This window comes from Stegostoma tigrinum, chromosome 15, assembly GCF_030684315.1.
Source record: "Stegostoma tigrinum isolate sSteTig4 chromosome 15, sSteTig4.hap1, whole genome shotgun sequence".
NCBI classification, from domain to species: domain Eukaryota; kingdom Metazoa; phylum Chordata; class Chondrichthyes; order Orectolobiformes; family Stegostomatidae; genus Stegostoma; species Stegostoma tigrinum.
In genome coordinates this window covers 61693670-61982027 of record NC_081368.1, presented here as the reverse complement: position 1 = coordinate 61982027, position 288358 = coordinate 61693670, and the positions used below count along the sequence as shown (strand labels likewise).

General features: G+C 40.7%; 3 protein-coding genes across 12 annotated transcripts; 1 reads left to right on the top strand and 2 right to left on the bottom strand.

The window, feature by feature from the left end:
* Positions 1 to 78691: 78691 nt before the first annotated feature.
* Positions 78692 to 106357, bottom strand: LOC125458758 (interleukin-13 receptor subunit alpha-2-like). Of its 6 annotated transcripts, none has more exons than XM_048544366.2 (11): positions 106228 to 106347; positions 105666 to 105885; positions 96859 to 96977; positions 96595 to 96743; positions 94942 to 95095; positions 92101 to 92221; positions 90268 to 90452; positions 87454 to 87599; positions 85776 to 85923; positions 81670 to 81802; positions 78692 to 81286 (listed from the first exon to the last, which is right to left on the bottom strand). In XM_048544366.2, the coding sequence occupies exons 3-11, from the start codon at positions 96932 to 96934 to the stop codon at positions 81205 to 81207; spliced, it is 1194 nt and encodes a 397-aa protein (XP_048400323.1). In that variant the 5' UTR covers positions 96935 to 96977; positions 105666 to 105885; positions 106228 to 106347; the 3' UTR covers positions 78692 to 81204. The 6 variants fall into 6 exon arrangements, with proteins under 6 accessions (XP_048400323.1, XP_048400327.1, XP_048400324.1 ...); XM_048544370.2 differs by having other exon boundaries at positions 96859 to 96964; XM_048544367.2 differs by having other exon boundaries at positions 105711 to 105885.
* A 5674-nt stretch (positions 106358 to 112031) lies between these two features.
* On the bottom strand, positions 112032 to 226041 carry lrch2 (leucine-rich repeats and calponin homology (CH) domain containing 2). Of its 5 annotated transcripts, none has more exons than XM_048544187.2 (22): positions 225793 to 226041; positions 194136 to 194280; positions 191495 to 191621; positions 179629 to 179734; positions 179397 to 179533; positions 179111 to 179241; positions 177738 to 177825; positions 169496 to 169607; positions 166001 to 166113; positions 163199 to 163263; positions 161155 to 161262; positions 160396 to 160473; positions 154765 to 154830; positions 148735 to 148780; positions 147349 to 147489; positions 144789 to 144836; positions 143056 to 143151; positions 140445 to 140514; positions 138147 to 138259; positions 128218 to 128355; positions 124153 to 124230; positions 112032 to 119246 (listed from the first exon to the last, which is right to left on the bottom strand). In XM_048544187.2, exons 1-22 carry the CDS (start codon positions 225986 to 225988, stop codon positions 119127 to 119129), a joined length of 2322 nt encoding a protein of 773 aa, XP_048400144.2. In that variant the 5' UTR covers positions 225989 to 226041; the 3' UTR covers positions 112032 to 119126. The 5 variants fall into 5 exon arrangements, with proteins under 5 accessions (XP_048400144.2, XP_048400147.2, XP_048400150.2 ...); XM_048544190.2 differs by having other exon boundaries at positions 148735 to 148777; XM_048544193.2 differs by lacking the exon at positions 143056 to 143151.
* Positions 226042 to 234710: 8669 nt separating this feature from the next.
* Positions 234711 to 278836, top strand: LOC125458664 (UAP56-interacting factor-like). Its single transcript, XM_048544100.2, has 10 exons — positions 234711 to 234747; positions 240550 to 240780; positions 252032 to 252178; positions 253220 to 253386; positions 253484 to 253602; positions 256601 to 256688; positions 261840 to 261889; positions 263153 to 263215; positions 267101 to 267221; positions 277422 to 278836. Exons 1-10 carry the CDS (start codon positions 234711 to 234713, stop codon positions 277515 to 277517), a joined length of 1119 nt encoding a protein of 372 aa, XP_048400057.2. The 3' UTR covers positions 277518 to 278836.
* Positions 278837 to 288358: the final 9522 nt, after the last annotated feature.

The window sequence follows — 288358 nt, the reverse complement described above, 5'->3', positions numbered from 1 at the left end:
CAATGTTCAGCAAACTGACTATGGTTTAATACTCATGTGACACAATGTAAACATATCTATAGAGGTCCCTTCATAATCTGCGCAACCTCTAGTCAGGAGGTAGGAACCATCCTCTGTGGCTGATTTAAAGATGTATTATTACAGTACATATACGTATAATTGTGTAACTTTGACTGTCAGGAGAACCTTAGTAGTGTTGTCAAAGCATAGAATTAAGAAGCAGGTGGAAAAGTGCAGTAATACAGATTATTATTTAATTATTCTTTGTGTAAACAATTTTATTTATTCATTCATTGCAATAACTATTCAATAAAACTCTGCATAATAACTTTACCTGAAAATTTCTGTCAGTTTCTTAGAGAACCCAATTACTAGGGTTCATGTGTGATCTTTCGCATTTCAGGTAAGGAACAGCCTAGATTCTATTTCTGACAATAGCAGAACTGAAAATCCGATGAAAAAACAATGGTCAAAATCATGTACGTTTGCTATTATTTTGACCATTTGTACAAATATTTATTGAATCATCTGTCTCGTGTGTATCAACGTTAAATTATTGTCATCAATAAAATGACAGTGATGTAATGCAAACTGAATTGTTATAGAACTGTAATTGTTCCCCACTTAAAAGAAGCTGGTGAATTATTGGATTTTATGAAGCTGACATTGTTTATTATAATCCAGAATTTGCAATCAGTCATTAACCTGTAAGTTGAGGTCTCCAGCACCATGGGAGCTGTGTTGGAAGAAAACTAGGATGAAAGATTCAAACTGTCAATGTTATTGTTTAGGCTTTTGCAAAGAAAATTCTTTGTGTAAACAATTTTATTTATTCATTCATTGCAATAACTATTCAATAAAACTCTGCATAATAACTTTACCTGAAAATTTCTGTCCGTTTCTTAGAGAACCCAATTACTAGGGTTCAAGTGTGACCTTTTGCATTTCAGGTAAGGAACAGCCTAGATTCTGTTTATGACAATAGCAGAACTGAAAATCCAATGAAAAAGCAATGGTCAAAATCATGTACGTTTGCTATTATTTTGACCATTTGTACAAATATTTATTGAATCATCTGTCTCGTGTGTATCAACATTAAATTATTGTCATCAATAAAATGACAGTGATGTAATGCAAACTGAATTGTTATAGAACTGTAATTGTTCCCCACTTAAAAGGAGCTGGTGAATTATTGGATTTTATGAAGCTGACATTGTTTATTATAATCCAGAATTTGCAATCAGTCACTAACCTGTAAGTTGAGGTCTCCAGCATCATGGGAGCTGTGTGGAAGAAAACTAGGATGAAAGATTCAAAATGTCAATGTTATTGTTTAGGCTTTTGCAAAGAAAATTCACTTGTGTTAATTTTGATTTAGATTGTGGTCAGTTTTACTATGGCAAAATGAGACGGACAGAAATGGCAAAGGAAGAGCACTGTGTTTGCAAGTCCATTATTTATTACACATCAGCCTTATCTCAGCAGTATGTGTCTGATGTTCCATTTTCAAGACCCATTCCAGGGCCGTGAGTGGATAAGCTCAACTGACACTTCACTGCAGCAGTGAGGTGGTGCTGCATTTTCAAAGGTACCATCTTTCAGATGAGACATTAACTTCATATCTCACCAGTCATTTCATTTAAAAAATTTCCAAAGTCACCATTCAGATAAGAGTACACAAGTGTAGCTAAAACCTCTCCCTCAACTAGCTGCACTAAAACGGATCATTATCATTGTGCTGTTTATGTAAGCATGAGTGCACATTGGCTGTTGTTTCCTATATTGTAACAGTGACAATATTTCAAAAATACTTCATTGATTGTAAAGCACTTTCTGACATTCTAAGTTCATAAAAGGCTTAATCTGCTGTATATTTATGTACATTATCAGTAAAATGAATTTCATTCTCTCCAGCCACTTGGATCTCTAGTTTTGGGAGATTTCTTGGATCTCTTCAGAGAAAACAGGCCCGAGTAAACATTTAGTTTCTTTGCTACTTCTCCATTATTAATGCTGCTGACTTTGCCTGAAATGCATGCACATTTTGTTTTAGCCAAATGTTTTCTTGTTGCATACCTACAGAAGTTTTTACAGGCCAAAAAGATGTGTTTTTGCTAGATTGCATTCAAAATTAATTCTCCCTTTCCTTGTCAGTTGCTTGGTCTTTCTCTGTTATATTTTATAAACCTCCAAGTTATCATAATTACTGCTATTTCTTGCAACTTTCTAGGCCTATTATTTTAATCCTATACAACCTGAACTTTCTTTGTTATCGACGGTTGACTAAATTTTTTGAGGTTTTACTTTTCAAGGGAATGTGTAGGTGCTGTAAGGCATGTTATCAGTCTTTACACACTATTCATGGTGTTTGTGCAGTCATGCCTTTTATTGTAGTTTCCCAGGGCATCTTAGCCAATTTGTACCTTATACCTTCATCATTTCTCTCATTCAGATTTACCACTCTCGCTTCAGAATGAACTATCTCACTCTGACCCTGCGTCATGTCAAATTACGAGATCTAAAATAGCCTGATCCCTGATTGAATTACAAAATATTGTTCTTGGAAACTGTAGCAAATATACTCTATGAATTCTTTCTTGTGGCTAACTCTGCTAATTTAATTTTTCCAAATTATGTGAAGATTAAAGTCACTCACGATTAATGTGTACTGCGAGGCTCCTTGAATGCTGACCTGTGGGTGCCCATTCCTGTCACAGTTGCTGCCACACCATCCTGTATCTGATGATAAACCAAATCTGATGACCAAATCTTATGCATGTGATTCCAGCTCATGAACTCTGATCTGGTGTAGCTCAAGTTGCAAACACTTGTTACAGACGGGTCCAAGTTGCTTCACCTTGCTGTCCAGCAGCTTCCAAATGCTATAGCTGCAACATGTCACCTTAACTGTTATTTCTATTATATTTTAATTAATTAATTAATTACTGTAATACCCCTGCTCTTCATCCCATTATTATCATTATTTTTGTTACACCAGTATCAATCTTAAACCTGACAAGCTAGTTTTAAGAAAAAGAGAAACATAAGGCTAGAGACCCAACTACAAATCAAAGATCTTGCTATCACCTTAAAGACTAGAAATACTCAGTATTCCACCCACCAATCAATTATTTTGATAAGGCAAAAGCTCTTCTTCTACTACATCATTGCTTGAGTGATCAGCTCTATTGTATATAACACTCAAATTCTAAATCACACTGTGTTGTCTATTTATATATGCTCCCAACCTTAAGGGGCTATCTAAATCATTCAACAAGGATCCAGTTTCAAGTGGTTCTTAGTTAATTTGCTCTTTCACTCCAAGCTTTGAAAAAAGACTTTGCTTAAGCTAGCACCAATAGAATTGAAACTGTGAGTCTGAATTTATGTCAACCACAGACGATATGTTGAATTAGGTTAAACTAGATTTGTACAAATTAAAAATTTATATCTTCTTACACAAGAATTACAGAGACTCAGTCCAAGCTTGAAGTAAAATTATTATGAAAGGTTCATATAGATCCAAATTGTTGCAAATAGGATTTTTGGCTTATTTAATTTCCAACAAAGTAAGCATGTTTTGTATTCGTATGATGCAGTTAATTGGCATTTTCCAGCTTCATTTTAGAAATGGTGGCCTTCAAATTAAAAGTTGGGCTGACATCCTCAACTACCTGTCGGGTGAACTGTAAAGACCCTGAGGCATTATTTGAAGGGCAAGAGGATTGGTCCTCATACCTTTGCCAGCATATTTCCAAAAACCAGTACCCTAAGAAACATAATAAAATGTGAAGCTGGATGAACACAGCAGGCCCAGCAGCATCTCAGGAGCACAAAAGCTGACGTTTCGGGCCTAGACCCTTCATCAGAGGCCCTCTGATGAAGGGTCTAGGCCCGAAACGTCAGCTTTTGTGCTCCTGAGATGCTGCTGGGCCTGCTGTGTTCATCCAGCCTCAGATTTTATTATCTTGGATTCTCCAGCATCTGCAGTTCCCATTATCACCCTAAGAAACATGTTCTTTGACCATTCCTTTCATCCCTGATTGTGGGATTTGGTCTACACAAATAGCCACAGTGTTTACTCTAATAATAGCTACATTTTAAAGTTTTATGAAACATTCAGTGTCATTTCTTAGCCATGTGATGAATAAGTGTACATAAATCTCTCCAAACATTTTTCTTTTCACATTTTCCCTGACAGGAACCTGCTGAGCACCATGAGGTATACTTGCACTTATAGCCTGATTTTCTAAATCAAAACATCACTAGGCATTTTACAATTTGTCGCTAATCTCTCATCCCTCCTTACAGAAACTGACCGAAGCTCCAGAGTAGGTTCTGTTTTTATTTCAAACATCTGACATATGCATTCATTTTTGTATTTTATTCTCACATTTCCGACTGCTTTTCTGCATTTCTATATTCTCACAACTCTTTCCCCCTCTCCACTTTTTCTATATTTATTTATTTCTCGCTAACCACATTCACTTTTGATTTCTTCATCCTTTCCTGCCCTTTCTCTCTTGCTTTGCACCCTGATATAAAATGTACACACACACACACACACACACACACACACACACACACACACACACACACACACACACACACACACGCACACGAAGTGTAGGGCCATGAGTTATTCCCACAACTGTATGAAATAGTCGCCTGGGTATGGCATGTTACTACGTCAGGCAGATCAGAGGGCAAAACTGTTAAAATAGCTCAAACAACAGCCAGAATATTGATTACTTTTGATAATAGTTTTACATTAATCATGCAGCTAGGGACTTCCTCAATCCATATAACTGTGGAAGGAGGTGACAACACTGGAATTAATATCACCAATCCCAATGAAATTTTATGCCACAATCACCTCTTAATTGAAGGCAACACTCCAAGTTAAATGGACAGAATATTCCAAGTTGTGAAGAATTAAACAAAAGGACAACAGCTGACAGAAAGGGAATGAAACACTTAGGTTAGTGATGGTGACGTTGAAACTGGGACCATATTTTGTCTGGACATTTTTAGTGCTTGCAGTATGAAATCTTGCAGTATGGAAGGAGGCCACTCAGTCTGTGCCCATCAATCACTTAGACTCAGAGAGTCATAGAGGTGTACAGCACAAAAACAGACCATTCCATCCAACTCATCCACACCAACCAGATATTCTACATTAATATAGTCCCATTTGCCAGCATTTGGCCCATATCCCTCTATAGCCGTTCCCGTTCATGTACCCATCCAGGTGCCTTTTAAATGCTGTAATTGTACCAGCCTCCACCACTTGATCTGGCAGCTCATTCCATACATGCACCACTCACTGCATGAAAAAGTTGTCCCTTAGGTCCCTTTTATGTCTTTCCCCTCGCACATTAAATCTATGCCCTCCAGGTTTGGACTCCCCTATCCTGTTGAAAACGTCTTGCCTGTTCACCCTACCCATGCCCCTTGTGATTTTATAAGCTTCTATAAGGTCACCCCTCAGCTTCAGGGAAAATAGCCCAGCCTTTTCAGCCTCTCCCTATAGCTCAAACCCTCCAACCCGGGCAACATCCTCGTAAATATTTTCTGCACTCTTTCAAATTTCAAAACATCTTTCCCATGTGAGGGAGACCAGATTTGCACGCAGTATTCCAAAAGCGGCCGCACCAATGTCCTGTACTGCAGCAGCATGACCTTCCAAATCCTATACTCAATGTACTGACCAATAAAGGCAAGGATACCAAATGCCTTCTCCACTACCTTGCCTACTCGCAACTCTACTTTCAAGGAACTATGAACCTGCACCCAGAAGTCTCCTTGTTTGGCAACATTTCTCAGGACTTTAACATTGAGTGTATGTGTTCTGCCCTGATTTGCCCTACCGAAACACAGTACCTCACATTTAACTAAATTGTTTGCCATCTGCCACTCCTTGGCCCATTTGCCCATCTGATCAAGATCCTGTTTTACACTAAAGTAACTTCTTCGTTTTCCCCTACGTCTCCAATTTTAACGTCCTCTGCAAACTTACTAACCATACCTCCTATATTCACATCCAAATCATTTATACAAATGACTAAAAGCAGTGGACCCAGCATTGATCCTTGCGGCACACTGCTGGTCACAGGCCTCCAGTCTGAAAAACAACTCTTCACCACTGCCCTTTGAGCCAATTTTGTATTGAAATGGCTAATCCTCCCTGTATTCCATGTTATCTAGCCTTGCTAGACAGCCTACCATGCAGAATTTTGTCAAAAGCCTTACTAAAGTTCATACAGACAATCTCCATGGCTCTGCCTTCATCAATCTTCTTTTTCACTTCTTCAAAAAACTGAGTCAAGTTATTGAGGCATAAATTCCCATGCACAAAACCACGTTGACTATCTCTAATCAGTCCTTGCCTTTGAAAATCTGAATAATCCCACTGCTGTGCTTCTTCCCTATTGTCCTGCATTTTCTTCTTGCAAATATCCAATTCCTATTTAAATGATACGATTGAACCAATCTACTCCTAAAAATCTTCTGCAGGGTACATCTAGGGGTAAAACTTTTCCCAGTCCTGCGACGGCAGACGAGGTGATTTTCGGGCAGTGATGCTGAGAAAACAAGGGTGGATCCTGAGGTATCCCTCCTTTAGAGAAGCTTCCCATGTTGCAGGCAAAGATTCAGAATGGCTGCCCACATCACTGAGACAGGTAGATGATCAAAACTGTTTAGTGATCCAAATTAGTCCGAATTTGCTAGAATTCTGGCAGTTTGTCACCAGCAGAGCCACGCACCTGCCAGGTCCTGAGGCTATTATTACCAAGGAATTTCTCTTTCAGCTAATCATCCAAGAAATAGCAGAGGGGAGGTTGTTCAAAAACACGTGTAAGATTCTGTTAGTCATAATGGCCATAGGAATACATTCTTATTGAAAGCTTCCCTGTGACTCAGTTCTGTCTCCCCAAACCATCCTTCTGCAAATGACTGTGCAGGAAATAAACAAAAACAAGCATTTACTTTAGAGCCACTTGGGGAGAATTAATGTCTAATAACATAAGTAACATTGAATTATGCCAAGGCATGTTATAGACAGACAATAAAACTAAATTTTAACAATGAATTATGCAGAACCAAGCACAGTTCAAGGAATTGTTGCTAGCCAGATGAAAATGTATAAAGACAGTGTGATTTCCAAGGTGGAGTAATGGAGGATTCAAGTCAATGAAGTGTAAAGAACGATTAGGCTTCAACAACTGGGACAAACCATATGTAGCCAAATAATGTAATCAAACCAGTTAACTAATGGGTCACGTAAACAACAGCGTCTGGGTGAATTCAGCTTTGTGCAAAAATATACCTTTATAGGTTATGTTCAAAAATTCATTAAAATCTTCCCAAAGGTTCATCCATCCTTGAAACTGATTCATCCTTTCTCTTTATGCTGAGGAGCAATCTGTAATTACAGTACATTTGCTAAACTTAAAGAGGCTGTATGGTACTAATTACCACAGATAATTGCAGTGTTGACTGCAAAGTGAATAAAACTCTGTCTTTCACAAACATAAATTTGATTGAATTTATTACTGTGAAAGTACCACTAAGGCCACACACACACCTCCAAAACTTCCCAACTCTTCTAATCCAGCCAATTGCATCTAGGCTGCAGACCTAGCACAGCTAAGGATTAAAGTCATTTGTCCATGAAAGTAATTCAGAAGTTTTTTTTGTCAGGTCCATTCAGGCAGCTGAATGAGAGGAATAAAGGACAAAGGTTTTTCAGAGCAGTTAGAGTCATAGAGTCATACAGCATGGAAGCAGACCCTTCGGTCCAACTCGCACATGTCAACTAGATATCCTAAACTAACCTAGGCATATTTCTTTTTCAGTGGTGGGATGCAGAGGCCAGCATTTATTGCCCATCCCAGAGGGCAATTAAGAGTTAACCACGTTGCTGTGGGTCTGGAGTCCCACAAAGGCCAGACCAGGTAAGGATGGCAATTTCCTTCCCTAAAGGATGTTAATGAATCAGATGGCTTTTTTTCCAACAGTTGGCAATGGATTCATGGTCATCATTAGACTCTTAACTCCAGAATTCTATTGAGTTCAAATTCCACCCTTTGCCATGGAGGGATTTGAACTTAGAATCCCAGGACAGTACCTGGATCTCTGGATTATCAGTCCAGTAATCATACCTCTATCATCACCCCATGCCAGCATTTGGCTCATATCCTTCTGAACCCTTTCTGTTCACATTCGCATCTAGATGCCTTTTAAATGTTGTAATTGTACCACCCTTCCCACCTCTTCTGGCAGCTCATTCCATACACACACTACCCTCTGCATGAGAAAGTTGCCCCTTAAGTCCCTTTGCACCAAATGCATTCACCAACCTTCTGCAAATGTCAAGCCACACGTGGGTCCTGCTCAAAGACTGCCCTGCAGTCAAAACAAAACATATAAATTTGTAGCCATGCTTGTGTCTAGCAACAGGAAACTTTAGCCTGAAACTTAGGGAGGGGGAGTAGGTTTTGATCTCAATACATGTAAGGAATGAACATGGGGGGGAAGGGTGGCAAGTGTGAAGACGGCCTGGAAATTGTAGAGAAAAGTTAAGGATTCCATGGAGGGTAGTCGAGTGAAAATATTGAGAAGACACAGCAATATCAGGCATTAACTGAGTGTTTGCAATCTGAAAACATTTCTTCCACTCAACAAGGCTTTTATGTCTTGTGTAAGGCCAAAATGAAAAAATGCAGATAAAAGTTTCTCAAGTCAAGAAACTTTGGCATTAAATCTAAGCCAATATATTACTTAATTAAAAGAAAATCAAGAATAAACACTCTGTGGAGTGATTGTTTTAAAACATATCATTCCTGTACATGGATTCCATGTGACAACAGATCAACAATAGGGTGTGTCATAATTGCCTGCCAAGCGTATCAGTCTGAAAATTGGTCCTAACCATTTGTGATGCAACTAAAGGTTACCAAAGAATGTGTGTCAAGGATCGTCTCATAAACCAGTGGTATTTTTTATGTGTTCACTCATTGGATGTGGGCATTGCTGGATAGATTGGCATTTGTTTCCTGACCCTAGTCGTCCTTAAGAAGTTGGTGGTGAGCTGCATTCTTTAACCGCTGCAGTCACATGTAGCATGTAGACCCACAATGCCCTTCGGGATGGAATTCCTGGATTTTGCAATATATTTCCAACGCAGGATACTGAATGGCTTAGAGGGGAACTTGCAGGTCGTGGTGTTCCCATGTATCTGCCGCCCTTCAAGATGGAAGTGGTCGTGGGTTTGCAGGTTGCTGTCTAAGGACCTTTGGTGAACTAGACTGAAGCCTAAATAAGGTTATGGTTGTGATACTTCCCCAAATGATCACACCTTGTAGTATTTGCTGCCACCATCAGTGCGGTGGGTTGGCTCAAGGTAGTTCTCTGGCATCAATCCTCCATTGTCTTTGCCTTGTCTTGGGCTGATCTAGTGATCAATGATAAGGGATACATCACTGTAGAGTATAAACAGTAGATGCACCATTCTCAGATAACAAGTAGATTTATTACATGATAACAATAAATAAAGCTATGTTCCAATCCAGCATAATAATCAGCAGTTTAAGGAGCTGGTGCAGACATATCAGCTCACTTGAAAAGCTAGTAGAACTCCTTGTCTCCACCCGCAGATGAGGTCTGACATCAGAAAAACAGATGAACTGAATAATACGAACCCCTTCAGAACCATAAAACAATAGTGACTTGTTTATTCACAAGGTCGAGACTGTGAGAAAAACCATTGGCCCCATTACAATTCATCCATCTAAAATTTCCCTATTAGAGCAACCAATTATAATTCTTAATTTCTGTTCAGCAGTCTATTCCATATATTGATCACTGTTTGTGTGGTGAACTTTCTGGTGTGAGTCCTAAATTTTCTTTTTACCAGTTGGCTTTTTATGAGCATCTGATGTCAATGGAAATTAAAACTGACAGAGCTGCACAATGGGTGCTTCTATCCACATCACGCATTAAAAACCCAAAGTCGACATTAACTCCCTCTAATTCAAATTGAAACTTACCCTGAAGTGCAGCAAGAATTATGAATGTGTAACATATGGAATTACATGTATTTGTGAAATGAAAATGTGCAGCAAAAAATCAAATGATCGTTATTAGAATTGAAGAGAACAGATGTCACCAATCAGTAGCAATGCTCCCATTTAGAAGATGTATATCCTCTGTGACCTCTCTTAGCTTCTTAAGGTCATCATATCAGTAAGTTTTATCAATGTTTGTATTTTACATAAAAACGTCATCAATCTATGAAACCAATAATTAACTCATTATTGCATTCAAAGACCAAAAAAAACACAGCCAAGGGCTGGTTTGTGGGATTGAAATTGGTTTCAGTTAAAAACAGTGCAAAAATAATTGTGCTCATCAGAAATAAGATCTGACATTTGTGTCTTTGAGCGTAAGGCAATACAATAAGGTTGCAACAATAACCAGAAGATAAAGAATGTGTTAATTATTTGACTGCAATAAAAGATTCCACTTCTTTTAAGGCTCCTTCTAAATTACATTCATTGCAGTTCCAGATGAAAGAGCATTTTTCTAAAGGACTGAATTAAATTGCTGTTTTCATTTGGAGGAGGTCTATGGTATCTCAGCAAGAGCAGTTATTCTTGTACACCAACTTTGAATCATTGTTCAAAGCACATGAGATATCACAAGCAAACCTCTCGCCTAAAATCAGTGCTGAATATAAAAATACACAGATTAATAGGCATTCACCATTACAACGGATCAGGTCTAAACTAATGAGAGTTCATCTCATTCGATAATGATATTAGGACTGAATATTTTCAAAAATCTTTATTGTCCATTGTCTGAATTGAGGTCTTAACTGCTGATGAGAAATTGGTGCATTATTATTTCAATTTCAGCACGTCTAAGGAAGGTTTAATGATATTAATGTTTACAGGGGTTTGATAGTCTGTAAGAAATTTTTACATAAGATACAATTACAATTTACTTTTATGTAATTCTCTTAACATAACAAAACATTCCATGATGCCATGCAAGCATTTTCAAACAGAATTTGAACCTGAGGCACATAAGGGAATATTAGGCTCATTGACCAGAAGCTTCTTCAACAAAGTAAGAAGCATGCAGCTAGGAAACATTTCACTCCATCTTTTGTTAAAAGTAAACCCCCAACTACTTGTTTCAGCAATAATTATACAGGATTATATTTTAGCCAGGGCATCAGAAATTTACTCCTGCTCCTTTTTTGAGTAGCAACAAGGGATCTTTAACATCCACCTTTGTTTTGAGTTGAAATCTCATCCACAAGACTGTAACTCCCACAGTGTAGCCGTCTCAAAGTGCTACATTGAAGTGTACTATAAACTTGAAGTTTCATAACCGCATCATGTTCGCGGACTCTCTTTAATTTTTGGTAAAATGGAGGAATGAACGGATCATGTGACCTGTTGTGAATTCAGCCTGAGAATAGGCCTGGGTTTCTTGTTTGTTAAAGAGTAAAGGAGGTCATAAGTAATTTTAAAAAGTAGAGGATGTAAGATATTCATTGTTCCAAGCAATGACCAGGCCAGTTATATGGTGGTGAAAAGATTATGAGTTTCCAAATCCCAGGGAAGTGTTAGGAATGTCCAATTTGATTTGATTTGATCTGGTTTGGTTTATTTGTTGTCACGTATACTTACTACAAACAAAGCATTGTTTAGTGTCGCTACTCTCAGGTGCCAGAAAATTAACCAAAACATAAAGCCAGAAACATAAACAACAACATTAATTTCATAGTCTTATCTCAATAAGTTAGGTGATCAGCTATGGGCATGGATCCAGGATCATCCACTACAAAGCCTCGAGTCCCTGCCGCTAAATCGATCATATTACTGTGACCACGCTTTATCGTGCCCCACCACCGCTGGAACAAACAGTGACCATGTTCTGGAGCCATCTCACCTCCACCCAATGCCACAGCTGCCATGAGTTCATCCTGAGCCGGCCTCGTTGATGCAGCCACCAACCGGTGCCTTAGGGACCAAACTCTCCGCCATCTCCGCCTCTGCCATCAGGTACCCGGGCCTAGCTGCAGACCTGGAGCCTCAACTCATCCTGTGGGTCCAGACTGGAGGATTAAGCCTGGGTGTCTGCTCTTCACTCTCAGGGAGAGTGGAGCCGCATCTGCCTTGTCCCGGCTTCAATGCCACCGGCACCAGCCGGACATCTCCTCCTTTCATAATTTCATAAACGGTTATTCTTTAAATTGTCTGCTTTCTTTCAAGATAGAGTTAGGAATAATTTTGGATGTCTATAACATAAGCAAGTAGCATTTCTACCTGGATACATGGCCCATTCAATTCACAATGCCAAAAAATGGACATTGAGGAGGGAAGTAGCTGTATGTACTGCAGTTTGAAGATATTTGTAAATTCTTGATAAGCAAACAGTAAAATCTTACCAGGCATAGGCGAGATTGTGGAACACTCACCACCCAATGACAGTGCAGGGTCAAGGCACTGAGCAGTCCAGTTCTGCTCCTAATTTTTATGTTTGTCGCCGAGGGGCTGCAAGAATATGAGAGAGAGGCAACAGTGGGATAAGGCCAGCACCTCTCTATGGTTTACCAGGCAAGAATGTGGGTAAGGGCCCATGCTAGGATTGAAGAAACTCTGGTTCTGAAATTTAAATAGAGTCACAAGATAAACTTAGCTTTATTTCCTCTGGAAGGATCTCCACAGTAACTATCACTATACATTAAAGTTACCTACATGGAAAAAGGAATAAGAATAAGCCTCAGGTCCTTCACTTTGAATTGGTTCTGAGAGAATAGTTGTTTTCTTAAGGGACAGAATAAAGAAGAATCATGAGAAAAATTTTCAGTGACATTTCCACATTAAGAAGGGAGTTTTTTCTGTGGTTTGGAACATGTTGCCTTTGAATAGTGACTAGTCAATATTGTTTTGAGTTTGTTTGTTGCAGTAAGAGTCTTAAACCTTGAAATCATGTTGCACAGATATTCTTGTACCCACAATCCTCTGACTCAAAGGAGAGATGCACGAGCATGCATACAAAACTGGAAACTTTGGAAAGAGGATGAAACAGATGGAAGCTGTTTTCTTAAAGAATGCAATTTTGTGCAATAGTTCAATAAATCCTGTTCGTTTTATTATAATCAGTATTGGCACTCAATTTCTGGCAAGTAAGTGCGGAGACGAACACAGCAGTAAAAGTCAGTTAGTAATGTACAGTTCCGAAGGTGTTAAGATTTCTCTATAATCCTACTTTAAATTTTAATGTATTTGTACCTTTTGTCATTCAAAACGAGCTCATTTGCGTTCAGTTTTGAAAATAAATAAAGAAATAGAAACATTATATTAATGACCTTGAAACTGTTGAATTGTTGTTAAAATCTATATCTGGGTCTGACCTAAATGTTAGTCTAGCTCAACATCATTGTGGCCATCTGCTAACCACACTTGACATGATCTAGCAAAACACCCAGCTGTATCAATCTAGAGCAGTGCAAGAAACAGGTTTGTCATTTCCTTTTAAAGAAAGCTAAGGATGCACAATAGATACCATTCTTGTCAGCAATGTCCACATCCCTAGAGTGAATAACAAGAAGAGGACATTGAAATGCGAATCAATTTAGTTGTTAGTCTGGTCCAGCATTTGTAAAGAATGTTTTACTTATACAACAGAGGAGCAATACAGAAGAATCACTGATAAAATTGCTGATTCTGACCTTGTGTATACATATATACATGAAGGAAGAAAGTGGTTTAATCCCATCCAATGAAGACATTTGCATTGTTTTTGCTTGTCGGTGGCTTGTGGGTTTGTGTTGTAACTGGGAATAACAAAAATAGTTTAAATTGTTCATTATCAGTCTGCTGCTTTAGTGTTTAATGTGTCAAAGTAGAGCTGGGTTGACTGTTTATGTTCTATTGATGTGCAGAATGTAGGTTGCAGGATGTATGATTCATTCTTGTGGCCATGTTGTGAAAAAACTTGGCTAAGGCAGCCTTGAGGTTGGAAATGGGATAATAGAGGTCAGCCCAGAACAATGTTCTATGTTCTAATTAGGAAGCAAGTTGAAATCTAGTGTTTCCAAGGAATTTTCTCATTTGTGGGAACCTTCTTCAAAATAAGACTTGTACTGCCACAGAATCTGCATGGGCAGTGTTTATCAATGAACACAGACGAAGACCTGAAAGCCTCCCTTAGCAAGTTGTAAAGTTCAGGTTGAAAGCATCAATTCGGTTTATCTCTGTAAACAGGGGTATTATCATTTCCTTCTGCAACCTACAGAAATTAGAAAGTGAAGATTTGATCAACCTCATTAAACAGATACAATTTGAACAAATATAATGAAGTGTGGAGCTAGAGGAACACAACAGGCCAGACAGCTTCAGGCAAACGGGCAAACTGACGTTTCGGTCAGAAGAAGGGTCTCGACCCGAAACATCAGCTTTCCTGCTCCTCTGATGCTGCCTGGCCTGCCGTGTTCCTCCAGCTCCACGCATTATTATCTCTGACTCCAGCATCTGTAGTTCTTGCTATCCCTACATTTCAACAAAGGTTGGTTTGCCAGATCTGATCTTTCTTACCACGACAGGGAAAATGGAGCCACTGGGAAGGGGGAGTATCAACCAGCTGTCATGACAGGGAGGTTGGCTGAGAACTTTGAGTGGAGCAGGGGCACAATGTGGGGGACAGGGGAGGGGGAATAGAGGTGGGAGGAGTGGATAAGGAAAACAGGACTGTAGGCAACATGAGACTGAGGAAAGAAAGAGGAACCAAGGGTGTGAGTCACCTGAAGGGGGGAATGAGGAGGCCAGGGGATATGGATGAGGAGCTTAAGTACAAAATGAGGATTCCAGGGTGGGAATGACAGTCTGGGATAGGAAAGCAGTACTAGGGTGCAGATGAGGTTCTGTGATGGGGTCCAGAATGAGGGTGAGCATTTGGGATGGCGATGAGGATCTGGAGTGGAGGCAAGGAGCTGGGATAGAGATGAAGGTCTTGGGTAGAGATGAGGGCCTCAGATGTGGATAAGAGCATTGACAGATGGTGTAGAATGAGGGTCTGGCATTAGTCTGATTGACGTGGATCTGTTGAGATGAATACAATGGTGTAGGAGATATGGCTGATTCAGTCCTGTGGGATTCTTCTGAACAGTGTTGATGCTGATTTGCTAAACACCAGGAGTGACAGTGAAATGAATGACGGTGGAGAACAGAAAAGATTGGAACGGAAATCCTGTAGGAGAGAGGAGCAAAACCTCTTCAAGGTGGGCATGCCTGGAAGAGATGCAGCAGCGAGTTCAATACTAAGAAAAAACCGAAACAACGGCAGAGGCTGGAAATCAGGAACAAAAACAGAAATTGTCGGAAAAGCTCAGCACATCTGGGAGCATCTGTGGAGAGAAATCAGAGTTAACATTTCAGCTTCAATGAATCTTCTATAAACTGGGGATGCTAATTTGATTCACTGACAGTCATGGCACAACATTTATTATTTAATAATGTATGCATCCATAATTTATATTTTCTTGTTTGCTACTTGAGAAAGTACAAATATTTCTCTTTTATTTGAACTGTACTCCCAAATAGAAGAGAAATACTGTTACTGATAATAGTTGTGTATCTTTCACACACCCAAGACCTGTTAGGGCACTTTACTGCCAACTAATGAATTTTGAACGTGTAGCCAGGGTTGTAAAACAGGAAATTCTGTAGCCAATTTTCACACTGAAAGCTCTATAACAGCAAGCTGACAATTGCCAGAAACTCTTGTTTATTTTTAAGCCTTGCTGGTTGAGGAACAAACAACGTGCCAGGATTTGACGTGCCGTGACATTGTTACCGGAATTGTCCTCACCAATTTAGCAAGTTAGCAGGGCAGCTCGGGAGCTGTCAACAGCAGTACCCTTATGAAATGTTAGCCATTGCTACAGTGCCATTGTGACTCGATTATTCGCCACAACTTGTCTGTCCGAAGCAAAGCCTTTGGAAGGTGCAGTTGGCACATCGCTTCTGAGGATAGATTCCAGACTCGGAAGTCATCTCTGGTGTTCACAGATTTTTAACCATTTTTACTGGCTTCAATTTTAGTTGACGAATTTATTGTTGGCGAGCCTGGATAGAAATTGCGAGTGAAACGCTATGCTGTTGATGCTAAATTGTAAGACGTTAATGATTAAAAATGTCACGATATGCACATCGAACAATCTGCGTTTAAATCAGTAAAACTAATTTTCATTCTCTATATTTTTTATTTCACTTTACATGGTCCATTGTGGCTTCATTGACAAAAAAATGTCGCGATACAAGTAAAGTCTCTACTAATCTATTATCTCAAATCTGACTCACTAATTTTCAAACTGATCGAAGTAATTGAAAATTCTGAACTCTGGTAATCTAGCGCAGGTTGTGCTGAGATCTTGCATTCGCCTACTTCCCCACTACTTTGCAACAAATTCTCCCCCCAGGAGGAGGTATATTGCTTGGCTGATGACCAGATCGCAAGTATAGTCATTCCATCTACTTACCGTACGCTGGAAATCACAATAGGGTAGGAACTGGATCAGCTTCATGGCTGATGTGATAATAATTGAATGTATGCTGGAGGCTGCTTCCACCTAGCGGACACGTGTAATCATTTTAAACCAAGTAATTCCTCTCTTCTGGAAGGCTTCAGTATTAAATTTTTAAAAATTTAGATTTGTGAGAAGTTTACAAATTGATAGCATAGAAGCAGATCTTTCTGTCCAACTCACCCGTGTCAACCAGATATCCTAAATGAATCTAGTCCCACCTGCCAACATTTGGCCCATATCCCTCGTCTCCCGCATTTCCCGCAACACATCCCTCACACCCTGCCCCCGCCACAACCGCCCAAAGAAGATCCCCCTCGTTCTCACACACCACCCCACCAACCAGATACAACGCATCATCCTCCGACATTTCCGCCATCTACAATCCGACCCCACTACCCAAGACATTTTTCCATCCCCACCCTTGTCTGCTCTCCGTGACTCCCTTGTTCACTCCACACTGCCCTCCAACCCCACCACACCCAGCATCCTCCCCTGCAACCGCAGGAAATGCTACACTTGCCCCCACACCTCCTCCCTCACCCCTATCCCAGGCCCCAAGATGAATTTCCATATTAAGCAGAGGTTCACCTGCACATCTGCCAATGTGGTATACTGCATCCATTGTACCCAGTGTGGCTTCCTCTATATTGGGGAAACCAAGCTTGGGGACCGCTTTGCAGAACACCTCTGCTCGGTTCGCAATAAACAACTGCACTTCCCACTCCCAAACCATTTCCACTCCCCCTCCCATTCTTTAGATGACATGTCCATCATGGGCCTCCTGCAGTGCCACAATGATGCCACCCGAAGGAACAGCAACTCATATTCCACTTGGGAACCCTGCAGCCCAATGGTATCAAAGTGGACTTCACAAGATTCAAAATCTCCCCTTCGCCCACCGCATCCCAAAACCAGCCCAGTTCGTCCCCTCCCCCCACTGCACCACACAACCAGCCCAGCTATTCCCCCCCACCCACTGCATCCCAAAACCAATCCAACCTGTCTCTGCCTCCCTAACCTGTTCTTCCTCTCACCCATCCCTTCCTCCCACCCCAAGCCGCAACCCCATCTACCAACTAACCTCATCCCACCTCCTTGACCTGTCCGTCTTCCCTGGGCTGACCTATCCCCTCCCTACCTCCCCACCTATACTCTCCTCTCCACCTATCTTCTTTGCTCTCCATCTTCGGTCTGCCTCCCCCTCTCTCCCTATTTATTCCAGAACCCTCTCCCCATCCCCCTCTCTGATGAAGGGTCTAGGCCCGAAACGTCAGCTTTTGTGCTCCTGAGATGCTGCTTGGCCTGCTGTGTTCATCCAGCCTCACATTTTGTTATCCTTCTTTCTTTCTTTGTATCCCTCCAGATGCCTTTCATGTACTGTAATTGTACCAGCCTCCACCACTTCCTCCAGCAGTCCATTCCAAAGACGCACTACCCTCTGTGTGAAAAATTGGCCCCTTAGGTCCCTCTTATATCTTTCCCTTCTCATGTTAAATCTATGCCATCTAGTTTTGGACTCGCCTACCTTTGGAAAAAGACCCTGCTATTCACCATATCCATGCATCTCATGATTATATAACCTTTATATAGCTCTATAAGATCAGTCCTCAGGGTCTGGCAGTCCAAGGAAAATAGTTCCAGCTTATTCAGCCTCTCCTTATATCTCGAACCCTCCAACCCCAGCAATATCCTTGTAAATCTTGTACACTTTCAAATTTCACATCTTTCCTATAGCAAGGAGACCCAGAATTGTATGCAGTATTCCAAAAAAGTGGCCGAACCAATGTCCTGTACAACTGCAACATGACATTCAGCTGCTATTTTTAATGCAATGACCAACAAAAGCAAGTGTACCAAGCACTTTCTTCACTATCTTGCATATCTGTGACTCCAGTTTCAAGAAACTATGATCCTCCGAATCAAGGTCTCTTTGTTTGGCAATACACCTGATCATTACCTTCCCTTATCATTAAGTATATAAATCCTGCCCTGATTTGCCTTAGCAAAATGCAGCACTTCACACTTATTTACGTTAAATTTCATCCTTATTTAAATTAAACTTCGTCTGCCACTCCTTGGCTCACCAGTCCATCTGGTCAAGGTCCCATTGTAGTCTGCGGTACACTACACCTCCAGTACTTGGTGAGTGGGGTGAAGAGGGTGATGGTGGATGGAAGTCAAGGCAAGCAAGAGGAAGGAAGAGAACAAGTTAAGACTGATAAATTAAACCACTTATTTCAATGCAAGAGGCCTGACAGAAAAGATAGACGAACTCAGGACATGGTTGGGAAGATGGGACTGGGATTTTTTTCTTCATTCAGGGAATGAGGGCATCAGTGGCTTTTATTGCCCTTCCTTAATTGCCCATTTAGATTGCTATTTAGAGCCAGCCACATTGGTGCATGTCTGGAGTCACATGTAGGCCAGACCAGGTAAGGATGACAGTTTCCTTCCCTAAAGGACATTAGTGAACCAGTTGGGTTTTTCCAACAATTGACAATGAATTCCGCTCATCATTAGACTCTTAGTTTCAGATTTTTTTTTTAAATTAAAATTCCACCAACTACCATGGTGGAATTCAAGCATGGGCTCCCAGGATATTACCTGGGTCTCTGGATTAACAATCCAGCGCTAAAACTACTCAGCCATTGTTAGTGATAAGGATAGTATAGCTAATACAGAAACATGGCTCAGGGAACTGCAGGACTGGCAGCTTAATGTTCCAGGATATAGATGCTATAGGAAAGACAGAAAGCAGGGCAACAGAGGAAGGAGAGTGACATTTTTGGTCAGGGATAGCATTATGGCTGTATTTAGGGGGAATATTCTTGGGAGTATGTCCAGGGAAATTAATTGGGTGGAACTGGAAATGAGAAAGTGATGATCACTGTATTGATATTGTTTTATAGCAACCCCCCCCCCCCGCCCCCCCAGCAGTCAGTGGGAAATTGAGAAGTAAATTTGGAGGAGAATGACAGGATTGCAATGGTAGGGGATTTTAACTTTCCAAACATCGAGTGGGACTGCCATAGTGTTAAGGGATTGGATGGAGATGAATTTGTTAGGCGAGCTCAAGAAAATTTTCATATTCAGTGATGATTTCAGTCAAAATCTACTAATGAAGGAGCAAACCTTGATTTTCTCTTGGGAAATAAGACAGCGCAAGAAACAGGTGTTTAATGGCAGGAGCACTTTGGGAACAGTGATCATAATTCTAATGGTTTTGAAATAATTGTAGAAAAGGATAGACCTGATCTAAAAGTTAAAATCCTAAATTGGATTAAGGCCAATTTTGATGGTATTGGGCAAGGGCTTTCAAAAGCTGATTGAGAGAGGCTATTTGCAGGTAAAGGACTAATTGGAAAGTGAGAAGCCTTGAAAAATGAGGGAATGAGATTATTTTGAGCTACAATTCCTTTTGAGCTGCTCCTTTTAATTATTTTTCACTTGGCTCAGTGTGTCTGTTACAGTTCTGAATCTCTTAATCTCCTCAGTCTAAAAAAGATTCGATCACTCAAGTTTAACCCTTAAACCTGCTGGGAAGCTCAAGAAAATGCTTCAGATAAATTTCTAAAGTCTTGATACTGAAGCAAACACTAATATTAAAAATATGTTGCATTAAGTATTACTTCTGAAGGAGTGCGTGTTTATGGTTTATTGAGCTCCAGCTGATCTGAGGAGTTGAGATCTACAAGACTACCCAAAGGGAGTGGATGTCTGTACAGCTCCTGATAATCCTTAATTAATAAGCTTAGCAAGTTAATGTAAACTGTACCATAGTGTTGCTGAAGAAAACATACATTTTGTGGAAGCTTTTCATTTTGCATTAATCGTCTCGCACTGATGAGTGCAAGATTAAAATCTTTGACAAAAAGTGTGTCTTTTTTCTGATATTCTTAAGTTCTGCACTGGCAAATGACTATAAACCGAATCTATCATAGACTAAATTGTTACAAAAGACAAATGCGTCCTCTGTTTGCACCCAATCTACCACAGATAATCAGATAGGCCATATGCTCAGCAGAGAGAAAGGAGGGTTGGTTGCATTGAACTCACCTAAGTAGAATGCCACATATTGATGGTAATGATACCTAAAAATGCAACAGATAAGGTAACTTCGCTCATACATCACTAACTTTGAAATATAAAATCTAACACTACATAGCCAATGATTGTTTTTAATCTTTTATGAAGCTTACAAACAACTTTATTTCCTGTGTGACAGTTTGAAATTCTAAAATGCTAAAACTTTCCATCCCTATGCATCACTCTGATTCACTTTGATATTCTTTGGGGGTTGGTTATTTCAGTCGGCTGCCTGGCTTCTTATGCAACATGGGATGATGCCCACAATGTTGGTTCAATTTTTGCGTCAACTGAGGTTACCATGAAGGACTTTCCTTCTCAATCTTTACCCTCACCAGAGGTATGCTGGCCCTCCAGTTAAGCTACCACCGTCAGTCATCTCTCTCTAATGCGAAAACTGCCCTATGGCCTGGCTACACAATGGTAACTTTACCTTATTTTAACTCTTTACTGACCTCACACATCTGCTTGATTTGGAAGGTCATCTTGGGGCATGGGATGGGGGTGAGGGAGGAGGTGTAGATGTTCACCTGCACATCTGCCAATGTGGTATATTGTATCCATTGCACCTGGTGTGGCTCCCTCTACATTGGGGAAACCAAGCGGAGGCTTGGGGACCGCTTTGCAGAACACCTCCGCTCGGTTCGCAACAAACAACTGCACCTCCCAGTCGCAAACCATTTCAACTCCCCCTCCCATTCCTCAGGCGACATGTCCATCATGGGCCTCCTGCCGTGCCACAATGATGCCACCCGAAGGTTGCAGGAACAGCAACTCATATTCCGCTTGGGAACCCTGCAGCCCAATGGTATCAATGTGGACTTCACAAGCTTCAAAATCTCCCCTTCCCCTACTGCATCCCAAAACCAGCCCAGTTCTTCCCCTCTCCCCACTGCATCACAAAACCAGCCCAGCTCATCCCCTCCCCCCACTGCATCCCGAAACCAGACCAGCCTGTCTCTGCTTCCCTAACCTGTTCTTCCTCTCACCCATCCCTTCCTCCCACCTCAAGCTGTACCTCCATTTCCTACCTACCACCTCATCCCGCCTCCTTGACCTGTCCATCTTCCCTGGACTGACCTATCCCCTCCCTACGTTCCCACCTATACTCTCCTCTCCACCTATCTTGTTTTCTCTCCATCTTCGGTCCGCCTCCCCCTCTCCCTATTTATTCCAGTTCCCTCTCCCCATCCCCCTCTCTGATGAAGGGTCTAGGCCCGAAACATCAGCTTTTGTGATCCTGAGATGCTGCTTGGCCTGCTGTGTTTATCCAGCTCCACACTTTGTTATCTTGGATTCTCCAGCATCTGCAGTTCCCATTATCACTGAGAAAGTTGGAATAATGCAGAGAGAATGAAAGAAGTCGGAATCAAGCCAAGAGAATCTCTGTCCTTGCAGTCCAGGGATTGGACCTCAGCCAAGCCTGCGAGTCATTTCCAACACATGTAGAGTTTTTATGGTTAGGTCAGCTGGAGTGCTCGCGGAGAGATCAGACCAGGGATGGACCATGGTCAGAACGGACTCTCCTGCCCTGTCAATCTGGGGAATGGGCCATCATCAGTTTGGGATTTTGGGCGGTAATGGTCAAGTGGCTTAACAGGAGGCAGTCTATGGATTCCTGGAGAAATCAAATAATTCAAGTCTGGTGGTTGGGCTTCATTGGACAAGGCACTGTGGGAATGATTACAGTGATTTTAGGCCACTGTAGAGAGAAAGGTTGGACCTCATAGACAATAGGAGGAGACTGGGAGTGCTAGAAAAGGAGGTTATCAAAGGTCATAGACACTTTGACCTCTACATGAGGACAATGTGGGGCTATTAAATAGATTGGAATTTATAATGCCTTGTGCTCTGGGTAGAAAATAAGCTTATTAATAGTGACATGAAAGGCTTCAAGCAAAACATGAGGGGTGGAAGGAGGTTAAAATGTCATAAGGCTGCAGGGATTGCAACGCAACAGGGGACGCAAAGAAAATCACAAGTTTTGGGGTAGCCTGCAACTCATTCACAAGAACACAAAGCTGGAGCTATGACAGTCCTCGTTGGATCTAAAGCCAACTGCAAAGTAACCGCACAAAATGGCTGACACTGCATGTGATGTGGGAAGAAGAAGGTCCTATTTTTATATACAGGGCAGACTAAAGCCCTGTTGGTGAATTGTATGAATCGTTCCTCCACTAATTCAGTTAATGCCAGCCATCTGGCTTTGATTTGCATGGCATCAGCAGGTCATTCATTGTCCAAGGATAAACTTTTCAAAATATCGGCTTCAAGCAGTCAAGACCATCCTATAATGTACAAGCAACTGTCATGAGAGCACAACATTTAAAATAGAACCTGACGTTTCCATTTTATAATCATGTTCCATTTCTAGTATTAGAAGACAAAGCTTCATCATTGTCAGATTTGTACACTGAACTGTAAAGCTGCAAGGACATGATGTTCAAGAGAGTGTTTTCTTTGGGCAAGGGAGAGTGTGTTTACAGTCGTTTATTGGCAGAATTTTACTACCAATGTAACATTAAAACTTTGGTACAAATTGGATACTACTCACATACCTCAGAGGTCCTTACGGTGGCATGAAAATAACCTCCTTGGGAAACTTCCATTCCACACTGCGTGAGAGCGTAACATGAGACTTCATGTGATGGAGGGCTCAGAATTTCTTTCAACAAACTTGTGTTATTTTCCATACAGAGTATATCTGCTCACAAATCCCAGATGGTATTCCCCATGGCTGCAGTCCTAAACATCATGGTGCAAGAATCCAAGACATCTCACGTTATTTGTGGTCAAGGATTCAGAAGCTTTAAGAGAGCAGCACTTTTGGGCCATCCTTTCATTCTTGGGATGTCTGAAGAGGCTGCTTTTCTCTCACATTGTGGTGATGATCTCTCACACCATCCTGTCTCCCTGAGAAGAAGGTGGCTGGGGTGAGGTTGAGGTTCCATCAATCCTGTCTCTCCTTGATGTCGATGCAGAGAACCTATGGTTACAGCGATTGAACGCAGGTCATGAGAATATCCAGCAGATACCTCACACTGGACTTGAGTCTTCATGACAGTCACCAACCTACCCATGAAGACAGTCAGAAGTACACATGGCAGAGCCTGCACAGCACTTGTAACACTGGTCTATTCCTCTATTTCTTCAATCCAGCTTACTTTAGCGACTCCCTGGTATGTCTGTGCCCTTTCTGTGCATTTTGACAATGTCATTAATGGCCAAAACCAAAGGGCTCTCATCTGCTGGAGCTGAAAATCCTCTGGCTGCCAGGGACCTGGGGTTTTTCTTACTCAATGAGCGGCAAAGTGCCCGTTCTGATTTCCATATCACTGGCATCATTTTCCCCTTAGTAAGGTACACTGAGCTGGAACTCTGACGGTTCAAGTGACTTTCTCCTCAGAGATAGAGGTGAAGCTGAGGGTCTCTCAGGTCCTCCTGTCACAGGTTTGCTGAGTAACCCTGAAAGAGAGGCTGTTGGTTGTGTAGGGAGGAGAAATGTTTTCGCAGGTGAGGAATAAAATAGCCCCAGTAATAACTATATGGCAGTGTAGCACAATCCAATTAAGCTTCCTGGGCTGCTTGTCCATGGAGATTGCCTTGTCCCACAGAGTTATGCTCTTCTTTGGCCAATTCTAAAGTTTTGCCTCTGCAAGGAGAGAGGAGCTTGATATCTGCCACCTCCCCATGTGCCAGCCTTGGCTTTCCCAGCTTTCTTTTGGGGGTAATTTCAAAATCCAGGTTGACTTTTATGGGGTAAGGATAACAAGGGATGCGAAGACAATCTGGGTGAGGAGGGTTCATTAAAACATCAGCCACCATCTTACTGAATGATGGAAGAATTGAGGGGCCAAGTGGCCCATTCCTGTTACTACCTTCAACAGTTTGAATCATTTTGTTTTGCTACCTGCTGAACTCAACTATCAAATTTGAAATTCTATCTTGTCAACACATGGACAGAAATTTCTTTCTTTCTGACTACAAAAAAACATTCAAGTAAATATGGAAGAAAATGGATGTTTCTGCAGTGGCTAAGCAACTGCAAATCAATCCATGGTGGAGTGTGGAAGAACCGTTGACTTATTTTGGTTCTCATGATCTTTGTGTTCAATCATATTACTTGACCAGAAGTTTTGCAAGATGACATTTTCTTCCACGTAATAGTACATCCTTAATTAAATTGTGTAACTTCTCCCTAAGTTCTCATCCGCTGCCATTTGAGGTGGCAGGAGATGTGAATCTCCAACTCAAAAGGTCATGAGCAGAGTTCATAATCTGTTACCCTGTCACCAACAATTTGCAGTACACAGCACTGTTAATAAAGTAAATGAATCGAGGTGCTTCACACTCAGGAGGGAAAAATGACACACAGTTGTGGGAAGAGACAGGGAAACAGAGGTAAGAGGGCGGAGAGATGGAAAGGTTGAGAGTGGGAATGCTAGAGCTCAAGACTGAGGCAGCCACAAAGTCCTAACTGAGAATTGTGGAGGAGAGAATGTTGAGGATATACAAGATGCTGGAGTAAGGGAATGCAAATTTCTCAGACAAATGCCATTTTGAAATGGTTTCAAATTTTGAAATTTAATTGAAATTGAATTATTTTGCAAATTTGAAATGCAATGTGGAAATGATTTCCTCAGAGAAATGCAATGAGCCAAATGGTCTCCTTCTGCACTTTAACGTCTTCTGAGAACTAGAACAAACCTTTGTATTTTGTGTGACCCACCTTGGTTCCTGCTCTATCATTTTCAGGTAAATATCTCTGATAAGACATGAGATTGAGGTGGTAGTGGATGAGATCGGACACAACTTTAATTAGGGATAACAAGGTGTAGAACTGGAAGAACACAGCAGGCAAAGCAGGATCTTAGGAGCATGAAAGCTGATGTTTCGCACCTAGACCCTTCATCAGAAAGGGTCTCGGCCCGAAACGTCGGCTTTCCTGCTCCTAAGATGCTGCTTCACCTGCTGTGTTCATCCAGCTCCATACCTTGTTATCTTGAATTTTCTAGTATCTGCAGTTCCGATTATCTCTGACACAACTTTAATTAGTCTACTGAAAAGTGCCCATACTTCTGTGCTATCTCAATAGAAGTCTTTGTGATATCAGTTTGGGGAAATAAAACACCAACAAATTGAGGAGTGCCAAGTAACAAGTATTTAATTAGCACCAGGGAAATTATTGGCAATTATCTGGTACATTGAGCCCAATTTACATGTTTACACACATTCAGCTTAAATTAATTCTCCATATTCTCCTACAGGTTCCAAGTGCTAAGTACTGCAACGTTCAGTTTTTCCTCTTGAAGTTAGCACTTTCATTCATCTGTGCTTTCAGTTCAAAGTAAGATAAGATGTTGGGAAGAAGGGGGCATTTAAAGTTATTAGCTGGTAAGCGCACATTGCTTCATGGGCAATCAGAGTAAAACCGAATGAGCTCAGTGCTCGCCCGAGGTGGCACAGGGCTTTTGGTGCTGAGTCCGAGCTCCTGGCTTTCTGCTGCCTGTCTTTGTTTCTTTTTTTAAAAAAATATATTTTTTACACTTGCTTTTGCGCTCTTTTTCTTCTCTCTGGAAGTCTCTCCAACAGCGGGGTGGGAGAGTGTCTCCCGTGCAGCGTGTGGCGGAGTCAGCTCCACGGCGAGAGCGCGCCCCCGGAATGTTGCGGGGCGGCTTCGATGTCGGCTCGAGGCTGTTTGGGGTGGGGGGCAGCAGCGGTTTTCATGATGGCGACGATGGCAGGTAGGCCTCTACGGCCGGCGGGAGTGGAGGCCGCGTGGTCGGGTGGGAAGGTAGTTGGGAACTGCAGATGCTGGAGAATCTGAGACGCACAAGGTGTAGAGCGAGACGCACACAGCGGGCCAAGCAGCAGCTTAGGGGCAGGAAGGCTGCCGTTTCGGGCCTAGACCCTTCTTGAAGAGGAGCGGGTCTCCTGGAGCGGACTGTGACAGGAAGGGGCATTGGGTGGGCCTGGAGCCTGCTGTAGATACCTTCCTCACGCAGCCCCCACCCCAAAACCCCATTTCCCCAAGTTAAGGGGGGGGGGTGTCCAGAATGGAGGAAGAACCCCGTTGTTAGTTGTCTTCAAAATGGCATTGGAGCGCGGTGACTGACATATTGTACTTTTCACTGTATTTGTTTTGTTAAATATAAATGGTAATGAATCATTCGATCCTTCAGTTCAAGGTAAATTGGCGGGAAGAAAATTTAGTGATCGTATCTGTAAACATGACAAAGAAAATTATTCTGCATCATGTTTCCTTGAGCCAACTTTTTACAAAATATCTTACAGACGTGGTAGGTAACATTGAGATAATGCTGTTCAGTATTAGATTGTGATCAGCCTGATTACAATCAACCTTTCACGTAAGAGAAAATTTTCTACCCTGTCAAAATAAAGTTATCAGGTTATTTGGTTTCCATTGTACCTTTTCTTTTTAATCACCTGGCCTATTTACCAGGTAATCACTGAAGAAATCTTCAAATGTCAAAATATTCTATGGTGTGCATTTCTAAATCTTTAAATGTAGGCTGCAAAATAAGCAGCACTCTGCAATCTTATGCAAATCTATGTGGTAATCCTGTAGTGCTGAAGTTGTCATGGAACATTGCATCAGCATAGCAGCTCAGAAAGTAAGATTGTTAAATATGCCCATCTGTCTTTAAACTTTCAATTAATCCAGTGTTCACTGTTTTGGAGAAAAAGATATCACATTTGAACAAACCTTCAACGAGCTAATTTGAGAGAAATAGGGTATTCTGAGAATGGTTTCAAAAGAACCGAAGGTAACAAGTTCATTTCTGCAACCTTATCTCAGTATTCACCTGCGTTCATTTAAGCCTCAGGTTTTGTTCTTGTGGCTTGCATGTCAATGAAATTCTACTGATTGTGATGATAGACAATTCATACACAGTACATGTGACTTAATGATCCATAATTTAAAATAACGTCAAGGCTATTAGAGATAGTAGGAATTGCAGATGCTGGAAAATCCAAGATAACCAGGTGTAGAGCTGGATGAACACAGCAGGCCAAGCAGCATCATTAGGAGCAGGAAGGCTCCCTACCTCCCCAACTACATTCACCTTTATTGGCTCTATCTCCACCTCTTTGACTTGTGCCTCGCCACCTATCTTGTCCTCGCACGCTCTCTCTCTCTCTCCCCAGATTTACTTCAGACCCCCTCTCATGTCTGATGAAGGGTCTAGGCCCAAAACATCAGCCTTCCTGCTCCTAAAATGCTGCTTGGCCTGATGTATTCATCCAGCTCTACACCTTGTTATCGAGGCTAATAGTTCTTTCTGCTATTTATGCAAAATATTGCAGCAAATTCAGACAAAAGGCAAAAGCATGATTCCATGGGAAAATCCTAAACTTGATCTTCAAGAGGGTCCATTTTGACCATTAGCTCTGTAAAACAACTATATCGCAGTGATTGCTTCACCGTTGAAGTGCATTGAATGGCATGAGGTCAATATACCTACACAGATAGTTTTGAATGGAAAAGACTAAGTAAATATTTGATGTGGTCAGTGTTAGTTAATACCAGTTAACCATTCTATCACTGAAACTTAACTGCTGTAAGTTTAGAGGGCATTCCTTCCAGTCTTTTTTTTGTGGGAAGTTTTAGAAATATTAAATTGCTGGTGCTTTGTGATCTAGTGATTACACTAAACTGAATGCATTCTGCTTTTGAGCAGAGCAGAGCAGAACAGGATTAACATTTCAATGATATCAAGGTGTAGAGCTGGATGAAAACAGCAGGCCGAGCAGGAAGGCTGACCTTTGTTCGAAGAAGGGTCTCGGCCCGAAACGTCAGCTTTTCTGCTCCTCTGCAGCTTGGCCTGCTCTGTTCAACCAGCTCCACACCTTTTGTTATCTCAGATTTTCCAGCATCTGCAGTTCCTGCTGTCTCTTAATATTTCAATATCTGGTTTATCTTCCGCCCACAGGCTTGACTCATCAGCTAAACATTAAACTTCCCTAGAAACCAACCATCAGAAATAAGTGAATCAACTTCCTGTGTTTATAGCCATCACACATTTGCTCACTGATGTACGTTGGTAACTGCTCTAGCAACACCATAATTTTAAGGTTTTTCACCTCTTGCTCTCAGGTCCATCTATGGTATCACCTATGCTCACGCCTGTAAATCAAATACCTCTACAACAGTAAGATCTCTACACTCCTCTGGTTATGAACTTTTGTGTACTTCCAAATATAGTCATGCTGACACAAAAGCATAACACCACAGAGACATAACAGTCTACAGCACAGAAAAAGGTCCTTTGGCATATCAAGCTTATGCCAGTCAAAAACAAGCACTTAATTTCTGAAGAAGGGACCCGACCCAAAACATCAACTTTCCTAATCCTCTGATGGTGCCTGACTGCTGTGTAATACCTAACTATTCTAAACTCATTTCCCAGCAATTGTCCTGAACCTTTGTATGCCTTAGCATCACAATGCATACCTAAATACTTCTTAAATGTTACCAACCTGACAAGCAGTCAGATTCAGATTTCCAACATTCTTAGGATGAAGAAAATTCCTCACATCCCTTTAAATCTCAATTATGTTTAAATCTGTGCTCCATGGTTATTGACCCATCCGCCAAGGGGAAATGTTTCTTCCGGTTTACACTCAATTCCCTTGTAACTTTATACATCTCAATCATTCCCCTCCCACTCAACAAATACTCCTCAATCTCCTCTGTTCCAAGGAAATTACTCCCAGCCTATCCAGTCTCTCTTAGTAACTAAAACTCTCCCGCTAAAGCCACATCCTGGTAAATCTCCTTTAAATCCTCTCCTGTGCAATAACGCCCCTTCAATGATGTGGATTCCAAAACCACGCAATATTCTAACTGCGGCCAAACCAAGTTCTTAAACAGCTCAAGCATGACCTCCCTGCTCTTAGAATGTATGTCTCAGCTAATAAAGGCAAATGACCTATTTGTCTCTTAAATACTTTATCTGCCTGTCAAGCTACCATAAGGGAATGATGGACATGATCACTAATATTCCATTGGTCTTCAGTGCTCCCCAGGGTCATACCATGCATCACTCCTTGCCTTGTTCATACTGCTGAGTACATCATGTCACACTTATCCAATTTGAATTCTATTCACAACTGATCAGCGCAGGTTTAGTCTGTCTGAACGGTGCTCTCACTTAAGGCTATTCTCCTCACTCTTTACCTTCCCGTCAATTTTCATGTCATCCCCAAACATAGTGACTAACCTACCTACGTTCAAGTCTATGATAACAAGGTGTAGAGCTGGATGAACACAGCAGGCCAAGCAGCATAGAGGAGCAGGAAGGCTGATGTTTTGGGCCTAGACCCTTCTTCAGAAATGGGGGACGGAAAGGGGTTTCTGAAATAAATAGGGAGAGAGGGGGAGGCGGATAGAAGATGGATAGAGGAGAAGATAGGTGGAGAGGAGACAGACAGGTCAAAGTGACAGGGATGGAGCCAGTAAAGGTGAGCGTACGTGGGGCTCCAACCCCACCTCTTTGAACTGTCTGTCTCCTCCACCTATCATCTTCTCTATCCATCTTCTATCTGCCATCCCCTCGCTCCCTATTTATTTCAGAACCCCCCTCTCCGTTCTGAAGAAGGGTCTAGGTTTGAAACGTCAGCCTTCCTGCTCCTCTGATGCTGCTTGGCCTGCTGTGTTCATCCAGCTCTACACCTTGTTATCTCAGATTCTCCAGCATCTGCAGTTCTTACTATCCTTGAAACTACGTTCAAGTCTAAATCATTTATATATACCACAAACAGCAAGGGCCCCAACACTGATTCCTGGGGAACTCCATTAAACACAGGCTTTTCAGTCATATTAGAAAAAAATCCTTGCCCCTCTGCTTCCTGCCACTCAGCCAGCTCTGGATCCTATTTTCCAAACTTGCCTTGGATCCCACAGGCTCTTACCTTTATCAATCTCCCTTGAAAGGACCTTATCAAATGCCTTGCTATAGGCTATTTTGACTACATCAAATGTGTTTCGCTCATCGACACACCTGGTCACTCCTTTGAAAATTTCGTTCAAGTTGGTCAGGTATGACCTCCTTAACAAAACCAAACCGACTGTTCTTGAGTAATCCCCACCTCTGTGAAGTGCAAATTAATTCTGTTCCTCAGACTTGTTTCTGATAATTTCCCCACCACCGAGGTTAGACTGACTGGCCTGTCATTTGCCAGTTTGCCCCTTGCTCCCTTCTTGAATAACATTACCACATTAGCTGTCCTTCAATCCTCTCCTGTGGCCAGAGCGAAACTTCTTGCCTTGCCTCATTCAACATCCTGGGATATATTTGATCCAGCCCTGCAGATTTATCTATTTTTAAGCATGCTGGAGCATTCAGAATCTTCTCTGTTTATGCTGATTTCTTTTGTTATTTCATAATCCTTTTCCCTGATTCCTATATCCAGATTGCCTGTGTCACCAGTGAACACTGACACAGAGCATCCATTTAGAATTCTACCTACATAATTTAGTTTCCTGCATACGTTGTTGATGTAGTGTTTGCCTCTTTCCCTCGTTATCCTTTTAACCTTAATGTATTTGTGAGACAATTTATGACTTTACTTTATTTTAACTTCCGTTTTTCTTTCATGCCCCCTTTTAGCTTTCCTAATTTCCTACTTATATTTCTACCTCCATATGTGTCCTTCAAAGTCTTATGCTGTTTCGAGCCTTTGGAGTTGTACTGATTGTAATGAGGTCACCTGGGCATAAAATGAGTGCCTTGATTGGGGCTGTTAATCTGGTCCAATCAGGGATCCCTGGCTGATAGATAAAAAGATGTGTCAGAGGCTCTGTTCTCTCTGAGAGCTGGTTCTGGAGCAGTGTCAGGGATTCGCCACGTGTAAATAAAAAGTGGCTTGGTGATGGGACAGTGGCCTCTGTGAAGTGGTTTCAGGCACATTCCAAAAGTGTCTCGTTTTTCTCTTTATCCCATCTATTGGAATATCCATTGATATTCAATGTTCACAATATTTGTTGGTCCAACAGTCTTTATTACAACGTGTTGGCTGTGTACTCACCCTATTTCCTTCTCGACTGCATCCCACTGCTCTGAGACCAATTTATCTAAATATATCCGCTCCCAGTCCCAATCTGGTCAAATGATATCTGATCTTATTAAAATCAGCCTTCTCCCTTTTTAGACCTTTGATTTTGGGCCCATCTTTGCTTTTGTCCACAACGATCTTGAAGCTAATGCAGTTATGATCATTGTCAATAAAGCACTCCTCCATTATTAATACAACCACTTGCATGGCTTTATTATATAAAATGATTAGGATCACCCCATCTCTTATCAGGCCTCCTGCATACTGCTTAAAAAGCTCTCCAGGATGCATGTTAAAAATTCCACTCCCCTAAATCCTCTTTGATTACTCCTGTTAATGCTGAAGAAGTTAAAAACCCTATAATCTTTACCCTGTTAGCCTTACACTTCTTCAGTTGCCTTCGCCTTCATGTCCATTTCTTTGGACAAAAGTCCTTCCTCCATCCCACAGACCCCTTTGCCCAACTCCAACACTCTCACTCCACCTGGATGCCTCCCTCTGGCCTAAAACCTACACTTAACCTGTTCATTGAGAACTGTAGGTGTGACAAAGGTCACCTCAATTTCTCTACCCCTCCTTACCCATTCCAATCTATCCTCCCATGTCTGCACATCAAGGCCTCAGATCTAACCCTGACTTTGTTATCAAGCCTGCCGATAAGGGTGGTGCTTTTGTAGTCCTGTGTACTGACCTATACATTGCAGAGGCTGAGCCCCAGCTCTCAGATACCTCCTCCTATCTTCCCCTGGACCATGACCTCACCATGGAGCAACAAACCATTGTGTCACTGTGGTCAACAACCACATTTCATCTGGTGTTCTCCACCCCACTGCCTCTAAGCTGATAGCCTCCCAGCCCTATTGAGGTCGCTTCCACCTCCTTCCTAAAAATACACAAACAGGACTGTCAAGACAGACCCAGTGTTTCTGTCTGCTCCTGCCCCACAGACCTCATCTGTTACCACCTTGACTCAGTCTTTTCCCCCCAATCCAGTCCTTGCCCACTTATATCTGTGATTCCTCTGAAGCTTTACGCCAGTTTTGGAATTTCCAGTTTGCAGGCTGCATCCAACTCCTGTTTACAATGGGTGTTGCAATCCCTTTACATGTCCATCCCTCACCAGGAGGGTCTCAGGGCTCTCCACTTCTTCCTGGACCAAAGGCCCAAACCATCCCCATCCATTATCAAGGTTCTCCACTTGGTCGAGTTCATCTTCACCCTGAATAATTTTTCTTTTAACATCTCTCATTCTCTTCAGGTGAGAGGGGTGACCATGGGTACCCACAATGGCCCCAGTTATGCCTGTCTTTTCATGGGATATGTGGAACATTCCTTGTTCCAGTCCTATTCCGGCCCCCTCTCACAGCTCCAATATATCAATGATATTATCAGTGCTTTTACCCCCTCTCATCCGGAATTGGAAAAGTTAATTGATTTTGCTTCCAATTCCTATCTTGCCCTCACTATCTCTGACTCCTCCCTTCCCTTCCTCGAGATCTCTGTTTCCATTTCTGGAAAGAGACCTGCCATTAATATCCACGATAAACCCACCAACTCCCACAGCTACCTTGACTATACATCCTCGCACACTGCTTTCTGTAGAGACTCCATTTTCTATTCTCCCAATTCCTCCGTCTCCATTCCAACTGTTCTGATGATGCGAACTTTGACAAGGGAGCCTCCGAAACATCCTCCTTCTTTCTCAACTAAGCATTCCCCAGTACTGTTGCTGACAGGGCCCTCAACCAGGTCTGATCCATTTCCCACACATCAGCTCTCACCTCGTCTCTTCCCTCTTGCAACGACGATAGATTTCCCCTAGTCCTTACCTACCATCCCACCAGCATCCACATCCAGAAGATCTCCAGATGTCATTTCCGCCACCCCCAGCAAGATGTCACCACCAGCCACATATTTTCCTCCTCTCTTTGTTAGCCTTCTACAAGAGCAGTTCCTTTTGGGCCACCCTTGTCCACTCTTCCTTCACTCCTGATAAGCCCCTCGCTCCCCAGAGCTTCAACTGCAGAAGGTGTAACACCTGCCCATTTACTTACTTCCTCCCCAGTATCCAAGGGCCCAAACATGCCTTCCACGTGAAGCAGTGTTTTATCTGCCGTTCCCACAATCTAGTCTACTGCATTCACTGCTCACAATGTGATCTTCTCTACATTGGAGAAATGAAGCATAGACTGGGTGACCACTTTAGGTGATCTACGTTCTGTCTACAGAAAAGACCCTGAGCTTCCAGTTGCCAGCTGTTTTAACACACCACCCTATTTGCTGGTCAACATCTGTGTCATGTCTGCTGCAGTGCTCCAGTGAAGCTCAGAGCAAGCTGGAAGAACAACACCCCATTTTCCACTTGGGGACCCAGCAGCCTTCTGGACTCAATATTGAGTTCAATAACTTAAGGCCTTGAACTCTCCCATGTGTTTAACCCAATCCCCATACATCAGGCCTCGTTACTGTACAGTCTACTATTACATATTACCCATTGTTAGCCACTAACAGTCTCTATTATCAGCTGAGCCCGCAAGGTGTAGAGCTGGATGAATACAGTAGGCCAAGCAGCATCAGAGGAGCAGGAAAGCTGACGTTTCGGGTCTGGACCCTTCTTCAGAAATCATTAACAGCTACTCACCCTCGTAACCAGGTCGTTATCCACTCCTTTGTCTGCCCAACAGTTCTCCTTTCTGTTTGGGCTCTACCTCCAGCTATCATTTACTCCTTACCCTCCCCCACCCTAATATTCTGCATCTAAACTGACGTTTTCTTAGCTACCGTTGTTCTGAAGAAGGGTCACTCAACCCAAAACTTTGACTGATTTTTCTCCACAGATACTGCCTGATTAGCTGAGCTTTTCCAGCAAGTTCTGTTTTCAATTCTCTGAAATTTGCCTCTACAACTGCTCTTCTTTTTCTCTCCTGTCTGTTAGGGGGCCTGTAGTTCACGCTCAGCAAAATGATTTTTTTTGTTTTTTTAAGTTTTTATCCATATGGCTTTATTTGAGGAAACTACTGAGATGTCAGCTTTCCTTACTGCTGTAATTGATTCTCTGATGATACTGTAGCACCCCGTCCTCTTTTACATCTTACCCTGTACCATCTGAAGACCCTGTGTCCTGAAATAATGAGCTACCAATCCTGCCCCTCTCTTAACATCTCAACGATAGCAATGATGTTTGAATCTGTGCCGTCAACTCATCTGCCTTATTCATCAGACACAGCCTATTAAAATAATTACCACCCAATCTTGCCAAACTCCCTTGTGCTTTAACTGGCCTATAATTTCTATAGTTGCTTGATCCCCTTTCTGAGTTTTCTAATTTTGGGTGCCCATCTCCCTCTGCTGAGCCTTGTCTCAGACACTCATCCACCTACTAAATAAAAAACAAAAGAACTGCAGATGCTGTAAATCAGAAATCATCCACCTGTTAAGTTAGCTTAAACCCCCTGCAACAACACTCACAAACCTTCCTGTAAGGATGCTAGTCCCTTTCCAGTTCAGGTCCAACCCATGTGCCTCATGCAGGTCCCACTGTCCCCAAAAATAGTCCTTACACCTCAGAAATCTAACTTCCTCCCTCCTGCACCATCTCTTCACCCACATGCCACCTGGACTAGCCTCCTATGTCTATACTCACCAGCGCATGGCACCAGAAGCACTCCAGAGATTACGACCTTTGAATGTCCTTTTTTTTAATCTGCTTCCTACGTCCTTAAATTCTCCTTGTGGGACACCATCTCTTTTCCTGCCTGTATCAATGTATGCCCTCCTTCTTCAGGATGACCTACAGTGGCATGCTTGATATTGGCACGAGGGAGGTAACATATCACCTGGATAATAAAATGTGAGGCTGGATGAACACAGCAGGCCCAGCACCATCTCAGGAGCACAAAAGCTGACGTTTCGGGCCTGGACCCTTGATCACAGAGGGGGATGGGGTGAGGGCTCTGGAATAAATAGGGAGAGAGGGGGAGGCGGACCAAAGATGGAGAGAAAAGAAGATAGTGGAGAGGAGAGTATAGGTGGGGAGGTAGGGAGGGGATACGTCAGTCCAGGGAAGACGGATAGGTCAAGGAGGTGGGATGAAGTTAGTAGGTAGGAGATAGAGGTGCGGCTTGGGGTGGGAGGAAGGGATGGGTGAGAGGAAGAACAGGTTAGGGAGGCAGAGACAGGTTGGACTGGTTTTGGGATGCAGTGGGTGGAGGGGACGAACTGGGCTGGTTTTGGGATGCGGTGGTGGAAGGGGAGATTTTGAAGCTGGTGAAGTCCACATTGATGCCATCGGGCTGCAGGGTTCCCAAGCGGAATATGAGTTGCTGTCGCTGCAACCTTCGGGTGGCATCATTGTGGCACTGCAGGAGGCCCATGATGGACATGTCATCTAAAGAATGGGAGGGGGAGTGGAAATGGTTTGGGACTGGGAGGTGCAGTTGTTTATTGCGAACCGAGCAGAGGTGTTCTGCAAAGCGGTCCCCAAGCCTCTGCTTAGTTTCCCCAATGTAGAGGAAGCCACACCGGGTACAGTGGATGCAGTATACCAAATTGGCAGATGTTCAGGTGAACCTCTGCTTAATATGGAAAGTCATCTTGGGGCCTGGGATAGGGGTGAGGGAGGAGGTGTGGGGGCAAGTGTAGCATTTCCTGCGGCTTCAGGGGAAGGTGCTGGGTGTGGTGGGGTTGGAGGGCAGTGTGGAACGAACAAGAGAGTCACGGAGAGAGTGGTCTCTCCGGGAAGCAGACAAGGGTGGGGATGGAAAAATGTCTTGGGTGGTGGGGTCAGATTGTAGATGGCGGAACATATCACCTGGAGTCTCTTATCCAGCTGTAGAAACACTACTCTGTTCCCCTTACATTTGAATCTCCCACCACTACAGACTTACTGTTCTTCCTCCTCATCCTTGTGTAGCAGACCCGCTCATGACGCCATGAAAACAAGACAACAAAATGTGAGGCTGGATGAACACAGCAGGCCAAGCAGCATCTCAGGAGCACAAAAGCTGATGTTTCGGGCCTAGACCCTTCATCAGAGAGGGGGATGGGGTGAGGGTTCTGGAATAAATAGGGAGAGAGGGGGAGGCGGACCGAAGATGGAGAGAAAAGAAGATAGGTGGAGAGGAGAGTATAGGTGGGGAGGTAGGGAGGGGATAGGTCAGTCCAGGGAAGACGGACAGGTCAAGGAGGTGGGATGAGGTTAGTAGGTAGATGGGGGTGCGGCTTGGGCTGGGAGGAAGGGATGGGTGAGAGGAAGAACAGGTTAGGGAGGCGGAGACAGGTTGGACTGGTTTTGGGATGCAGTGGGGGGAGGGGAAGAGCTGGGCTGGTTGTGTGGTGCAGTGGGGGGAGGGGACGAACTGGGCTGGTTTAGGGATGCAGTTGGGGAAGGGGAGATTTTGAAACTGGTGAAGTCCACATTGATGCCATATGGCTGCAGGGTTCCCAGGCGGAATATGAGTTGCTGTTCCTGCAACCTTCGGGTGGCATCATTGTGGCAGTGCAGGAGGCCCATGATGGACATGTCATCTAAAGAATGGGAGGGGGAGTGGAAATGGTTAGCGACTGGGGGGTGCAGTAGTTTGTTGCGAACTGAGCGGAGGTGTTCTGCAAAGCGGTCCCCAAGCCTCCGCTTGGTTTGCCCAATGTAGAGGAAGCCACACCGGGTACAGTGGATGCAGTATACCACATTGGCAGATGTGCAGGTGAACCTCTGCTTAATGTGGAATGTCATCTTGGGGCCTGGGATAGGGGTGATGGGGGAGGTGTGGGGGCAAGTGTAGCATTTCCTGCCATTGCAGGGGAAGGTGCCGGGTGTGGTGGGGTTGGAGGGCAGTGTGGAGCGAACAAGGGAGTCACAGAGAGAGTGGTCTCTCCGGAAAGCCGACAGGGGTGGGGATGGAAAAATGTCTTGGGTGGTGGGGTCAGATTGTAGATGGCGGAAGTGTCAGAGGATGATGCGTTGTATCCGGAGGTTGGTGGGGTGGCGTGTGAGAACGAGGGGGATTCTCTTTGGGCGGTTGTGGCGGGGGCGGGGTGTGAGGGACGTGTTGCAGGAAATGCGGGAGACGCGGTCGAGGGCGTTCTCGATCACTGTGGAGGGAAAGTTGCGGTCCTTGAAGAACTCGGACATCTGGGATGTGCGGGAGTGGAATGTCTTGTCGTGGGAGCAGATGCGGTGGAGGCGGAGGAATTGGGAATAGGGGATGGAATTTTTGCAGGAGGGTGGGTGGGAGGAGGTGTATTCTAGATAGCTGTGGGAGTCGGTGGGCTTGAAATGGAAGCTGTGGACGTCGGTGGGCTTGAAATGGAGGCTGTGGGAGTTGGTGGGCTAGAAATGGAGCTGTGGGAGTCGGTGGGCTGGAAATGGAGCTGTGGGAGTCGGTGGGCTTGAAATGGAGGGCATGAAATTGGCTCCCGTTGCCTTCTCCTGTTCAGCCATCTCTGCCAACAGTATCCAAAGTGGGTTTCTATCTGTGTTAGAGTGGGGCATGGCCACAGGGGCCTGCACTACCTTCCTTCCTCTGTTGTGCCCGTTGCTCCCCCACACTCACCTTCGGTGTGACCACTTCATTCACCGTGCTATCCATGGCCTGTTCAGCATCCTAGATGCTCCACAGTGAATTTGCCCACAGCCCCAGCTCCAAAATATGTGGTTAGACAGTTGCAACCGGGCACATTTCCTGGACACGTGGTCACCAGTGACAGCTGAAGCTTCCATGATTTGCCACACGGCACACGAGGAGCATATCATGTGCGTGTGAACTCTGCTGCCATGACTTCATAGAGATGCATGGAAACTGACCCTTCAATCCAACCCACTCATGCCATCCGGATATCCTAAGTAAATTGAGTCCCATTTGCCAGCATTTGGCCCATTATCCCTCTAAACCCTTCCTATTCATGTACACATCCAACATGTACCTGCCTCCCCGACTTGCACTGTCAGTTTGAGCAGCTTTGGAACACTGCAGAAACCGGGGGACAGAGGGTCAGCATAAGAGCCAGGTGGAGAATTAAAATGACAGAGTGCAGGGAGCTCAGAGTCATTTTGTGAACTGAACAGGTCCAATCTGTGATAGTAGGAACTGCAGATGCTGGAGAATCCGAGATAGCTCGGGTGTAGAGCTGGTTGAACACAGCAGGCCGAGCAGGAAAGCTGACATTCCGGGTCCAGACCCTTCATCAGAAATGGGGGAGGACAAGACAGTTCTGAAATAAATAGGGAGAGAGGGGGAGGCGGATCGAAGATGAATAGAGGAGAAGATAGGTGGAGGCAGGGACGAGCTGGGCTGGCTTTGGGATGCGGCAGGGGGAGGGGACATTTTGAAGTCTGTGAAATCCACATTGATACCATTGGGCAGCAGGTTTCCTTAGTGGAATATGAGTTGCTGTTCCTGCAACCTTCAGGTGGCATTGTTGTGGCACTGCAGGAGGCCCATGATGGACATGTCATCTAAAGAATGGGAGGGGGAGTTGAAATGGCTCGCGACTGGGAGGTGAAGTTGCTTATTGCGAACCGAGCGTAGGTGTTCTACAAAGTGGTCCCCAAGCCTCCGCTTGGTTTCCCGGATGTAGAGGAGGCCACAATGGGGTACAGTGGATGCAGTATACCACGTTGGCAGATGTGCAGGTGAACATCCTCTTGATTTGGAAAGTCTTCTTGGGTCCTGGGATGGGGGTGAGGGAGGAGGTATGGGGGCAAGTGTAGCACCTCCTGCGGTTGCTGGGAAAAGTGCTGGCTGTGGTGGAGCTGGAGGGGACTGTGGAGAGGACAAGGAAGTCACAGAGAGTGATGCTTCCGGAAAGCAGACAAGGGTGGGGAGGGAAAATTGTCTTTGGTGTGTTCAGATTACGGATGATGCGTTGGATCGGAGGTTGGTGGGGTGGTACGTGAGGACAAGGGGGATTCTTTTTTGGCTGTGGCGGGTGTGAGGTATGAGTTGCGGGAAATGCAGGAGACACATCAAGGGCATTCTCGACCACTGCTGGGGTGGGGGGGGAGCGGATGTTGTGGTCCTTGAAAAATGAGGACATTTGAGATGTAAGGGAGTGGAATGCCTCATCCCGGGAGCAGATGCGCTGGAGGCAAAGGAATAGGGAATGGGGGATGGCAGGAAGGTGGTTGGGAGGAGGTGTATTCTAGGTAGCTGTGGGAGTCGGTGGGCTTGAAATGGATATCGGTTTTGAGGTGATAGCCCGAGATCGAAGCTGAGAGGCCCAGGAAGCTGAGGGAGGTGTTACAGATAGCCTAAGTGAACTTGAGGTTGGGGTGGAAGATGTTGGTGAAGTGGATGAACTGTTGGAGCTCCTCGTAGAAGCATGAGGCGGCCGATACAGTCATCAATGTAATGGAGGAAGAGGTGGGGTTTAGGGCCAGTGTAAGTACAGAAGAGGGATTGTTCCACGTAACCTACAAAGAGGCAAGCATAGCTTGGGACTATGCAGGTACCCATGGCCACCTAGATAACAAAGTGTGAAGCTGGATGAACACAGCAGGCCAAGCAGCATCTCAGGACCACAAAAGCCGATGTTTCGGGCCTAGACCCTTCATCAGAGATGAACTCTGGCTCTCTGATGGGTCTAGGCCCGAAACGTCGGCTTTTGTTCTCCTGAGATGCTGCTTGGCCTGCTGTGTTCATCCGGCTTCACACTTTGTTATCTTGGATTCTCCAGCATCTGCAGTCCCCATTATCTCTGACCCATGGCCACCTCCTATGTCTGTAGGAAGTTTCGTCCCTGCCTCCCTAACTTGTTCTTCCTCTCACCCATCCCCTCCTCCCACCTCAAGCTGCACCCCCTCTGCCTGCCTACTAACCTCATCCTGCCCCCCTGACCTGAGTGTCCTCCATGGACTGACCTATCTCATCCCTACCTCCCCACCTAGATGCACCTTTACTGGCTCCATCCCCATCTCTTTAACTTGTTTATCTCCTCTCCTCCTATCTTCTCCTCTATCCATCTTTGATCCGCCTCCCCCTCTCTCCCTATTTATTTCAGAACGCTCTTCCGCTACCCCATTTCTGATGAAGGGTCTAGGCCCAAAACATCAGCTTTCCTGCTCCTAAGATGCTGCTTGGCCTGCTGTGTTCCTCCAGCTCTACACCTTGTTATCTCAGGTCTAATCTGTGTTTTGCCTCCTCCGTGCAAAGCAGACTGCAACATTAGAAGCCAGTATTCAATTTGATTCAAAAGTTCAATTTCACTTTTTTGTCCATACAGAAATTTATTTTGCTCACCTTGCTTGTTCTTTTTAAAAAATAAATAATAGCACTACAAGAAACTTAACCTTATGAACACAACAGGCCATGCAGCATCTCGGGAGCACAAAAGCTGACGTTTCGGGCCTAGACCCTTCAGAGATGAACTCTGGCTCTCTGATGAAGGGTCTAGGCCCCAAACATCGGTTTTTGTGCTCCTGAGATGCTCCTGAGATGAAACCTTAATTAAGATATGGATTAATCATTATTGTCAGGCATCAAAATAACCAGTGAGTACCACCCTGAGTGCATATTTTTGTCCATATTTCAAACTCAAGTTAAAAAGCATCTTACAAAAGCGCAAATAAGTCCAGGAACTAATTTGTTATGCATCTAAAGGATTGTAGACAAAGCTCTAGCCACAGTACTACTGAGACAAGCGATGATTCTCATGCTTCATGACTCTCGTTATTTTTAACAAAATTTGATTCTATCAAAAATATCCTGCTCTTCAAATTCCTTCCAGTCTGGCTCAATCATCAGTGTGCCCTTAAAGATTTATTTTCCTAAAACAACAGCATGAGTGAAGCATCTAAAAAAAGATAGTATACTCAACTACAGCTACTTGGAAAGATTTTGTGGTTTGGGATTTACTGAAAAGGACTTTAATTTTCTGAGCTGGAATAATAGTGTGTCCCTTGGGCACTGTATCTGTGTGATATTCCCTCCAATTCACATTACATTTCCTTTGACATCTATTTTCTTGTAGTTAGCAATGATTTTATTGTATAAATCATAAATTCTTACAGGAACAAGATCATTAATTGCCTTAACATTTCCTTGGATCTGTAACTACATCTTGTATCCTGTTTTAGTTCAATTTACGAGAATTATTATTGAACCATTTTATAAACTTTGCAAAGGAGTCCTTACCATTTGTTTTGTTACTCCTGATAATACTCTCAACATTCATCTCATCAGTATATTTCAGGATTGTTATATGATCTCATTCTTTCGTACAGTCTTTCATATGGAGGACAAAAACAATTTGTGACAGAACAGCCATTAGGCGAGCCAATATTTGTTAACAGGGGTTCCATGTAAAATACAGGGGAGCATTAACATTAATATTTTCCAACCGTTCGATATTGCTGTATGGTATTCAAAGCTGAAGTAAAGATGCTAGCTGGGTAGGAGGTAGAGTGTCAAATGGGTAGAGTGCACGGTAAGGGGCGCAGTGCCTGGGGTAGGTCAGAGTAGGTAGGAGAGATCTGATTTTGGTACCAGGATGGATCAGGTTGGGGTGGGGTGAGGTCATGGCTCATCCAACGGATGGGGTTAAGAGGAATCGGACGTGGCCCATTGAGGAGGTGGGGTGGAGTTATCTGGCAGTTGGGAAAAGGTTTGGGTAGGAATTGGGATTTATTGGGTCAGGTCCAACAGGTGTTGTGTCTGTTGGGGGGCAGGAGTTGTTGGGTTATGTCTGGGAGCAGAGGATCAGATCCGAGTGCGATGTTGGGTCAAGGTCCGGTGGGGCTGGGGACTGCCACATTAGGGTCTTGGGGGGGAATAAGTGGCCTGGGAAAGCTGTAGTTGGAGGAGGAAGGGAGGTGATGTGAGCCTGAGATCAGTTGAAAATTCACTTAAGAATTAGTCTAGATGTTTAATACCGTAACTTTTCTGGAGTAACAACTTACTGAATTTCATCAGACAGCCTCCAGTTTTAATGGAGACTTTCAGAGAGTTGTAGTTGTGGGAGATTTGCACAATGAAAATGTAAAATTTCCCAGGCAATTGCTTCAGCATCTGCTACAATGGGATTCCACATTCAATTCCATGCTCAACTCCCATCAAAGCTGAAGTTACAAGTGCCTGACTAATGGAAAATCTAGGCTAAGACTTTTAAAAGTGCAGCCATCTCTTAAAATGGTATAATTCGTTCTAAATCCATGATCTGAAAATAAAGTTTGCAAAAAGATGTGGTCTTTACGTTACAAGGTTGATACTCAAACTTTAAAGATCAATATGTGGAAAAGAGGATCGAAAAGACAGATAGGCATAATGTCATAGAGCTTAATAGCATGGAGGCAGACCCTTCAGTCCAACTTTTCCATGCTGACCAAATATCCTAAATAAATCTAGTCCCATTTACCAGCATTTGGCCCATATCCCTCTAAACTGTCCCTATTCATTTACCCACCTAGATGCTTTTTAAATCTTGTAATTGTACCAATCTCCACCACTTACGCCACCCTCTGCATTATTTTACAATTCTGTTGAAATGTATTTGTAAGGCTACCGTACACTTGTGACTTATCAGTGTTGCATGACCTCTATTGAAAGTTGCTTTTAGTTCAGACTGAGCATCCTTTAAACATAATACATGAAAGACACCCTGTTAATATTGATGTAAGATCACCTGGTTGACAATCATTCAGCTCAGCATGCTGCAGTTTCTCAGGAACTGGTGTGACAATGGCTGATTTCCAACTTCAAAGAACAAACGTTCTTGAAATAATCTCTGAAAGGCCAGGAGGTAACAAAGTGCTAACTGATGAGCACACAGCTTTACAATGTTTCCACTGATCTGATATGGGCTGTCTGTTTTTCTCACAATCACTCGCTTCCCCACCTCTGTTTTGCAAAAGTAACACAAGATCCTTTCAGTTCACAGGCAAAACTCTACTGCAGACTCACATATTCATCATCTTTAAACTGGCTAAAAAAAGTCTATTGAAGTCATTTGCAGCATCGCAAGGGTTATCAATGGACAAGAGGTGATGATATTTTTTTTGATGTAAAACCTGACATTTTACACACACACTTCCATGTTTCTCTGGGGTTATATGTTGAAAAACAATTGTTCAGCTTGCCTCTTTACATATCTCTTGCATTTTGACTTTCCTTTCTCACCTTGCTTTTTAGTGCATTAAATTTACCTTGATCCTCTGCATGATATGTAATTTGTCTTTCCACCTTTACGCTTTCCAGTCCTTTTGTAATCCAGGCTTTCTTAAACACAGTTTACTAAATTGGGAGAAGTACCAACAAATTGCGGTTTCACTGGGATTAGCATTAGTGGCCTTGGATGCTGAAGACAGAGGAGGTAACATGTTTGTTACTCCTTCTGGACTAGCATAGGAATGGCAATTACAAAGGGAGAAAGTGTTTTGGATTACAAAAAAGTGGAGTGGTCTGTCAAAGTGGGAATAGTTCCTTCAGCTTTATGGAGAGGGAACAGAGGGGAAGCGAAGATGTGTATGGTGGTGGATTCACACTGCAAGTGACGGAAATGACAAAGGATAAATCATCATCAAACCCAAAGAATGGTGATGTGAAAGAAGAGGATGTCTATTAGCAAAGCAAGAAGAATGGAAGGGAGTCCTTACACTGTATCAGGAAATGTAATTGAGGCTTGGCCAAATCTGGGGGTCAGTGGGCTTGGAGTGAATTTTGGTTGATTGCCAACCCCCAGTAACCCAAAGGAACCAAAGAGTTGGAGATGGACTGTGTGACAGTGAGAGAAGGGTGAAAATTGGCAACAAAGTTTGTACATTTTCCAGTTCAGGGCAAGAGCAGGAAATGACATTACTGCCGCCATCAATGTCCCAGAAAAAAAAAATGATGGCAGGCACATGGATAGCACATCATTCCAAATACCCTTACAGTTTTGTACATACATGTTCACTTGAAATGACTGCTCTTGTGTCTTTGTCAGGTTTGGTGAATGTGCACCCATTTGAGATATGTGTAGGCTCTTCAGACATCCTGAATTTGAAAAAAAGTTTGCGAGCAAAGCATTTCTCATCCTTCAAAAATAATCCTCTCTTTGACTGCAAATAGCATCAGATATCAGGATCTTTGAATCATGCCACTATCGACTACAGCCAAGCCATTGCATTTTGTTGTCGTCAGCACCAAAGCTCACAAGCAATGTGCAGGGATTGTGCATTAATCATCCACCTTGTGAGTAAATGTTTGGAATCAGCAGCATGGTGGCACAGTGGTTAGCACTGCTGCCTCACAGTGCCAGGGACCCGGGTCCGAATCCAGCCTTGGGCAACTGTCTGTGTGGAGTTTGCACATTCTCCCCATGTCTGTATGGGTTTCCTCCAGGTGCTCCAGTTTCCTCCCAAGTCCAAAGGTGTGCAGGTTACATGAGTTGGCCATGCTAAATTGCCCGTATAATTCAGGGAGGTGTAGATTAGGTGGGTTATGGGTGGGATGCTCTGAGGTTCGCAGTGGATTTGTTGGGCCGAAGGGCCTGTTTCCACACTGTAGAGATTCTATGATTCCACATATCTCTGGATGCAAAGTTTCATTCTATCCAGGTCTGGCAGCATCTGTGGAGGAGAAAAAAAAAGAGTTAACGTTTCGGGTCCAGTAACCATTCCTCAGAACAGATGGTGGCTGGGAAGAACGTCAGTTTATATGCAGAAAATAGGGAGGTGAGTGGGGTAGGGAGTAAACGATAGGATAGAGCCCAAAGAAAGAGAAAGACAGTTGGACAGACAAAGGAGTTGCTAACAATCAGGCTGGGTGGGTGAATAGTTGTTAATCGGTAATGTTAGTGACTGAGAACAGGGGGTGTGTAGTGGCAGGCTATGTGGGGTGGGTGGCTGGGACATGGGAGAGTTTAGGCCCTAAAGTTATTGAACTCAATAATGAGTCTGGAGGGCTGTAGGGTCCCTAAGCGGAAAATGAGGTGTTGTTCCTCCAGCTTGCGTTGGGCTTCACTGGAACACTGTAGCAAGCTGGAGACAGAGATGTTGGCCAGGGAACAGGGTGGTGCATTGAAGTGGCAGGCAACAGGTAGTTCAGGATAATAAAATGTGAGGCTGGATGAACACAGCAGGCCCAGCAGCATCTCAGGAGCACAAAAGCTGACGTTTCGGGCCAAGACCCTTCATCAGAGAGGGGGATGGGGTGAGGGTTCTGGAATAAATAGGGAGAGAGGGGGAGGCGGACCGAAGATGGAGAGAAAAGAAGATAGGTGGGGAGGAGAGTATAGGTGGGGAGGTAGGGAGGGGATAGGTCAGCCCAGGGAAGACGGACAGGTCAAGGAGGTGGGATGAGGTTAGTAGGTAGGAGATGGAGGTGCGGCTTGGGGTAGTTCAGGATCTTTTTTGTGAGCAGAACGTTGATGTTCTGCAGAGCGGTCACCAAATCTACGCTTTGTTCCCCCAGTGTAAAGGAGACCACATTGTAAGCAGTGGACTAGATTCTTGGAAGTGCAGGTGACGTGTTGCTTCACCTGGAAAGTATGTTTGGGCTGTTGGATTCTGGGGGGGGAAGAGGTAAATGGGCTAGTGTTGCACCTTCACCGGTTACAGCGGAAGGTGCCGTATGGTTGTAGGGAGGTGTTGGGGGTGAAGGAAGTGTGGACCAGGGTGTCTCAGAGGGAATGGTCCTTGCGGAAGGCGGACAAGGGAGGGGAGGGAAAACTTGTGTGTGGTGGTGGCATCTTGCTGGAGCTGGTGGGAATGGCATCATTTCTGGAAATGGATTCCCCAGCTCCGTTGGCAACAGGGCCCTCAATCAGGTGCGACCCATCTCCCGCACTTCTGCCCTCACCCGTTGTCTTCCCTCCCGCAACAATGATAGGGTTCCCCTTATCCTCACCTACCATCCCACCAGCATCCACATCCAGAAGAACATCAGATGCCATTTCCGCCACCTCCAGCAAGTTGGTGTCATGCACTGACTAAAGCCTTAAAAGGCTTCTAGTGCCATGCAGTTAGTGTCCTGTCTCACCAACTGCTGCTTTCTCCTAAATGGTGAGAAGAACCTGCAAAGTGTAGATCCTTGAAAGTGGGACAACCTGAAGACAGCCAGCACACAATCGTATGGGAGGACTTTGTGCCAGAGTGGGCCAGAATGTGTTGGTTCAAGTTCCATCTGATGTGTCATGACGTGTTTGAACAAGTTAATTCAAAATAAGTTCAATCATTTGGACAGGAAAACAGTTATTCATCAACATTAACATCCAAAGTGTGCAGAAATAACCAGGCCCATGCAGTAGAGTGGAATGACCGAGGGCTGCTTGCTATAAAACCATGAGAACGTTGATGAAAGAAAGTCCAAGTCCAGATCATTCATTCTTGAAGCAGATATCAGATTCTGTCTGGCTGCTCCCGCTCAGTGATACATGAATCTGTCATGTGCCTCCTGCTGATTGTCTTGATTCATGTCATCATCATCGTCATGAGATTGCTGCTAGTCTCCCAGTTCTTCTTTTTCTAGGATAACCTGCCACTTTGTTGGGTCCAGTGGTGAAGGACACAATGATGCGGCACATCCTTTGTAGGTATTGGAACCTTGTCTTCAGGAGGACTTTGGTCTGCCTGACAATGACCCTAGTGGAAGCATAAACAACATTATACCTGCATTTCGCGTTAGTCTGAGAGTTTTGGAAAGGCTTCCCGATCTACATTTGAAAGGGGTAGCCCATCTCCCCTCACAGCCATCCCCGTACAACCTGATGACCTTGGAAGAAGGCAGAAACCTGTGAATTCTCAAGTAAACACACAACATGGCAGTTCTCTGAGCTCCAGAACATGACAGCAATGGTCACAGATCATTTGAACTTTTGATAGAGCAGATGCCCTTTCTTATGGTGAACTCTGAAAGCTGGTGATTGGATGCTCTCAAAGCAACACTGGTTCAGTCTATAGTATGCTGTACCTGAGTGAAACCAGTGATGGTGGAGAGACCATTGCCTGAACAGCTTGACTCTCCTTGTCATAGGGAAAAGGTATAAAATGGTGTAATCTGGAGAAAGTGGAATCAGTAATATAACCAATGCATTTGTGGTTTGAGGAGTCCCACTCAGGTCTCTGGTGGCTCATTGAAATAGACTGGCAAAGACATTCAGGGTAGCTGTGACCTTGCTCGCCACTGGGATATGACATCTAGTCCTTCAGAGCACAAGCACTGCTCCAGCAGATGTCACAGATCACTGCTGAAGGCCTGGGCTATGTCCTTAGTCACTTTGTGTACTGTGTTTCTCAGGAAGTGACAGCAAGGTCTGTATATCCAGGGTCTGTCCATTTTCCTCCACCTCCTTGGAGATTCTTCATCAGCTTCCTATCCCTCTGAAAGATTTACATCAACCACTGGATACTCTGACAACACTGTAGTTGCTGTCTCTTTCAATGCTGTCTTCACTTATGCAGCAAGGCTACATTAACTGCAAGGCCCATCTCAGATGGTTGAGCCAATACAATGTTGGAAGTGGAACTGCATAGCAAGTAACCATACTCCTGGGCCCTGACACCAATCACTAGGAAACATCAACCTATACCCTGACCCAGTAAATGATAGTGGTTTAGCATGAAAGGTCCCTGATAATGAGTTCTGAGGTATGTAAACTTAGCCATATGTACACTGCAAAACCAATGATATAATGCTACACTGAGGAATAGAATTCTAGAATTAATGCACCGTTATAGCATCCCCTTCAAAAGAAAATCCACCATTGAACATCAGAGACCATATTTTCACTTACTTACAATAAATGTGTGAACAGCAGCTCCAAAGCATTATCTTCCAGTGTTAGGCATGAAATGTCATTCAGAAATGGCAAACTCAGGTGAGATTTTTTGTGTTAGCAACTGGATGGACTTGGCTGATCTGTCATCACAATTAATGCAAACTATATAATAGTTGAAATAGCTTCACAGAGGCCAGTATCCTGCCACCAAGTCACCCTTTATTTACAGAAGAGCAGCCCTTAGCTATGGTAGTACCTCATATTGAGTCAGGCACCTGAGTATCAGTCTCTCACACTGCCCTTTTTAGCTGTCTGCCAGGGCTCCCTGATTGGACCAGATTAACAGCCCCAATCAGGGAACTCCTATTCTATGGTGCCCACCTGGCTGACCTCGTTCCAGTCACTAAAGTGGTCATGATTATGTGAGGCCATGATTTTTAAGGTTTATTGTTGGAAAAAGACGAGCTTCCAATCGATTGTAATTTGTTAGCAGATAGGTGGCATTAGTGAGCCAGTGGATGCATGATTAATGCAATTTCCCTGAGTAGGGCCTCTCGTTCAATGAATTATATTTCATTGCAAAAAGGAACTTGCTATGCCGACTCTGCATGCAATGGCATTGATTTGGTCTCACTATCATGCAGGTGACTTTGGAGAAAAGATGGCAATATTTCTGTTTTCTTTCCTTTGTGAGGAATCTGCAGGCTCTGTTGGAAATAAAGAATGATGCACCCCATCCCCCAAAAGAAAGGTCATTCATGATCCTGTTTTGTTGCTGTGTCCATCTCTCTGATGCCCTTTAGCCTTCCCCCGTTTTTGTGCATCCCCTTTAAATAATTAATTGTCCCAGTTTACCCCCTGAGCTGGTGGCCTTGCAGATGGCCATTTTCTTGAAGCTGGTGCGGTTTTCTTCACTGTACAAGATGCTGCCACAGATGCTGTAGGTGGAACATTGACATACACAGGAACACACAGCACCACGCACACCTCTTTGACATGTTCAATGCTTTGAACCATGACCAAGCTGTCAGTCCCTCCACCTCTGCTAAAAAGCAATGCAAGCCACCAAAAACAATCAGCGTCTTAAGTTATTGCAAAGTGAGTGAGTGCTAATGAAGTAAGAGTCATCAGATGCATCTTATGAAGATATATGAGTAGAGTGCGTGTACCTACGGCCAAAGTGATCTGCAGAAACATGTAAATTACAAGGTTAACACTGCTGCCACATTGGTTCGATTCCACCGTTGGACAACTGTCCGTTTGGAGCTTGCATGATCTCCCCGTGTCAGTGTTGGTTTCCTCTGGGTGTTCCGGTTTCTTCCCATAATCCAAAGGTGGGCAAATTTAAGTGGGTTGGCCATGATGAATGATAAATGTGGGATTAGTGTGGGATGCTCTTTGGAGGGTCGGTGCAGACTCAATGGGCCAAATGGCCCCGTTGTGCACTGTAGGGAATCTATGGTCCTTATGATTCCATTCCATAACTGCTTCTGATCTACAAAGTGAAATCCTAACGGGCTGAAGTTTTTTTTTTCCTCTATTCTTTCATGGGGTGTGGGCATTACCAACTGAGCCAGCATTTATCGCCTATTGGCACTTGCCCTTGAGAAGGTGGTGGTAAGCTGCCTTCTTAAACCGCTTCTCTAGGTAGATCCACAAATGCCCATTGGGAGGGAATTCCAGGATTTTGACCCAGTGACAGTGAAAGAACAGCAATATATGTCTAAGTCAGGATAGTGAGTGTCTTGGAGGGGAACTTGAAAGTGGTGGTTTTCCCTTGTGTCTGCTGCCTTTGTCCTTCTAGATGGAAGTGACCATGAGTTTGAAAGGTGCTGTGTAAAAATCGTTGAATTTTTGCAGTGATAGTATGTACTGCTGCTATTGAGCATCGGTGGTGGAAGGAGTGGATGCTTGTGGATGTGGTGCCAATCAAGCAGGCTTCTTTGTCCTGGATGACTCCTCGCATACTGTTGGAGCTGCGCCCATCCAGGCAAGTGAGGAGTATTCCGTCATACTCCTGACTTGTGTCTTGTAAATGATGGGCAGGCCTTTGGGGAGTCAGGAAGTGAGTTACTGGCTGCAGTGTTCCTAGCCTGTGAGCTGCTGTTGTAGCCACTACACTTATATGGCAAGTCCAATTGAATTTCTGGTCAACAGCCACTCCTAGGATATTGATAGTAGGGCATTCAATGACGGTAAAGGCACTGAATGTCAAGGGGCAGTGGCTAGTTTGCCTCTTATTGGAGATGGTCATTGCCTAACTTGTGTGTGGTGTGACGGTAGTCTTGTTGCATTTGGACATGGACTGCTTCTGGATCTGAGGGGTTGCAAATGGTGCTAAATAATGTGCAGTCGTCAGCAAGCATCCGTACTTCTGACCTGGTGATGTCTGGTTTGGACAAGAAACAGCTGTGAGGATGTAGTGAGGCTGCTGGTTTGCAGATACTAATCTGTGTGGGTGAAAGATTGAGGAGAATGTTATCCATGGAGCATACAGGGACACTATGATGAAAAGAGGTAGATGAAACTGCTGTTACCAGGCAACTACACTGGCTTTCATGTCAGCAATTGGCAGTGTCTAATATCACAGGGAAGGAGAAGTGGATTGGGAACTGCTTAGAAATGAGGTGAGTTTAGCTAGTAATGAAATACAAATGGAAGAGATTAAGGTCAATATGCTCATCAGAAAGATTCACAACAAGCTGTTTGGACTACAAGGGTAAAATAAGAAATTTTGGGGAAGCTCTTCTGCATTTTTAGGGTTCCCACCCCTACAACAAGAAAACCTGTGTTCAAGTCCTACCTACCCCAAAGGCATGTAATAACATCTCTAAACAGGTTGATTTTTAAAACAAATTATAAATGCTTTGCCACATTTTCTGAACTTGCTCGCCATTTGTTCAAGCGATCAGAGATTTCAACCTGTGTTTCAATTGAAGTGTAATACAGCTATGTGCTAAATAAAATTAAGAAAAACTTTTATAACGGCCAACAGAGGGGGTTTAAAGAGAGGGGAACATATTCACCTCTCTACATCCATTGTAACATTTACAACACTATCTACACTTCAAAAGTATGACATTGGCTGTAAATTTCTTTACGATGACCTATGGTATGAGGGATGCTATATAAGTACAACTTTTAAAAACTTCCTTATTGTACACTATGTTTGTATTGGGGAGAGATGTCAAAGTGAAGTCTCTAGTTCCATGTTTAGCAATAAAAGTGACCCTTATTCAGAGCTCTTTTGCCTCCCATGTGAGAGAGGCCAGAGACTACTCCAAATCTGGCTTTCATGTGGGGCACAATTGCCCTCCTAATACAGCTCAGATTGGAGGCCAGTGACACTCCACTTTTCCCAGTAAAGTACAGGATATTTATGCATACCATGTTACAATGTTTACATGCTACATTGACATCCATGCTTACCATGTCCCTCTGACCTATCCATCCAAACCTGTGAATAAGTGATCAATGATGGACAACTTCAAAGTCAACGTTAGGTTCCCCATGATCTCAAGAGGTTTACCACACATTGTTGTCATGGGGCCTTGGGATTTTACAATGTACTCCATTAATTTACATTCTAATGTTAATGGTTATACTCCTTCTTGGACATTTGTCAGACTTGTTTATCTCTCAGGACTGTGCGAATTCCATTATTCATTGCATTCATTGCTATCCTTATCAAATTATGTTACTGACTTTATATTTCCTACTGTCCTAATCACACGAGATATAAAAAGATGCTAACTCCTCCTAATTGCTACAAAATATATGGTATCAGTCTAATATAAGGTTAGTTGTATATAAAGTTACATGGTTATACCTAATGTTAGCATTCTTTAGCAAACAAGTTGTGAGCAGCTTCTCTATCACTTGACCTTGTAATGTCACACAAACGTTGTCCCTCTATCTTGTAGCTGCAATTATAACACATTCTACCCACGAGCTAGCTTTTATGAACAAGAGATTGCTTCTAGGATAAAATCTACTGACCCTATCCTAAATGTTTTCACACTAATTGCTTTACTTAAGACAGCAACTGTTGAAATTCCACTAATAAGACTGAAACACAATCATATTGTGAGCTCAAGAATCTTTTCTGAATTCCTAAAGTTTGCACAATGTCTCTGTCCACCCCTCACCTTAATCCTTGGATGTCAGAAGAATTATTTAGGTTGGGGAGCTGCCATAGTTTATTTTCTCAAATTCAAGCTGGTGCCCTTTAGAGGTAATCTGCACGCCCATTTGACATTCAATCTCCTTTGCCAACTGGAAGACTTAGAGATACAAGGTGTAGAGCTGGATGAACACAGCAGGCCAAGCAGCATCAGAGGACCGGGGAAGCTGACGTCTTGGGTCTGGACCCTTCTTTTCTGAAGGTTCCAGACCTGAAACATCAGCTTTCCTGCTCCATCGATGCTGCTTAGCCTGCCGTGTTCATCCAGCACTACACCACCTTGTTATATCAGATTCTCCAGCATCTGCAGTTCCTACTACCCAGGAAGACTTAGATTGCATTTCTTAATTTCTCAATGCTCAATTACCTAAAGAATTCACTATTGTGGGGTCATTCTTTTCTTTTAATCCTTGCTAAACTACCAACTTCGGGCTGTATTTTCTCTTTTCAGACTGGCTGTTATAGATATCTGCTGCTCTGAGGTTGCACAGAACTTCCTGTATTTTTTTAATTTGTAAGATTTTTTGTTCTACTGTTGCCTTGGATCTATCTTTTCCTCAAAGCTACCACCGTACTAACTTATGATCTCACTTTAATTCTGAGCTCAGCAAGCTCATTTGGCTACTGCAGCTAACAATTTTTTAATGCCATATTTTTATCAGCTGAAAACCAATGGGCAGACATCTTGTGCCACCCATGGCCATGAGCTGCCCCCAACAGTTTGCTTATATCAAGATATGATTTCTATTTTTAATCTTATATTGGAGACATGCTAGAATTTACGTGGAACTAGCCTTTAGACAGCTGTTAATGATTTATAATTGATTTTACTGCCTTGTCATCAGTCAGTTGAAAAATATTATGATCCAGGAAATAATTACCGTCTAGTATTATTCAACAATAAGGATGTTCAATCGCAAGTTAATTGCCACATTTTGCTTCACAATTAAGCAATTAGATTGTTACAATTGTATGGAGTGGAATATGCTGTATGAACCCAATATTAATTTTCTTCCAAATATTGTAATGTTCAAGTTGAAATGTTTTGTGATGTATTTTTACAAGTCGCATGATTAACAGTTTTGGGTAAGGAAACATGCTCAAATTTCTAGAGTGAGATTTGAAACCACAGCTTTTTGACTCAGGGTTTGAAGATGTTACCCAATGCGTCACTAAGCCATAAAGATGACAGTGACCTCTTCTTAGAATTGAAATATATCTCAGTTGGCAACAAAGCACACAATTTATTGTGCAATTTAGATAGATATATATAAAATATTGTTGAAATTGTTGGACACAATATATCGAATAGTGTTTGCAAATGGATTATTTTTGACCATTCCTCCACTTCTGAAGATTGGGCTAATCCATTTCCAGCATGTTTTGGGAAGTGGTAGTTTGAAACATTTCCAAATAATTGTTCTGATTATCAGAAGCAATTAGAAGTGAAAGCATAAACAATTTGACTCCATTCTGTAGAGGTCTGCTGTGCTTTGATGCGAATTTCTGCACTTTATTTTAACATGGTGAATGCAGGCACAGTTACAACTTTTCTTTAAGTACATGAATAGGAAAGGTTTGGAGGAATATGGGCCAAGAGCAGGCTGATGGAACAAGTTTAGTTTGGGATTATGTTCAGCATGGGCTGTTTAGCCTGAAGGGTGTGTTTTCTATGTTGTATGACTCTGTGACTGTATGGCCCCATTGTTTCTTATTTATGTATAGGCATTTCATGGTTACTCATCCAAATAAATCAGATGCCTGCCAAAAAAAAGCACATGATGCATATTGTGGTATTTGTTGTATTTTTATGATGTTTAATTCATAAATTACCTTTGGAAAATGCTTATTCTCGGTCATAACTTCAACAAAAGAGACTTGAGAAGTACTAATAAACATAATTATGGAGAATAAAAAACTGAATAACTCAAATTAGAAAGGATAATATTAACTCCTATATTACTTGTACTTCACTGAAAGTAATTTCACTGGCATTTTAAAAAGCTTGAGGAACTGCCATCTCCTAAAACAACATACATATTTGCTTGACGTTGAAGTTCCTCATGTCTACTGTAGTGTTTACTCTAAACTTCTGGTTTTTGTAGCAGTGACTCATTGGGTAGCATCTTCAAATCCTGAGTCAAAACATTTTGTTTTCCAATCTCATTCCAGGGATTTGTGCATGTTTTCTTCCCCCAAAAATTTATTAATCAAATGATTTGTTAAAACACATTACAAAACATATCAACTTGAATATTGTAACATTTAGAAGAAAATTAATATTGAGCCCAAACAGCATGTTCCACCCCATATGATTGTTACAGATCTAATATTTACAAAACACGTTCCTTGTCAAGTATACAGCTTGAGGGTAAAATCATTTCAAAATGGAAATTACAGAAAATGCAATAGATATAAAGTTCTCTATACACTACGTTTCACTCTCACTCTCAGATGCTTCAATAGATTTTCAATATTTTTCATTTACAACGTGCAGTTTTTGAAGTAGTGTTCTAGTCTCTAGCTGTTCGGGGTCCTTTGGCTGAAAGTCCTTAGGCAGTGACCTCCTTCGTTCTGCCTCTGCAGCATCTACCTTAAGCTTTAGTATGCTCCTCAGCACATAGTCCTGGAACGTGGAATGTTCTAGCTTACAAAAATCAGTTGAGGTCAACTGTTGGCAATGGAAGACCAGTGAGATTTGGACAGACAAGAAAGTGCCTTTCACTGAGTTTAATGATATTCTGACACAGTTGATGCTGGTCTTGGGGTGAATTACTGGGAACAGTCCGTAGAGCAAAACGTCAAGCAAACTGATGGCGCTTGTGAACTGACCAGTCTCTGGGTCTAGATGGTCTTCGTCCTGGTGTCTTAAAAGAGGTGGCCTCTTGAGGTAATAGATGTATCGGTGTTAATTTTTCAAAATTCCTTCGATTCGGGAAAGGCTCCTTCAGACTGGAAAGTAGCACACATAAGCTCTCTGTTAAAGATGGCAGAAAACAAAACTACAATCTGGTTAGCTTGGCACCTGGAAGGTGTAAGCAACTGATCATTTGAAGAGGCTACAGCTGCACACTTGTAAAATCTGCAGGTAATCAAGAAGAATTAGCATGGTTTGAAGCAGAAATCATGTTAACCAACTCATTATATTCTTGGAAGAAGTTACATGAATGATAAATGATAATCATAGGTCATTATATCTACGGAGAATGACTGTCGAAATACGAGGTGCAGAGGAGTGGAGATTTCAGCACTTCATGAGTCACCAAAAATTAATATACAGATACAACACATAATCGAGAACATGGATGGGATATACAGTACTTTATTGTAAGAGCCATAAAAGTCACAATGTCATGTTTCAGTTTTGCAGGGCATTGGTGAGATCGTATCTCAAATACTATGTTCAATTTTGTTTTTATTCATTCAGGGGATAAGGGTATCATTGGGTTAGGCCAAAATTTATTGCTAATCCCAAAGTACTCAGAGGACAGTTAAGAGTCAACCACATTGCTGTGCATCTGGACTTGCATGTAGGCCAGACCAGGTAAGGATGGCAATTTCCTTCCCAGAGGACATCAGTTTTTTCCTGATAATGGGCTCATGTTCATCATTAAACTCATAATTCCAGATACTTACTAAATTGAAATTTCACCATCTGGTAGGATTTGAACCCCAGTTCCCAGAACATTACCTGTGTCTCTGGATTAACAGCCCAGGGGTAGTACCACTAGGTCAGTGCCTCCCCACAAAGTGCTCTACTTATTGATGGAAAGTTAAGAATACATTGAAGGCTGTGAAAAGGAAGCTTACCAACCTGGATGAACTGGTTGTCTGGTGAAGAAAGGGTGTACTGACTGGGCTTGTTTCCTCTGGAGTCTAAACCAGCAACGGCTGATTTAGTTGAAGTATATAAAATCCTGAGTGATCTTGTCAAGGTGAACATGTTTCTCCTTGTGAGTCAGGCTAGGACAAGGGGTACATAGATTTAACGTTAGTGGCCACTTTTAGTAATCACAACAAGGTCTGCCAGGTGGGCCTTGTAGAATATGAGTTTCCTGGTTGGGGCTGTTAATCTGGCCCAATTAGGGAGACTTGGCTGACAGATATAAACAAAAGTGTCAGAGATCTTTACGCAGAGGGTGGTGGGTGCCTGGAACGTGTTGCCAACAGAGATGGTAGACGCAGACACATTAGTGTCTTTTAAGATGTATCTGGAGCAGGTACATGGATGGGTAGGGAGCAAAGGGATATAGACCCTTAGAAAATAGATAACAGATTTGGACAAAGGATCTCGATCGGCGCAGGCTTGGACGGCCGAAGGGCCTGTTTCTGTGCTGTAATTTTCTTTGTTCTTTGTTTTTGTTAGATACTGACTCTGGAGCCTGACTCTTTATGAGGCTGTACTATAGCCAAGGGTTGTTCTTCTGTAAATAAGGTAACTTGGTGGCAGGATATTGGCCTCTGTAGAGTTATTTCTGTGGCAACGAGAGAGCAATACTCTTGAAGAAATTCACTTGCTAGAGTTGTCTTTGAGTTGAGGTAAGCATTTCTGGCAGCATGCCATTATTTGGGAAGCTTGACCCCTTTGATCCTGCTGTTGAAGAGTGGACCCAGTATGTGGAAAGAAAGCGTTATATTTTCCAAACAAATGACATTGGAGCAGATGAAAAGCAACAAGTAAATCTCCTGACAACTTGAGAACCCTCCGCTTTTTTAGGTTATTAGGACCCTAACTTTCTCTGAGGTATCAGGCACGAAAGCATTTTTGAAGAGTTGACAGATTTAAATAGGGAATATTATAACCCAAAGCTTCCTCTAGTTCTGAGATGCTATCAGTTTTACTCAGCTATTTGATAATCAGGGAAATTCTTATTCGGATTTTCGATTATGTTAAGACATTTGGCAGAGGCATTTGGCTTTGGTTTAACCCTTAATGGGACACTGAGAGACCGTTTGGTATGTGGGATTAATGATGTAACCATCTAAAAACATCAAACAGCTGAAGCCCAACTGGATTTCAAACAGGCACTACAAATGGATTTATCATCGGAGAATGTAGCAAGTGGATCATGTGAGTTACATGGTATTCCAACAGAAGTGGCCGCCCTTGCCAGGCTGACTGAGCTTGGGGAGCACTGGTCAAGTGAAGATAATTGCATGGCTTCACTCAGGACATACCCTAAATAGAGGGACTCTGGGTCAACCCACAGCAAAACCTCAAAGCAAAGCCAAGCCTTGGCCAAACAGTTAACATTTTCTTCAGGATCTGGGCCAGCAAACCGTTGTATTTGCTGCTGGCATGCGGACTTAAAACAACAAAAAGTCCCACTGGACCTAATTTGAGGAAGAGAACTCACAGGCTGGTTTCCTATGAATCAGGAGATTTGCGCACTTTGGAAAGCCTACCTCCAGCTGGTTTGGAACAGTTAAATTGCTTAGCAACATGCAGATTAGAAGCACTCAAAATAAACTATCTACTTAAATGGTCAACTGATTCTAATGGAGGTTGATGCCAGTGCAGCCATTTCAGTGATTGCAGAGCCAGTCTTTAACATAATTTGCTCTGGACTCCAACCCTTCAGTTTGCACAAGACCTCAGTTAGACTGAGAACCAATACCAGGGAACCATTACAGATTAAGGGTACTATTTTGGTTCAGTTCTTTTATGAGAAGAAGCTGGTTCACTTGCCACTGGTTGTAGTAAAAGACTTAGGCCCAAGCCTGATGGGGTGAAGTTGGCTGAGAAGGATTCACCTACATTGACTCAACACTTTCTGATTAGGAAATGGCTGCCTGAGTGAAGTCCTAATTAAATACCGGGCAGTTTTTCAGGAAGTTCTAGGGACTATCACAGGAGCTGAGGTCATCTTGTATGTTGACCACAAAACAAATCCACAATTCTGCAAGGACATCACAGTGCCATTTGCCTTACAGGCAAAAGTAGAGGCAGATATTAAAAGGTTGTAAAGTGAAGGAATCATCAAACCAGTCTAGTTTGCAGAGTGGGCAACACCAGTTGTCTGATTGTGAAGCCCAGTGGGTCAATTTGCCTTTTTGGGGATTTTAAATAAACAGTAAACCCCTTTTTGCAGCTGGATAAATAGCCAATCCCTCTCATACAGGATTTATACACAAAGCTCACAGGAGGGCTGTTCTTCACGAAGCTGGACATAAGCCATGCATAATTGTAATTGCAGTTAGATGAGGATTTCCAGAAATATGCCACGATTAATACCCATAAGGATTTGTTCCAATATATGAGACTGCCATTTGGGGTATCGCCAGCCCATGCAATTTTTCAGTGGACGATGGAAAACATTCTACAAGGCCTACCCCAGGTCACCATTTATCTCAATGATATGCCAACAACAGGAAAGAACAATTAGAAAACTTGGACATAGTCCTTACATGGCTCCCAGGCAAGCATATGCCTTAGAAGGGAAAAATGTGTGTTCCAGACACACCAACTAACCTACTTGGGCTACAGAGTTGACAAGACTGGGTTATACCTTTTTGGGAGATAAAGTGAGGGAGATCAATGGCGCCTTGGCTCCCATGTCTGTACTGGAGCTTTCTTTCAACTGGTGAACTATTATGGAAAGTTCATATATAAACTGGCCTCAATCCTGGCATCTTTGCATCAATGGAAGAAAGGGTCAGCCTAGAAAATAGTCACATAGCCAAACCATGGCTTTCAGGGAAGTGAAGAAACAGTTATTATTCACTAAGGTGTCAGCACACTATAATACCAGCCGAGATCTGGTATTTACATGCGATGCCTCCCTGTACAGCATTAGGGTAGCATTAGCTTACAGATGGATCAATGGAGTGGAACATCCAATAGCATATGCATCTAGGACTTTGGCTAACGCAGAGTGTAAATATGCCCAGATATAGAAGGAAATTTGAGCAGCCATATTTGAAGTCAGGATGTTCCACCAATACCTTTACACACGGAAATTTGTAATAATAACAGACCACAGACCCTTGCTAGGTCTGTATAAAGCGGACAAGGCAGTGCCGTCCATAGCTTCAGATTGAATTCAATGGCCCAATACTAAGTGCGTATAATTACAAGTTGGAACATTGCCCTGCATCGAGCTGCCTCCAGCTGGCAGATACACCACTACTGATACTGCCATTGGAAGACATCGTAATCGTTTTAAATTTTCTGGACACACTTCCAGTCATAGCTGACAATCTCAGACTTTGCAAATAGGAAAATCTGGACCTGGCAAAACTAAAATGGCTGGTGATGATAGGGAAAGCCAAAGGGTTGTCACATCCAGAATTGAAACCCTTTAGGGTCTGGTGACACCGGATTGCCATGGAGGATGGCATATCACTATACGGAACAGGAGTGATTGTCTCAAGCAAAGGTCACCATCGGATACTGGCTGAACTCCAGTAGGGGCATCAGGGCTTTCCAAAATGAAGATATTGGCAAGAGGCTATGTCTGGTGGCCAGGAATGGAAGCTGTGTTGGTGGCGCAGTGCCCACAGTGCCAACAAGGACAAATATTACTGGCTGCAACTTCTCCACATTTGTGGGAATAGCTGAGTGAACCCTGGACTCAGTTACACGTTGACTATGTCGGTCCTTTCATGGGTTCTATATCCTTTGACATTGTGTATGCCCACTCAAAGTAGCTGGATGAGCATAGAGTTCATTTGGAAGGGGGATAGTGAAGGGTGAAACGGCGTCAAGACTCCCAATGCCGGACACGAGACTCCACAATGTGAGCAAGACAGTTTACTTCAAGGGACCAAGTTTGGTGTAGGAACTACAAGAATGGCCCTGTATGGGCAATAGGCCTGGTTGATATGAAGTCAGGCGCAGTGACATATAAAGTTGAGATAGGTGCGACAGTGCTGAACAAACTGGTGGACCAAAGTCACACGTGGTAACAGAGAAAAAGATGCCTGGCTCCTTCATGACCTTTCCAACTGCTATTGTGAGTCTCACACAGTCTGTATCAGGCACAGTCAGAGAAACCTGACCATGTGCTAAAACGTCCCACGAAGGGCTACAAAGTAACAGAACTGGCCAATGTCCCCAGACAGTAGGGGGAGGAATGTAGTGATTGCAACAATGGCAGCCAGGTGATGTCATAGAATATGAACTTCCTGACTGGGCCTGTCAATATGCTCCAATCAAGGAGCCCTGCCTGACAGATAAAAACAGGAGTGTCAGATGCTCTTAGTTCACTCTGAAACCGGGCTCTGTGGAAGCTGGGTCAGTGTCAAGGACTCTCCACATGTAAATTTAAGGTGACTTGGTGACAGGATACCAATCTCTGCGGAGTTAGTTCACTACCCCTTAGAGATTGGGATTTTTTTTTCTCTCTCAGACAGTTGTGTGACCAGAGTGGATTGGAGTTATTAAAGTGGAGCTCGATAGATGCATGGGAAGCAAATGGTCATTGGAGGTAGGTGGGAGTGGGGGAATTGAAACAAACAATTCAGCCACGATCTTACTGAATGGTGGAGCAGGCTTGTGAGACAGAGTGGCCCACTCCTGTCCCTGTTCCTTATGCTTGTACAAGTCCTATGTCACATGCTGCTCAGGATCAAACCTGATAGAACACGTTGTTTCTCTCTCTCTCTCCAGACCATGTTCATAAAAGCTCATTCCACAACGATGTGGTCTCTATCTCACCATAGCCATCACAAGGACAACATGTGGAGGAGGGGGTTGGGGTGTGAGAGTCTGAGAGGATAGGAAGATGTGGAGACAACCCCAATGTGTTGACGATAACAAAATGTAGATCTGGATGAACACAGCAGGCCAAGCAGCAGGAAAGCTGACATTTCGGGCCTCGACTCTTCTTCAGAAAATGCCACATGTTGGAAACTTGGGTCCCCTAAAAACAGAAATGTCAGCGCATTTACTGTGTAGCACGAGACTTCATTTAAAAGCCACTACAGTATTCATTAATTTTCCAACATACTAGCATAAGGAAAGAATTTTGAAAAACACAAAAATTTACAATGAATTGGAGCTTGTTTGCAAGTTCTGGCAATGAGACATGCTACTCACATCTTATAAATCACTTTGACAGTCTGTTCAAGGAACTATCTGAATGGACCTACCACTTCCTTTAACCTCAGAGACTCAAGGACAGCACATTTTGACTGCTGGCTGATGAACTTGCAGCTAACAGTGTTTATCTGAATCAGTGTCTCCGTGAGGCTAATTGCAATCAAGGATATGTTTTTCAGTAGTATTATTAATAGTTTTTGCCAAATGCCACATGTTGGAAACTTGTGTCCCTTAAAAACAGAAATGTGGGAGCATTTACTGTGTAGCACGAGATTTCATTTAACAGCCATTACAGCTTTCATTAATTTTCCAAGATGCTAGCATACGGAAACAAAAGGGAAGAATTTTGAAAAACACAGATGTTTACATTGCCCATTGAACCAACATCAACAATTAATCTGATGCCAAATGTACCCTATTATCGGTGATTGTTTTTGAAAATGAGATGGTTTTGTTCTTAGGAGGAAATAAAACGAACCTTCACATGGAGGTGGACAACAGTCACAAATAGTTGCCTGGCCAAAACAGTTCAGACAATTGATTGACAAGAGCAGAGATGGCCACCACTATTCCCCAACCCTCCCCAAAAATAATGTGTTTGAACAAGACTAGCTGGGAAGAGAGATTTTTCAGAAAGAAAAGGACGAGCCAATGTTTTGAGGGAAGACCAGCAGTTACCCTATGTTGGCCTGAATGAAGAACAAAGATGGCTGCCAACAAAGACTGCCTCCTGGGACGTGAGAGTATGACTACCTCTACTCCTCCATTCTACACAACAGCTTCGGGATCTGTGAAGTATCCCAGTTGTGTACTTTAGCTAATTAACCAATGCATCCTATTTAAACCACAAATCCAATAAACTGTTCAAAATTTGCTGCAAATCACCAGCTGGCTACGTGAGGTAACTGTGATCACAAAGACTATAAAATACACACACACAGGGAATCAACATTGTCTCCACAGTGCTACCACTCGCATTATACAAATTAATTCCCATCATTCTTTCTTTCATACAAGCTATAACAGGGTCCTGGCAAATAAAACCCTGACAATGTCTCTCAAGGAGCAAGCAATTCTTCTCTGGTGTGCTAGCCAATGTCTACATTCCAGCCATCAGTGATTGTCTGCTATCAAGATTTTATCCAAATTATACTGCATCTGCCATTGTTTTGCCCAATCACCCAGCCTGCAAAGATCGTGCTGATGGATCTCTGCATCCTCATCACAGTTCGTCCTCCCACCCAACTTGGTATCACCTGCAAACTTGGAGATGTTATATTTTGTTCCTTCATCCAAATCATTAATATATATTGTGAATAGCTGGGGTCTCAGCACTGATCCCTGTGGCATCCCACTAGTTACTGCCTGCCAATTTGAAAAGGACCCATTAATTCCTACTCTTTGTTTCCTGTCTGCCAACCAGTTTGCTGTACATCTCAACACACTTCCCCCAATCTCATGCACTTTAATCTTGCACATTAATCTCTTAAGTGGGACTTTGTCAAATACTTTCTGAGAATTCAAATATACTACATCGACTGGTTCCCCCTTGTCAACTCTACCTGTTACGTCTTCATCGAATTCCAACAGATTTGTCAAGCATAATTTCCCCTTCTTAAATCTATGCTGACTCTGTCTGATCCTGCCACAGCATTCTAAATGCGCTGCTATAAAAATCCTTGACAATGTATTTGAGAATTTTCCCCACATCAGATGTTAGGCTCAATGGTCTACAACTCCCTGTTTTCTCTGTACATCCCTTTTTGAATATTGGAGTCACATTAGCCACCCTCCAATCTGCAGGGACTGTTCCAGAGTTCATAGAATCCTGGAAAATGACCACCAATCCATCTGCTATTTTGAGAGCTACTTCTTTAAGTACTCTGGGATGTAGATTATCAGGCCCTGGGGATATATCAGCCTTCAATCCCAATAATTTTCCCAGCACCATTTCTCTACGTATATTGATCTCCCTCAGTTCTTCCCTCTCACTGAACATTGCATCCTCCAACAAACTCTGGTATCTCATTTGTGTCCTCTTTTGTAAAGACAGAACCAAAGCATCTATTCTGTTCCTCAGCCATTTCTTTGTCCCCTATTATACAAGGCCCTGTTTCTGTCTGTAGGGGACCTATACTTATCTTTACCGAGCTCTTTCTCTTCACATACCTATAGGAACTCTTAGTATCAGTCTTTATGTTCCATGCAAGGTTACTTTCGTATCCTATTTTCCCATTCTTAATCAATCCCTTGATCCTTCTTTGCTGAATTCTAACCTGCTCCCAATCCTCAGATTTATTATTTTTCTTGGCCAATCTGTATGCTTCTTCCATGGATCAGATACTATCTCTTACTTCCTTTATAAGCCATGGATTGACCTGTTTACCCATTTTGCTTTTGTGACAGGCAGGTATAAACAGTTGTTGCCGTTCCCCCCATGCATTCCTGAAATGTTTGCCATTGTCTATTCACTGTCAGCCTTTTAAGTAACTCTCCCCAGTCTATCAAGGCCAACGCACACCTCATACACTTGTATTTTCCTTTATTAAGGTTCAGCACCCCAGTGTCTAAGCCAATAACCTCACTCTTCATCTTGATTTTAAAAAAATTGTGTCGTGATGTGGGCACTTTTTCCCAAAGGGTCTCACACAGCTAGATTAGCAATGATTCCCTTTGCATTACACAGTTGAAAATGCTCTCCAGTTGGTTCCTCCACATATTGGTCAAAAAAGCCATCCTGTATACGTTCCAGGAATTCCTTGTTAACAGCATTGTGGTTTATTTGATTTGTCCAATCTATGTACAGATAAAAATCACCCATGATCACCAATATTCCCTCATCACTTTTGTCTCTAAGTTCCTGTTTAATGCCATTCTCGGCATCACCACTGCAGTTTGGGGTCTATACATGACACTTACTAATTTTTTTTTCCCCTTGGTATTTATCAACTCTGCCCATACAGACTCTACACTGTAAGAGCTAATATCCTTTCTCACTATTGTGTTAATTTCCTCTTTAAGCAGCAATACTGGTCCCTTTGCTTTTTACCTGTCCTTCCTAAATACTGAACACCCTTGGACGTTCAGTTCCCATCCCTGGTCACCCTGCAGCCATGTCTCCATAATCCCAATTATGTCGTATCCATTTACGTCTAACTGCGTGATTAGTTCATCTACTTTATCGCAGATGCTCCACGCATTAAGGCACAAAGCCTTTAACCTTGTCCTTTTAATAGTGTTTGTCTCCTCCTTATTATTCCCAATTTTTTTCCCTATTTTTTATTATTTTTCCCAATAGCCCTGTTTGAATCTTGTCCTTGTTTTCTCAGCCCCTCACTTTTTTTTAAAATTCCCTTTTCTAACTTTTGTTTTTGTCCTTGCTGCCTTCTTCTCTGACTCTTCACATGGATTCCCATCCTCTTGGCATGTTAGTTTAAACGCTCCCCAACCGCTCTAGCAAACATGTCCCCTAGGACATCAGCCCCAGCCCCACCCAGGTGTCCAATTTGTACAGGCCCCCCTTCCCTGAGAACCAATCCCAATGCCCCGGGAACCTGAAACACTCCCCCGACACTATTTTTGCAGCTGCATATTCATCCAGCATATCCCGTCATTCCTCCTCTGACTAGCACATGGCACCGGTAGTGATCCTGAGATCACTATCTTTGAGGTCCAATTTCTTACCTTCCTTCCTATCTCCCTGTATTCTGCTTTTAGGACCTCAACCTTTTTTTAACCTCGGTCGCTTGTACTGATGGGTACCACAACCACTGGCTGTTCACCATCCCCCTTCAGAATGTACCCGCTCCAAGTAATCCTCATCCACAGCACCAAGGAGTCAATATGTACCATCCTCGAGTCTTATTTGCAGCCACAGAAACACCTAACTATTCCCATTACAACTGAGTGCCCTATAACTATTGCCCTGGCACAATTTTTACCCCACCCCTCTGCACAGAACCAACCTTGGAGCAGCAGGTTTGGCTGCTGTGCTTTTCCCTGATAAGCCATTCACCTCAACACAGTATCTAAAATGCAAAACTGTTTTTGGAAGGGAAATAGCCACCTGCCTGTCTCTCCTGCCCTCTCCAGTGGTCACCCATTCCCTTCCTGCCTGCGGTGCAACCCTGTCTCTGTACGCACTATCCACGGTACTCACCACCTCGCAGATGCTCCGCAGTGTCCCCAGCTACCACTCCAGCTCTGAAACTCGAGCTTCCAGGAACTGTAGCTGGAGACACTTCCTGCCCACGTGCTAACCCCTGGGGGGATGGTGGTGGGGTGGGGGGTGCTGGAACTCTACCCATCCGGCCATGTGGAACAAGGGGAGCAAACCAACACTTTGACCTCTCCTCCCGTGGTTGATCTCTTTAAGTTAAACCTTGGAGAGTACTGTATATTAGGTTGAATCAAATCCAGTAACCTGTGGCCCCTTCTTCCCTGGTCTATGTACTACCCTTACAGATTAGAAGCCAAAAAGAGGACTATAACCAATAGAAGTTGTAAGGACTTACCTACCTTACCCACTCCTTGCCAATCACGTCTCTCCCTCGATACCACTTTGTCCTCAAACCCCTGTTTGGTAGTGGTACACTGTGCCAATGCCAATCTTCACATCCAAATGCCAATCACTGTCATCATTTGTCCTCACTTGAACTCAAAGGGTATATTGCTGACGTCCTAGTTCTGTTCGCGGTGTCACCAGAATTTCTGTGGAAATACAATTTTTTTTAACCTCGGGCAGTCATTCTAGACTAGGTCTGCGGTTGTTAGTAAGCAAGGTGCATTTTAGGAAATTGAAGTGATGAAATAGTTTCTTATGTATTTACAATACAAGTCATGCACTATAGCTTGTACGAAAGAAACTGTGACTTAATTCACAAAGAGATTCTGGCGATGCTTCCTCTTTGAGTTTTTAACAGAGTCAAAACCCTGTTATTCAATATCTGATAAGTGCAGAATGGCTTGATTTCGTATAGATATGGCACAATAATTATGGCGATGAGGAGAGCAAGGTTTGCGGTTCCCATTCTTGACTGCTTGTTTGTTTTTGAGTCGGAGGATGTGGGCTCACTTCTTGCTTCAAAGAATCCAAGCTGACACTATATTGCAGATCGAAGAGAGCATTACACTGTCAGGGGGGATATATCTTGAATGAAATACATATGAACGTATAATTTGGGAGGAGTAGGCCATTCAGCCCCTCAAATCTCTGCCCCCGTATGATAAAGTCACAACTGATCTGAGGTCTACTTTCCTGTCTGCCCTGTTTACCCTTTGACTCCCTTACACATAATGAACCAATCTGCCAGTCTTCAAAATATTCAGTGACCCAGCTTCCAGAATTCCAAAGGCCCGAAGCCCTCACAGAAAACATTTTCTCCCATTTCCATCTTAACTGGGAGGAACTCTTTAATTTTAAAACTTCCCTTGAGCTAGTCTCTCCCACCAGGGAAACAATCTTTCAGAACCCACTCAAGATCTTATTGGGACACACGAGATCACCTCCCATTAGAGCCAATGATGAAGTGGCAGATTTAATGTTGGTCGGGATGGGGCATGGGGCTGGGGACTGTGTTGCAGAGGGCAGAAAAATTTTGTAGGCTGTAAAAAATAACCAGAACTGAAAACCAGCCTGAACTCACAAATCAACCCAACCATCAGAACAGGCATTAGCACCTGGGCATTTGCTGAACTGTGGGAATTTACTGTAGGACTGTGATTGGAGGAGAAGCTAGTGAGTGAGTGTGTGGGTGTGTGTATATGTAGAGTTTGGTCTGTGTGTAGGGTTGCGCACATATATAGATTGCACTTTGTGTGTGTGTGTGTGTTTGTGTGTGTGTGTATGTTTGGGGTTGGGTCTGTATGTAGAGTTGTGTGCGTGTGTAAGGTTGCGCACATGTTTGTGTCTGTGTATGTATGTGTAGGGTTGCATCTATGTGTGCGTGTGTCTGTGTGTATGTAGGGTTGTATCGGTGTGTGCGTATGTGTGTGTGTAGGGTTGCGCGTGTGTGTAGGGTGGCGCGTGTGTACCACGCATTTGTGTGTGTCTCTGTCTCTGTGTGTGTGTGTGTGTGTGTGTGTGTGTGTGTGTGTGTGTGTGCGCGCGCACGTGCACATCTTTCTTTGCAAACATCTTTGTACTTCCTGACCATTGTATTATATCTCCCTGTAGATCTTTCTCCAGGTATGAATAGAGTGTCCATATTCTCTAATAGCTTCATTTTGTTCGTCTAATCGCAGGAAATTCTCTTGGCGCATTGTCCATTTCTCCTTTGCCCTCATCCTCATTCTTGTAGCTACCTCTATTGCACCCACCCTCACATTCTCATCATCTTCCCAAACATTGTTCTGTTTCAGCATGTTCACAACATAATCGATTCTTTTACCCACAATCAGAAATATCAATTATATATGTTCGTTAACTAGCCCTTTTAATGTCTTTGTAGAAACCACTGAACTTTACTCTTAGTGGCTCACTTTGTAAAGACAACAGCATCAAAATGCCATCTCCTGCCTGAAAATTTCTAATTGCCATTTATTTATCTGTCCACTGTTTAGTTTGTTTTGGGAAATTTTCAGATGCCCCTCCTCAACTCTACACTCTCCCGTTAACCTTTTGAAAAATGTGAACACATACTCGAATGTGGGGGATTCATTTTGCTGATTTAACAATTTAACTATAATAAGTGAAAATCGGTAGAACAATTTGGAGAGTCTCTGATTGCAAATAAGAGAAAATCTAACCTTTTGCCCCAATCTTTTGGACATTTGTAACAATAAGCTTTGATCATGGTTTTGAGAATCAGAGGACATCTCTCCAAAATGCATTGGGCCTGCACATAGTATGCAGTTATGTTCAGTTGTTGAATCTCCAAACTATTAAATATATCCTGACAACGATTTATCCTACCATTCATCATGTATTTCCTTGCCTTGTTTATGCTGCCCAAGTACATCTCACAGTTGTCCAGTTGGAATTCTATTTGCCACTGATCAGCTGATCTGACCACCTTATCTGTACCCTACTATAATCTAAGACTATTACCCTCTTGATTTACTATCCTACCAATTTTCATATCATCCACAAACTTAGTGATTAACCCACCTGGTCAACATAGAATACTTACGGTGTGGAAACAGGTCATTCGGCCCATCAAGTCCACATTGAACCTCCAAAGTGCATCCCACCCAGATTCACCCTATCCCTGTAACTGTGCACTTCCAATGGCCAATCCACCTAACATGCACAACTTTGGACTGTGGGAGGAAACAGAAGCACTCAGAGGAAGTCCATGCAGACAGGGGGAGAACTTGCAAATTCCACCCAGATAGTCACCTGAGGGTGGAACTAAATCCAGGTCCTTGGTGCTTGTGAGGCTGCAATGCTAACCACTGAGCCAGTGCTAACCACCTACATTCAAGTCTAAATCTATTATATATACCACAAACCAGGGTGCCAACAATGATCCCTGGGGAACTCATTCAGACTCAAGCTTTCAGCCACAAAAAAAACCCCTTGGCCATCACCCTCTGCTTCCTGCCACTCCTGCCACTCCTGCCAAACTTTCCTTGGATGCCATGTGCTTTTACCTTCTCTATCAGTCTCCCATTCAGGACCTTATCAAACACCTGGTCACCTCTTCAAATCATTCAAACAAGTTGGTCAGACATGACCTCCCCTTAACAAAATCAATTGGACTGTTTTGAATTAATCCCTGCCTCTCCAGTGTGCAGATTAATTCTGTTTCTCAGAATTGCTTCCAATAATTTCTCCACCTCTAAGAATGTACTGACTGTCTTGTAGCCTACTGAGTTTGTCCCTTGCTGCCTTCTTGAATGCTGGTGCCGCATTGACTGTGCTTCAGTCCTCTGGCACATCTCCTGTGGCCAGAGAGGAATTTCCTCCCTGACTTCACTCAACGTTCATTTCATCCAGCCCTAGAAATTTATCTACTTTTAAGCTTGTGGGACCACTCAGAACTTCATCTGTCTGTGCTAATTTCTTTAATTATATTCCAACCCCCTGATTCCTATGCCCACATTGTCTCTCTCACCAGTGAACACTGACACAGAGCATTCATTCAGAACTCTGCTTATATCATTTAGCTCCATGCATAAATTACAATGTGGTCTGAAATGGAGCTCTTTCCCTAGTTATCATTTTAACTTTAATATATCTGTAAAATAACTTAGGATTTTCCTTTATTTTACCTGCCATTATTCTTTCATGCCCCCTTTCCTAATTTCCTAATTTCCTTCTTAAATTCCTCCTTGCATATTCTGTCCCACTGAAGGGCTTCAGAATAATCCCTAAACCTCTCTTTATCTAATCTGTATATCTCTTGATTTCTAGGCCCACAAACTTTGTTGGTCCCACCCTTTGTCTTTATTGGAAATTTTGGCCCTGTATTCTCCCTCTTTCCATCTTGACTGCCTTCCAATGCTCTGACACCAATTTATCTAAGTGTGTGTGCTCCCACTCTGGCTAAATGACACGTGATCTTGGTAAAATTAGCCTTCACCAAGTTTAGCCCTTTGATTTTAGGCCCATCCTTGTCCTTTTCCATAACAATTTTGAATCCAACAGAATTATGCCTGCATAATTTTGGGTGGCACGGTGGCTCAGTGGTTAGCACTACGACCTGACAGCATCAGGGACCCAGGTTCGATTCCAGCCTCAGGCAACTGTCTGTGCGGAGTTTGCATATTCTCTCCGTGTCTGTGTTTGTTTCCTCCAGGTGCTCTGGTCTCCTCCCACAGTCCAAAGATGTGCAGGCTGGGTGGATCGGCCATGCTAAGTTGTCCATAGAGTTCAGTGGGGTCTGGGTGGGATGCTTCAAGGGGCGGTGTGGACTTGTTGGGCCGAAGGGCCTGTTTCTGCACTGCAGGGAATAAAAACAAAAAATGCTGTTTGCTATTACTTCAACCACTTGCACAGTTTTCCTATCTAAAATTAAATCCAGGACCTTGCGCTTTCTTGTAGAGCCTTCTACGTACTGACTTAAAAAGCTGTCCTGAATGCATTTTAAAAATTCTGCTCTTTCTAATCATTTCACGCTATGACTACCCCAGTTCATGTTGGAATCCCTTTGCTATCATTACCCTATTACTTCTATACTTGTCTGAAATTTGTCTCCATAACTACTCTTCTTTTTCTTCAGACCGTTAGGGATCCTATAGTACACTCCCAGCAAAGTGATTGCTCATTTTTGGTTTTTTAAGTTCTAACTAGAGGGCTTCATTTGAGGAACCTTCTAAGATGCCGTTCCTCCTGACTGCTGTCATCAATTCCTTGATTATTAGAAGCTTAGAAACAGTGAAGATAGGAGTAGACCACTCATCCCATCCAACCTGTTCTACCATTCAGTATGATCATGGCTGATCATCAAGCTCAATATCTTAATCCCGTCCTTACCCAATATCCCTTGATCCCTTTAGCTACAGGAGCCATATCTGTCTCCTTCTTGAAAACACAATGTTTTGACCTCAACTTCTTCCTGTGGTAGTGAATTCCACAGTGTCACTACTTTCTGGGTGCAAAAATTTCTCCTCTTCTCAGTACTAAAATGTTTATACTTTATCATTAAAATATGATCCCAATCCTTGGCTCCTCCACTATTGGGAACATCCTTCCTTCTTCCTGCCTAGTCCTTTTAGAATTTTATAGGTTCTTGTGAGATCTACCCTCAATATTGTGACACCCCTTCCTCCAGTAACTTCTTCCCTGTCTTGCCCAAAATCCCAACATCCAGGAATATTAACCTGCCAAACCTGCCTCTCTCTCAACCAGATCCCAACATTAGCCCTCATTTGTTTTATTTTCATTTTGTTTTAATCAGTTAAGCTTTATGTTGAACTGAAACTCATTGTAGTTTTTTTTGAGGTTCTTAATTTTACAGACGGATTCAAAAGCAGGAACCCTCGTTTTATACATGTGAGAGACACTTCAAATATATGAGCACAGCAGTGGGGAAATGAATCAGTTTCTAGGAAGTGAGAAATCACAATGTTGGGATTTTTGCATAGATTCACCCAACAACCCACCGGGAGACAGAGGAGCAGGTATGTAGTCAGATACTAGAAAAGTGTGAAAAAGCAGGGCATTTGTGGTGGGTGACTTTAACTTTCCTCTTATTGACTGGGATTCCCTCAGAGCCAGGGGCTCGGATGGGGAGCAATTTGTTTGATGTGTCCAGGAGGGCTTTCTGAGACAATATGTTGATAATCCAACCAGACTGGAGGCCATTCTAAACTTGACACTAGGGAATAAGCCAGGACAGGTGAGCAATGTTTCAGTGGGAGAGAGTTTTGGGCTTGGTGACCACAACTCTGTAAGATTTCGAGTAGTCATGCAAGGGCCAATTACATCCAAATTATACAGGAACTGGGGAATCTGGATTGTGAGAAGTTATTTGAGGGCAAATCTACATCTGGCCTGTGGGAGGCTTTTAAAGGTCATTTGATTAAAATGCAGAACATGTACATCCCTGCAAATCTGAAGGGTAGGATTGGATGACATGGGAAATTGTAAGCTTAGTCAAAAGGGAAAAAAGGAAGTATATGATAGGTTTAGGCAGCAAGAAATTGACAAAGTCCTTGAGGAGTACAGAGAAAATAGAAAGTAACTGAAATGCTGAAATAGGAAGGCTAAAAGGGGCCATGAAATGTCTTTAGCGAACAGGGTCCAGAAGAATCCCAAGGCTTTTTATGTGTATATTAGAAGAAAGAGGATGGCAAGAGAAAGAGTAGGATCCACTCAAGGACAAAGGAGGGAAGTTATGTGTGGAGCCACAGGAAGTGGGAGAGATCCTTAATGAATACTTTGTTTTGGTATTTGCCAAGGAGAAGGACAGGAGAAGGACATGACTGATTTTGAGGTCAGGGATGAGTATGTGAATACTCTTAAGAACATCAACATATTAAAGGAGAAAGATTTGGGTATCCTAAATTGCATTAAAGTAGACAAGTTCCCAGGGCCAGATGGGATCTATTTTAGTTTTCTGTGAGAGGCAAGGGAAGAAATAGCTGGGGCATTAGCAGATATCTTCACATCCTCTGTGATCATACGCAAGGTTCCAGAGGATTGGAGATTTGCCAATATTGTTCTCTTGTTTAAGAAAGGAAGCAGGGATAATCCAGGAAATTATGGGCCAGTGAGCCTGATATCTGTGATGGGGAAGCTCTTGGAGAAGATACTGAGAGACAACATGTATGAGCATATGAGGAAAATAGACTAGTTAGTGACAAGCAGCATGATTTTGTGCAGGGGAGGTTATGTCTCACCAACCCGTTTGAACTTTTTAGAAAGATGACAAAGATAATTGATGAGGGAATGGCTGGGAATGCAGTTTACCTGGACTTTAGTAAGGCATTTGATAAAGCCCCATATGGCAGATTGATACAAAAACGAAAACACATAGGATTCAGGGTGGACTGGCTAAAGGGTAAAAAACTGGCTTGGTGATATAAGACAGTAGCAGTGGAAGGGTGTTTTGCAGAATGGAGACTGGTAACTAGTGATGTTCCACAGGGATCAGTCTTAGGACCTCTGTTGTTTGTAGCACATATAAATGATCTGGAGAAAAATGTGAGTGATCAGATTCGTAATTTTGCAGATGAGATGAAGGTTGGTGGAGTTGCTGATAGTGCCGACAACAGTGAAAGGATACAACAGGATATAAATAGATTGGTGACTTGGGAACAGAAATGGCAGATGGAGTTTAACCCAGACAATGCATTTTGGAGGATCAAATTTAGGTGGGAATTATACTGTAAATGGCAGAACCCTTGGGAACATTAACATACAGGCAGATAATAGAATGTGAGGCTGGATGAACACAGCAGGCCAAGCAGCATCTCAGGAGCACAAAAGCTGAAGTTTCGGGCCGAGACCCTTCATCAGAGACGGGGATGGGGAGAGGGAACTGGAATAAATAGGGAGAGAGGGGGAGGCGGACCGAAGATGGAGAGTAAAGAAGATAGGTGGAGAGAGGATAGGTGGGGAGGTAGGGAGGGGATAGCTCAGTCCAGGGAAGACGGACAGGTCAAGGAGGTGGGATGAGGTTAGTAGGTAGCTGGGGGTGCGGCTTGGGCTGGGAGGAAGGGGTGGGTGAGAGGAAGAACCGGTTAGGGAGGCAGAGACAGGTTGGACTGGTTTTGGGATGCAGTGGGTGGTGGGGGGGGGGGGGGGAAAGAGCTGGGCTGGTTGTGTGGTGCAGTGGGGGGAGGGGACGAACTGGGCTGGTTTAGGGATGCAGTAGGGGAAGGGGAGATTTTCAAACTGGTGAAGTCCACATTGATACCATATGGCTGCAGGGTTCCCAGGCGGAATATGAGTTGCTGTTCCTGCAACCTTCGGGTGGCATCATTGTGGCACTGCAGGAGGCCCATGATGGACATGTCATCTAGAGAATGGGAGGGGGAGTGGAAATGGTTTGCGACTGGGAGGTGCAGTTGTTTGTTGCAAACTGAGCGGAGGTGTTCTGCAAAGCGGTCCCCAAGCCTCCGCTTGGTTTCCCCAATGTAGAGGAGTGTAAAGGGAATTTTAAAGCCTGAAAGAGACAGGAGAGGTCCCGAATGAATTCTCTTCTTCAGCAGTCACAACTGAGAGGGACCCAGTTGTAGGGGAGAACAGTGTGAAACAGACTGTAGGCTAGAGGATGTGGATGTTCATAAGGAAGATGTACTAGAAATTTTGAGGAACTTGAAGATGGATAAGTCCTACGGGCCTGATAGGATTTATTCAAGGATTCTATGGGAAGCGAGGGAAGAGACCACAGAGCCGTTGGCGATGATCTTTTTGTCTTCACAGCTTTAGTGCCAGAAGATTGGACATTAGCAAAAGTCATTTCCTTGTTCAAAAAAGGGAATAGGGATAACTCCGGAAATTACAGGCCAGTTAGTTTTACCTAAGTGGTGGGCAAATTAGTAGAAAGGGCTCTGAGAGATAGGATTTATGTTTACTTGAATAGGCACAGTTTAATTTGTGATAGTCAGCATGGATTTGTGAGAGGTAGATCATGCCTCACAAACCTTATTGAATTCCTTGAAGGGGTGACCAAACACATGGATAAGGTAGAGCAGTGGATGTGGTACACATTGATCTAAGCAAGGTGTTTGAGAAGGTTCCCCATGGTAGGCTCATGCAGAAAGTAAGGAGGGGATGGGGGAAATGTGGTAGTTTGGATTCAGAATTGGCTGTCCTTTAGAAGACAAAGGGTGGTAGTGGACAGAAAATATTCAACATGGTTCTCAGTTACAAGGGGTGTACCACAAGGATCTGTTCTGGGTCCTCTTTTACTTGTGATTTTTGTAAATGATTTGGATGTAGGAGTGAAAGGGTGAATTCGTAAGTTCATGGATGATACATGGGTGGGTCGAGTTGTGGATAGTGCAGTCAGCTGTTCTGGGTTACAAAGGGACATTGATAGGATGCAGAGCTGCTGAAAGTGGCAGATGGAGTTTAAGCCTGAAAAGTGTGAGGTGATTCATTTTGGAAGGACAAATTTGAAAGCAGAATAGAGGGCCAATGGATTGTAGAGGAGCAGCTGTCTGTGCGGAGTTTGCATATTCTCCCTGTGTCTGGGTGTCCTCCGGGTGCTCCGGTTTCCTCCAACAGTCTAAAAGATGTGCAGGCTAGGTGGATCCGCCATGCTAAATTGCCCATAGTGTTCAGGGGTGTGTGGGTTACAGGGGGATGGGTCTGGATGGGATGTTCCAAGGGGCGATGTGGACTTGTTGGGCCGAATGGCCTGTTTCCACTCTGTAGGGAATCTAATCTTGGGGTTCATGTCCACAGTTTTCTGAAAGCTGCTGGCCAGGTGGAGAGAGTTGTTAAGAAGACGTATGGTGCATTAGCTTTCATTAATTGAAGAATTGAGGCCAAGAGCTGTGAAGTTATGCTCTAGCTATACAAAATCCTGGTTCGGCCACATCTGGAGTATTGTGTCCAGCTCTGGTCGCCTCATTACAGGAAAGATGTGGAAGCATTGGAAAAGGTGCATAGGAGATTTACCAGGATGTCTCCTGGAACGGAGGGAAGCTCTTACGAGGAAAGGTTGAGAGAACTAGGGCTTTTTTTTAAAAAAAACGACAAAGGATGAGAGGTGACTTGCTAAAAGTGTACAAATGATCAGAGGTGTAGGTAGAGTGGACAGCCAGAGAGTATTTCCTAGGGTGGAGATAGCTACTACAAGGGGGCGTAGTTTTAAAGTGAGTAGAGGTAGGTATAGGGGAGACATCAGAGGTAGGTTCTTTACTCGGTGAGTGGTTGGGGCACGAATGCATTGCCGAGAGGGTAGTGGAGTCGGCCTCATTAGGGGCTATTAGATAGGCATATGGATGATAGTATAAGGTAGGGTTGGAGGTTAGATAGTCCTTAGGATTACGGTAAAAATTCAGCACAACATTGTGGGCTGAAGGGCTTGTACTGTGCTGTACTGTTGTAGGCTCTGTGTTCTATGAAGCTTCAATTACAACAGGTCACGGGTTAAAGGTGAGGGGAGAAAGTTTAAGGAAGATGTGTGAGGGAAGCTTTTCACGCAGAGAATGCTAGGAGCATGAAACGCACAGCCAGAGGAGATAGTGGAAGCAGGTACATTGACAACATTTAAGAGGAATCTGGATGGTTACATGAATACAGAGGGAATATAGGGATATGAACTGAATAAGGGCAAAAGGCTTTTTTTAAAGTTTAGTCAGGGCACGATGATTGGCACAAGCTTGGAGGATCAAAGGGCCTGTTCCTGTGTTGTACTTCCCTTTTGTTCTCTGTTTTTAGCTGCTTCACATGATCTAAGGGTCCATTTTTAACAACTGACAACTGTGTGGCTACACCAGGCGCCTGGTGTCTCTGAACATTTTTCTGACAAGTGGCTCAGCTAAACATGTTGTACTGCCAGCATCCATTGATTCAAATCACTTCACAAATTCAACATCATTCTTGTCAAGTATTCTTGTCACAGACGTTCATTATCCCCAGGAGGAAATGCATTTTACCAAACTAGATCATTGTTGTTACGATGACTGAAATTGTCCAAAATTTGGGCCACAATAGGTCTGAGCTGTGTTTTATACTTGGATGCAGTCAGTCCTGGGATATACTGCATTAATCAACAAGATGCTTACAGTGCACTCTCTCCTGATACAAACAAGAGCAAAGGAGATGTAGTAAGAAATATACAGTTAGAGTTCTAAAGGGCAGATACACAAAGGAAGAGAAAGGGTGAGGATGAAATAGAGATAGAGGGAAGGAAAAAAGTGAGGATCAACCCCACCACAGGCAGAACAAGAAATCTCCACAACAAACAAAAAGACAGCAGCTGGATTCCTTCATTCATGTAAATAATACATGGAACGGTGGATGCTAGAAATCTGAAACAAACAGAAAGCACTGGAGAGATTCAACAGATCTGGCAGCATCTGCAGACAGGGAAACAGTTAACATTTCTGGTCTGTAACAGTGACCTCTGTAAAAGCAGTTAGAGACTCGGAGGCAGCAAAGTAAAACATCAACTAAAGAATTTATTTAAGCACAACACTGGTGTAACTGCTGGGGCTGTTCAAGACTCACTCAGGAGTTTGAACTCTCTCCGAATACATTGGTAAGAAAATGCTTCTTTAATACTGTTATACAACAGGCTGATACAACCACAAAACTATATTAATTACTATCCATATCTAGCATAAGCGGTAAATCTAACAGCACCAAAGAGTTTACTATCAGTGATATGCAGCTCCTACACTATCATAATGGGGCTAATTATCCATTGAAACCTTTATCGAAAATGAACGTGCAGTTAGTCTTCGTGCCTAGCTCTGACCCATTGCCACTAATGTTCAGAGAGACGGATCTGTTTCCTGCCTGGAACATCCTGTGGCATGTTCCCCTGGGAATTATCTTCCAGCTGCCTGTCTCTGCAGCAGCAGGCAAGTGCTCTTTTGCTCCTTATTTCCTTTTAACCCTTACCTATATATTTGTCCCTTACTACAGATCTGTGAAAAAAAAAACTATCCCTCTATAAGAAACCTACACTTAAACATTCTTTCCCCCTTCAAGGTCCAGCATCCCTTCCTCAGTACGGGCTTTTAAGGACAGTTATTGTTTGAAAACACGAGACACGTGCTTGAGAATATGCTAAAGCAGGAAAATAATGGCAGCGTAAAGTTACTCAGTGTGGATTTGCATTTCCTGGTCATCCCTGGCCCCCAATTTATTTTATTGCCTGCCTTACCCAAAAACAATGAATACATTGCAAAAGTGATCATTGGTTGTGAATCGAGACTTATCAGGTTGCCATGGTTGTAAGATCATTCCAAGTGTAAACAGAAAGTAGAATTGTGCAGCTATAAACTAAAATCAATGTAGGCAGGTAGAATGATGCAAACATCACTCGTATCATGGCACTCTGCAGAGTGAAAACTCAGGGCAATTTAACTCGGTGAAAAATAAAACACTGCAGATGCTGGACATCAGAAATATCAGAAAATGCTGGAAAATCTCAGCAGGTCAGACAGCATTTGTGGAGAGATAGCATTTTGCATTCAGTGACCCTTCTTGTTTAAAAAAGGACAAGGCATCAGTGCAGGCTTGTTGGGCCAAAGAGCCTGTTCCTGTGCTGTACTGAATTGTATCATATCGTACAATTGCATTGTATTCTTCAGAACTATTCTGAAGGAGGATCACTGGACCCGAAATGCTAATTCTGCTTTCTCTCCACAGATGCTGGCTAACCTGCTGAGTTCTTCCAGACTTAACTAATTGGGAGGTGAGAATATGACATTCCCTGCCACAAGAAAGAGATGGGACAAATAGTATTGATGCATTTGTGAAGTGGTTCCCAAACATTTTCCCCATTGTGACCCCATTTTTGAGGCTTGAAAGTGAGGAAATTGTCTCCTTTTCCATTTCCTACATCCAAAAAAAACCTGATAAAAAATACACTTCACATCATAAGACACAAGATATAACCCAAAGTCCTTCTTAATCCAAGTAGCCAATGCATTGAAGAAATAGATTTTATTTGAAAATTTTCTCTACATTTTAATGGCAAATATAAAAGATATCAAAAGTACAATTTTACAATGTCAATCGATGTTAGTAAAGCCTCACACTTCTACTTGAAAATCATTTTCCAAAGTGCTTTAAATGCTTAGAATATGAGGGCAGTCTATAAACTGCTTTAACTGTTCTGGTATCTTCTGTAACATGTGAGGAATGCAGATTCTTCTGGTGTCCTGTTCAGCATTCTTCCACTTAAAAACACCATTCACTTCATGACAGTTTTATGGGACTTGGCTTTGTACAAGTGGCTTTGCATAGTCTCATTTAATAGCACAACAATTGAATTCGCTCTAAGGTGAAACAACTTGGACATTTCTCAGATTCTGGTTATCATTTGCCTCTGATAGAAAAACATTCAGAACAGTTTTACGCCCTGTTAACTTATTGGACAGACTGCATCAAATGCTGGAATGAGAAACCACCTCGAAAGTTTGCTGCTGATAGCGGTCAAACAAACAAACTTTCAGTAGCAAAAAAATGTTGCTCTTCAATCTTTTGACACAATGTCAAGAAGCAGGGGTGTAGATTGGAGTATCAAGTGATTACAAGCCCTAAGCAGGAACAATAACTATTTTGCTCACCTACTTCATTTGCTTTCTTAGTTATTATGCTTTCTACAGAAGTTTATTAAAAAAGGACAGTAATGCAGTCACACAAACAGCATTTGGTGCTTTTTGGATCATAAATGTATTTTGTAAGTGGCCATTTAAAATTACATATAGTTTTTTTTAAACCCACAGATAACTGCACAATAGACCACATCTGACACATTTCCTATTTATCATATTTTCACATTCAATGCACTTGTTTTCAAATAATGTTTTAAGGAACCTAAGACTTCTGTTTGGCCTTATCTAATTTACCATATAAAAAAAATACAGGGCCATAAACTGCAATCTGAACAATTAAACTCTGATCTTACTCAATGTTTACTTAGCTGTCTTCAGATTTTATGTCCATAAACAAGCATTTGTAAAGTAGTGGCTCATTCTGCACTCTCTGGTTAAAAAATCTATGGAGACAAAAAGGCAGAGTATCTGACTCATGGCCGATGAGGAACACTGTTATAAATTTAAAAACCTTCTGAATATAAAGTTCAATGTTCAAAAAGCTTATTTTGTATGAAACAGCAAAAAGTCACACCTTTTCTTTTAAAAAAGACAGCATCACAAAAATAAATCCAATCATTTGTTTTCTTGATAACACCTGGCATTCAGCTTCCAAAAATAATCAGATATGTAACTAGATAAGTTAGCAACCTGATGGAATACTTTCCACTTGCCTCAACGAGTTGAGCTCTGATAATAGTTGAGAAGCTTGATACCACTCAGAACACAGCAGCTCAACAACATTTCCTAAAAGAGCACCTTTCAAATGCACAATCACTGCCAAAGAGGACAAGGGCAGCAGATACATGGAAGCACCAGCACTTGCATGTTCAACTCCAAGCCACTCACCACCTTGAATTGGAAATAATACACCATTTCTTCACTGGCGCTGGGTCAGAAACCCTGGAACTCACTCCCTAACAGTATTGGGGATGTACATATCCACATGGTTAGCAACGGTTCAAGAAGGCAGCTCAGCACCAACCTCTCAATGATAACTGGAGACGAACAATAAATGCTGACACTGTCAGCGAAGCCCACATCATGTACATGAATGAAAAAAGGCAGATTATGTATCACTTCAAACATTCACTTCTTCCATCACCAGAGCAACGTTTGCACCAACTCATCAAGACATCTTCAAAAATACTTTCCAAACTAGCAATCTCCATCTCCTAGAAAACCAAGGGTTGGGGGCACATGGGGATACCATCACCCGCCAGTTTCCCCCTGAACTGCTTCATTCTGACTTGAAAATTCCTTACTGTTCCTTCACAGTCATTGGGTCAAAATCTTGCAACTATGTCCCATGGACTGCAGCAGTTCAGAGACACAGCCCACCATTACCTTAAGGAATGGGCAATGAACGCTAGCCTTGTCAACAACTCCCACACCTGTGAACAAATTTAGAAAAACAAGGTATTCCATTTAGACAACCTTCTCAATGGTTGACCTTAAGAAGGCACTAAAAGGACAAGCAGATTAATCTTTGCAGTTGACAATGCCACAATTGAGGCAAAATGCAGGGCAGGACTGTTGTTGGACCATGTGGCCATTAGCTTCGCATGGTAATATCATCATAACTGAAGTCTGCACTTTGGACTATTCATTAACAATACCATGGGAGTTGCACTATTTGTGTTCTAATTAAGTGCAGCATTAGCTTACTGGAATAGTTTGTCAGTGCTTGCTAGATATTCCCACGAAGAATTTTTTTAAGGAACTATAGAATTTTTGTAAGATTCTTTAATAACTTAAAATGCAAGTTGAAAAAGTTATACATTTCCTATGCAACGGTTGAGAGCTATCATAATTGAGCAATACTCAGACAGTTTGAGCAACACATTAATAGTCTATATTGATGCATTTTTTGATGTGCTTCACATTGTCGTTGAGCAACGCGCTAAGTTTCTTCTTTGCAATCAATCTGAGAGAGCAAGATAAAATAAAAGAGCATCAGGTAAGTATCCACTACGGCACCTCAGTATGAAGTCAGTCAAACATAATATATATCATATATTAAAGTCATTTTGGACTAAAGCTTGATATAGATCTTTCTGCACATTCATACCATGGCTATAGCAGAGGGCAAAAGCACAATGAAATCACCTTGATATTTAACAGAAGTAGCTTTCTATTGGATCAGAAATGAGTATTACGACTTACGATATTAGTTCCCATATTATATCACATAGAATTCAACATATTTCAAAAGGTTGGAACATCCGATTTGATTTTAAAAACCCATGTCCAATCTGATATTAAAACAATTGGAACTGTCCATATTGCCATTATATTACTTGTTCATACCTCTTCCATCTGACCCAGCAGTAAATAGTACTCAGACTTAGTGTCAATGTGATTGACACTAAAAATATGAGCACAATCAGTTTTGTTAAGTTGTTAAGTTGGATGGTCTCATTGTCTCCACCTTCTGAACGCACTGTTGGTACAGAGATCAGAAATCAATTAGTTTAATCAAGAAAAAGTTGAAGGCAGCATTATTTGTTGGTTACTTCACCATTTTACACTTCTTTCTGGTATTTCATACAAAATGACTTGATAAGTCCAAAGACATCTTCAGTAAATGTTAGAATCTTGCCAACCACCATCATTAGCAGCTTCCTTAAGATTACATCACCTGACCAGTACTGAGAATCTGCAATTTGCTCACTAAAATCAGTCACAAGTCATTTGTCAACACATTTTTTCCACAAACTAAAAGAGTAATTATAAAAATTGTTTGCCCTCTACGTATTATTTTGATTCAAAGTTCGTTTAATTGAAAACAATGAACAGATTTTCACATCTTTGAAGGATTAATTTTGAATTATTTTTGTACTTGCACAGTGAATATACACTCGTTTGGCAATTTGATGCATTTGGCTGAGGTAACCTTCATCCCCAACAATGCAAACATCTGGTTAATATTGAGACTGCATTTGCACCAAGGATCTCAAACAAAACAAGTCAATGTGAACCCAAGGTAGAAATCTCCACTGGTTGAAGTCATACCTGGTGCAAAGGAAGATGGTTTTGATTGTAGGAAGTCAATCATCTCAGCTCCAAGTCACCCCTGTGGAGAAGTTCTCAAAATAGCATCCTCAATCTAAACATCTTTAGCTATTTCATCAAAGACCTTACCTCCACAACATCAGAAGTTGGATGTCTGCTGATGATTGCATAATGTTCAGCACCACTCACGACTCCTCTGATACTGAAGCAGTTTATGTTCAAATGCAACAAGACATCCACAGTTTCCAGGCTTGGGTTGATAAGTGACTGACAACATTCATGCCACACAAGTGCCAGGCAATAGACATCTTTAACAAAACAATCTGTCCACCAGCCTGTTATTTCAATAGTGTTACCGTCAGTTAATCCCTCACTATTGACATACTGGAGGTTGCTATTGACTAGAAACTTGACTGGACTAGACACATAAATACAGGAGCAGGTCAGAGGCTAGGAGTACTGCAGTGAGTAACTCACCTCCTGACTCCTCAAAGCCCGTCCACCATTTTTAAGTCAGGAGTGTTTTGGAATATACTCAACTTGCCTGGATGAGTGCAGCTCCAAGAACACTAAAGAAGCCTGGCAGCATCCAGGATTCTGTAAAACTGGTGGTAAGGTGGAAGGGTGAGTGATAAGAAAGATGCAGAGACACCTCAGTGCAATTTGGACAAGATGAGTCAGTGGGCAAATGCATGGTAAATGAAGCATGCTGTGGATAAATATTAGATTATTTATTATGGTAGAAAATAAAGACAGGAAGGCAGATTACAATCTGAATTGAAAAGGCTGGAGTTACAACATCCTGAAGAAGGACCCGAATAGTTAATTCTGCTTTCTCTCCGCAGATGGCTGAAGTGAGTTTGTCGGTGCAGCGAGCAATGAAGGAGGTAACTGGGATGTTAACTTTCATAGTGAGAAGATTCAAATACAGGAACAGGGAGGTTTTGCTGCAATTGTACAGGACCTGGGTAAGACCACAGCTGGAGTACCATGTGCAGTTTTGATCTCCTTATTTGAAGAAAGTTGTTCTGGATATGAAGGGGCTGTAATTAAGGTTTACCTGACCTGATTCCTTAGACAGTAGTACTGATGTTTGAAGAAAAACTGGATCGGTTAGGACTATATTCACTGCAGCTGAAAGAATAAGGGGTAGGGGGGTGGATTTAATAGAAATATAGAAAATTTTAATAGGATTAGATAGAATAAGCACAGGAAAGATGATACTGATAACTAGTGAGTCCAGAATCAAGGGTCAAAGATCTGGATTAGACCATTTAAGAAATTTCTTCAACCAAAGTAGTGGGCCTGTGCAATTCTCGGTCACAAAAGGCGATGGAGGCCAAAACATTGAATGTTTTCAAGAAGGAGTTTGATATAATCATTATAAAGTGGAGACTGACCACCCCCACTCCTGACAGAACTAAAACTGAAATACCCAAAGAGGAGTACCTCGCCTTATAATTTGTAAAAGGAGTGTGAAAAGTGATGTAACCTGCCTTTCAACAACTTTTAGTGCTTGAATAAAATAAATCCCTCACACTCACTTTAAATCAACAAGTAACAACTTACTTATCTAACTCTAACAGGGCACAAATTAACTAAACTATTAACAAACTGAATAAAACCCTTCTAACTACTAACTATTCCCAAATAAAACAAGGTTCTAATGGTATGTTGTTTCAATAAATACAAGTCCCACTTATTAAAAAAAAAGACTTATAATTTAGCCTCTCAAAAGTACAGCCAATTAATGTGTCTTCCAGAATGTTGTGTGCCTTTTTCATCAAATGTTCTATTAGGAATGCCTTCTCTGTTGATTCTTATGTCTGGAAAATTAACTAGTTGTGCTGTTGGTACAGGTAATATGTAGATGGTGCTTTCTGTCTTGAGAGTTGACGGCTTTCAGCTCTAGCAGGTGGCAGCTCTCTGCTCCTTGTCCAACTGCCCCCTTCTTTTATACCCTTGATGACATATCTATTTCTTACAACAGGATTGGTCCTGTGTTGTCAAAACCATCAGATTTACATTCAAGTGGGGTTTTTTGGTATCTAAGTGCCTGTTTCAAATTGATTGGCTAAATTCAAAAACATGTTGCCTTGGTAACAAAACAAAACTGCTGCTTGGCCTGCTAGCTGTACAGCCATTTGATACAAATGTTTTCGATTTGGGCGCTCTGTGTACTTGTAAACTTTCAAACAGCTGCTCATAGACATCCATTTTACATTTGTAAGCATAGAAAAAGCATGTCATCTTTTAAAGAGACCACGTAATGCTTTCCCCCCCCACTAGCATTTTACAAACGCCAAATTATAAATTCCTGCCTTCCAATCCACAAGTACTCCAACCAACTTCATAGCATAGTTCTTGGGGCATAACAATCAAAGCCTATGAGAAGAAAGTTGGAATAGGATACTCAGTTGGATGATCAATCAGGACCATAGGTCAAATGGGCAGGGGCCTTTGCTTTTAATCCTATTTTCTATGTTTCTAGGACAAAGCAGGCTACTTGACAGGCACCATATCCACAAATCAGTCCTTCTGCTACCAGAGTGTACCCTCTGGAAGAAGCACTGCAAAAATTCAGAAAGTTTCCTTAAACAGCGCCTTTTAAATCCATGACCAATTTCACCTAGAAGAAGAAGAGCAGCAGATATATAGGAACACTACCATCTGCAAATTCCCACCAAGCCACATGCCATCCCGACTTGGAAATGTATCAGTATTACTGGGTCAATATCCGAGCACTTTCTAATAGCACTGTGGCGATGCCTACTTTACACAGACTGTAGTAGTTCAAGAAGGAAACCATTACCTTCTCAAGGGCAGTTTAGGATGGGCAATAAATGCTGGCCCAGCCAGCCAAAGCCCATATCTCACGAATGAACAGGAAGAAAAATATAAAGTACAGGCTTTTCCATATATTGCCTTGAAGGGCCATTTTCTAATGGATTTCTTTATGTAACTGAAGTTATTACAGAAGGGTCCTCCGTAATCTGGGAATTTAACATGTTTTCATTTCACAGTGATTATAAATTTAGGTTGTTGAGTGACAATCAATGCCTTATCATCATAGTGCTGGCATTCCATAAACAAATACCTTGATTGCCAGATATTTGATCCATCTGTCCTATTTTCATTGAGGCAGTCACTCCCAATGAAGTTAATTATGCTTTGATGCCTGTTATAATTCAGTCCTATCTGGCAATGTTCAGGTTAAAGAAATATACGCGTAATTTGACACGATAGGTTGAAACTGCAACATAAGTTGTGATATAAACAAACTATACAACAAATAACAAAAACATGTAAAGATTTGCATTCATTTTAATATAGTGTGTTTGTAGTGGAATTGTACAAAGGCTGTTTACATTAAAACTCAAATTTTCATATAGTGGACATACCTGTGAAGCATTGAAGGGAGCTCCAATCACTCCAAAAGCTGTCATCAGCACAAAACATATTAACAGCTGCTCTCACACGGACACAGTATATTGCACCAGCTGTCGCATTCAAAGTAGTCGAAGTAACTCCCTCAGAAATTACTTTAGTCTGGAGACAAAGAGATCTTTTAAAACACATTCTAAGTATGTAAAATTGTAGCACGCAATTTAAAACCTTTCCAATAATTGTTGTTATTTACACAATTAGACAAAGGATTTGCAATTGAAAATTTAAGCTGCCTTTTCCCTTTATTGATGCTGATGTTTATGTATTGTGTTATTATTTTAGATTTTCATAAGTTAGTAGTTATTAGAATACTAACAAATAGCCCATGTCAAGTAAACTGAACAATGATAACTTCAGAACTGGCAGCACTTTCAGGATGTTGGAAAGTATGAACACAATACAGATTTCAGATCAAGAGGAATGGACCTTCTTAGGGATAGGATAAATCTTTCAAAAGAGAAGGAAGGTACAATAAGATGCAAGAAGAAATGAAAAAGATGCACATGATGGGGTTAAATTAGGAGGCACATATCTTGAGAATGACACCAAAGATACTACTAAACCTTGCTGGCATCCAAATTGGGGGAAAAAGAACAGAGCTAGGCAAGATGAAATTGATTATTTGACACATCATTGATCAAGAATGGAGAAATGCAGTAAATCTTCTTTGTTACCAATTTTGTCAAAGCTTTCCTCACAGATTACTTTCAGTTACCCTCTATTTATCAAGATGAGACACAAACCAGTTCAGTACATTCTGGAGATATCCATAGCTGAAGCTGTCTGGTTTATAAATTGACATCTAGGAATCTATGTACAGCACGTAGACAATGAGCCATCTCTCCTTGCTCATATCAGACATCAAATCATGAGCTGTTAATGCTATATCAGCTAACTTCATTGATTGAGCATGTATTCAAATGCAGTGGAACTGAAACAGAACACAAGCCTCCTCAAAGAGGACAAGCCAGCTAATCATTAGGACAGATGATAAATAGATGCATTAGATCCAGAGAAGCTCTGCCCAGGGAGAAGTTGCTTGAGGGGAGAAGACAACAGAGCTGATGCTTCTGCTTAATACAATTGCAACTTCAAACTCGTGATAGTCGGCTTGCCAAATTTGGAAGTAGAGATGCATCGGCTCAGAATGTTTCACAATACAACAAATCAAGATGACAGAAGCAAATTCAGATATTTCTTTCTACAGCAGAATGTTACACAAACCAGGATACAGTACCATACCTTAAATATATCAGGGAGAAAGAAATATAAGTACATATTGCTACAATGAGATGAAGTAAGGTAGGAATATGTTGGTGTGAAGCTCAAACATTAGGAGTAGACGAGATATGCTGAATAGTTCTGTTTCCGCGTTCTAATAGTCGAGGACGTTGATGCAGAATATTGGTTGTTAGAAATGCAGACCGAAGGTTAATTTATGAGACTGACAGGTTAATTTATCAGACTGACAATCATAAAAAATTAGCAGATGGGTATGAGGAGCTTAGATCTCATTCAACACATGCTCGAAACAAAGAAAAGCCTTGCCTCAGGATGTTTGACTTGCTATTCCAATTAAGAATGAACTGTGCAGAGATTAAAGTTAATTGTTCAAGTGATTAGTTTGCCTACCTCCCAGTCAGAGCTTTTGCCACGGAATTGCACTTCATATTTCAGACAGTGAGGCTTGAGTTTGCTCGCTGAGGGCTCCCATTGGATAGAAATAGTTTCTGCTGTTGATAATGTCAATTTTACCTGGTCAGGGGCTGCTGCCTTAACTGAAAATGCAACAATTATACTTTCATGAGTTCAAACATAGGCATCGATTCAATGCAATCCACTAGGACCACTTCATGTGACCAAATAAAGCTTGATGATATGTTACATTTATTTAGTTTGTAGGAATTCACACATTCTTAACAAACTGTTTCAGTGCAGGGTAACATAACTAATGTTGTGTCAGAAGCAATCTGTCAGGAGGCTCTGTTTATTTTGAGGCCTGTCATAGAGTTGTGCGCAGAAACCAACAGCCCCAGCTGCCACAGCCATCATCATATTGCCTCTTGCAGTCAAGGAACAAAGTACTCATTGACTGGTCTCTGGTTCCTCTCTGATGCGTCTACAGGCGGGTGACAGATGCCACACTTTCCAAAGTGAACACATTAATCACTTTCCCAATAAACATTTGTTAGCAGTGACGAATGATGCTGGGGCCCTCATTCTGCAGACTTCCCTCAAAAATGTAGCTAAACTGATAGTAGTGACATTAAGTCTTCATGTTCGCACTGATTCAACTCAATGAATGCTTAACTCATACATTTCTGATATCCTGGCAGCTGCGTAATGCTTTTACAACATTACAAAAACGAGTCTGTCGTGAATTTCTTTACAGAAACAGTGCATCCCATGTGATCCTGGTACACTCATGGTGCAGTCAGTAAAGAAGTTCTAGCTTTTGTCATTTTGTGACAATGGAGGAACAATGAAACATTTCCAATTCAGAATGATAGGCGACTAGGAGGAGAATTTGCAGGTTGTGGTGTTCCCATATGCCTACTGTCTATGTCCTTTAGGTGGAACCCCTCTCAGGATTGCAAGGTGCAGTACAAGGAGACTTGCAGTACAGTTTGAATACGGTACACGCAATCATTGTGCATCAGAATGTTTAAAATAGTGTACAGGGACTGCTTTGTCCTGATGTGGAGCTTGCATTCATCCAGGCAAATGGGAGATTCAATCATATTTTTGACTTGAGCCCTGAATAGGCTTTGGGGAGTTAATCTCTGTGGAATTCACACTTTCAGACTTGTTCTGGCTGCCACAGTATTTATAATGTTAAACTTTTGGTCAGTTGTGACCTCCAGTATGTTGGTAGTTGGAGATTTGGATATTCAGAAGAATACAGCAGATTCTCTTTCATTGAAGATGGCCATTGTCAGGAAGCTGGGCACCACCCATTATAAAAAGCCCAAATTTTGTCTAGGTCTTGCAGGATGAAGGCAGGTTCAGTATCTGAGTTGTCAATGTCACTGAGCATTGTGCAACCATCAGCTGATCTTACGGTGGAGGGAAGATCATTGATTAAGCTGCTGAAGATGATTTGACCCAAGACGCCATCCTCAGGACCTCCTGCAGCCAAGGTGACTGACTTTAAACAAACAGAACCATTTTCCTTTGCGTTAGGTAGGACTTCAACTAGTGGAAAACATTTTTGCTGATTCCCATTAACTTTGGTTTCACTGGGGATCCTTGATGCCATGTGCAGTCAAATGCTATGTTTACACAAAGGCTTCTCACTCTCACATCACCTCTGGAATTGAGCTGTTTTGTCCCCGTTTGAGTAAAGGTTGTAATAATGTCTGGAGTCAAGTTCAGTAGAACACAGTGCTAAGCATCAATGATCAGATTACTCCTAAATGTAGCTTGATGGCACTGTTAACTTCCCATCTCTTTGCTAATGATTGAGATTAGACTGTTGGTTTGGCAATATGTGATACTGCTCCCCTTGTCTTTGCTCTTGGCTCAACAGACACCGGAGTCCTCAAGGAATGATTTCACAATCTGGATAAGTCTGGTCATGTTCTGCAGTACCGCCATTGAGCCAGGAGAAGAATCATGGGATGCGGTTTTAAAATCCCACCACCTCTTTCAGAAGAATAGACTCTCCACCATCCGTAATGTAATGTAATTCTCACTCCCAAATGGAGAACTGCCACTACAGTGTGCAATTATTGTGAAAAGTTCCCTTTTTTTCGAAGCTGAAGAGTTTGATCGCAAAATATTGACTGTGCCTCCCTTCAATTTAAATTGACTAGGCAGAGCAAACATTTACACAGATTTGATCCAGATTAGAAACAAGCAGCATCCATTACTTCTGAAAATGATTGCTTCATAATTCCTGGTATGAATGAGAGAGAGGGTGGATGTGATAAATGCTCATTTTGCAATTGGCAGTGTTGTTTGAAAGGAACAAATGTTGGCAAGGAAATGCAGTGAACTTTACACCCCTTTTCAGACAGGTCTGGGAATGTGATGCTGATAGGAAATACAATTGTGCTTTATTAACATTAATTTAGATGCATCTACATTTCTTCTATAAAAATAAATCTGGTTGCTTCAAAGATAAATTGTGTGGCTGCAGAACCTTTGAAAGGGGTATAGGGAAAGTTGAAAGTTCTTTAATGGTTTCTAACAAGTTACTTCATCTCACCCAGATCGTCAGCCAAGGCTCAACAACTGGGGTTAGCAGCTGAATACTAAGCCAAGCCACTTCGACTCAGTCCAATACATTGAGAGGAAAAGAGGTATTGGTGCCTCTTAGGCAACAAGCTCAATATCTGTTGAAGCGTGTTGAAGTGCATTCAGGATGAATCACTACCACCTTCAAATGACCAGAACAAAATGAAAGATTAAATGTCTTAATTGAAAAAGATGTACTCATCATACCCAAGTCTTGAAGCTGTAATGTGAAGTATGCTGGTCTCACTGGCCCCAATTCCGAGGAGCCATTTATGCATATGTTGAAATCACTGAATTCAATCAGATCATCACTTTGAAAGTGACAGCCAACAATACGCCCCTGATGTTTAATGTAATTATTGCATTGCATTGTTTGCTCCAGCTCTTCATGCCTGTCAATATTTTAAAAGTCACTGATGATACAATTTTCAGCAATCTGAATACAAGTCAACACAAGGCACTATCAGTAATCACATACAGTAATCCTATGAATTATATCATGCAGAGATTTTGCAGTGCATTCTATGCTTGATTTAAAAAAATACAGCAACAGAATCAATTCTATCTGTTTAGCATATTTTTAATGGAGATCTACTGTGCACACTCCTAAAATTTTCTCAAATTAATACAAACATCTACAAGGCCACTATTTTTGAAGTAAATGCTTAAATACCTTAGTTAGTTAGGGTTTACAGCAGAAGATTTAGGCAGGAGATAAAACCAAATGCAAAAAAAAACTCTACAGCTATTCACTTTCCTGTCTACTGTCATTTTTATAACTTCAGTCATGGGAATGCTTTTAGAACTACAGGTTAAAAAAAAGTTACATTTTAGTTATTTATAAACAACTGTAAGTGAAGAATTGTAGCCAAAAGCATAAAAGCAGTGGAATTGCTAACTTAAAAATGAAAGATTGGACTTTTCCCCATAACAGCATCTGCGTTTCAGTCTTTAAACAGTGAATTATTTAGTTGTTTATAAGTTGCAACACGAACAGGTAAATTGAATTGGATTAGATGACACTGTGGAGGAAAAATCCTACATCAGCTAAACACGTCTTTTATTTTTCGATTAATCTACTTTCTGATATTTCCCAAGAGCAATAACTAGGAAGTGCCTCCCCTTGTCTCTTTGCTTCCTTAACTATAAAGGCCTATTTATAATTAAATAATCAACTCAAGTCATGAGAGTGAAGTCGTTTGGATTGATCATCAACCCCTCAAAATTGACAGCAACCTCTGAAATCCACACAGTTGTGGACGGAAATCCAGGAGCTGCTGTCAATGATTCCAAACTTCCTTAAAACAGTGCATACTTAAAGAAAAACATCTTGCCTCCACGAGTTTAAAAAAAAGTCACTCAATTGACAGGACTTGACTATTCATGCCATGGCTGAGCTTTGCCAAAAAGTAATCAAGTCTTAACTTCTGGGAGTGTTTCTCTCTGTGAGCCTTTAGCAATGTTACTTCAAGTAATTCTACACTGCTCACTTCTTTATGTATGCACCTGCATTATCCCCAACACTCAGCTTAGCATAACATTTCATCATTATTCAATGTGGGAGCATTGGAATACATGCATCACCAACATGTTGTGATAGTTGTCAACTCAAAACATTGCACTCCATAACACTACAATTCCAAACACAAAGCTTTGAAATAACGGCTTTGGTGTCATTCCATTAGCTTTCTTGATTATTTTCTGCACCTGTTCTTGCACCCTCTTTGCTGATATCACTGCTGCTTGACATCTAAAGATCCCCTTAACTTGGCATTATATTCAATCTGTCAGTTAGGAATGGAATTCCACTGAGCAAAAGTTGTTGGTTATTTTTGAGACAGAAGTGCTGTAATTTTGTTTATAACCACAAAATCCACATCTTTGAGGAGGTCATGGATTAAAACATCATGAATCCGACTCCCTTTGGCAAATTAACAAAAGAAGCAATTCTGGTTCTCTTCCTCGATTCTGAAGATAATGGAACAAAGTACTACTTTACGCAAGCCTATTTAATTAAGCTATCAGCACAGTGGTACATACCAATAATAGAGGGTATAATCAGTGCCGTATAGAGCGTTCATTCCATTCTGCCATAGGCATTCCATATATTCCAGGTTGTAAACTATACACTGCAAGTCCCTAACTTTGGAGCCAGCATGTCCTTTGTGGAAAAAGAAAACATTGCCTACATTTATATGTAACATAATACAGGTAATGAGAGGCAGATCAAAAACATCTCATTTTGATACGAAGTGGCTGGTTATTCACTGTAATTAAGGTGTCTGGAAGTTGCTTGGATGTGCTGTAATAGGATGTACATTCAAACGACCAGGTTAAAATAACATTACTTTGTATGTAGATGGAAGCATCAGGTAGAATGAAGGAAAGAAAATCATCAACAGTGTTTATTTACACTAGATGGCATGGTGGCTCAGTGGTTAGCACTGCTGCCTCACAGTGCCAGGGACCCGGGATCGATTCCAGCCTCAGGCGACTGTCTGTGTTGAGTTTGCATGTTCTCCCTGTGTCTGCGTTGGTTTCCTCTGGGTGCTCTGGTTTCTTCCCACAGTCCAAAAATGTGCAAGCTTAGGTGGATTGGCCATGCTAAATTGCCCACAATGTTCAGGGATGTGTAGATTAGGTGGATTATGGGAGAACAGGTCTGGGTGGGATGCTCTGTGGGTTGGTGTGGACTTATTGGGCTGAAGGGCCTGTTTCCACACTGCGGGGAATTCTATGCATAACTCGCTCTATGAAAAAAAGGACAGAGAAAGGATGTGAAGGCTTTAGAAAATGCAGAGAGAAGATTTATCAGGGGTGAAGGACATCAGTTATGTGGATAGATTGGGCAAATTTGAACCATTCTCCTCAAAACAAGAGATTTGATTGATGTGTTCAAAATCATGAGGGGTAGAGGCACAGCAATGGAGAGGAATTGTTCCTATTGGTGGAAGGATCAATGCAAGGTTATGCAGAAGTGGACTAAATGTGTTGCACTTACAGATAGCTGTCACAGACATAACTCACCAAATTACCTCCACATCAGACAAAGCGTCACTGTTCTTAAAACATTAAATCTACTTTTTCTCCGTACAGATGCTGCCAGACCTGCTTAGTTTCTCTCGCACTTTGTTTTGCTTACCGATTCCCAGCATTTGTTTCTTTTTCAAACTTGTGAACCATTCCTCCACAATCTATCTTCATTTGAAGGGTCAATATCTCATGATATCTTTGACACCAAAACAGGCACCATCCAAATGGCACAAAGATAGTAAGAACTGCTGATGTTAGGTCTGAGAGAACTCAGTGTGGAGCTGGAGGAACACAGCAGGCCAGGCAGCATCAGAGGAACAGGAAAGCTGATGTTTCGGGTCGGGACTCTTCTTTATTTTTTGATGAAGGGTCCCGACCCGAAACATCAGCTTTCCTGTTCCTCTGATGCTGCCTGGCCTGCAGTGTTCCTCCAGCTCCACACTGTGTTGCACCATCCAAACTGCCATGTTTAAACCTAGCATAACCAACCCAAGACTTTGTGGCATCTTAATGTTTATACCTGTAAAGGGTCATTTAATGCCATGCCATATCAATGATCACAAATGGTACACTGACATTCAAACAGAGATCTCAGATGCACTATCACTCTTCTCTCTTCCACCTGGAATATCTGGCACAGCCCTAGCTTCCAACCAATATCAGGGATTGACAATGATGCACATTGTGAAAATCAGAGTGCATGATTTATATGATAATAAAATGTGAGGCTGGATGAACACAGCAGGCCAAGCAGCATCTCAGGAGCACAAAAGCTGACGTTTCGGGCCTAGACCCTTCATCAGAGATTATGTTTATATGACCTTTATCTTGTGTATGTTCAACTTTTTTCATGTGTGCCTTGATTTAGAAGTACCAATTGGCCAAGTTCAAAACCCCAACCTTGGTCTACAATTTGGAACACTATAACCAGCAATTGTCCAATAATAATACGAATCATGGAGTATATTCATGTTTCATATAACTACGTTTTGTGGCGATCATTCCACTTTCAGCACGAGACAGCAAGTGCGTCTCAGTAGTTTAAGCAGTCATCTTTCATATTCTACCTTCATAGTGTTAGCTTGAACCAATAGATATTGAGGAATATTACCAAGATATCCTGAGGGAGATTCTTATCAGTCTTGAAACATTAACTCCGTCCCTCTCTCTCTGCATAGATGTTGCCAGAACTTCTGAGCTCCTCTAATACGTTCTGTTTTTATGTAGCAATGTAAATTGACCTTTAGAATTTGGATGTTAAATCAAGATTGGTTCGTGATTGTTTGTTTGGAATGGAACCCCATATTGTACAGTTCAGAGGTCTGGCAAATGAACTGCTTTGATGGAAAGTTAAACCAGCTGGAGCTTAGAATTTGGAAAGTAAATACTCATGGGATGCAAGCGACACAAGCACAGTGAGAATTTGTTGCCCATCACTACATGTTCTTAAGAAGTTGGTGGCAAGCCACCTTCTTGAATTACTGCAAGTTATGGAGTATTTTCATTTTAGTTCCATTCCAGTGATGTGGGTATTGCTGGATTTATTATCCATCTCTAATTGTTACAAGTCAATCACATTGTTGTGGATCTGCGATCACATATCGGCCAGACTAGGATAAGGATTGCAGATTTCCTTCCCAGAAGAACATTAATGAATCTAATGGGTTTAAGTGAAGGTGTGCGTTTTATTTGCTTGTCTTTTTTTAAAAATAACTTGAAATACTTCATTTTATTTATCTCAAAACAGAATGTGAATATTTGATAATTAATAACTTATTAGCATTTGTCATATTGTAAAATAGCAGGAGAAAATTGGAACATTTATTCTCCTCTATATGGAGTTTTTACCTTCCATAGGTGGCCTGTATGTTTTTTCAACCCAGTCACTTTGTAGCTCCATCATGCTTTTACATTGTTCTTTTACCAAGGTCCGGACTTTCACAATTATTTCCTCGTTGAAGTTAAACCCATCAGTGTACTCCAGTTGTTTGGTGATCACGCGCTGTGAGAAAGAAACAAATCAGTCACAGATTCATATATAGAAGTATCCCCATTCAACACTGCTCAGGTGCAGTGGAAGAGACTTAGCATTTGTAGTTCACACTAGAACATGAGATAACCATCTTAAGGGAAAAAGACTTAAAATTGTTTATCCCTCAAGGCAAAGAACATTAGATGATAGAGAATGCATAACTTTTATTTCCCAGTTTGCTTAATGTGAAGTATGACAGTCAACCTGCATTACACTTGTCCAATTACCATGATAAGTTTCTTAGCTCCAACTTCAGAAGAAAACCATTTACTACTCCAATGCAAACAGCTTAGTTTCACAGTTTCTGAGCTGGTAGAATAACATTGAGAATCCATCTCACAAGACATGACAGCAAACATAAAGAAGGTGCCCATCCTATCATCTTTAAACATTCATCTAGACAGAAAAGTGCTGTTCACTCACTGCTCCACCGTCTCAAAATGTTGTACTCAGGAAAGCTAGAGAAATGAGTCATTTGTGCAATCGTCTTTTTAAACAGATGTGCACTGTTGCAAAACAGCCTGAACAAAGTACTGCAAACTGCACTCAGAATTAAAACAGAGAGAAAAATTTGCATTTTTATAGCAGCTTTTAACAAAATCTCAAAGTGCTTACACCCCATGAAGTACAGTCATTTCTAACAGAAACATTAGTGTGATAATGACCTGATCATCTGTTCTTTATTATTTTTATTGTAAGATAAATATTTGTCAGGGCACATGGGATAACTGTCCTGTTCTGCTTCATAATTGTACCTTGGGATATTTGACATTCACTGTCGACTCAGGTGGGGGTGGGGTTCGATTGGAGAACATTGTGATAGTGAACAAATCAACACCTGAGTAAACAATCCTGTTTTAAAATGGGGAAGCACTGAAGAGTTGGATTTTTTTAAAGAAAGTACTTTAATTCAGTTTTAATTGAGTCCTCCTGACCTCCTTATTTTGTCGACACTGAGTCCTTTTTGGATATATTTTGCCAACAAGTCAGCCTGACTCATTTTTCAATCTTGTACACTTTTAACAAATGAATGCTGAATGCGAGACATCCATCAGCTGGAACTATTTCAGTTTGTATCCAAGATGCTGTATTGGATGGAATCAAATGGAATAATTGATATCTGTGCAGGGGTTTTCCAAGGCTTCATTAGCCTTAGTTTACTTAGGATAAGCAAACAAATGATGATTCTGGCTACATTTCTTAAGGGTGGTCCTGGCTGACCTGTTGAGTTGGATATTCTCAACTGTGCTATTAACAAGCAATGCAGATGTGAGAAAAATATAAGAGAAGCTTTCGCCAAAATCATTATTGCAGAGGAACTGCTGGTTAATTACCCTCACTGTTTTTAAACTAATACGGATCACTGAGTTTTTTTTACACTAATTGAAGACTGTTTTTAACTGCGTAGAGAATAGGATGAGTATTCTGATATGTTGCAAAAGTGACATTTCATCTTTGATGAGCTTTACCTTACAGTTTGTCGAATTGACATTGCAATAGGACAACATATACCGCACACACAACTTCTTGTCGGCTAAACTGACAGGAGCTTGCCAATGCATGTGAAGTGGACCCAAGTGGCCCGGATCGATGACCTGCAGGTTAGTAGGTGGATCAACTGGAACAAAACAACATCTTTTAAGAGGAATTCTGAAACAAAAGATTTTGAAAAGTTATGTAATTGAAGAACACATTTTAGTTAAATGTACAGCACCCAAACCTTGAATTCATACCTGAGGTTAGCATCTCTGAGCCATCACTTTGCCATAACATTAGAGCAAAAAAGACAGCAAAATTCTTCAGATCCATGGTTCAATGAGCACAAGAACAGCTGTTACTCTGAATGAGAGAACTGTGTATAAATCCATCTAGTTAGCTTTTCAGTATACCACAATTAGATATGTAAAAACCTAATTAGACATTTTGAATCTACACATAAGCCAAGTACCTTCATGCTTCTTTTTAGTAAAAGTAGAACATTAAAAATCATTTTTAGACCGTTTATGTAATTGTGGAATATAAAATGAACATTATACAAATGTGCTTTTACTTATGTTGACGTGAAGCATTATTAAAACCCTTATTGCACAATTCAAAGTCACGTTGCTCTGGTACATCTACTTTATACAATTCCAGTTTGGCTTTTGTCAGTGTTTAGACTTGGGATAGGTATTCATAGTCATCAATTTTCAGAAATATTCAAAAGTCAAATCTGTAAGCAGAACATTGCAACAGAAGGACATTATCCTGTCCATTATTTCAAATCTTTATGACTTACATTGCAGTGTATTGGGGGGGGGGGGGGGGGCGCAATGTATTGAGTTGACAGATATCACAAACACGTTGGAAGATACATGTATTCTAATTGTGGTCAAAAGAATCAAAGGAACGCAAACACTGATATTAACATGACAGACAGGAATGTCTGAATGAGCAGGTCAATATTTACATTCCTCCCTCATGCACTTTTCAATTCCAACTGCATTTTCAAAAACAAATGGATTATTCATTGTGTAATCTGTAACTTCCTATTTGGAAACTGAAGCATTGGTGCTTGGTTATTAGGGAATTGCCTGTTCAGATAACTCTGGCCAGAATTCTGTTTCTTCAATTTATTCATCAAATGTAGATGATGATCTTGCAATAGAAATCTATGTCCAGTTCCAACCATCCAGCAGAGTCTCTCTTACCTAATTACTAAAGTTCTGTTATATCCCAGCATAACTCAGATATTTCAACGAGCAAGTAGTCACTGAAGCAGTGCAGACGCGACTAGTATATCAGGACCTGGTAGAATCCAAGACACAGCACACTCCATGGGGAATTGCCCACATAATTGAAGATTTGGATGCACAATTACTCTGTACATATTATAATCTGAGAGTTCAGATGCTATTGCTTTTGATAAGTTTATAGCTACCCAGTGAAGGTTAAAGGATTAAAAAACAAGTTTAACTTTTAGATAACTATTAAGCTGACACCCAACTCACTGCTCCCACTACCCCTTCAACCCTTGAACACTTCAAGCCAAGTCCAAACCAGCATGCTCTCACCACACCATTCCCTCTTCATCCCATCTGACCTGGCACTCTTGTTGATATGACACTACCCACCATGCCAGAATTAATATTTGTCACAACTAAATAGAACAACAGCAGTTAAACAGTTATGAACCATCAACACATAACTCTACTCATTAAAACTCTTGCCCTCTTATAAACACTGCATCTTCTCATACATTCAGACAAATACAAAACGTTGGTGTTAAATGCACAAACGAAGACTGGGAAGGAAGTTCAGTGATCCCTGTTTACAGTGTTTGCCGAGAGGATCCTTTTGCTGATCAGAATGGTGTTTCTCAGTCTTCCATCCATTACGAGGATCAGAAGTGCAGCAGTTCACTAAGCATCAGTTGTGACTTCTCAGATACTACAGTAGACTAAGCCCAAATGTAGCAAGACCTGGACAATATCCTAGCTTGGTCTGAAAAGTGACAAGTAACATTTGAGCCAAACAATTAATTATCTCCGGTAAGAGACAATCTAATCATCACCCTTGACTTTCAGTGGTGTTACCATCATCGAATCCCCCCCCACTGTCAACATTCTGCATCCTACCACAAACCAGAAGCTGAACTGGACTATTCATAAAAATGCTGTGGCTATAAGAACAGGTTTGAAGTTTGTCCTCGCCTCAGCCCTGAATGATCAACATTTTTTTCTGAAGACATTCCTTCATGTTCTAGATTCTTCAGCAAGGGAAAAAGGAACCCTGTATAAAGCCTTGCAAGTACATTCAGAATCTTGTCCATTTCATTGAAATCAGCTCTTGTAGGAAATGCTAGAGAGTATTGGCCTAATTTACATAGCAGCTCTTCATAGAATAATGATGCATGGTAACTCAGTGCCAGAAGAAAAGTGTGTATTTTAAAAGTGAGCTGCCAGGACCACTCAACTACCAGCATACTTGACTGTGATAGGTAATTCTGTCTTTAATCAATAAAGGTAAGTCTTGAACTAGCTTCATTAAAGCACCTGATCTGCTGTAGTTGGAGGACAACAGCAAAGTCCCTGTTATCCAGATTCCAAGTGTCATTTCAATGTCGGTTGCCAACTGCATGAGAAATCTGGATAGTAGCAGTTCAGAAAATGAGGACATTCCAATGATCACAGGGCATCCTAAAGCACATTCCAAATCCACAACACACTCTGGAAATGCAGCTACTGTTGTAGTATTGAAATATAGCAACCAACGTGGAGGCAACGACCTCGTGGCGTTATCGTTGGACTATTAATCTGGAGACTTGGATAATGTTTGGTGGTGGGGGGGGGGGGGGGTGGGGGGTAACCCATGTTTGAATTCTGCCATGGCAGAATGGTGGAATTTGAATTCAATGATGACCATGAATCCATTGTGTATTCACCTGGTTCACCACTATCCTGGGGAAGGAAATTGCCATCCTTGCCTAGATCTGGCCTACATGTGACTCCAGACCCATTGCAATGTGGTTGGCTCTTAACTGCCCTCTGGTCAATTAGGGATGCACAATAAATGGTGGCCCAGCCAATGACACACACATCCCACAAATGAATATTAAAAAGAAACTTGTGCATAGCAATGAAATTATTGTTTTATTCAGTGACTTTGGTTGAAAGGTAGATTTTAGCTAGGACACCAGGAGAAATGAGCCTATCCCTCTTTGAAATAGTGCCACATGGGAGACAGTAGGTCTAAAAGAGGGCACTTCTCAAGCCTGCAGCACTCCATCAGTACTGCACTGCAGGGTCAGTTTAGATTTTGAGCTTATGCACGACAGTGGAACTCATACCTGAATCTGGATTATGGTTTGTGGGTTCGAGTATGAACTCACCGTACTGTGCCACAGTTAAAACAGAGCTGCCCATTCTACACTACTAAATGCTTGCTTACAATGTCTATTAAAACGGACATTTTAGACCCTAAGTGAGCAAATTGGGCCATATTAACCTGAAATGGATCTGTTGCACTTCAGCTTTGAATCTGTCTCAGTGATTATCCTCATTTCTATCATGGCAGATTTTATCTATCTTCAACTTTCTTGGACTTCTGAGGGTCACAGGACATCAGACAGGAAAAATCTCTATTGCCTATTATTCCACTGCCCACTTCGCTTAACGTTCCAAATATAATTAACACCAAGACTTGACTGAAAATGTAGGTTAAACTTTGATTATTGTCTCACATTTGCATCTATCTTGATTTTGAATATATTAAATCTGATGTAACTTGATAGGGAAAAAAGAATGCAATCCAGGAGTCTTGTTGTTCTAATTTTAGCTCCGTGCTGCAGCTGCCAAAGTCAGTCTGACTGTCAAGCAGTAATTTTTCATTCCCATTCTGTGTGACTTGCAATGATAAATTTCTTGGAAAGAGAGAGTACAAGGTGTGTAATTTACAACAAAAAACAACAGAGAACATCTGCAGTAAAGAAGGAAATGTTTTTTCTACTCTCACCATACAACACAAATACAACAACTTCCTGGCTCCCCAGAACCTATCCACCATCTTCAAGGCACAAGTCAGGAGTGTGATGAATGCTCCCCACTCGTCTGGATGGGTGCAGTTCTGATAACACAAGTAGTTTGACACCATCCAGGACAAAGCAGCCCGCTTGATTGGCACTACATCCATAAACATCCACTCCCTCCACCACCAACGGCTCAGTAACAGTAGGGTCGTAGATGTATTGTAGAAATTCACAAAAGATTCTCAGACAGCACCTTCCGTCTAGAAGGACAAGGGTGGCAGATACATGGGAACACTACCACCTGCAAGTTCCTCTCCAAGCCACTCACCATCCTGACTTGGAAATATATTGCCCTTCCTTCACGGTTGCTGGGTCAAAACCCTGGAATTCCCTCCCTATGGGCATTGTGGGTCTACTTTCAGCTCGTGGGCTACAGCCATTCAAGAAGGCACCTCGCCATCATCGCAAGGGCATCAAGGGACAGGCAATTAATGTTAACCCAGACAGCACCATCCACGTCTCAAGCAATGAATGTTTAAGAAATGAATCAGCTTAAAGAGGTTAGATTTTAGCTCTGTACAAAGATGCACCTACAACATCCTTCAACACAGGACAACATAATGAAGGAATAAATATTATTTGTTCTGAAAACAAAATCCTTATCTGCTATTGAACTTCAAACGTGATGGAACAGGAATTTATTTCAGGTGATGGTTATAAGAAAGGGAGGCTTGGAATCAGCTGGCTGTTCTAGTTATTTTCAACCTGTTTGGACAGTTTCCGACATGCATCCAGGGCAACTGAGACTTAAACTTACGTCTTCTACCCAGAGGTGGAGACACTATAATAGCATGACAAGAACCTTTCTGCTGGCTAATCTAAAGCAGAAATATTAAAGTCTTTTTTGTAGTCATTTATGGGACATGCACATCATTAGCTCAGGTTTCCCCTGAGAAGGTGGTGATAAGCTGCCTTCCTAAACCACTGCAGTCTTTCAGTAAACCCACAATGTCCTTAGAGAGGGCATTCAGGATTTTGACCCAGCAACAGCGAATGAATGGTGCTATATTTACAAGTCAGGATGATAAGTGGTTTGGAGGGGAACTTGAAAGCAGTGGTGTTCCCATGCATATTCTGCCCTTGTCCTTGTGGATGGAAGATGTCATTGGTTTGGAAGGCGCTGTCTAAAGATCTTTGGTGAATTTCAGCAGTGCCTGTTGTAGATATTACATACTTCTGCCACTAAGCATCGGTGGAGGGGATAAGAGGCTGTGAATGCCTGTGAATGTAGTGCCAATCAAGCGGGTTGCTGTGTTTTCAATGGTGTCAAGCTTCTCGAGTGTTGGTAGGCAGGTGGGGCGTACTCCATCACACCCCTGATTTGAGCCTTGTAGATGGCAGACAGTCTTTGGGGAGTCAGGTGGTGTGTTACTCGCTGCAGTATTCCCAGCCTCTGACCTGCTCTTGAAGCCACTGTGTTAATGTGAGTCTTTTGTGGTGAGTCGAGCCGAGTTTCTGGTCAATGCTAACCCCCAGGACGTTGGCAGTGGGGACTCAGTGATGGTGACAACATTGTTTCTATTGGTGTTGGTCATACCTCACATTTGTGTGCCATGACTGTTACTTGCCTTTGGCAGCCCAAGCCTGGATATTGTCCAGATCTTGTTGCATTTAAACAGAGAGAATGGTGCGAAACATTGTGCAATTGTCAAGGACATCACCACTACATACCTTATGATGGAGGGAAGGTCATTGATGTAGCAGCTGAAGATGGTTGGGCTGAGGACACTACCCTGAGGAACTCCTGCAGAGATGACCTGGAGATGAGATGATTGACCTGCAACAACCGGGACCACCTTCCTATGACTCTTGCCACCACAGAGTTTGCCCCCTGATGCTCACTGATGCCAGTTTTGCTCGGGCTCCTTATTGCCATATTCAGTCAAATGCAACCTTGATGTCAAGGGCTGTCACTCTCACCTCACCTCTGGAATTCACCTGTTTTGTCCATGTTTGAACCAAGGTTATAATGAGGTCAGGAGCTGAATGGCCCTGGCAGAACCCAAACTGGGCGTCACTGAGCAGATTATTGCTGAGCAGGTGCTGCTTCATTTCACTGTTGATGACATCTTCCATCACTTTACTGATGATTGAGAGTAGACTGATGGGGCAGTAATGGGCCGGGTTGGATTTGTCCTGCTTTGTGTGTACAGGACATACTTGGGCAATTTGCCACATTGTCGGCTAGATGCCAGTGTTGTAACTGTACTAGAACAGCTCGGCTAGGGGAGCGGCAAGTTATGGAGCACAAATCTTCAGTGCTATTGCTGGAATGTTGTCAGGACCCGTAACATTTGTAATGTCCAGCTTCTCCAACCATATCTTGATATTAAGTGGAGTGAATCAAATTGGCTGAAGACTGGTATCTGTAATGCTGGGGACCACTGGAAGAGGGCAAGATGGATCATCCACTTAGCACTTCTGGCTAAAAGATTACAGAAGATAAGGTTGAAATTTTCACAGCATTAATGTGCTGGGCTTGTTCGTCATTGAGGATAGGGATATTCGTGGAGCCTCCTCCTCCAGTGAGTTGTTCAATCATCCACCACTGCTCATGACTGGATGTGGTAGGTCTGCAGAGCTCAGGTCTTATCCATTAGTTTTGGAATAACTTTGCATTATCACTTTCTGCATATGCTAGTTGGCATACAAGCAGTCCTGTTTGGTGACTTCAACAACTGGACACTTCTTCAGGTATGCCTGGTGCTGCTCTTTACATGCCCTCCTGCACTCTCCATTGAATCTAGTTTGAACCATTGGTTTGCTGGTAATGATTAAGTGGGGATATTCCAGGCCAAGAGGTTCAAGAATGCGTTGGAGTATAATTCTGTTGCCATTGATGAGACTGTGGGCCTCGTGGATGCCCAGTCTCGAGTTGTTACATCAGTCCAAAGTCTTCCCTATTTAGCACGGTGCTGGTGCCACACAGCCCAATGGAGGTTGTTCTCAAAGTGAAGGCGGAGCTTCATCTCCACAAGGACCGTGTGGTGGCCACTCTTACTTATACTGTCACGGACAGATGCAACTGCAGCCAGGAGATTGGTGAAGATGAGATCACATATGTTTTTCCTTCTTGTTGGTTCTCTCTCCATCTGCCCGCAGACTCAGTCCTTTGGGACCCTATCAGCTGAACCAGTGTATGGCTGCTGAGCCACTCTTGGTGATGGACATTGAAATCCTCCACCCAGAGTACATTTTGTTCCATTAAACATAAACAAATGACTGATCCAAACCTGTTTTGCATCATCACCCATAATGAGTTTTTACTCTTGGGGTTGATTTTGTAATGAGACTGGTGGCACACCCATTATCCACTCCCAGCTGTGCAATCCATCAATTTTTAACCCAGTGATTACCACCATGATGCATTAATTTGTTAACTGCCTTGCACCTCAAGGGGAATATGACACTAATTGAGTAGGTATCAATAGTAGGAAGAATAATTGGAATTTTAAGGGTAGCTTGAGAGGCAGCAAGCCTGGAGAAAATGGAGGAGTGAGCTGCAAGGTATAGGGTCTCACCAGAAGTCTTCCCACTCCCATGCAATTTTGTCAGAAGTGTGAAAATTGACAGATTGGCTATCTGCTGAGGCCAAACTGAGCCATTTAATTGGTCAATTAAGGGCCAATTTCAGGCTTGCCACCATGTTCCTCATATCATGAGGCCTATTTGCACATTTGAAGACCACCTGGTGAAACCTAGTGATCTGCTCGTCGACTCTGGGGTGGATCCTCTTTCTTGGCCACCCATGGCAACCAGAAGATACTAGAATTTGCCATCATCCTGCCTACCACAATGGAATCACCACTATCAGACTAAGGCAAACATAGAAAAATAAACTAGCTGAGAGGTGGAATGCAAATGTATCTGACTCTTCTAAATTTTTCTTACACACAGTACATTAAATCCCTTCCTGCAATGACATGTAAAGCTGCATAGACATATGCAAATAATTACATTTATTTAATCCATTGTATTTTATCCTAACGTACTAACCAATAATATCATATCTCCCTTCCCTTAAAATATTTGTATTTTTCATGATATTTGCAAGCAAATAGGTTCTTGTAGTGAGAAAGAGGATAATGATAAACACTGTTTACATAGAACATTCAACTGCAGGGCAAATACATGTCACTCTGCTCCTCAAGGTGTTTTTATTAGCTGAATCAGAGTTGCTACAAGTACCTGTAGGTCATGCTTCTCGGTTGTCTGTTCTTTCATCCTGAAGATTACATTGAGTGATGAAAGATTTTTATTGTCATGTCTACTTCACAGTGAGAAATACAATTTGAAAGCTTTTTACTATCATTTGTTGCCACAACATGGTGCCATTTTGATAGTTTAAGAAAGAGAAATATATAGCTTAAAGAGAAGACCATCTTCATTCAAAGTCATCAGATGTTGTCAGCGACACTGTTCCCGTCCCCCCTTTTGACAACCGATGGAGTCCTGAGGTCTATTCCTTCTATTCTTGCAGCATCACCCCAATTGATGTCATTAACTCATTGGATTCTGGCTCCACGTAGCCATACCACTTCTTCAGGTCCCGTGTCTATTCTTGTGGATGAGGGTCCCTTACATTCTGGTCAACGTGAAGTGGCGGTAATTTGTTCCTCAGATTGGAGACAGGTTGAAAGTGTCCCCCCAACCCCAAAGGAGTCAGTGTTGGGACGCTTTCCCAAAACAGCTGGATTTATATTAGAGAGTGACGAATTTCGAGTGCTACGGAGATGGGGTTGGAGAATGGGACTAGCTGGGTAGCTCTCTGGGGAGCAGGTACAGACACGACGGACCGAATGGCTTCTTTCCGTACTGTAAAGTTCTATGATTCTAATCTCACAAACTTTCAGTGATATATCGAATAATTACAGGATTACGCAGAACCCGACCTTAATAAAAATCCAAGACTGACCCACGCCTGCGGAAGACAATTTATTTCTAATCGATAATATGTAAGTTGGTCATTCATACCATTTATTCATCAAGTTCGTCAATTACGAGGTTCAGTAACCTTACTTGAGACAGTGAAACCGGCGTTCATATCAATATAACGCCCCCAAATTACGTGAAGCGAATAACTCTTGTTGCCCGAAGGGATTTGGGGAACACCTTAGGCGATAAAGTGCTGCCTAGAATTTATCCAATCGACGGACAGTGTAATATCATTTTCCCTTAATATCTCGTTTAAATCCTAAAATACAGAGATAGACAATGATGATGATGACAAAACACTGCTGAATCCCAGGAATTAACATAAACTGCACATAAGCCCTTGAAAAGGACAGATCGCAAGACTCAGTTAACATTAAGTTATATGGTCGTTTTTAATTTCATCAGATACTGACAAACAAAACAGCAACCGATATTCAATTTACCAAAATCACAGCAGATAGGATCCTATTGCAGCTCAATTTGATCCACAGGAACAAAAAGGTACGCTTCAGAGCAGCTAACTGTTGTGCCGTTTCAGAAACTGAAAAGTGGAAACGAATTTACCCGCGGATCCGTTAGCATGCAGATTCTACTCACTTACCAGACTCGAGGCTCAGTCGAGCCGTCCCTCCAGCAAGTTGGGAACTATCTGAATGAACGCTCCTTGCAGGATGCCTCAGATATAAACCCCCTCAATTTGACGCCCTCTCTGCGCGCAACTCGAACTGCAGCCTGTCATTCCCTTTAAAGCCCGAGAAGCTGCACCGATTTTGCTTGTGACTGGGTTACCAGAGAAGCCAACCGCTCACCTCCCTAGCAGTAAACCTTGTTTTATTGTTTTATTTTGGTTAGATTATTAACAACTCTGCGAAAACACCGCGACCTCCCACCAAGAAACAATTTTACACATGATGTGTTTTAGTCTGGAGTCAGACTGGTTTTATTTCTAAAGTAGGAATTTATGAAACGTCTTTTGACTGTAAATTGTGTACTTTTTGAACAAAATAAAACATATGACAAATACAAATTCACCCTATAGATTCACGTGTGTGAGAGGGGGGGAGGGAGGGGGCGAACCAGTATGTGTGAGGGGAAAGAGAGAGTGTGTGTGTGTGCGCGCGTGTGTGGGGGGGGGCGGAAAGAGTGTGAGGGGGGGAAAGAGTGTGAGGGGGGGAAAGAGTGTGTTTGAGAAGGGGCGAGAGAGCGAATGTGAGTGTGTATGTGTGTGCGTGTGTTTGTGTGAGGGAGATTGTGTGTTTGGCGAAAGGGGGGAAGAGAGAGAGAGAGAGAGAGAGTGCGCGCGCGTGGTGGGGGGGTGGGAAGAGTGTCTGTGTTTGTTGGGGGGAATGGAGAGAGAAAGTGTGTGAGTGTGTGTGTGTGTGAGAGAGAGAGAGTGGGGGAGAGATAAACTGTACGACTTCCGAGAAGCAGCTTGTGGTGCAGGATTAAACATGAACAAGAATCATTGGATGGAAGCCAGAAATAAGCACCACTTGCAATCCTCCTAAACTGCTGGCATCAAACCAGTTACATTGTTATCTTCGAGAAAGTACAATCCAATGTTTCAAGTTGCAGGCAAGCGGAGCCAAGATAAATCCTAGACTTCAAATCATGACTGTGACTCTCCACCCACTCCAGTCAGTTGGATTTTCCACGAGTATCAGTATCAATATATGAGAATCAATAACATTGATTTATTTTACTGATTTGATTCACTGTAATTTAGCAAAGCATTTGCTAAAGTCCCATACCGAAGATGGTACAAAAACTAAAATACCATGGGATTCAGGGTAGGCTGGCTAGATGGATACAAAACTGACTTTCTCGTAGAAGACACTGAGTAGCGGTGGGTGTTTTTTTTTCAGAATGGACACTGGCAACTAATGGTGTTCCACAGGGATCAGTCTTAGGTCCTACGTTGTTTGTAGCATATATAAGTGATCTGGAGGAAAATGTGGGTGATCTGACAACTAAGTTTGCAGATGACACAAAGATTGTTGGAATTACTGACAGTGCTGATTATTATGAAAGGATACAACAGGGTATAGATAGCTTGGCAACTTGGGCACAGAAATGGCAGCTGGAGTTTAACCCAGACAAATGTGAGGGGATGCATTTTGGAGGATCTAACTTAGGGGTGAATTATATTGTAAATGACAGAACCCTTAGAAACCTTAAGATAAAGATGGATGTAGGTATGCAGGTCCACAGTTCCCTAAGACTGGCAACACAGATGACCAGGGATTAAGAAGGCGTATGGCATGCTTGCTTTCATCATTCGGGGCCTGCAGTACAAGAATTGGTAAACCATGTTGCAACTATACAAAACCCTTGTGAGGCTGCATTTAGAATAGTGTGTACAGTTTTGGTCGCCACACTACCAGAAAGATGTGGAAGCTTTGGAGAGAGTGCAGAGCAAGTTCACCAGGGCATTGACTGTGAGGAAAGGTTAAAAAAGACAAAGCTCACTTGCTTGGCCTGCTGTATTCATCCAGCCCCACACTTTGTTATTTTAAAAAGACAAGGATTGTTTTAACTGGAAAAATGACAGCTAAGAGAACTGATAGAAGTCAAGAAAATTATGAGAGGCATAGCTAGGGTGGATAGTCAGAGGCTTTTCCCCAAGGGTTGACATTTCAATCACAAAGGGACACAGGTTCAAAGTCACAGGGGGAAAGTTTAAGGGAGATGTGTCAGGGAAGTTTTTCATGCAGGGCGTGGCAGGAGCCTCAAAAACACAACCAGAGGTGGTGGTGGAAGCAGGCACATTAGTGACATTTAAGAGGCATCTGGATGGTTACATGAATAGGGCGGAAATAGAGGGATATGGACTGAATAAGGGCAGAACGTTTGTTTCTTAGTTTAGTTAGGGCACGATCATCAGCATACGCTTGGAGGGCCGGAGTGCCTGTGCTGTACTTCCCTTTGTTCTCACTACCATCGTATTATAATTGGATACAACATGGCACATTACAACAGGGGTGATGCCAGCAACATCGGAAATGACAGCTCGGCAATGGACCAGAAAGACTATGGAAGATAAAAGCAAATGCCCAGATTTTGCTGCGAACTGGCAATTTAAATAAAACGTGCGAAGCGTTCACCTTACTGACCGCTAGAGATCGAGTGACCAACAACTGACAGTCGAAACGATGAAGAGTCTTTTGTCAGCTTTTGTGCTCCTGAGATGCTGCTTGGCCTGCTGTGTTCATTCAGCTCCACACTTTGTTATCTTGGATTCTCCAGCATCTGCACTTCCTATTATTTCTGTCGCAACTTCATGTTGATCAGTTTATGCTGCTCCACTAAATGAAACAACCACTTGACTTCAAACTCGTAATTTTCCTGGAAAAGACTTTAAAAAAAAACTGCAGTCAGTAATTGGAAATGAACATAGCTTTTTAAAAAAAACATATTTCCTAATAAACTTGTTCAGAAATGTCGTGACTACCACTGGAAGAAGGGGTGGGGGCGGGGGTGGCTCGAACCTGGGCATCCAGGTCTCTGCAGCTCACAGGCTCTGACCAAATTGAAATGCAAAGACAGATATTTTAATCCGTCTACTCCGATGTTACTACACATCACTGGAGCAGACGACTTGAAACCAGGTCTCTTGGGTTCAACTGAGGCATTTTAAAGGGGATTACGTGATTATCTAAATATAAACATCATGCACGGTTATGGGAAAAGGCAGACTAGGTCACAGTGCTCAGAGGACCATTGTACACACAATGGACCATATGGTCTCCTTCCACATTGGACCATCCTGTGTGATGGCGCATGCTCTATATTACTTGTCACATGGATGGGAATTCTAACTTTCCATTTCAAATCATGGACTTGTTTGCCACAGTCTCAATGATTTAGGCTGGACGCGTGAAACTGGAAGGGATTTTCCAGAGCCTAAAAATAGAATTGAATTTGTGATGGGGTAACAAGGAGACGGTGAAGACCTACCTTTTGTTACTTTCAACATTTTTTTTGAAGCAGTCTCGTTTCAAAGGAGTCCTTTCAAGTCCAGGCTTTTGAACAAGGTGAAATGGCTGTGGAACTCTTAAACCACTACAGTACTGCATACTGCCAATGATAAATGGCGAGAAATTGTACATGCAGATCAGCAGTACTTCCATTTGCCTAAAGTATACTGCTTTAAGCACAACTTAAACTCCATCCTGAAAGCTTTCTGGCCAAAACAAGCTTTTGTAGTAGTTAAGACAGGTAGAGGGAAGTTAAACACTGATGAAGTGGGGGGAGGGATGGAAATTACAACAATGTAGTAAGTAAATGGGAGTGCATTCGTTTTGATAACCACATCCCTAAAAAGGACACAACATAATACTTTCTAAATGGTAAAAAGACAAAATCAGTGACAATCTTAAGGAACTTGGGAAACAGGTGCTCCCATCATTAAAATTTTATGAGCAGGAATACAAAAATCAGGCTGGTGCAATGGTACCCTTTGTAGCTAATAACAAAATACAAGGTGATAAAATTACGCTGAAGTTGTATAAAACAATACTTAGACCATAGCTGCAGCAATTTCTGGCTCCATACCCATGTATGTATGGTGCTAGCCTTGCAGCAATGATTCACCAGAATGATAAATAGACTCCACAGTAAAGCTAAGGGCAGAGTTGGCACAAACTACATATGTATTTCTTGGAACTGAGAGTTAAGGAATCACAATTAAAGTTTGAGAAATTCAGAATAGAAAAATGAGAAATTGTTTTCACTGGTTCTAGCACTAGAGAGCAGTATCTTTACAGTTAGAGTAAAAGTTGGAAGCACTTTCAAGCAGTGGGTGGTTAAAGTTTGAAACTCACCTGCAAATGGAATTTATTTACTTTAGAACAGATGAATCGAGTTTTGGTAACCAAATGGTTTGAGAATATATGGAGCTAGGCACAGATCAGTCATTATTCAAACTGAATGCCATAAGTGACCAAAGGGGTTATAAAGAATTGAGTCTTTGAGGGCAATCACAATCAGTTCTGAAGAGTAACTAGACTCGAAACATTTGACCTCCTTCCTCTCCACAGACACTGCCAGACTTGCTGAGCCATTCAAACAAGTTTTTTTTTAACCCTTTACACAGTCAATTGTCACTTAATTCTGTTCTTCTTGCCCTGGCCTGGGCTTTTAAATTGAATACTTCGAGAATCACATAGCATACCTGATCTTGGAACCTTCCAGCATTATGGAAGAACAGCATTGAAAGTCAAGATTTGTTTCTTTTTACAGCAGTAGCTGCTGTATTCTGGAGTTTAACTATCAAAGTGCTTTTGGGAACTTTATGGAGAAAGGGTACATATTTCAAATAGATAGTTAAGGGAGTAAAGTGCTTGGTGGGGAGGTAAGTGTGTATGGTGCAACGTAGATGGGTAGGTAGCAGATGGGTAAGAAGTTAAATGTACAATGTGGGTTTCATGCCAAGTTGTATTGGGGATATTTGTTGAGGAGTCAACGGTACAAATATCCAGAAGTTAGAATAGGTTAAATCCATCTAGCTTCTCCAGCATAATTATTCAGATAGGAGATTCAAAATCCTCCAAAATCTCCAACTTTAACTGTGCTGTATATTTGAGGGTTCCAGCAACTCAGTAATTGTCCATCACATGTTTAAATGCATATTCGATGTGTTCTGACGTCAAAAGGATCCGGTAGTACATCATTTACAGTACATTACTACAATAGCCGACTTCGAACAGGACAATCTAGGCTTGTGGTCCTTACTGTATTAAATATCTGAGCTATGTTAACTACAATATTTTAGAATCAAAAACTAAGATTTTATGATATATATTAATTGCAACCCATGCATTTCAGAGATAAATTATTGGTTAATGAAATTTTAGTTTTTATATTAATATGAAAACCATCCTAAAATCATTTACCCAGGGAAAATGTTTTATTTTCCAAGGCTCTTTAAAATTTTCCCACTTTTTGCAAGTAATATTATCCATACTCTTTAGACCAGACTTCTGAAGTAGAACATCCTCTTTCTGTGTTATGTCATCTATCACATTTCCTCTATTCAGCAGGATTACAATAATGGTACTGTTTTTTCTAATATTTTCAGACTTGGGTTAGCAAGCCTAGGGCAATTGAAATGGTGCCCATTCAGTTTAATTTCCTTGTATTAATACCGTGAGACCAAAAGAGACTAATGTTGGAAGATGACAGAGGTAGGAGGTTAATGTTTATGGTGGTAATTTACCCTCAAAGAAAACTGCAGTTACAGTGTAGTAAATATTAAATTACAACTTATCACATTGATGATAGTAGAATTAGATCCAGGCACCACAAGTTTCATCAAGCAAAGTATAATCATAAACCAACAAGAGGATAAAATCCATCTTCACATTTTAATACTGCTATAATGACCAAAAAAAGGGAAGACAGACAGCTGTCTAAAAAGACAGGTTTATTTCTTAAACATTGAAGTTTATGAAACATACTGTACACTATAACATATATACACAGTCTCAAGATTGGTCAAAGGAGTCCATGCATGCAAAATGTAATACAAACTATTTACATCTGTAGGCTTCATAAAAGAAAACATATTTGGTAAGTTTAACAATTGAATTCATGGTACAGGCAACTAAAATTACAGAAATATACAGAATTTTGAATAAAAACAAAAATAAAAACATTACGTGAAATAATCTGTGGAATAATAGGGAAATAGGACATATGAACACATTTATTTACATCTGTTTAGACAATCTTTTGTATTGCAAGAAACAAGTGTTCATATTAAATAGCTTTATGTTTCCGATTTATAACTGCAGTTGAAATGCCATTACCAAATTTTCAAAAGCTCAAAATCTGTTTTTAGTTGCAAATAACAAGTTTCCACTAGTATTCTCAATAAATTGTGGTAATTAGTCCTTAAGAAATTTGGTTGTAAACATTTCATAAACCTTAAACTTCTATGTACACCCAATAAGAATCATAGGGCAAACTGACAAATGAGTCAATATTTGTATCTGATTATGGAAATGCATAACAGAATCTTTGAGTTTGGTCACTTTGCCTCATACTGCCATATTTTCTCAGTTGAAACTTAGGTCGCTGTGATTTTGATTGAACTATACCATTATCCATAATTGTAAATCTTAACATTGAAAACCTGTTAAAAGCAACATCTTTATTTTGCTTTGAAAGTTGGTGAGGTCCTCTCTGTTTATGAAAAACTTTGAAACAGGATTAATTACAAAGAAAAACCCTTAACAGTACTACAAATCCAGTTTATTATTTGTGCAAAAGTTTGTTCCCTAATTATGTATGAAATAGTCACAAAAGTGCTCCAGGCTTGGTGAAATGCTTCTTGTAACAAATATGTTCACTATTTAAGTGATATGCCAGTTTTCACAAAACCAGCCATTTACACAGGAAAATATGCTTGTAGGTGCACGAATAGTAAAAAGAAAAAAATTACTAAATTAGAGATCTTTCTGCAACATTTCACAATCTGTAAATTTCAACATTTTATAAAAAACATTAATATAAAGGACATGCTATTTTTGTGAAAAAAATCTTACCCATAATTGAATTCTATTTTGACAGGACAAAGTTTTATGAATTACATACCCTTCATTTCATCTCATCCCTGCCCTTCACTTTCAAAGATGATACTTGTATTTTCTAATCAACTTGTTCAGACATGTTGTCACACACTGAAGCAGGTGGACTTGAACCCATGCCTCCTGATTCAGAGGCAGGGACACTACAGTTATGCCACAAGATCTCGACATATCCAAACTTTGATGCTAAATAATTTCAGGGCTGGACTTAACAACTTACATCACTTTATGCTAATAGCCTAAGTCACATTGACAGTGCATCTCTGGAATGAAAAAAAAGTTGTACTCTGAGTTGTAAGTGGCTATAGTTGTTTTGAGCACAGCAGTAAAAATGTTTTACTTAGCCATTTTAAGTGTTTTGACAGAGTAGAATTTGCAGAAGGAGGTGCTATATCATTTAGAGCAGAGATGAATGATGGGCCTAACTTGCCTACGCACAGTAATATTCTCTTCAAGAGAGCTAGCTTTGCTTCAGTTCAAATATGATTTCTGAAATACTGCTGTATTTGCAGTCTCAACAATATGCTTATGTTGTTCTCCTTCCAACACGTGAAACTCTCAACCAAAATTGTACAATACAATAAAGATTAGTTCAAAAAAAATCTGCAAATTCAAGGCTTAAGTTGTATATTGCTAACTAATAATGAGCATTCACAAAATGTTATTCATTGTCTATTTGAAGTAAATGTAATCATTTGTCAATTTTCTGTGACTCAGTGATTTTTTACTGCATTCTGTAAGTATAATGAAATTTCATCTAAACTGTTTAAAATTAAATAAATTAAAAATTAATATTTTCTGAAGAGTTAAAAAGACTTAAAGCTTTGTACTAAAATATATGTAAACAAAATCATACACCAAATTAAATAGTTGGAAATAAGCTTAAGCTTTAAAAAATAGTGGAGGCACAATTTTAAAACCTATACAATTAAAATTTATAAACAGTTCCTTTGATAAAATATGCCAGCTTCAATATCTGTGTGCTGTATTTACTTCTATTTGAAAAATAATATATCTTTTGGCAAAGGGTAGACCAAACTAAAACTGAACATTATACAATAGTTAAGTACATTTCATTTTCACCAAGTTACATTTGATTGCATCAAGTAAAAAGCTTATAGGTAAAAAGTTACTACTATTAGTTTTAGCATTATTCTGACCCCATAGTGGCAGATAAAACTTTGCATGATATTAAAGTTGGCTGTGTGGTTGATAACAAGGCTGCAGGCTTTAGGAAGGTAACAAGGGACTAGTCAGTGGACAGAACAGTGACAAATGGAGTTCAATCCAGAGAGGAGTGAGGTTAGGGAAGGTTAAGAAAGTCTCCTTCAAAGGACTACATAAATCAATGGTAAGATACTTGAGAATGTAGAGAAAAAGCCCTTAAGTATGTGGCCTCAGATCACAAGTCGATAATGTAGTCATTAGAACATATGGAGTACTTATACTTTATCAGCTGTATCACAGAATATTAAGACCTTGGTTGAAATGCTGGAATTGCACGAAGCACTGATTAGGTCATAGCTGTAACGTAAGAAAGATCTGATTGCACAAAAGATAGTGTCGAAGAGATTTGAGAGAATATTTCCTGGACTGAGGTTTTAGTGATGAGCAAATATTGGATAGGCTAGGACAAAAACAGATATTGCTGGAGAGACTCAACAGATCTGGCAGCATCTGTGGAGAGAGAAAAAGAGTTAACATTTTAAATGCAGTGAGCTTTGAAGAACAACAAATGGACTCAAAAATTAACTCTTTTCTCTCCACAGATGCTGCCAGACCTTCTGCAGTAACATCTGTTTTTGTTTCAGATCTTCAGCATCTGCTGTTCTCTCAGTTCACAGGCTAGGGACGCTTTCTTTCGAAAAAAGGTGGCTGAGTGCAGACCTTACAGAAATGTGTAAAATTATGAACAGAGTGGATAAGGTGGATAGGAATTCCCTATTCCCTTTGGCTGAGATACCAATAACCAGGACATAAATTTAGGGAAAGAACTATGGGTTTAGAGGAGATTCGAGTGGAACTATTTTTACCCAGACGGTGATGAGGACTTGGAGCTTTGTGTGAAAGGATGGCATTTAAAAGCATACTTGGATGTGCACTTTTAAGTGCTGCACCCAAGGCTACAGACCAGAATCGGAAAGTAGGATTACGCTGGTAAGTTCCATGTAGGTAGGGCTGGACATGGCTGAATGGCTCCTTCCATGATACAAATTTCTAATAACGGAATATCACCTTCACAATCGTTAACACAAATTGTATTAAATAATAATAAAATGGTATAATCTGTTCATGAAGGGATAAAATTCATCAAAGTCTAGAGAATACAAATGGTTTTCTGTTCTGTAACTTTCAGATTTGAATGATTACAAAATTTTAAATTACACAAAATATCAAAAATGGAGAAAAGCTAATTTCATTTGCAATATTTCACAATTTACCACACTTACAAAGTCTACATTGGAAGTCACCAAATACCCTGAAATGTTTGGCATGGTTTTGAGGCAAATTACAAGTGTTTATGAAGTATCTCCACTTACATCAATTCTAATTGTGCAAAGGGCTATAGCAACCTGCATCAGAAGCTGGATAACTTACATGTTATTTGCCTCAGCCTGAATGTCACATTAGCAGCACTTATCACTTCCCACTGACAATCTTCAAGAGAAGACTCGTTAAGTACCCGCACATTTTCGGGTTCTCCAACTCCCAAACTAGAAGCACAGGGCAAACAATTGGTTTTCTGCAATCAGTAGCTGATGGCTCACCAGTTGACCACTCCTGCAAAAGCTCCAATTAGGAATACAAATAATATGTTCCTAGATTAGAGCTGCTAGGTAAACTCCACGCAGGGCAAAGCAGTCTGCTCTTTCAGATTCCCTGTCACTGAATACAACACATACTGCATACAGTACACACCATCTACAAAATGCATTGATGCAATTCTCCAAGCTCACCTTCTCAACTCTATAACCTCTGCTATCAAGGCCAGTGCTATAATGTGGACACCATTATCATGTTGCACCATCTTTACTTGGATATGTCACACTGTCTTCATTTCCTACATGTCAGTATCATGAAACTCCCTACGTGGGACTATCACAAGGACTAATGTGGTTCAAATCCAATGCCAACATCTTTTCAGGCTAATTTGGAATGAATAATAAATGTAACCTTCACTGATTCACACATTGTGAATAAACGAGCAAGAACTTCTAATCCGACAAACGTTTCATGCTACACTGACATTTCAATGCTGCATACTAGTTATTGAATTATCCTGAAAATGTTTCTTTGGCATTTCAATTATGAGATTTTATATCTAAAAAATGTCTCAAGGCTTATATGTTTAGCTGTATCTTAGAAGGAAGAAGTACTTTTCCTTCTGGAGAAATTAATTAAATCTTCCCATAGTTCTACAAGAGAAAATGCAGAAATAATTTAGCTCCTCAGTGCTGATATCCTGAGGAATATAATGTGTACCAAGTAATTCAATAAAAGGTCATTCTTGCTTATAACATCTTTTGGCAGAACCTACAGTTTCAAAAACTGATAGTTATATGCAGCCCTCTAGTGGATCAGGAATGTGCAAGAATGGTGCTATCAGGTTTCTAATTCTAGATTACCACCTATTAGCCAACTATCAATATCATTTCAGGTACAACTTTGTTAAATGCTTAACAGTAGTCTAAGATGGAAAACCAGACTACACTTGCTTTGTTTCTGAAAGTTTACCAACATAAATTGCTCATTAGAAATTAAATCCCACACTATTATTTTCCTTGATTTCAGACTCTGCTTTTAGATAATTGTGGGTAACACTGGCATGTTCCTCAATCATCTGGTAATTGCTTGGAAAGTAGAAAACATCCCAAAGGTCTATTCAAAATCCACTTTTAATTTACTGGACTTTTTGGGTGAAGGAGTAAAGTTGTATACTACCTCTATAACTCGAGAATACTAACCAACTAGAAGGTGAGCACTTGCTCAGCAATTCACTCTCCATGAATGATGGACCTGAGTTAGGAGGACAATTTAATAATGAATTATAGTACAAGGTATTATTTTTCCAAAATAGCATTTTCACTCTATAAATGTATTTAACCTCCAATAATATTCAAAAAAAACGCTGCCATCTGTTGGACTTTCTCCAAGTTCTGGTGAGTCAAAGCTACTTTTGCTTGGGCCTTAAGCTTTTGGCTGAAATATTATTAAAGGAGTATGAGGATCTCATAACAGTTTTAATTCTTATCCACATATAACCCAGATGTTGGTGAAGAATCAAAAAAAAAGGGAAAATTGAGATATATAACAGCTTGAAAGATACAAAGAAGTACTAAGCAGTTTTTGTTCCAACGGGAAGGCCAGAACCCTAAACTTTGCATATTAGGAGCAGATGAAAAGTTCAGTGGAGAATTTACATTGACTGAATGAATAATAACCACTGCGCGGATCAGCATGAAGGCGTTAGCAAATACGGAGCCTCTCAAAAACAGAGAACATTAATTAGCATTTGTTAGTGGCATAAATCCCAAAAGTGAAGAAAACATGTCACTCTTTTGGCTTCCCATATGTAAGCCTACATCCTACATACATCAACCACATTCTATTCTCTTACAGAAAGGTTGTGAAGTCATCAGTACTAAAGATTTCCCACAGATAGGAATCAGAAGCTACTCTGAATTTGAAAGTGGGGAGTGAAGTGTAGTGCAGAGATTTTATGCTTTGGCAAATGCCTTTTACAGCCTGTCAGGACTGATGCACGTTTACTGCCAGCTGTAATCCTACTCAAGACGGTTACATCTCATTGAATGGCACTGGCCCAACATTACTGTGTAAGGTCCCTTTGCTCAACACCCTGCCCTAGTAGAAATTCTCACAGCTTGTACATCCATGTCAGGCAGCAAATAATTCTAATTTGTATAACCCCTATAAACTTGGGTTAAAGTCTGTTCTATTAAACTGTTTATTGATATTTTCAATATTAAATGACATACAGTAAATGCCAAAGACTGAAAGGCATCATTTCCAATTATTTTCTGTCATTAGCAAGTCATTGTTTCAAAGATAAAATATTGCAGATGCTGGAAGTCTGAAGTAAAAACAAAGTTCTGGAGATAGTCAGGTCAGGCAGCATCAGGTGACAGGCTGCAGACCCAAAAGGTTGGCTTGGTTTCTCTCTTCACAGTGATTGCCAAATACTCAGTATTTCCAGCATTTTCTGTTTTTATCCTAATTTCAAAAAGCTGGCATACTTTACGAATTCAAGTAGTTTGAGCAAACAGGAACAGTCGTGGAGGTCTTGTATTTTAAAAAGGCTCAATGGTACTCAATATAAAAAAGATCGTACGAACCAGTTGCTCAAACTGGCGCAGAAAACCTAATAGCCCTGAGAAAATAATGGCACTGGTGGGCACCAATTAAAGTTAAATTTACTGACCAACTCTTAAACCTAAACTAAAGTCACAAACATGACAGAGCAAGGAAAAAAACTCCCTATATTTAAAAAAAAACTATAGATCTCTCCAGCACTGAAAATCTTTTCCCTTGTGCTAACACAAGGTCATGTTTGATTAGGTACGGGGTGGAGGAAGTCACCCAAATACTATGAACAATTAAATAGTGTTGTGAGAATGATTTTTCCCCTTAAATCTAAGTAGAGGGAGCTTCCTATCTGATGACAGAGATCAAAAAAATGACAAAACATCATGTTCTGAGCTTTCTGGCATGGCAGGTATGGTTAGCTGGAAGTAAATACAGTACCTGACAAAACAGATAAGCATGGATATTTAATCAAACTGCTGGCTTAGGTAGCGAGAGCTGTTGCATTGGGTTTTGAAAGAAAATGGCTTAGCTACTACTACAGCAAATACAATAACTTATTTTAACGCAGATTGTCGACCAATGTTAATTACACAGCAGATAATTGTGTGTGTTTAGATGTAGGTAGTTCAAGTAGGGCTTGCACTGTAGAACTCACTTTCACCAGTCCCCTTTCTTCCAGAATATGGTGAGGAAGACAAAGTTTATCCTGAAATAAAGTAAAAAATATTCAAATAGAAGTTTATTCCACACATGTCTGCATGCCAAACACAAGTCATTTCCCATGTTATGCAACAAAAGCCAGTTGCTCAGGCATTCCCACATCTCACATTTAATTGGTCTTGAATCTTTTTCATTACTACTTGGGTATTAAATATTTTTAAACTTTTTACTTGCTTGCTCAGAATTCAATGCCATAAGTTAGATTTACCAAACAAAATTTAATTTTCATTTAATCTCATTTTTTATGATATACGGTTATACATTTAGCACATTCAATGAAATGCCTTACAAATCAATTATTTTAAAAATGGCATTTTTACGGCGAAGAAGAAATGTTGGCTAGAAGCGCACTGATAGAATTGTCAATGTAAAACCTGAAACAAAGTACAGTATAGGAACCCTTCATCTAGTGTAAGTAACAGAAAATGTCACCAAAAATGTGAATGCTAGTCACCTCACCTTCGAACGATGGGTATTGGAAGTTAAGTGAGACACAGCCATAGGAATCAAAAATATTTTCCAGCCTGATACAAAATCTGTAACTTAGATATTTCTTTTAAATTGAGGGAAATTAGATTGAAATCACCTCGACCAAAAGTAGATACTGATATAGGCCACTCAGAGATCTTAAGAATTGCAGATGCTGCAGTCAGAGATAACACGTGGAACTGGAGGAACACAACTGGCCAGGCAGCATCAGAGGAGCAGGAAGGTTGACATTTCAGGTTGGGACCCTTCCTCAGAAATGGGTATATCCTAACGTAGGCTGCCTTTCTGTAGCACCAAGCCATGTAAATAGAGTCCATGGATGAAAGGGTGACTTCTGTGAGGGCTGCACATACAACCTTCTTTAGTTTCTTACAGTCCTGGGCACAGCAGTTGCCATTCCAGGCTGTATGTTCCTGGACAGTATGCTTGCAATTGTGCATCTGTAGAAGTTGGTGAGGGACCTCATAACATGCCAAACTTCCTGGTCCGCCTGAGGAAGAGGAGGCGTTGTTATGCCTTCTTGACTGTTGTATCTACATGGGAAGTCCGGGACAGGTCGTCAGTTATCATCACTGAGGAACTCTATACTGTTCGCACTCTCAGCCTCAGTTCCATTGATGTAGATGGGGACGTGATCACCTCCTTTCTAGTTTTGTTGACGTTGAGGCACAGATTGTTTTCAATGCACCATGTCGCCAAGCCCTTTATCTCCCTTCTGCATTTTGACTCGTTGTTGTTAGATATCTGTCTCACTACGGTGGTGTCATCAGCGAACCTGTAGCTGGCATTCGTTCGCAATTTGGCAACAAAGATGTAGGTGTACAGGGAGTACAGTAAGGGGCTGGAGACACATCTTTAGGGAGCTCCAATGTTGAGTACCATTGTGGAAGAGGTGCAGTTACCTCTCCTCACTGTTTGTGGCCTATGGGTGAGAAAGCCGAGGATCCAATTGCAGAGGGCAGTGCCGAGACCAAGGTCACACAGTTTTGAGATCAGTCTGGAAAGGATAATGGTGTTGAAGACGGGTTGTAGGCAACAAGGAGTCTGACATAGGTGTCTTTTTGTCCAGATGTTCCAGGGATGAGTGCAGGGTGAGGGATATGACATCCTATTTGAATCCGTTATGTCAGTAGGCAAACTGTAGGGGATCATGGCAGGTTGGGAGACTGGAGGTGATGTGGGCCATGACCAGCATCTTGAAGCACTTCAAGATTACTGAATTCAGAGCTACTGGGCGATAGACATTAAGTCATGCTGCATGCATACAGGGTTGATAGGGGTCTTCTTGAAGAAGGTGGGGACTTCAGCTTGTAGGAGGGAGAAGCTGAAGATGGCAGTGAATATCTCGGCCAGTTGGTCCGCACAGGATCTCAGTGCTCAGCCCAGGACACCATCAGGGTCCACAGCTTTATGGGGTTGATTCCCAACGAAACTGATCTAACATCTGAAGTGGTAACAGAGGGAATAGGTGTATCCTAGGCTGTCAGGCCAGGTGTTGCCACACCAATGGCATTCTGCTCAAACCAAGCATTGAAAGAAACTAGGAGTGCTAACATAATTTGAGAATTGAACATGATGCTTTGAACCAAACATCAGCATCATATTCTTATTGGCAGAGTCAGCAGTAAATCCATCCCCTGCTGTGGAACTGAGCAAAAGTTATGGGTTAATGTGATATTCAATTCCATCACTGATTATCTCTACTGACTACTGGATTCAACCATAATTTGCCATTAGATTTTAAAAGAAATCTCTTTGGCATAATAAAATAGTCTTTGCAGCAGAGCATTAACATGTTTCTCAAAATAATTTTCCAACATAAGTATGGTCTAACTGTGTTTTATTTATAAGCATGTATATCAGATTGGTATTTCCTCAAAAGTCATTGAAGAAAGCTATATTTTCACTTAGTGTTACCTAAAATAATCCAAGTGTATTTCTTGATTTAGCTCGTCACTATGGGAAGTATAATAACCTTTTAAGCAGACCAACCTGGTGACCTAGTTATGATGTACTGTGTAATCAATAGCATCGCTTCACTCAGTGTGCCTGTTATGATTTTCCTGAAACACATCATCTATCCTTACGTATTATGTCCTTGCTGTCATCTTTGGTAGTTTGTGTTGTCTCTACATTGCCAGAGCTTCCTACAGATTAGGTGAAATTGAGCACTGCAAGGGACAAGCTGATGCCAATTATAACCAAATTCATCGAAAATACATCAGAGATCCAGCCTCACATTTTATTATCATCGAAAATACAGTTGTGCATTAGCTCGACAAGCCAGTTGTTCCATGGTGTGCAGATATTTCATTACCATTCTAAGCAACATAATCAGTGCGACGTCTAATCAAAGCACTGATGCGCTGGTCCTTTTGAAACTTACATGATCCTCTGTTGTGATGGGTCGTCACTTCTGGTTGTCTCTTTTTAGCACCGGTCTATATAAAGGATCTCTTTGCTCGTGGAGTCCCATGTTGAGAAATGGGCTTCAAGAAATTCTCTTGCATGTCTCTTATTCACTTGTGCCAGTATAGTCACTTTGTCATAGTGGAACCGATGGCTCTCATTGTCTGTGTGTATCGAGACAAGTGAATATTGGTCATGTCTTTTTACTGACAGCTCATGTTTATGTATCCTGGTTGTCAGTTTCCTCTGTTTGTCCAACGTAATGTTTATTGCATGGGATTCTGTATATCTCGTTAGTCCTGTTTACTGTCGGTATGAGGTCTTTAGTCTTTGATAACATTTGACGCAGTATTGATGTAAGCTTGATCTTATGCGGTCTAAGGAGTCAAGGAGTCATTTCTGATATATTTTTGATGTAGGGTAGCATTACTAGTGTCTTCTGCTGTACGGTGTCCTCTGACTGTTGTTTGTTTTGTAGGCGTCTGTGGAACATTTGCACACCAGAGCACAACTCTCCTCAAACTTGAATATATTTCATGCCAATAGATTTATTATGGTTGGCAGCAGAACTAGTGGTGATAGGAGTAAAAGTCTTTTATGAAGCACGTGGTTAAGACATTGCATGCATAAAAAAATTATGTTGTTGCAGAGAAAGGAGCTTTAACAGAGCTATCACAGACATGATGAGTCACCTTCTGTGCTGTTACTAAACTAATTCAATGAGTTTATTGGCAATAGAAAATGCAGATCATAGGAAATTCTATTGCTTCTACATTTCAATACAATAATCAGTAAACAAAATCTTACTAGAGAATTAATACTGCTATTGTAATTAAAATAAATTACAACGTCTATTCTCGGGAAATAGTCTTCGCCTTGTTTGCTTTTGGATTCAGAAGATTTAAGAGATTATACATGCTAAAGGTAATGTAAATAGATCGAACAAAGTAAGGGCAATGCATCAGGAGTTATCCACTATGCAAAATAAAGCTCCAAAGGGTCAAAACTACTGGTGGCTTCTGGAAGGAATAAAAACAGACTTGTCGAATTGATGCAACTACGCGATAACACTTGAAGAACTGTCATCCTTCCATATAAATAATTTCACTAGTAGGCTGACAGTTCATTCAAGAATTATGCTCTTGAAGACTAATACCATTGTGACTGAAGCTCCAGGAGAAGGAGGATGCAGTTCAGCCCATTGAGCCTGTTCCACCACTCAATATGATTATATCTAGTAAAATTGCAGTCTTAACTCCAATCTTTCTTGTCTGATCCCATAATCCTCACCTTCCTTGCAGATCACAAATCTGTCCAACTTAGCCTTGGACACATTCAATGACCAAGGCTTGACTGCTCTGTGGAAAGAGAATCCCAAAAACCTACAACCCTCAAAGAAATGCCTCCTCTGCCTTCCTTTGTTCTAGACTTCACCAGGAGGAAAACAAGTTCTCAGTTTCTAAAATACTTTACTGTCTTGTACGTTTCAATAAGATCTGATTTTTCTTCAACTCCAATAGATATAGGCTCAACCTTTTCTCCTAAGACAAGCCAACCATTTCATCCCACGATTAAACCTGCTGAACCTGATCTGGATGGTTTCCAATGTGAATATATCCTCAAGTACGGAGACAAAAAAAATACAATACTTTAAGCGTAGTCTCTCCAAAACCCTGTGCAGTTGCCTATTTTTATACTTCAGCGCTCACAATAAATGCAAAAACTGAGCTAGAACATTTGAAAAAACTGTAAAAGTGTCAAGATTTCTGAAGCTGATTTTATAACATTAGAAATTAATTTATACCTTGCATGATGAGTTATCAGAAAGACTGTAGCTTTTTACCTTGAGGTGAGACTGAATAAAACCTATCTCAAATCTCAACCTGTGGTAAAGCATGCCAACTTCAAATTCAGGCACCGAGTATTCCAAGCTTTCTCACAGCATTTTTAAGAGTGTTATATGGCTTGTACCACAGCAATATACTATATATTACCTCCGGAACCCCCAACTTTCTGCAAGCTTCGAGAAAATTTTCAACATTCCTTCTGCACTTTGCCATACTCAGTTTAGGCTGCAAGGTAAAGAAAATTAGGTCATTATGTTGCAGATTTTATTTCTATAAAATACATGCAAAGCTGCATGAACATTACAATTTGGTACATATTAATTGACTAATCAATGTAAAGCACCTGAAGCAAAAGCACACATTTCTCTGGTAAGAAAATGGAGAACACCTGTTCTTTACTATTTAGTTAGCTTTCCTCAGTTTTAATTGCCTTGTTTTGGGTAGGTCACAAGTTCAACATCCACTCTGGAGACTCCACATACAATGTAGATAAAGGAGGAACTCTTATACACAGTAGTAATATCCCCATCACTGGGGCAGATGGCCCAGGTTCAAGTTCTGGCAGAGTTGTCTCATTGATTAGATTGCTTAAAAATATGTACAATATAGACCAAAGCTTCAGTGCAGGGAGTGCTGCGCTTTGTTTTGGGCAAGACATGAAACCAAGGTCATATCTGCATAAAGATCCCACAACACACTTTAAACAGTAGAAGTTTCCTTCCCAGTATTCATCCTTCAACCATATCATTTAAATAGAATGTTTGGCCGTCTGCTTGTAGGACCTTGCTGCATGGAAACGGCACGTTTGTTTCCCTACATCAAGGATTCGATTGGAAAATATGCAATATTGGCTGCAAATTACTTTGGGACACTTGAAGGTCACGAACTTATGAAACACTGAACTTCGGGGAAGAGTAGGTGATTTGACCCTTTGAGTTTGATCCACCTTTCAATAGCCTCCACCTTCCTGACCATCACTCATGGCTCCAGATCTCTCGTCTATCAAGAATCTAATTAACTGAGCCTTGAATAAATTCAATCAATCATCAACACTTCACTACTTTGAGACTCATGACTCAAAAAAAATCTGCAACTCAGTCTTAAACCTTTTCTTCTGTAGTTCTATTCTCTGCTACAAGACGAATTATCTACATCTGCACTGCAGAAGTTTTCAAGGTCTTACATTTTAATAAGATGACTTCTAATTCTTCCAAACTTTGATCTGCATACACGTAACCCATTCATGTTTTTCCCCAAATAAGGAAGGATTCACCCTAAGTGTGAGATGAACCTTCTCTGCCCTGCTTTTAACTTAAAAATTTTATGAACACATGGAAGTTCTTCCTTTTTTTGCTTTTACAACAAGGGTGTCTTCAAAGTCTGTTGTCGTTTCAGATTTCCAGCAGGTGCAGTTGTTCTCTTTTAGTGTTCCACTAATTTGCACACAAAAGAATTAACTTACTTTTGAAGATAAGTTTCAGATCACTTGTTAGATAAATAGAAAACTGAAACAACATCAAGCTTTTCACAGTCTTCATTTGTTAATCTACGTAATAATCAGACGTGTTTTTAAACCTGTATTTTCATTCTCTTAGAAGAACTAAAATTATTCAATACTCAAAAATCAATGTAGTGACAACTGCAGTCACCCACACCATTCTGACTGTGCATTACCTTCCCATGATTGCTATTCTCAGTATGGCAGATGTTGAACAATGGAAAATTTGAGGTCTTTCTGACATCATTTGCAGCATAGTAACCATTTACTGATCAACATGCTGTAATTTCAAAGAATCAAATGATTTGCTAATACAATTTGGTATTGAGTTTGTAAATCACAACGATACAGCAGAGCAATAAATTTCAACTATTTTTCACAGAAAACTCCTTAGATCAGGAATTATCTGTTTTTAAAAGCATAACAGAAACAGTTGCATCTTCTCCAGGAAGATTACCTTTGGTCAATAAACAAAAGTTTATACCTGGTCTTGCATTCATTTTTACTACAATCAAATAACAGGCTTTTTGCAAAAGTCTGACAACTTGCAAATTTACAAAGTATGGAGTAAAAGAATTTAACCAGGATTGCACAGAGAAGGCCACCTCAACTACTGCAGGAAGCTAAGACCTATCCTTGGACATTTCTCCTTCAGTCCTGCCCTCCTCAAACTTGAATATATTTCATACCACAGAATTTTTGAGTGCAACTTTGTACAATCAGATTAACTCAAGCGACCTGGATAAGACACCAGCATGAACGTCAAATAGTCTGAACAAAGGTTCACCAACCCAAAATTTGAAATGTTTCTTTCTGCAGCCAGACCAAGGTACGGCCAATTTTTTTGTTTCACTTTCGTCCAGAATCTCCAGTACTCTTTTTCAGTTCCAATAGATTTATTATGATTGGCAACAGAACTAGTGGTGATATGAGTAAAAGTCTTTTATGAAACAAGCGGTTAAGACGTGGCATGCATCACTTAAAATTCAATCAAGTCATTCAAAACAAGAACTGGAAAAATTATTGGAAGAGAAAATAATTTATGATGTAGCTGACAAAGGAGCTTTAATACAGCTATCACAGACATGATGAGCCACTTTCTGTGTGTGACTAAGCAATGAATTGAATTTTGAGTTTAGTGGCATATCCAGACTTTGCAGAAATCTTTTGCAATAATGAGATTTATAATCCATTACAACTCAAGATCTTACAAGCCCCAGGAAGTCTCCAAACATAGACAACTACTAGGGTCATAGATGTTTAGAGCCACTTGGCCAATCATGTCCATACTGGTCAACAAAGATCTATCTAATGCAATTGTATTTTCTAGCACTTAGTCTTACAATCTGTAGTAACATAAGTGAATATTTAAATACTGCCTAAAAATTCTGAGTTTCTAAATCAATCACTTTTCAGGCAGTCAAATTTCATTAGAATTGGGAGAAATATTTGTTAAAACAGCAAATATTTCACTGCAAGTGAACTTACTACTGCTGGTAATGGGTCCTGGATGCTTGCCACCGATCGTGGCCAAATACAAATGGCAAAGATGACAAAGTACCATCCCATCCATTAGAGCTGCACCTGCATCTTCAGGTAAAACAACCTTTAATCCCATCACTCTCCTCAACTCCCCTTGTAGCCTTCTTCTTCTCCTTATTTAAAATCTGTGTCCCTTGGTTATTGACTTCCTCCACTATTGGAAAAAGTGCCTACCTATATATCCTATCTATGCTGCTCATAATCCTAAACACCTCTGTCAGAATCCCTTTCAAATGTCGACACTCCAAGGAAAGCAATCTCATCTATCCAGCCTTTCCTCACTGGTCTTCCCTCAAGCCTAGGCAGCAGCTTGGTAAATCTTCTCTGCAACCTCTCTACTGCACTCCTGTCATGTCACATTTTGATTTTGCTTAAGTGGCCCCACTGCCTGTCAGCATGCTTCCGGGACCTCACCATTTGTGCTGCTCTTTTTATTCTCACTGTTGCTGTTTCCAGAGTGCCACACAATTGCATCACTCGACGGTCTGCTTCTGTGCAAGAGTTTGACTTAACCCACTCCTTCCAACTGCCATTATAAAAACGCAGTCTCAGTATTTTTGTAAAAATGCCATCAACAAATGAGCTCATTTCTGGGAGACATCACAACTATTACTCTTACCTATTAGTCATAGCGTGTAGTATTTTAACCTCAATGACCAAACATATCAAGACTCTGGGTACCCTACACCGAGAATAAGGCATGAGGGTTGTGAAATGGAGAATAAATACCAAAGCTAGTTAATGCAATCAATTTTAACAGAGCTATCATTCAGCGGTCAGATTTGTTACAAGGTTTAAGAAATCTTTCGATGGGTGTGAATGTGTTCCTTCACACAATATACTTCAAGGTACAAGAGTGCTAGCATATATTGTAGGCATAAACAGGGAGGTTAAAACCATACAGCTCCAATTACAAAGTCAAGTATAGCCAATGTTACTCAAAAATGTTCAATGAAAATTGAACTAGGACAACTATACTTTAATTTTGCAGATCATTTCAACTTTTAGGGTTTTCTATTAGATAATTTGGCTATTCATCTAGATAATTTGATACACCCACATTAGTTTCTAAATGATTCTGAAAAACAGCATACTTAAAAAAGTTTAATTTCATTAGAATTGGGAGAAACATTTGGAAAAAACAACACGTATTTCACTGCAAGTGAACTTACCACTGCTGGTGATGGGACATGGATGCTTGCCACCGATCGTGGCCGAATATGATTGGCAAGATGACAAAGTACCACCCCATCCATTAAAGCTGCACCTACGTCTTCTGGTAAAACAACTTTTAATCTTAATTCGAGGTTCTATTTAAAAAAAAAAGGTTTATTTAATCACATTAAAAGCAATGATCCAAAACATGGAGGTTACTGATTTTCAGTAGTTTACACTAATTTTTTCACAAATACCATATTATACATGTCAGACACGTTATTCACACTCAGATAACTGACTGGGAAAGTTGTACAGCTATATGTTTGACTCATGTTAACACAAAAAGTATCTTCCTTTTCCCAAGTCTTTAAATAATTTCTGATAGATAGCACAAAGGGCAACCCATTCTTACACAACTAACACGCTTGCAAAATAAAGAGAATGAACAGAATGAAAAGAATTAATGCACAGAAAAAACAGAATTAATAGCTATCTTTTGAATTATTGGTGACAAATCTTTTCATCTATTTGCGATGAACAGACAACTGAGAAAGTAACAGCTATTTTTGTTACCATTTTACCTTGCACTGGCAGTTTTAGGAATTCCGTATTCTTTGCGCAGCCTTACACAGAGCTAAATACAAATCTAAAATGAACCGACTTAAAAGTGGGGGGGGGGGGGGCGCGCGTGCGTGGGCGGGCACGGGGCGGTGAAGAAGGGTTCTGACCTGAAACATCAGCTTCCAGCTCCTCTGATGCTACCTGGCCTGCTGTGTTCATCCAGCTCTACAACTCGTTATCTCGACTTCAAATTGTTTCGTTTTATATTAGAGCTGTCCTTTTGTATGGTTCAGAACTTCCACCATTATTTGGTTGCTGGGAAGAAATTAATTATGCAAACTATAGATTTCACCCTGCTGTGAACCTAAAATAACCAGGAGGCACTGTGATAATCTGTCTCAGGATAACCAGTAGAAAGGGATTAGTTTTGAGCATTGAGCATGGATAATGATAATTCAATTTACATGACAAATGGATGTAAAATAAACATGGGCCATTAGAAGTGGTGACAGAAGCTAACAAAAATTACTGTTCTTACAGGTTCTGTGTTCTCCCAGCTGTTTGAGAGAGCCAACTTCACTAATAACACTGCATGGAATACATATTTGCTTGAAGCTGAGCACTGACTGCATTTGGAGTAAGCCAACTCGCCCTGATTGTCCATGCACTGAAGGCTCAGCCACAGGTCAAGTCCTTGGTATGGTACTACATTTTCAGCTCAGAAACAATTACAAATCTAATATGAAAATTGAGTGGTTAAAACGCCACTATAATTACAAAAACAGATCAAAAGAAATCAATTTGAGAGGAAACAGTAGAGCATGGGCAAAGAGTATCTGAATCTTGAGCAAATGGTACAACTCCACCAAAATGGGGAAAATCAAAATTACCAAGCAGGTTAGCAGTCAAAAGAACCAAGTTGATCAGAGCTTGAGAAACTTTTGTGAACTAGTGGATTAACAGCAATGCAAAACCTATGTGGGCTCCTGTACTTATCACCAGCGAAGTGGGGAAAATTGTTATCTCATATTAGTCATGATATATTGCTTCAGTCCACAATGATCCAGACTTTCTACTTGCTTATATTTTCGCAGCAAAATTCTCCCCAGTTAGGTATAACAAGTACAAATGCTGGACACCATCCAAAACAAAGTAGCCCACTTGTTTAGCATCTCATTCAAAAATATTCATCCACTCCCTCCGCCATCAACGCCCAGCAGCAGCAGTGTGCACAATCCACAAGATGAAGTGCAGTAATTCAAAGATCCTTAGACAGCATCTTCCAATTCAATGACCACTACCATCTAGAAGGACAAGGGCAGAGGTACATGGAACACGACCATGTGCAAGGTTCTCTCCAAGCCACTCACCATCATGATTTGGAAATATACTGCTGTTCCTTCACGGTCTTTGGGTTGAAATCCTGGAACTCCCTCCCTAATGGCATTCAAAGTCCACTTAGCGGCTCAATACAGAATCATACCACCACGATCTCAAGTGCAACTAGAGACAAGCAATACAAGCTGGGGCCGGTGACGGCTACATTCGGTGAGTGAATTAAAATAAGAAAATACAATGACACATTCAAATGATATCCGCTGCAAACTTGATTTGTTTCAATCCAATACACCATCAAAAACAGCACTGTAAAAACCAGCCCCGTTTCTAAACTGGCCACACGTAGGGCACTTTAATCAGCTTTGATGTTTCAATAATGGATTCCATGGGCTCTAAAATTGAACTGGCTACTGACGTGCATTGTTTTGGAAGGTTTTGAATATAGTTCTTAAAAAGATACATATCAAAGTAGCTGACTAGGGTCATCTCTTCATTTGTAATCAAAATACTACGAATATTGTACGGTTTGGCTGCTGCACTTGACCAGAGTCTATCATTTCGATTTCTACTTCTCTCCTTATCCCATCTACACCACCACCTCCCATCGTTTTCCTCCTTTTGTTTTTCATTGTGAGGCATTTGCTCTGTTAAATCCTTTCAGCACTGATTATTCTCCTGCTGCAATCCCAAACTGGTCTCCCTTGTTTTAGATTCAAAAACTTCTGAAGAACTCGTCCAGGACGTCTAATCGTTGTTTGTTCCTATCCTAGTCTCTTGCTGACCTACTCTACCCAGGGCACCTAAAAGGGTAAATTCTTGCTGGTCTAAATCTCTCCTCCGGTGCTAACGTGGTGAACTCTGTTAGCAATAAGAGATAATAGGAACTGCATCCGCTGGAGAATCCAAGTTAACAAAGTGTAGAGCTGGATGAACACAGCAGGCCAAGCAGCATCATAGCAGCAGGAAGGGTGACGTTTCTGATGAAGGGTCTAGGCCGAAAATGTCAGCCTTCCTGCTCGTATGATGCTGCTGGGCCTGCTGTGTTCATCCAGCTCTACACCTTGTTATCTCGAACTCTGTCAGCAAATCAGCTATCAAACCTCTTCTTCTGCATCGCCCTCCAGAATGCTGGTCTACTTGTGAACACAGTTCTGCCATTCTTGAGCTTAAAGCAGACGATTTGATTGGTTTTGGTAGAAACCTCGCTGACAGATGCTGTCAGCTTCACACTTGCTGACTAGCTATGCTTGCCACTAGTTTGCCCCACTGAAACCACTGCAGTGTTGAAACTTGCTTGTAACACCGGCTGCACCTTGAACTGTCCTCCTACCCAGTGGGCATTTTCACCTCCTTTAGTTATTTCACTTGGTTCTAGTGCTCTCAGTTCACATCCTGTTCTGTACCACCAACACAAGTGTCATAAAAAAACTGAGTTATTTTCACCACTTTCCACAAGCCTTTATACTCAACCTTTCTTCTTCAGTAATTACAACCTTCATCTCAATTCATCAGTATATCTCTTTAGTTTCCTGCCCTTTATTCTTCTTTAACCTCTCTCTATCCAATCCTGACCCTTGTCATGTTAGTGTGATGTCATCTACTGGGTCAAACACCAATGCTAGCACACTGTGGTCTGAGTACTGTCCTATTGTTACCTCATGGAGCATATATCATCAATTGGGTTCTTGTTGACACAGATGGCCTTAAGTTTATTAAAACACTTACTATTTACATTGCTGTAATATCAACCCAATTCTCAACAGCAAAGGATGGGCAATGAATGTTGGCAAGTCAGCGACAGCCACATCCTACAAGTGACTAAAAAACAAAAACACAGACAAATACATAGCACGGGTTCTATGGTTACCAACACTTCTATGTATTCGATACACATGATTGACTCAATATATTACATTCCACTGCACTGAATGTGATTAAAGATAAGACAGGTTCATCTATACGGAAATGTTACGTACCAATCTTTAAAGTAGACTGCCTATCTGGTCTGGAATGCATAAAATAGGACAACACCAACCACAGACAAGATCATGATCACCTTATTGCATCACTCTCCACACAAAACCTTCATTACCTTTTCTTCTGTATCTAACTCTGGGAAAAAATCTCACCCAATTCACTGACAATGGCACTTGGGAGGTTTTAGCACATTTAACGACAGGAGTGAGCAGGTTTGCGATGGGAGCAATACTTTGTACGTACAGACGGTTTTTTTGAAGAAGGGCTGATTGGTGAGTAACTGGTTAAGTTATTCTACTTGTTCTAATTGCAATAAATAGATTTTAAAGTTCTTGTACATCACATTCAAGTAGAATGTGCATCCCATGGTATATGGGAAGTCATTGGCGCACAACATGTTCTAGATGAATATGTCTATTGAGCTCAGAGTTCCCAAAAAAAAAGGCATGATAGCTCAAGTCACTGTTGTGCATCCATGAGGCAGAAACTACGTAGGTAATACTTTTAGGGAAACATTCACAATGTAGTTTAGACAGGCAGGGAGAAAATTGGAGACCACCATGCAATCTAAGAGAAAGCACGTTTAATAAAGAAGCTTTAGATATAATGATTATCATTTGTGAAGTTGGATTTTGGTTTCTCTTTGAGAATGCAACATTTTCTTTTAAAAGAGAGTTCGGAAAATAATTAGGAACAGTGAATTATATTCCTTGTGCAGTTGATTCAGTTAAGAGCTCACAGGATACTTAGCAGGAAACAACGCATCTCCAGAAATGGGTAAATTCTATAAAGACAAATTGGGGAAACCAGACTAGTGCTGTCTGGAGGTTTGGAGACTAAGAGGCAATGTTATTGAAATCTACTCAATACTGAAAGGAACAGACAAGTTAGATGCAGGCAAGATGTTTATGCTGGTTGGAAAGTCCAGAATTAGGGGATTTCGAATTAAGGTGAAGCCAATTAGGACCAAGATTGGGAGAATTTTCTTTTACTCAGAGGGCTGTGAATGTTTGAGATTCTCTACCGCAGAGGATTATGAAAATTCAATAATTTTAAAAATAGAGATTTTGACATTTCTAAATATTAGTGAAATAAAGACCTTTTGGAATATTTTGGGGGGAAAAAAAAACACCAAAAAGGATAATCAGCCTAGGTCATATTGAATAGCACAACAGGCTTGGAAGCTGTATGGCCTACTTCCGCTCCCATTTCTAACATTACTATAGCTGACCCAGTGTCAGTTTAAATTTAAACCTGCTTAGCTTTTCATCTGTAATAAAAGCAAAATACAGTAATACACCCATTATTCAGGCTTCCCATGCAACAAGCAATTGCTAGGAGTAGACTGCCTTGCTCTTGGAACTGACTGCTTGATTTTTTTTCCCTCTGTCTTTCATCTCTTTTCTTTTGATCAAACCTTAATGGTTATTCATTAAGCTGTCCTGGCCACAACTGGCACATTTGTATAACTAACACCCAGCATTCACCTTGCATTCCAAATCCTGGCAACTTTTCTGTGCTGCGGATGATAGAAATCTGAAATTTTTAAAAAAGCGCTAACAAAATTCAGCTGCTCTGTGGAGACAAACAGTAGATGCTTCCAGTCTGATATAACTCTTAGGATTCAAATAGTTAGCTCTGATTTTGACTCCAAAGATGCAGGCAGACCTGTTGAGTTTCTCCAGCACTTTGTTTTATTTTAAGTTTTCTTCTATCCCTTTATCATCCTGTCCTCCATTTTAGAGCACGTATTCACATTAGTTTTAAAACACAACCTTCACCTCAGCACAATTATTGCTATGCCATCACCCCTCATTTACAGCATGATTGGGTAGCAATCTTCTCTCCACCCCAATAAACAAGCTTTGTACCTCTGATGCAAGTTTAGTCCTTCTTGCAACCTTTAGCAATGTTGGATAGTTTTATAATATTGATCAAAAAATGTGCTAAATATTGTTTTGAAGAGAACATCCCTTTTTCTGCCTAAATATTTATTTTACAATGTGCTGTCAACATTTTTATACAATCGGGTGCTATTCTGATGACAGATGCACCAACTTACTATTGAATTTGTTTTAGAGCCTGTGATTTTTTAGGAGAAGCATACTCATTGCAAATACAATTTATCCAATTCATAGAACTAGGTTCTGCACACAAACTCCCTTTTTGTCATTACTGAAGTGTGAATCCATGGGGTTGGCTCTGCAGTCACAGTTGCACAACTGCAGCCATTACCAATAAGTTTGTGGTAATAAATAATTCAATGTCTAACTTCATCTCAATTCACCTCATTGATTACAGCAGCCAGTAGTATGTTAGGAGGTTCCTTATCAAATACGTTGCAAGAATTGACTCTATTCACCATCTTTCCCTTACCGACTGACTGCACCTTCAAAATGTGTTTCCCTTTTGAAAGAGCACGTTGCCTTCAACATATTGCCTCCAATATATATTCTCCATGTATTCTTCGACTAATTTTATTACTCATCACTTCTACATACATGACAATTAAGGGATATTGATAAAAATGGATAAATGAGGTTCAGATACTGATCAGTAATAGTACACTGGAATGGAGGCACAGATCTGAGGTGCTGGTTGGCCTATTCTTGTTTCTATGTGTCAAGGTAACAGTTAATAAGCTTTGACAACATAAATGTTAGAAATATCTTGGTGACAACATTTAGAAATATACTTGTTCCAGTGTGTAACAGGAAAGTGGTACTTCAGACACTACTTATGAGTGGTCAGTACTTCAGCTCTTAAAAAAGATAACCTTGAAAATCTGGGTCAGAAGATGCCTATCACAAGAACGATAATCAGGAAGATACTACACACCCGGACACTTTCATCACACTACCTGACATCAGGAACATATCTGAACTGACCACAAGGCTCCTATGAGCACTGGACATCAGAGTAGCACAAACTCACATCAACCCTATGCAAACTGCTCACCCGGAGCAAAGGCCCACTACCCACTATGGGCAGGACCAATGTCATATACAAGATTCCCTGAAAAGACTGCGACAAGCACTACATTGGACAAACAGGAAGGAAATTAACCACAACAGTACACCAACATCAACTGGCAACAAAAAGACACAATCAATACTCACTCATCTCCATCCACACGGATAAGGAAAACCACCAACTTGATTGGGACAACACCAGGATCCTGGGACTGGCAAAGCCGAAACAAGCACAGGAATTCCTAGAAGCCTGGTACTTCACTAAGAAAGCCATCAATAACACAGAGCTAGACCCCATATGTACACCATTGTGATGGAAAACTGGAAGTGAGGTAATCCAGCTCAATGGACACCAGAGTTTAAATTATAGGCATGAAAACACAACAGCGCTTCAAAAGAGGCTGCACAGATGTTACCCAGCAGGGTAATGAAACGTCTGCAGAACAAAGAACCAGTTTGGCGAGCCAAACAACCACAACCCGTATTACAAATGTACTCTAAAACCTTAGAGACCTACGGGTAAAGCACGCTCAAATTGGAACAAAAATGGGAAAACTACGCAAAATGACAGTGTACTATCCGCAAACAACTCTATTTCCTACATGGATGCCTCCGCAACCAGATATTACCATGAAGTGAGTGATACAAATCACCCCAGTAAACAACCCACAAGCTCGTAAAACAGCACAGCACAATGGCTGCAGGATGGTATAGGTAACGATCAGCGATGCACACAACCAGCTCCGAAGACATGAGAGAAATATTACATGCCAAAAAACTTTATTCCTGGAAGCTACCAACCAAGACTGGACAACACTTCAGTCAACAGATCACAAGAGCCAGGAACAGATAGACCATTCAGGAAAAACCAGCCAAACTAACCCATCAAAACAACAGAGTTGACACCTGGATAAGAAACCTTTCAGAAAGGAAACTGACCGACACAGAAAAACTTGTTCTTATTTGTGGACTCAACCACAACTACTGAGATACCAACACAGAATTGCTAGCCATATTGGAAGCCACAGTGAATACCAACAGCATCAATGAAGAAACACAACAAGCCATAAGATAGACAGTGATCCCGACACTGAGCAGAAAAAGCAAACTCAACACTCTCAACACATCTGAAAAGAAAGTCCTAGAAGGACTGAGAAAGGACAAGAAAATCACAATACTACCAGGACACAGAGTGCATGGCAGCAATACTAAATAAACAGGACTACCTCTTCAAGGCACATGCACTACAAGTCAATGAGAACACATAGCCGCAAGCGCAGACAGACCCGACACCACATCTCAGCAACAAGATTCTCAACGCACTAATGAGACACAAACAGACCAGACAAATCAACAACAGACTTCTTAAGAATGAAATCTGAAGGAACTAACAGCCCCTATTCTATGGCATCCTGCAGGTACACAAACCAGAAGTATCCCTCAGACCCACAGTTCGCCTGCCAGGCGTGCCATCACACAGATTAGCCAAGGAGCTACAAAGGAGACTAAAGCACCTTGTCACGCAAGTCAACCCACTCAGCCCAAGAGTTCCTCAATTCCATCAAGTACATAAGAACAGATGACAACGAGACTGTGGTATCATTTGGCGTTACTGCCGTATTCACATCGATAGACATACCTCTAGCAACAGAAACACTGACAACACTACTAAAACAAGAACACAGCCCAAGTGACACAATCTCCACAGACAACACGCTGAAGCTACTGGACCTATGCCTCATTACCCGCTTCACCTTTAACAGCCAAATATATGAACAGATCAATGGGACACTCATGGAATCATCTATCTTGGACTAGTGGCTGAAGTGGTGATGCAGAGACTTGAATGTATGGCTTTTACTCTAATCCAACCAAAGCTGTGGATACTCTATGCGGACAACACCTTCGTCATTATTAAACAGACTGAACTAGAGGAGACACACGAACTAATAAACAACACTCTCAATAGGATCAGATTCAAAAGAGAAGAACAAACAGCTCCCATTCCTGGACATCATGCTGGAACACAGGACCAATTGGGAATTCCTAACAAAGGTACATGGGAAAGCCACACACACTGATCAAGTACAGAATTTCTACAGCAACCGCCCAAACACACACAAATGAAGTTGCCTGAGAACATTATTTCAATGGGCAACAACCACTGCGGCAGCACAGCACTTCGCCAGAAAGGAGTACCTCCTCCATGTACTCAAAGACAATGGATACCCAAAAAACTGGGTCAGAAGATGCCTGTCACAAGAACACCACCAGGAAGATACTACATGCCCTGACACATTTATCACGCTACCTTATATCAGGAACACATCTGAACTGACCACAAGGCTCCTATGAGCACTGGGCATCAGAGTAGCACACAAACGTCAACCCTATGCCAACTGCTCAACCAAACCAAAGACCCATTACCAATGTCATATACAAATTCCCTGCAAAGACTGCAACAAACACTACATTGGACAAACAGGAAGGAAATTAACCACAACAGTACACCAACATCAGCTGGCAACAAAGGGCACAACGAATACTGACTCATCTCCATCCACATGGATGAGGAAAACCACCGAGTCGATTGGGACAACACCAGGATACTGGGACAGGCAAAGCAGAGATAAGCGTGGGAATTCCTAGAAGCTGGTACTCCACTCAACAAGCCATCAACACACACATAGAGGTAGACCCCATATACACTCCATTGCAAAGGAAAACTGGAAGTGAGGTAATCTAGCTCAACGGACACCAGAGTTTAAATTACAGGCAGGAAAACACAACTGTGCTTCAACAGAGGCTGCACGATGATGTTACCCAGCAGGGTAAATGAAATGTCTGTAGAACAACAAGCTTGGCAAACCAACCTACCCCAAAAATGACAACCTTGCCAAACTGTAAACCTGTAATTGCAAGGATGTCATACCTACCTCCTGCAGATCAAATACTGGAGAAAAATGCTGTAGCCTGACCAGATACTTTTGTCCACATTTTTCATTTGAAGATCTCAAAATATCATGAACACTACCATTACACTGTATTTAAATATTGCTAACAGTATTACAAATAGATGATTTCAAATGGTTTACCTGTTTAAGTTGCCTAATTTGTTCTAATTCTTCTCTTAGATGTTCCATCTTTCTTCTAATAGTAAAACCCGGGTCAACTGCTCCAAGTTCCTGACGTGATGGACGGGTAAATGCTGTTCAAAGTATAGTACAAACAGAAAGTGAAACACCACACCACAGGAACGATATACTGGCCTTTGAGTGAATACAACGTAGGTTTACAAGAATGCTTTATGGGCTTCAGGGTTACATAATGAGGAACTACTATACAAATTAGGTCTGCTTTCTCTAGAATTTAGAAGGTTAAGAGCTGATCTGTTTGAAGCCTTCAAAATAGTAACAAGATGACACAGGGCAGTTAAGGATAAAATATTTCCAATAATTAGAGATTCAAGAACTAGGGGGTACAATCTAAATGTTAGGGCCAGACTACTCAGGAGAGATGTTAGACACAAAGGACAGTAAGTGTTTGGAACTTGCTTCCACAAACAGCAATGGATGCAGCATCAGTTGTTATATTACATCACAGAAAAGATGCATTTTTATTAATTACAGGAGTTATGGAAAATGGATCACCCATGATTTCAATGCATGGCAGAACAGATTCAAGTGGCTGAATGGCCAACACCTGTTCCAATTTAAAAAGTTAAATGTAACCCAAGTCACAGGAGGGGAGCATGGAGATGATAGGAACATTGTTTTGTGGTTGTCGCTTGAAATGCGGTTGATCTCAGTTCAGCCAGTCTTATCAAAAATCAAAGGGTATTGTGAATCAATCTACAGCACATGGATTGCAATAGTCCAATAAAGCAGTTCACCACCATCCTTTGCAAGGGCAACTAGGGACAGACAAACGCTGGCTAGCCAGCAGCACCCACAACCCACGAGTGAATAAAAAAAATTCAAGTGAGCATCCAGCATGTTTTGCAAGCAGCATGTCCAACCCGTGCTGTTATAAGTGCTAAAGGCGAAGGTCGCCATTGTCCCAGAGAAGCATGAACTGATCTCCCATGAGAGAGAGGTGACTGGTTGAGAGCTTAACCTAACCTGAGGGTTACTACACCTCAAGCAAGCAGTGAGGTTAAGACATCGGGGCTTCCATGGTGATCTCAAGCAGTATGGGAACTAAACCCATACTGCAGATACCACTCTGCGTTGCAAACTAGCCATCCAACCAATTGAGCTAATGGACCCCATTTAAAGATTCAAAAGTTGCTTTGTCACACTTGTTGTGTCACTTAGTTTCAGAATATTGAATGACACATCACAAAAAACATCATTACTAATTCCATCAGATGTTTACCCCTCAAACATTATACAACAGTTCATAATTGGGTAACAAAATAACAGTGGGACCAATGGTACTCTCTAATATTTGTATGCATAGTGTACCAAATATCGGCATGGAGAGAAGACTGGTTGGTTCAAAGGAGGGGAAAGTAGGTATAATGAATGGGTCCTTTTTTAGGGTGGCAAGGTATCATGAGTCATATGTCACAAGGACCAAGATCATTTTCAGGTCACATGTTCAGCAACTTTCTGCAAAAAACTAAACATGCAAGGGGATATTTACGACAGACTGTTGCATGCCCTAACCTTAGCCCACCGCAAATAACAGCCCATTACGTATCTAGTATTTAAAGCAAAAGGGTCGGAAATCTAATAGAACACAATACTTTGAAATATTTTACACAAAAGCAGACTGTTTTCCAGTAGAAAGCTTTTTTTTGAAAGAACGTATACAGCTATATTTGTACCTACACAAAACATTCCAAGTGTACCCTAATGTCCGCATACAAGTATTAATCGATTCTTCACAAGTTGCCATTTATAATTAATTCTTTTACAACAATGAATAATCTGCACATATTTCACTGTGTGAATACAACTCAAAAGTTACTTCAGTTACATTAATTTTCATGAAATAAATTTTGGTTACAAGTTAAATTTTAAAGGTCATTTCCAGACAGAAGCTCTTGGCCAAAATGGCAACTGCCTATTTTGCTAGAAGATAAAGCAATGTACTAGTTTCAAGTCAGATATCCTTGTATTTGTTTAAAAATTAGATTTTCAGTTGTTTTACATTCGAAGATATTGGCTCGAGTTCATATTTAGTATCATTGTGCTTCAGTTATGTATTTGATGACAGAGATGGCTACCAAGTTTCAGGGGTACAATCTGTTCTAGCTCAGGTTGAACATACAGCTTACTTGTGCAAAACTGAAGCTTTGAGCAACTAATCTTTCATTTGAAATCAAATAAATTCTTATGTGGAAATTAGGAAAGTAGACAAATTGAGGAAATGATCACATGACTTACCTGATCTAGGCTTGAGACCAAAAGGTAGTGATGGGGTTTGAGTCAAAAATCCAATTGATCGATCATCCTCCTGTGAAAGGATACAACATTGTTTGTTAAACTAGTAACATGTTCTTCATCGCTCAATCACAGCTTCAATTCAAAAAACAAACTTACAATCTCAAAACTCGAAACAAAATTAGTGATTTCTGTTAAAACCATTTACTTTTCAAATATTCAGTATTTACGTGCACCAGTAAACATCCTCAGGATATTCAACATCTGTGAGGATCGCAGAGATTCCTTTCCAATGTTCACACTGACTTTCAGCAAGGATGACAAACTAGCAAACTGGCATCCTGAAACCTGCTACTTTCCCCTCCCAGATCTACAGGCACAGAGATCAACTATATGGAACTATCATAACTTCTGTCAGGCAGGTAGATGTTACTACTACTAGACCAATAATCTTGGAGCCTGCAGTAATTCCTCTGGACACATGAGCTTAAATAATAACACAGCAGCTGGTGAGCAATGAAAATTGGAACAGCTGTTCCACAGACTATTCAAACAACAGCCTGACTGTCGTACTCCGAATCATACCTTACAGTATGTCCCAAATTTCTCCATACCTGGATATGCCATGCCCAGTGACATGACTGTCAAGATGGAGGATACTCTGGAGGTCTCAACATTAACTCCAGACTTTATAAAATCAAGTCAAATATGGACAAGAAAACTGCCTGCTGATTGTCACTTTTTGCCTCCCTCAACTGAAATTCATATTCCTCTATGTTGAGCACTCCTTGGAAGTAGCAGGGAGGACAAAAAGGGCATTTACATTCCTGCACGAGTACATTCTATGTTGAATATAACAGTGGCTTGGTAGCACCATCACTGACTGGACTGGTCGGGTCTTCAAAGACATATGTGCCAGCTTGGATCTGCAACAAATGGCAAGATAACCAACCCAGGAAGAAAAAGCTATCAAGATCACCAATCACTCTCTCAAAAGTAGTTTCTACACATGAGAATAATGTTACAAGTAATAACCACACAGGATGGTCCTTTTGAAGAGAGCTCTCTCAACACGGGACATGTTGTTCCAAAATGTTGCAATTCCACATCTAAACATCCCCACCCTCACTGATGGTGTTGCACAGCAAGGTGATGCAAATACAGGGCTGAAATATTTGTAAACATCTTCACTCAGAAGTGTCAAGTGGATAATCTATTTCAGCACTCTCTTGAGATGCCCAAATTGAATATGGCAGTATTCAGCTCAGTCTATTCATTCCGCATGATATCAAGAAATATCCGAGTCCACCAAGCACAACATATGCTATGGGCCACAAAAACATTCCAGCTGAAGTGGTTTAAAAAAGTGCTCCTGAAGTCTGTGCCACTAACCAATATTTATTCAGTATATTTATTTAATAATTATTTTTCAGTACATCCACAATATCAGGATTCATCAAAGGATGTCTTGCCACTGTAAGCCTTATGCATAAAAAGCCAGACAGAACAAAAACAACCAAAGAGTAATCTAACGGCCTACTTCCATTAAGTAGCAAACTACTGGTAATATTGATGGACTATATCAATTCATCTCAGCTCCTTTGACAGCAGAAGAGCTATGACCTAGAAAAGCAAGAGCAGCAAGCAAATTGGAACACCACTACCTCACTTCCCCTCCTAGAAATACGCCATATTAACTGATAACTGTTCCTCCACTATTGGTAAGTTAAAATCGTCAGACTCACTGTTCAAAGCACCATTGATAATCAGTACTGCATAGATGGTAGTTGTTTCAGACAGCTTGCGACAAACTTCACAAAGGTAATCCAGGAATGCACAATAAATGCTGGCCTTTACAAAGACGGTCAATTCAGCAAATGGAAACAGCACTGATATGATCTAAAAGCACACAGAGCGATCAAATTTTGGTCCTGATTGGTTTGATTCAGCTACTCATTGGAAACACCCCTGAGCTATCATGGACTCTTAAGGGTGTTACTTTAAAATTTGTTCTGAATTGCACAATTAATTATTTTCAATCATAAAACAAATATTTTCCACAGAATTTCAGCAAAACAGAAATTCACAGAGAGATGAAGTGTTGTAGCAGGAAGATATTTTGTTGTATGACACAGAATGGCAGATTGCAACCCCCTTTTGGTCCTGCAGTTCCCTGCTAAGCAGAAGTACTGTACTTCCCAGGGAAAGGAAAGAAACTAACAGATTAAGGAAATCATCATAAAATGCTTTCATTCACCTAAATTATTAGTTTCAAAGCAGATCCCACCCCCCCCCAACCAAGAGAGCAAGTCACTTGCCCTTCACCTAAGTAAGGGGCTCAATCAGAATTTAGAAAAGGTAACAGGAATTTAGTGTCAACTTTTTTCCATCCTAATAAAGTTCCTGTTCACATTTAACATTAAAAAGACATGTAAAATAAACAGAAGCTTATCAATTGTAAGCTCCAAGGCAAAATAAACAAACAAAATGAAGAAAGCTATATGGGGACGATTAATTTACTGATCCCGTGGAAATCGCTCTGCGACACGTGTATCCGTGAAAATGTCTGAACAGTGATAAAAGTAATGACAACAAATAAATGCAGTAACAATACCTCATATGACACACTGGGTGTTGTCTGGACTGAAGAAAATGAATTTATGATTTGAACAGAAGATGGTGAAGACATATATGTAGTTTCAGTATCAGGCTGTAGGAGTGAAAACAGAAGCAAATAAACCAGGATGAAGTATTAAATGAAGGAAATGCTACAAATAATATTGCCAAGAAAATAATTTCACCATCTATTTGAAACAGAATGAACAACATCAGAACAAACCAGATTTGACATTTGATGTTTCCTTATAACAGCAGCTTCTAATAGATGTTGTAACTGAGTGCTGGGGCAGCAGGTTGAAATGGGAAAAGGGAGGAAGAGACATATTTCTTAGAAGATAACAAGTGATGTCTTCATTTCTTTTGGGAAAAAGTAGCACATCAAAAAAGTGAAACTGGACATAATCATGTTCCTCTCATTTTCAGTAGCAACAGCGAGTTGCTCTAATAATTATGACAAAGATAATTCTCATTTTAATTCTTGAGTAAAATGTGATTTTCAGTGCCCAAGTGAATACAGTATAACCAGCAGTTAAATTCATTAACTGTATTTAAAAGTTATCACTAGTTGATTTTATCTTGAGGTAACAAAGTCAAAACTAATTAAATTTTGAGGGAATTAATTTTAGTTTATAAATCCATTTACAGTTCAATAGGATCTTTGACCAGCTGGTCTCTGAATGAAGGAGATATCTTTCTTAGCTAAAGAGATGGCTATCCAAAGTCTGTATCTGTACTGGGGAATGTACTAATTATCTGCTGAGCACATGCAAAGTTCAGGTCACCAATTAAACCTGCTGAATTATCCCTAATAATAAACTCATTAAACAAAGCATTTGTAACAACAGAACATCATTTTTCTTAACCTGCAAGTTTCATTCATTCTGGTGATTATCATCAGTATGAGCACACACTAGTGCAGAGGCTGAACCCTCTTACCACCACTTAGCTCCATTTCAGCATAAAAATGAAATCTTGTGATAACTTTTCTCACAGTTGAGTTCACAGGTATTTTATCCAACAAGAGGTACGTGGCTCATGCAATAATGTAATTGCAACAATGTTTCTGTAATCCCCTGTATTGTACACATAAAATAAACAACTAGGCAAGAAAGTCACTCAATTTGAGAGGGAATTGAGACATTGAGCTTTGTAACTTCAACAGAACTTAAATACACAAAAAAATGGCTCAGTGATTGTAACTGAACTTTGTTTCATTTTTATTCCTTCAACTAATTTAACTTTATTTTCATAATTGTTCTTCTTGCTGACGTTCAGGATAACTTGAAGCAAACTTTAATCAAGGACAAAGTATCAATATAGTTTTGCATGAAATACCAAAATGCAGAATCAGCAGTGCTACTTTGGAGGTAAAATACTGTGGATGTTTCATATCCACTTCATAATTTCCACAGCACATTAGTTGCTGTATCTAGAGTTAGGGTGGGGAGAATTGCAAGCATTGAGCATGAGAAAACAAAAGGAACACGGATCAGATATGAAGCAGTTTTAACATGTTATGGCCAAGTTAAATCCAATGGGAATAAACTGCTTCAAAGCCACAATCAGAACTGCATCTGCCAATTACAGTATTCTACGAGTGTTAGAAATTCTTTCCAACATCCACAAAATACACTTCCTGTGAAAATGTGAAGCAATATCACTTGCATCATAAAACTGGTAGAGAAAAAGCATTGTTAAGAATATTTTGAACAAACAGTCAACACATACCTCATTTTCATATTCAAATTCCTCCTTATTTTTCTTTGAAGATTTTAACTGTCAAGAGAAAAGAGGCACCATACATTAACAAAAACTTAATCACGTTTTCTAAAATGAATTTTTAAAATAATGAACAAATATTATCATACAAAGGTTTTTGTTTGCAAAATATTAAGCACATTGTAAGGTATCAGATGTACAGTAATGCAGGAATTTTAAAAAGCAGATAGTCAAGTGATTACCAGTAATAAAGGGGTTGCTTTGTTGTCATAGTCACCAAGGTTATAGTTTAAACTTGGCTTGTAACGTCTTACAGCAGAATGAAACACAACCCCCAAATGGCGTTGAAACTCTGAAAAGGGTTCATTTTAGATATCACGCTCATTAGGCTAACAACTGCAACTCCAATTGCTGTGATCCCTGAAGTAACAAATTAGTTCGAATGACTGGAAATATAGCTGCTCTGGTCAATGACAGTCACAACTAAGCACAAATATTTGGCAGGATTCTTCATTCTTCATCCTTTTGATAATCTATGAACGCCAAAGTAAAACATGACTTAAGTAGCAAACCTTATTAGCGCATTAAGAGAAACATTCATTGCCACCGCAGAATTCCTCATTTGCTTTGAAAGGCAACAATGAAAATTCAACATCACTGTAGCCAAGGCTGTTTTACCAGCCCGATTTGGAACATACAAATTTAGTCATGCAATAATGAGGGGGACTGTTATCATTGATAATCATTACAAAGATTTTTCTTCAGGAGAAACTACAACATACTTAAAAAAGTCGAAATATAATGTCAAAATTGGCATGAATGGTCACATAGGTCCACACCGACTTTGTGGAGAAATCCGTTTCTGTAGGGAAATCCATTTAGCCACGTTTGCTTGCAAGTTTATTTTGCTCAAGTCCTATCTAATTTATTTTTGAAATCGTTGACCGTCTTCATTTCCATCACCACTACTGGCAGCAAATTCCAGATAAGTGGCTAGAAATGCTATTCACGATGCTTTATCTAGTGGCAAAAAACGATGGTATTTGGTTTTCATACAATTTATGGGAACAGCTTTTCTATGCTAGTCTTATGTTAGCCTTTCTTTTATATCTTTATCAGATTTTCCTTCAACCTACTTTGCTCAATGGAGAACAGCCCCAGCTTCTCCAAACAAAAATAGCTAAATTTTAACAGTGTAAGCAATAGGAACAGAGTTGGCCGTTTGGCCCCTTGAACCTGACACTCCACCACTCAACAGGATAATCGCCGATCAGGCATTCCTTATGTCCACTTTCTTGCACTTCTCCATAATCTTCCATTCCCCTACTAGGTCAAGAATCCATTTAACACAGCCTTAAATGTATTGAAGGACTTTCCCCTACAGCTCTCTCTGGCAAGGGGTTCTCAACGCTTAAGAGAAGAAACTCCTCTTCATTCCACTTATAAATTGGCACCCCTTTATTCTGACACTATGCCCTCTGATTCTAGACTCTCCCATGAGGGAAAACATCCTCTCAGCATTTATCCTGCAAAGCCCCTCAATCATTGAATCCAATCTGATAAAACTCCTCTGCACCTTCTCAAACAGCTTCACATTATTCCTGAAGTATGGTGATCAGAACATAGTACAGTGCTCTTGTGGTAGCCTAAGCAAAATTTTACAATGGTTTAGCACACTACATTCCTGCTTTTGGATTCAATAGTCTTTTCATGAATCTCAAAACGTCTTAGGTTTGCCAACCACACACACAATTTATGTAGGTAATGTCCAAGTCCTTATATCACTGTACACTCTTCAGAATTGTTTCATCGTGTACTGCCTCTCCCCACCTTTTTGCCTAAGTGCTCATTTTGCACTTTTTTGTACTATATTTGATCGGTTACTTGTTTGCAACATGTACTTGTTTGCAACATGTGACAATACATTTCCAAATTATGATGGCAAGTAGCTTGGAGGGGAACTTACTGGTGTGGTGGTCCCAAGTACCTACTGTCTTTATCCTTCTAGATGGCAGTGGTTGTGGGTTGGTGTGGTGCTTTTTAAAAAAGCCTTGGTGAATTTCTGCAGCGCATTTTGTATGTAAATCGTACACACTACTGCTGAGCACCAATGGTGGAGGAATTTCACGTTTGTAGATATGGTGCCAATCAACAGGACTGTTTTATCCTAAATTTATGTCAAACTGGAGCTGCACTCATCCAGGCATTAGCCCACATAATATACAGACAGAAGATTAGGTTCATAGAGTCAACTTTGGCCCTTCTTTGACCAAATGTTTTATTAGCCTGAAAGGTATAAAAGAAGTCAATTGGTAAAGCAGCTGTGGTAGTCTGGCCAATATTGATCCCACAATAATTTTTTTTAAAATTACCTGGTTATTATCATACTGTTGTTTCTAAGCGTTTGCTGAACAATTGTCTGTCATGTTTCTTACTCTGTAGCACAGGTTACACTTCAAAAAGTATTTCGCTTTATATGAAGCACTTGAGAAGTTCAGAAGCCATGAAAAGTACTATATAAATGCAAAGTCATTGGTTTATCAAACACCTAGCAAAAAGCTTCAGATACCTTCATATGATCTTTCCTCATTTGTTTAACATGTCGCCTTTCTTCATGACGCCACTTTGTATGTTGCTGTGCCTCGGTGTACTTATGATCTGTACTGGTTACCTCTGGTTTCTTCTCAACTTCATCAGAAAGAGCCAGAGACTGGAATATATACAGAAAATATTTAGACAAATACATAAATAAAAAATCAAGCAAATACCACTAAAAGCCTTTAGAAACAAGGAGTACATGGTTATCAAAACATATAATTACCACAACAATTTCTGCTCCAACTTGAAATTATGCCTTGCCTAAAGTTGTAAGATGAACACAATCAACCAACAACATGGAGCTCTGACAAAGTTGAAAGCCAACTGGGTTTATAGCATGCAGAACGGCTAATGAAACTTCCATATCCACATTAAGTAGTATTTAGTTGTACAGTTGCGATGCCAGGGCTCACAAGGCTGGGGACCAAGGATTGGAAAATAGGATTAGAAAAGTTAGATGCTTGATTTTGACTGGTGTAGATTTCACATGCTGAATAGTCGTTTTCTATGCCGTAGACTCCTATTTGTATTTGTACAGGTAGGGAATGAGGCATTTAAATGGAAAGAAAAGACACCAAAGAATACATTTTATTGCTTATCTCCACCATTGTCCCTAATAGACTGAAACAAAGTAAACACTGACAGAAAACTAACACCGTTAAGAACAAATCCTCTGTGGTCCTACATGTATATTCACACTGAAGCACTGGCATTGTCATAAACAGAACAGCAATCCAAACAGAAATGTCAGAAAGTGTGAAAATTAACCTCCACACCCAGAATAAACGGACGCTCAGTATCTTCTCCTGATCAAACTTCATTGTGCAATCTAGTCAGAGAGCCCAGACATCCATTGGACTCTAGAAACAGCCAAGCTGCACAAAAACATGACTTGATTGACAGCTCTGTCACTCTGATCTCTGCTGTCAATTGCACAACTCAAATATACATAAGGCAAAGAGGTTTTCAGTGCTTGAAATTTCCATGCATGACACCTTAAAAGGTTTGCACGATTGATACTTCTGTCGGCCTTTCGTAAAAATAGATTTCAGTTAAGTGCAAGATTATTACTGAAAGAACTTTTTATTCTAAACACTCCCTGTTACAATAATTGATAATCAATTATTCTATATCGTATAAATTGGAAACTCCATGAATGCTGTCGGAGAATCGTGGGCTCGGGTCCCTGCCACCATTTGGCATCCTAGACTCAAGTAAAGTCCAAGTCAAAAAAGTACCAATGTAGCTCAGGAAAATACTCGAGACAAACCTGAACCCACAATAAAGCAATACAACAGAAATGGAAAAGTATATACAATCAGATTTACTAAAATAAATGCTAAACACTAAAACTTACATGACATCTGTACGGTGATCCCGGTGAGGTTGCTTTATCTGACCTACTGGGAGGAAAGTCAAAATTGAGTTTTGCAACAGTATTTAAACCAACATACATGTAGCTCCAATGAACCCAAATGAAAACTTTTTATAAAGTGCGTGTTGCAAATCTTTTGAAGGCTGTGTGAATCATTACTCCATTTTCCCACCCTATAATCATGATTTTGCATGTACGCGACAGACAAATCAATTGTCCACTTTCCAGCCACAGTATTGGTATGCTCACATTGGTAATCACCCTGAATTTTCTAGACTACCAAGTGTTCCTCTTTCTAAAAAAATGTACCAAAAAAACAATACAGGGAGTGTTGCAAAGACGTCTGGATGTTTTTAAAGACACATGAATCTTTTGCATTGAATGATGACAATGTATTTTAAAAGGTTTTAAAGCATTTGACAGTTTGGCCATCTTTGCATGGGTAGGTTTATTCAAAAAACCTTGTCACACTAATTGGTAATATAACGGTCACCACCCACACCCTCACTGATGGTTTACCACTGTACTTGGCATTTAAGTTAACCCTATTTCAAAAGGCATTTTCCCAGGCTTCAGATGTCAAATCAAATGCTGACATCCATGGTATTAACCAGGAGTTCTTACAGTTATAAAATATACAAATGAATATACACACTAAATCTGAAATATCTGACACCAAGACAACAAATGCCCTCTCTCTCTACATTGAGCAGAACGATAAAATTGAAAAGAAACTAGGTCTCAAGGATCAAGCTCAAGGTTCTTAACCAGCTAAAACGTGCAGAACAAGCCAACCCTACCACTTAGTTTGACAAGATTAAACAGAATCAAGTCCATCTGCAGGTAATCATTTTGTGAAATGACACTCAGCACATGAAGAAACATATCTGTATTAGCTCCATGTCAATGTTTCAGTGATCCTATTTTACCGAGGTTTTTACTTGGAGTTAACACTTTTCCTCAAGTGCCCAAAATGCTTCTGGAATGTGGCAGTCCATTACTTCACACAATCTCCAAACTACATTTTTACATTTGACAAATAATTATGTTGAGAAATACCAGACTTGCTTCCCCTATGAAATGTTACTGTAGTTGCGGTAAATAAGCTAATTCCCAGGCAACTGCAAACACTTCATTTACAAGAAAAACTGCACAACTTCACAATAATTAATAAATCAGCAAAGTACTGTGCACAAGTATCTATTATTTAACATTTTCAGGGAGCACATTAACAATGATATACTAAACAAAAATCACTATCGATCTTTTGAATAACAAACTGCATCTTCTCGGTACTTTTTTCAATTAATACATGAGATGTGAGCACAGCTCACATGCGCTTTTTCCAGTGTTTCATGTTCATGGTTATCCAGATCCCTCAATACCAATATTGAGCTTTTTCCATTTAAATAATATACTTTTCCTAAATGCCAAAGTGGTTTCATTCACACTTTCCTACATAATATTCCATCTGCCTAATTTGTGTCCATTCAATTGATATTCCTTTTCAAGCTCCTTATGCCATGTTTACAACTTACTTCACTACAGAGAGATAGCTGGAACTGCCGATGCTGGAGCCTAAGACAACAAGGTATAAAGCTGGATGAACACAGCAGGCCCGGCAGCATTAGAGGAGCAGGAAAGCAGACTGTTAGTCCTCCCTCCCATCTACCTGCCCCTCCCTCCTCACTGACCAACCTCCATCCCAACTCCCAACCACACTTACCTTTACTAGCTTCATCCCCACATCCTTGACCTGTCCGTCTTCTCTCCACCTACCTGGTCCACTATCCACCTTCTATCACCACCTCCCCCCCTCTCCAACTATTTTAGAGACCCCTTCCCCTCCCCCATTTCTGAGGAAGGGTCCAGACCCAAAGCGTCTGCTTTCCTGCTCCTCTGATGCTGCCCGGCCTGCTGTGTTAATCCAACTCAAAACCTTGTTACTTCACTTCATATCCTTGTGTCAACAGCAAATTTACTAGCCACACAAGCAGTCTTTACATCCAAATTATTGATACAGATTGTAAGTAGTTTAGGGTCCCAACAGGAGAACGTTCACTAAGTTGATCCCTGCAATGATGGAACTGCGTTAGGAGAATAAGTTGAGCAGGATGGGCCAATGCTCACTGGGGTTTTAGAAAAATGAGTGGTGATCTTACTGTGAAATAAGATCCAAGACTTTTTTTTAAAAAACAGATTTGACACCGGGGAGATTTTTCTCTTGTGGGAGAATCTGGAAGTTAAGAACACAGTAAAAATATAAGGTCTCTTATTTAAACCAGAGATGATCTTAATATTTGGAATTTACTTTGAGAGCAGTGCAAGCTGAGTCACTGAATATACTCCAAGGTCAAATCAGACAGATTTTTGATGTTCGAGGAAGTCTAGGAGATTGGGTATGGAGGAAAATGGAGTCAAATCCACAAGTGGATCAGCCAAAGTCTTATTAAATGGTGGAGCAGTCTTAATAGGCTAAATATTCTGGTCCTCTTTCTTACTGTCTATCCTCTCCTCACCAGAGGTACATGGCCCTACACAAAATTAACGGAAAGCAATGGTGAACATAAACCAACTGAGTTTCACTCTTATTTTAAGCTGAGGACAATGAGCCCAAGTAAAATGATACCCAGGTGTTTTTTTTAAAAATAAGTTTCTATTGTTAACAACTCTATGCCATTCAATGTACATTTGTACATCTGCACATTTATTTTAAATTTAGTATACATTTATTTGCAATCTGCAGAGGAAAGAGTGGCAAATGGATTAAACATAAACAACTTTGGTGCAACAAGAGTTTAGAAAAAGTAAGTTTACACACAAACAGATTTATTCTATACAAAGTATTCCACAGATCGGAGGATACTTCAAAATGCTTGCAAGGAAGTAGCAGTAATTAGTTCTCAGCTTTAATTTAATAATTGTGAAGTTAAACCTTTGTTATTAGTTATATGAAATTAGACAGAATAATTGCTTTCCCCTTACTGTATTGAGCTTACAAACAGAATTGCAACAAAAATTAACATTTGCCATTTACAAATTCAGCACTGTAAATGTTGAAAAATCTGAGAAATGCAATTAATTTTCCTGAAGTTAACAAGGCAGATTGAAATTCAATGAAATTTGGCAAAGGATGAAATACAGGTGTGCAACAGTTCTCAAAATACATGGTGCAGCAGCTGCATCCACTAATAGGCAACCACAGGAAAATACACCCCAGCCTCCACAAACTCAAAGGAAAGAAATGATGAAGAGCCACTTGCTAATCATAAGTACTTCTCAAACACATTTGCTGCTAATAACCTTACCATGAGTCTTTCACCAGTAAATAAGGAAGAAGAAGCCTGAGATCAGAGGAATAAGGTTGAGTGGCGGGTAGTTTAGATTAAGATTGCATGAGTTGAGACGTTATTTTGGGGAAAATATAGCAGATGTGATTTGTAATGAACACTGTGGTAATTATGAAATTTAACATCAAATAATTGTGTTTTATCATGATTTGAATTTATAAGGTGTCACATCTCGATTATCAGGATTTGGATTTATATGGTGTCACATCTCGAAGCATCTCACATACTATAAATTTCTAAATGTGCAGTTTAGTTGTGAAGCTAAGTTTAAAGAAAAATATCAGACCTGAGACATTAGTTCTGTTTCTCTCTCCACGGGTGCAATCAGACCTGCTGAGATTTTCCAGCACTTTGTTTTTATTTCTGTACTTCCAGCATCCTCAGTGTCAGTGTTATTCTTTCATCTTAGCTATGACCTCACTTGTCGGCAGAAAGCACTTAGCTTGGTAGCCTTTGTCTGTATAGCAGAGTATTTTTAGAAAAACATTTGCTGCTAACTTATATCTGTTGCCTTCTGCCAATTAAGATGCAGTGGCGACTAGGAAATTATTACTTTCCTTGTGCAGTGTAAAAGGTTTAATGGAACAGTGATAATTGCTAGATATACAGACAAATTATTCTTATTCTGCTTGAGAGTTCAAATACCATATGTATTAACACAAGCACAAAGTACTGTTCTAAGTTTTTATTTATTTATGGGATTTGGACGTGGCTGGCTGGCCGGCCAACATTTATTTCCATCACTGGTTGCCCTTGAGAAGGTGCTGGTGGGCTGCCTTCTTGAATCGCTGCAATCCACCTGTTGTGGGTTGACCCACAATGCCGTTAGGGATGAAATTCCAGAAATTCGACAACAGCGACAGGGAAAGAACAGCAATACATTTCCAAGTCAGGATGGTGTGTGGCTTGGAGGGGAACCACTGCCAATTTACATGCTGCCCTTGTCCTTCTAGATGGAAGCTGTCATGGCTTTGGAAGCTGCTGTCCGAGGATCTTTGGCGAATTTCTGCAAAGCATCTATAGGTAGTATACACTGCTACTTCTGAGTGTCAGCAGTGAAGGGAGGCTCTTTTGTCATGGATGGTGTCAGGCGTCTGGAATGTTGCTGCACTCATCCAGACAAGCGGGGAGCGCTCCATCATAGTCCTGACTTGTGCTTTGTAGATGGTGGACAGGCTTTGAGGAGTCAGGAAGTGAGCTACTTGCTGCAGTATTTCTAGCTTCTGACCTGCTCTTGTTGCCAGTGTGTTCACGTGGGAAGTTTCTTTTCAATGGTAACCCCCAGGATGTTGATAGTGGGAGATTCAATGATGGTAACACTATTGAATGCCAAGAGGCGGTGGTTAGATTGTATCTTATTCATGATGGTCAGCCTGCATTTCTGTGGCGTGAATGTTACTTGCCACTTGTTAATCCAAGCCAGGACACTGTCTAGACATTGTTGTATTGGAACATGGGCTGCATCAGTATCTGATGAGTCACAAGTGGTGCTGAACATTGCACAATCAACAAGCATCCCCACTTCTGACCTTATGATGGAGGGAAGGGCATTGATGAAGCAGCTGAAGATGGTTGGGCCTAGGACATTACTTCGAGGAACTTCTGCAGAGATGTCAGAGATGAGATGGCTGACCGCTAATAACCACAACCATCTTATATGTCAGGTAGGACTCCAAACACCGGAGAGTTTGCCCCTTGATACCCACTGATTCTAGTTTTGCGGGAAGTCCTTAATGGCACAATTGGTCGAATGTAGCCTTGACGTCAAAGGCTGTCACTCTCACCTCACCTCTTTTATACATGTTTGAACCAAGGCTCTAATGTAGTAATGAGTTCAGAAGCTGAGTGGCCTTGACAAAAGCCAAACTGGACATCAATGAACAGGTGCCGCTTCATAGCGCTGTTGATGACATCTTACGGCACTTCACTGATGATCGAAATAGACTGATGGGGCAGTAATTGGCTGTGTTGGATCTGTCCTTTTTTTTATATACAGGACATACTTGGGTAATCTTCCACATTGTCAGGTAGATACCAGTGTTGTAACTGGAACAGCTTGGATAGGGGAATGGCAAGTTCTGGAGCACGGTCTTCAGTTCTATTGCCAGAATGTTGTCAGGACCCATAGCCTTTACAGTATCCGGTGTCTCCAACCATTTCTTGATATTATGTGGTGTGAAGTGAATTGGCTGAAGACTGGTATCTGTAATGCTGGGGACTACTGGAGGAGGCTGAGATGATCATCTGTTCAGCACTTCTAGCTAAAGATTGCTACAAAAGCTTCAGCCTTACCTTTTGCACTACGTGCTGGGCTCTTCCATTGCTAAGGATAGGAATATTTGTGGACCCTCCTCCTGCAGTAAGTTACTTACTGGTCACCACTATTCACCATTGGATGCGGTAGGACTGCAGAGCTTAGATCTGATCCGGTGGTTGTGGGATCGCTTAAGCTCTGTCCATCATGTACTGCTTATGCTGTTTTGTGTGCAAGTAGTCCTGTTTGGAGGCTTCAGGCTTCTTCAGCTATGCCTGGTGCTGCTCCTGGCATATCCTCCTGCACTCTCCATTGAAGCAGGGTTGATAACCTGTTAATGGCAGTGTGCATACATCCAGAAGAGCTCTCTCAAATCTCAACTTGAAAATTGTTAGTGAAATTTATTACCTATCAGGCTCCAACGTTTTTTTCTTCCTCTCTCTTCCACTTACTGAAGTAGAGTGACCAAAAAGTCTGCAAAAAAAATAGAAGTGTGAAGTTAATGACACAACCATTTAAAATTTACAACCTAGTTAAAATACACTGGCACAATTTGAAATTCATGGTCACATTCTTCCCAAAATCAAGAAACTATCCATTTCCTCTGAGCGGCCATGACCAGTGTCACACGACAGTTTTTATACAAAAAGGATTGCTTTTGAGGAATTCAATGTTATTGAATAGAAGGTGGGATAATCATTACTTATTGACCACAAACATTTATAATTTTCTGCGAAGCTGCTCAGTTCTTGCTTTCTTTTTCAAATCTTCAATTAGTTGCAAGTATATGTTTGTAGCTTTATCAGCTGCATTTCTGTGATCTCGTTGTTGAGATTAAACTGAAAAATAAATGGGGTGACTCAGCTTACAATGAGTAGTAGGCTGGTGCATGTCAACATTTGGAAAATACAAATTTTATTACTAGCAGTCAACACAAAACCACATGCCTCCATTCACAGTGAATGAAACTTCTAAATAATCCAGGTGTCTCAAGCTATTGAATCAGAAAATACTATTTTACATGGAACAACAGTGACTCTTGTGCTGAAATGTAAACCTATGCTAAATTCTCTCTCACAATGCACACGTATTGTGTAAAACAGCATCTCAACACCAAAACACCGGCATTAAATATCTATCAGCCAAGTAACTAACTAAAATTTGTACAGTGCTTTTGCAGAATGAATTATTCCCTGGTGCTTCACTTGAGCATTATAAAACAAAATGACATCAAGCCATGGAAGGGGGCTAGGTCAGATGATCAAAAACCACGTCAAAAAAGAAATTAAAGTATGTCTGAAAGAAGAAAAATGAGGGAGAAATGTGACATATAGTAAAGCGAATTCCAGAGCTTAGGGTTTTGACAACCAAAGGCAGGATCAAATACTGTGGGCCAATTAAAACTGAGAATAGAAGTCAGAAAGGATAGAAGGAATATCCCAAAAGCAGCAATCTCAGGTACAGAAAGGAGGGACAAACTTAGAAGAACCACAACTGTTACAAAGGTATTGAGTAAACTGTTGCAGCATCTGGGTCTTGATGGACTGCATCGTTGATCTTAAAAAGAAGTGGCTAAACAAAACAGTTGACGTACTTATTTGAGCTTTTCAAAACTTCCTTGATTGAGGGATAGTCCCATGAGATAGCAAATGTACCACTTTTATTCAAAGCAAGAGGGTGATAGAGAGCAGGTTGGTTAGCTTACTTCCATCACAGAAAACATTGAAGATATTAAGAAAAATGTTATAGCAGAACCCAGAGATGAATTCAAAGTAATCAGACAGAATCAACTTTGTTTTGTGAAAGGGAAATCATTTTTGATCAGTCCACTGGTGTTCTTTGAGGGAGCAGCATATGCCATGGATAGAGGGGAGCCTTTGGATGCACTATGATTGGGTATCCAGATGGCATGTGATCAGATTCCACATCAAAGGTTGTGGAAAATAAAAGCTCATGGTGTAGGGGATAGTGTGTTGGCACTGACAGAACACTGGCTAACAGATTAGAACAATACCAGGCAGCAGAGGGTAGGGCGCAAAGAGGCCTGTTCCACTTTAGCAAGATGCAAAGAGTGGTGTGGCAGAGATCAGCGTTGGGCTCTACTGTTTATAATTTATTTAAAGACAAAGGGACTGAAGGTACGTTGTCAAATTTGTTGATGGCATAAAAAGGTAGGTAGGAAACTAAGTCGTGAAGAGGGTGTACAGACTTGAAACCATCTTTCTCTTCATGCGCTGCCACAACTGCTGATTCTCTCCAGCATTTCCTGTTTTTGTTACAAAATAGTTAAAATGGGTTAATTGAGCATGCAAGGATGTTGCAAGCAGGACACAATATAGTAAGATGTAAAACTCTCATTTGCCTCGAAGAATATAAGAAATGTAATCTAAGTGGTGAGAAAGTGTAGAGGAACCTGGGTTCTCCTCATGCACAAATTACAAAAGGTTAGTACACAGTACTGCAAGTAATTAGGAAAGTTATGTTATCATTTATCACAAAAGAAAGTAGAAACTGCTGCTGGGAAGTCATGTTTCAGCTTGGTGAATTTTTAAAAAGGAAATCCTGGTAACAAATTTTGTTTAGGATATAAGTGGACAATGGCATACAGCTGAAACTTACCAAGATTTTCAGAAGTTCTTCAACAATGTGGCCCATAATAAGTTACGCAACATAACCCTTATAATGCATCACTGGCTGGTTTCAATTTGGAACACGTAAATGAAATAAAGGCTAGTCATTCAGCCTGACAGACAGTGGGAATGTTGTTCCGTAGGGATCACTGCCAGGGCCATTTCTGTTCATAATTTTGACTTTTAAACCAAAAAAAGTTATAAAATGATAAAACTGGGGACACATTCTGTAAGAGGACGATTGTGAGAAGTAAATTCCAGATGAGGTTTACAAGGATGAACCAGGAGATGAAGGGTTTATCATGAGGAATGGTCGAGGATTTTGGGTCTGTTCTCAATGTAATTTAAAAAGATGACATTGAAACTTACAGCATACTGAAAGGCCTGGATAGAGTGGCTGTGGACAAGATACTTCCACTCGGAAGAGAAACTAGCTCCCAAGGGCACTGCTTCAGAAAAAAGTGAAAACACTTTAGAACTGAAATGAGGAGAATTTCTTCAACTAGAGGGAGGCCAAGTCATTGACTGAACCTAAGTTGAGATAAACAGCTAGATTCTTGATTATGAAGGGAATCAAGGCTTACAGGGAGAATGAGGTTGCGAAATACATCAGCCATGATCAAATAATGGAGCAGATCCAATGGATTGAACGGCATAATTCTGCTTCAATATTTTATGGTTTAAGTTACAAGATATTGGTAACAAACTTGCTGAATGGGAAAATAATTGACGATTGAAATTCAACACATGTAGTAGTGTACTTCTGTATGAGCAGGGAGTAGGTCGCATATTACATGGAAAGAGCTGGACTACTAGGATATAGGAATAAAGGAATCTCAAAGTACAAAGGTATCAGTCATTAAAAGTTGTGCCACACATTTGTAAAGATATTTAACAAAGAAACAAACCAGGCATTTGGCTTTATTTCCACAGGGACAGAATTGAAAATGGGTAAGTTATGCTAAACCTGTAATGAACATTAGTTAGACAACATGTAGAATACTGCATGTAGCTTTGGTGGCCAGATGAATAAAAAAGGATATACAAACATTGCAGAGCTCCAGAGATCAGTATTAGAAATGTACAGGTATGCATGTCAGGAAGCAATCAACAGGGTGGGTCACTTTTGAGAGAAAGCTGAAGGATGAGCCAAAAAAAATTTAAGGTATAAAAGGATCTGTTAAGAGTGTAGAGAGAATTTCTCCTCTTGGAGAATAGCATAACTGAAGGCCATTAGTTTAAGATACTCAAGAAATCCAATAGGAAATGCAAAAGTAACATCTTTACACAAAGAACAGTGAGAAAATGGAACTCATTACCATTAGTAGTTGAAGAAAATAGTGTAGATGTGTTTAGGGTGAGCTGGCAAGTATGAGAGAGTGGGAAAGGAATAGATTATTTTTCTTTATTCATTAACAGATGAGGGAGTCGCTGGCTAGGCAGCATTTATTGCCCATCCCTAATAACCCAGAGAGCAGTTCAGTGTCAACTACGTTGATGTGGGTCTGGAGTCATGCGTAGGCCAGACTAGGTAAGGATGACAGTTTCCTTCCCTAAGGGACATTAGTGAACCAGATGGGTTTTTATGACAATCGACAATGGGTTCATGGTCATTATTAGGTTCTTAACTTCAGGTATTTTATTGAATTCAAATTCCACCACCTGCCATGTGGGATTTGACCCCAGGTCCCCAGAATGTTATCTCAGTTTCTGGATTGACAGTCCAGCAATAATACCAACAGGCCATCACCTCTCCACTGGGTACAATGATGCTTTGAGCAGGAGAGAAGACAGGAGGCTCAACTGGAGAATAAACAGCAGTATGGACTAGTTGGGCCAAATAATCTGCACAGGATGTAAGCATACAAACAACATGGTGAAAAGAAAAGATGGATGAAATGTTACACTTGAGTTGAAAATGTCAAGCATTTTACTTCACAAATTACAGACACAGCTAGCTAACATGAACTAAAATGCATCAGTAAAGAAGCAGGTCCCACAGTCCATTAATAAATTTAAAGAAAGGAACTGAAACATTAAAACAGGTACTAGAACACAGAAAAGATTAATTGTAAAACATTCAAGATGTTATGCCACATGCAGAATAATAGACTGAGTTAAAAAGTCCTGGGAGATTGACAGCACGGGTTCATTATTTTCAGACGCCTCATTCAAATTTATCATCTGTGTACAGAATCCCCCAAATCACACCTCTTACACCCATTTGGCACATTATAGCATTAACTACATAGTCTACTTAACTGAGGCATCAGGAATTTAACAATACCTAAAGTGCAAAAAGAAAGTAACAAAAATACAATGGACACTACTTGACCACTGTACACAATGGAAAGTGTTTACTGTCAATGAGAGATTTTGGAGATCCTGATGGTACCAGTAGCTACTCACTACCAGGGTGGCACGCTGGCTCAGTGGTTAGCACTGCAGCCTCAGCACGCCAGGAACCCAGGTTCGATTCCAGCCTCAGGTAACTGTCTGTGCAGGGTTTGCATATTCTCCCTGTGTCTGTGTGGGTTTCCTCCAGGTGCTTCAGTTTCCTCCCACAGTCCAAAGATGTGCAGGCTAGGTGGATTGGCCAAGCTAAATTGCCCAGAGTGTTCAGGGGTGTGTGGGTTATAGGGGGTTGGGTCTGGGTGGGAAGCTTCAAGGGGCAGTGTGGACTTGCTGGGCCAAATGGCCTGTTTCCACACTGCAGGGAATCTAATCTAATCTCCTGTTTATGTAGTGCAGACTCTAGTTTTTGTTTTAAACTCCAGCTGGCCTAATTAGGAGCAGCAAATAAAGACCATTACCTATGCTTAGATCATTCCAAAGAAAAGATTGTATGGCTCAAAATTCCAACAGTTATTTGGCTTCACATACTAAAACAGAATTCAGCAATAGCCAAAATAAGATCTCTTAAAGAAACTTAAGCTAAATAGATGTCAATGGAGATGAAAAACTCTAATCTCCAATCATTACTGAACTGCTAACAAGCAATGGTTAACTATACACGCTAACCTAGAAGGCAGAGCATATCCGATTTAAAAAGATTTGAAATCTTAAAATGGAAAGTATCAAACTAATGAAATGACAAATCTGCATGCAAGAAGACTTCCAACAAATGATATAAGCATACTATCCTTTGTCCTGAACATTTTGTTTATTCCCCTTTTTGTCGACTATATACAATTGTGGTATAACAGAACAATATCAATATCTAAAAATCCAGAATGGCAATCCTAAAAAAACTTCACCTGGCACTTTCCATGGACACAAGATCCTGGGCACAATTTCATGTTAGCACTGTGTGTGCCAGCTGAATATAACTGGTTTAACACTTGTCTTGGAAATTTGCATAGTGCTACAAGAAAGTCACTTCCACTATTTTGTTGCTCTGTACATGTACCTTGATCCTGGTCCTGCTGCCTTTCTCCTCTCGACAAAGTTTTCATTGAATGATGCTTTAAAAGTTAATGGTCTCCGTCTGTACTCAAACATCATGAACATCAATCATCCCAGTGTGAAACAAGGAAGTAAAAGGCATCGGAAAGCATATGGAAGTTATTAGTAATAATATGCAAAAGAAAATCAATACTAGGTATTTAATATTCTAAAAATAAAACTGCCATATTTGGCAATATATGAAATCATAAGAACAGAAAGATTAGCAGTACTGAACTGGACTGCACACCAAAATCACAAAAGAATTAGGTAGAAAGATTAAAAGAAGAATGCAAAAAGAGGCAGAAATATACAAGAGAGAAAGACAAAATTATTTTAAAATTTCATGGTCCCAAACAAAAACAGATTTACAAAAATGTTATCTTCAAGATACCATCTAAATGAAACCTTAATGTCTAAAACTGCATCTCTCTGCCTTTACAATGTTACCTTTGAAAAAAATGCATCCGGTATAAATTTCATGCCTTTTTGCAAAACGTTTTACGTGCTTCTACAGTAACATATCACATCACGGTGGCTGGAGTTAGGCATTGTAATTAACAGCAAAGTGAGAATTACTCAATTATCAGGTAATTTGCATCATGCCACTTCAAACTGAAAGTAGACAGTATATTTTAATTAGACGTATTGTTGACAAATCATTTTACTGTATCCAAATAGTTGCTGTAATTTCAAAATTGAGAAGAATAAAAGTGCAACCTACCTGTTATGTGGGTCTTGTTGCAATAATTGAGCAGCTATTTTACGCAAATCAGTCACTTCCTTCAACTCATCCTCATCTTGTATCATTTGCTGCAAATCCCTTGAAGACCTGCAATTTCATAATGAAATAAATATTACTTTTGAGGAAACATCTGGAAAAGACTCAAAACACATTTTCAACCACCAAACATGACTCTGAGCAATTAAGTGATATGATTTTAATTTTATCTCCCCCACAATATAACAGTAATACTTTAATTCATTAGATAAGTTTTTATTTCCTGGTTATGGATATTAAAGGGAGCTTAGCTGGATTGTGAAACTTCCACTAATGTCAAAAAAATAGCAAACTTCTAAAAAGCCTCTTGCAGTCTTGATTTTATTTTTAAATGAAGACATATGGGTCTTGTAACATTCAGGGCATCCCTCCAAATACATTTTACAGAAACAAAAATACAAAGTGCATTTCCTGAGAATCCATCTATCTGGTAGCTATGGGAACTTCTGAGAGATCCCAAAGTGCTAAGAAATAAAAACTGCCTGTAATGCTAGCAGAGTTATTTAAGAAATCAGTAAAGTGGGGACATAATAGATGTAGCAATTCACTGGATTGCTATGAACATAAACTTTGCTGAAAGTATTTTCCCCCATTACAATTTTTTCTAAGTCTAAAATATTCCATGTACTATAAACCATTTTTGGGGTGCTCCAATAACACAAAATGCTCTAATGACCATTTTTATACTAAGATTGATCATGAATAGTTGAACGTAGAGATTTCAGAAACAGTTCGAATTTTTGGTTTTTACCAGCAAATATCTTCTTTTGAGAAGAAAGTCTGGACAGATCAGGCTTTTAGCCGCTGCAGTTCAGCAAAGTAAGAAGCGGCACAATTGAAACACAAAATCCTCTGGGATCTGAAAAGGGTGCATAAGAAAAGGGTATTTCTCCTTGTGAGAGAATCCAGAACTCAGGGTCACTGTTTCAATGTCAGGAGTCACCCACTTAAGACAGATGTATGGAAAACATTTTTCTCAGAGAGGATCGGGAGTCTTTGGAGCACTTTTCCTCAAAAGGTGATAGCAGCTGAAACCTTAGATAATTTTGACAGAATTCAATAGATTCTTGACAAGAAAGGAGGAAAAGGTTTACTGAGGGATAAATGAGAATGTGGTGCAATCAGATTAGCTATGATCTTGGTGAATGGCAGTGTGATTTTAACAGGCCAAGTGGCATATACCTGTCCTAAATGTACATCTTCGCATGTATCCAATGGCTTTGCAATTCAAGAAATGATCAAACTAAGTGTGCAGCAGCAAATAAAAAAGGTAATCTTCGTGGTCAGGAACTTTTCTAGAAATTCTCTCAACAACTTGGTCAATTTTATTTGAAGTTTTTCTAACGGCTCTTTTTCTTCAGTGCGAACATCTCAACCTCCACAAATTTTGATGGTTGTCAGTTTATACAAGATGAAACATTTAAAGTATTATATACGATTAAAACTAATTACAGACAAGAACAGATGTGTGTTTACATTTTTAACTTTTCTAAGAAAACTAGATGAGTATTAAATTGACTGGAAAATGAATTATTTTCCCTCAAGAGGTACTGTAACCCGTAAAAGAACAGTACTAACATGAGGTCATTCAGCCTAGAGTGTGCATCAGTTTTCAAAGAACAATTCACATCTCACCAATTTTTGTCCCACCCACCCAGTTTCCATGCAATGGTTTCTCTTTCATGTTTATTCACACCTAATGTGTTTCAATTACTCTATCATGCACAGCATTTGAAATCCTAAGCACCTATTGAGTAATAAAGCTTTTCATGTCATCTGCTTTAGTGAAGCACATTTTAGCAAATACCTTTTAATTGCTGTGCCGTCATCTATTTTCTTCATTAAAAACAAACAAAATCTCCAGAAGTCTATTTCAACGATTAAATTAATTGAAATACAGTAACTACTTTCCAAATTTGAAGTATGTAATGATTTCAAGCTCGGGTATCTGTCATTTTTGACATTTTAAGTGACTACATGTTCATACCGTGGTTCATCTCCCCAGTTATTATCTTTTGCAAGCCGTGATTTTTCAGGTAACTTCCCTCGTTCCTGAAACAGAACACATTACAGAAATCAGTCATCACCGTCATGCAAGCTATACTTTATAATGGACACCAGGCATGAAATTTTGTGAAATCATCGCCCACCAAATTTTTTTCACGTTACTATTTGACCACAACATACCTTTGAAGTTTCAATGTACAACTTTAGTTCAAATGCGTAGGTTATATTTTGAGTTAAATTAATTCAAAATATTTTAAGAAAAAAACTGCGTAAACAATAAACAGATCACAGAATCCTTCAGCCGCGAAGATTTCCAACTTTTTCTTTATGGTCAATGTAATAAACATATTCCCAATTACCAACTGCAGAACGCCTACTCATGTCAGAAAATATTTCAAAATTCAGGAACAGCTTCAGCTGTCAATGGTCTGTCTAACGTACATTACCTGCCCCTCAACAGTAATACCTTACATTCTATTAAGCTGTTGTCAATGAAGGAAAAGTCACTTTTTTAAAAAATAGACAGCAAAAAAACTACATCTGAAAAGTTATTCTTTGAAGGGCACTGATAAAGAAAATATGATTCATGCTTGAGGTGCCACATTGGAAGCACTTAATAAAATCAAGTCACATTTTATTAAATGAATGTAGCAAAATAAATTGGAAGTTCTTCAAAAATTAGGCGGAAGGATATTTTTCAGATTGTGCAAAGCTAAACACTGGTGTCCTCCAATGGCCAGTGGTGGGGCCAGTGTTCTTAACATTTAAAAATAATTTAATATCAAAGCAGCCAATTTGAGCATTTTCAGATCACTAAATCGGTAGCTGGATTAACTGAAGAGGTAAGCAAGTGACTTTAGAAGAGAATCACAGGTTAGGAAATTGAGCCAAATGTTAAAGTTATAGTCCACACAAGAAAGGGAAGCACTACATTTTGAATGATTAAGGAAGTATTAAATTGCAGAAAAGGTTAGGAACAGCACAGTACAGAATCATAGGTGATCACTTTGTGAACTGTATCATTTTGGTAAAACAAACCAGGGCGAGACATACAGTTAAAGGTAGGACCGTGGGGAGTGTTGTCAGGCACAGAGACGTAGGGTTCAGTTACATGGTCCCTTAAAAGTGAAGTCACAGGTAGACAGTGTCGTGAAGGCGGCATTTGGCAAACTTGCCTTAATTAGGAGAGCACTGAGTATAGGAGTTCAGATGTCATGTTGCAGCTGTACAGGACATCAGGTGAGGACACTTTTAGAGTACTGTTTAGGGTTTTGGTCACCCTGCTACAGCAAGGACTCTAAGTTGCAAAGGATGCAGAAAAGATTTACAAGGATGTGACTGCGATTATAGATTTTGAGTTACAAGCAGAGGCTGGATAGGCTGGGACATCTTCCTACTGGAGCACAGGAGGTCGAGGGATGGCCTTAGAGGTTTAATAAATAATGAGGGGCATATAAGGTGGGTAGTAAAGCTCTTTTCCCTAGGGTAGAGAAATTCAAAATAAGAGGGGATCGTGAGAGAAAAGATTTAAAAGGGGCCTGAGGAACAACTTTTTCACACAGAGGGTTGTGCATCAATGGAATGAACTGCCAAAAGTAGTAGTAGATGCATGTACAGTTACAACACTTAAAAGACGTTTGGACAGGTACATGAATAGGAAAGGTTTACAGGGATACAGGCCAAACACAGGCAGCCCAGTTTCCCAAGCTGGACCATAAGGTTCTGTTTCTATGCTGCATGATACTATATATATTTAGAAATTAGAGGACAGGTTGATAAAGCAGCACCAAATAAACATCCAGGACTTAATACTGTTTAAGAATTGGTGTGTAATAAGCCAAGAAGCAACATTAAAATTATGCAACCATTTATTAGGTTACAACTAAAACATCATGCTCCGTTATGGGCACTACAGTTTAGAATAGATGTTGAGGGCAAAAAAAGAGGCTGCGAAGTAATTCATTTTTGGAACAAGTATGGTAGACTTTATTTACCAAGACATGTCAGAAAAATTAAGGGTTTGTTTTACTACAGCTAGTAACTTAAGAGATCTGATTTCAAACAGCCAACATTTGAGGTTTAAGAGTTGGAACAACATGGCAGATGCAGTGGTAAAGGCTGCCTGAGGTTTTTTTTTCAAAGCTATGAATTGAGTTATTTATTGGATTTTCAATTTAAGTTTACTTCAATGGCAAACATGTGTCTTCTGGCTCTATTTTCCTACCTATTATCATTTTCAGATAATGCAAATTCTGAAGCATAGTTTTAAGACATCACATATTTGCATGCACAATGTGTTCAGAGAACAGAATACTGGAGATTATGCGTACACTAATATTTACAAAGTACAACATTCTTTGAAATGTAATCATTTGAGCCCCAGGGATCATTCCATAGAAGTATATGATGAGGTTCAACAATGAAAAACAGATGTTGAGAGTTAAATATTAAACTATGCTTACGAAGGACAAAATGAATTTGAACGTAACTGGAAACTAAAATAAATTACTGGAGAAATTCAAAATGCCTGTCAGTATCTGTGCAGGGAGAGCTTGGTAATACTTCAAGTCTAGCTGCCCTTTTTCAGTTCTGATGAAGCAACACTCTGCTTTCTCTCTACAGATGCCACCAGAGGTGCTGAATTTCTCTAATAATTTCTGTTTCTGTTTCAGACCTTCAATATCTGCAGCTCTCTGTTTTATCTAGCAGAATGGGCACTGTGAAAATTCACTTAACATTACGCTGTATCTGTTGCTTCTGTACACAAAGTGAAATGTCTTACTTTTAAGTAAGTAACAAATGGAGGAATTCGATCAACATCTCCAGCTTCAGATGGTGGTGTCTCTTCCTCATCTGCATTATCAATCAAGTCTAAATGCTCTTGGTCCAATGAGGCTAAAACAAAATTAAAAGATGTTGAAAAGAAAGAAATGTTTTCTAAAACAAAAGTTGTGTAAAATTGAAACTTTACTGAAAAAATTAATTACGCACAAGTCTGTAAGGCATTTGTCTTGAAACAAAACATCAAAAGTAAACTTAAGTTTGGTACAAATTCCAGATTAAGTCGTTTTCAAAATCCTGAACATGCAAACATGCTTCCAATTAACACTCCTGTTTCTGCAAAATGGTTGTCTATCTTCTATGGTTTAGAGGGGTTGCCCAATAACAACAATTTGCATGTTGAAAACACAATTGAGAAAAATGTTCCACGCGATTTGATTGTTCCGTTCCCAACATCACGCTCAGGATACAGTTGCATGGAAAACCAACGTACAGGAAGATCAGTTATCAAGTTTAGACTAAATTTCATTTATAAAAATTAATAATAGAACCCAAAGGCTGACAAAATTTGACATCAAGCTTCAGAAGGTCATGTGACATTAACTTGGCTAGAGGTAGGTTTAAAGGAGCAATCAACATGGGATACACATACAGGCAGTCACTTTAGAATTGATTAAAAGCAGGTGAGAGGCCAAAAAGGAAGAAAGCAGAGATCCTAGGAGAAGGCACAGAGATGGCAGAGTCAGGATACGAGATAATCAATCTAGGATAGGATTGAAAATAATGATGAGCATTTTAAAATCCAACTAAGTAACTAAGTCATAGAGCCATGCAGATCAGGAAGCCTGCACATTTTGTCTCTGTAGAGACATTTGATACTAACTAAGATAGTTTCAAAATTTTTATTATTAGAATACGTGGTCATCAAGAAAATCCTACTCTATGTGCTGGAGGAAGTGAAGACAGGATCAGGCTTGGTTGTTATGAATTAATTTAAAATTTCTAAAATTCCTTCAATTCAGGGACTGTTATTTTAGATTGGAAGATAGCAAACGTAACTCCTCTGATCAAAAAGGGAGGGAACCAGAAATGAAAAACAATAGCACAGTCAGCTTAATTTCTGTCATAGGTAAAATATGTTACATACAGGCCAGAGATAATAGGAACTGCAGATGCTGGAGAATCCAAGACAATAAAATGTGAGGCCGGATGAACACAGCAGGCCAAGCAGCACCCCAGGAGCACAAAAACTGACGTTTCGGGCCTAGACCCTTCATCAGAGAGGGGGATGGGGTGAGGGTTCTGGAATAAATAGGGAGAGAGGGGGAGGCGGACCGAAGATGGAGAGAAAAGAAGATAGGTGGAGAGAGTATAGGTGGGGAGGTGGGGAGGGGATAGATCAGTCCAGGGAAGACGGACAGGTCAAGGAGGTGGGATGAGGTTAGTAGGTAGATGGGGGTGCAGCTTGGGCTGGGAGGAAGGGATGGGTGAGAGGAAGAACAGGTTAGGGAGGCAGAGACAGGTTGGACTGGTTTTGGGATGCAGTGGGTGGAGGGGAAGAGCTGGGCTGGTTGTGTGGTGCAGTGGGGGGGAGGGGGACGAACTGGGCTGGTTTAGGGATGCAGTTGGGGAAGGGGAGATTTTGAAATTGGTGAAGTCCACATTGAGACCATTAGGCTGCAGGGTTCCCAGGCGGAATATGAGTTGCTGTTCCTGCAACCTTCGGGTGGCATCACCACACAACCAGCCCAGCTCTTCCCCTCCACCCACTGCATCCCAAAACCAGTCCAATCTGTCTCTGCCTCCCTAACCTGTTCTTCCTCTCACCCATCCCTTCCTCCCACCCCAAGCCGCACCCCCATCTACCTACTAACCTCATCCCACCTCCTTGACCTGTCCGTCTTCCCTGGACTGACCTATCCCCTCCCTACCTCCCCACCTATACTCTCTCCACCTATCTTCTTTTCTCTCCATCTTCGGTCCGCCTCCCCCTCTCTCCCTATTTATTCCAGAACCCTCACCCCATCCCCCTCTCTGATGAAGGGTCTAGGCCCGAAACGTCAGCTTTTGTGCTCCTGGGATGCTGCTTGGCCTGCTGTGTTCATCCGGCCTCACATTTTATTGTCTTACATACAGGCCACTTTGACTAATTACCTTAAACAGATCCAAGTCAACTTAGCTTTGCAAAAAGGAAATCACGTTTGATTAATACTTTGAGGGGGTTAGTGTCTCACAAACCTGATTGAGTTCTTTTTTTAAAATGGGGCCTGGGTAGTGTTATAGAACAGAGACACCTATGGGCTGAGGTACATAACTGACATTTGGATCACAAGGCGGCAGGGTGATCGGGAAGGCATTTAGCATGCTTGCCTTCATTGCTCAGACCTTTAAGTGTAGGAGTTGGAATGTCATGTAGAGGTTATACTGGATGTTGGACTGAAAGATCTGTTTCCATGCTGTATGACTATGCCTCTAGGTAACAAAATATGATTGCCAAATTTGCTGCTGACACAAAAAAGGTAGAAAAGCAAGTGGTGAAGAGAACACAAGGTGGCTACACAAAGATAAGATTGTTCATATGAGGGGTTAAAAATATGGAAAATGGAGCATATTGTGGAAAAATGAGAAACTTTGGCAGAAAGGATTAAAAAAGTGTTATCTAAATGGTGAGTGATTGAAAAGTTCTGAGAATGTAGAAGGATCTGGCTGTCCTTATGCATGAATCATGGAAAATAAGTATGCAGTACAGAATGTAACTCGGAAGACCAATAAAACGTTATCATTTATCTTAAAAGAACAGAATACAAAAGCAGGAATTCTTTTGTTGTACTGCTGAGGCTGTATCTGGAGCACTTGCACACTATCAGTCACCTTATTTAAGGAAATAAGGTGTAATCGTGGAAGGCATTCAGAGACGGATTAGGAGACTAATACTTGGAATGAGAGAGTGTTTAATAATAAAGGGTTGGACAGGCTAGGCGTAGTATGCTGGCGTTTTCAAGAATGAGAGGTGGCCTGATTCAAATAAAATTCCTGAGGGACCTTGAAAGGGTAGGTTGGAGAGGATGCCTCTTCTTATGGGAAAATCTAGAACTTGGGCCGCTGTTTAAAACTCAGGGTCACCCACTTAAAACCAACATTCTTAGGCTCATGAATCTTTGGAACTCTCTTGCTGAAAAAGGTGGGGGAGGTAGAGTCCTCGAATATTTTTAAGGCACAGGTTGACTGATTCTTATTAAGCAAAGGGCTGAAAGGTTATCAGAAGTTGGTAGGAAATGGAAACAAGGGTATATTCAGGTCAGTCATGATGTTATTGAATGGCTTGAATACCTGAATGATCTACTGCTCTGAACTGTATGTTCATACAACTGATAAGACACCAGACATTGTTCAGGGCTCAGAAAAGGTTACTGCAGTAGGGAGTCACCAAAGAAGCAAAGAGAAAATGGAATAAAAAAAGGTCAAAATTTCAAAACTAAATCTGCAACATACTTACTTTTGAGAGAATTAAGTTTATCCCCAACGAAATGATTGTCTGATTTGAGGGGCAAATCCTTGGTTATTTCAGACACCTGAGAATGTAGGCTAATTGTATCATCATCTGAGGGCTAAACAAAAACATGAATATGACGACCTTTGCCAAGGACAGAAAATTAGAATTATTTATTATAATTACAAATCTTATGGTGTAAAAAACTGAATTGAAAATTAACTGAATGGGGAATTTTTGCCTACAGTCATGAAATATTCTCATTATGATACATCAATACCTATGTGTCTAAACACAATCCTGTCAGCAGTCAAAACTTTGCTTAACAATCTGTAGCAATTCCTATCTACATCCTGTCTCTGTAAGACCTTAAGATATAGGAGCAAAATTAGGATATTTGGCCCATCAAGTCTGTTCCAACATTCAATCATGGCTGATATGTTTCTCAACCCCATTCTCCTGTCTCCTCCCCATAACGCTTGATCCCCTTATCAATCACAAACTTATCTCTGTGTTAAATACACTCAATGGCTTGGCCTCCAAAGCCTTCTGCAGCAAGGAGTTTCACGATATACCATTTTCTAGCTAAAGAAATTCCAAATCCTCTCAGTTCTAAAGGGTTGTCCCTTCACTCTGAGGCTCTGCCCTTGGGCCTGGCCACTCCAACTAGTGGAAACAGTTTTTCCATGTCTACTCCAACAAGGGTTGCCAGTATTCTGTAAGCTTATTTGAGATCTCCCCAAATTCTTCCAAACTCCCTCAGGTACAGATAGAGTCCTCAACCACTTCTCAAATGACAAGCCTTTTATCTGTGGGATCATTCTTGTAAGCCTCCTCTGGACCCCCTTCAATGCCAGCACATCCTTTTTACATACAGGCCCAAAACAGCTCACAATGTTCCAAATGCAGTCTGACCAAAGCCTGATGCAGCCTCAGCTGCACATCCTTCGTCTTGTATTCTGGCCCTATTGAAACAAATGCTCAAATAGCATTTGCCTTTCCAACTGACAAGTGAACTTGCATGTTAATTTTAAAAGAATCCTGAACTAGGAGTCCCAAGTTCCTCTGAGCTTCAGATTTCCCCAATCAGCCTTTCTCCCATTTAGAAAACAGAGGTGAAGACTATTCTTCCGATCAAAGTGCATTACTTGATGCTTTCTCACACTGTATTCCATCTGCAACTTCTTTGCCCACTTTTCAAGCCTGACCAAAGTCCTTCTGCAGCCTCCTCACTTCCTCAAATGCTACTTGTCCCTCCAACTACCTTTGTATCATCTGCAAACTTAGCAACAATGACCTCCATTCCTCTGTCCAACAGTGACTCAGTCATACAGTACAGAAACAGACACTTTGGTCCAACTGCTCCCACATAATCCCAAACTGAACTAGTCCTGTTCCTGGCCATTAGCCACCAAATAGTTCCTACTCATGTACTTATTTAAAATCTCTTTTAAACGTTGCACCTGTGTCTGCATCCACCAGTTCCTCAGGAAGTTCATTCCACATGCGAAACTCCCTCGAAAACATTTGCCTCACGTATTTTTTTAAAGTGTCTCTCCAGACCTTAAAAATGTGCTCCCTAGGCTTGGAAACCCCATCCCGAGAAAAAGGCAACTACCATTAACACTGTCTATACCTCATTACTTTATAAACTTCTATCAGGTCGCTTCTCAATCTCCAGTGAAAAAAGTTCCAGCCTATCCAGCTTTCCTTTATAACTCAAACCTTCCATAGCTGGCAACATCCTGGTAAATCTCTTCTAAACTCTCTCCAGCTCATTACTATCGCTCCTATAACTGGGCGACCAGAAGTGGATACAGTATTCCAGAAGAAGCCTCGTTAATCTCCTGCACAATCTCAGTATGACTTCCCAACTCCTATAATCAAAGGACTGAGCAATGAAGGCAAGCATTCCGAACGCCTTTTTAACCACCCTGTCTGCATGTGACACAAACTTCGAAGAATTATGTACCTGCATCCCTAGATCCCTCTGTTCTACAACACCACCTAAGGCCCTACCATTAACTGTATAAGACCTACACTTGCTTGTTGTACCAAAATGCAATACCTCGCAATTCTCCAGATTGAATTCCATCTGCCATTTTTCAGCCCACATGACACATTTCTTCAAGATCCCTTTGTAATCTTGGAAAACCTTCAAGGTCTCTACTGTGTCACCAATTTTGGTGTCGTCTGCAACCTTACTAACCATGCCTTTTATATTCTTCAAAATCATTTATTTAAATGACAAACAAAAGATGACCCAGAGCCAATCCCTGTGAAACATCACTCTCCGCAGGCCTCCAGTCCAAAAAAGCAACCCTCCACCATTCCTCGGTCTCCAGCCATTTAACCGATTATGCATCCAATTGGCAAGCTCACCCTAAATCCCAAGTGACCTAACTTAACTAATTAGTCTACTATGCAGAGCCTTGTCAAAAGTTTTACGAAAATTCAAATAAATACTGTGTACTGCTCTGCCATCATCATCATATTTGGTAACTTCCTCAAAAGACTCATTCAAGTTTGTGAGAAACAATTTTCATCACACAAGATCCTGTTGACTAACGCTAATCAATTTTTACCTCTCTAAATGTCCATAAATCCTTTTTTTTAAGATAAGGATCCTGCAAACTCCAATAGTCACCAGCAACCATCAGGCAAAAGCCTCCTTCTGCCTTCTCATCTGTCTTCTGCCAATCAACCAATCTTCTATCCACGTCAGTACCTTGCTCATAACACGATGAGCTCTAATCTTATTTAGCAGTCTCCTGTGCAGCACACTGTCTACAAATAATAGCTTAATCTACATTTCCAATGTAAAAAAATACAGTTTTCCTGCACTCTCCTTGGCAATTTTGATTTTGCCACTTATCAAATCCGCAACAAGTTCCGAACATTGCAGTCAGAGTCCTGTGTTGCATCAAATCCATAAACTCAAATTTTTCTTTCTTTCTCTGTCGAATTCTGACGTCAAAGTGTTAGGACAAGGGCAAAGTCTTTATCCCCATCTTAGAATACCAAAAATGATACAAGTGGTCCCCACTTGACATTTGGCCTCCTTTCCTGTAAGCCTAAATTGCTCACATCTTGAAATCAAGACCTAATCAACCTTATAGTCACTTCGTCTCCATTCTTTGGAACACACACCCAAACGAACATTACCGTGGTGCTGTTCCTACATTTTAAATCTCCAAGAACCTTGGTTCACTAAACATTCAGACCATTTCAACTGGCCCTGTCATTCCTTCCCAACCTATGCGGATGCATTCTCAAAGGAGCACCCCCATCAAAAAATATTCATTATCAAAGTTAAATATACAAAGCACATTGAAGATTCAAGGTATTCAAGATGCTAGGCATCTCAATCCCACAATTGGGAAGTAGCCTCTGAAAAAGACTTAATATTTCACTTTTGTCCCACAGCAGGAAATGGTAAAGCTGCATCATTATGTTACTATAGTACAAACTAGGATCTCCATTGCTAACTAGCTCAAAATGGTGTGAAGATAATTCCTAACTATTTTGTTTTTATTTATTCATTCACAGAATGTGGTCATTACAGGCTACGCCAACAATTTTGCCTAGAAAACTCAACTAAATCACTGAGCAGGTTCACAGTACAGAGCAGAGCAGTAATTTACTACAAACTGATGTTGAATTAGTTGAAAAAGACATGAGAAAGTCACGACAGTACAATGAAAAAGTTTACTGTTGCAGTGCCTGCTATTTCTGAGTTAGCAGAGAAAGAATATTATCAACTCAAGCTATAGAAGTTTCACCTCACAATGTACTTTTTAATGCTGATACCAATGAAAAATAAAGTAGTTATGCCAATTGCCAGTGCTGACAACCCCTCACATTGAATTGTATACAATTCATAATTTTAATGAGCTAATGCAAAAACATTGAACATTTGTCCATAAGTGGGACAGAAATACAATGCAGCAAGTCTTGCATTATTCACAGAGGGGTAAACAAAGTTAATACTTCAGGTTGATGACAGAGCCATGAAGGATCTTTTGAAATCTAGCTCCTTTTGTAATACTGTAAAATAAAGGAACAAACTGTAGTTTATGAGACCTTGCTACACGCAATGAGATAAATAGCCATATTATCTGTTTCAGTCATATTATTTGGGGAAATAAACATAGGACACTAGGAGAACTCACTTATCCTTCTTTGGCACAGACAGGGAATCATTATATCCACCCAAGATGGCAAATTGACTCTCTGCTTCAAGGGCAACATGATGATTCAGTGGTTAGCACTACTGCCTTACAGCGCCAGTGATCCGGGTTCAATTCCATCCTCGGATGACTATGTGACGTTTACAAGTTCTCCCTGTGCCTCTATGGGTTACCTTCAGGTGTTCTACTTTCCTTCCAGTCCAAAGATGTGCAGGTTAGGTGGACTGGACATGCCAAATTATCTACAGTATCCAGGGATCTGCACGATAGGTGAATTAGCCACAGGAAATGCACGGTTACGAGGGGTGGGTCTGAGAGGGATGCTCTTTGGAGGGTCAGCGTGGGCTCAACTGGCTGAATGGCCTGTTTCCACACAGTAGGGATTCTATGATTTTATTCCATGGTTCACTCACATCCCTAAGCTGGGGCTTGAATTTTTCTTTTATTCATTCATGGGATGAAGGCATCGCTGGTTGGGCCCAGCACATATTGCCCATCCCTAATTGCCCAGAGGGCAGTTAAGGGTCAAATAAATTGCTGGAGTTACATGTAGACCAGACCAGGTAAGGATGGCAGTTTCCTCCCCTAAAGGGCATTAATGAGTCAGATTTTTTTTTTCCAATAACTGATAATGGCTTCATGGTCATTAGACTCTTAATGCCATATTTTTACTGAATTCAGATTCCACCATTTGCCATGGTGGGATTTGAGCCTGGGTTGCTAGAACATTACAAGGATCTCTGGATTAACAATCCAGCAATAATTCACAACCTTCTGGCTCAAGTTATGAATACTGTCACTAGGCCAAAGATGACAAGAATTTTGAAGGTCAAAATACTATCAAAGCAAAAACAGGTTTTCAGAAAAATAAAGTTGCATAAAGTACATCTGCTTTATTGTGACTGAAGTTATTCATTTTCCTTGAGGGGAGAAACGTTCTGCATCATGTACTGTATTAGATTAAAACTTTTAATAAGCAACTCAAACTTCCAAATCTTGGGAAGATCATCTCAAATTTTGTCTACATATCCTTGCCGTGAACAAACGTTCCCAATCCTGGGCATTCTGAAAATTATCAACATCCAGATTCTAACCTTAACAATATGGGAAACACTAAGCACAAGCTGGATGTTTCCCCAGCCATGAAAGAAAAGGTTGCTTCAGTGAGCTGTAATCACGCAACTCATGAAGTTCTTGGTATGGCTATGCTAAATATGATATGGTAAAAGGTCACAAAAATAAAAGAAAGAAAAGGTTTCTTGTAAGAATGGGGACTAGACAGTAGATCAGGTTGTGCGAGAATGCAGTGTTGCATCGGAATATTGTCTTAATGTTTTTGGAATTTCTTAATAATATTTTCACTTCAAACATCGCCACATTACTTAGAAAGGCTAAAGTGAATGGAAATTGCATTTTTCATTTGTAAAAAGTCACAGCACAGAATAGGCAAAGTTGATTGTCTAAGAGAAGAGCTATTTTTTTAAAAAAGGGAAAGCACAGACTGCCGAACAGGGCCAATTCTCCACTGCCACTTGCTGGGCATGTCTGTCAAAGCAAGATTAGAGAGTACAATGGAAGGAAAAGTGCAAGAAAAATTATGCTGCTGTGTAGGATATCCTCAAATTTGATAACTTCTGTGGAAGAAATCACCACAGTTACACAGCTGGCTTTACACAGAACTATATTGCAGGGAGCTTGCCAATACCTGTTCCAGCTCTTTGAACCAGCTATTCAATTAATCTCACATTCCTGATGGTCCCGATAGCCCTGCAAATCTTAAACTTTCTTGAAATCATACTGTCAAAAAATTCTCATCCTCCTCACTTCTCACTAAACAAGCTGAAGGCTATCTGAAGCCTGGACACAATATTAATCCATTTACCTTACTTGGGCTTCAGAGACCCTAATGTTAATGGGCATCAATTAAAATGTTAGGCAAGATAGTAAGAATTCTGCTAAGAGGCAAATTCTTCGGTGTCAGTAATTAAGGGATCACATTCATCAACATGTATGGTATATGAGATAACGACTAAGGTAATGACTGGGGAGTGGCTTAGTTTTTAAAGAGGTTAAATGTGCCAAAATGATCAGGGCAAAACTCAACACAGATGTGCAGCAGCAGGTTATGTTACCAACATGCACAAAGTGAACAGGATTTTTCCAGAAGCCGAGGGTTTAGGGGTCTTGTCAATGTCTGTGCGTTTATTTTGATCTGCTTTCTACAATTTGTTAGGGTATATTGCAGTACTTGCCATTCCTCAACACTTCATTTAAAAAGTTCAAAGTCACAAATAGCAAGTTAAAGTACCATTCCTAGAATAAATTAGCCAGAAATACCAGAACAGCATGTTAGTAAGATTGACAAATTTAGAAGCAGCGTTCTTTTTGCTGTAATTGTGTTACATTCAGGTCAATACATATATACCTGCCTAGGCAGATTTAACATTCACTACTGCAAAACAGCATTTGACAGTGGCAAAGTGCCCAATCAAAACTGGGGTTAATAAGATTCATGGTTAAAATTCCCAACTGACTGGACTCACGTAGCACAAAGAAAGATAGTTAAGGTTGTTGGGGGTCAATCATCTCAGTCACAACACATTGCTGTGGGATTCTGCCTTAGTTGTACCATGACCTTTCCTCCAGCACAAGGGCAAAAGCTGAAATGTCCTTTGGGGATTGCCAATGTTCAGCACCCTTCACTACTGCTCAGTAACTGAATCAGTTCATGCTTATATGCAGCACCACCAGGCGTAGAACAATAAGCAGCATTCACATCACATGAATGCCAGGCAATTAACATCTTCAACAAGGAAGGCTAATCATTGCCCTGATACTCAATGACATTACCAATGCTGAATCACCCACAATCAACATCTTGCAGGTTACTAGTGACCAGAAACTGAACTAGCTCATTTGTATTAGTACACTGGTTACAAGAAAAGTCATAGCCTAGGATTTCCATGGTAACTGACTCACATCCTGACTCCTCATAGCCTCTAATGCCTATAGCCTCTGCAAGGAACAGGTCTGGAATGTAATGGAGTACTCACCATATGCCTAGATGAGTGCAGTTTCAACAACATTCAAGAAACTGAACACCAGAACATTGGGGTTGATCAAAGAGGCTGCTATCAACCACCATAAACATTCACTTCCCGCATCAGACACACAGAAGCAGTAGCAAATGTATAATTTACAAGATATACAGTAGCAACCCACTCAGTCTCCTTTGATAGCATCTTACAAAGGCATGACCTTGTCAATGTAGAAGAACAAGGGCAGCAGATACATGGGAACAAAAACGTTTACAAAATTCCCTTTATTTCACTTATCATTCAAGCTTGGAACTATATAGTTGTATCTTCACCGACACCAACCTAAATCCCTGAACTGCCATGCCATCAGCATTTGGGATGTCTATTTACTCAATGGACTGAAGAAGTTCAAGGAGGCAGCTCATCACCACTTTGTCAGGAATAATTAGGGATAGGTTATAAATGTGGCTTTCTCAGCAACATACACATAGCCTGACAAATAAAAAGGAAGTTTCATAGGCTCTAAAATCAAAATTACAAATTGCACAACTATTTTTTGTGAGAAAAGGAAAATAAAGTGTTTGAATTCTAGTGTGTGCTTTCCCTTCATACACAAGCAAAAATAAAACGTGGTCCACACTTGAACGTTTTTGGGCAAGGCTGTGCATTCATGACTATGATACAGTCACTGGGTTTTGGCACTACAGGCGAGGTTATCTTAATCCAGAGTATGTTTACATATTTATAATCAATTTTTTGACCTGTGGGTTAAACATCAGTACCCACTGAACACAAATCAACTGTCTAATATTGTACTGCGTTCCTGTCCAAAGTACATTAATAATTGTAGTCAAATGAAAAGCCCTGTTTCTGAAAAAGAACAGCGATGATAAACCAAATAGAGGTTATTACTCCATAAATGGGAAATTTATATGAGGTTAGTGCATATTGATCACTTGAGAAAGAGGGGAAGTCATTAAAAAAAAATCTGAGCTGCATTAAACAGTCAAAAAGACTCACTTCAGTTGTAGACAATCGCTTATCACCATTATCACTACCAATGCCCGAATCAGGACCATGGTTTTTCACGGGATAAAAGTCTTCCATGCTGAAAAATATAAGGGAATATTACAATTAAATAAAATGAAGTAGTAGGTACAAGACAAAATCATCCATTTCATATACAACAACTTTAGCAAGGAAGCAGAAACCCTGAATAGTGACAAAAGTTTTTAGCCCAATTTACAATTCATTCCATGCACTCTGATAAGTGGATTTGCAAACAAATCTCTGCAATATTCTATGCCGCACTTTCAGTTGTCTTGAATTTCTTTTGACTGCTTCAACTGGCAAATGTCTATTTTTTTTTTAAAAAGCCAAGTGTCTGAGAACTTGTTAGATTATTGCATTAATGTTCAAATGTACTGCGTCATTATGACTATTTATTTTGTATTGCAAATTGTGTGTTTTTGGCATTTACTACAAAAACTGAAAGGCAAAGGTATCAACTTCGACTTATTCCAGTTATCTTAAATTTTAGCTGCAGGTGTGAATATGATTGATCCATTACACATTTTTCAAAAACTGGCAACTTTCCTAGAAGTCAATATAAGATTGGAAGAAATGCAAGAAGTTATTTGACCTCTTAAGTCTGCTCAGTGACATTTTGAACAACTAAGAAACTAGAAATTCATTAATCATTTCAACAAAAACGTGGAATCTTGAATTTCATAAATAGAATGAGTACAGAAGCAGGGAGGTTACGTTGAACCTTTATAAAGGCTCGGTTAGGCCACAATTGCCATGTCCATTTCTGACTCACTACATTTTAGGCTGTGAAGAACCTTGATTCACTAGAATAGTTTCAGGGATGAAAGATTTTAGTTATAAAGTCAAACTGGAGAAGTTCAGGTACTTCTCCTTGGAGCAAAGGCAGTTGAAAGCCGTTCTGAAAGAGACTGATTTTGTTCTTACTAATTTTACATGCAAAACCCAAAGAACACAAATTTGAACTTTTTATGCCCAAGGTATGGAGCATTCAAGAAAGAATTTTTTTTTGAAGAGTGGTAATGATCTGGAAGTTGCTGCCTACACAGGGTGGTGGAAGTGGAGGTGATCAATGTTTCAAAGGGAACTTGGATGGACACTTGAAAGAAATAAGTATGCAGGGCTATGGGAATAGAGTAGTATAATAATAATCACTCTACACAACGCCAGTGTTGACTTGATGGACAAAATGTCATCTCTGCCGTAATAACTCAACATCCTTATTCAATGGATTAACACAATTTCAAAACTTACCAGTGTTTGACAGCTTATGCATTCGCTTCCATTTACACTCACGTGCCGCAAAATGGAAAATTTAGATTTTTGAAATAAAACAAATAAATAACCTGTCTGTAAGAGGCTGAGGAAGTGCTCTCTTATCCAAAGAAGGGAGGTCCAGAGAATCTGGCTTTTTGTCTATCCGGCATGACTGCATGTTCAGGAATTTGAATATGTGCACTTTACCTTTTAGACAAATCTGCAGGGAATGGAAAAGTTTTATATTTTAAAGCAACCAATCTCAGCACATTCATACAGAATATTAAATGAAACAAACTAAGACGTCAATGAGAAGTTTATACTAATTTAAATCAACATTACAAAACATTTACCTATGTATGCTTTTACACAAACCTGTGCTGGAGGTGATTGCATTGGGTTGTTATCTAATATTATAACCTGAAGGTATCGCAATTTTCTAAAGGTGATGGGTATTTCGGTCACTTTATTGCAGGAAAAGTCTAATTTTACAAGTGGAAGTTCTGCCAATTCTGAAAAAAAAAGGAGACAAATACATATGTGTGCACATCTCAATAAATCTGTACACTGAATAGAATGTAAAGGAAATAAATATTTAACTTCTTACCCTCAGGTAACACCTGCAGATGGTTCCTGCGTATATTTAATTCTCTGAGTGACTGAAGTTTTTCTATTTGATGTGGGAGGATTTGAATTTCATTACAACTAACATCCTGTGAAAAGGCAAATATACAGAATTCTATTAAGTATATTTCATATTTATTTATTTACTTCACTATGGAAACTTTACATATCCAATTTGTTGACAACTAAGCATTCGCAGTCAGCCGGACCTGCAATTCTAAACCTCAAGCTTCATTTAAATTAACATGCCCAGGTGCTTATTCAATTTTAAAAACATTTTCAGGAAAATGTTTCGAACAATTTGCCACGAGCTAGCACTTGATGCAGGATCACTGCGCCAAATACAAATTGTCGACAAAAGTCGTTCATGACAGACATCTGGGTGCTTCCAATGTGTATATTCTCACTAAACGCAACAGGGATTTCAGTTATGGCATTCATATATTACCATATTAGACACTCCTGACGAATCCTCACGAGCCTTGCATTCATCAAATCTTCCAAATTTATATTGCTTAAACAACCAGAAGTACAAGCAATCTTGGAATGGTAAAGACGAGGTGCCCATTCTTCCCAGACTATATTCAAATTCTGTTCAGTGTCTTTAATCTCCTCTGGGAGCTTCTCACCTTGTTAATACAGCACCAACTTTTATAAAATTCACTCCAACTTCTAATAAGCGACATGAGGAGACAATCTTAAAACATGCTCTCATTGAGCAAAGGAAAAGAAACTCAATTAAGAGAATGGCCGCAAACAGGAGGGGAATTTATTTTCATGGAAACAGAGAATGGCTTAACAGCTCCTTCCTAAATGCACTGTCCGACTTTAAATTTCACCCAATTAAAATGCCCAGAATGTTTTAATCAGCTTCACATTAACACAAAATAGTAGTGTGGTGTCTCACAGTCTGATGTAAACGCAATGAGAAATACTCATCGATCAGCAGTCAACATTTCACTAATTACAGCTTTTAAATTGTATCCCTTGAGCAAATGTTTGAAAGCACTCAGGAATAAATGTGGACTATTAAGCACACAGTGCATTAATTGAAACATTCTGGTGTCAGGCATTACTTTGGTACAGATGTCCAAACTTCAGTTACAGACAATAGGAAAATAACGGCTTAACGGACTCCGCTGATTAATTCTGTTTGCATATGATTGACTGGATGTTTTTAAAAGAAAAAAAATGAACCATAGAATTCAGGAATGGAAGGCGGCCATTTGGCCCTTCCAGCTTGCTCAGCCAATCAATTTGATCATGGCTGATTCTCCCTCTCTCTCAATGTTACTTTCTACTTTCTTGTTATAAACCTGAATGCTTTTAAAGTCTAAAAATCTCCTTATTAAATATATTCAGTAATTTGGCTTTCATAGCTTTCTGTAGAAAAGAATTCACAGGTCCACTACCTTTTGCATGAAGAAATACTTCCTCAGTCCGAAATGGTGTATCCCATATCCTGTGACTGTCTTCTGGTTTTAGGCTCCCCACCCAGTGAAAACATCTTTGCATCTGGTTTGTCCATTTCGGTCCAGTCAGAATTTTATGCGTTTCAGTCAAATCCCTTCTCAACCTCCTAAACCTAGTGAATACAGACACAGTCAAACCAATCTCTTCTCACAGTGCTGTCATCCCCAGTACCAGCCTAGTGAGTCTCCACTGCACTCTCTCTATGGTAAGTATATCCCTTCTTAGGCAGGGAGATGAAACTGCAGTCAATAATTCGGTGTAGTCTCACCACAGCCCAGTACAACTAACACAGGACTCAATCATCTCCCATTGAAGGCCAATATATTATTTGCCTTCCTAACTGCTTGCAGCAGTCTACAAGCTGGTGTACAGGACCCCTAGAGTGCTTTATACATCCAAACCTCTCAATATATCACCATTTAAATAAAATCCTTCCTTTCTGTTTTTCGAACTGAAGTGCACAACTTCTCACTTAGTCACGTTTTTTTGCATCTGCCATGTATTTGCCCACTCTCTTAACTCATCTAAATTACCTAGAAGCCTCCTTGCAAGTGTCAATCCTGCCCAGTCCTGTGTCATCAGCAAACTTGGAAATGTTGCATGTCATTCCCTCATTCAGTTAAGTTATACATGATCACGAACAGCTGGGGGCCCAAGCAATGGTCCGTGCATACCCGACTAGTCATTACCTGTCAACTAATTCTCAACCAATGCCAATATGTTATCTCCTATTCCATATGTTTTAACTTTGTCCAATAACCTCTCATAAAATGACCTCATCAAAACCTTCTGAAAATCCAAATACATCACATCCACTGGCTGTCTTAGTTCTACTAGTTATATCCTCAAAAATAAACTCTAGAGCATTTGTTAAGCATAACTTGCCTTCATAAACTCTTGCTGGCATTGTCTAGTTCAAATGATGCTTTTTCAATTGTTCTATGATCATGTATTTTGTAAGACGCCACCATTTTCCCCACTGCTGGATGTTCAGCTAACTGGTCTTTACATCTATGTTCTCTCTCCCTCCCCTTTTAAATAATGGGGCTACATTTGCTATCCTCCAACCTGTAGGAACACTTCCAGATGCTAAAGTTTATGGAATTTTGGAAGAATGAAGAAATTTAGGAGTTCCAGTAAATCTGCTGGAGAGACAGATAGTGGATATATTGCTCATTTTTCAAAATCCTATAGATTCTAGAACGGTGACTAGAGATTTAAAGATTGCAAATGTAACTCCACTGTATAAGAAAGCAAGCAGAGAGAGAAAATATGAAACTACAACCCTGTTAGCCTGACATCAGCACTGGCAAAAATACTAGAATCCATTATAAAGGATGTGACAACTGAACACTTAGACTATAATGATCTGACTGGGTTGGTTGAAATGGATCTATGAAGGGGAGATGATGTTTGATGCCAAACATGGCAAGAGATTTTTGAGAATGCTACTAGCAGAACAGAGAAGGAGGAATCAGTGAATGTGATGTATTTGAATTAAAAGGTCAAAAAAAATCATCATAGTGTCAGAGGGATCTTAGGGCTGTATCCCCACAGAGACGCCTGGTGATGTTTCAACCCAATGACCACCACAACTCAGGTAAGCGGAGAAGGTGAGAAGGAGAGTCTTTCATGGAAACCTCAGCCAGTGCAGAAATTGAACCCAATCTGCTGGCATCACGATACAGCTGTCCAGCCAAGTAAGCTAACAGACCTCAGAAGTTAAAGTCAAAAGACCACAAGGCTGCTCTTTCATTAGACACACGCAACCAGTGGTGGTTTAGCCTGAAGATCAGCATAACTCAGGCACGGGAGAGGTTGAGAAGGATAATCCTTCATGGCAACCTCAGCCAGGCAGGAACTGAAACCACGCTGCTGATATCACTGCATCACAAACCAACCATCCAGCCAACTGAATTATTGGGTCACTCGCAGATTGTCGTATTCCCTTGTCAGACAAGGATCAGTGCTCAGGCCCTCACTATTTATAATCCATACCAACAAACGGGACAAATTGTAATAATTTGAAGTTTGTGGGAACGTCGTTGTCAGGACGATGCAAAGAGGACCTGGAATGGTTCAGTGAGTGAGAAAGAACATAGCAGATGGAAAATCAAGTAGATCAGTCAGAGGTTATCCACTTTGATAAAAGAAATGAGAGTGCAAGCTATTTCTGCAACAGAGGAAGATTAGAAAGTATCCATGTCCAAAAAGATGTTCTTATTCATGAGTCACTAAATGCCAAAATAACAGCAGCAAGCAATTGGGAAAGCAAATAACATGACGTAACAATTTGCATACTTTCAACAGAGGGAACATGGGGACACTCAACAGACTAACTGCTGGGATAGCAGGACAGTCTGATGAGGTGAATGAGCTATACTCTAGAATTTAGAAGAGCAAGGATACAAAGCAACCTCATTAAAACCTACAAAAATCTGAAAAGGATGAACAGGGTAGATGCAGGAAGAATATTTCCCCTTAGCCTAGTACCTAGAATCAGGGACAGTTTCAAACTGATGGCAGAGCTACAAGAAGGAAATGCTTCAATTAGAGGGTCATGAGTCTTTGGAATTCTGTACCCCAAAGGGCAGAGGAAGCTCAGTCAATAAGGACGTTCTTGGTGGAGACTGAGAGATTTCTAGATACTAATGACATCAAGGATCATGGAGATAATGTAGGAAAATGTACTGGGGCAGAATCTCAAATAGTGGAGCAAGCTTGAGGAATTGAATGGTTTACTTGCAAGGCTATCTGCAGAGGCAGTATCAGAGGTAGGCTGAGGTAATAATTCAGTTTAAGATACTTGGAGGCACGCTGCAAAGTCACATGTGGCACCCATAAACAAATATCAACCTATTCAGATGGGAGCTTACTGTTGAATCTATTTCTTAATGAATGCCTTACGAAGCTTGGCAAGGTTTACAGCCTAGCAGTTACTCTTAAGCTGGAAGATCTCCTGCTAACCTGAGTGAACCCATTCACCATTTTCAATTAATTGGAAAGTTTTTCTTTATGGCAATTATGGATGCAGCTGGCGAAAATCTCTGACTGTTTCTACCATCCCAGAGGGAGGCTCAGGAATGCTTTCCTGTTGTCAGGAGAAAGCTGAACTCAACAAGTTCTAAACCCAAGTTACAGGTAAATTGGTTTGAAGCTTTCAAAAGTTTGTTTGAATTGGAGAATTCTCACCTGGGAAAGAAATGCAAAATGAATCATGTACACTTAAAATTTTACAAGAAATTAACTTAGTATTCATGAATGGTGTTGACCTTTTCATGGTTTTTTCACTCAAGAATTTAAGTGAAATAGGACTGTGGTAACTACATGGCAACACAAGTTATTATTAACAGCTGATGTGTCTTCTTTTAAAATAAATGCCTTAGAAATTATTATAAATATCAATTACAGACAGCATGACACAATTTGTTCACCAAGAGAAAAATAATAAGATGATTTAGGGAATTTCAAGTGGTTAAAAAACATAGCTTGAGGACTGTGTTTTATAATCCCAGGCATTCTCTCTAAAAACTTCCCTAGATCACAAAGCTATGACACACGATAGGGCATGGTAAGTTTAAACAAGGTCATGAGGATGCACCAATACACAAATCAAAACAGAGAAGTAGCTGAATTTTATTGCTAATTGGAATTGGGTACATCAATTATCCTCAAATAAAATCAAGATATCCTGAACACAGTTGCCAAAAATACCAGATGTATCATAATCAGCAAAGTAGTAAGTAGTAAAATACGAGATCTGCGAGGTGCTGTTAAGTAGATATTTAAAAGCAAGGACGCAAAAAAGATCAAACTGTGAAAATGTAAATAATACGAAGACTATCGTTTTATTCTTCTGTACTTTTGACTGTAGCTGGAAATGGGAAAAAGGGCTGTTTTAAAAACCAAAGACTGGAATAGATTGCTGAACTTTTTAAAAACAAGCTACCAGCAGTTAGTGCAAGAACTGTTTGCAATGTTGCTGTTGAAACAGTGGGAAGCAGATTATGTAAACACAGTGGTACCAAGGGTGAGTGTACAATGTCAGCAACAAGTAGCTAATTGGTTTGTGAGGATGTAACCAGTTGATGACAAAGCTTTCTGCCTGCCAACAACTACATGATCGGCTCCGAGGTGGCTGAAGAGCTTGGGTGTGAACGATATAGTCAAAGCCATTGGACCTCTGGAAGAGGTTTGTTCTTCAGTAAAAGCAAAACTAAAGCCTGAACAAAACCAGTTTAATGTTTCCTCACTAACTGCTGTAAGCAGTGTCTTTTAACCAAAAAAAATCACAGACTTAAGTCATAAGACTTTAAGAACCAGTCACTCTCTGTGCCTCTTGTGAGCAAGTGAGAGTACCTGAAGAGAGTGGGAAGAGCAGTAAGTCCCAACAAAAGGTTTACCTCAATAACCTTGTGGACAGAAACCATTGAAATGTCTTCCTAGTTTTTCTCCTCCATAACACCACCTTATCCCCCCCATGTGGCTATCTACATGAGCATTTAGGTGGAATTTTATAAAGGGGTTAGTGTTTTAACTAGTGAAGTTATATGTTGACTGTCTAAAGTCGCTTGCTGCTGCTAGAATATATTTATTTTTAATAAATAGTTATTCTTAAATATAGAACCCTGAGTCCATGGTTACTGTTAAACTCCGTTTGAAAAGACAGGTAAATTTGGGAATTCTGCATACGTTTATGAAATCTTCAATTTTTGCAACAATTCCAGGAATCATGCATAGTGATTTCTAGCATAGTAGCTGGGTGAGATGTAACAATAATTACAAAGTTTTATTCAGTGATCATCAGAAACAGGATTAGCCAGTAAGCCTGTTCCTAGCCCATGCGTGCTCTACCATTCAATAAAATCAGGGCTGATATGATTGAGGCCTTAACATCACTTTCCTGACAGTTTCCCCGAACTCTTGGCACTTTAAAGATCAAACATCTGATTAGCTAGGTGACAGAAATATTCCACAATTGTTTCTGCAAGATTCCAAAAACTAATCACCTGCACAAGATTAAGCCTCATCTTTGGCTTAAATGGGAGAACCTTTATTTTTAAACTATATCCCTTAATTTTGGATGCATGTTCAAAGCAAATCACTTTCTCAGCATCTGTCCTGTCAAGCTCCCGCAGGGTTACTTCTGATTTTAAAAAATTAAGATCGCCTCTTATACTTGTAAACACTAACGAAAATCCTTCCACATTACAGAATCCCTTCATCCCAGGAACTGTACCTGAACTGATTTCAATGCAAACGTAGCTCACAAATTAAATGTCCAAAACTGTACAGCAATGCCCTAATCAGAAAACTCTGCTACATTTACACTGCATTCTCCCATAAAAAAGTACAACCCATTTGCTTTCTTAAACGCTTGCTATATTTGCAAGCTAACGTTTTATGATTCATTACAAAGACACCCAGGTCTTCTGTACTACAATAGTCTCTATTTAAATATTATATCGCTATTCTATTTTTCCAGTGAAAGCAGGCAAATTAACATTTTCCCATTTGTACTCCATGTGCCAATTTTTGCACATTCACTTTACCTACCCCTATCCCTTTGCAAACTCTTTATATCTTAGTTATAACTTGATTTCCTACATATCTATTGTCAGAAGGTAGGTTAAGTGAGTGGCAGCAGTGTGGCAGATGGATCAATGGCCAATGAGAGATCATTTATTTTTGACTGTAAAGTGATAGACCCAAATATAATTCACACAATGAAATCTCAAAAACAGGTTCAAAGGACATTTAGGGGTCCATATAACAGAGGTCTAAATTGTAGCAGAGATAATGGATTCTCCAGCATCTGCAGTTCCCAAGATAATAAAGCGTGAAGCTGGATGAACACAGCAGGCCAAGCAGAATCTCAGAAGCACAAAAGCTGACGTTTCAGGCCTAGACCCTTCATCAGAGAGGGGGAATGGGGTGAGGGTTCTGGAATAAATAGGGACGGGGGGGGGGGGGGAGGCGGACCGAAGATGGAGAGAAAAGAAGATAAGTGGAGAAGAGAGTATAGGTGGGGAGGTAGGGAGGGGATAGGTCAGTCCAGGGAAGATGGACAGGTCAAGGAGGTGGGATGAGGTTAGTAGGTAGGAAATGGAGGTGTGGCTTGGGGTGGGAGGAAGGGATGGGTGAGAGGAAGAACCATTCGCGAACCATTTCAACTCCCCCCTCCCATTCTTTGGATGACATGTCCATCATGGGCCTCCTGCAGTGCCACAAGGATGTCACCCGAAGGTTGCAGGAACAGCAACTCATATTCCGCTTGGGAACCCTGCAGCCCAATGGTATCAATGTGGACTTCACCAGCTTCAAATTCTCCCCTTCCCCCACCACATCCCAAAACCAGCCCAGTTCGTCCCCTCCCCCCACTGCATCACACAACCAGCCCAGCCTGTCTCTGCCTCTCTAACCTGTTCTTCCTCTCACCCATCCCTTCCTCCCAACCCAAGCTGCACCTCCATCTCCTACCTACTAACCTCATCCCACCTCCTTGACCTGTCCGTCTTCCCTGGACTGACCTATCCCCTCCCTACCTCCCCACCTATACTCTCCTCTCCACCTATCTTCTTTTCTCTCCATCTTCGATCCGCCTCCCCCTCTCTCCCTATTTATTCCAGAACCCTCACCCCATCCCCCAACTGATGAAGGGTCTAGGCCCGAAACATCAGCTTTTGTGCTCCTGAGATGCTGCTTGGCCTGCTGTGTTCATCCAGCTTCCCTCTTTATTATCTAAATTGTAGCAGTCAAGTACAAAATTATAATTTAAAAAGTTAATACAATGTGTTAGCTTTCAAAACTAGAGGACTATTGCAAAGTGTTGCGGCAGTTGCAACTAAACAAGTTTATTCACAACCTTCGTATCACATTGGGTCCTGAAATGAGCTCCTGGCTTCACGTTCATGGCATCACTAAGGCTCCCTATTTCCATTTTATAACATCCCCTGCTTTTGCAGCTCATCTGCCTGAAATCCTCAACCATGTCTTCATTAATTATCAGGAGACTGAATTATTCCAATATCCCAGCCAGTCTCCCACATTCTATTTTCCACGATCCTGAGGTCATCCAAAGCTCTGCTGCCCTTCATTTAGCTTGCTACAAGTCCATGAAAATGCTTAGACTTACTGACACTGGTCCCCAGTTAAACAATGTTTTGGTTTTAAAGTTGCCATTGTTTACCAATTCTCCCAGAACATTAACCTCCCTGTCTCAAGTCTCCTCCAGTCTACAAACTGCTAGGACATATGCATTCCTCTGATTCTGGCTTTTTGTGCATCCCTAATATTATTTACTCCACTATGAGTGGTCATACTTTCAGCTGCCTTGGTTCCAAGCTCTGGAATTTTCTCCCTACATCTTTCCCCTGTCTCGCAACCTCACTTTTCTCCTTTGAAGCATCTCTTAAAACCTACCTCTTTGACCAAGCTTTTAGTCATCTGACCAATCAGATCCTTATACTCTGCAAATTTTATTTTACACTGCTCCTGTGAAGCACCTTGAGTTATTACATAAAAGGAACAGCATAAGTATAAGCTGTATACAACCATGCAAAGCTGCGGTCAGATCACATAAGGAGCGCTATTTCAGAGTTCTCCAAAACATTCCATCATGGAAAGGATATAGTGGTCCTTGTAGTAGTGCAGTGCTTGGCCAGAAATAGACACATCCTTTGAACGACTAGAATGACTAAGGATTTGCTTATAAGATGATTCCTGAACTCTTTTTTTTATACATTGCAATACAAACAGTGATTCCATTGAGAATTACAGAATCTTAAAAGGAACTGAGCTAAATGGTGAGACATGTATGATAGAAATGAAGGAACAGGAGGAGCTAATTGAGTCTAATAGAAATGTTCAATTTTAGATAAAGCATGTAATTTTATCTGCTTCAGGTAAAGGCAGCACAAATTTATGACTAGTACAAGCAATTGAGAAAAGAAAAGCTAGAATGATCAGCGCTAGTGCAATACAAATATATATTAATGACCTAGATGAGGAAAGCGAACGTACCATAGCAGATGACACAAACATGTTTAGGAAGGCAAATGATTACACAAAAGGATCCATATAGGGATGTGGATAGGTTAAATGAATGGGCAGAGCTTGGCTGAATGAGTATACTGTTGGAAAGTGTGAAGTTACCCATGTTGGATGGACAAATGAATTAAGAAGCTGAAAGTTATATAAGTGGCAAATGTACTACAGAAAGCTGCAGAACAGAGGGGTTTGGGGTCTGTATATGAAACACAAAAAGCTAGCACCCAAGTTATCCAAGCAGATAATAGGGAAGGTGAATGGAATGCTGATCTAACCTTTAAAGGGAATGGATTACGAAAACAGAAGTCTTGCTAGAACTATACAAGAAATCCCTCCCTTCAGGTATTATGGGTCTACCTACGGCACATGAACTACAGCGTTTGAGGAATACAGCTCACTGCTTGAGAAGGTAGCAGTCAGGGATGGGCAAGTGACACTGTCCCATGAGTGAATTTAAAAACAGGTAGCACTCAGACCGCACCTAGAATAGTGGGAACAGTTTTTGGCCCCTTAATCTAGGAAAAGATATACAAACAATGGAGGAAAGGTTCTGAGGAAGGGTCACTGGACCCGAAACGTTAACTTTTTTTTCTCCTTCACAGATGCTGCCAGACCTGAACTTTTCCAGCAACTTTGTTTTTGTTCCTGATTTACAGCATCTGCAGTTCTTTTGGTTTTTAATATACAAACATTGGAGTCCGTCCAAAGAAGGTTTATTCAGTTGACTCCAGGTACGAAGCGGCTGTCTTATAAGGAGAGATTGAGCAGGATTGGTCTGTTCTTATTGGAGTTGTAAAAATGAGTGGCAATTTAAGTTAAACATACAGGAAACTTAGGAGGCTTGACAGGGTTGATGCGGAGAGGTTGTTGCCCTTTGTGGAAGAGTCTAAAGCAGAGAGCATAATCTCAGAGTAAGGGGTTGCTATTTAAGATGGAGATGAGGAGGAATTTTTCTCTCAGAAAGTATCAAATCTTTGGAATTGTTGAGATGGAGCCATTAAGAATAAAAATCTGTCTCAGCCTTGAATAGTGAGTAAGGGAATCAAGGTTATGGGGACAGGGCAGGAAAGTGGTTGACTCTGAACTACCCTCTGGGCAATTAGGGATGGGCAATAAATGCTGCCTGGTCAGCAACACCCCCATCCTGTGAATGAATAAACGAAGTACAGGATTATCAGAGCAATCGCAATCTCATTGCTATTCAAATGGATAAAACGGCCTACTTCTGTACTTACTTCTTATGGTGTTAAGGAACATTTTCTATAGGTTCGTCATCTCAGATATCTACTGAAGTTGAAGAATGTTAGCAGAAAATTACCGAAATAAAGTTTAGTGATTCCAGTAAGGAGTTAGCTGAGGCACAAGCTGGACTGTTTGTACGTTGAGAGATAATGGGAACTGCAGATGCTGGAGATTCCAAGATAATAAAATGTGAGGCTGGATGAACACAGCAGGCCAAACAGCATCTCAGGAGCACAAAAGCTGACGTTTCGGGCCTAGACCCTTCATCAGAGAGGGGGATGGGGGGAGGGAACTGGAATAAATAGGGAGAGAGGGGGAGGCGGACCGAAGATGGAGAGTAAAGAAGATAGGTGGAGAGGGTGTAGGTGGGGAGGTAGGGAGGGGATAGGTCAGTCCAGGGAAGACGGACAGGTCAAGGAGGTGGGATGAGGTTAGTAGGTAGCTGGGGGTGCGGCTTGGGGTAGGAGGAAGGGATGGGTGAGAGGAAGAACCGGTTAGGGAGGCAGAGACAGGTTGGACTGGTTTTGGGATGCAGTGGGTGGGGGGGAAGAGCTGGGCTGGTTGTGTGGTGCAGTGGGGGGAGGGGATGAACTGGGCTGGTTTAGGGATGCAGTGGGGGAAGGGGAGATTTTGAAACTGGTGAAGTCCACATTGATACCATATGGCTGCAGGGTTCCCAGGCGGAATATGAGTTGCTGTTCCTGCAACCTTCGGGTGGCATCATTGTGGCAGTGCAGGAGGCCCATGATGGACATGTCATCAAGAGAATGGGAGGGGGAGTGGAAATGGTCTGCGACTGGGAGGTGCAGTTGTTTGTTGCGAACTGAGCGGAGGTGTTCTGCAAAGCGGTCCCCAAGCCTGTTTGTACGTTTATGGTTACATTGACATTCTATGGTGTGTCTGAGACTTTAGGAGCTTGGATTAAAATTTTACCTTATTTTTCAAAGAACACAAGTGATTGAATTTCAAATTCCAGTTATCATCTAAGTTAAAGACCTTTGCATTTAAACAGCTGATGCAGGACGCATTGTCACATTAATTAATTTATCTTTACCATTAATGCAGCAAAGCAAATTTGGACTTACCAATTCCATTAGATCTTTAAGTTTTCCAATTTCCTCTGGAAGGGAAACTAACTTATTGTTGCTTACAACTAAAACTTTAAGTGGAAGATTAAATAAATATTTTGGCAAGGTTGATAGAAGATTTCGACTGGAAAAGGAAACAAAATTCAAAGCTAAGTAAATTAACTGAACTTCTAAAAACACAAAAAAAACCACAAGAAACCTGTTTATTGTGTGATAGGGTGTACAACTATAAAAGACAGGTTGCCAGAAAAGCTTTCCATCCTACAGGATGGCAATTTTCATTTTCTGTAAAATCCGTTTTATTTAACTATTTTGCAAATATTTCACAACAAATACATTTCAATCAATTACTGAAACTTCTGCACAGAAATACTGCTACATTTCACAGATCCACAACTCATTCCATGCATGTTCATAAACTTAACATAAATATATCTATAAATTCAAATGTTTTGCTGTGACAGAAATATTAAGTTATTTACAATTAAGTTGACTTTATAATTGATGAATTATTTCTGATGTCCAGTTAGGTAACTATGGCATCTAGTTTTTAAGTACACGGTTCCAGAAATCGTCAAGAAAGAATGATCCAATAATGTGCATTAGGTGTAACTTGAAGCAGGAAGGCAGATCAGAACATACAGGGTACCTTGTTCGCACCAATAATAAGATCTTTTACGCGTGCTTTGAGCACACAAAATGTCTCAGGATAACCTCTCATTCAAAAAGATATCACCAATGATACAGCATTCTGTTAATAGTGCAGTCAAGTGTCAGCCTGCATTATGAGCTCAAATTCATAAACAGGGCTTGAACCAAATTATTCTGATCCAGCAATGTTTTTTATGGAACCATGCTGACAACAGGTCTCTAGTCATTCTCAAGGTCTCAGAAGGACTGCCAAGGGGTGTCCCAAATCCTGTAGATTATCATAGCTCAATCTATTCCTTTGGCATTATATACTTAATGATCAAAAGACTACTGATCAAGAAGTAAATTATCCTCGGCCATTGGAAAACGTTCCCATGTGAAAATATGCTTTGAAACCAACATAGCTGGCCAAACTATCCAAATACAGCGACAACAATAACTTTTACATGGCTAGAAATTTTGTGGTGAATAACTCAACTGTCACTCCAGCTCCTGCCAATAATCTACACAGCACAAATCAGGAGCACGATGCTTCATGATGCTTCTTCACCTACCTAATGAGTGCAGCTCCTACAACACTCAAGTAGCTCAACATCAGCCAAGACAATGCTGCCCACATAATTCACCATCTTCAAGAATGAAGAAAAAAAGATGCATTATCTACAAAAGACACTGTACCAATTCAAAAAGACCCTTCAGTGCAGGTTTCAGAAACCACAGCCTCTATTACCTAGAAGGTCAAGATCAGCAAATTCTTGGGGCACCCATTTGCAAATATCCTTCAAACCCTATATCATTCTCATGTGGAACAACATTACTGTTCTTCACTGGCACTGCGTTGAAATCCCAGAAATCTCTTCCTAACACAACGGTGAGTGGGCCTACACCCAAGTAATACAGTGGTTGAAAGTGACAGCTCACCATTGCCTTCTCAAGGACAATTAGAGACTAACACTAAATGCTGGCCTAGCCAGAGACCCACATTTCACATGCAAATAAAACAAATCATTACCAAAGAGGGCAAAAAAATTTTGCCATTCTGATGAAAGGTTACCGACCAGAACAGTTAACCGTTTCTCCCTTCACAGATACTTCCAGACCTTGCTCAGCTTTTCTAGCATTTTCTGTTTTTACTAAGAAATTATGAAACTTACTAAATTAACAAAAATCCAACCAGTGTATATAAAGTATCTTTATCTACATTAAAAGGTAAAGTTGCCATCGTCCTCCTGGATCGTAAGACTGCTCACTCATTAGAAAGACACAGGAGACGAATTAACCAGAAGGTCACTAGATGTCAACTGAATGGAAAGGCTGAAGTTATTTTGCAGTAGCCACACCAGGTGCAGTTACTGAACTCATACTCTTGGCATCACACTGCACTGCCAATCAGCCAGGCAGCCAACTGACCTGAGCAATGCTCCCTGCCAAAGTGCAATTAAATGCTTTGTATCCTCATCCAATTGTGCATTGGAGGTACCCAAAAATATTTAGTAAATAATTTGAACGATTACAATGGTTACTACTATTGACCAACATCATTTTGTGCTTCAGATTTGCTCAGAATGCCAAGTGATCCTGAGTCAAAAAGTTCAAGACGTGCTCCAGAATCTGAGCTCAATTTAGACTACCAGCACAATAACAATCCTATATTTTGACAATATTTGACCCAGCGCTTTGAATGAGACATCAAACTGAAACCATCTGCTTTGATTGATAAAAACTGATGCAAACATTTACGACATTTATTTAGACGTTACCCTCAAAAAATTTCTAGTTAAAGAAGATGCACACCGCAATCAAAGCAACTCAAGAATTAAAACTGCAGATGTGTTGAGAAAAAGGAGTAAAGTTTAAAAGGATGACACAAATGTTGCCTTATGCTCACTTTACGAAAAGTGAAGATTTAATAACCTAGGTTATCAAAGGAGTTCATTGTAAATTCTACTGTTGTGCAGAAACTCAGAACAGGCAGTTAAAGACTTACCTAATATTTAAGAAAGTTAACATTTGCAGATTAACAACAGTTTCTGGAATGCATTTGATGCAGTTGTGATACAAGTGTAATGTCTCCAATGGCGCAAACAAGCAAACTTCTTGTGGGAGTTCAATTAATCTGTTCTTGGAGAGATCTGGGGGGAAAAAAGGGATATGTGTACAACTTCAAGCTTAGAACTGATGTCATACGCAGGCTTAATTCACAAGGCATTTTGGAAATAACAATTTTACTTGGCATTTAAACATACATACATTGTATCAGAATTCACGATCAAAAAAGCCATTTGGAATCGTCCAAGCACGTTTTTAATTGCTGAATTACCCATTTTCTACTTCAGAACCTTATGACAGAATAACACTGAAGTCACCCTCATTTAATTGGAAATTTTAGAAGCCGAAAAACAAAAATCAAAACTAGTTGAATTGATCCACTGCACTAAATATACATCAACTGGGACACCTCCAAAATTAATTACTCATAAAAATTAAACTATCCACAAAATACATTTGTTTAGTGAAGTTATTCACCTGTATAAGGCCAGGTCTAAGGGACACATTCAGGAATTCTTATGTGACATTAAATACAAATGGAATTCAAGTCAAAGCCTTATTGTAAGAAGGGACTTGATGCTCTCAAGACAGGCTTTGAAATAATGCTCAAAACACAGTTTACTGTCTATTGTGGAGCACACGCCACCAAGAGGCAAAGAAGAATTGTTATTTCAGAAAGGTCATATAAGAATTCATCTTCATCAAGACATACAGTCTCAATTACCCACAAAACAAACAGATGCGAAGCACCTAGCAGAAATAATATTTAAAATAAAGTTTTCTTGCTTCCAGTTTCAATTGTTTTAAGTGTTTATAAGATGACCTATTCAGAACAGATTTGGCCTTTCAAGAATCTGTGCAATTTAGCATTACTGCATAAACATGTATGGCGACTAAAGAGAACTTGTAGAATTTTATCAGTGATAATGGGAACTGCAGATGCTGGAGAATCCAAGATAACAAAGTGTGGAGCTGGATGAACACAGCAGGCCAAGCAGCATCTCAGGAGCACAAAAGCTGACGTTTCGGGCCTAGACCCTTCATCAGAGAGCTCTCCGATGAAGGGTCGAGGCCTGAAACGTCAGCTTTTGTGCTCCTGAGATGCTGTTTGGCCTGCTGTGTTCATCCAGCTTCACACTTTGTTATCTTGTAGAATTTTAACCTGGCCAATAATAGCATCTGTCTGAATGGGCAACCGAAGTCTAAGTACCATCACAGAGGGAGGAATTGATGCAAATGTTAATTAACTCCATTGTTAAAATTAATACATTTATTAGTATGTCTGGAATTAGAATGAGTGCAGCAACTGGTCATTTAATCTCTCCTGCCTTTCATTCTCAAGAGCCCTTCTTCCAAACCCCACTATCGCTCTTCACTTCCTCCATGCTATCCCAACTTCAGATATTGCACGACAAAAAAATGGCAGAGAAAGAAAGCAAGCCACATACAGAGCAACTACAGTACGATACCAAATACAGACCAAAGGGATTTTAATGTGAGAGATTTTATATTTGCCATGCCAGAGTGGTGGTGGGGTGGAATATTCAGGAGGAACAATAAATATGTACTCAGTGTTGTCCTGACTTTTCAATGTATTCAATTTGCTGTATTACCGGTTTGAGTAGGCATGTTTGCGTCTTCCTCTCTTTGGCTGTGTTTTTGCTTCTTATTCGCCCACAATATATGTGCATGTTGCTGGCTGGGCCAATATTGATTGCCAATTTCCAAATGCCCTTGAGAAGGTGGGGGGTGAGCCTCTATATTGAGCTACTACAGTGCTTGAATGTAAGTAACCCACAGAGCTGTTAAGTAAGGGAGTTCCAGGTGGATGTTTGTCATCTTCAGGGATAAGCAAGACACAAAGGATGGATGATGAATATAATTAAAATGTGAAATAGGGAATAAGCAACTGAAGTTTTAGCAAGTTCAAGCTTTTGAATATTAGAAATCTGAATTTACTACGAAGCACATTGTTTTTCTTCACTTATCTACAGGATAGAGAACCCAACAAGTATATATTTATTGCCCTTCCTGAATGTTCCATGGATTGATAGATCTAATCTTTAAACTGCTTCATTCGTTATAAATGATACTGCTCCAATAGTACATAGTGAAGCGAATTCCATGATTTTCACTCAATGATGAAGAAATTAACACTCATGTCCAAGGATGACATGCAACTTGGGGAAAAGAATGCTGGTGACCCCGTTTCATGCTGCCAATGCTCCTGCTCTTCATGGGGGTACAGTTTCTAGGTCTGCAGGAATTTATAGGAGAGCAAGTCCAGTACATTCCTGCAGTGTATCCTGTACATAGTAGATTCACAATGATCACATAAGATGATATTGTTTTGACCTTCCCAACTTGCAAATGGTGATAGAGGTGAGCCAGCTACCAGTTACTACCAGTCAAGCACTGATATGGTTGCTCCAGTTTTACTTCTGAAACTTAAAATGAGTCAGATATTGCATGTAATGGCTGAGTCAGTGAAAGTTAAAACGCAGCTGTTGGGTATGGCTGCGATTTTTTGTTGATGCTAGAGTTGGCACTTCAGTAACATGTTACCTGTCACTAGTCAGTCCAGGTCCTGTTCTACGCTGTCATGCACGGCATCATTATCAAAACAAAAAGGAAACAAACATTCGCATATAACTCCACTTCTATAAAACAGACAATCATTGATGAAGGAGTTAATAATTGTTGCAGCATGGTCACTAACATGAGAATCACCCTCTGATAACCACTGCAGGGGAAGTTGATTTTGACTATGTAGTCAGTTACTGAAGCATTTTCTCAGCAGCAGCAGGGATTTTCTCAATCGGTTAATGATGCTCAATGTTAAATATTAACTTGTCAGTTGCAAGGAAAGTGGGATACACACAGGCAGCAGGTTCCTCTTCTCGTTTGAAAATTATGAAACTTAATGGCTTTGGATCAGAATCAAGGCCAAGAGCTTCTCATGTCCAAGTTGTGTCCACCCTACATATAATTTAGTCCAACAGGATAGCCAATCTTGCCCGTAGTACAGGAAATACCAAAGAATGTTGCCAGCAGAACCTGGATTAATAAACAATAGATCTAATTCAATTGTGCAAGACAGCTCATTGCTAATTTAGCCTGAAAGACAGTTCACAATTCCACATTTATTGGCAGGGAGAGGTTTACAACGGCAGTTACCATAAGATGCAGCAGCAGAAATAGGCCATTTGGTTCATCGGGTTTGCTCTGTCATTCAATGAAATCACAGATGATCTGATAATCTTCAACTCCACTTCCCTACTATATCTCACAACCCGTGATCCTGTTTCTGATTAAAAGTCTGTCTGTCTGTCTCAGCTTTGAATATGATTAATGATCCAAAAAGTGTTCTGCAGATTCACCATCCTTAGAGTACAGATTCCTCTCCATCTGTGTAAATTGGCAACCTCTTACTGAGATTGTGCCCTCTGGTCCAAGAATTTCCCAAAAAGGGAAACAATCTCTCCTTACCTGCCCTGCCAAGTTGCCTACGGATATTATTTTTCAATATTGTGTCCTCTCATTCTTCTAAATTCCAATCAATACCAGCCCAATCTACTCAACTTCTCCCGATAAGAAAATTTCCACAGATCAACTTCGTGAACCTTCTATAGATGGCCTCAAAGGCCAGTATACTGTTCCATAAGTAAGGGGATCAAAACCATTCACAGTACCCTAGACATGGCTTGATTTTAACTCCCCCTCCCATTCCTTAGACGACATGTCCATCATGGGCCTCCTACAGTGCCACAATGATGCCACCCGAAGGTTGCAGGAACAGCAACTCATATTCCGCTTGGGAACCCTGCAGTCACAAGCTCCAAAATCTCCCGCTCCCCCACTGCATCCCAAAACCAGCCCAGCTCATCCCTGCCTCCCTAAGATGTTCTTCCTCTCACCTATCCTCTCCTCCCACCTCAAGCTGCACCTCCATTTCCTACCTACTAACCTCATCCCACCTCCTTGGCCTGTCCATCCTCCCTGAATTGACTTATCCCCTCCCTACCTCCCCACCTATACTCTCCACTCCACCTATCTTCTTTTCTCTCCATCTTCGGTCCCCCCCCATTTATTTCAGAACCCTCTCCCCATCCCCTCTCTGATGAAGGGTCTAGGCCCGAAACGTCAGCTTTTGTGCTCCTGCGATGCTGCTTGGCCCGCTGTGTTCATCCAGCTTCACACTTTGTTATCTTAGTTTGAACGAGCAATCGTTTATTTGTTGTTGGACAGTATGGCTGCACACTAAATCACAATTCATAAATACTGTGAATCAGAAAACATTAGGTTGATGTTTAAAAAAAATTTTACTTCGGTACAAAATGCATTCACAAAGTGCACAGCAATAATTTTGAGACACCATCAAAAATTCGATACATCAAAAGTTTCCAATAGCAACTCAAGCACAAAAACTTCAAAAGGATACCAATGCTTAGTACATATGCCAATATTTCAACTATGATTAGCAAACTGGGAGAATATGCCTCAGTTGACAAACTGTGCTAATGTGTGGAAAAGAGTTTTCCCTGACTGAATACTGCAACCTGACACTGTAGCATTTTAGACCAACATGTGTGGCATCACACTCGAAAGCTATTGTGACAGAAAGAACGCACAGCTTTTGTAGCAAATCCTTGCCGCTGGATAAACAGCACATCTCTTCACTCCACATTTATTACATGGAGAGTTGCTCAGCACAATGACCTAATTTGGTATGACACAGATATTTTAGCCCAGATTTACAAGGTGACCTACATTTTCTTTCAAAAAAATAAACACACATTACAATTTTCAAAAAGCTGTCAAATAACTTTTCTTTAAAAATTGTGTTGAATGAAGCCAAATGGGTGGCATTTAAAAAATTAACTTAAAATAACAGAATGTACTGACTACCACACCCCCACCTAATCTAAATGTACATCTACAAGCTAATAATTTGCAGTTGTCAAATTATTTTCATATTTCATAAACAAAGAAAACCAAAATCAAAAATATTTTGATAGTCAAAAAACTTCAGAGAAATTCCATCAATTATGGTGGCAGTTCCATAACCATTTCTTTTTGAGAAAATAATAAATGACCAATAAAAATGAATTAATAAAAGTCAAGAGCAACCATCTTTGCTCGACATTAGAAGACCAAACTGTTTTAGCATGTGTTTTACACATTTAACCACTATAAGAGGCCTTTTCCCCATCATATAAATGCTTTATAGCTTATACAAAACATTTATTGCACAGAAATAGACCATTCAGCTCAGCAAGCCACCCCAAATCTATCTCATCCCTTCTCCCTTTAGTGTTTATCTAACTTCCCCTTAAATATATCTTTGCTAATCACTTCAACAACTCAGTAGTGAGTTCCCAATTCTGATCATTGGTTAAAGAAGTTTCTCCTGAGGATCTGTAGTCTGTTACTGGCACAATAAAATTGAATGAGTGCGCATGTCAGAGAGAGAAAATAAGTGAATACACAATTGCTTGGTGTACAAAACATGAATGGTGCCAATAAAGGAGCTACAAAGTTGAAACTTTTTTTGTCTTGCACTCATGAGGATTGAAACACAATGAAAACAACTTTAAAAAGGAAACAATTTATAGCATGAGAAGAGAGATTACTGATCAGCTGGACTATGGTTGGCGTAAAAATGTAGCAGGAACTATCAATCAATCTTAGTTAACAGATTAACCAGTGTGTTGTATCCATCGCAACTTTCTCAATAAAGGAACAGGCATGCATGCACATAGTCCTTTTGTCTTCATTTTAGTCATACATTGGACTCTGTTCTGTGCAGACAAACGGAACGTGTCAACTTGTACCTTTACCAACAAGAACAGAACTATGGAAACAGCCAATGCCTACCACATCTTCATGGCACAACAGCACATGGTCACAGATATTTATTGGTTGCTTAGTGGCATGGTTAATTGCATTGCCAAACTGAACTGCTCATAGCGCCACAGATGTAAGGGCTGCCTAACATATAAAAAAACTGGCATCCCTATCTGATTTATGACCAATTTCACACAAACTGCAATGATCAAGTTGTCTGGTGATTTGCTGCAACCAGCTTTAAACAGGTTTTCCATTTACAGTGAAGGATTCTCTCAGATTTGCAATAACCACCTAGGGCCCGCATATCGATAGCAATGCCATGTCTGTATTCTCATGTGACATTTCCAGCCTGCTCACCAATGTAACTCAAGTAACCCATAGGCATCTACACTAGGGCACTATATAATTGTGATCGAGGCCTGTTATCATTGAGTGAATCGGTATTCGCAACTTATGAGCTCAGCAACACTCAGTTGAGTTCAATTTTAATAAAATCATACATGCCCGAACATATCCCCTTACAAATTTCTTATAAGTAAATGATACATTTGCTATATTTCAAACTGCAGTTGCATGCAAGAAATTTAGGTATTAAGGCATTCCATCCTGCATTCAAATACTCCTCTGAAATACAACAATCATATGAGCTCTTTTTTCTTGATGTGCCAGTTGAGAAAATCCACTAGGGAGTTCTTCACTACATTCCGTCACAAGCATACCTTCACTGGTCAAAACAAAAAGCACTGGATTTCTCTAATTCCATGTAACTCGAGATGCATCTTACCGAAAACTTCAAATAGAAGCTGAGCCTACTACTGACCCTGCAAAGTTGATGCTGATACAGAGTGCATCATAGCCATTCTCCAAGGAAGTAACAGATGAAGCTGCCTGTTTCAAATTGCTACAGAGCAGTAGCAACATGAATGATGTTTGCCAACAACAGGGTGCTATCAAGCCAAATATTCTGTTTATCACACAAATGAGTAACATGGTTAGGAAGTTCAGTGCTGCTGTAAGGCTAAGTACACAGACCATGTATTCCAAAGGCTCCATTGACCGTATATCAGATGCTTGCAACAGGCAAGGTAGTGAACATGCCTAACCAGTCCTTGTTTGCAAAATTCAAAGCAGTCTTCCACATTAGATACTATTTCACAACTGGGCAATATTTACTAGACATTAATCTGACAATCATTTTACAAACATCGGCTCACTGTGTACCATATTGAAACGTATATTAATATATTCATATTAACACAAAGGGCCCTGTGTTTGCAGGCAAGAAAATAAACAGTATATCCGTTAATCTGAAACAAAGACAAAATCAAGTTTTGTTTTGGGCAAAACAGATTGACAGCTGTCACCTAAACACATCACCTGTCATCATCTAAATGGCACACATTCTCCACAACAACACCTACACTAACCAAAGCCCACTTGACATCTCATACAGTATACAATCTTGTTCTGTTTACATCAGTATTTTTTGCAAATGTCCTGACCCATGCAAGATGAAAAGCTTTGACAAATGGTACCTTTTTTCAGCAATTCAAGTTCTCTACTACCAAACTACCTAAAGGCCTTAATTGCTAAAAGCATTAAAGTAACAAATTCCTTTTCAAACTTGTCTTTTCTGTAAGAAGACAACTGCTCCCATTTCTGTTCTGGTCCTCAACTCCTGGAGGGTGTAAGAACATTGCTGATACAAGGTAGACGTGCTAATGAGCTATTGATAAGAATACAAAAAAAACCGCAACTCAACACCAATTCAATTAACAGCAAGATAACAGTGTGAAGCTGGATGCACACAGCAGGCCAAGCAGCATCTCAGAAGCACAAAGGCTGACGTTTCGGGCCTAGACCCTTCATCAGAGCAATTAACAGCAACCCTGCTTTGAAAGATGCATTAGAAAGAAAATAAAAACTTATTTATTTAACACACCTGCCATGATCTCTGGTACCTCGAAGCATTTGACAGCCAATCAAATACTTTTGAAACATAGGGCAGAATCTTAAAGGAAACTGGACAATATGGGTGAAGGTGAGATTTATGGCAAAAATGAAAGCAAGACTGGGCAAGTCCCATCGAGGTCAGGAGCAACTTGTACCAACATTTATGCTTTTGCCAAGTGGTAAGGCAAACTTCTCACAAGGCAATGTATGAGGTTTAAAGCTTGTTAAATGCTTTGTAACAGTCCTTAATATTTAACTTCTTATCTTAACAAATACGCTGAACAAACTAGGATGTTGTGAAATCTTGATATGGAAATCAGAGCTAGTACCTGGTGAATTCAGCTCATTGCTGGTATCTTCCATGTTGCTCAGTAACAAACAGCATCTCAGGACATGGTCCATGGGCAGCAACCCTCATCCAAGAGGAATGGCATCTGACACTGGTAAAACTCATAACCTGCAGGGTGGTTATGATGTACAGACCCACATAGCACAGTGCACCTGTAACTCCCATTGAGAGGCTGCTGCAGAGGTGTTTTGCATATAGGGAAACACTGCATGTTTATTCAACCAAATAACCATGTCAGAAGCTGGGTGCAGCCTAGTCCTAGTTGAAGCAGGAAATATGTTGGGGGCGGGGAGGGGCGTCACTCGCAAGCAGAGTCCATACGCAATCCAGATGCTTGGCCACGGTCAGTCATCAGTGTGGGATGTTCATCATCAGGGGACACAGTCCCCATTGTATGAACAATTTTTTTGAGGTCACCTCTGAATAGCCTAATCTTGATTTTAACATTATGCCATCTGATTCTGGACTCTCCCCACAGTAAGAAATAGGATAGACAGAAAGTAGCAGTCAAATCATTTCATCACTTTAAATAACTCAACTAGATCACTCCTATACAAATGGGAACACAAGTTAAATTTACCCAAATTGTTTTAATAATTTAACCATTTGCCTTCATGTTTGCTTTTAGAAGGAAATGTTTTCTGAGATTCCCTGGATGTCCAAGCCAAATTTACTGTTATGTATACTACTAACAAGCTTTATCAAGTTTGCAGATCAGAAACAATGCTAAGTCAGAGACAGAAGTGATGAATTGCTATTATAAACAGATCTACTCTGTCAATTTGTGTTCACCAGAATCATACAGCATGGAAACAGACCATTCGGTCCAAATCATTCATGCAAACCCCAGTTTTCCCCAAAGTAAACTCATCTCACTTGTCTGCATTTGGCCCACATCCCTTCAAGTCTACCTGATTCATGTACCTATACAAATGTCTTTTAAAAAGCTGTAACTGTACCTGCATCTACCACATCTTCAGGCAGTTCACTTGCAACGTTGCCATACATCTGCCGCCCTAAATACAGTATAATAATGTAATAAACAGCTTGCAACTTTCAAAACACCAAAATCTGAAAACCTGATCCCTCTCTACAAAACTCATTACCACAAAAATCAAAGTTTCAACTATAAGAATGTTTGATACCAAAGAATCATATCAGACTTCAAATATTAACACTTTCTCTTTCTACCAGACCAGCTAAGTTTCTGCAACACTCCTTGTTTTTATTTTATTTTATTTTCAAAGCAACTTCTCTTGTTGGAACATAAAACTCTTGACACACGTCAGTAGTGTAACAGAAGTAACTTCTGCCCCAAGGGTTATTGCTTTCTGACCCAAGCAGTGAGTGTCTCGAGGCTAATACTTCATTTTCATCCTGTTACAAATTCATTCTTAGCTAATCTCACATCAGATTATTGAGTCATCTTTGAAAAAGCAATCTCTTTGAACGCAGGTCCAAAATTTCTGAATTTTAAACAGATCTAGGAACTTAAATACTGGGGATTACGCATAAAGTCTTTGAACACAGAAAGAACGGTCAATAGGCTGGTTAAAAAAGAACACGGAAACTTTGGCTTCATAATTAGAAACAGAACATTAAGAACAAAAAGTTATACTCGGAATCACTGGCCACATCTCAGCTGGATGTGGATCTCCAGTTCAAAGCACCACATTTAGCTTTTAGAATTTGGTGACCATGAAAAACAGAAGACTGATAGGACATTTAAGGTAGTGATTAAAATCACTCACCTTTGAACAAGTGAAAAAACAAACTGCCACTGGAAACACGACAACAAGCAGATGGGGCAGATTCAATATATTTAAATGAAAGAATCATGATAAAAATGAAAATTTGTTTTACATGATGAGTTACAATTTGAAAGGTACTGCCTAAAGCAGGGTGAAAGCAAATACAATTGTACCTTTTGAAAAGTATATTGCCTCTTCAAAAATTTAAGACTACAATTTTTTTTCAATCCACAGCATAAATTTGTCAATCTTTCCATGCCTCACCTGTGGGCATTAGTTTTATGGGATACGAGCAAAATCTTTGAAGTACAACAGTCAAGAGTTTTAGATGTGGAAAAATACGTCAATGCCTCAGAATTCCTTATTCATTTCAGGTAAAATTTTTATTTTATGTTTTTGACATTTCAAAGGATGATACTGTTCATAATTTGCAACCAAAATGGTTCCACTTTAAAAAACCCTTATCTGTTTCTTTTCTAAACATCAAAATATGAAATTTATTTTAGTTGCACACTATAAAGATAAATATTACTGATAGCGTTACAGAATGGCTTAGTCAATAATCATGCAACATGTCTCAACATAGGTTAAATTATATCCAGCATCTATTTTAACATGCCAAGTAACTGACATAGCATGATAATGAGCATAGGGTTAAAGCAGAAAACCTCTTTCAGACTTGAAGATTGGTCATGCAATGAAGTATCCTTGTATCTGCCTTCAGGCAAATTCTCTCATTTGATTTGCATCACTGAGCAGATGCTCAAAATCAGCCATATGACAAGGCTAATGTCTCAAGTGAACAAAAACTGAGGTTGCCTTTCATCCGAGGGAATTTTGATTTATTTAATATAATGGCAATATTGATCAACAGGAAACAAAACCTTTTGTTCTGCTAACAGCTGCCCTTCTAATTACTATTATTTAATCTTTAATTGCTCCCCAACTGTTTCTGCGACATTCATTATTGCTGGGTAAGCCAAGGGCAGAAATACATTAAAAAAAAAACTAGGACCGGTATCCTAATGAAGTGAATGACAAGGGTTGCGGAAAGGGCTTGAAAGTAATTAGGTGGATGGGGACGACTTGGGGAAGTGGGGGTGGTAAGGGTATTCTTAAGTATATCTCTGTGGGGAAGAAGCATTCTACAAACAGGATAAGTCAGGGAAGTGAAACAGGGAATTGAAGGATTGTATTAAATTGAAAGCAAAAATATACATAATAGTGAGTTTTGAAAACAAAAATAAGATGACCAGGTAAAAAGGAGAAGATCAACTTTCAGGGTAAACTTGCAAATAATGTCAAAGCAGACAGCAAAGGTTTAAATATATAAAAAGGTAGAGAGAAGCCAAAGTGAATTTTGGCCCCTTAGAGAATGAGGGAGGGAAATAATAAATGGGGGCCCAGGAAATAAGAGTTGAATAAATAATACATGCATAAGCAAAGCTTATTTTAAAAGTCACCCTCAATAAGCTGGCAACAATTGTGTACTTCAGATATCAAAGTTTACCATATTATTCTGTTCAATTTTTTAAAAAAAAATTTACCTCAATGTAAATATACTTGTTACTCAACTGAACGACATGAAATATCAATAGTTGATTCAATTTCAAGTCAATTCCTCCTCAAATATCACGATCTACAGCGATGTCCAAGTAATCAGTTGAGGGTGCGAATGAGACACCTCTCTGCCAGGAGGTGTTGTTTAAGACAAAGTTGCATTAAGTGTTTTGTGCTGTAATTAAAATATGGCAGATGTGTAGAACCCTTGCATTATGTTTCTATTACTTTGTGCACGTTTTAAACATCCATTAAGTGGACTTCTTGATTATCTGGAAAATTATTAACTACAGGCCCAGGAGTATGTCAGTTGATCAAAGTGCATTTAAAAATACCGTATGTTTAAAATGTTTAAAAAGATAAATTTGACACTTATCCAAAGCTTAAATACAGCTTTCACCTCACAGTCCTTTTCTTCTACATTGTCTTTGATTGTGCTCACTGTTACGAGTCCTGGATCTATGATCTCTGTTATTATTGAAATTATATCAGTCAGATTTTAATATCATTAAAAACTAGGTAGGTATGATTTTTAACTTTTGCGCAACATGATCAGCATACTTACAAGTTTCAATCTTGGACACACTAACTCCCCCATACACACACACACACACACACACACACACACACACACACCTGCCATTTGTTTCCCCATAGTTTGCACTATAGTAACTATAATCATGTAGATTTATTCTTTGGTCATATTGCAGTATTCACATGCGAACAGTAAAAACCATTTTCATTACCATTCAATATTGCAAACAAACAGACAACCATTCTCAAAAATGATAGGTGAACAGAAGCAGGATATTGTCACCAGATCCACAAAAATTAGAAAAATCTACAAATTAATAATTAATGTGCAAAAGTACTATTTGTGTTGAAGACTTTTGGGATTTAACCTTATGAATGACAACACATCAAATACAAACAAAAACAACTTTAAACAATTCAGAAGCGGCCTAGTTTGAGGCCAAATCATCGAGTAAAAAAAGGATTCCATACCGCTTTAAAAGGACATAAAATCTCCACGAATATAAAATGCAATTACAAAATACAAATTCACAGAGAATCATTTGGAGGAGATGATGCAGGGCATTGCATTTTATTTCTGCAATGAACAGGGCATATTTTCCAACTTTCAATCAAAAGCAAAAGGTGGAGCAGATTCTGCAGTGGTCTCAAGGGTGTAGATTAACCAAGTACTCAATGTAAAAGTTTGATGCAAGTACGAATAAAAAGCTCCTGCAGCTTGAGGTCAAACACGGTTGATAAATAATACAGCCAACTCCCAAACACAAATGTTTTCTCAACCATACTCTTCAAATCGTGAGGAAACAATCAGCAAACAACTTGTAGCATTTGACCCAATGCGACTGTTATTCATGTGTCAACCCTGACCCTTTGAAGTGTTGAAGGCTATTCAACCTTGAGTATACTTGGCAAGCAATTATAGTTTCCCTTCCAGGTTCAGCAGTGTTTGCATTAGCACACTTCCACCAGAGGGCACTGTACAATAAGGAACATTAGCCACACCTAAATTCTTATGATTAGCAAGTTGACTTTGAGTGAGAAGCTGGATGTACACAGCAGGCCAAGCAGCATCCCAGGAGCACAAAAACTGACGTTTCAGGTCTAGACCTTGCATCAGAGGGGGCTGGATTCTCCAGCATCTGCAATTCCCATTATCTCAGATTTGAATTCATGCACGTTTGTTTTTACATTTCAAACAATACCCTAGTATCTAAAGAGTTCAACATGTACACAGCCTAATTTCATATACTGGACCTTTAAAAATACTGTTCAAGAGGTGACACAAATAAAAACAGAGGGAAAAAAAGTCAGTAGTAGTAGGCAATTGAACCCTTTCAGCCCACTCCACTATTCAACAAGATCATGGCTGATCCTCCGTCTGAACTCCATAATCTCACTCTTCCCTCTATACCCCTCAACATCTTTAGCTTCGAGAAATCTTTTTATTTCCTAAATACAATTAAGTGAATTGCTTTGTACGGTTTTCTGTGGCAGCGAATTCCAGTTTCACAACTCTCAAAGAAATTTCTCCTCATCTCAACCCGAAACAATTTACTACATATCGTGAGACTGTGGCCCCTTGTCCTGAACTCTTCGTTCAGGAGAAATCATCATCCCCCTATCTAATCTATCCAGCCCTGTCATAGGTTTCAATGTAATCCCCAGCATACACATGCAACAGAACACCAAGGGGATCCCTATTGCAGAAGCAGTAATGCAAAGGTTAGAATGGACAGCGCTCCCCAACATACAGTCCAACTTTGGATCCAATATGTAGATGACCTTCGTGGTTAGTAGATACAAAACTAAAGGAAACTATACAAATAACATCCCTACTGGGATAAAATTCAAAGGAAGAGAGAACAACCAACTACCCTTTCTGGATATAATGGTAGAATGCAATAACAGAGAACTTCAGAACAGAATATACAGCAAGACCACACATATGGACCAGATACTCGATTACACTAGCAACAACCCAGACACTCAAATGGAGCTGCATTAGGACACTATTTAAAACGAACCACTACACTTTGCAGCAACCTGGAACTATGCAAAGCAGAACGGCAGCACGTATATGAAGTCTTTAAAAGGAATGGATACCAAAAAACGCAATCTACCAACACCTCCAAGGCAGACCACAGCAGGAAGTCACAACACAATCAGATTCACTAATCACCCTACCACACATCAAGGACATTTCAGACATGCCCACAAGGCTACTCAGACCCTTGGGTACCAGAGTAGCCCACAAATGGACAACGGCCCTATGACAGCTACTGACCAACGTAAAGGATCCCATACCCAAAACCATCAAAACCAGTGTAATACTCAAAGTACCATCAAAAGCCTGTGAGAAACACTACACTGGCCAAACCGGAAGAAAGCTGACAATAAGGATACACACACATCAACTAGCCACCAAGACACACGGCCAATTCTGACTTGTCTCACTATACACAGACAATGAGGGACACAAATTCGACTGGGACAACATGTCCATTATCACACAAGCCAAACAGAGCCATGTCAGGGAATTCCTGGGCGGCCTGGTATTCCAACTGGAATGCCAAACTCACTGAATTAGACCCTGTGTACAAATCACTGAGAAACAGAGCTGTAAGTAATACCAACCATCCCAGCAAACTGAGGCATATAAATAAAAAGCCGGAGAGAACACCAACGCTTCTCTGGAGGCACGCAGACAATGTTACCTTGCAGGGTGACAAAACATTTGCAACCAGACCCAACAGCCCGGCGAGCATGTTTACAACCTCATCCACAGCCCAAGCTACAAATCTTCTGGAAAACATTAAGGTTCTAGTTTTGCATCACAATGAAAAGTTGTATCATAGTCACATTTGAAGAAAGAGCCACTCATGACAACATTAATTAATTAATTCCTTCCTACTGCAGAAAACCAAATCTAGAATAACCCAACATTCCAGTTGGTTCTCAATGTACTTGCCTTAAAATCTTGTACAGAATCCAGGAATATATCAGCTACTTTATTCAATTTAACCTGGTTTTCCCAAACTATATACAATTTAAAATCACCCTTGCATGCATCTCTAATGTCCTGTTCAATGTCATCCCCTACCTCACCACAACCATTTGGAGACCTGCAGATAATTACTACCAGTATTTTCGACCTCTGTTGCTTCTTAGCTCCACCTAGACTGATTCCACATCAGGATTTCCTATACCAATATTCTCTCACCACTGCAGATATTTTGCTAGTAACAAGGTCATCCTACTTCTTATTCCACTTTTCTTGTCTTTCCTAAAGATCAAATATTCAGAAATGCAGGGTAAGGGTCCAAACCCAAAACATCAGTTTTCCTGCTCCTCTAATGCTGCCAGACCTGCTGTGTTCATCCAGCTCCATACCTTGTTATCTCAGACTCCAGCATTGGCTGTTCCTACTACTTCATTCAACAAACATACTTGTTAACTTTGCAGTAAGTACTGTAAACCTGCAACATTTGGATAGAGGCACTAAACACGTGGAATATTTCAGTCTACAACAATTTGCATACAGCAAATTGGGAACGCAGGAAAGTAATGAGACAGCATGACAAAATGCAAGATTGATAAACTCTCAAAAGACCAAGTAATTGCAAGTAAATTCAAATGGAGGAAAGCATGAGGTAAGAACAAAAGAAGTAGTAGCAGCACACCATGTAGAGGTAAGTCAGCTGATGATTCATAAAATCTTCAGCTTCACATCCACTTCAGTGCCTACTTCACATATCTGCCACTTACTTGACAGGTTAAAAAATCTATCTAAACCATCTCAACTGACTCAACAATGGAGTATGTACAACAATGGAGAATTAAAGATTTACAATGCTCACCGAAGACAACATTTTTTCCCCCTCAGTCCCAACCATTTGTCTCTGCCCACATTCTAGATTTATTAGCCAGAAGATAACTCTTCTGAGTTCATCTTTTCAAGTCCCTTCAGAATTTTCACAACCACAAAATATGCTGAAAATACTTAGCATGTCTGGCATCAGATGTTGAAACATGTTGAATCAGAAAGTTAATCTTTCAATTCAATGATCTTTCCGATGATCTTTTTCTCCTGCCAAAGAATATTTTTGAAGTACTAATTATACCTGCTGTATTACATTAGATTCAAAAAAGCTTTGAACCCAGTTTGCTCTATTTCGTATTGTTTTACCAAACTCGAGTTTCTTTATGCTCATTTGTTCATTTTTAATGAAGATTAAAATCTCCTCATGACTATTACATTGCCATCGCTACAGACTTCAATTATTCACACTTTATGCGCTGTCCAGCAATACAACTGTTGTTAGACACCCTATGCATATAACCAACAGCATTTTCTGATCTTTATCTTCCCCAACTCCATCGATACTACTTCCTGACCTCCTGAACTAAGATTCTTGCTGCTCTCATTATGTCATCATTTGTCAAGTGGGTTACTACTACTTTCTATCCTGTCATTTCACATAGTAAAGAGCTTGACATATTTATTCCCAATATTTCAGTAGAACAACAATTCTAAATTCTTGTATCCTAACTGCGCTGCCAGTTCATCTGTTATGAATGCTTTGCATATTCAGATAAATAGCCTTTCATTTTATACTTTTAAAATATCAATCTTTGAATGTGCAATCATTCAATTCAAAACGTTCAATTATGAATAAATTCTGTCCTTCCTCTGTGCGAATCTGCTTATCCTTATTCAAAGCACTACATTGTAGTATTACCTCAATTAGGCACAGGTTAGTCACGTGGTTACATGTTCAAACCTTGGGATCTAACTCGTCAAACTCAACAGAACACTCCTGGTTCTATACATCACTGATTTTTACATTCTTGATTCAGGAAGTCAGGTAATAGGGTCAATATGGGGAGATTAAGAACAGCAAGTGTCAGAAAACATCAAGGGACTAGTTTAGAAGGTTAGGTTATCCAACTTGATGGAGAATTTTAAAAAGCCTGCAACATTCATCATGGGAGATTCCAGTCTTTATATGGACTCAGCCAAACAAATTGGTAAAGATGAGCAAAAAGAAGCAAGCATAAATGCTGTTGTACATTTCCTTCAGCAACATGCTGTAAGACCAACCAAGGGTACAACGGTTTAGACCTAGTATTCTGTAATATGGATATTCATATATAGTGGTCTAAACAAAGAAACAAGTTAGGAACAATAGGTCATTTGACTCAATTTTTTTATAAAGATCACAGCTGATTTGATTGGGTCATCTACTTCACTTTGTCTTCCCAATAAGCCTTTAGATTCTGGATCAAATTCAGCCATATAACTATGTTATGGCCTTACGTCCACTGGTCTTTGGGAAGAGGGGACTAAATGACCCAAAGAAGTAGGGTTAATTAGTAATGTTGCACAAAAATTTCCACTGGGAAAGAGTGATCATAATACAATTTACTTCCACAGTAAGTTCAAAAATAATAATCACAGTAAAAAGAAAGAATCTTGAACTTGTATAAATCTAATTTCATAAATATGAGACAGCAGCTGGCTGAGGGATGATGGGTTGTTGCTTGACTGCCAAAATGCAACTCATGGAAAATGATCTTTAAAAAATCCAAAAAAATGCTCAAAAACAAAGTACTGCATTAAAAATCTCACAGACAGCTGGCATACCAAGGTGGCTAAGAACTACAAAAACAGAAGACATAGCAAAAATACGTTATTCAGGCCAGAGTCTTCAGTCATTCAATGAGATCATGGCTGATCTGATAATCCTCAAATCCATTTTCCTGCCTTTTCCCTACAACCTTGGATTCCTATATAATCTCGCAGTTTTGAATACGTCTAACGACAGACTTAACAGATCTCTGCAGCAAAGAATTCTGCAGATTCAGTATGCTCAGACATGAAGTGTAAAGAATCAAATAGCCTCCTATTTTGCTATAAATGTGCTACAGCATTTCTACCAGCACTGCGTGTGATTAAGAGGGGGCAATTTCTGGGGAAAGTTTACCCAATGAAACGGTGTACTTAACATTCACGCACAGAAGTCGTTTTCTAAAATTCATAGGGTGGAGTTGTTATTCATTTCCGTTAATTAACTGTGACGTTTGATATTAAACAAACTAATTCACAAGTTTGCCATCAGTTCCAAGCCAAAACCACATTGCATCAATGTAGAACTTAGAAGTATACTACATGTAGGGTGGCGTGCAAGACACATCATCATACCACTGTTGGGTTAGGTTTGAATGCAAGGATCAAATTGCATTTCCACTAGCTGCAGTGAGAAGCAAAACCACTTTGCACTGATGCTGCAGCTGTAGTACCAGGACAGTAGAATCGAAAGTAATTCATAACAAAAACCCCAGCATATTGAGGCTGCATCCTAGTAACACCAAGCTGTACAGTTAAAAACGAAAGCTGTGCTTCAATTTTATTTTATTCTAAGAATGCTATGTGTTCTCCATTAAAAAAAGATTTAGATGACAAATTCAAAGTGTGATGACAAGGTGATGACAAATTCCCACGCTGCTGGCTGCACTCCATTAATTGATCTGATGACAAATACACACAAAACTGCACTAATGGGACCAGCTCTGGTGAATATTTTGAACTAGTAGCACTTCTTCCTCTTGAACCATAGAGTTACCAAAAATACATTCAAACTTACCTAAATTAACAAAGCATGCTGAAAACCATGTCAAACCAAAAAGTTTGCAAAGAAGAGTTAAGATGTCCTTAACATGGACTCAGAGGGAGAATCAAAATTGCATTTTCTTCCCCAAGTAGGCTAATATAAAGTTCTTTAAACAAGAAGGGCAAATAGTAGACACCTTAAAATAAAAATTATACATAGAACACTAACAGTAGCATTGGGAAGAATAATAGGTAACATTTCCAATGTTCACTGTCCTGTCCACAAGAGACAAACTTGATATGAGTATTAACCTGGATCAAAATTTAATCACTTGCAGTGACCAAATGCAAAATAGTCCGTGCATTGGTCTTTTCTGAAGGGGATTATGGTGACACGAGAGGAGTCAGACCATGCAGGAATTTGAAAACAAAGAATGAAAATTATGGAGTCATGACATTGCTTGGCCAGGAGCCAAAGCAAGGTTGAGAGCACAGAGATAATAGGGAATGGAATTTGCTGAGTAATGATACAGATAACAGATGTGGAAGACGTCAAGTTTCAACACAGTAGAATATGGAACAGCAGCAAACAGTGGTACTATCATATGTAGAGGTAACTAAAGTAAAACAAGGAATTCAGCAGATGAGCTGAGATGGTAGAGATGATAGGAAGATTCCAAACCCAAACAAACATAGCCCATTCCAGATACATCTAAGTTGATGCTGAGGTACAACAATGCTTTAGAAAGAAAGGACAAGCAGTAAAAACAAAACCACAAATTTGTACCACAATGAAGTTCTTCAAAGAATCCAAATGGCTTTCACAAGGGCACACAAGAGCAAGTGCAAGAGAAAATACCTCATTATTAGATGGTCAGTTGGGTCAGCCGCTGCAGTGAGCAAATATTGCGTCCAATACCAGAGGAATCGAAATATTGGGAGGCTGCGCAGAAAGCTGAAAGGCAGCATGCTTTAAAAGCAACATTATCCCGACAGCCAGTTGCATGGATCAACTGAGAAGTAGAGAATGGAAGAAGATGAAACCGAATAAAAAGCAGCAGGAAGTGAAGCAGGAACTAGAGGAATAAGAGTCAGAGCTGCAAAACAACCAGGTGAACATGGTACACTTAGGACAGCTTCAGGCCCAGTGTGATAAAGCATACCAGGAGATATACTGCAAGGTTAGTGATTGGTGCACAGCCCAAAATGCTGTGAATGAACTGACTGAAAAATGTAAAATGTAAGAAATGCATCAGATCGGCAAAGCTAACAAAGCTTGTATGGTGAATCATCCAAAACATCAGTGCAAGACTTAAAAGTCCTGAATGGATTTTTAAAAAGAAAATCTACCAGGACTCAAGGCTTTGTTAATCTAGAGACACACAAGTGGAAAAGACATGACCATTCAACACAATGCTGCTGCAGTATATGTGCCCTTTTGTTCTAAATCTCCTCAAATTTCATATTCACCAAAAGGAATGATCTGTGCAGTTGGAACAATAGAATCAGGTGGGGGCAGCAATTATGGGATAGACCAGGAAAAATGGAAGAACAAGCCCTAAATATGCTGAGAGCAGGGACTCCCGCATCTCCTTCTGGAGGGAGTAGATCCTTCAGCACGCCCAGCATTTCACCCTACGAATCAACTGACCACAACCCATCAGGGTGGCCAGAACAATTGTCCAATTACTCAGACAACCCTGTTTAGTTTGGCCTCTCCCACCACCATCACCTGAACCTGCCAGTCTACCTGGTCTTACAGGGCTACAGCACCAAATAGTACAATAGACAGTCATCATTTCTGTCAGCCACTTTTTATCTAATTGTCTAAATTTTAATCATCTGGTCCTCTGACAGTGCCAACACACCAACCGGTTTCCAAACCTCAGTTGGGATTAACAAATGTCAGTCCTGAGGCAAGGCCTGACACAAATGCTACTGAATGACAAAAAGGGAAATTCAGAAAATTCAATAAGAGCAACTTTTGGGGGTAACGTGGACCAGTGCAAGCCAAGATCAAACAGAGTCAATTTTTAAAAAAGACTCCACCTTTTACTGGTGGAGAAGGGTGGTGAGGTGACTCAACTTGGTCAGGCATTGTATAAGGACAACAGATGACACCTTAAATCAATTCCGCAGAATGGCACCCCTGTTGGTCCACACTGTCAGCTGGATTGCAAGATGCAATCGTCAGTTCAATGCAGTAATGCAAAAATGCTCTATTGTCAGACACACTCTCCTCTGGCTTTGGTATTCAATATCGGCTCCATTTTGCTATTGCAGATGTTTAGATCCAAAAATTCCTTGACACTACTTGAACTGATTGATTTGTCTAGCACTTTCAGAGCAGCAGGACAGGAGTAGCAAATACTAGTACTACTGTTGTCACGCACATCAGTAAGATAGGGAGACAGAAATGTTTTTTTGCTGTTTCTGGCTCTCTGAAAATCACCAGTAACTTCCAGCAATTGCAAGTTTTTCTCTGGGGACCACTGTGTCTGTGTGTAGGTGTGTGTGTGTCTGTGCCTCAGTCTGTGCCTGTTTGGGTTGGGGGGGGGGGGGGGGGGGGGGGAGAAGAGATGTTGATTGTTGGTCGAATAAAAAGACTGTTTTTCAACTGAGCTCACATACTTGCTTAATATTTAATCTTTGCTCACAACCAAGATCTGACTATGCATTTGGAGGATCTGTCAATTCACACTTCTTCTTTCCACTATTCGATTAATGATATCTTTATTTATATTATCATTATCATCATCATCATCATTATTATTATCATTATTATTATTATGTAGTGTGCAGAAGCCAAGGTTTATCATGCAGGAAATGAAGGTTAAAGCATCAATAGAAAAGCCTGCTTAAATCAGGAAGCAAGTATGAGGAGATTGCTGTTAATCTATTTCTGATAGGGAATCACGATTGCCAGGATAGCATGGAATTCATTCTCTAGGGCTATCTGAGCCAGCAGGTCAATCAAGTAGGATCTCATTTTAAATCAGTCAGAACAGTTGCACTTGACAATGCAGTTCCTCAGTACAAAGCTGAAGTATCAAGGTCGATCACCACTTCTCAATAAAATTTGAGGACGAGAGACAACTATAACTACAGCAACACTATATTAGCCATATGTTCTAATTTTATCTGCAGATGCTTGTACTGTGTACTTACTTAGCGACAGATTAGTGGGAGGAAAGTGAAGTAATCAAAACAGTCATGAAAAATTCTTGTGCTATTTTTCATACCAAATGCATGTGAAACATTATGCTGAATTTTTAAATTGCATATCTATTTACGTATACTACACATCTAATAAATTAGAAATGAAATCCAACACATCTGGATTCCTAACTTATTATATGTAGCTAGTGGCTAATGTAGTGGACAACACTGACTAAATTATGTGAAAAGTCAAGATGAACAAGGCATGACAACAGTAGTCAACAAAAATTTAACAATGCAGTTATAAGACAACCTTGATTCAATCTGTACTTTCCTAAACCCTGGCAAAAATTTGGCAGGCATCTTACAATAGAATGCCAATAATATCCAAATCTAGGAAGAAATTGATGTTTTAAAATAAGCCACAAAGGACACAAGTGACTTTGCTAATCCAGAGATATACAAGTGGAATATTTATAACAATTCCACACAATTCTGCTGCAGTATACCAATTCAAAATTCAAATCCAAAAAAAGCTGAAAGCAATGACAATCTACCAATGATGAAAACAGCAGTTAAACAAATTCACTCACGAAAAGATATTGTTACTTTCAGTTACCATCCTTAAATTTACTCCACTATAAACCTGGAATGGAAGATTTATCATCTAACAGTTTCTTAAAAATCAAATGCATGTTGTGTGTATTGGCATTAATCCTTTAAACAAATTTTCTTTCAGTAGCATGATATAACCTTAGACATGTGTTTACCAACGACCACTTGTTCCAAATTTAAGTTCATATCATGGGTGTCTTACCTCCAATTCACCAATACTCACTACAAGTGAGTGTCCAATCATCACATTTCCAAACGCATATTTTTCTCTCTTCTGTTCAAACATCTTTACCAACCCATGTTGTTCCCAGACAAGCTTCCACCTACAGTACTTCACTGGCTATATACTACTTTGGCATGCTCAAGATCAGGAAAGACACCATGTAAAAGCAAATTTATCACAATCTTCTCTCTACACTGAAACACAATTATTCTAAAGCATATCAGGAGGTATTAGAAACAATATGTTCTTCAGACAACATGAACAGTCAGTTTTAAGACAAAAATAAACCCAAATACAACTCAATCTATTGAACTCATAAAAGCCAAAAGAAGTTTGAACCATGTACTCAAATATTTTAGAATTCACTAACTCAATTTTCAGGTGTTATCACCTACTTAGAGCGTGTAAAATCTATATGGATGTGAGTTTGCTCACTGAGCTGGAGGGTTAGTTTTCAGACATTTCATCACCATTCTAGGTAACATCAGTGAGCCTCTGACGAAGCACTGGTGTTATGTCCCACTTTCTATTTATATGTTTAGGTTTCCTTGGGTTGGTGATGTCATTTCCTGTTCTTTTTCTCAGGAGGATGGTAGATTGGCTCCAAATCAATGTGTTTGTTGATGGAGTTCCGGTTGGAATACCATGCTTCTAGGAATTCTCATGCGTGTCTCTGTTCGTCTTGTCCTAATCAAAGTGGTGTCCTTCCTCATCTGTATGTAAGGATACGAGTGACAGTGGGTCATGTCGTTTTGTGGCTAGTTGATGTCCATGTATCCTGGTGGCTAGCTTTCTGCCTGTTTGTCCAATGTAGTGTTTGTCACAGTTCTTGCAAAGTATTTTGTAGATGACGTTTGTTTTGCTTGTTGTCTGTATAGGGTCTTTTAAGTTCATTAGCTGCTGTTTTAGTGTGTTGGTGGGTTTGTGGGCTACCCTGATGCCAAGAGGTCCAAGTAGTCTGGCAGTCATTTCGGAAATGTCTTTGATGTAGGGGAGAGTGGTTACGGTTTCTGGGCCTGTTTTGTCCGTTTGTTTAGGTTTGTTGCTGAGAAATCGGCGGACTGTGTTCATTGGGTACCCATTCTTTTTGAATACGCTGTATAGGTGATTTTCCTCTGCTCTGCGTAGTTCCTCTGTGCTGCAGTGTGTGGTGGCTCGTTAGAATAATGTTCTAATGCAGCTTCTTTCGTGGGTGTTGGGATGGTTGCTCCTGTAGTTCAGTATTTGGTCCGTATGTGTTGTTTTCCTGTAGACGCTGGTTTGAAGTTCCCCATTGGCTGTTCGTTCTACTGTGACATCTAGGAATGGCAGTTTGTTGTTGTTTTCCTCCTCTCTTGTGAATGTTATGCCAGTAAAGGGTATTATTGATGGTCTTGAAGGTTTCCTCTAATTTGTTTTGTTTAGTGATGACAAAGGTGTCATCCACGTAGCGGACCCAAAGTTTGGGTTAGATGATTGGCAGAGCTGTTTGTTCGAGTATCTGCGTTACTGCCTCTGCTAAGAACCCTGATATCGGAGATCCCACAGGTGTATCATTGGTTTGTCTGTAGGTTTTGTTATTGAAAGTGAAGTGGGTGGTAAGGCATAGGTCCACTAGCTTGATGATGTTGTCCTTGCTGATGAGGTTGGTGGTGTCTGGTACATGTGTCTTTGGTTCTTCTAATAGTGCAGTCAGTGTTTCTTTGGCCAGGTTGATGTTGATGGATGTGAACAGGGCTGTTACGTCAAAGGAGACCATTATTTCATCCTCTTCTATCTTGGTGTTTTTGATGGTGTTCAGGAATTCTTGGGTGGAACGAATGGAGTGGCGGGAATCTTCTACTAGGTGTTTTAGTCTTTGGTGTAGTTCCTTGGTTAATCTGTAGGTTGGTGTTCCAGGTAGCGAGACTATGGGTCTGAGGGGGGCTCCTGGTTTGTGAATTTTTGGTAGTCCGTAGAAGCGTGGTGTGTTGGATCCATCTGGTTTCAATTTTTGGAAGTCTCTCTTGTTTAATTCTCCAGATTTTTGAAGTTTTTTGAGTAAGGTTGTGATTCGGTTCTCCAGTTGTTGGGCGGGGGTGGGGGGGGTTGGGTCTATCGCCACCTGTTGGTAAGTGTCGGTATCTGTAAGCAGTGCGTTCGCTTTCGCAATGTAGTTTGTTCGGTTTAAACTGACTGTCAAGCGTCCTTTGTCTGCAGGTAGGATAACGATGTTTTTATCTTTTTTGAGTCCTCTTAGGGCTTTCCTTTCTTGTGTATTGAGTGCGTTTTCTTCCTTTTTCCTGCTTAATGTTGGTGCGACTGTCTGTCCGATGGATTGCTGGGTTTCTTCTGCGAGTTTGTTGTCTTTCAGTGTTGTTTCTAACGCTGCTAAGAAATCTTTCTTGTCCACATCCCGGAAGTTGTAATTTAATCCTCTTACTAAGACGGCTTTTTCAGTGTCTGTTAATGGTCGGTCAGATAAGTTTTTTATCCATGCTTCTGTGCTGTCTGTGTTGTTATTTTGTGTGAGTTTGTCTAGTTTTTTCTGCAGGTCTAGATTTTTCGTTTTCTGTGTTTGCCATGTCTACGGCTCATTGTACTGCGTCTGTCCATTCCTGGTGTGTCGCGTTGGTGAGTGAAGTTTTTTGGCGCGAAATTTCCCGGTTGTATTTACGGAGTCTGTTGTGGGCATCATTGATCATTTCTCTAAGCATTCTGTGGCCGTTTTGCTCAGCTATTCTTTTGGCTAGTGGGGTGTTAAGGGGAGGTTTGTATTTGAGACATTTAGGTAATACCTGTTTCCTTAGGCATTCATGCAGGAAGTACAGCTGTTCGCGGTGGCACTCTGTCGGATGGCATTGGTTTCCCATCTTCGGGCCAGTTTTAGCGTCGTGCGCCCATAGGTGCTAGTGAGTTTTGAGAAGATTTGTAGCTCAGGTTGAGGTTCTGGATGTGAGTTTGCTCGCTGAGCTGGAAGGTTAGTTTTCAGACGTTTCATCACCATTCTAGGTAACATCATCAGTGAGCCTCCGAAAAAGCGCTGGTGTTATGTCCCGCTTTTATTATGTTTTTTATTTTTTATTATGCTTTTTATTATGTTATCCATGTCAATCTTACTTTCTTGTACTACACACCTTTAAGTTTCATAAATTTCCTGGTCAAATGCATACCCAATTGCATTTCATAATACATTCTCTGCCCCACAGTCTGCATTCTACATTTACATCTTAATTTCCTACTCTCAACTGTGTGCACCTGATCAAAATCTCCAAATGTAAATAAGACTCTAATAGTACTGTCCGCCCCCTTCCACAGTTATGGTCATGACTGGGTATTCTTGAAGAGGAGCATGTCACGTCCATCAATGCTCTTGATGCCTCTGAAGAAAGGTGGATGCCGCAGTTGATTTAGGCCCTTCCTGCTCTCCCTCCCCCACCTCACCTTTGGTGGTTTGCATTTCCACAATGGGCTTTATTTGTAAATACTCAATTCATTACACAGGTATTTTTACTGGTGGCGGTTACAAATTCAGAAAAAAAGCAAAATAAAAAGTCACAGTGGAAGGCACTCAGCTTTCTGGGTAGAAAGAAAATAAAACCCTGTATGAAAGAAAAAAATCATATCTGCAATACGCAAAGAATTCAATATTTGATAAATCTTGTAACAATTAAATACATTTCATATTCATGAACTTCCATAACCTCAGTACATTACATTAATACTGCATTTCACAAACTTACTGCCATATTTAATTAAAACAACTACATTAAATGTTCTGTCTCTCCCACCATCTATGAAGGAAGCTGTCAAATAGCCAACCCTGTACTTTTATGCACACCACCCAGATCTCTTTAAAAAGTCATTAGTATTTGAATTAAGCGCTAGCAAATTGAACATAAGCAGGGTTCACTCCGGGCCGGTAAGTCACTACCAATGGGTAACTCCCTCCACAGTCAAGCCAACAGGAAGTAGCACAGTTCAAAAACTTCACATACATCGTTGTTTTAAGTTTACAGTGCCAGCAAGTCAAGAAACCTGAAGAAAGGTACTGCACATAAAGTAGATTTCATACATCTAGAGCCTCAACTTAAATACAGCTTTTTGTGTTTTTCTTGTAGTCCAGAATGATGAGTATGTACTACATGGAGAAACTTCCTGTTTGCAGCAAACACTCGACCATAACAACCACAAGGACTCATATTTAAATATGAACCGGTTCATAGCAATTGATATCTACCTGCATACTGTTTGGGATGTAACAACAGGCCTTATCATGCCTGTTAAGGATGGACTGTAGGGACGAGTGGATGCAAAAGTTAGAGCTACGCTCCCAGGCAAAAGTGAAACAGTTCAAAATTGTGCATGCCGAAATGTCAAAAGATAGGGAGTACAATGTTTGATTCAGGTCTGCACGGAGTTAAATTCAACTTAAGCAGTGTTTTCTGCATTACCCTCTATGTCAGAAGGTTAAAAAACAGAATTAAGGCTTCTATTCTAGACCTAAAACTGTTTAATTCTGGTGCACAATGCACGTACAAATCTTACATTTAAACCTAAACTGGTTTCATTCCTGATGGTTCCTTGAGTTAACAGCCTAACAAGTGAATACAGCTTCAGATAAGATACAGGAGAATTGTCAATACCATGGATATGTAACTCAAAAGTAATCAATGAGTATAAACAGTTAAGAGCTGAAGAAAAATTGTTGGGGTGGGCAGGCAGGAATGTGGGTTTGAGGTTTCAATCAGATCAGCCATCATCTTGAATGGCAGAGCAGGTTCAAGACGCTGAATGGCCTACTCCGGCTTCTAATTAACTATAAATGAGCAAGATTATTCAAACCAATTAGTTCCTCATTTTACTAAAAATTATTGTAGCAGAAACACAATTTGCAAAAAGTTTTGAATCCAGTCAGATTTTATGCTCACTAACTTACCTAGAAGGGTATTCCAGGTACTAACACACTTCAATGAACAGGTTGCATGAACCATTTCTTGATATCAGTTTAAGTTGCCTTTTAGCAGTTCCTGTCTAACATCTCCTTGGCCTGCTGTTAATGTTTACTTTTCGTATGCCTATCAATTCCATAGTTTCCTAAACCACACCTTTAGCTTCCAACATCAATGGTCTTGAGGCCACCCCTCTACAACGCCTCACGGTCAAGGATGTTTTCATATGGCCTAGGCAGAAGACTGTATTTCATTAAAGTAGCCTCAGATTTATGCGGAACTACATGGTCAAACCAGTAATGTCAAAATGAGATAGTAGAAATTGCTGATGCTGGAACCTGAGAATAACAAGCTGTGGAGCTGGATGAACACAGCAGGCCAGGCAGCATTGGAGGAGCAGGAAAGCTGACGTTTTGGGTCTGGACCCTTCTTATTCTGAAGAAAGGTCTAGACCCAAAACGCCAGCTTTCCTGCTCCTCTGACACTGCCTAGGCTGCTGTGTTCATCTAGCTCCACACCTTATAATGTCAAAATGAGATGACTGCTGCTACATCGAGACTCAGGATGGCAAACATTACTATTATTACTAAAGCTCTAACCTCACCAAAGATTGGGTCGCCGATTATCTCATACATGCATGCATGTCTGGATTAAATTTGACCATATAAACTTCAACTGTATCTTCAGTAGTTAATTGATTCTCATTGGTTTTTCTGTAAAAATTAAATTGCCATAAAAACAGTGAAGATGATATCGTGGACCTTAACAGGTTGGTGGAATGGGCAGGGAAATAAATTCACCGCATGAATGTTAAATGAATGAGGAGAAATAATTCTTTGATAGAGTACAAGAAAGCAGGTTCCTGGAGCTGTTGCAAATATTTCTGAAGATGGCCACACACGTTAGTAAATCATCTGGCATTATGAGGTTTATAGCCAGAGACAGAGATCACAAAAGTTGGGAAGTTATACTAAAACCATATAAAGCATCAAGTCAACCACAGGTGGACAATTGCACTCAATTTGGGTTATCACACTTTTGAAAGGATGTGCAGATTTTGGGAGAGGGCACAAGACAAAAAAACTAAAACAATTCCAAGGCTGAGAAATTACAATTGTGTGGATGGGCTGGGAGCCAAGGTTTGATCTTCTTCGAATAAAGAAGATCAAACAGATTTGACAGAGGTGTTCTAAAGTACAGAGCAAATAGAGAGAAAATGTTTCCAGTAACTGAACAAGAGTTGTTCAAATTTAAGATGGTCAAAATGACATGAAAAAATTTGAAAGTAAATCTAAGAAGTGGTTAACATTTGGAATGTACTGCACGATCAGATATTATGGAATCAATATCCACTAGACCATCACCATTCAAGAAGGAACTGTTTAAATACAGAACAAGCTGAGAAATGAGACTAACAAAAGAGTTGGTTGGAGCAGAACTAATAAGCTGAATAACCTCCTGGATAGACATATTCTAGACTGCATAAGATAAAATATTTAAATGAGGCATGAACATGATCCACTATCACTAGTATCTTTACATACAGATGAGGAAGGACACCACTTTGACTGGGACAACACATCCATCCTAGGACAAGCCAAACAGAGAGACACACGAGAATTCCTAGAGGCATGGCATTCCAACCGGAACTCCATCAACAAACACACAGGCTCCAAATCAATCTACCATCCTCTGAGAAAAAGAACAGGAAATGACATCACCAACCCAAGGAAACTTAAACAGATAAACAGAAAGTGGGACATAACACCAGCACTTCACCGGAGGTTCACTGATGATGTTACCTAGAATGGTGACGAAACGTCTGAAAACAAACCTTCCAGCTCAGCGAGCAAACTCACATCCAGAACCTCAACCTGAGCTACAAATCTTCTCAAAACTTGTTATACGTTTAAAAATGTGTAACTGCAGAAATCTCAAAAGCGCTTCTGGAAGTAGTCAGCATCTGCCATTTTTGACTTTCATACATTTGATTTTCAGTTGAAAGCACTGTCAGGTAGTACAGAATTTATGTTTATTCTTCAACATAACTTAGTCCTCAGAAATTTTACACTTTTTAAAACAGTATGCTTGTACGATTGATAAAGACTTGTAATCTTTTATACATATTGATCCAACACAAAATCAGTCTTCAAAAGAAAACACGGCAGTCATTTCCCTACTTTGTCTTTAAAATTAAGCTCAACTGGATACCCAGCTTTAATTTTTACAATTCACATTTGTATATATGAGCCTGTAAATAAACCAAAGCATCTGCAATTATGCATACATTTTAAGGGATCAGGATCCATTCCAGTTTAGGAATTTAATAATTCTTTGAATACTGTTGCTACATTGCTTTCTCCAGCATAGGCTGCTATCATCTGACTTGCCAGGGTTCACATCAGAAAACCACCTCAAATACACAAGAAGTGGGATACCATATACTTTCATCCTAATATGTATTAATTTGGCCAGATTCTTACTAAAGATGTATGGATTAAAATACTGAAATACCGTATAGAACTTTAACATAGCAGAACATTCCATTGGTGCCTCTCAACAGATTTGTAAAATTAAAGTTTTAGACCAAGGCATATATGGAGATATTAAGGCTGCTGACCACTCTCTTGGTCAAAGGAGATCAAATGGGAGATCTTTGAAGAAAGAGTGAGGGAAAACAGGCGAATAAGTTTAGTTTCAAATTCCAGAGCTTAGGTCCTTGATATCCACTAATGGTGCAGTGATACAAGTAAGGGTGTTCAAGAAGCCAGAATTGGAGAAGGGCAGATAACTCCAATTAAAACAATTACAAAAGACTAAATAAAAGGCATAAGTAGAATGACAGTTCCTACACAAACAAAGTTGCTGGAAAAGCTCAGCAGTTCAGGCAGCATCCGTGAAGGAGAAAACAGAGTTAACGTTTTGAGGCCGGTGACCTGGGTCACTGGACCCGAAACATTAACTCTGTTTTCTCCTTCACGTATGTTACCAGACTTGCTGAGCTTTTCCAGCAACTTTATTTTTGTTCCTGATTTACAGCATCCGCAGTTCTTTTGGTTTTTATGAATGACAGTTCCTGCCAGCCATGCAATCACACAAATTTGCTTCAGACAACCACTTCAGTGACTACCACAGGACAATACAAAAACTTCTCGGAACAATCCCACAGGAATTACAAGTTAACAAGCACTAAATAAAAAATAAGTGTTTCAAACATGATATAAATAATGTTATTGACACCAGTTCCAGAAAATGGGGACCTCAATTTGCAAAGGGCAAAAGTGAAGATTAGTTTATCCAGTTTGTGAATTAAACGTACTTCCTGAAATTTAGGGTAAAATGCTTACATATACGAGGATCTCTCTCTACAAGTAAGGTTCTATCCCAATAAACCACAATATGAAGGAACTTGAAACCTACTGCGCTTAAGAAAGCAAAATGGATCCTCTGCAAACCAAATAACCTGGGGCTTTCGAATCTAAATCGGCGAACAGAAAAGATAATGTTACACGAGCAGTGACCCAAGGCTTCGACGGGGAAACGGGAGGCAGGAGGGAAGAAAGGCTAACAGCCATCACAAAGAGGACTTGTTTATGTCCGTGGTGATTCCTGATCGACAGTAGTCGGTATCACGACGCGTAATGTGGAAAACATGAGACAGAAAAAAAAAATTGGAAAAAAAAGAGACCTCCCACCGCTCTCTCCCAACTGTGTCACGCTCCAGTGAGAATGAAGGGAGTCTGCAGCCTGCTTTGCCCCAGGGCTGCTCGGACTCGGCTATTGTTCCCCACCAGCAGGAGGAGGCTCCCACAGCGCCGCTTCACCGCACCGTTATCTTTTAGATTTTTAACGGTAATCGCTCCAGGCGGATGACGCTGCGGCGGTTGTGGGTGTATGTGTGTTGCGTTCAGGAAAAACGTCCTTTTCTAACCGGAGGGAGCGCCGATGCCCACCGTACTGCTGTAGGCCACCCCACCCCATCTTTATTGATGGAGTCGCAGCCGCGGACTGAGGGGGACGGGGATTGGGACAGAGGCAGAAGGAAAGACTGAGTGACAGAGACACACAGACGTCGACCCACCTGCCTGCACCGTATCTGTCAAATCGTAGTTCACAGCCGGGAACTCCTTCAGCTTGCGACCGCTGAGGTTGAGGATTCCGGAGTGCACGGCCTCCTCCAGAACCCTGTCGAGGCTGCGGTTGAGCTGGGTAGGCGGCGCGGTGGTTCTCGAGTGCCAGGGCTGTGAGAGCTGATGCCCGCCCAGACCCGCCGCCATTTCCCTCCCGATTGTGTCCGGGGCCTCTCGCCGAGCCGACAGCGCGCAGGCGCGGCGCTCTGCCACGAGCGTTGGGGTAGGGGGGCGGGAAAAGGGTCCGCCGAGTGGGCGGGGCCAGCGCAGCTAGGGGGCGTGGCCTGTGAGGAAACTCCTCCTCGATCAGGGGACGTGGATGCAGTTTTCTGTGTGGAATGTTGGCCCGGGGGTCTTATCTGTTGTTAATTGTGGCGTAACCTTTCAAGGCTTCACAGGAATACACTACAGCAACAAGGACAAGGCACACGGGAACATGTCCATTATGAAAACTCCCCCTCCATGGTCGTACGCTAATATAATTTGGGAATTTATTTTAGATTCCCTGCAGGGTTGAAACAGGCCCTTCGGCCCAACAAGTCCACACCGCCCCTTGAAGCATCCCACTCAGACCCATCCCCTCCCCCTAAAACCCACACACCCCTGAACACTACGGGTAATTTAGCATGGCCGATCCACCTAGCCTGCACATCTTTGTGGACTGTGGGAGGAAACCCACGCGGACACGGGGAGAACGTGCAAACTCCACACATACAGTTGCCCGAGCCTGGAGTCGAACCCGGGTCCCTGGCGCTGTGAGGCTGCAGTGCTCACCGCTGAACCACCCGTGCCGCCCTAAATATATTCTGAGGGGATTTGATCAGTTGGTTATTGCAATGATGTTTCTTCCTACTGAAGGACGAGAAACGGAGAGTCATAATTTAAAAATAAGGAGTTGTCTGTTTTAGACAAATGGGGATAAAACAATCTCTCTTTGGAATTCCCTTCCAAAAATGCAACATATGTTTAAGGCAGATGTAAATAAATCGCCACCAGTCGTCCCTAAGGTCTATAGCAGCCCTATGGTCCTCTGAGACTATAGCACCTTTACCTTACAGAAACAGGCGATTTGTCCCAGAAAATCTATGTCTTTTCAAAGGGAATCACCACTACTAAAAAGGGCAATGCCTACTCAGAATGTAAGCATTGTTAATTTCATGTAAAAAGGAAAGTTCCAGAGTGAAGTGGGTAAGTTCATAGCTACAATTCTAAGCCATTACAAACTACTGTTCCCTCTGAAGTTTGCTTAATCCCCAGACATTCCCCCATAATAGAACATAGAACATTACAGCTCAGTACAGGCCCTTCAGCCCTCAATGTTGTGCCGACCTGTCATACCGATCTCAAGCCCATCTAACCTACACTATTCCATGTACGTCCATATGCTTATCCAATGACAACTTAAATGTACCTAAAGTTGGCGAATCTACTACCGTTGCAGGCAAAGCGTTCCATTCCCTTACTACTCTCTGAGTAAAGAAACTACCTCTGACATCTGTCCTGTATCTTTCACCCCTCAATTTAAAGCTATGCCCCCTCGTGCTCGCCGTCACCATCCTAGGAAAAAGGCTCTCCCTAGCCACCCTATCTAACCCTCTGATTATTTTATATGTTTCAATTAAGTCACCTCTCAACCTTCTCTTTAATGAAAACAGTCTCAAGTCCCTCAGCCTTTCCTCGTAAGACCTTCCCTCCAGACCGGGCAATATCCTAGTAAATCTCCTCTGCACCCTTTCCAAAGCTTCCACATCCTTCTTATAATGCGGTGACCAGAACTGTACACAACACTCCAAGTGCGGCCGCACCAGAGTTTTGTACAGCTCCAGCATAACCTCTTGGTTCTGGAACATGATCCCTCTATTAATAAATGCTAGAACACTGTATGCCTTCTTAACAGCCCTGTCAACCTGGGTGGCAACTTTCGAGGAACTGTGTACATGGACACCGAGATCTCTGCTCATCTACACTACCAAGAATCTTACCATTAGCCCAGTACTTTGCCTTCTGGTTCCTCCTACCAAAGTGTATCACCTCACACTTGTCTGCATTAAACTCCATTTGCCACCTCTCAGCCCAGCTCTGCAGCTTATCTATGTTTGCAGCTTATCTATCTCCCAACTGAACCAACTTTTTCTGTTTCTACTAGAAAATGTATCGATAGAAATGGGTTAATATGTATGTTTTTTCATTATGTCTAGAATTGGCATGCTCAAGTCTTTTTTCCCATTTTACTTCACATAATTGGGTAAACATAATAAAACTTACTTTACCTGAAAATTTGGCTTTGAGTTGTAATGCATCCACAGTTTACTTACAGATATAATTGTATCTTGAGCATATAATTAACATAAAATTATTTTTCTACCCAAATGCTAGCTAGTTTTCCGAAGTTTTGTACTAAATCCAATGACTGGTTTTAAATTTTCCACCAACTTCCTTCCAAATCTGCATATGAATAATAAAGGCATTTAGTTGTCAGGCTATTGAAATTTGATTATCAGATTTTGTTCTTAACCACAGCTAGCTATTGACAATATCATCGCATTAACTTATGAGGAAAGTGACACATTTACAGGAGTGCCTTCATCAAAAGTGTGTACTATCCACATGATGCACTGCAGAAATTCACCAAAGATCCTTACAGCACCTTCCAAACCCATGACCATTTCCATCTGGAAGAACAAGGGCAACAAATACATGGGAACAAGTATCCCCTCAAAACCACTCACCATCCTGACTTAGAAATAAAGCCCAGTTTCTTCAATCTTGCTGAGTCAAAATCTTGGAATTCCGGATGTGAGTTTGCTCGCTGAGCTGGAAGGTTCGTTTTCAGACGTTTTGTCACCGTTCTAGGTAACATCATCAGTGAGCCTCCGACGAAGCGCTGATGTTATGTCCCGCTTTCTATTTATCTGGTTAGGTTTCCTTGGGTTGGAAACCTAACCAGATTAAATAGAAAGCGGGACATAACACCAGCGCTTCGTCAGAGGCTCACTGATGATGTTACCTAGAACGGTGACGAAACGTCTGAAAACGAACCTTCCAGCTCAGCGAGAAAACTCACATCCAGAACCTCAACCTGAGCTACAAATCTTCTCAAAACTCTCTTGGAATTCCCTTCCTAAGTGCATTGTGGCTCAACCTACAGCATGTGGACCATCGTGGTTTGAGAAAGCCAGCTCATCACCATCTTCTCAAGGGCAACTAGGAATGTTTTCTGATGAAGGGTCTAGGCCCGAAACGTCAGCTTTTCTGCTCCTAAGATGCTGCTTGGCCTGCTGTGTCCATCCAGCCTCACACTTTGTTATCTCGGATTCTCCAGCATCTGCAGTTCTTATTAACAATGAACAATAAATGCTGGTTCAGCCAGCAATACCCATGTCCAATGAGTGAAAAAAAATCAGCAAACCAAGAAAATATGTTGAATTCCAGAAAGTCAAGGACTTCAAGTTAAACTGGGCGAATGGTGTGAATCAGTGATTTTTGATTAATTACTACTTGCTGAAGCTTAGATATTTTTTGGAATCATGGATAAATATGCCACTTTTTAACCATTATCTTTATTCACCTTGAAGATTACATGACTGGGGTACTTGATTGCACACATAAGCCACACAATATCTTGATAAAGTAGACTTAAATGCCCAACAGTTTTTATTTTGTTCATTTTCATTTCGATTCTGAAATCAATTGGAAAAGGATAAATATGGATACTGAGCTAGAGAACAACAGACAAGCATATTCCTGTGCCATAACAGTTCATGATTATGCGATAATATTTTGAGCACAATTGTTATGATGCAGAAGGAGACCCTTCAGCCCATTGCATCTGCACTGCCTCTCTGAAATAGCATTTTGACTTAGTGCCATTCTCCCATGCTGAATAATCCTGAATATTGATTCTATCTAAGCAATCATCTAATGTCTCTTGAATGCCTCAATTTAGCCTGACTCCACCACACTTCCCAGCAGTGCTTTCCAGCCTTACATTGCCCTGCGTTAAAGCTTTCTTCTCACATCATGTTTGCTTCTGTTCTAAATTACCGTGTATCTGTGACTTACCATTCTTAGTCATTTTTATGAAATGGGTCAGCATTTTGCTCCCCATCTACTCTGGCCAACTGAGTCCATTTATATAATTGAACAAACATTTGTAAAATTTGTACTGACAATGCAGTCAATTTTGTTCATATTAAATATGTTCTGGTGTAAGTCAAGAAATAATTACCTTGAATAGTTACCACATTTTTATTTTTCACTATATCAGGGGCTATGTAATTGCAAACAAAATCCATTTAGATATTAAACAGTAATTTGTGCCTTACAAAATATGAAAATCTAATTGACAATGCAAGCACAGTGACAGTTGTTGAAAGCTGAATATGATGTGTATATGGCCAACAATTTACAGATGAAAATTACTCATGATAAGCTTGGCTGGATAAGATTCTCTGTAGGTGGGGGATGGGTCTAACTGAAAAAAAAATGCAATGAAATATTCCCATTTCAATTTGCAGTTCCCTTAATCAAAGGTTTGAAATCTTATACCTGGTAATAAACAGACATTGAGAAGTGAAAGGGGACATGGTACAAATATAGGTGGAAATAGAGCCAGAGGTAGTTTGGTAAATTGCAATGTTTGCCTTTGTCCTCTGAGGATGCTACTGACATTTTGTATAGGTCATGCTGCTTGGCCTGCTGTGTTCATCAAGCTTCACACTTTGTTATTTTGTATAGGTAACATGTGCATTAAATGTATCAAACTTGGACCATGTCTTGTAATGAAATCAAATTGCTAACATCTCCAGGATTAGATTTTGGTTCTGAAGATTTCAATCTTTGTTCCCAAAAAAGACAAAGGTCAACTCTTAAATGTGGTATAAACAAAATGCAGTTTTTTTAAAGCCACAGGTCATGGGGGTTGACTTTTGTGTAGAAACAGCATTTATTCAATTCGTTGCTACACCATTAGTTTCATTTCAAGATACAAGGGTAGCACATGGAAAATCCAAAAGTAAGTGGCTGGAATATGCTAAGACCAAAATTTTTTTTCAGTATTAAGTATATCCATTATATATTCCTTTAAAATCAGCATATTTTGAACTGATAAGTTTCAGTTCCCTCTACTGTAGAGAAGTAGAAACTCAAACTGTCCCACAAAAGGACTTTCACAGTAAGAGGCTTCAGTGTTCTGCAGTTAATACAACTTAAATAGATGAAATTATACTTTGTTCTGCTTTAAAACTCAAGGCATTACTTCCTGGTTCCATTATTCTGCAAACTTAAGCACAACGACAACATTTGAATTTACTTAATACTTTTAAACTATAAATGTATTCAAAAGTGCATCACAAGAGCATTATTAGAAAAAATTTCACCTCTTAGAAAGTATTGGGAGAACTGACCAATGCCTTGGCCAGAAAAGTAGGTTATAAGAATCAATTAAAAGTAGAAGAGAAAATTAGTGAGGTGGAGCAGTTTTGAGAGGGAATTCCAGAGCTCAGTGCCTGTTTTGCATAATATTGGCCTGGAATTTGTGATCTATAGCATAGGAATGGCAGTTGTCATTTGTTACCTAGTACTGAACAATATTTATGTGGCCTTTTAACTTGGGACGTAATTTCAACCAGCAGAGCAAGCAACAGAGAGGCTCTTCAAACAATATTCAGATTAATGAATCTTCACGGAGCAACACTGAGTCTAGATCAGGACCCCACACGAACTGATTTCTGAAGGAACTGCAATTACATCCCTAAGGTCAGAGAAGTTGTTTACTCGTAATTATGACTGACCTTGCTGTTATAAATTAACTTACACTCAAAAAGCATCAGCCCTAACTCTCATCTTTGGTAGATAACTAATGGGCAAGTATCACAAATTACACTGAATTCAAAGCCAGAGATAATATTATAGCACAGCTTGTGGGAGATCAAGATAACTTGGAGCTGTGACTTCCAATTTGTGTGTTGAATTCTATATTAAAGGGTAGGTGATGGCCTAGTGGTATTATCTCTAGACCTGTTATTCTAGTGATCCAGGGTAATGTTCTGGGGACGTGGGTTCAAATCCTGCCATGGCAGATGATGGAATTTGAATTAAGTAAAAAATCTGGAATTAAGAGTCTTATAATGACCATAAAACCATTGTCAATTGTTGGGAAAAACACATCTGGTTCACAAATGTTCTTTAAGGAAGGAAACTGCCATCCTTACCTGGTCTGGCCTACATGTGACTCCCAACCTACGACAATAGTTGACTCTTAACAGGCCTCTTGGCAAGTAGGGATGGCTAATAAATGCTGGCCCAGAAGCAATGCCATCGTCCCATAAATAAATTTAAAAAAAACTTTACTCTCCCGAAGCTTCTGCCCAATTTAGCTGAAAATAATTGGGCATGGTCGGTCACAAAATATTCCCAAACCCAGGCCATTATCATTGACCTTTTTTTTAAGCACTCTAGGTGAATGTCAGCCTTTTTGTTTCTTATGAAATATGCATTTAAGATAGTAGGAATTTATCTATGAATTAAATGGTCTGCCACATTATGGCTCTTCCACTAGTTATACGGTATTCTTGTAGTCCTGAACAAGTCCTGAGTGAAACCCTGAGTGATCCTTACTTGAGAGATAATGGGAACTGCAGATGCTGGAGATTCCAAGATAATAAAATGTGAGGCTGGATGAACACAGCAGGCCAAGCAGCATCTCAGGAGCACAAAAGCTGACGTTTCGGGCCTAGACCCTTCATCAGAGAGGGGGATGGGGGGAGGTCCCCCCATCCCCCTCTCTGATGAAGGGTCTAGGCCCGAAACGTCAGCTTTTGTGCTCCTGAGATGCTGCTTGGCCTGCTGTGTTCATCCAGCCTCACATTTTATGATCCTTACTTGTTTCTGTTTATAAACAATGGAAGTCACTGAACTGAACATATTCATACCAGGAAGCCTCTGTATTTTTAACACAAAGAATAAAATGTACGTTAAGTAAGAGAACCATAAATTATATTATACAAGATAAGCACTGTAATCTTGAAATTTGAATTTTATTTCTTTATTTTTCAACCTTATACGAAGAAGAACTTTAATGTTGAACTTTTACCAAGTTTCTTTATTTTTTAGCTTGTACCTAAGATTTTGTATGTGGGTACCTTTGTGTGCCTAAGATGGTGCTGGGAATGGCAACATTGTATATTTTTCATTGTACACTTGTTTTCTTGTACTTGAATACACCTGACAATAAAGTCTAATTCTCATTCTAATTCTAAAAGTTTGGAACAATTTCAGACATCCAAAAAGGATTCAAGTTCACACTATTCCTTTCAATCCAACAATATCTTTACAAACGTTCAAACTTCAATTAAAGTTTACCGCTATTTCCACTCTAATGCTCCTTGCTCATGCTCAGATTGGTACAGCTACCACTATATTCTTTTTGGCAAATTCTTGTGCAGTCACCAGGTGCCTTTTCTGTCCAATTAGCATCCATCTTGCAGACAAAATGCTTTAGGTTTTGGAGTTGTGTGTGCCAATAGATAGGTAGCAAATGGTACCCCACTATTTAAGAAGGGAGTGAGAGAGAGAAAAAAAATTGGCAACTGCAAATCTATCAGCCTCACATCAGTAATGCCACTTTTTAAAACTGGCAAAAATTAAAACATATCACCTTATGGACAAGTGGACAGAACATGGAGAGAGACTCAATTTAAAACTCATAATCCATCTGTAACTGAAATTAGGACCACAAATCTTGGACAAAGCCATGATACAACAAAGCCACAAAAGTCAGAATGTAAGAAAAAAGCCAAAATAAACTGTTTGTAAGCCCAAGGGGGAAAGAGTAGATAGCTGAAGAGATTTGTAAGCAAAATAAATGATACAACAGAACTTTGCTATTCTAGCATTATAAAATTGAAGAAAATGATCCGGCCTTTAACTAGTCTCTGCTGACACTGGTCCTCAGGCAGATATTATGTAAATCACCCATATGAGGAGAAAGTGCTGCAGAGGATGCTGAAGATGGTGGCTGTTCATGTGATGAAATGGAGGACTCCAGGGGGAAGCAGTCAGATGTGTTTCATTGTGCTATACCGTTCAAATCTCCTGTTAATGCTAGAGCAATTCATTCTCATTTTGAATGCGCTTTGCACCCTTTTCCAAAATTAATTCCCTTGTCTTCTCTAGTGGGACTCAGCAAACCACAGTGAGAAATAGGCCAGTACCACCAGCCCTCTGCCCAGCCTCCATCTCTGAGAAAGACCATTCAACCCTGAGAGTCTCACTAGCAATACACTCACTTAGAGCATTCCACCTCACCGTGTTCTCTTTCTAGATGAGACAGTCTTGGTCAGTAGATCACTGTCATGCCTCTGCAGCTGATCAAGAAGGAATGCTCCATGTCTCAAACTATGAGGATTGCTGGTGACCAGATGCCTGCTCAGCCCCAAGCAGAAGACAATCCAATGATTTGGGCCATTAGTAACCATACTGAAATGCACAGAGAGGCCCAGAAACAGCAGGCAAACTTGTCAGAGGCTGCCAGTAAACTAAATTGAATGATGGAGGAGTTAACCAATATTGTCACTGTTGTGTTGGTCCTAGTATAAGTGTATCTGGAAGTCTTCGTGGACAAATTGTCAAGTGCCATCAAAACCAGGTCAAATATATTCAGTATCTGCTGGGTACATGCAAGGGCCTGCACTCCATCACTCCAACAACTGGTCCTCAACGTCGATGGAAAAGCCAGAGGCGGACAAGGGAGTGTGATCTCACAGTATGTGCCCTTGCTGTGAGGGAGATAGAGTGGTGCCAGTGGACACCCATAAGGAGGAGGAGCTGCACACAGGACCTGCAAAATCTTGCATTCCATCTAGGGAAGATGGACCCAAAGCCTGCACAAGTCCAAGCTGAGGAGGGTAAGCCTTTATCTGGCTAAAGACATTCTCAGCAGTCTTGAGCCGTCTAGCTCCATATGATGCTTGGGATGACCAGCTGAGTCTTCCATACTATCAGGGCCAACAATGGAGCTGCATCCCTCTACCTTTGCTGCTAACGTCAGGACTGCACTTGGAGTAGTGAGAGAGAATTTTATAGGTGTCTATGAGATCCCCCTAATTTATCTAAACTCCAGTGAATTCAGTCCTGACTGACCTATACACTCTTCATAGCCAATCCTGCCAACTCAGGAATCAGACCAGAAAATCTTCATTGCACTTCCTCCATAGCCAGAACATCCTTCCTCAGTAGTGAAACCAAAACTGCATGCAACACTCCTGGTATGGTTTCACCAAAGCCCTGTAAAAATTAATGCAAAGGGATTGTGTTGGGACCTGCTGTGCACAAATTGTCCACACTGACATGCACCCCGTGAGTGAAAGGACAGACTTAGTGACGATTCCATCCATCTCTGCAGGCGATGCTGCATTACATCTTGAAGATTTTCAAGGAAATGCTTTGCCATTCAAGGCTGGGAGATGTACAATGGGAAATTTACACCTCTACTCTGCCTTTTATTCTCTGTGGTCTGTGGAAGGAAGCTGTGCAGATGACTTGCACTGCTGCCCTGCACAATTCTCAAGCATTTCAGAACAATTCAGCGGTCCATACAAATTCTAAAACATTAAAGACCAATCAATGATAGAAAGGTGAAAGGGAAGTGTTTCGGCATTGCTTCCAACCTGCTACCTACCTACCACAAGGGACTGCACTGCACAACATCCGGACATCACGTTGTTTGATTGAACCTTTAAAAGCCATCTGACCTCAAATGTTATATCTGTGTCAGTGACAGCTGCTTCCTTCTGGACTGTGAGGAGGACCCTAAAGTGTAGATACTTTAATGTAAATCAAACAAAGAAAACACACATACATTCAAATGATGACAACAACGTGTATTCAGTGGTGGAAAACTTTGAGAAGTGCCGATACTGCTACATCTAAATTCACTACATATACATCTAAATGTAACACACAAAAAGAAACAGAATAAAAGGATGTCCAAACTCATCTCAACCATCTGGAAGCAGGTTTCAATGAGGTTCTATCTGATGTACTTGACTATGCATAGCTCTATCGTGGTTTCTTGGATATCCCTCCTTGTCAGTGTCCTGATTTTCCTCTTCAAAAATCAGAAGATTTGATCCTCCATCTTCTCTGCAACTAGAGCGTCCCAACTTTGTTGGTTCCAGTAATGAAGGGCACAGTCTGTGGCAACGATGAGATGACTGATGGTAGTTTTACCCAAGGGTCACCATTCCTCAGGCAAGAGGAAGAGTTGAGAAGGAGATGCTTCATTGGTAACTACAGCTGGCGTGGGAATTAAACCCACACTGTTTGATATCACTCTGCATTGCCGAATCGGCCATCCAAGCTAACTGTCTCCTGTGTCTGTATTCTGAATCAGCCTGAGGCTCATGTAAAAGTGGAATCAGCCATGTGTGGAGGCACTAGGCAGACATCCCTGTGGACCCGGACAATGAAGGGAGACAGGAAGCAGTGAGTTCCCCAGTTTGTAAGAGTCATGGCAGCTCACAGGATATCTATTGCAGAGTCAGAATCTGCAAATCGAGAGTCACCTAGAATTTGAACAATGATGGAGTGGAAGATTTTTCTGTTGACAAACTCTTTAGACTGATACAAAAACAGAAATTGCTGGTCAAACTCAGCAGGTCTGGCAGCATCTGTGGGAAGTAAGCAGAGTTAATATTTCAAGTCTGGTGGTACTTCATTAAAACTCGCCAGATTAGAAATGTTAACTCTGCTTTCTTTCCATAGATGCTGAGTTTCACCAGCAATTTCTGTTTTTGTTTCAGATTTCTAGCATCCACAGTTCTGCGGTTTATTTTACCTGTAGATTGGTGATAGGCAGTAATGGATAATGCACTGCAACCAGGGGGAAGTCAGCGATGATGGCAAATCTCACTGCCTGAGTTATATGACTCTCCTTGTCATGGCGGAAGGATATGTAGGGTTGTGATCTGCAGAAAATAACATTAGATCACGTCCCAGATTCATTTATAGGTCGAGGAGAGGGAGACAGCACACAGATCTTCAATTGCTCCTTGTCATGAGCCACTGGTCTAAAAATTCAGGGCAGCCGTGACCTTGACAGTCAGTGGGTTGGGATGGCCACCCAGACCTTCTGAGCACAGTTCCTCCTGAGGAATATCCATGGCAGATAACAGAGTTCAGTGATGATGGGCCAGGGCATCCTTAATTAGCGTCTGCACTGTCTTTCAGACAGTTAAAGAAAAAGACAATGAGGCTTGCATGTATCATTTTGGTAAACGTGCCCACCTCCCTGACTGTTCTTCGCCTGTGACTCCTCCTTTTTCTTCTCCTAGATGTTGCTTGTCTTCCTGGGCTCACTGACAAAGTAGTAATTGTTGTCTGCTTCCACATTGTCTTCAGAGGGGTATCAGTACACAAGGATTCCAGATATGGCAAACTCCGAATGAGATTCAAGAGACAGTAATCTGTGAGCAATGTCACAATTTTAACGTATTATGTTACAGAAGGAACTTTTTAGCCCAACACTGATCACAATGAAGCCTCATGTTATACCGTCACACCATGTGGCATGGAGGCTTCCCAAAGAGGGCATTGCCATGCTTTGATAATTGCTTTGAGGTACATCACTATATCCAATTCTATAAGGCACATCAATGCTTTCAAGCTATATGGGATGTATAATGCTAAAAGTAAGCCACTATGACAGCTCTCCTCACAAAGAAAAGGCACCTTGCCACATCACAGACCATGTCCTAATATATTTACAGTTAAGTGTGTGAATATAACAGCTGCAAAGTGTTGGCTCCGGCGTTAGCTATGGAACATATTTTGAAACTGGAAACTTCAAGTGCTGCTATTAAGTGCCTGGTTCTCATTAAATTCTATAACTAACATGTCAAGGGGGCAATTCGTGCACACAATATAATGCTAGTGACCATAGGTCTTGGACAATGCTGATAAACTTCAAACTGAAGTCAACTGGGTGGCATTAATGAATTAGTGGAGTTATGACAACTGTGATTATTCCTCACAGGGCCTCAACTTGCAATAATTCTATGCCTCAAGAAAGAAAGAGTAACTTACTTCACCTGGATAACAAAGTGTGGGGGTGGATGAACACAGCAGGCCAAGCAGCACCTCAGGAGCACAAAAGCTGACGTTTCGGGTCTGGACCCTTTATCAGAGAGGGGGATGGGGAGAGGGTTCTGAAATAAATAGGGAGAGAGGGGGAGGCGGACCGAAGAAGGATAGAGGAGAAGATAGGTGGAGAGGAGAGTATAGGTGGGGAGGAGATAGGTCAGTCCGGGGAGGACGGACAGGTCAAGGATACGGGATGAGGTTAGTAGGTGTGAAATGGAGCTGCGGCTTGAGGTGGGAGGAGGGGATAGGTGAGAGGAAGAACAGGTTAGGGAGGCAGGGACGAGCTGGGCTGGTTTTGGGATGCAGTGGGGGGAGGGGACGAGCTGGGCTGGTTTTGGGATGCAGTGGGGGAAGGGGAGATTTTGAAGCTTGTGAAGTCCACATTGATACCATTGGGCTGCAGGGTTCCCAAGCGGAACATGAGTTGCTGTTCCTGCAACCTTCGGGTGGCATCATTGTGGCACTGCAGGAGACCCATGATGGACATGTCGTCTAAGGAATGGGAGGGGGTGTTAAAATGGTTCGCGACTGGGAGGTGCAGTTGTTTATTGCGAACCAAGCGGAGGTGTTCTGCAAAGCGGTCCCCAAGCCTCCGCTTGGTTTCCCCAATGTAGAGGAAGCCACAACGGGTACAATGGATACAGTATACCACATTGGCAGATGTGCAGGTGAACCTCTGCTTAATATGGAAAGTCATCTTGAGGTCTGGGATGTGGGTGAGGGAGGAGGTGTGAGGATAAGTGTAGCACTTCCTGCGGTTGCAGGGAAAGGTGCCGGGTGTGGTAGGGTTGGAGGGGAGTTTGGAGCGGACAAGGGAGTCACGGAGAGAGTGTTCTCTCTGGAAGGCAGACAAGGGTGGTGATGCAAAAATGTCTTGGGTGGTTGGGTCAGATTTTAGATGGCGGAAGTGTCGGAGGATGATGCGTTGTATCCGGAGGTTGGTGGGGTGGTATGTGAGGACGAGGAGGATTCTCTTAGGACGGTTATTGCGGGGTCGGGGTGTGAGGGATGTGTTGCGGGAAATGCGGGAGATGCGGTCAAGGGCGTTCTCGACCACTGCAGCGGGAGGGGGAGTGGGGTTGGTGGTGGGAAGTTGCGGCCCTTGAAGAACGTGGACATCTGGGATGTGCAGGAGTGGAATGTCTCATCCTGGGAGCAGATGCGGCAGAAGCAAAAGAATTGGGAATAGGGGATAGAATTTTTGCAGGAGGGTGGGTAGGAGGAGCTGCATTCTAGGTAGCTGTGGGAGTCAGTTGGCTTGAAATGGACATCAGTATCTAGCTGGTTGCCTGAGATGGAGACAGAGAGGTCCAGGAAGGTGAGGGATGTGTTGGAGATGGCCCAGGTGAACAAAATCTCCCCTTCCCTCACTGCATTCCAAAACCAGCCCAGCTCGTCCCCCTCCCCCCACTACATCCCAAAACCAGCCCAGCTCGTCCCTGCCTCCCTAGCCTGTTCTTCCTCTCACCTATCCCCTCCTCCCACCTCAAGTCGCACCTTCATTTCCTACCTACTAACCTCATCCCGCCTCCTTGACTTGTCCGTCCTCCCTGAACTGACCTATCCCCTCCCCACCTCCCCAACTATACTCTCCTCTCCACCTATCTTCTCCTCTATCCACCTTCGGTCCGCCTCACCTTCTCTCCCTATTTATTTCAGAAACCTCTCCCCATCCCCCTCTCTGATGAAGGGTCTAGGCCCAAAATGTCAGCTTTTGTGCTCCTGAGATGCTGCTGGGCCTGCTGTGTTCATCCAGCTTCACACTTTGTTACCTTGGATTCCCCAGCATCTGCCGTTCCCATCATCTCTGATCACAACTTACTTCACCTACTCTGCTTTCAGTGCTAGCTATTTTGTGTAATTATCGTAGAGTTGACTTTCAACCAGACACAACGTTTCAAATTTGTTTCAGTGTGAGTGGCCTGTTAGTAGGTTTCAAATGCAATGAAATATGGTAGATGTTGCACAATGGCGGTATTCTGAAATTGTCATTTTAGACTTGTGGAAAATCAAAAGGAAAGAATTATCGATACAGGATCTGATTTTTTCATTCTCACTGAATTTTCCCACCTTTCTGGCCACTATTGTCACTGCACCAGGATGGGAAAGTTCCACTTCTGACACAGAACTTCAAAAATTCACATTAACTTCTCCAAGCCGCAGTGCCTTCTGCTACATTATATTTAAGTGTGGGATGCATGGCTAGTAAAAACAATAAACATTTTTACGGCATTTAGCTTTTCATATATTAAAACTTGCCAGCAGCTTTGATATCAATTTTACTCCCTGCTGACCAGAAACACGAACCTCTCAACTAAAAAGTCCATTTAATATAATGATAGTTGAAAGTGGTCTGCTAAAGGTCATCCATGAATAGATTCAAGATGCTTTCACAGGTCTTAAATTAAACGTTATGTCAATTCGTCAGTAAGACAATATTTGATCATGTTAAAATTTAGCTTCGGAATACTTTTCCACGTGACTCTTCCCTGTTTAAATTTACAAAAGTGAAGGGACAGATCTGCTGCAGTCCCTGCATATTTGAATCGGACCCTTATTATGAACAGTGTGGGTCACGTTGTCAGCACAAGGACAGCATTCCACACATGCGCTATTCCCAACTGAAGCTGGACAAGTGACAATCTCTGTAAAGTGTCCTCTCCACTTTGTTGACTTCTTTGGATTATTCACAAACAGCCATTTGGTTACAAAAAGAAAAAGAAAAATGACTGAGATCGCGGCTGAACCTGCCCCTACGGAAGTGGAGAAAAGTTCAGAAAAAATTGATATGTCTTTAGGCAAGTATGATCCCTGAGAAAATCTCGTGTGAACTTTCTTCTGAATTCACTGACACGAAAGTACTCGGGGGGATAGTTGAATATTACAAGGGTAACCTGAAATATTGTGTGTTTTGCAACTCACAAGTGATAGTGTGGTACTTTTATTGAGATCCGGGAGGAAGGGGGTTAAAGTGACAGTAGTGTTGGAACATCCAGATCCAATTCGTTGGAGTCAGTACTAAATATGGAGCGATGATATTAAATACTTGTAGGGTCATGTACAGGTCAGATATGCTGCGTGGAAGGTTGGCATTGCCAAGATAAATATGACTAATTATTAGGTGGGAAGAACTGAGCTTTTAGTTCATATCTTACAAACTTCCCTCCCATTTTGTGTGTTTTATTTTTTAAGTATTATCGACGTAGTTAAACTCTTAAAGAAACAGGCGTAAAGTTCAATTTAAACTCAATTTTAACTGGCAAAAAATACCGGGGAAAGGTCGGTTTTGGGTCTCGACCCGAAACGTCAAACTTTCCTGCACCTCTGATATTGCTTGGCCTGCTGTGTTCATCCAGCTTCACACCGTGTTATCTCGGTTTTGAGTGTTTTGTTTTGCACGCGTACATATTAGATGAAGGCGTTTTGTTGAAAAATCACAAAGCAGTAAACTGGCTCAAGAAATAGCTGTCTGCACCTGCGTTTTTTCATTCAAAAATGTTACTTTGCCAGTGAATGAAGCGAATTGTGATTTTGTAATATAAAGTGTTTGAAGGATTTTAGTTTTCTTCATCTTTGATTACCCACATGGCTTGAGGGAGAGATCAGTGTTTGAATTTTGGATGGTCCTTTGAAGAACAAAGTGTTGGGGGGGATAATATTGGAAAGGTAGAGATATTGTCTAATTGAACTGTTCAGAGCGATGTTATTAACGCATATCTGGAGCTGGTGAAACTTAAAGCCAGGCCTGATTGCCCAGAGGTAGGGTTTTCCTGGATATGAGGGCAATAGACTTTGGAAAAATACACACAAGTCTTTGGAATTCTCAGAGATAAGTGAAGGTAGGTTCATTGAACATTATTAAGGCAGTGGTAGACGGATAATTAATAAAAACTGAAAGAGCTGCGGATGCTGTAAATCAGGAACAAAAACAAAGTTGCTGGAAAAGCTGAGCAGGTCTGGCAGCATCTATAAGGAAAAAAAAATCAGAGTTAACGTTTCAAGTCCGATGACCCTTCCTCAGATGTGTAGATGGATAGTTGACTAACAAGGGATTCAGAGAGTTAGGTAAGATCCCAGGAAAGTGATTTCAATTACAGTCAAATCAGCCATTGTGTTTTTGAATAGCTGGGCAGACCTGAGGGGTTGAATGGCCTATTCTGCTCCAAATTCTTGTGACCAGTGGTTGCTATGGGGTTGCAAGTTTAACTAAATAGGCAGCTAATTGGTGAGTGAATTATATCTGGTCTGTCAACCTGTGGTTCAGAGCACAGAACTTGTGTGAGGTGAACAAGCAAAGCTCTACATGAACAAACCAAACTCCTGTTTGGTCTTAAGAAAGTATAATTTCATAGACTTTTATGAAACAATGCATGAACAAGCTGAATCTGAAACAACCTGAACAAGCTATACTAACCTGAAGTTCTTTCACTAACTGAAGTTTCACCTTCACTTTGTCCTAAACTAAGGAATCCACGAGCTCTTTTATAATTTTACTATGAGGGTATCTGTTGGTCAGATCACTGCTTCGTACCTGTTGTTCATTTTCATCTTCTCCAGTCTTTCATCAAGCCCCAATCCCAGCCTCTTTTACTTCTTTTGGATCTGTCCTAACCCTTCTGGATATGTCTTGATTGACTGTGGCCCGTGTTTAAATTTGAGTGACCCCTGATGGCTATCTCAGACCATATGGGTTTGCTACTTCCATAGCCCTTCCAAACCACTTAGTTTTTGGCTTTTCTGCCACTTATTGCTGGCTTTCTCCGGCCTCCAAGTACTGTTCTATCTGGAGACTAAATTTTGGTACTAGCCAAAGCATTCTCCAAGGAAGTGTCTATCCCTGGCGTGGGCTAACTTGACCCATTACAAATTCATTCTTGAAATAAACCCTGACCAATGGCACATCTGTACTCTTTCCCATGAACTTTTTAACCTGTACATTGGAATTGAATTTGCTTCCAGGTAGAAAACCTTTCTTTTCCCCACCAGCAAGCTCTGTGTGCGCCCAATGTCTTAGGTAATGCTGATTTCTTTCTCTCTGTCTCTCTGGCTGTCTAAAACAGTCAGTGGCCATTATTCCTTTAGATAAAAGCTCCTGACAGCTATTGTATTCATAACCATGTCTGAACAGTCACAGATTACTCTTAATGCTACAGACATTGATCTTGCAGCTTCAGTTAGCAGGAAACCTTAAACGAACAATTTTTCTTCATGTGCCTTGGCTTTATGCAGTTGAAGCACTTCTGATTTTCAAAGCATTTCTCATCTGAGTCTCCTTTAAATGGTCTGGGGCAGCTCTGCACTGTCTATCTGGCTTCCCTTTTTCTCTGTGGACTATTGCAATGGTACTCAGCCATCCTTATCCCTTTTTGGTCAGTGACAGCTTCATGACCCCAGCTTCTCTGAATTTACGGATGTGTGTGTTAACTAAGTCACCAGCCAGAATTGTTTCCTGCCTGGGTATTTATACCCCCTGTTCCTCTATGAGACTATATTGAAAAGAGTTTGAAGTTATGAAAAATTACCCTGTATAGCGTTTTGTAATTGGCTTCCATTTCCAGGGCCACATACAAGCTGGTGATGGTATTTGTATCCAATGTGTGTCCAGACAGGCCTTTCTTGATGTTATGAAAATTTTGTTTATATGTATCTGTGGTATTTACTGGTACCTGCTTAAAATAGACCTGTTTGTTGCCTCAGAGTCAACAGCACTCTCCCTGATTAAGAGCAAGTACACTCATAAACTTTCCCAGACAGCCTGCTCTACAACAGCACTGTCCAACAACAGACTAGCTATTTTAACTGATGTGCTAATCTTTCAAAAGAGATAAAGGTGTCCAACTCTTTTGTTTTGTAAAATGTAGGGATTTAAATGGGCAAATTTGAATCCTTTAGCCCCTAAGTTTGAGTGAAGCATGGTTGCCTCACCATGACTGCTGTCAGTCTCCCAGCTCAGCTTGAGCTGTTTCAATTTAAATCGCCTTTCTTTTCCACTGGCTTTCCTGAAATTCTCTTTCTTTTTTTTCTGTCTAGTTCTGGTCTCTCCCCCTCTGTCTCTCTTTCCTGGATCTCTTTTCCTCTTTTTTTACTTTTTGAGAAATTCTAATTTAAATCTTCTTCTGATATTAATTTATCTGTTTCATCTCCATTTCAAGCTGTAGGCATTTTGCAAGTTTTGTCTTCCTGATTTTCAGGTGAAGCTCCATCTCTAAATGCTTGTCTATCACTTTGAATTCATCGAAGGGTAAGGTTTTGAGTTTTTCATAAGTTACTTTGTGCTCCTCTAAGAAAACCTCAAGGTAGAACTTGGATCTCCTAGTACTGTTTAAGTCTCAGGAACAATCTCTGTAGGTTTTTTTTAAATTGAAGGAAGAATGTGTTTCCACTCCAAATTTGTCATTAGTCAATGAATTCAACAATGAATTAGCCCCCAAATTGGTTATAATCAGGAGAGGAGCGGTCATGATTCTCATCTTTTTGAAACCCCCCCTTTCAGCCGGCCACAACAAATGCCACCTTCTACTTTTTTTAGCACGTAGCTATCACACTTCAGTTATCTTAGTAAACCAGATTAAAAATGAAGTAGACCAATTTCAAAGTTTTCTTGAGTGAAAGGGTTTTATTGAACAAAAAAATAGCAACAACAAATATACACAAAATGCAGATTACGTTGCCAAAAAGATGCTGGGCAGCGAAGTATATAACCTGGGCAGGAAGGTACAAGTAGTTGGAGGTTATGGTTTATTTTCGGTCTTTTGAGTTGCAAGAGTGAAACAGGAATTAGACCCCTCAACTGAAGTCCTGTTTCCTTCAGTGGAAAAGCTTGCACATGCCCCTGATTTCTCAGTCAGCTGTGGTTTTCCCAAGTCATTTCTTTCCCAACGGCACTTATTTGCTCAGGTAGACCAACAGGAGGCTGGAAGAACACAGCAAGCCAGGCAGCATCCAGAGGAAAGGAAATGTCAATGTTTTGGGCATAGCCCTTCTTCAGCACTGGATATGGGGGTAGGGGAGCTGCAGATAAAGAGGGGGTCAGTGGGGGTTGGTAGCTGTATGGTGGTGATAGGTCGACACCGGCACGGGTTGAGTTTGCGAGAGGTAGAGAGCAGCTTTCAGAACACTTGTTACGTTCACTTCATGCTGCTTTCTCTTCAAGATTGTCCTAATCTCCATCTTAAATGGAAGACCCCTTATTTTTAAAACTGATCCCCCTGTTTCTAGTTTATCTCAGGAGGGGAAACATCATCTCTGCTTCCACCCTATTAATCCCTTCAGGATTTCATATTTTGCACCTCTCATTCTTGTAAACCACAATCAACACAGGCCAAACTTGTCCAGTCTTTCCTCAGAAGTTAATCCTTGCATCCCAGGACTCAGTTGAGTGAACCTTTTCTGAACTGATTCTAATGCTGCTGTACTCATTCTCAAGTAACAAGACGAAAATTGTGTACGGCACTGCAGACATAGTTTCATCAAAGCTCTATATAATTCTACCAAAACTTTCCCTGCTTTTATATTCTGTTCATCTTGTAATTAGTGGCAACATTTCATTTAGCTTCCTTGTTGCCTACTTGACCTGTATACTAATCTTTTGCGATTCCTGCTCCAGGATGCCAAATTCCTTTGTTCAACTTAGGTTTTCTTTCTTTCTCCATTCAAACAATAATGTACATTTCTATTCTTCCTGCAAAAGTTGACAAGTTCACACTCCCTAAGTTATCCTTCACCTGACAATTTCTTGCCCAGACCACTTAAATCTATTGAAATTCCTTTGTAGATTTTTTACATCTTCAGAATTTAATTTCTTACCTAACTTTGTGCCATCAGCAAATTTAGTAAGCATACATTTGATCTCTTCATCGGAGTCATTTATACAAATTGTAAATAGTTAGGTCTCCAGCACTGATTCTTTGCTAATTCATCGCTAACAGTTGTCAACTCCAAAATGACTCTTCTATCATGTCTCTCTGCTACCTATTAGCCACCGAATCCCGCCGTCCTTGATCATATGCCTCTCCCTATGCCATAACCTCTTACTTTGTTTGGCAATGTTTAGTGAAGTAAATGCCTTTTGGATTTGCTAAGATCCCTGTTATAACACCTTAATAGTATATTCTAATATTTGGCCTTTGACAGATGTTAGGCTAACAAGCTGTGGTGGTATGCTTTCTGTCTTCCTCCTTCTTCGAATAGAGTAGCTATATTTGCTATATGCCAAATTGATGGGACCTTTTCAGATCAAGGGAGTATGAAAAATTATAAACAGTACATTGTCTATCTCTGCAACCCAACACTGGGGGCCTGAAATGACGTCCAACGGGTCCTGGTAATTTTTCAGCCTTTAGTTCTTTATCTTGCTACCCATTCTCTGGTGATTAAAATTTTTCTAATTTGCTTCCTCCCTTTATTCCACAATTTGATGCTGATGAACTTCCTCAGTCAGCCATAGATGGTGTATCATCCTCCTAGAGTATTTATTTTTCTCATGGGAATGTTTCTTTGCTGATCATAACAAAATATCTTATTAAATGTCCCTCACTACACTTCTATTGAGATTCCTGTTAACCTATTTTCCTAGTTCACTTAAGCCAGCTTAATGCATTTTTAATTCCTTTTATTTAATCTTAACGCATAGGTCTTGCACGTAGTCTTCTCTACAAATTGAGTGACAAATTCAATCATGTTATGATCGCTCCTTCCAGGAGACTCCATTAGTATGGGGTAACTTATTTATTAATCCTGCCCCATTGCACACTACTTGGTCTCGAAAAGCCCAATCTCAATTAGTTCCAGAATGTGCTGCTTCAAGAATGTTTTGGGGATAATATCTATGAGCTCATAAGACCGTAAGACAATAAGATGTTGGAGCAGAAATGGGTCATTCCATTGATTTTGCTCTGCCATTCAATGAGATCATGGCTGAATTGATAATCTCCAAACTTACTTTGCCTTTTCTCTATTATCCTTGATTCCCTTACTGATTAAAACTTTGTCTATCTCAATCTTGAACATACTTAACAACCTAGCCTCAACAATCCTCTGGCGGTAAAGAATTTATCTTCAGAATTTAATTTCTTACCTAACTTTGTGCCGTCAGCAAATTTAGTAAGCATACATTTGGTCCCTTCATCGGAGTCATTTGTACAAATTGTAAATAGTTAGTTCCCCAGCACTGGTTCTTTGCCAATTCATTACTAACAGTTGTCTACTCCAAAATGACTCATTTATCGTTTCTCTCTGCTACCTGTTAGCCAACCAGTTCCTCTGTACTTGATCATATGTCACTTCCTATGCCATTACTGCTTACTTTGTTTAATAATGTTTAGTAAAGTAAATTCCTTTTGGATTTGCTAAGATCCCTGTCATAACCACCTTAATAGTATATTCTAATATTTGGTCTTTGACAGATGTTAAGCTAACTGGCTGATGGATTTACGACCATCTAAGAGAAGAAATTACCCTTCATCTCTGTCTTAAACATGTGACCCTTTTTCTGAGATTATGCTCTCTGGTCCTAGACTCTCCCACAAAGGAAAACAACCTTAGTGTCCCACCCCGTCAAGTCCCAGAAGACTGTTATACACTTCAATGATGCCACATTGAAGGGTTCTTCTAAATTCCGATGAGTACAGCCCCAACCTACTCAACCTGTCCTCATAAGGCAGTCTCTTCATACCCAGCATCAGCGTTGTGAACCTTCTCTGACGGCCTCCAATGCTAGGATATCTTTCATTAGACAAGCAATCCAAAACTGATCTCAATATTCCAGCTGTGTTCTGACCAGTGTCTTGTATAGTTTTAGTAAAGTATTCCTACTTTTATACTGTATCCTCTTTGAAATAAGGGTCACATTCCATTCGCCTTCCCTATTATTCATTGAACTTGAATGTTAGCTTTTTTTGTGATTCACACGTGAGGACTCCCAAACCCCTCTCTTCTGTAATTTTCTGCTGTCCTTTTCCATTTTAAATAATGTTCAGCCCCTCTATTCCTCCTGCCAAAGTGCATAAGATAATTTTTTCCCATCTCCAGGCACTCTCTGCCAAACTGATTGATCCAATCAATTCATAGATTTCAAAAACCCATGATAATTACAGTGCCTTTCTTACATGTCCCCATTATTTCTTCTTTATACCTTGCACTACTTATTTATTACAGTTCAGAGGCCAATAATCTATTCCCATACTTATCTTCTTCCCTTTTCTGTCCCACATCTCTACTCAAAACTGAATTAACATTTTTATCTTTAGGACAGCGGTATAGTGGCTCAGTGGTTAGCTGCCTCACAGTGCCAAGGACACAGGTTCAATTCTATGATGATAACTGAATTTAGAGCCATAGAGCTGTACAGCATGGAAAAAGACCCTTCATTCCAACACGTCCATGCTGACCAGATGAACTAAATAAATCAAATCCCATTTGGCCCATATCCCTCTCGACTCTTCCTATTCACATACCCATCCAGATCTCTTTTAAATGTTGTAATTGTACCAGCCTCCACCACTTTTCTGGCAACTCATTCCATACAGACATCACCCTCTGTGTGAAAGTGATGCCCTGTAGGTCCCTTTTAAACCTTTCCCCTCTCATCTTCAACCTATGCCCTCTAGTTCACGACTCCTCCCATCCAGGGAAAAGACGTTGGCTGTTCACCCTGTCCATGCCCTTGTGATTTTATAAACCTCTAGAAAGTCACCCTTTACCCTCCAATACACCTGGGAACATCGCCCCAGCCCATTCAGTCGCTCAGCGTAGCTTAAACCCTCCAAACCTGGCAACATCCTTGTAAATATTTCCTGAGACCTCTCAATTTTCACAATATCCTCCCAACAGTAGGGGGGGGCCAGAATTGTACGCATTATTTCCAAAAGTGGCCTAACCATTGTCCTGAACAGCCACAACATGACCTCTCAACTCCTATACCCAGTGCACAAATGGAAACAGAAGTTGCTGACCGTCCTCTGAAGGATCACCCTGAGGAAGGCTCAGTGGACCCGAAACATTGTCAGACCTGCTGAGCTTTTCTAGCAACTTCTGTTTTTGTTTCTGATTTATAGCATCCATAGTACTTTCAGTTCCTGTACCCAATTACTGACCAATGAAGGCAAGCATGCCAAATGTTGACTTCACTATCCTGCCTACCTGCAACTCCGCTTTCAAGGAATTATGAACCTGTAGTCCACGGTCCATTTGTTCAGCAGCTCTCCCTAGGACCTTACCTATAGATGTATAAGTCCTGCCTTGATTTGTCTTTCCAAAATGCAGCACCTCATGTTTAAGTAAGTTAAACACCACCTGTTACTCCTTGCCCCATATGGCCCATCTAATAAGGTCCTGTTGTACTCTGAGGTAACCTTCTTCGCTGTCCACTACACCACCAATTTGTTTCTCATTATTTGTATAAATGCCATCCTTAATTATCAGAACGATGTGACTACACTTTCCTAGCTTTCTGTCCAGCTGAAAATGTGATGTACCCTTGAATGTTCAATCTTGGTATTGTTTACTGCCGTCACATCTCTGTTATGGAGTCAGGAAGTAAGTACCTTGTCATTTAAAAAAAAGTTTCTAACCTCCTCTTGTATTCATGTATGTATGTGGTCCAGTTAAGGTTCTGATGGGATGCATTGCTGACTTCCAGAATGCTGATAGTGAGGATTCAATAATGTTTGACACACTTGTTGGAATTAGTCACTTAAGTGACCTACTTGTAATTATCCATAATTGCTATTGAACTGAATGGCTTGTTGGGTCACTTCAGAGGGCAGTTAAGAGTTAACAACATTGACGTTATTCTGGAGTCACTTAAGGGCCTGGCTGATGTCTTTTACCACAGGAACTCAAATGGGTTTTTACCACGATTGATAGTTTCATGGTCAGCATTACGAGCTTTCCATTTCAGGTTTTATCAATTGAATTTCAATTCTACTAGCTGTCACTTAAGGATTACCCCAGACCTCTGAAATACCATTCTCATGACATTAGCAGTATTGCCAACATTGTCCCTGATGATTGGTCTCCAATGACCAGAACCATTTTTCTTTCTTTGAGGTATGACACCAACGAATGCAGTATTTACACTTTATGTACATTGATCTCAATCTGATGCAATGTCAAAGAGTTTTGCATCCTAATTTGACAGTGAAAGCACAATGCAAGTGTAGTAAAAGCAATGTGCTAATGAAGTGTCCTTGACCCAAAACATGAGCTGGATTATAAAGGCACCTACCCATCATATTCTTCTTCTGGTGTTGTGGGTGGATGGAGACATGCCCGGAATCTCCAGAGGAAGGCCAGAGGTGACAGAGGAAGTGTGCAAATCAGCTTGCTCCTTAGCTGTACTTACCCCACATTGCCTTCCATGCACCAGATCCCTCATTATACCCACGTCCTCTCGATGAAGAACTCAGGAGATATATCTTTGAAACAAGGATGATCAAAATATACCTGATGTTCTAATTGAGCTTACCCTTAACCACACTTCATACTGAGAAATATGCTCATTTGAAAACATATTAAAAATTAAAATAAAAAAATCTGCTCTGGTCATCACGCTGTTTTTAAAACAAGCGTCTATTTCCAATCGCCACATCAAAGGCATCTGATCCTTTAGTGACTTCTTAAAACACTGATCTCTGGCAATTAAAATGTGATCACAGCAGCTTGGACATGTTTCTGCATTTTTGAAACTGTCAAACATTCGTAATGAGCTAGGCTGTAACAATAAAAGCTCTGAGAAATGAACAATGGCACCTGTTGAAACTGGGTAGAAAAAAGTAGCCTTTTAATGTAGCACATCCTGTAAATCAAAGCAGTATGGGAACAGATAAGAATACTTTTTGTTTCAGTGAAAGCTGCTGAAAATTTTGTTTTCCATTTTAGGAGTACACAGATATTTACATATCTTAAGATTATTCTACTAGAAATTCAAACCATGTTTCTTTTTGCATTTAGAATGTGTAAAAGCAGATTTCCTTCAAGGAGAAAATATGCTAATCCATCCCAACACTTACTAATATATATCATAATACTGATCAATATGATGATAAACAACTTTAATTAACAGAACCATGTAATCAATCACTTCAGCAAACATACATCTAAATTGCAGAATAGCGTCAAGTAATTGAAACTGAAAGGGCAAATAGTTTATTTTCTCTATTCCAAAAGGTGTAAATGAAATCGTTGAAACTTTTCTTTTGTTCCCCACTTGAAGTCTCCTGTACTTCACCCTCTTCTATGAACCCCATCTACCCACTGAAGGGACCTGAATTACACTTAAATTGCCCATCCCAAGATGGAGTAAAAAAGGGCAGGAATGTTGCAAGCTAGATGAATGCCTGCATCCTTATCCCACACTAGCAAAAATGGGACTGAGGCCAAGAGTCCTAGCATCGGATCCTGTTATAATTTTTAATAGATTCTTGAACGCTACATGTTACATCTTTTTGGTTCTTACATGCATACAGTGGAGAAATATGTAGCGGTTTGATTCAATAAGCAAAAATGTCCATTTTTGATAGGTTACAATATTTTAATTTCAAAAGTGCACTGTTTTCAGCTGCTGCAAGACACTTTAAATGTTTTACACTTCCCAATAGCCATACTAAACACTCAAAGCAATATGTAAATATACTCCTAAGTCATTTCCTGTGAGGTTGACAGTCTTCAAGATTAAATTGTCCCTAATTTAGATAACATTTTTCTTCAATCTCTTTCAATAAGGCAGTAATGATGGGCAATGAAAAATTCTCATTACATCAATTCAGAATTTGTAATTGTAGAATTATAGAGCACTTCTGAAGTTAAAACTGAGGCATATTAATCCAGCTTTTCTTTACATATTGTCTGATATGTCAGACTTATCTGTAAAATATGTTTGATGTAATGTGGCACAAAGAACCTAAAATGTCCCACTTTCCAATTTTGGCACCCATTTCACCTTTAGCACACGAAGGTAAGGAGAATGTATTGAATTCTGCATCGGAAAACACATTCCAATTTTATGAGTAAAACTATAGTAATTTTTAAAATGTTTTTATGTTTTTATAGATGACATTATTGAATTGAATAAAAGGGAAACCGACCCTGCAACAAACACATTAGTGATGACGAAAGAACAGCAGAAAAGGCAACAGAATTTAGATTTTCATAAGCTGCAATATCATTTTGGAAGAAGAGTGCAGCAAAATGTACAAGGTGACCTCAAATTCATTGAATATAATCATGTAACTAAATGAGTGAATGCTGACCTCTGCAAGCCCAGGAACTGAAGAATTTATCTTACCTTGCTTTTTATTGCCAGATTTATTAGTATCCCATTGCCAGCAACTGATCTCTTGTGTAAGTTAGTGACCAATGGTATTATCAATAAAGCAGGAGAGAGGGATTTTCTTTTTACTAGCTGAAGTGAAGCTGCAATTCCATTTATGAAAGACTTATCTATAATCTAGCTTGCAACAAACATATTTATCCCCTATTATCCATTGATTGAAGTACAACGAGTAAAAGAATACAATAGACAGAAAAGTGCCAGTGAATGATTGAAAAGATAAGGTAACATTGTCTTATTTTTGCTTAAGTCCTCAAAATATACAAAAATAATGTTCAACTTGAATAGTCTAGCCTGTTTATTACACAAGTACAGAGATGAAATTCTGTGTTCGATAATATAGAAGTGTAATGAAAAGGGTGGAAGTTTTAAAACAATATGGATTGTTAGGTTAAAGTGTAAAACAAACAAAAAAGAGTAGAGTAAAATGAAAAAGTACGTTTAAGGTTATAGTAAAATGCAGAGCAAGAAATTTTTTAAAAATATATTAAAGACAAGTTCAGGAATGGAAATGCCTATCATGATTATTTTTAAACACTACTTCTAATTTGACTGACAACCTGCTACAAGCAGTTAAATGTGGATATCGTATATGTTGTTAGCGTGGAAACCCGCTGATAACTCTGTCATATTTGCTAAATATATGCGTAGTATAAGAATGTATACCAGAACTTGGAATTATCAAGAAGCCAGGTATGGTATAGGTCAGGTGGGCATTCTTGCCCCATTCTCTGGAACATGCTCCTGTCTAATGTGACTGCAGACCAGGAACCTCTGTGTCATAAAATGTAACTCTTTTCAAAGTCATTTTATTGATTCATCACTAGTGTTGAATTCCAGCATTTAATGTGGTCACTAACGTGTCCAAGTACGCTCATCAAATTGTTTGTTTGTGTCAATTTCAATAGGATCCAATAGACTAAGGAGAAGTACTTCTGAATTGCAAGGGTACAGCAGAGTTAATCGACGTTGGCTGACACAAGGTAAAAATATCACATCAAGATCAGGTGGAAGAAGACCTATTGTTGCAGCAAAAGGAGTGAGCCCTTTGAATCGTAAAGCCAGTTTTTGCATGGTAATGTAAATCTATCTGTTGAACTCTAATAGCCCTTGTTTTTATGTAATATTGTCTAGTGTTTTGAAAATAACTTGAAATCCAGTGTTCTTTCTAGGATTCACAACAAATTGCACCCATTAAGAAAGGAATTCAATGGATTATGCGGAGAAGAGCGCAGCAGGCCCAGAAGAGGTTCAGGCTAAGAAGACAGGGACCTCAAATTCCAAAAAGAAGGTAACAAGCAATAAGTGACCTAATTGATACATAATCCATATTTGCTCCTTCCAACCTTTACACCCATGAAGCAGCAATGATCTCTGTCTTTTCTCCCTCTCTCTTTTCCTTTCTCTCTCCCTTTTTCCGCCCCCCCCCCCTCGTGCTCTCTTGCTCGCTCTCTCTTCTTCGCCCCCCTCTCTTTTCCATGCTCTCTCTCCCACCACAATATCTAGCCTCCCCTACCTATCACTACCAACCCTCATCCCACCTGTTGCTTTGATTCTCAGCTATAGTTTTAATACTTAAAAGGCAGCAGGTCCAATCTAGGTGCTTGACATGTGGGAGACTAAAGCAATATAATGAGGTCCCATTATACTGAAGTGCCAACTAAAGTGAAGCTTGTGCTCTGCCACACCAATCTCTCTCCAAACCTCACAATAGCCTTGGTCCACAAAAAGGCAAAAGAGCTAAATTCCAAATGTGATGTTCACTACCTTAACAGCAAGGCAGCATTTGACTTTGTGTGATATGAAGGAACCAAAGAAAAACTGAATTTGTTGGCAATTAGGTGAAAATTCTCCACTGATTGAACTTAAACCTGGCACAGAGGAGGATGGTGTAGTTGTTGAACGCTTACCATCACCGCACCCACATCATTGCTGTGATTTGTCACAATAGTGTTTTTAGCATAACCAACTTCAGAATCATAAATGTAATAATTGTTGATGTATAGACAGTGTTCAATTGCATTCGCAACTCTTTATGTAATGAGGCAACTGGTGTCTGCATACAGCAAGAACTGGATAGGTTTCAGGATTGAATAAATGACAAATAAAACTCAAAACACACAAATGCTAGATTATTGCTATCTCCAGCAAAAGAGAGTCTAGCCATCTCCCCAAGACTTTCAATGACATTAATGTCAGCTTTTGAGCTACCATTGATCAGAAACTGAACTGGACCAGCCATATAAAGACCATGACTACAAGAACAGGTCAGACACTGGGAATTCTGTCACTGATATCTTAACTTCTGTCTTTCCAAAGCTTGACCACAAGGCACATATCAGGAGTGTAATGGAAGGTCCTCTACTTTCTTGATGAATGCAACTCCAGTAATATTCAAAAACCTCGACCCCATCCAAGATAAAGCAGCCCACTTGATTGACACCCCATTCAACACCTCCAGCATTCATTCCTTGCCAATGACACACACCTTATAAATAGAAGATGTACAGCAGCACTTTCCAAGGTTTTGTCAATTGTCTATTCTAAACTCTTCATCTGTACTGCCTAGAAGGACAACTGAAGCAGATGCATAGAAACTAGTCAGTTCTCTTGCAAGCCACACAGCAATCCCAAATTCATTGACACTTGTTCAAAACCCTGGAAAATCCATTTGAGAAGGTAGCTCATCATCATTGTTCAAGGGTAATTATGAATGTTCAATAAATATTAGCCTTGCCGCCAGTGCACAAACTGCATTGATAAATAGAAAAAATTCAGCAGACTTTTTGTGTCTGTACATTTTCTTGAATTGATGTAGATATTAAGGGGGAAGCACAATGGCTTCAGCTTACAAGAAAAGTGAGAGGAACAAAGAAAGTAACTGTTGGTATGAAGAATGATTGTCACCATGAGGAACACTAGGCCAATTTGACTGTAAGACTTTTTTTTACAATGGAGTGGTATATAGTCAGCCAAAGGTACAAACAAATTGTCCGCAATATGCAATTAAACACATTTTCCTATAGAATCAATAATACATTGTAAGTACAAACTTCAGTTTTATGTTGCCAAATAAATTGCACTGACGAACTTTTACCTTGTTACTTCTCCAGAATTAATCTACGATTTCCACTAAGGTCTGATTCAGCTAACATCTGAACTTTATGGTAGACAACTGCAAATTGATCTACACTTTTGTTGACAAGATAATAATGCTGTAATTCAATTTTAAAATTTATCTCCAGGATCTCTTAATTGTCTGGTATCCATTACCAGCCACTGATTGTTGCTTTCCTTGGAAGCCCTTTGGCGCTAAACTAAATGTCCACAGACTTGTCATTGTGTTTGACATCAAGTTGAGCTTCTGAGCATGCCATCACATGGAATGCTTAATTCTACCCACAAAATGGCTCCCATCTCCGCTTGTCCCTCAACTCAGCTACTGCAAAAATTTGCACCCAATCCTTTGTTAGCTCTAGGTTTGACTATTCCATTGTTCTTCATGACCAACCTCCTAACTTTCATTTTACATAAATTTGAATTCATTCAACAATTTGTTGTGCTTTGCCTAACTTCGATCAGGACCTGTTCACCCATTATACCTATATTCACTTTCTTACAATGATTTCAAGTCCAGCATCACCGTGATTCTCAAGTTCCCATCCTTACTTCCAACTAAGTCCTTTGGATCAGTCCATCCTATCTCTGCAGCCACCCCAATCCTAAAAATCTTAGAAATTTCTACAGTTCTTCAAATTTTGTCCTCTTGTATGTTCCTGATTTTTAATCCATCATCATTCCATCATTGGTAGCTTTAAAATGCAAGCTCTGGAAGTCCTCTCAATCTCCTACCCTGGCTATCTCTCACCCTTGCTTTTAAGATGCTTCTTAAAGCCTGCCTTCTTGTCCAACTTATTGATCAGAAGGTCCAATATTTCTTCTTCTTTCTGCCTGTGATATTTTGTTTGTTACACACCAATGACGCATCTTGTGATGCTTCACCATGTTAAAGACTCTTTTTATAATTGCAAGTCTTTATTTTAATCTGATGGTGCCCAGGTTTGGTGTGAAAATTAAGGGAGAAAGGAGGTGGGATTAGGAATTGGTGTATAGAGAAAATAAATTTTTTTTTTGGCCTCCATATTCCTCCATTTCAATTTCAACCGCTGAATGGAGTTACATCAATCCAGTGCCAGTTTTGAGATATGCTATTAACGATGTAATTATTGAAATACTGTTTAGTATTTTTCTTCAAAATAGCTTGTAATTGTGATCTTTTGTCATTGTAGGAATATGTTCCAGAATAGAGGGCCAAGGCAGCAGACGAAACAAACACAGAAGCAACAACGACAAGCCATAATCAAAATTAACAGAGGGGTGTGTTTCACAAAATAGATTGACATTTTTGAAGAAGAATTTGAAGGAATGCAATTGACTTCAGAGAACACCCTACTGCAAAGCAAAGATTACCTAAAAAGACAAAAGGCTACTCTTCTTTATTGTATTTCAGAATAGCTCCTTCATGTTGAGTGCCCTTTCCCAAAGATGAGTTGCAGTACACTGATCACCTCAAGGTTAAGACCACTGCTCAATTTCACTAATAACACAGCGTGGAGCTGTAGGAACACAGCAGGCCAGGCAGCATCAGAGGAGCAGGAAAGCTGACCTTTTGGGTCAGGACTCTTGAAGGACCTTCACCTGAAACATCAGCTTTCTTGCTCCTCTGATGCTGCCTGGCCTGCTGTGTTCCTCCAGCTCCACACTGTGTTATCTCTGACTCAAGCATCAGCAGTTCTTACTATCTCAATTTCACTAAGTTTTGTCAAGGTCCGAAAAGTGGAAACCATAGCCTGTGTGCCATCTGGACTGTACAGGACAAATTAATTAATCCTGGTTCCTCCATTACAAGGCATTCATGAAGGACATGAGGTGGAAATTAAGAATTTCACTGTTGTAGCTATGAGCCATATTCCCTTCAACTACCACTTGCCACTTGGATTGTAAAACTACTGAATTTATTCACACATTTTGAAGTAGCTGTTTCTCACACTTTCTTCCAGAATTCACCTAATATAAAGGAAAATCCCAAAAGTCTTCTATAGACTTCTATAAACAGTAAGATTGATCACAAAATCAAAGAGGTGATTTACACATGGAGGCAGGGGGCATGGATGACATATTAAATAAATATATTTCATCTGTCTTTATAAAAAAAGGAGGATGGTGCCCAAATCACGGTGCCAAAGGAGGAAACTGTCTCTAGAGGGGTTCACAAGTAATAAGCAAGAAATCTTGGATATATTGTTGGCACTTCAAATTCACAAGGACTGGAGCCAGGTGAGATGCAGCCATGGATTGTGAAATAAGTGAGGGTAGAAATTGAAGGAGCACAGGCCACAATCTTTCAGTCTTCCCCGAACTTGGAGGAGGTTCCAGAAGACTGAAAGTTTGCAAACATTATGGTCTGTGCAAAAAAAATTCCAAAGATAATCATAACAATTACAAACCAGTTAATTTAACACCAGTGGTAGGGAAACTTGTAGAATCAATTATTTGGAATAGAATCAATAACCACATGGGAAAAGGTGGGTTGATTAGGAAGATTGGGAATGGATTTCTAAAGCTTGATTAACTTTCTAGATTTGTTTTGAACAGAAAAGGTCAATGAAGGCAATGTGTTTATAATGGATTTCTAGAAAATGTTTGATACAGTTACACACAACAGATTTATGAGGAAAGTTGTAGGCCATGATTTAAGAGAGATCGTAGCAACATGAATACAAAATTGGCTGAGTGCTAGGAAGAACAGTCATGGTCAAAGAATATTTTTTGAACTGGAGGAAGGTTTGCAGTGGAATTTCCCAGGGATCAATATTGGGATTCTTACTTTTCCTGAAATGTGTTAATGATCTGGATCTTGGTATGCAGGGGACAATTTCAAATTGTGTAGATAGCACTAAATGTGGAAGAATTGTAAGTGTGAGGACGGTGTTGAAACTTCAAAAGGACATTTACAAGCTGGTAAAGCAGGCGGATAGGTGACAGAAAAGGTTCAATGCAAGTGAGAGGTGACACACTTTGGTTGGAAGAACATTGAAAGGCATTGTAAAAAAAGGGGTACAGTTCTTAAAGGGGTGCAGGAGGAGAGGGACCTGGATGTGTCCAGAAGAAGGTGGCAGTTGAGAGAACAGTGAATAAAGCATGCAGTGTTCTCAGCTTTATTACTGGTGGCATGGCATAGGTTACAAGAGCAGGGAGGTGGTATTGAACCTTTGCAAGGCATAGATAGATCTCAGCTGGAGTAGTGTGTGCAGTTGTGGGTGTCACACTGCAGAAAAATGAAAATGCATTGGAAAGCATGCAGAGGCAATTTACACCAATAGTTCCAGGAATAAGCAACTCCAATTATAAGGACAGATCGAAGGAAGTGGGATTGTTCTCCTTGGAGAGAAGGCCTAGTGGAGATTTGATAGACATTTTGAAAATCATGACTGGGCTGGATGGAGTAGATAGAGAGAAACTGTTCCTACCTATAAAAACAACACTGAATGAGAGGGCGTAGAAAGCAGTTGTCAAAAGAAGCAGTGGTGATGTGAGAGAAAAACTTTCTCACAGTGAGCAGTTAAAGTATGGAATCCCCTGACTGGAAATATGGTGGAGACAGGTTCAACCGATGCATTTAAGAGGGCATTAGATCATTACTTAAGCAGAAACAGCACGCAGCATTTCAAGGAAAAGGCAGGTGATTGGCATGAAGTTGAAATGCTCAGAGAGCCAGTGCGAACATAGTGGGCTGAATGGCCTCCTTCTGCAATGTTATCATTGTATTAACATTGATTCTAAGTAGGCAGTGGCGGAGCTTTCTCAGCAATTGTGGTGAAAGATAGCCGCAGCTTTAAAGTACTGGCCTCAATGATGTTGGGCAAGAAGGCTACGGGTGAAAAACAGGCATTTGAATGCCACTTCAGAAATTGAGTCTAGCTAATGAATGGATATTTGAACCACTGGCCAGATGAGAGTGGAGTGGCGGCAGTGGGAAGAAGAGGATTGCAATCATGAAAGGATTCCATAAGTATAATTTCTGTTGATTCTTCGCCAGACATCTTTGCTTCAAATGATTGTCAAAATGCTCAGTACACGTTCTGGTCAGTTCCCATCTAAAGTGGCAGTCATGACCCAATTACATCATGCTGCATTTTAAGTTAAGAATATTGTCTGAAACAGAGCTGGTCTGTTGGGTTTCTTGTTTTAAACTGTAACTAGCTGGATTTCTTGGATTAAGAGGGCAGTAATGTTTCTAGCTGGATTTTTAAGAAAAATACCGCCCCATTAATGCTCGAGGAAATAAACTAAAATTGATCACAAAGAAGCGTCTTTTTTATGGTAATAAAGGATGGCTTTTGATCATGGAATAATAAGAACAGTTGAAAATTAACATAAAGAAAACAAAACAGAGATCATATTTTGTTGCTAGCACAATACATATTTGTAATAAAAATTAAAACCCAATGTGAAAGATTCAGTATGTTGGTCAAACTTGGATCATTTAAATTTGCTGGAAAAATGTTAGCATAGTCGAATAATTCAGCACAGAATGAGACCATTTAGCCTATCACCTCTTTGGTAGAGCTATCTAATCAATTCCACGCCCCTACTCTTTTCATTGATTCATTGAGGTGTACCATGCAAAAACAGATCTTTTGATCCAACTAGTCCATGCCGACCATGTTTCCCATTCTAAACTAATCTTGTTGGCCTGCTGTTTATTCCTCTAAACATTTTCTATTCATGTAGTTATGCAAATATCTTTTAAATGTTGTAACTGTACCTGTATATACCACTTCCTCCAACTGTTCATTCCATATACAAACTACCGTCTGTGAAAGTTACCCCTCAGGCCCCTTTTAAATTGTACTTCTCTCACTCTAAACAGGTGCCTTCTAGTTTTGAACGCTCCTCCTCTTGGAAAAATACATTTGCCTTTCACCTTGTCCATGCCCCTCTTGATTTTATAAACTTCTATAGCATCATCCGTCAACCTCCTATGCTCCAAGGGAAGACACTCCAGGCTCTTCTTATAACTTTTAGGCTATTGACCATTGTAAACAATGGTCTTTGTTTCTGTCTCTTATCTCCATGTATTGTCCTCACTGGCTGCAGGCTGATAGCTATGAGCTATACCATATTATAACCACAAGCAATATGAGAAAGAATAGTCTCCAAGAACTACCTCAGTTGGGACAGGAGCAGAATCCATGCTGTCAGCATTATTCTTCAACAAACACTAACCATTTGAGCTCACCAACCCATACTTTTTCTGCTCACTTACTTTGCTGGACCCTTCCGTGATTTTACAACCGCTATCAAATCTCATCTTTGTTCCTCTTGGAGCAAAAAACCAACCAATCTAACCTCAGAAATGTAATCCTTCAACCTTGAACCATTCAATCTATTCTGTTTAATCCTCTCCAAACCCCTCTCATCCTTCCAAAGGTGTAATGCACAGAATTAGACACAGTACCTCAATTTGGATCCAATTAATGTTTTATATAGATTAAACATAATTTATAGATTTTTGTTTCCAATGCCTCTACATAAATCCAGTATTTCATAAACTTTAATAATTGATTTGTTAATCTGTCTTGCCAAGTTCAAAAATGTATGCACAAGGACCCTTTCATGCATCCTCTTTCAAATTGTACAATTTAACATCAATTGTCTCTCCTCGTCCTTCCCACCGAAGTACATCCTTTCCTATTGAGTTGTACTTTTTTCCACTTCAAGAAGTTGCCCATTTCACTTTTAAATGTTATCATTGAATTTGCTTCTACCATCGGTTCAGACAGATACCAGATGATGAAAAGTCATTGTATAAAAATGCTACTTTGTGTTGGCCCTCGTTCTTCTGCCATTTTCCTGGGATATGCATGCTTTAAATTCTGATACTTCTGCCACTGGACCAGCTTCTCTTTATTTACATTGTCAAAACCGTTCATGAATTTGAAGACCTCAATGAAATCTCTTAATCCTCTGTGTTGTATGGAAAACAACTCCATCTACTCCAATCTTTCCACATAGCTGCAGCCTATTATACCCCATATACACTTTATCCAAGGCCTCAGCATCTTTCCTAGTGTGATGTCCAGAGCTGAGTGTAATATTCCAACTTAAATGTTTGTACTGTGACTGTAAATGTTTGCCATATTGAGCAATAAATATTTAAGAGTTTTTAGAAATATTATCTAACCAGAATTTCCATTACGATGATCTATCTGAAGAAAAATCATCTAGACTTGAAAATGTTAGCTTGCTCTCTCTCTGTCGAAGCTGCCTGACCTGCTGTGATCTCCGGCATTTGTTACTTACAGTACACATTCCAGCATCTGCAGTCATTTGCTCCTACCGGAAATTTATCTTGGATTGTTTCTCTTTAGTGACAGCAATAAAATTTGTAGAATCCAAAGTGAATAGGATGCCCTGAGCTAAGAAGTTTAATTCATTTTACTTATTCATTTGTCTCATTTTTAGTTTCCATCACTGGGTGTAAGAGATGGGCAGAAGAAGCAAAGAACTAGGATGTAAGTAATTGTCTTTTAGAAATATGTTCTATCAAAGGTTCTAAGGTCTATGCATGGGTTCAATTCCTGCACAGCAGCAGTTACTATGATCAATTGTCCTTCTCAACCTCTCCCCTCATTACAGGCATTGTGATCCTCAGGTTAAACCAGCACCAGTCCTGTCTCTCTGAAAGTGGGTGGGGTGGGATTGGGGGGTGGAGTTAGCTCAGTTGGCTGCACAGCTAGTTTGCATTGCAGAAGGAAGCCAACAGTGTGGGTTCAGTTCCTGCACAGGCTGAGATTACTGTGAAGGACTATGCTTCTCAACTTCTCCCCTCACCTCAAGCATAGTGACCCTCAAGTTGGGCCACCACCAGTCTATCTCCAATGAGAGAGCAACCCTGTGGTAACTTCTTATGTATTTGTAAAGCTAACAACTCCATACGTGCAATGCTAATTCCCAAACCCATAGACCTCCAAACTTGCTACCAGAACCTGTGATAACACTATCTCCCATGTTCCATCTCCCCGAGTCTCTGAATCACTCGCCCTCAATCTGTTAGCCCTGCCCCTCCAGGGACTAACAGCTGACTGACTGAAAGTTAGACCTGTTAACCAGACTGGCTTCCAGGTGGTAAATCTGTTGATGACATCTCACAAATAATATGGGGTTAAAATTTCAAATTATGTGGGGGATTGGCTATCTTTGGCTCCTGGGGATTCATAATATGTGTGTGCAGTGGTTGAAACTCTCCACTGGAAGCAACAGAGCCAAATAAGATTAGCAACTGAGATATAATATGAGGGTCTTTTAATTATAGTAAATCACAATTAAACTTGCGCCTCACCTATGTATATTGTAAAACATTATACATAGGATCTGTTTCAAAGGTGCAATGTTGTTGGGAGATTGATCAAGCTTTACTATGAGGGTTTGCAACCTTGACTGAATATTTTAACATGTTCCAGTCTATGCGCCAACTCAAAATATATTTCTTTTCATGACTCTTTCCTCAAAATACAAATGCAATGCTCCTGACAGCATGCATTGAGGTATCCTAAAGAAAATGGGATTATTTGATGAGGCTGTTTGGAAAGCAAGATGGCTCTAAGATGCTGGTAAATTCTCCCAGTAGCTTTAATGAAGGAAATCATGCGCTTTGTGTAAATCTAAGTTGTTTGAGAATCTGGTTATCACATTGCTTTAGTGATTTCAAATGTATTTTTACATGGTGTTAGACTGGGTTGATTTTAGATTGATCACTGCATACCTTTGATTTCTAGGTGGCGACAGCAATCCACTTCCAGCTCCATCCTAACAGTATCCGTGCCTAACCAGCAAGCAGTGTAAGTCAACATCAATAAAAAAACCTTCTTCTAGAAAAAAACTTAAACCTAAAAATATTCCTTATACCAGCATATATATTTCCATTGCTCGCAGTGAATCATAGCATACATTATGTATTTCAGTGGGATATTATCAGCAAAGTAGGTATGGAAGGAGATCTTGGGGAACCTGTAAATATAAGATCTCCAACAGCTTTACCCCATCCTGCAGCAGAGATTAAGCGGGCATTCACATTACAGCGCAAAACATGGTGGATGCTGTCAATCTGAAACAAAATCTGTTACATTGATGACTGTATCGGCGCCGCCTCTTGCTCCCCAGAGGAACTCGAACAGTTCATCCACTTCACCAACACCTTCCATCCCAACCTCAAGTTCACCTGGGCCATCTCCAACACATCCTTCACCTTCCTGGACCTCTCAGTCTCCATCTCAGGCAACCAGCTAGTAACTGATGTCCATTCCAAGCCCACCAACTCCCACAGCTACCTAGAATACACCTCCTCCCACCCACCCTTCTGCAAAAATTCCATCCCCTATTCCCAATTCCTCCGCCTCCGCCGCATCTGCTCCCAGGATGAGGCATTCTACTCCTGCACATCCCAGATGTCCAAGTTCTTCAAGGACCGCAACTTTCCCCCCTGCAGTGGTCGAGAACGCCCTTGACCGCATCTCCCGCATTTCCCGCAACACATCCCTCACACTCCGCCCCCGCCACAACCGCCCTAAGAGGATCCCCCTCGTTCTCATACACCACCCCACCAACCTCCGGATACAACGCATCATCCTCCGACACTTCCACCATCTACAATCTGACCCAACCACCCAAGACATTTTTCCATCCCCACCCTTGTCTGCTTTCCGGAGAGACCACTCTCTCCGTGACTCCCTTGTTCACTCCACACTGCTCTCGAACCCCACCACACCCGGCACCTTCCCCTGCAACCGTAGGAAGTGTTACACTTGCCCCCACACCGCCTCCCTCACCCCCATCCCAGGCCCCAAGGTGACTTACCACACTAAGCAGAGGTTCACCTGCACATCTGCCAATGTGGTATACTGTATCCATTGTACCCGGTGTGGCTTCCTCTACATTGGGGAAACCAAACAGAGGCTTGGGGACCGCTTTGCAGAACACCTCAGCTCGGTTCACAATAAACAACTGCACCTCCCAGTCGCAAACCATTTCCACTCCCCCTCCCATTCTTCAGACGACATGTCCATCATGGGCCTCCTGCAGCGCCACAAGGATGCCACCCGAAGGTTGCAGGAACAGCAACTCATATTCCGCTTGGGAACCCTGCAGCCCAATGGTATCAATGTGGACTTCACCAGCTTCAAAATCTCCCCTTCCCCCACCGCATCCCAAAACCAGCCCAGTTCGTCCCCTCCCCCCACTGCATCACACAACCAGCCCAGCTCATCCCCTCCCCCCACTACATCCCAAAACCAGCCCAGCCTGTCTCTGCCTCCCTAACCTGTTCTTCCTCTCACCCATCCCTTCCTCCCACCTCAAGCCGCACCTCCATTTCCTACCTACTAACCTCATCCCACCTCCTTGACCTGTCCGTCTTCCCTGGACTGACCTATCCCCTCCCTACCTCCCCACCTATACTCTCCTCTCCACCTATCTTCTTTTCTCTCCATCTTTGGTCCGCCTCCCCCTCTCTCCCTATTTATTCCAGAACCCTCTCCCCATTCCCCTCTCTGATGAAGGGTCTAGGCCCGAAACGTCAGTTTTTGTGCTCCTGAGATGCTGCTTGGCCTGCTGTGTTCATCCAGCTCCACACTTTGTTTTCTCAGAAAGAACGGGAGTTACTTAGCAGGCCAGGCAGTATGTATAAAGAGAGAAGAACAGAGTTAATGAATCAAGTCAATGACCCTTCATCAAAGCTCATTAGAGCACTGGTGAAGGGTGATTGACCAGAAACACTAACTCTATTTCCCTTTCCAAAGGTACAATTGGAGCTGTTGAATATTTCTAGTATTTGCTGTTTCAATTTCACAATAAAGTTTTCTACAAATGATAACAAAAATGTTCCCCCATCCTCAGTAGTTGGAATCTCCTTGTTAGTCAGTTCCTCACACTGTCAAACACAGCTGCACATGAATTTACACCCAACTCTGCCAAGGCATACACATATACAGCTTACAACTGAGTGTATCTCTAGAAGTATATTCCTGGCGGCACCTGAATCATTGGAGATCAGACCCGCTCTGTTCAACATCAGCCAGGAACCTTGAACATTGAATATTGACTCAGCTATCGACCCTTAGAACTCCCATTATTGTTCCCAGGTTGAAACTGATCTTGAATTAGATATAATTTCTAATTGATTCAGAATTTCTGTAGAATACCTAGAGTTGGTGAAGAATACAATACATTTTATCATTTGTGATTAGCGTCAGAAAATACCTTTTTAAAATTGTTGAGTTAATGTGAAAGACCAACTGTTAAAAGATATGATAAAGTTGCCTTGGTCTTACCAAGCCATGGATCTGCTCTGACATTAGAGAGAGACAACTGGTGGTCCTTAGCGTCAACATGCCTCAATAAGAGGAGAGGTTGAGAAGGAGAGTCCATCATGATAATCTCAGCTGGTACAGAAATTGAACCCATTGCTATTGGCACCAGTCTGCATTGCAAACCAGCCATCTAGCCAAATGAGCTACCCAACCCAAGACCTGTTCACCCATTGCAATTATATTCCCTTTCCTGCATTAACTTCTGGTCTAGCATCACCTCAATTTTAAAGTTCTCATCATAATTTTCAAAAAAACCTCAATTGCATCAATCCTTCCCTATCTCTGTAGCCACCCTAACCCTACAAATCCTGGAGATTTCTCCACTTCTTCAAATTCTACCCTCTTATGTGTCCCTGATTTTAATCCACCATTCATTTCACCATTAATAGCTTTAGTATCGAAAGCCGTAAGCTCTGGAATTCCTCACAACCTCTATTTTCTCCATTTAATGTGCTCCTTAAAGCCTGCCTCCTTGCCCAAATGCTTGGTCAGCCACTCCAACATTTCTTCATCTAGCTCACTGCCCCAATTTGTTTGGTAACAATCCAATGAAGTAACTTTCACCATGTTAAAGATTCTTTATAATTGCAACTCTTGATTTTAATCTGATGGTGTTTGGGTGTGGGTCGGGTGACATGCAAATAAGTGAGGAAGGAGGTGGCGTTGGGAATACAAATGGGTGTCCTAGGAAATAAACGTGGCTGGTGTATTTTTTTTGACGAACCTAATTCCTCCACTCCAATTTCGATTGCTGAATGGGATACTGCAATGTTAATATCCTTCAGGAATCATATCAAATCTAAGACGAATACTGTTCAGCAAATCTGTCAGATTGAAAAATTGAATCAGTGCTCAATCGTCCATACTCCATTTTTTCAATACTATCATCGCCACTGATTCCAATAACTTTGATATTGTACCTCATACCTGTTCCTTTCATGTGTGATTGAACATCTTTACACTCGATGCCCTTGTGGCAATTGAGGAAGGACAGTAAGTTGTGTGGTGCCAGTGTTTTCAATGGCCAAGTATAAATAATTTATTTTTACAGATATGAATGTATAATGTGTCAAGTCTCCACAATATATCTTTAATAATATTTGTTCCACTCAATATGCCAATTTGTGCTGCTGCTTAAGCAGTAATATTTGCTCATCTTTTATTCCCAAAGTAATAGTTAAAAACACTAAGCTTGTTAGAGTTACTGCAAACCAGCACAAATAATGCTACTTAGATGTCTGATGGCAGCATTTTAAATTCTTAATAATAAAAAAATTATCATTTTAAGATGTGAAGTTCTTTGTACAATTGTATGAAACAATTCAAAGATTTAATTAAATGTACATGTTCCATTGACAGTCAGAAACGAAGAATCCAACACCCATCTTTGAATGAAAGAGAAAGGATGGCAACTAAAGCAATGAGGAATCAACCAAAAGGAGTTTATCTGGGGTTCAACTTTAAGAGTATAGCCAACCAGGTAATCAATTGTAATTGAATCCTTAAATATTTATTCATGGGATGTGAGCATTGCTGGCAAGGTCAGCGTTTATTGCCCATTCCTATTTCCTTTAGGGTGAAGATAAGCCACCTTTCTGCATTACTGCAGCAGTGAAGGTAAAGATACAGTGCTGTTAGGAAAGGAGATGCAGGACTTTGACACATTGACAATGAAGAGACAGCAATGCTGTTTCAACTCAGGAAGATTGGTGACTTAGGGGATAACTAGCAGGTGGTGAGGTTTCCATGTGTCTGTTGCCTTTGTCCAAGACAGTAGTGGAAGGTACTGTTGAGGGAGCCTTCGAAAAGGCTCCATCTAAAATTTACTGCCCGTCCCTAGTCGCCTGTGAGAAGACAGTGAGCAGCTGCTGCCTTTAATGCTTTTGTCATGTAGGTACATCCACAGAGCTTTTAGGGTGCAAATTTCAGGATTTTGATGCAGTGACAGTGAAAAGATAGTGTTCCAAGTCAGGATGATCGAAGCTTGGAGGGGAATGAGCAGGTAAAGGTGTTCCTATGCTTCAACTACTCTTACCCTTCTGGGTTGTAGAGGTCACAAGTTGTCACGTCAACCACTCAGGCTGTGTGATATCAGGGTAGTTCCACTTCAACATGTTTGGGCACACACAAGGGGTTCACCTGTGTGCACCCCTGTCACTGCGGAATGCTGGATATTCTGTATATGAAGCATATGAAACACTGCCTGCCCCAGGAAAGAAAGGCAGACTACATAGTGGTGTTACACCGTTGAATTTCATGGCTATAGTAGTCTTCTCAACAATACAAAGAATGTAGATAGAGATCAGTGACCTTACAAGTATAATGATAGCATGTTGATATATTTTGATTATGTGCACGAAAAGCTAAATAAGCATTGCTGTCATCTAAGTTGAATTTGGACCATGGTTTCTGGTATTTTTACTATTTTCTCCGGATTTCAAAGGGTTATAAAACTAAATATTAGAAATAGAGGATGTGCATTCAGATCAAAGTCAACATATTGTGATTTAGAAATAAAAATTTAGATTTTCATTCTGGTGCTTGTTTATTGCCCTGAACCCTGCAGATCTTCTTTGGTGAAATGCATCATCACGGAATTTCTATGGTATTTTGGCAATAGTGACTTGCCTAGCTCCAATAAATTTGGAAGTTGGATTGTGGGATGATGGGGAAAAATGTCCTCCTCTCAATCTGTGATTTAGTTAGAGAAAGTACTGAACACTCTCAGCTAAAGTGTTGCAAAAGTACCCAATCTTTACAGACATATCTGTGATGGGAGCTGTGGAAAGATTAAACACAATCTGTTGTAGGGGAAAATATAAGCGATGAAGACAGAACAGAGTAGGAAACATGACTAAGTTAGGTACGTAGAATTAGGCAAAGACTAAAAAGAAAACCTGGAGTACAGGAGCACCAAAAGTATTAACAGCAGTGGCAGAAACTGTCCTTGCCATAACATAAAATAACATTTTGTAATCTAACAGAGAGTAGAAGCAATCTCCTATTCTATTGCAGTGGACTGCTGCCCAAAAGCTTGAGGGGTAGACTTCCCTAAATCGTAAAGTTTGTTATGTCTGTTGTCATTCTTTTCATGGTCTAAAGTTGCTTCTCGTTAATGTAAATGCACTCTGTTGTATCTGCTGATTCCCTTTGGACTTGAGTTTACTTTCACAGTGCCCTACCTAATGTTCACACTTCCGCTACCAGTTTTCTATTTGCTTCAATGATCTTACACCACTTCCCACCTCCTCCTGCGTTAATTAAGATGAAAGCACATTAAGCAAATTGTGAAATAGTAAATATGCCTGTAATCACAAATGTCATTTTGAAATGTTGAGTTGCCTCCCTGGTGTTAGGGTACAGGGTAACACTGCAGGATATTCTCTGAGACTGCAAAAAATTCAACAGAATTCAACCACTGCTTCATGATGTCGGGCCCATCATTGAGTATGAGCGACCTCCCTGAAAACTGCTAGAAACTTGACAGGTCACCCTTCCAAGTACATGGGAAAGCTGTGTGTCACCATCTAATCCCTGAGCCACTACTAAGGTATGGTATGATCAGAAAGTGCATGTCAATTGATCTCATTAATGATCCTAATTAATGTCCCACTGGCAGTAGTCAGGAATTGTGTCAACCCATTGTCTGACTTAATTGTGGGTGATTTTGCAGTTACCTGGAGACTGGTATAAAGCCTTTCCCACCTTAAGTGGCTCCTGCCACCATGATTGGGCTGTATTAAGTCCAGTTGAACAGTAAAAAAGATGAGAGGGTATGTTATGTTTAAGGATGGTGTTACAATTCTAAACAGATGGGACATATTAAGTGGCTCAGAACTGAATCTATTTGATGCAAATTGTTACAATCCCCTTGGAGAAACTGTGAAGCAAATTAACCAAATTTATCAAATCACTGAATGAAGAAATTACTAATTAAAGTTTTCACTTTTAAAGTTTTACTTTAGAATGAATCAGAATCACTATAAATTAAAAGGCAAATTGCATGATATATGTATTTAGTACACATGAAATAGAAGATGCAACAAAGACTATCTTACAAGCTGATATGCATTCACACCACTTCCCACACACAACTGTCATAAATGTCTCAGGCTTCCACCATTGGATCTCTGATTTTTCTGACTCAGTGGATTTGGTCTTTGAATCACCTGCAATAAGAGCTCCATTCTGTTGGAGTTCCTTGGAGACAGTTGTCCCATAAATGTCGCTGTCTTTCAGAACCTCCATAGCTGGCTTCACAACAGCTTTGATTGCACAGATTCTTCATTGAACTCTTTTAGTAAATCTTGTTAAATGAATTGATTGGCTCTGGCACAACTGAAACATAGTAATGCTTTACAATCTCTGCCATAATCCTGTTTTATTCTGTCTGTCCCTTTTAACCTGTTTTGTACTGTTCCTTGTAAATATGCTTTCTCTGTCCTTACCTCGCTGCACCTTCTTTATCCTTGTCTACACCGTGTTGGCATTTTAATTTTCTTCTGTTGGTATTTGCAGGTCAAAAGTTGCCAGATCACATAGACGTTCATTTCTTAATCCAAGGAAATCATAATTAATCTCTTTACAATTAATGCAAACTCTGAAGAGTACTTCTCAACCATTTTAAATTACAAATTCACCATGCTGTACTGCTTCTGGGTCAAACGTTGTTACGCAATTGCAAAGCAGGATGAGGTGGCAGTTCTCTTTTATAAAGCTTCAGACAGTGACAAGAGATGAATAAACAAATTCGTTGGCAAATTTCAGTTGTCCCACAAAAAATAGAATAGAATTTGGATAAGGTGATTGATATAGGCTCAGAAAAACAAAGCTAGGTGGTGACCGTAGAAGAGGAGGGTAGGGTTATGGATAGGATCGTAATAGGCACCAAAGACATATTATAAAGGTTAGCACTTCTGAAAATTGTTAAGAGGTCTAGTGCAGTTGGAATGAATCCTATGTTGCTGAATCCCATATGAACATTGCAATTGCATTGGTTTATCCTCATTGATCACAGGTGTAGTGTAGGAGGACAGGAGGGTTGCTAATATGCCACTATTCAAATCAGGCAGCCTAATGTCAGTGGTGCATAAGTTATTGGAAACTATTGAGGGGTAAATACTTTCAGTTCAAAGGACATGGGTTAATCAAAAAGAGCTGGTATTGATTTGCTAAAGGAAAATTGCATTTGACTAACTTTGAGCTGACAAAGAAGTTTGATCAAGGTGGTGAAGTTGATGTAAATATAAACCATTGGAAGGCATTTGACAAAGCGCTACACTTGACTTGTTAAAAGGGTGGAAGCCCATAGCTCAAATAATTATGAGGAAAGTGGTAGTACAAATGCAGAATTGGCTCAGTGACAGGAAACAAAAGATGATGGTGGATACGTAACTTTCATACATGGGGCCATTTTAAAAAATATATATATAAACAACCTAGACTCAGACACAGGAACAGCACTGTAACGTTTGCAGATGATGTGCAACTCAGTGCTGTTGTAGATAATGATGAGGACATGTAAAGGCCTCAGCGTAAGAATACAGGATGGAAAAATGGGCACAGACATGACTAATGCGGCTCAATGTGAGTAAGCGTGAAGAGATGTAGTTTTGAAAGATAAATACAAAATGACAGGATTTTTACAAATGTAGATGAGGCCTTGGTGTCAATGTACACAAAGCATTAAAGTCAGGGCAAATAGTTAAAGTTATTTTTTTAAATGAGGTCCTTGAATTTATAAATTAAAACCATTGTGGAACTTCATAGCTCACTGGTTAGCCTCACCTGGAGTCTTGTGTACAATTCTGTACTTCAGAAATGATGTAAAGGCTTTAGTGAGAGTACACCTGTATGTTTAGCAGATGTCACCAGTGATAGTGGTCTTCAGTGATGAGGTGTAGCTGACAAAATTAGCACTGTATTTTTTGACAAATAGATCAATAGGGGTCTAATAAAGATTTTCCGTGAGTTAAATGACTTTGATAAAATAAATAAAAGAAACAATTTCAAGTGGTGAGTAGGTCAATAATCAGACAGGTCTTAGACTCAAAGTAATCAAGGATGCTTCAGTGGGTAATTCTGCTGCCCGGGTTTGTGTCATACTCTATGACCAAAGAACACGTTCACTGCAGAAACAAGCTAGGGTGTATCGGTGCTGGTCCGCAGCCCAAAGAAGATAGGGAGGGCTAGTGGCAGGAAGGGCATCTGGCAGCAAAACCATCCACCAATTCCAAAAATGATATAGTTGACATAAAGTGACCATTCAACATTTTTAAAATTCGTTCATCTGGGATGTGGGTGTTGCTGGCTGAGACAGCATTTATTGCCCATCACTGGTTACCCTTGGGAAGGTGTAGCTTTCTTGAACCACTGCAGTTTCACATGCTGGAGGTAGACCCACAATGCAATTGGAGAGCGCGCAGGAGAGGGAGAGAGAGAAAGAGAGAGAGAGAGAGTCCCACAATTTTGACACAGCAACACTGAAGGAATGACAATATATTTCCAAGTGAGGATGGAGGGAACTTGTTGGTAGTGGTGTTCTCATGTATCTGCTGCCCTTATCCTTGTCGTCTTGGGTTTAGAAGGTGCTATCTAAGGAGCCTTGGAGAATTGTGGTGATGCCAGGTAATAGGAGAAAAGCTAAAAGAAGCAAACTAAAATCATTGGCAAATGACGTAGAACGGAGATAAGGAGACATATCTTCACTGAGAAATTTGTCAGACACTTGGAAAACTCTACCCAAAAATCTGAGAGAACCCCATTTGAAAAAGAATTTTAAAAGAGACTTGAAACAGGTGATTGAATTAGAAATTTAAAGAGACATTAAACAAAGCACAATTACTCCATCAAAGAGGAAGCACGTGTACAATAGACTGAATGGCCTCCTTTTAAGTTTCTTCAATTCTACGAATAAATTACGTTGATATTGACGACCAGTAAAGTGAACTCATTGTAGCTGGTTGAAACTATAATAACTCATGAAGTATAAGTGCTGCTTACACTGATGGTATCATTGAGTTGATGATATCTGCTTTAACCCCAGTGGAGGGCAGACATATTCCACCCACAGTATTTCAAATCCTCTGCGGCATCCCAATGTCCAAATCAATACCACTTGAAAATAGACCTTCACCCTCAGGAATTACTATCTCAAAGATTCAACACTAAAGCGTGGGCTATTCATGCATACTCATCACATCAAGTTTTCAGTTTGTTAATCTGCAATCCCAATGTTCATTCTTAGCCCTAATAAATATTCACATCTCTGGCTATCAGATGCACCATGCAGCTCAAGAATAGCGACGGTAGCTGCAACTGGTGGTATTTCTACTTCTTCAATTTCTTTCTGGTCTTCAGTCTCTTGTTTTTCCACCACCGCCTAACTAAGTTGCAGGTCACGGGGTAGGGTCGTGTGGGGAGAGGGTGGTTGGGCGCAGGTTTGAAAGCAAGAGATGCCTTTATATTTACATAGTTTGTAAAGAAGAGATTGAAACATGAAGGGAAATAGGATGCCAGAAGACAGATAAATGATGAAGTTGTCTCAGACGTGTTTGTTTGTTACAATGACGGCACTGACTTTTGACTGTCAGGGCTCATGTTTGTGTATCACTTTATCTTAGAAGAGAGGAAAGGGCTTGTGTTTGTATACCACTTTATCCCAGAAGAAAGGGAAATTTTAAGTGAGTGTGGTGTAATGTATTTGAGTGAAGTGACTGGCATGATTGGACAGTTAATAGCGCCATACAAACTGTGAGATATAGATATGAGGCTTGCAGCATGAGGTTGATGGAAATTCTTGGTGTCGCCTGGAGCGTTGAGCAGTTCATGAGGCAGATAGTGCAGGGGGTGGGATACAGCAGTGAAAGATGCATTCACTGATCTTAACCATTTGAATAAGATCATTGAACCTTTTGCAGCCCTGCTGCGAGGGTTGGATTCCTGCTATCAAATTATCTTGATCTCACTGCCTGCTATCCCACTATGGAGAATGCACATCCCACCTCCTGCAACAAGGCCTGCAGTATAGTGTTGGAAATTGCTGGAGGCCGCCCTCTGTCACATCCTGTGCTCTCTATCACATTGTATTATTCTGCTGTGGTTCCCAAGTCAGCATCTGCTGTAGAATGGTTTCCAGTGCAGGTTTTAGCCAAAATACAACTCCCTTTTAGAGTTTTGAGCAAGCTTTATGGTATTAAGCTGTTTGGCAGTGTGTGCTGTGAGGAGGAGGCAGGGTGACTTGGACAGAAAAGCTGAGTAGGCAGATTCTTGGAAAATGCCATATAATGTGAATAAATGTGAGATTGTCCACTATGGTTGCAAAAACAAGAAGACAAATTATTATCTGATTGGTGGCAGTTTAGGAAAAGGTGAGATGCAACAAGACCTGTGTGTCATGGTGGAACAGTTGCTGAAGGTTGGCACGCAGGTGCAGCAGGCAGTGAGGAAAGCTGATGGCTTTCAGAAGTTCAGAAACAAAAGCAAGGGATGGGATGTCCTATGGTTTCACACCAAGTTTTGCAATTACATTGGGCCAGAATGGTAGATTGCTAAATAACAAATATTCAGGCTCCAGAATGGACATTGCTCTGGAGAGGATTTGAGTAAGGATGTCTTGCTGCATTTATACAGGGCCTTGGTGAGGCCACATCTTGAGTATTATGTGCAGTTTTGGCCTCCTAGTCTGAGGAAGGACTTCCTTGCTATTTGAGTGAGTCCAGCAAAGGTTCACCTGACTGATTCCTGGGATGGCAAGACTGACACATGATGAAAGACTGGACTGACTGGGCTTGTATTTGCTGGAATTTGGAAGAATGAGATGGGGAATACCACAGAAACATGTAAAATCCGATATGTAGAAAGAATTTTCTCAATGTTAGGGAAGTCCAGAACAAGGGGTCACAGTCTGAGAATAGGGGTTAGCTATTTAGGACTGGGATGAGGAAGAATTTCTTCACTCAGAGTTGCGAACCTGTAGAATTCTTTCCCTCAAGAAGCTGGTGGGGCCATTTCATTAAATACATTCAAGAGGGAGCTTGATGCGGCCCTTGTGGCTAAAGGGATCAAGGGGTATGAGGAGAGGGCAGGAATGGGATACTGAGATTGCCTGACCAGCCATGATCATATTGAATGTTGGTGCAGGATTGAAGGGCCAAATGGCTTACTTCTGCACCTATATTGTATGTTTCTATGTTTATCTTGTGCTATCCTCACAATTTATTGTTCCCTGCTCAGGTGAGCTGCCTCTCAAAAGTGTGCTTAATACTGGCTATAGACTACAGTCATCTAATTCAGCAGGCAAACATTTGTTTGGTACCTGTATCAGAAGCAACAAAGTATGGGTAACCACATAGTGATGATCAAGACCATTTTTATGTCCTGTCCAGTTCCAGAGCCTGAATATTTTATATTTAGTAATCTACCATTCTGACCCAATGTGATCACAAAACCTGGTGTGAAACAATGGGACATCCCAACCCTTGCCTTTGTTTCTGAACTGGGTATCTGTGCACATTTTCATTGTTTTCCAGAAGTGACTGAGAATGCATTTAATTGGACCAGGCCAACAACAAAGTGTTTTAAGTTGTCAGAAACTAAAGTGACTCTCAAGTGAATCTACAGAACAGTTTGGATCAGATTCACTCCATTCAACTAGAACAAATTGCCTTTGTGTGAAAACACTTCTACCTCCCTCACATGAGTGAATTTTATTTCTTGGCACTTATTCCAGAATCATGCATACTAATGTCTTCCAATGCTGGAATTTGGACAGCACCTAACAAGCGCTTAAAATGCTGCCAATACATCATAGTCACCCATCTGCTTAAGCCGAACAGCAAATTTAGCTTCTGGAAGTTAGTTTCAGGATGGAGGTGCAGTTGTTGGGAACCCGTGTATGATACAAAAATGAGTCCCAAAAGGTTAGTATGCATGAACAGCATGTAATCAGGAAAGCTAATGAGTTCTTATCCTTTACTTGGAAAAGAATATAAAAGTAAGGATGTTATGCTTTAGCTAATCAAAACATTATGAGACTATGTCTTGAATTCTATGTACAGTTTTGGTTTTCTTATTTCAGGAAAGATATAAATGCATTGGAGACAACTCAGAGAAGGTCTGTTAAATTGATACTTGGAGTGAGCAGAATGTCTTACGAATGCCTTTTGGAGAAAGAGTGAGCAGGTTGGGCTTGTTTACATTGGAGCAAAGAATGCTTTACTGATGTTTATAAGATCCTGAGTGGTCTTGACAAGATAGACACGGAAAGGAAGTTTACTACAGTGAATTCATCGAGGGCTAGGGGACGGTTTTAAAATTAGGGTTCCCCTTTATAGGATAGTTTTCTTTTCTCTTGGAAATTGTGCAACTTCCTGCCTCAGAAGGTCACAGAGGTGGGATCATTGAATACATTTAAGGCAAAGGTAGGTAAATGTTTTTGTTAGACAAGGGGATCTGTGGTTATCTTGGATAGATGGGAATGTGTAATATAGAACACAAATGAATCATTCATGGTCTTATTGAATGGTGAAATAGGCTTGTAGGGCTGAATGGCTTACTTCTGTTCCTAACCTGTTCCTTTTTTGCATTTGTATGTCTGAATAAACTCCCATTATAAGTGCCAGGGGTCAGGGTACTGGTCAGTGTTTGCATCTCTTCAGGCACAAATCCACCCTTCAAACAAAACCTGTGAACCTCCTTTTGCATCTTGATTGTCGAAGTCATTGGATCCCAGCAGAGTTTGCAGATAATCCAGCAAAATGACAGTTTAAATTCACCAAAATGACTTCATAATTTTGGCCTATCTTTTCACCAGTGCATCATTAAATTTATCTTTGTGAATAGGGAACTAAGTCATAAATGCAAACTTACGGAGTCGTAGAGTCATACAGCATGGAAACAGACCCTTCAGTCCAACCAACACAACATAAACAAAGTTGCTGTGAAAAGCTCAGCAGGTCCAGCAACATCTGTGAAGGAGAAAACAGAGTTAACGTTTCGGGTCCGGTGACCCTTCCTCAGAACTGATGGTGGGTGGGAAAACGTCAGTTTTTCTTCAGTCCAACCAGCCCATGCCAAGCATAATCCCAAAGTAAATTCGTCCTACTTGCCTGCTCTTGGCCCATATCCCTCCAAACATTTAAGTACTTATCCAAATGCCTTTGAGACAAAGTTTTTGTTTTGTTTCATACACTCTACAGCTGGACAAAATACTTATACCAGCAGAACAAGACTTGAAATGGCAGAGAGGTGTGACAGCATTGTTATATGCCTGTTCTAATCAGGTTCTGAATATTAAACTTCTAATGCACAGAACTAATGGCAGGAAAATTAATATCAATATGTAATTGACAGACATTAAATCTACAAAAAAAATTCAAGGACTGTTTCTTATTTCAAAACATACATACCCTCCTTGTGTTCTGCCACTACAATGATCATATGTCTAGCTTCATTTGACATTGAATATCTGCAGCTTTTTCATCTGTTATATTGATCAAAGACCTTTTGAAATTCTACATAGCTACATGTGTAGACATTTTTTGAGCCACCAGAGCCCTCAAAAATTCAACTGGACGATTCATATCTGATCTTCGCTTTACAAATCCATGCCAAGTATCTTTGAGCAGTTGGTACCACTCCCAGCAGTTTTATTTATTTCCAACAATCTGTTCTGTTGCAGACAAATATGACCCTGAATGATCGTTTCTCATCCATGAAAATTTGTCGGCGTTCTGCAGAATCAAGACGAGGAGGCAGAACTGTCACTCTGGGTTAATGTTTGCCTTAGCTGCTTTGCTTATGGTTTCTAGTGAAAATATTTTTTAAAAAGGACAATCTATTTATTATTAGTGATGTTTTAAAATAAGCTATTTAATGTGCAATGTATTTAAATGCACACAAACCATCTCAAATGGTCTCAGTGCACATTGCTTTTACTTTTTTTATAAAACAAATGTGCAGGCTACTCCTCTTAACTCAGTTGTTCTTGCTCAATTTATCCAACTGTTTAAAATAAGCAATTGAAATAAACCAGCGTAAGAGAAATTTCTTGCAGTAAAATTGAATTGAAATAGGAGGAATAAATTGTATCTTGATGTGAAAGACAGAGTATGGAGTCTTGTAAGTGTAATTCATTGCCATGGAGCGCAGTGGAGGCCGGGACGTTGAATGTCTTCAAGGCTGAGATTGATAAATTCTTGATCTCACAAGGAATTAATGGCTACAGGGAGAGTGCAGGGAAGTGGAGTTGAAATGCCCATCAGCCATGATTAAATGGCGGAGTGGACTCAATGGGCCTTACTTCCACTCCTCTGTCTCATGGTCTTATGGTAATGTAAAAATGACTCTCAAAGCCAGAAGATTGACTCTGTGTTAATGGGGAGTGAACATCCAGCTATAACAATGCATTTGACAGTCAAAGAATTAAGGTTTTATAGTATTGGAAGGGGTCAAGTACAAAGAGAAGGTTATTTCAAGCATTTATTAATGATTGGGCCTCAGTCAGTTCCACAGCACAGACCATGGAGTGTCAGAGACTGTTATTTTAGAAGATGCCGTGTTGTCAGAGATGCCTGTGCAAGTGTGATGGGGGTTAGTTGACAGAATTTTGCTTAATGAAAAAAGCAGTAATGGCTCTGATCCTATGGGTGCCATAAATGCTTCATTTGCGAAATGGGAAAACTGCATTAAAATTGACATTTTCTTTAATCAATAGGTGTTGTTATCACCGATGCAGGTCCAATGTTCTCTCAGTTCTGCTGGAACACTAAACGTAATGTCATTACATTCTCCTTCAAGTTTGATAAGCTTTCTATTAACGCCGAAATTGTTTAATTGGGTAGAAGTAGGGCTGGCTCCTGTTCTGGTACAATTACTTTGTCCAACCAGTTTAAAATGCAGCCAGTTGCTGAAACAAGTTTAGAATATGTAGACTGTAACGTACAAGTGAATACTGCTACTTGGTAATTTCATCCTAATAGATTAAGAGGATGACTGGCATCCCAACAGTTCCAGTCATTGGTGATGTATTAAAATGAAATGGTCATCAATATGTGTAAAATAAATTTCCTGGATCTATTTCAGGATGTGAAAGAATCACTTTTTGTGGATTTATTTTTAAAAGTAACTGATTGTTGGTCAGGTTAAATAGGAATGACTATTTTAAAAACCGAAAGAACTGCGGATGCTGTAAATCGGGAACAAACACAGAAGTTGCTGGAAAAGCTCAGCAGGTCCGGTAGCACCCGTGAAGAAAAAAACAGAGTTGATGTTTCGAGTCCGGTGACCCTTTCTCAGAACTATTGACTATTTTTTCAAGGTAAGGTAAAGTTGCCTTAGTCTTACCAGACCACAGGGCTGCTGTCTCATCAGAGAGAGACAACTGGAAGTGGTGGTTTAACCCGAGGGTCATATTGCCTTGGGCAAGAGAAGGGGTTGAGAAGGTCAATCCTTCATGGTAACCTCAGCAGGTGCAGAAATTGAACCCATGCTATTGGCATCACAGTGCATCCAGCTAACCAATCTCTACCTATTTTAACATAGCTGTTGTTCTGACTGTCTGCTTTACAGGTGTCATATCAGTATAAAGTATTTGCAATGTACTGCAGTTTTGAAGAGAAGTGAACAATGCAGAGGATGTACCCTCATGAAGAAAGACAGTTCCATACTGATTCAGAGGTCAGCACTGCCAGCTCACAACGCCAGGGACCTGGGTTTGATTCCACTCTTGGCTAACTGTCCGTGTGGAGTTTTCACACTCTCCCCATGCCTGTGTGGGTTTCCTCCTGCAGTCCAAAGATGTGCTCATTAGGTGGATTGGCCATACTAAATTGCCCGTAGTGTCCAGGATGTGCAGGCTAGATGGTTTAGTCATGGGAAATGCAGGGTAACATGGATATCGGGGGTTAGATCTGGATGGGATGCTCATCAGAGGGTCAATGTGGACTCTGGGCCAAATGATCTTCTTGCACACTAGGTAATCTGTGAAAAAGGTGTAGCAGCGATAACGGAGATTTAAAACTAAAAAAGTGTATTATTGTCTGATGTGCTCATGTAAACTTATAAATTGTCTTCTTTTTATTTTCGACATTGATACAGGCCACTTCTAGTCTAACTATTTTATCTCATGGTAGCACTTAACAGCTATCAAAATATCTGTAGCAATACTGGTGTTTCCATTTCTTCGGATTCAAATAAAAACAAGGCAATTGTTTCAGTGAAATACCCTGATTGGAGAATATTTACATAGCTGAAACTATTAGCAAAAAATCAATCCCAATTTCTTCTGGAGTGCAACTCCCAGGCTTGTTTGACAATGGACCTAAAATACCCAGAAGCTGAAATAAGTTTTCCCCTAACATTGTGAAGTACAAACTTTTAATATTATCAATAACAAAAAAACAGAGGTGCAGAAAAAATTTACAAGGATGCTGCCGAGGTTGGAGGGTTTGAGCTAAAGGGAGAGGCTGAGCAGGCTGCGGCTATTTTCCCTGGAGTGTTTGAGGCTGAGGGGTGACCTTTATAGAGGTTTATAAAATCATGAGGGGCATGGATAGGATGAATAGCCAAGATCTTTTCCTCAGGGTAGGGGAGCGCATAAATAGAGGGCATAGGTTTAAGGTGAATAGGTAAATATATGAAAGGGACCTAAGAGATAATTTTTCATGCAGAGAGTGGTGTGCATTTGGAATGAGCTGCCAGAGGAAGTGCTGGAGACTGGTACAATTGCAACTTTTAGAAGGTATCTGAATGGGTTCATGAAAGTGAAGGGTTTAGGGGTATATCTGTTGGCATGGATGAGTTGGTCTGTACATGGCTGTACATCTCTATGACTCTATGTGCACCCTCCTGATTGTCCATTGCTAGTTAACACAACATGCTTCCTGGCTTTCAGTTTGTAATAAAAGAAAAGGCAAGGCAGAGTTGCTGTGAATACCCATGTAAGCACAAAAAGAGTGAAAGCCAAGCAAGCTCAGAACCCTGAGATGCACCATGTTCCAAAACATGAGATGGGTCCCCAATCTGCTCACAATCTAGCAATAGCGATGCGATGCAAAGTATCAACAAGTTCCAAAGTGCAGTACTGATGTGTTATAAATGACTGTAAACTAATCCAGAAGGGTAATGATGATATGATGAGGCTGGTGGTGCCAGCATTTGTGTATAGATGATGCAAGTGGTTACAGCCAATGGTGCATGCTATGAGATATTAGAGAATGTTATTCTAGATGGAAGCCCAGAGAAGATGTCAGTGAGCTGCAAGCTGCCAGGTAAATGACCTTTCACAAAGGAAATTGGCGTCAGCTAGTTTTTCACTCGTACCAGGGAGATTGGCAACCTGACATGAGATGCAGCGATTATGAGATGTTAATGCTTGCAACTAATCCCTCTACTGCTTCTTAATAAAGTTGTCAACTAGCCTCTGAAACCTGAAGAGGAAAATCCTTCATCCTTAATGCCAAAAATTTTAATTTTTCCCTCTTGCCACATTTTCCCAACAGCCTTATTATCATTGCCCACATCATTCAGAGACAGCTCAATGAGACAGAAATAGAAATAGTTAAAGAACCCAGTGATTTTTTCAAAGCTGTGGACAATCAGAAAAACAATCTAAAAATATTTCAAATCCAACTTCTTTGAACGATAAGTACAGTGAAAATTAACTTTTGAATTCAAATTACCTTGTTATTAAGTTAAATTGAGAATTATTATCATAAAAAGGCATAAAAACACTTTTAAACATTTCCAGGAGTCTTCCAGTGTGACATGAGCAGAGGAGATTTTTGCACAAAGTAAACCTCAACTTTAAAATATATTCTGTACACATACCTGATGGCTTCTTATTCCCACGTTGAATTTCAAACTTTGTAATTTTCTGGTTTTCTGGATTTACCTACCTTTCCTTTCTCCTACCTGGTTATGGAACAGATTCATGGTTCATCTAAATTTGGGATTTATCTGGCTTGTTAAGAATTTTATGTTTAGTCCGAACAGAATATTTTGCTCTAGTATTCAGATTAGAGCAAGTTTTCAAGACAGTCAGTACCATTAACATGTCTTTAAGTAAGCTGGCAACTTAATAAGTCATAGGTTGCTGTGTTATTAGGTTAAATAAAAATACTCCTTCCATCTTTGAAGGGTTTCATGGACAATGAGTGACTTTATAATATTATAGAACAAAGAATATTTCACCATTTCATAAGTACCAAAAATATAGTTGTATTCTTTTTTGCATCAAGTAGTGGCAACACTACTTTGCATCTAGTGTTACAAACGATCAAAAAAAGGATTAATGTGAATGCAATAACAAGGTAGAGTTTGATTTTCCACATTTAACCCTCACGACAGTTAACCTCACAATGATGACCACTAGAGGTCAGTGCAGTATGTTCAGGGGTAACCTGGTACAAGAAATTGGCAGGAAAATAAATTCTGTAGTTTCATTATATTTAAACCAGACATTTCATGGACTTTGTTTAATTCATGTTTGTTGCCTGTCTGGTTAGTTGATTATACTATTTCCTCAAGAGTCAGGTGATTGAGCATGTGACTTAAGCTGTCTCTGTACTGCTGCAGTGATGATGTGGAGGTGCCCATGTTGGACTGGGGTGGACAAAGTCAGAAGTCACATGAAAGGACCTAATCGGTGAAATGACTTCACCCGATGAAGGAGCAGCACTCCAAAAGCTTGTGATTTCAAATAAACCTGTTGGTCTATAACCTGGTGTCACGTGACTTCTGACCTACTGCAATGAGGGGATACAAGATGTAGAGCTAGATGAACACAGCAGGCCAAGCAGCATCAGAGGAGCAGGAAGGCTGACATTTTGGATCTAGACCCTTCTTCAGAAAATCATTTTCTGAAGAATGCTCTAGACCCAAAATGTCAACCTTCGTGCTCCTCTGATGCTGCTTGGCCTGCTGTGTTCATCCAGCTCTGCACCTTGTTATCTCAGATTCTCCAGCATCTGCAGTTCCTACTATCTCTGCAGTGAGGGGGAACTGCTTTTTTGGATTCACTATTCTTTGGATGAGATTTCAAAGCAAAGTCTCAGCTGCTGTTCAGAGAGATGTAAAAGACACCACTGGGCCTCTGCTATTTTATCCTCTGTGTGCACCTTTAAGCACAATGAGCTCCTACAAGCATACCATAAAATCAATTCAATAGTACCCACGATCCTGCTTCAAAATGGATTCTGCAGAAAATCCAAAGACTAACTGAGCAATGTAATTGTGATTCTCGGCTTAGCCTGGATGAAACACATGTATTGCGGCAGCAGCAGCACCTGACAGGTCGTGATCACTAAACCACATTTGTTCTGTACCACTGACATGAGCTGCACTGGTCACCTTGATCTCCAACTAATAATGGGCCAGATTATCCTACAGCAAGGTACCTAATGTTGTCAGGTATTATTTAGATTTGCCAATGCATCGTTCAGCTCAAAATACTTTGCCCACTAAGTTGTTATAAGCGCGGGCTGAGCAAAACACAGCATCTGGAACCTGAGTGATCAGGACAACTGCCAGTATACCTCGTTAACCAAATCAGATTGAGATATGAGGTGTAACCATTGAAAGGTTTGAGAAGGAATCTCAATTGAAGGGAATGAATTCTATCCCAGGTATAGCAAAAAGAAATAAGCAGAAAAAGATTTGGTTATAAAAGCGAAAGAAGATGTTAGACAAAACAAAAATGACACTTTTGAAATCTCCATTACAAGTTGTTGCCCAAAACAATGAGGTGAACCACTTTTAAAGGTTAATTTTTCCATTCCAGAGAAGGTGAGTAACACTTATCACATTGCCAAAATTACATTTGCTCTTCTAATGGTCGACTAAAATGTTTGGTTGGCCAGCCTTGTTCAAATCCCATGACAACTTTGGAAATTACCACTTAGCAGTGGGCGGAACCTAATCGGGGTCTGTGCATTGTGGGCTATGCTGAGATGTGTGATTCCTGTAGTGATTGTAACAAGGTCAGCCGGGTGGACATCGTAGAATATGCTTTGAATTAAAACAGAAAGAACTGCAGAGGCTGTAAATCAGGAACAAAAACAGAGGTTGCTGGAAAAGCTCAGCAGGTCTGGCAGCGTCTGCGAAGAGAAAATCATAGTTAACATTTTGGGTCCACTGACCCTTCCTCAGGACTGAGAATATGAGTTCCCTGATTGGGGCTGTTAACCTAGTCCAATCAGGGAGCCTTGGCTGACAGCTATAAACAGGAGGGTCAGACATTCTATTCATTCCGACAGCTGACTGAGGAAGCCGGATCAGCAACAAGGACTCTTCATGTTTAAATAAAGGGTGACTTAGTGATAGGATACCAGCCTCTGTGGAGTTATTTCATTGCCGATGACAATGGGTTTAGAGATGTAACTATGCAAAAGCCTACTAGCTGAAGCCAAACTAGACTTCAGATACGTACTGCCACTGGCTTTATCATTGGAAAGTGTGGCAGGGCATTCCAATGGAAGTAGAAACTACTGCCAGTGAGTATGGGGGACACCACTTGAGTGAAAGCAATTGCATAGCCTCACTCAGGACATATCCTGAACTGAGGGACTCGAGGTCAGCCCACAGCAAAATAAAGCCAAGCCTCAGCCAAACAGTTAAAACTTTCTTCAGGATCTGGGCTGGCAAGCTATTGTAGTTGTTGCTGGTATGCAGACTTGAGACAGCGAAAGAATCTCACTACACCTAAATTGATCTAGAGAACCCATAGGTTGGTATCCAGGAGAGTGCATACCGTGGAAAGTCCACCTACATCAGGGTAGGCACAGTTAATTGCTTAGCAACACCCAACTCTAACCATCAAAATAAACATCTGGTTAAGTTGTCATCTGGTCCGACTCAAGATTGATACTGGTGCTTACACTTCAATGGTCACAGAACCAGTCTTTAACATAATTTGGTCTGGACTCCAACCCTTAAGTTTGTGCAAGACCTCTGCTAGACTGAGAACCCATACTGGGAGACCGCTGCACATTAAGCGTACAACTTTGGTTCCAGTCTCTATGAGAAGCAGCTGACTGTAGTAAAAGGCTCACGCCCATGCATGATGGGGCAGATTTGTTGAGAAGGATTCACCTAGGTTGGCTCAACATTTTTCCATTGGAAACCAGCTGCCTGAGTGAAGTCGTAATGAAATACCCAGACGTTTTTCAGGAAGGCCTAGGGACAATCAAAGGAGCCAAGGCCACCTTGCATGTTGACCAGGAAGGAATTCCACAATTCAGCAAGGGCCACCCAATGCCATTTATCTTACAGGCAAAAGTAGACACTGGAAAGCGAAGGAATCATCAAACCAGACCAGTTTGTGGAATGGGCTGGACTGGTCATACTGATTGTGAAGTCCAATAGGTTTATACATGAAGAACGCAAATGCACTGTCCTTCATAAATCTGGACATGAACCATGTATATCTGCCATTGAGGTTAGATGAGGATTCCCAGAAGTGAACGCTACAATTAGTACCCAGAACAGCTTGTACCAATACACAAGACTGCCATTTAGGCTATTGTCAGCCTTTGTAATTTTTCACCAGTCTATGGAGGACATTCTGGCGAACATTTTATGACGTCTATGCCGGGTCTCCTTTTACCTAGCTGATGTGACACTTACTGGGAAGACCAATTAGGAGCACTTAGAGAACTTGAACATAGTTCTTAGATGTTTCTCCCAGGCAGGCAAATACCTTAGAAAAGAGAAATATGTGTTTCAGGCTCTCCAGGTGACTTACTTGGGATACAGAGTCAACAAGACTGGGTTACACCTGTCGGAAGATAAAGTGAGGGTGATCAAAGGTGCCCCAGCTCCCATATCAATACCAGAGCTTAGGCGTTTCCTTGGGCTGGTAAATTATTACAGAACATTCATACATAACCTGGCCTCCACTCTGACACCTTTGCATCAACTCTTAAAAAATGGTCAGGGATGGAAACGGTCGAAGAGCCAATAGTGTTCAGGGAAGTAAAGATACAGCTATCATCCTCTAAGGTGTTGACCGAGATCTGGGATTGACCTGCGATACTTCCCTGTACAGCATCAGGGTTGTAATAGTTTGTAGGTGGCTCAATGGAGAGGAACGCCCCGTAGCATCTGCATCCAGGACTTAAGGCTAATGCAGAACGCAACTATGCCCAGATAGAGAAGGAAGGTTTGACAGTCATATTTGGAGTAAGGAATTTCCACCAATACTTTTATTCATGTAAATTTGTAATAATAATGGACCACAAACCCCTCCTAGTTTTACTTGAAGAGGATAAGGGAGAGACATACATAATGTCAGGCCAAATTCTGCAGTGGGCTCTAATACCAGATGCATATGTTTATAAGTTGGGACACTGTCTGAGACACCAGGTAATAAATACAGAAACACTGAGCCAACACAATGACTCTGCAGGTTCCTTCATGGGCTCAATATCCTAAGTTATTGTGGATACCCACTAAAGTGATTGGACGTGCGTAGAGTTCATTCATCAAACACAGCAACGATGATGGAAGACTGCATGCATTTTTTGCAATACACAGCCTCCCAGAAATGTTGGTCACAGATAATGGGCCATCATTTACCAGCAGGAAATTTGAGTATTTTCTAAAGTTGAAAGGTAGTTGTCACATATGGACAGCTCCATGCCATCCATCGTCCAATGGTCTGGCAGCAAGAGCAGTCTGAACTTTAAAGGCAGGCTTAAAGAAACAGCCTACAGATTCACTACATACCAAACTATCCCAGTAAGACCACTCTTCGTGCAGCTACGGGGATAGGTCCAGCAGACTTGCTAATGGGGATAAGACTCCATACCAGGTTAAATCTGATCTTCCCGGATTTGGGGGTTTGGCGGTGACACATCAGGACCGCCAACGCCAGACCCAAGACTCTGCTAAGTGAGAGAGACAGTTTACTTCAGGAAACAAAGTTTGGTGTACGAACAGTGGGAATGGCCCTGCGTGGGTAAGAGGCGTGGTCAGCGCAATATCAGGTATAGTGACATATCAAGTTTGGGTAGGTGTGCCGGGCCTGAACAAACATGTGGATTATATGAAAGTTACAAACTTGCAAATGGAGCCAGAGCAAAACATGCCTGGCTCTTTGACAGCCTTTCTGACCATTCCAGAACCTGTTGGTTCTCCCTCTTCATCAAGTGTTGCAGATATCTCAGAATCTGAGATCAACACAGCGGATGTTGCCTCTTCGATGCCTTTGTCTCATGAAGAGGAAAATGAATTTCTTCTGAGATGCTCTGGGCGCAAGTGGTGAGCTACTCTGTGCTGCATGCCACCTGTATCAGAGGCAGAGCTGGAGGACTGTGACCCGTTGCTAAATGCAGTGGGAGTAGCAAAAAGAAAAGACCTGGCCTATGTCCCCGGACTTGGAGAGGAAGGGATGTAGTGATTGTAGTGAGGTCAGCCAGATGGAACTCATAGAGTATGTTTTCCCTGAGTAGGGCTATTAATCTGGTCTAATCAGGGAGCCCTGGCTGACAGATATAAACAGGATGGTCAGAGATACCCCACTGCCTGCAACATCAGAGGGAAGTGTCAGAAATTGTATTGTGCAGCTCTGAACCCTTAGTGCTTGTCCAGGTGCGCAATGGGTGTTGGAATGGATGTTGCATGTTCCAGAGTTTGGATCTTTCATTAAGGTCAGGGAAGGTGGTAAAAGAGGGGGAGGTGTGGCTTTGTTGGTCAAGGACAGTATAACGGCGGCTGAAAGAACATTTGATGAGGACTCGTCTACTGAGGTGGTATGGGCTGAGGTTGCTGAGGAAGGTTTGTCGACTGCGTCAGTATTGGTGGAAGTTAGGAACAGCAAGGGAGCAGTCACCTCACTAGGGGTTTTCTACAGACCCCCAAATAGCAGTAGGGAGATCGAAGAACTCATTGGCCGGCAGATTGTTGAAAAGTGCAAACGTAGCAGGGTTGTTGTTACGGGTGACTTCAACTTTCCCAATATAGATTGGAACCTCCTTAGTGCAGATGGTTTGGATGGAGCCGTTTTTGTTAGGAGTGTTCAGGAGGGTTTCCTTACTCAGTATGTGGACAGGCCAATGAGGGGGGAGGCCATTTTGGATTTGGTGCTTGGCAATGAGTCAGGACAGGTGTCAGATCTCGTGGTGGGAGAACACTTTAGCGACAGTGACCACAACAGCCTCACATTTACCATAGCCATGGAAAGGAAAAGGAGCAGTTACCAGGGGAAGATATTTAACTGGGGAAAAGGAAACTATGACGCTATCAGGCAGGAGTTGGGAAGTACAGATTGGGAGCAATTGTTCCACAGAAAGGGCACAGCAGACATGTGGAGGCTGTTTAAGGAGCAGTTGTTGTGAGTGATGTATAAATTTGTTCCTCTGAGACAGGTAAGAAGGGGTAAGATTAAGGAGCCTTGGATGACGGGAACAGAGGTGCTTCTTGTCAAAAAGAAAAAGGCAGCATACGTAAGGTGGAGGAAGCAAAGGTCTAGCACAGCTTTAGAGGATTACAGGCTTGCTTGGAAGGAGCTCAAAAGTGGACTGAGGAGGGCCAGGAGGGGGCACAAAAAAGGATTGGCAGGAAGGATTAGGGAGAACCCGAAGGCATTTTACTCATATGTGAGGAATAAGGGAATGATCA

Coding starts and splice junctions, on each gene's coding strand:
- LOC125458758 (XM_048544365.2), bottom strand. CDS start 96,934: ATGGATCTGAAGAATTTTGCTGTCTTTTTTGCTCTAATGTTATGGCAA. Junction 96,744..96,858: donor CTCAGAGATGCTAACCTCAG/GTATGAATTCAA, acceptor GTTTTGTTCCAG/TTGATCCACCTACTAACCTG. Junction 92,222..94,941: donor ATACAGGCCACCTATGGAAG/GTAAAAACTCCA, acceptor TTTTCCACAAAG/GACATGCTGGCTCCAAAGTT.
- lrch2 (XM_048544187.2), bottom strand. CDS start 225,988: ATGGCGGCGGGTCTGGGCGGGCATCAGCTCTCACAGCCCTGGCACTCG. Junction 179,534..179,628: donor TCTGCAGGTGTTACCTGAGG/GTAAGAAGTTAA, acceptor TTTTTTTTTCAG/AATTGGCAGAACTTCCACTT. Junction 161,263..163,198: donor AACTGGGGAGATGAACCACG/GTATGAACATGT, acceptor ATGAAATTGCAG/GTCTTCAAGGGATTTGCAGC.
- LOC125458664 (XM_048544100.2), top strand. CDS start 234,711: ATGGACCCAAAGCCTGCACAAGTCCAAGCTGAGGAGG. Junction 234,748..240,549: donor ACAAGTCCAAGCTGAGGAGG/GTAAGCCTTTAT, acceptor TATTATGAACAG/TGTGGGTCACGTTGTCAGCA. Junction 261,890..263,152: donor AAGAAGCAAAGAACTAGGAT/GTAAGTAATTGT, acceptor TTTGATTTCTAG/GTGGCGACAGCAATCCACTT.